At 39.1% G+C, this 288,358-nt stretch overlaps 3 protein-coding genes across 6 annotated transcripts; all 3 read right to left on the bottom strand.

Annotated features, from left to right (window-relative positions):
- Positions 1–5,944: 5,944 nt before the first annotated feature.
- LOC136867358 (uncharacterized) lies at positions 5,945–184,078 on the bottom strand. 4 transcript variants are annotated; one of them, XM_067144529.2, is made up of 13 exons: positions 183,025–184,078; positions 182,864–182,933; positions 175,397–175,520; positions 154,103–154,336; positions 149,585–149,839; positions 120,296–120,499; positions 112,973–113,199; positions 98,704–98,953; positions 66,538–66,672; positions 51,340–51,558; positions 39,192–39,299; positions 28,499–28,586; positions 6,680–6,811 (listed from the first exon to the last, which is right to left on the bottom strand). In XM_067144529.2, exons 1-12 carry the CDS (start codon positions 183,965–183,967, stop codon positions 28,500–28,502), a joined length of 2,856 nt encoding a protein of 951 aa, XP_067000630.2. In that variant the 5' UTR covers positions 183,968–184,078; the 3' UTR covers positions 6,680–6,811; position 28,499. The 4 variants fall into 4 exon arrangements, with proteins under 4 accessions (XP_067000629.2, XP_067000630.2, XP_067000631.2 ...); XM_067144528.2 differs by lacking the exon at positions 28,499–28,586 and having other exon boundaries at positions 5,945–6,811; XM_067144530.2 differs by lacking the exons at positions 6,680–6,811; positions 28,499–28,586 and having other exon boundaries at positions 39,191–39,299; positions 51,320–51,558.
- Positions 184,024–185,081, bottom strand: LOC136866817 (uncharacterized). The gene is made up of 2 exons (XM_067143923.2): positions 184,183–185,081; positions 184,024–184,052 (listed from the first exon to the last, which is right to left on the bottom strand). The coding sequence occupies exons 1-2, from the start codon at positions 184,883–184,885 to the stop codon at positions 184,024–184,026; spliced, it is 732 nt and encodes a 243-aa protein (XP_067000024.1). The 5' UTR covers positions 184,886–185,081.
- A 30,565-nt stretch (positions 185,082–215,646) lies between these two features.
- Positions 215,647–244,117, bottom strand: RpS20 (ribosomal protein S20). Its single transcript, XM_067143323.1, has 4 exons — positions 243,960–244,117; positions 243,732–243,831; positions 231,211–231,410; positions 215,647–215,754 (listed from the first exon to the last, which is right to left on the bottom strand). Exons 1-4 carry the CDS (start codon positions 243,960–243,962, stop codon positions 215,698–215,700), a joined length of 360 nt encoding a protein of 119 aa, XP_066999424.1. The 5' UTR covers positions 243,963–244,117; the 3' UTR covers positions 215,647–215,697.
- Between the last annotated feature and the right edge of the window lie 44,241 nt (positions 244,118–288,358).

Below are 288,358 nucleotides of genomic sequence, written 5' to 3' on the forward strand. Positions count from 1 at the left end.
AAACAAACAGTTTGCCATCAGAACGCTGAGAGCACAACGTTTCTGCCAATGTCTCCCTCTCTCCGCCTCTTCTCCACTCCCGCCCGATGGGACTGTCTCGAGGCGATCACACGTTCGCACTCATACAGATGTCAACAACACTTGAGTGTGTACCGGTACGCTTCAAGGCAGGAAGATAATTAGTGAGCAGTTTTAATCATTCATTTACCTTTTTTTAAAAAAATTCAATATCTATTCTTTTATGTACCCATTCATTATTTCTTTTTTTTTTTTTTTTTCAGATTACTGATATATACTTCTTTCGATTTTTCAATCAATGTTCATTATAATTTTTCCACATTGAAGAGCCAGCAACAGTATTACACAATGACGGTTACATTTCACCATAACAAAGGAACATTTTAGCTTTGACTTCTTCAACATTGATTCTACTGTCTTTTATACAACTGGCGTTCAATATATAATGCAACATATTTTATTTCTTGGCCAATTTTGGTTTTAAAAAATTGGAATTTTTTGGGACATCTTTGAAGATTTCCACTTCACCTCATAGAGTTTCATTAATTTCTGATAGGTGGCAGCGCTATAACTAGCCCTCAAAATGGCGTCTGTAATAGAGGTGCGTACCAAACAGGGAGTAGTTATCGAGTTTCTTTTGGCTGAAAATCAGGGCATAACAGATGTTCATACGCGCTTGCACAATGTCTATGGAGGCCTGCAAAAGCACAGTGAGTCATTGGGCGAGGTGTGTTTCATCATCTCAACAAGGTCAAGCAAACTTGTCTAATCTGGACTATTCTTCCTCATCCAACCTACAGCCTGGATCTTGTGCCTTCTGACTTCCATCTGTTTGGCCCAATGAAGTATGCACTCTGCGAGAAGCACTATGTGGATGATGGAGAAATTATCAATGAAGCACGATGTTGGCCTGACATCGATCAGTCGAGTGGTACCATGCAGGCATACACATCCTCATATTAGGTGGCATAAGGCCGCAGCATTGAATGGAGATTATGTTGAAAAATAGGGTATTGTAGCAAAAGGATTGGGGAATAACATGGTGTATTTGAATCGTTAATGAAAACAACCTGCTTTTTGAAAAAGTGTGATGCATTATATATTGAACTACCTTTGTAGAACACCGAAGTATCGTTTTTTTAAATCTTCTTCAACTCAAATCAGTAACAATTTTATAAGATGTTTTAAATATGCTTATGAGTTTAATTTTTAATTTAACTGTTTTTAAATTTGTTAATTTTGCTTTTCAAAAAACTCCCAAAGAATCAGTTGTTTTTTCATCCTCTATTTAGATTCAAACAAACTATTTTATAAGATGTTTGTAAATGTATCAATGTGTTATAGTTTTGATTTAAATGTATTTTGTACTCTTAATTTTAACTTGTATCTTTGATGTTAGCTAAAGAAGGTCCATATACGGACTGAAACATGTCCTAATTTAAGATTAAACTAACTACTTATTATAAATGAATAGCTGTATAGTACTGAACAGGTGGATATATTTAAACTAAATTTCCTTGCAGAAATTCAATGATATTAAAAGGAACAGTGTGAATACCTTTGTTTCAAGTATTTGAACAAGGACGTGAGTGATTTAATTAGTAAAATATCATTGGTGACGAGTGAAACAGGTGCAGTAATCATCCCAAGAGAATCGCAAGATTCCACGATGAATGAACCAGAGAATTGCATATGAGTAATTTCATGCCGTGTATACATGTACACGGACTAACAAGCTTGAGTAATAAAGGGTTAAAGCAGTCTCAGTCATGTGCTAAATAATGCTGAAGTCGGACTAATACTTTGGATGAAAGTAACAGATCAATCACAGTATCACGATCAGACTAAAAAAATGTCATTGCCAATTAACACTCGGGTGCACGATTAAGTACCCAATAGTAAACACTAATCAATATGATGAGAAGCCCGGAACAGCATGAACAGTTGTATTTAAATTCAAAACCTGCTCTGGGTGGACCATTTGAGCGACTGAATAATACAGTACATGTGCATTCCAGGGATTAGCAACGAGAGGTCAAGGAAGAAGAAGAAGGCAACGAACCCATGAGCTTAACCATCAGCAAGGATGTTCTCTCCTTGGTGAACCTCGGGAATGTAATGGTCGGCTAAGCGGCAATTCAGCGGAGCTGCTAACCAGTAAGCAAAACTGAAAATTCCTGAGGCTAATGGCTTGCTCCCCGAAGGTGCAACTTATCCTGTGAAGTTCAGGAATTCAAGGCGTTTTCCTGTTATCTTGCATCTGTGGCGAGGGCTCTTACCCGAGTTGAAGATCACATTCATTTCTCATAACATTTTTAGGGTTAGGAAAAATGTGATCATACTATACAGCAATAGCAAAAATTTGTGACTTGATAAGCGAAATATTTTTATATAAATTTAATACGATAAGAATCAGGACTTGGAAGTTACGACATGCTATGGAGGAAAACGCGTTAATGAGGAATGCACCAATGAGATTTCACTGTATTTGAATAATATTCATTAGTTAACATTTCTTCAATATACAGTAAAGCAAACCAGGGAATTCACAGGCTGGAGACGGTTCTGTTTGACTGATAGTGCACGAGGCAGGGGCCTAAAATCTAGGTCATTGGCCCCTAATAATATATTTAACTGAAACTCTATGATACCACAGGTTTTGTCTTTCTTGTACTTCATAACAGTTGTTGAAAATGTTCACAAAAATATATCGGACTACTAACTGTGCCTTAAACACCAAATTTTCGGACATGTAATGGGGCTTAATGAATTACATGCATATTTTGTTGTTATAACACCATGAATTCCAAGAGTTCATGCATCTGCTAAGATGAAACAAAGCTTCATCAATCGTTTAAAGAAGTATGTGATCCACGATTCCATCACACACAGGTTGTAAAATCCACGTACAAAAATTAGAGGGCACAGTCAGATCACCAGGGTTTTTTTTTATGAGCCGCTGACACTTAAAAACCAATTGGAGCCAAGCATTGTAATGTAATGCTCACAGTGAGCAAATGTTACATTTCAAATTGATGTCAAAAACAACACACAAACCCAATGGCAGTACAGCCCTGATGAGTCTTGACCTACCGAGTGACCGCTGCTTAGCCTACAGGCCTGAGGATTATGAGTTAATTCGTGTCCTCATCCCGAGGTGGTGCAGCTCTTTTAAGGAACACCCATAATGGAGGTGAGCTGCATGTTCCTATTTAAACACATACCAGCCCTGCTGCCAATCTTACATGTCTGGCAGTACCAGGAATCGGAAGCCGGGGTCCCGAGGTTGGCAGTTAAGAGGGCTAACCATTACGCTACGGCGGCAGACGATTACGAGATGATGCGTGGTCAGTACAATTAATCCTCTAGGCCCCTTTCCCTGACTTCCTAACTGGCATATTGATGCCAGCACAGCAAATGCTCACACTAAATGCTTGGTTTACAAGTGCTCCATATTCAATCTCAATCTCAGATGGTATTTGCAGAAGAAGAAAAGTTATCAGAAACAGTGGTGGCAAGAGGATCTGTATACAGGAAGAAGTGTAAGTGGTACATGGAACTTGCTGGATATTTTGAAAAATCAGGAAATCAGTGGTCTATACAAACATTTCATTAGAATGTCTTCTATGGGTTTTAAGTACTGTACCTGCTTCATATAACTGGGCCAAGAGTTGCAAAGGATGTCACTACATTCAGAAAAGTTATATCTGTGACAAAGATTGAAGTTACTTTGCTCTTTTATGTTTCAGGTGATCCCTTTACCTGTTTACAGTACCTCTTTAAGATATCTAGACAGAGAATAGGATTTCAAATGGGGCAAGCTATTACTGAAAAACGGAAACAACATACCATATTTTCTCGCGTAATTAATGCACTTTGATGAAAAATACAGGCGAAAAATTTGGATGCGTAAATTATTCATAGAATTCAGATATTTAAAAATTATTTACAATTCATTTACATTTAAAAGATACATTAAATAAAATATAAACACAACTGGCACAATTCATTTGCGGTTATCGTCATTTGGCGTAAAATTCCGGTGTGAGATTTTTTCTGAAAAGTCAAATAAGGTACATCAGGTAAGTTTGACACATGGGTTTGAAATACCGACAATGGAAAATATTCTTCCCGTTACGAGCTGACAATACGACCTGAAGTGAAATAAACCTGAACTAATAAAAGTACAATTCATGCAAGTACATAATGACATACCGGCAAGGGGAAAAATCAAAACAAAACTGTCTAACACGAGAAGGGCTGGGCATCGAAGAAGGGACCCTGCTAGATTTCCCCAAACTGTTCATATCCAATCTTGTACAAGTGACATGTCTATCCACCCTTTTTTCTTGGATATAAATGTGGAAATTTTACTTTGGGCATTGTTTTTCGTTTTAGAACAACATAAGGTGGAAGCTATCTGCCATCAGCTGTTCGTTATTCTTCGCTTCCGTTAGTGCGTACGATAACACTTGATGTCTCTTTCTTATCGATTGTTTGACTTTGTGGCATATGGAAATTGACAGGCGTCTGACCTGCAGTTCCTATTTGGGAGATAAAATATTCCTTTACCTTACACTTCTCAGTCACAAAGTGATGAAAATCAATAACTTTTTGGTTGAAATCATTAGCCATTGTTTGGCATAATACTGTTCTTCGTCGAAGAGAAACTCCCTCTCTCCTCAGAAAATTAATCATCCAGCCGTGGCTAACCTTCAAATCCCAGACACTGATTCCATATGCAGCAGCTATTTCTCATCCTTTAAAATACAGCATTTTGTGAGAAATGGCATATCCAACATTGTGCAATGAGATCATATGTTTAAGCAGATCCTCCTACTTTCGTAAACTTGCCACCTTTTGGTCCATGAAATGCTTTGCAAGACTTATTGGTCACTTGAAGTGTGCTTCTCTGTTGCTTACTGCAAGTTGCATTTGGACACTGAATACTTGCGGCCCGCTGCCCTATGCCTGTATGTTTCAGCGTAACTGATCATCGTGAGTTTATACGATGCAGTATTCATCGAATTCTTGTTCAATGTGGACTAACAAACAATTTTGAGATCACAGAAAACGCACGTCCCGTACCCGAAACACTTGTAAAATATGTTTGTACCAGGCTGGAATAGAGCATCACTAGTCACCTCTGCGCTGATTCTCTCACTGAATTAGTGCAGTGGTATTTCCTATCGACTGACAACAGCACATTGCCCAGTATTTGCAATGCCCTATTTCTTAATAGGAAGGCTGGTACTTGAGTAGTTGACATATTTATTTCGAAACACATCCGAAGCTGCATGATGTATGTTTGAAGAAGTGTGTGCGTCAAATACGCGAACATTTCTTTTTCTCCACTTTGGATCCAAAAATATTGGGATGCGCAAATTATGCAAGGGCATTAATTATGCAAGAAAATAGGGTATATAGGCTGCAGGTACATAATTTATAGAATTTACTTCAAAATGCATATGTTTACTTAAAGTTACAACTAGCAAATTAGTTGCCATGTTCTTCCAAAAATCCTTCACTTTGGACTGAAGAGAGTGGAGAAGGTATTGTTGGAGGTATTTCGACGGATGTTGAGGTCTGTGCAGATTTAGGAAAATTATGGTTTTGTGAACTACTGTATTCATAGGCTATGTGCATCAAATTTGCTGCAGATGGAATGTTGAGCTGTGTATGCATGAAAAATGTGTAGTTTCTAGTGTGTTAGTATACAGGGTGTAACAATAAGGTAAAACTGAACTTCTACGACACATTCCTCACACGTAGAAGAAAAACGTATGTTGTATGGACATGGCCTTAATTAAGGTACAGCCCGAGCAAACTAGATCTCTTTAATAGGCTGCTGAAATAGTAAATTCACGACATTTAGATAGCCTTCATTTAAATCATCTCAATTTAACAGTCAGATTAAAACATAACATGAAATATTGAAATAATGTTCATTTAAATAGTTTAGAGTAATATACATACAGTTTCACATTCATAACAGATAATGCAACAACCTAATAGTCATTTATGACAACATCTGAATAATTACAAGCAATCTGTTACTATAATCTAAATATTGTTGGATTTTTACAAATGTTTTATGTCACAGAAATCATAGAAATAACATCAACAATAACAGCACCAGAGGTTCTATATGGAATCTGAATCATACGGATATGATTCTTCAAACTGAATATTCCATTGTAATGATTACAAAAAAATAAAATTTAAGCACCTCCCTGAGATCCACTGTATTTATAGAATTTAAGCATTCAAGAAAGATGACTATCAAGAAACCAGGACAGTTTACCATTAACATCTTTAGCGTAAGTATAAGATGGAAGAACAAACTGGCAGCTATTGTTGGGAAATAATATAATTAATCACTACAGAGAAATACAAAGGGAAAAATAAACTTTTCCTATCTTCTTTATCTGAAAGACTAGCTTCTTAGGTTAAAAAATATGATTGGTGAATATTTCTCTACTATACTAATTCAATAATAATGAAGCAAATGGATAAATAACTTACAAGATATAATCCAATCTAAATGCCAGAATCACAAAAGAAGTGTTGACCATTTTCCTCTATTATCCCACAATAAGGCACAGCTTTTTACATAACAAATACAATACATACTATCCAACATAAAAATATCCATAAACAGTAATTGTCACTTCCAGGGGGGTTTACTTGAACGGCCATCCTTTGATGAGACTTGGCTGCTTTTAGAAGCATCAAATGCTGAAGTAGAAATGTCACCCAGACAATGACTGCTTAGTTTATTATGTGGCTTCCCCTAGTGGAAAGAAGAAAAAAGTTTAGTTATGTAATCTTTCACATTATTAAGATATATACATTTCAAGTGTTCTTTAATTTGTAATAATTTTATCGTATCGTAACATCAATCTGCAACGAGTTTGACAAGTGCTAATATTACTATATTGTCTATGTCATTTATGTTTAATGTTGACTGTTGCTGTTATATTTATCTGTTTCATATGTACAGATTCATAAATATGAAGAAATATGACATTTCTGCAAGATGATAAACTGATATGGTTCCAACTGAATTTCACGCGTGAAGCTGTGAATAAAATTACAGTAGATTTACATATTTAAAAAATATTTTTTTGTATATTCAACGAAATGAACATGAAAAAAGGCATACAACTCTGTACGCCTACGGGTCATTCTCATTACACTATGCTTGTTAAAATATTCAGCATTGTATAAAAATTACTTTATAGAAATGAATTTACTTAAATCTGTAATGTTCTTTTGTCTGAAATTAGATATTCTTGATATTGTAGATGCATCCCAAACAGACGTAATGATTTGATCATTGTTAAGCTCTTTGTTGGTGACCTCAGTAACAGTCTGATATCCTGAGCCTGGATAAGTGATTTTACTGTATATATACACAGTTCAAAAAAATTAGGGGAACATGTTTTTGAACGTATGCCATGCTTCACAAAAAAATACCACACACCCAGGTATATTACCAACTAAACCTTTGTTCTTTACCATTGAAGCATACAAAAGAACATTGAAGGATTCGCGTTCATTTTCAGAACACAAAAGGAAATGTCCAAACAGGGGCGAAAACAAAGTGATAACAGTCCTTCAGGGTGGATTTTTATCACAGTTGGAGAACTTCAGTATGGTGTATGTCCTCCATGAGCATTCATTACAGCTTGGCATCAACGTGGCATACTCCGTATAAGTCGACGGAGGTCACGTTGCGGTATCAGGTCCCATTCTTCAATGAGAGCCTGTTCGAGGTCTTGGAGAGTCTGTGGTGGAACAGGATCCCCCCGAACACTTTTGTCAAGCCTATCCCACACATGCTCAATGGGATTAAGGTCGGGACTCACCGCTGGCCATTCCATCTCTTGAATGTTCAGTTCTCACAAGACAGCTCTGGTGATGCATGCTACATGAGCCCTGGCATTGTCGTGCACGAGTACGAATTCAGGGCCAACACCGTATGCAGCAACCAACACATGCTGTAGCAGTATCTGCTCAATGTACCCTGCAGCGGTAAGATTACCATGGACAACAAGAAGATCCGTACGTCCATCAATACCGATGCCACCCCACACCATCACAGAACCTTGTCCGAATCGGTCGCCTCCCTGGACAACATTTGGCATGTACTGCTCACCACGGCATCTCCACACACGTTGACGACCAGGGAAATCTGGACTCGTCTGTGAACAACACAGGTCTCCATTGGCGAACTTGCCAGTTGACGTGGGTACGGGCAAACAGAAGCCCTGCTGCGCGATGTTGCTGTGTTAAAATAACCTGAGAAGAGCTAGATGTTCTTTGGTTAGCATCTACCTCGTTCTTACAGACGGCGCAACAGATACGCCTGGTCCCAATTAACCCTTGCATCAAATACAAACAAGCTGAATGCTCTATTTAATATTCCATCACCCCTTCTTGCTTCAGCGCGTTTGTCTCGCTGCAACCCTAACCTTATACTAAGATTGAGGAAATGTTCCTTCGTTAAAGGGTTGGTTAAAAGATCTGCCAGTAAACAACTTCAATTATTGCTTTTTCTTTTAAATCACGTAGCTGATGACATACATCTGCGTGTTTAGTACATGAACCAATTCAATCTGAAATCTGTAAGATGAATGCAACCTCGATTCTCCTCGAATAGAGTAGTTGGTCCCTCAGGAAGAACATCCATATCCTTCAATAACTGTCACAACCACAACAGTTCTTTGCTTGCAAGCAAGGCTGCCACATATTCAGCTTCTGTCGATGACATTGCCACGGAAGTCTGTTTGCGACTTGACCATGCTGCGATTCCATTTCCCAACAGAAATGCATAACCACTAGTAGATTTTCAGTTCTTCCTGTCTCCAACCCAATCTGCATCCAAAAAACAGATAAGCGATAATTCCCCATTTGAGGGTAAAGGTAAGCTTTTATCAATCATCCATGCTAAGTAACGCAGTACATGCTTAACTGCTTTCCAGTCCCTTTCAGTCAGGTTTTCCACATTCCTGCATAAAATTTCAACTGCTGTTGCAAAGTCTGGCCTAGACACTGCCGCTAGATATAATAGCGATTCCAAAACTCACCTATATTGCAAATTACTTTTCAGCTTCAAGCTGCTTTCTATATCTTCTACCAAAAATCCAGTTTCAATAGGAGTTGCTACTGGTTTTGGTTCAAGCATACCTTATTCTTCAAGTATTCTAGCTATTTTTTTATTTCTGGATGAGGAGGAATGACTCATCCTATTTACATTCCACTTCTATTCCAAGATAGTGCTTTCACACCTTCCATATCTTTTATGTCAAAATGACTTCCAATTATTCTGCTTATTTCAGCTGTTAACTCTGGGGTTACGCCTGCTACTAACATGCCATCAACGCATAGCAGTATATGTGTGATAGTTCCATCATCTTTGTGGGTATACAGACACCGATCAGTGTCCCCGTGTTTAAAGTTCAAACTAGCCAGTATCTCGGCTGCCCTTTTGCTCCAGGTTCTTGCTGCCTGTTTTAGACCACAGAGGCTCTTATATAGCTGACATTTGCTTCATTTCTGGGTTTCACAAAACCTTCAGGGCGCTCCATGTATATTTCTTCGTCCAGCTTGCTGTTTAAATAGGCGCTTTTCACATTGAGCTGTGGTACGTATAATTTCTTCTTGACTGCGACAACAAGTAACGCCCTGATGGTTTCATATTTTTACTACAGGTGCATATGTGTAGTTGTAGCCTTCCCCAAAACATTAAAAGAAACCTCGAGCGGCTAACCTAGCCTTTCAAGTATGAACCTGACCTTTATTGTCAAATTTGCCTTGAAGACACACTTGCACGTTATCGTTCTTTTTGCTTGCGGAAGATCACATAATTTCCATACCTGGTGTTTCTCGAGAGATCTCATTTCTTCTTCTGCCGAATTTCAGCATCTCATTCCAAGATGCTAGTTCTCTAATGCAGCTTGTTTCGACCCTGTATGTCAATCTCTTGGCTGGTATACCTTTGTTTTTGCTTTGTGAAGTCCTTCTTTCTGGCAATTTGTCTTCGTCTTCTTCTGTATTTACGTGAGCTTGATCAGCTTCACTAGGTTCTTGATCATTTTCTGTGTTGGTCATCTCATAATCTACTATTTCGACTGTACGAATGTCATTCTGATTCATTTTCATTTTTGCCCGCTACCCCTTCTTCTTTTGAAATCTTCTGAGGTTCTCCCTCCTTGACTTCTTTTTCTATTATTTGGACTGTTCTACTGATCCAAATCTAATCTGTCTTCGGATTCAGGATCCTATAACCTTTGCTATTTCCATCGTAGCCGACAAGAAGGCCTTTTCTGCTTTGTCATTCCATTTCTGGCATTTCTGTTTTGGTATCCAAGAGAACACCTTTGATCCAAACACCCTGATATGACTCAAATCCAGTTTCTGTCCAGTAAACAATTCTGAAGAATTTTCTCTATCACACGACTGGTTACACAGTTTTGTAGATATGTTGCAGTTAAAACTGCTTCCTCCCAGAATCGATTGTCTAATACAGTATCCAGCAACATGCACATTGCTGCCTCTGTACTTTATTCAGAGTACTCTGGGCCCATAACCTTTTGTTATTCGATGACAAATTATATAAAAAACTTTATGTAGCCTATAACTTAAATTTATTAACCTACGTTACATCATCCTATACATTTACTTCGTGCGTAACAATTAGAGTCAAAACATAACCTGAGATGAGCTAGATGTTCTCTGATTAGCATCTGCCTCGTTTTTATAGATGGGGCAACAGCTACGCCCAGTCCCAATTAAGCCTTGCACGAAGTACAAACATTACTTGTTATAGTAACAATATATGGAGTGCAGAGTAGAAAAGAATACAACAAAGGTGTATTTATGCTAACAAGGAGGCACCATGCTCTGTATAGTGTCAATTTACTTGCATTTTGGAGATATGAAAGGACACTTCTAGTAGTTTAAAGGGATGTATAATTGAGGACATCAAGAGATGGTTTAATGATATTCATGATTATTGAAAATGATGTTGACTCAAGTACCTATTATGAAATGGCAATACCAGTGCCCTATGGCAGCTCATGTGGAGGTGCAGGAATCACATTTTTATGGACACAGGTTCAAAACCTGTTGTCCATGAATGTTTCTGTCTTTAATTATTATTATTATTATTATTATTATTATTATTATTATTATTATTATACTGAGGAAAGCAACGGGAAACTATCTCACTCCTCATTTCCCTTGTATGCCCTGAGAGTTGGCAACACTCGAAAAAGTTACGGTGCTGCTTAGTGTGTCTGATAATGACCTAGCCAGCTAGTTATATATTCCTACCTCTAGATGTACAGTATAAAATGAAGGCAATGTAACACATGTGTTTGTAGTTGTTTCTGTAACATGCAATTTGGCCTCCCCCAAACTTATGCAACACCTCTTGCACCTTGTTTCTGTGCCACCTATAGATCATTCCATGATAAGAAAACAGTATTACTCTTATGGACCTACAAGGAGTGAACACACTCCCTCTTAGACACCCATAATTCCTTGTGATTAAGATATATTATAATGTACTTTGTATTGTATTATGAAAGAAAGAAAAAAGGATGAGGCATTTCTTGCCCATGAGTTATTAAAATAACTACTTCATATTTTATATTCCATATATACATTTACAGGGAGGAAGCATAATGGCGGGAACAGCCATCGCTTTGTTGCCTTCCTTCATTTTCCTTCAGAGTTGCTCTGGTACGTGTAACACGTAATCTGTTACTCGGTGAATCGCCGGCAGCTTATCACTGTTGAAGAGAATGTGTGTGATTTCTTTCTTTAATATTAATACAGTAATTTATCTGCATTGCAGCTGAGGCTGTTCATAAAAATAAGCAAGGACAGGTTCTTAGAAAGAAATAAAATCAAACTTTGCTTAATTATCTTTCTTAAAAGAATGCAGATAAAAGTCTCAGCTGGGTGATACCAAGAAACTACTGAAGCTACAGACTTTTCTGAGAGGACCCTTGTTGCTGCAAAAACCTAAATAGGCCCCTCTAAACCTCTTGTACCCTATATTTCATTTTTTTTAAAATTTGAAGCTTAGTTTCTTCCCATTTTTTCTTGAAATTAAATACAGAGTTTCACACATTTTTTGTGCCACCGTTTTCTTGATAAGCTGTGAAAACCAAAATGATCCAAACTCCCAGTACCGTTGAGTTTCTAAAAAAAAAAAAAATAGCAGCTTAGTTTCTTCCTACTTATATCATGAAATTGAATAAAGAGTTTCACAAATGTTTGTGGCACCGTTTTCTAGTCATACTGTTGAGCAGAGCATTCGATATGACAACCTTGTTGTCATAAGAGCAATACTGTTTTCTAAAACAGGGTGGAAGGAGGCGGAAGCAGAAAGAATACATGGATGCTGTAGGGAAAATAGAATAAAGAAGATCTGGGAGTCTATAAATAAGATAAGGTAAGCGAAACAAATAGAGAAGGGGAAAAGCATAAGGGAGGAAGATTGGGTGGAATATTTTAAGAGGCCTTTAAGAGGAGATGATAACTGGTATGGAGAAATAGGGAAGACATATATAGGAAGAGAATTAGAAGTAGGAAATCAGATATTAGATGAGGAGATTATAGGGTAGGAAGTAATTAGGGTATTAAATAATGCAAGACCTAAGGCAGCGGGGGGGGGGGGGGGGGGGGGAAGAGGAGGGGGCGGGGTGAATGGCATTACTAACAGCGTGTGGAGGGAAGTAGGAGCCAATGAAGCAATGTTGAGAGGGATGGTAAAATTCTTTAACAGGTCATTGGAAAAGGCTCAATATCCGAGTGAATGGAGAAAGCGGGTATTATGCCCAATTTATAAAAATAGAGGGGTTAAAAGCGATCTGAATAATTATAGAGGGATAACACTGCTAGACACCTTGTCTAAGGTGTAAACAGGGATCTTGGCTAATAGGATAAAGAATTGGGCGGAGCAGTATGGGAGGATATCAGAGTTTCAAAACGAATCCAGGTCGATAATGTGTGGATACTGGATACATTGTTTACGAAATATGTGAAGATAGCAGGGCGTAAATTATACGTAGCGGCGGTAGATTTGGAAAAAGCTTTTGACACAGTCATCAGGGAGGCGCTATTTACGAGATTAAGGGAGATAGGGTTATCGAAGAAAATGAGAGGGGCAATTGAAATAATTTATGAGAAGGTATTTGTGATGATCAAATTACAGGGAGGAGGGTTGAGTAATTGTATTGAGTCGAAGATAGGTGTGAAACAAGGATGTAAGCTATCCCCGATATCATTTATATTATTTATAAATAATATATTAGAGAGTCATGGAGGAGAGAGATGGCAATGTCCATGGATAGGGAATAAGGCTTAATAAGAGGGTCACACAAGACAAGAAATTGTACAGAAAAACTAAAGTTGATGAATTTGGGACTTACCTTAAATCACAATTCAGTTGTTGGATAAGTGAAGGGAGTAATGTGGATACACTTTGGGCTAAATTCAAAGGAATCATTTGGGAAGGAGAGAAGAGATTTGTACCTGTTAAGAAGGGTAAAATGACCTCAGACCCTGTTTATTACACAAGGGAAATAAGAAAATTAAAAAGAAAATGTAGAATAGTAAACAGGAAAATCAAAGAAGGTAGGGAGAGTAGAGAAGGTAGAAAACAGCTAATGAGGGAACTGAATAGAGTGAAAAAGGAAGCAAAAGAGAATTATATGAATGGCATTCTTCAAGAGGGTAATGACCACAAAGGGAAATGGAAAAAGCTGTATTCATATATTAGGAATCAAAAAGGAAAAGGAATCCAAATTCCTACAATGGTGGGAGAAGGGGGTGAACACTATTTAACAGATACTGAGAAAGCAAACCTCTTTAGTAGGGAATTCCAAGATTCAGTAGAAGATTGTCAGGACTTGGAAACCATAACAGAAGATAGAGAGGGAGAGACGCAGAGGGAAACAAGAAGCTTCTCATTCACAAATGAAGATATTTTCAGAGAAATCCAACTGCTTCAACAAGGAAAAGCAGCAGGAAGTGATCAAATTACTGGGGAGGTATTAAAGACAATGGGGTGGTATATAGTGCCTTATTTAAAATTTCTCTTTGACTATGTCATAAATAATAGTGTGATACCAAAGGAATGGAAAGAATCTATAATAATACCAATTTATAAAGGAAAGGGTGATAAAAGGAAACCAGAGAACTACAGACCAATCAGCCTGACCAGTATAGTTTGTAAAATACTGGAGAGTTTAATAGCAAAGTACATCAGAGGGATATGTGATGATAAAAATTGGTTCATGAGGAGCCAGTATGGATTTAGAAAGAAATTTTCTTGCGAGGCACAACTGGTGGGATTTCAGCAGAACATATCAGATCAGTTAGATTCAGGAGGCCAGTTAGATTGCATAGCCATAGATCTTTCCAAAGCCTTTGATAGAGTGGAACATGAAATATTATTAAAGAAATTGGAGGGAATAGGATTGGATGTAAGGGTTATACGTTGGATAAGAACATTTCTAAATTCAAGGGTTCAGAAAGTCAAAGTTGGAAATAATATATCCCAGGAAGAGAAAGTCTGGAAGGGAATTGCGCAGGGTAGTATAATCGGTCCATTACTTTTCTTAATATACGCAAATGATTTAGGGAACAATATAACATCGAAGATAAGATTGTATGCAGATGACATAATTGTTTATAGGGAAATAAATAACATTGAGGATTGTTCAGAATTACAAAGGGACCTTGACAGTATCCAAGAATGGGTTGAAGAAAATAATATGAAGATTAATGGAGGCAAATCAACTGTTACAACATTTACAAACAGGAGTTTTAAAACTGAATTTGAATATACTTTGGATGAGGTAGTTATCCCAAAAGATGGCAAGTGCAAATACTTAGGTGTGAGATTTGAAAGTAATTTGCACTGGAAGGGTCATGTTGATGACATTGTTGGGAAAGCATACAGATCGTTACATGTCATAATGAGACTACTTAAAGAATGCAACAAAGAATTAAAAGAGAAAAGTTACTTAAGTATGGTTCGTCCATTATTGGAATATGCAAACAGTGTTTGGGATCCTCACCAAGAATACCTAATAAAAGAACTAGATGGTGTGCAGAGGAAAGCAGCAAGGTTTGTAACAGGGGATTTCAGGAGAAAGAGTAGTGTATCAGAAATGTTAAAGGAACTTGGGTGGGAAACTTTAAGTAAGAGAAGGGAGAAAACTAGACTTATAGGATTATATAGAGCCTATACAGGAGAAGAAGCATGGGGAGATATCCGTGAGAGGCTTCGGTTGGAAAATAATTATATTGGTAGAACTGACCACAAGTACAAAATTAGAAGGAATTTTAGCAGAAGCGATTGGGGTAAATTTTCTTTCATTGGGAAGGGCGTGAAGGAGTGGAACAGTTTACCAGGAGTAGTGTTTGATCCTTTTCCAAAATCTGTACAGATATTCAAGAAGAGAATAAACAACAACAGAGATAATAAATTAAATGTTAGAGGGCATTCGACCAGTGCACGATATTGTAAATAATAAATGTGTGTGATTAAATTAATTCCATCCCCTGGTCTAAGGAGTTTGGACAGCCCAAGTAGGGGACTGCCTGTAGGGGTGAAGTACAGTGGGGTCTTCGAGGGCCCTGGGACCGCTACGGTAGCTGTGAAGCCCCTTCAGGAACTCTGAAAAGTGGTGGCAAAAGGGGCTCTGGTTAAGACGCAGCAGGTCGTTATGCTACTTAGGTTCCAAAATGGGTAAAATATAAATATGTAAATAAATTCAGTGTTAATTTTAATCTTATACCAGTTGTATAGTATTATTAGAAGTAATTTCACATACCGTACTGTATATGAGTTGACTATGTTTGTAAGATATTATAAGTAGAATTTTGTAAACAATATAAATTTATTAAGGATGATGTGTGTGTTTAATAGAAAAAAATTATTAGCGTAAATTGTATAATATTGTATTCTAGGAAAATTTTCTTCATCTCCTGTTAATTTAAAATTAATGCTTGACAATAATGTATTTTAGTGTACCATTTGCCACCGAGGTAGACACCTCATTTGCAAATAAAGAGATTTTGATTTGATTTGATTTGAAGAAGTTCCGGGTTTGCTATTCGCAGACGATTTATTGATCCTAGCACTGACGGCAAGGAGTTTGCAAAGAGGATTAGATGAGGTAGTAGATTCTACCAGGAGATGGTCTCAGAGTAAACGTGAGAAAGACACAAATAATGGTATGTAGGAAAAGGAAGTTTGGACGGTAAATCACGGTAAATTATATCAGTAGAAAAAAAATATAGGTGTAACAATAAGTAATAGAGGGTTGTGGAAAGAACAGTGTAGGAGGGCCAAATTAAAGGAAAGAGGAGCGCTTGCAGCAGTATGGATGTTAGAAAATAAATTCCCAGATATAAAATGCAAAAAATGGTGTTTCAATCACTGGTCAAGAGTAAAATGTTATTCGGGGTGGAAGTATGGGGATTGGAAGAGGATAAGATAGAATTAAACCAAGCAGTGGCGAAATTCAGTAAGATTATGATGGGACTACCAAACTGCACGGCAAATGCGGGGGCTAGATTAGTTTGCAAAGAGTCTATGGAGGTAGAAATGGTAAAGAGGGTGATAAAGTATTGGATAAGATTGGAGGAAGGGACGGGAGGGGAAGGGAATTAATACAGGAAGCTTATAGATTTCAGAAAAGAATGGAGAATGAAGGATACTGGGTGAATAAGTGTAAGAAAAGGTTGCAAAAACTAAGCTGGTGGGGGGAAGGAAAGAATGGATTTGGAAAAAGATAAAGGGGAGAATATTAGATATAGAGAGGCAGTGTCTAATAATAGAATGCAGGAATAGAGGCTCTCTATCAGTGCTGAACTAATTGACACAAGTAACTAAAAAACAGATTTTGAGGGGAGAAGAGCAAAGAGAGGCTTGTACTGGTGGTAGTTAGGTGTACCGAAAAAATGGGACGGGGGGGGGGGGGGTAGGAAATGATAAGGATAGGTGTGTATTGTGTGGGGAGGGGTGATCGGATTTACATAAAGTCAATCACTGCAAAGCTTTGGATGAGGTGGAAAGGAAATTGCTTAATAAAGAGGAAGTTAGATCAAGTTTATAAGATGACATCATGGTTGTGTAGAGAGTGGGAGAGAGGAACAAATATTTCAAAATTTTTAAACGTGGTTAGAGCAAGATTTATAAAGATTTTGAGTGAATAAAAGAAGGAGATAAAGGAGATGAAAGGTGAAAGAGATTGGTATAATTGATTGAGTTATGAAAAATTATAGAACTGATGTGAAATGTAAAAATAAAAGTTTGTAAGAGTAGTAATATGATAAAGGCAATAGTGTGAAAACGAAGAGAGAGACAGTGTGGGAAGAACTATGAAAAGAAAGAGCGATCAGAGTATGAGATTTGAATGATGAACTGTTTGTATGTATGTAGTGTAAGTCTATGTAGAATATAGTGATGAGAGGAACAGAGAATGAGATTTGAAGGATGGACTGTTTGATGTGTGTAGGATAAATCTATGTGGAATAGGTAAATAGGAAAAAAGAAGGAGTGTGGCTAAGTAGTTAATTTAGTTAGGTGTAGAGGTAGCGTCTTGCTCATGGGGCTGGCTATCCGCCCAGGGCGAGATGCTGCATAAGCGGGATGGTGGAGTGCATGAAACAAGATGAGAGAGGTAGGGATAGGCCTGACCTATCCCAAGGATGTGACGTCTGCACGGATAGAAAGAGCAGGTGAGAGGAAGTACGCTGTCAAGGTAATAGGGAAATACAAGCCAAGTAATTGGTACCCGTCTTGGCAAGAGAAGAGAGTTGCGACAGGCCGCGAGTAGAACTGGATATCCGCTCACATGTGGCCTGTTACATAAAGAACGGTGAGGAAATAACATTGGCAGCAGAAGGGTCTGTGAGGATGCGGTTTCCGGCCTCACAAGACATGGCTGATAGTGGCATCCAAGTGGTAGGATGGCTTAGTTCCTCATCAGGGGGTGATGCCACGACCAGTCAGATGTAGAATAGAAGTAGCATAGATTTATTGTTGTTAGTTTAGTTAGTTGTAGAGGTAGCGTCTTGCATGTGGAGATGGCTAGCTCATGTTTGAGATGCTAAATAGTAGATTTAGTAGAAAATTAGTTATAGATTTAGCTGAGTTGAGTAGATTTAACGGAGTTGAGTAGTTCGTCAATTTATTATTACCTTATACCGATGGTGTATGTACTATGGTTGGCAGTAAAGATAATGTAATACTGTTTTCTTAACATGGAATGACCTATAGTGTAGTATTCACCTGAACTAACCATTTAAGAGAAATTTTATGCCTTGAGTTGGCAACACTTCAAAAAAGTTAGGGTGCTACTTACTGCGCCTGATCATTACCTAGAAAGCCAGTTATACAGTGCCATGTATCATTCACCACGAGTGATTTTCCTCGTGGACTTCGAAGTGTGACTGTTGTGACAGACAGGGGGATTGCTCCATGCATGGTGGGTGAAGGAGGTGGGAAATACTGAAATGACTGTTTAAAAAGCAACCTCAAGTCTTCCCCCTCCTGAACGAGGGAGATGATTTTAATGTAAAATACAAACTTACTATGTTAAGTTTTAGGTTCAGGCATTCAGTTTTATTGTTTAGTTATGTAGGGCAGAGGTAAAATTTAAAGCCAATAATAGGGAAAATATTTGTGAAACTTTTACTTTTCTTTGTATAACTATGCAGGGCTAACTTAAGTTCTCTACCTTTGGCATTACTCTAATGCAGGGCCTCTCAGGGTGCATGCGCGTGGTGCATGCACTGTGCACGGTGCAAAGGACGGCTTGGCTTGGTTGACCAGAGTGCAGACCCCCCACTCCTCGATTTGGAGCAATAGCGCTTACTTTATCTTTCCTCACGCCTGTCTCGCTCGCTCCGCCTGTCTCCCTCTGTCCCACTTGCGCCGTGGCGCACCAAATCCGGGCTGAGTTGAGCCGAGTATAGCCGAGCTTAGCCGAGTAGCCCAGAGACGAAGCGTTGATCCGGGCCATGGCGAGCGGCACCGATGCACAGTGCACGGAGCTCTTGCACCTTGATCTGCACGCGTGAGATTTTGGGCGTTTGAGAGGCCCTGCTCTAATGTCATGGGGGTGTTTGAGTGTGTTTACCTCGGGATCCTTTTCACCTTTTACTGTAATTTGCTGTTGCTCGGTTTTTAAATTTAACTTCCTTGTGCATTTTTGGAATTTAGCTTTCCTTCTTACTGGTCGCAACTTAGTTTGGGCTTTGTTTTGTTTAATTGGGCTATTGTGACCCCATAGAATATCATAACATTACTTGTATTTATGGGACCTCCAATAACTTTTGAATACATTGCTTCTTGTCATATTTGGTCTTTTATGAATTTACATTTACCTTTTGAGGAAATTTTCTTGTTGCCATTTATGTATAAGGAGATTATCTCGTCTTCTCGGGTGGATATACCCAATTTTGATTTCTTTTATTGACTGTCACATTCCTCTTTTTTGTTTTTGTTTTCAAAGTAACAGTGTGAAGACATCAAGGGAAGCCACGGAAGCAAGCCCAAGATGAAAAAATGGAGACAGAAGTCCCAATTGGACAGGCTGTCGCTGACTCAAAACAAGAAATGGCAACAGAAGCTCCAGTAGAGCAGACTGCTGTCAGAATCAATCAGGACGATACCAAACTTCTAACACCAGTGTGGAGAGTGCTGAATGCTACTTCAATCAATAAGACAGGGAGGACAGTTGTTTTAGCCCTTGGTGAAAGAGATGTTGAAGAGCTCAAAAAGAGAAGCCTTAAGGCTAAGCTCGGACTTGGGCAGATCAAGTTTCAAGTCATCAGGGGATAAACGAACCATAGGCTCCGCATACCTCCAATATGACTCAACTAATCCGCCCCCATCAGAAGAAGTTGAGAACCTAATTTGCAACGCAAAGAGGATAGGCAAACACCTTGTCCTTAGAGCAGAAACAAATTCACACCACACGGCATGGGGCAGCACGAACTGCAATGCAAGAGGCGAGTCTTTACTAGAGTTTATTACTAGAACTGAGTTGACGATACTAAACCTAGGAAACAAGTCTACATTTATAAATAAAAATCGTAGGGAGGTAATAGACATTACACTAAGCACTACGCATATTGCAAACTTCATTAAAGACTGGAAGGTGCGGGAGGAACCATCATTGGCAGACCACCCGCACATCCAATTTGCAATAGATGCAAGACTATGTGGGATTGAGATGTACAGAGACCCAAAAAGAACTAACTGGGACAGATAAAGAGAAGTTCTAGGGAAGGCTGTACAAAAAATTCCAACTAACGTGAGAGTACAGAAAGAATTGGATGAGGCAGTGGAACTAATAGAAGAGGCCATTATAGACTCATTCCATGAAAACTGTCCTCTCAAAGAAAAGAAAAACACCAAAAAAGTAAAGTGGTAGAACAACAAACTAGCCAAAATGAAAAAGGAGGTTAGGATGCTGTATAGAATATCATGTAGAAATGGTATGAGGGACGTATATCATAGGAGACTCACTGAGTATAACCTAGAGAAACGGAAAGCAAAAAGAAAATCTTGGAGACTGTTCTGTGAGAAAGTGGAATAACACACTGAAACAGCAAGGCTCCAGAAGGTTCTGAAAGCAACCCATATGAATCGAGTGGGGACACTGGAGAAACCAAATGGGTCATTTACGCAGGCGGGGAGGGACACACTGGAGATACTAATGGTGTGTCACTTTCCTGAGGCTGAGGACATGACAGAAGAAGAAACTGTTGGAAAAGAGACTGGAGCTCAAAGAGCAGACTGGAACTGTGCCAACAGAATAATAAAACATAACCATGTAAAATCGACGGGAGATACTCGTCAATGCCCTGACGGACCTTTTCAGAAGTAGTCTAGCTTTAGGGTATGTGCTGAAATCATGGTCTGAAGCTAAAGCAGTATTCATACCTAAGCCTGGAAGGGCAAATTATGCCCAAGCCAAAGCATACAGACCATTATGTTTAACCTTCTTCATGCTGAAAGCAATGGAGAAAATTCTGGATAAATATATCAGCAATACAACCTATGAGGTGAGTAAAACCGTCGTCAAATGGATTAAATCCATGTTAGATGGAAGGAAGACAAAAGTAACCCTGTTTGAAGAAACTGAACTCAACGTTACATGAAAATCAGTTTGCCTATAGACCTGGCAGATCCACTGAAGTAGCACTCCACCAATTGGTTTGTAAACTAGAGGAAAGCCTAGAATATAAAGAAATTGCACTGGCAGCATTTCTAGATATAGAAGGAGCCTTCAGCAATACAACCTATGACTATGATCAAAGCATTGGAAAAGAGCAAGGTGAGTAAAACCATCGTCAAATGGATTAAATCCATGTTAGACAGAAGGAAGAAAAAAGTAACCCTGTTTGAAAAAACGCAGACTGTTAGGGCCATCCGAGGCTGTGCTCAGGAAGGAGTTCTTTCTCCTCTGCTGTGGAACCTCGTGGTGAACAAAATCATAGCTATGCTCAACAAACAAGGTTTTTATACACAAGGAGATGAAGATGACCTAGTGATTGTGATACGACATAAGGTGATGAGTGTTATCCAGGACCTCATGCAAAGATCACTTAACCTTGTGGAAAACTGGTGTCGGGAAGAACAACTATAAGTCAACCCAAACAAGATAACTCTGGTCCCTTTTACAAGAAGGAGGAAATTAAAGGGAAAGAGATCAATGAAGCTCTTTGGGCAAGATATATATATGGAGGAACAGGCACTGCACCTAGGTGTAGTGTTAGATAAAAATCTAACCTGGAATCCACATATAGAAAGGAACATAACCTGGGCCAAGAACTTGCTGTATGCATGTAAAAGAGCCGTTGAGAAGACATGGGGCCTTAGACCATCAATGGTAATGTGGATATATACAATGAATTAGACCGTTGATGGCTTATGCTGCAATCATCTGGTGGCAGAAAGTAAGCCAAGGAAAAGTCAGTAGTAGATTGGATAGCCCACAAAGAATGGCATGCATAGCCATAACTGGGGCTATGAGAACTACGCCAACAGAAGCGTTGAATACTTTTTTTTTTTTTTTTCTGCTATTTGCTTTACGTCGCACCGACACAGATATGTCTTATGGTGACGATGGGACAGGAAAGGGCAAGGACTGGGAAGGAAGCGGCCGTGGCCTTAATTAAGGTACAGCCCCAGCATTTGCCTGGTGTGAAAATGGGAAACCACGGAAAACCATCTTCAGGGCTGCCGACAGTGGGGTTCGAACCTACTATCTCCCGAATACTGGATACTGGCTGCACTTAAGCGACTGCAGCTATCAAGCTCAGTCGTTGAATACTTTACTAGACCTCTCATCATAATGCAATTTCACAAAAGGACAGGCTAGAATGAGTTCATATAGACTGGCACAATCAGAGTGCTGGAATGCACAAAGACCCAATCTAGGACACTGTAAAATTAACAGAGTAATAACAGAGGAAGTTCTACACATGCCTTCTGATCATATGATATTAAAGTACAACTTTGAAAAACTGTGTGAGATAAAAAAAAAAAATAAGACTGGGATATCAACAAATGGAATACTGAAAAAGAAGATATAGTGTGGTGGACTGATGGCTCAAAGACTGGGGATGGCACAGGAGGAGTGATCAACGGGGGAAGACCTGAGAGATCAATCCAGATGAGCCTGGGCAAACACACTACAGTCTTTCAAGCAGAAGTGATAGCTACCACAACATGTCTTGAAGAAAATCGGAAAATGAACTATAGGAATAAGAACATTTTTATTTTTACGGACAGCCAAGCACCCATTAAGGCACTAGAAGCAGTCAGGATAATATCCAGAATTGTCGGGTATTGCCATTCACTTCTCCTGAAGCTCTCAAAGTACAACATTGTCAAAATAATATGGGTACCAGGGCATGCAGGTATAGAAGGAAATGAAAAGGTAGATAAACTGGCCAGGAAAGGGGCAGAAACACATTTTGTAGGCCCACAACCTGTATGCAGGATTTCCTATGGACAAGCCCGACACTACATAGGAAAATGGGTACAAAAGAAACAAATGGAGAACTGGAAAAATACTCCAGGATGCAGGCTTGCAAAGGAACTGATAAAAGGACCAAACAAGAAGCATACTAAAGAACTGTTGAAACTCAGCAGAGAAAATATAAGATGGGTAGTAGGACTGTTGATAGGACACTGCCATCTGAAGAGAAAGAAAGGAGAAGAAAAAAAAAAAAACCACCTACATAGAATTGGAGTAATGAGACAATATATGCAGAAAATGCAATGAAGCAGAGGAATCAGCCAAACACATAATTTTCGAATGTGAGGTGTGGGGTAGAATCAGAGAGAAAAAATCCAAGAAGACCCAATAAGAACATCCTGCAGCTTTGTGAAGGAAGCAGGTATATCTAGGTGGGAATGAAGGAAAAACATGATAGCAAAAGATCTTAGAGGTCGATGCTAATTAGGAACTAATATTTAGAAGTCCCATGAAGAAAATAATAATAATAATAATAATAATAATAATAATAATAATAATAAGCAGAAGAAGAAGAAGAAGAAGAAGAACTGGATGCAAACACTAAAATTCCCTTCTGGATAGGCAATCTTGTGATGATTACATGTTCTACTACACAGTAATATTGGGCTTGCATGCCCATGCCTATGTATTTGAGTAGGGTTTTGCTTGTCTGCTCTCTGAGCCCTCTTATGTTCAGTCTATCACTGCTTATCTTATTGTTGAGGCCAGTTCTCATAATCTTTAAAATTATTAATATCTCTATTATATTAATTAATTTAAAAAAAAATTATTGTTCCTTTTTTTTTTTTTTTTTTTTGCTACTTGCTTTACGTCGCACCGACACAGACAGGTCTTATGGCGACGATGGGACGGGGAAGGGCTAGGAGTGGGAAGGAATTGGCCGTGGCCTTAATTAAGGTACAGCCCCAGCATTTGCCTGGTGTGAAAATGGGAAACCACGGAAAACCATCTTCAGGGCTGCCGACAGTGGGGTTCGAACCTACTATCTCCCGAATTATTGTTCCATCCTAACAGTTACTACTCCATGTTTTATATTTTGTGCTTGTAGGACTTCACTTCATTTACTCATCTTATTTATTTATTTCTTCTTCTATCGATTTTGGCCAGCTGTGGACCACGTAAATAACTCCTCATGATTTAAACTTTCTTTGGCGCCAGTACTCCTTCATCCTCCTGCTTGCTGCTTCTTTTCTTTCAGCCGTCCATTGTTGTTTCTTCTTGGTCGCTGTTTCTGGCTCTAGGAAACCCTTAAATGTGTGTAACTTGTTTCTGAAGGTGGTTCTATTGTGGATGTCTTGATGTGTGATGTTCATTTCTTGCAAATCCTTCTTCGTGTTAACAAACCATTTTTCATAAGAGCTGCCTTTCCTTTTGGGCTTATTGAAGTGGTTAAAGATTTTCTTGGCAAGTCTGTTATCAGGCATTCTTGAAATATGTCCAAAAAATTTAACTCTTCGCTTTCGAATGACATCTGAAATCCTACTGCATGTTTTATATATTTCTTTGTTACTGCGTAATCGATATGTGTCCGTACATTTCTTTGGACCGAGGATTTTTCTTAGAATCTTTCTTTCCTTCTCGATTTCTTCAATGTCTTTCCTGGTTGTTAATCCCAGGCATTCTGAAGCATATAAGCACTCTGGTTGAATTACTGCCTGATAGTGGCGTAGTTTTGTCCTAATAGAGATCGCTTTCTTGTTATATGTGTTTTTTGTAAGGTGGAATGCAAGCTCCATTTTTCTGGCTCTCTCGCGGTTTGCTTCTTTATCAAGCCCATTAGGTTGTATAATCTCACCAAGGTATTTGAATTTAACAACTTTACCTATCTTATCATTGTTTATTGTTACTATGTATCTTGGGGCTTCTTTAATGTTGGTCATGAAATGTGTCTTTTCAAATGATATCTGCAGGCCAGTTTTCATTGCTACCTCTTTTAAAGTGTTAACTTGTATTATCGCCGATTCAATATTTTCTGATAACAGTACAAGATCGTCAGCAAATGCTAAGCAGTTGATAGTGATGTTCTCTTTCTTGTATCCTATCCTTATTTGGTCTTTACCGGGCGAGTTGGCCGTGCGTGTAGAGGCGCACGGCTGTGAGCTTGCATCCGGGAGATAGTAGGTTCGAATCCCACTATCGGCAGCCCTGAAAATGGTTTTCCGTGGTTTCCCATTTTCACACCAGGCAAATGCTGGGGCTGTACCTTAATTAAGGCCACGGCCGCTTCCTTCCAACTCCTAGCCCTTCCCTGTCCCATCGTCGCCATAAGACCTATCTGTGTCGGTGCGACGTAAAGCCCCTAGCAAAAAAAAAAAAATTGGTCTTTAATGCCTTTTTCTGCGAGTTCTTTTTCCCATTCTTTGATGACTTTATCCAGGACACAATTGAACAGTAGTGGGGATAGGCAATCTCCTTGCCTTACACCTGTCTTGATTTCAAAGGGTTCAGATATCTCTCCCATAAACTTAACCTTTGAGTATGTGTTTGTTAAGGTCTCCTTTATTAGTTGTAATGTCTTGTTATCTGTACCCATTTCTCTAAGGATGTTAAACAATGTGCTCCTATCAACTGAATCATATGCTTTTCGAAAGTCAACAAAAACTGCTACATACTTCTTGCCCCTGGCAACTCTGTCCTTCAGTATTGTCTTAAGGTTCCAAATTTGTTCCACACATGATCGTCCCTTCCGAAAGCCTCCCTGGTATTCGCCGATTTTGTGTTCAACTTGTTGTTCTAATCTTGATAGCAATGCCATAGATAGTATCTTGTATGTCTCTTGAAGGAGTGAGATGCCTCTGTAATTGCTGACATCTGTTCTGTCCCCTTTCTTGTGTAGTGGGTGTATTAAGGCTAATTTCCAATCATCAGGAATCTTACAAGTGTTCCAGATTTCTTGCATTAACTGGCATAGGTTCTTGATCATTTGGGGGCTCACATGCTTCCATAGTTCACTCGTTATTGAGTCTTCACCAGCTGCTTTGTTGTTCTTAAGCTTCTTGATTAGATTTGTGATTTCTGTTTCATCTGGCGGTGTGGAGTCTGGGTTCTGTTGAGTATGTTCTGTGGCGAGCTTCTCCTCTGGAACTGGGCAGTTAAGTAGCTGTTTAAAGTATTCTGCTAACAGTTGGCAATTTTCTTCATTGTTTGTTGCGTTATTTATTTATTTATTTACTGAATCATTTTGGCCAAAGAAAAGAGAAAGGAACTAAATACATATTCAACTTGACAAGTAATTTATTTTCAAACTGCCTCGTCCCGGCCCAAGCCCTATCACTTCCTAATCCCATGTAATGTTACAGTTTTATCAAATTTTGAAAATACTGTCACATAATAAATTCCTACTTTTAAAATTTCTTTGTTATATTGGGAGTTTCTTCTATATAATATAAAGCCACATGACTGACTGACGTTAACATTTACCCAGTTCAAAATGACCTACAAACTTGAAATTTGGCAAACTGATAGCTTTTAGCTTGTAACCCATGTGAAAATTCCAAAATGTTCAAATGTTTCATTTTTTATACCTCCAAATCAAAATGGCAGACACTATCTTCCAGATGAGGCAGGAAATTGAAATCTGGCAAAATTATACATTTTAGCCTGCAACCGAATGCAAAATTCCAAGATGTTCAAATTAACATTTTACCTCCCGACAAATATCCAAATATGGAGGCAATTTTAATGACAGTGCAGAACTCCGTTTATAGGTAATTGGTTGCTGAACAGTAAGTCATATCATAAAACGTAGAGCACAATCGCGACCCAGCTTGAAGAGATCTACAACTCTGGTCATATGATTTTTAGGCATATCTCAATTCTTTATACCTTAGACAGAGCTGCATTTTTCAATTTTAGTTAAATTTTGTACAATTTTCATTAATGATTTTATTGTTTGACACACTTATAAGAGAGATAGAATAATCAAATTTGGCATGTGCATTGGCACATCTATTGCCCATATGCGAGCCAAATTGCACGATTCTACCTGCCACATATGTATGAGTAAACTAAAGTAATGTGTGGAAACTGTATTCAAATTTCAGGCTAATCTAACTCAATCTATGGTATACTCGATAGAGATACGACAAAACGTCACAAAACTAAAATTGTACATCGTTTCGTCTTAGATATGCCTGCCAAGTTTAGGTGGGGAAATGATATAGGGTCTGGGTGTAGAAAAACTTTGTTTCCTAAATTAAAGTAGAACAAGAGGATACAAATACAAGTATTGTGAAGATAAGAACCATAGGACTGCGGTGAGGAGTTTCGGCAGTACACACACATAAAGGTTGCGGATCAGCTACCAACCTCCCAGGTGCTCGAGCACTGTTTGTTGTTGGTTTACAGTTTGGCTGCACACAATAAATACCAAAAAACAAATGTACAGTACCATACAGCAGATGTCTGAAAGGTCTCCTTTCAGTTTGGCGGCACAATTCACATAGACGCAACAATAACTTGTGTATTATTTGAAAAATTCCGGACGCTTCTCAGGCACGAAGTGCAGTAGTGGCAAGGGACAGATGGAAGGACACAAGGAGGAAAGAAGGAAGATCACGCCAACAGCGTGGCTCTTTTAAACTTGAGTGTCTGAGGGGTAGGCACTCAAAAGTAATCACACAGACATATGGTTCCTACGTTCACAATAATTTTATTCCTACCCACTACCACTCCTTCAATTTGCAAAACAAAATTTTTCTGCATCCTGTAGAAAGCCACATGGCTAACTGATTCAAATGAGCTAGAAACTTGAAAATTGGCAAACTGATAGCGTTTAGCCTGTAACCCATTCAAAAAACATTTTGTGAAAAGAATTATTTTTGTGCGATAGATAAAGGGGACGTGCATTCAATCACCAGCTAATGCAGCCAATAAAACTGTATTTACAAATGATAAACATGCATTATTCCATTTTAAATTAATATAAACTTAGAAATATGTACATTAAAGTAGTCTGATTCTTTTTGCAGTCAGTATCTCTAAAAGTAAACCCAACAACAGTGTAAGTTTTGTGCCAATATTTCCTCTCAATTTAAACCTACTACCCACCTGAGAAGATAAAAATGACGGTTTCTAATTTTCTTAGCACTAAGGTACAGTAAACTGGTAACTCAGCACTTCAAGGGTTAATAGGTGATGGTTTCTCATTAAGTGCTTCTGCCTCTGTACATTTGGTTAGAAAATAAAGATAAGCCTATTTTCTAAAAAGTGCTTAACATACTTCACATAAAATGTTTGAAAAATTAATACACAGAATTTCAGAAGTTCAGCATATCTCATTAAATACTGATAACTAACACTTAACCACAATACCTCTTTTTAAAAATTTCTATACATTTTGAAGAATTTGTTTAAATCTTCATAAGAACAATTGAAGAAATTATATTTACCTTAAAAAGGCATCGTTAAGATAGAGAAGAGAGATAGGGGGGTTCCGCACCACGATCTTCGGTGCCTGGGATGATAAACAGCAGTGGCCTGTATTAAAGAGCATAACTTGATGATTATTGTATTTTCCTATCATCTTTGCAGGAAGTTATTCAGACTATGGGAAATTGGGGGATAGAATGACTTTATATGATTATATGATTTTGTAAAGGATTGGCTGATTATTACCATGGTGGGACTTAACTTCTCCAACACCATCTAGATCCACGAGAGCTATGGCATTTCATGTCATTATAAGTTGTAATGAATAGGTGGAAACTCAAGGTATCTGTCATACAATTTTCAGGTAACTCTATCAATATGGACCCAAAATGAAGTTTATAATATGCAACATACAGCTTAGTCGAGCAGCTTGTCTCCTTATCCCCAAGTCTTCCCAGCTCAAAGTTTGCAATATTTTCATAACACTACTCTCTCTCTCTCTCTCTTTTTTTTAACAAAGAAAACTGACAATTTCAAATCAGAAGAAGAAAACAGTTAAAATTATTGAACTTGAAGAGGAGTACAGTACGTATATTCTGGATAATTATGGCAGGTTTTTCTACCTATAGTAGGTGCAATATTTTATCTACTGTAAACAAACAGTTTTCAGTCTTGAACACAATATATTTTACAATACAGACATCACAATAACTAATTAACAGAGTTGGGAAGTAACTGAATAAAAGTAATCAAATTACTTGAAATGAATATTTTTCACATAAGCTTTACATGAAATAGTTACTTTTCAGAAAATGTTATTTTTACTCATAATTTACTTCTTCAAATGAAACTGTAATCATTACATTCCAATAACTGGCATACATCACGTCAAAAGTTTGGCAACTTTGGAGCCCTAGCACTTGCAAGGCGTCAAATCATGTTTACAAAGACAAGAATCCCGCATTCATTTACTCACAGCTTGTGTTACTGTTTGTGATTTAGACAACTACAACTTTGTGAGTTTGCATGGGGTTGATAAAGGAACCAATAGAAACATGCGACTGCAAAATGGTTAAGGAATTTCCAGTCATTTCCAAAAGACTTGCATTCTGTAAAGTAAATGTAACTGTATTTGTAATTTTACTGATCACTTGTTGAAAAAGTAGTTTGTAATTGTAATTGAGTAAAATATTTCTCAGGTAACTGTAATTCAGCCCAGTTACTTTTATTTGTACCTTTCCCATCAATGCTAATTAATACACATAAAATAATTTCTGTCTGTATTAAATATTAACCTGATTGGGAGAAAGGCTTTAACAGAAAGAGAACAATAAAGATGTTCATATCTTCATTAATATTAGTCTAATTGTCATAATGTGTATTACTAAGGTTATTTCCCTCCATCATCTATCTCATGTACATTTTTTCATAGACAAATAGTGAAACATGTCTTATGATGAGGCAAGATGTACTGGAAAGGGGAGGATACAGCAGGCTCTGACAATTTTTTAATTATTATTTTCTTCACAATTTGCTTTACATCACATCGACAGAGATCTTGTGGCGACAATGGGATAGGAAAGGCATAGGAGTGGGAAGGAAGCAGCTGTAGCCTTAATTAAGGTACAGCCCCAGCATTTGCCTGGTGTGAAAATAGGAAACCACGGAAAACCATCTTCAGGGCTGCAGACAGTGGGGTTCGAACCCACTATCCCCCAGATACAAGCTCACAGCTGCGCGCTCCAAACTGCGTGGCCAACTCACCTAGTCAGGCATTGACAGATACGACTTTGTCTGCCCATCTTCTGGTCATTCCAGTTTTCAATTTCACTGTATGCAGTCACGTCCAGTTGAGCAAGCCTGCTGAAGGCCTTCTTTTTGCATCCCATATCCTCATAATACCAAGCAACTACCCTTTCCATTTCAAGTGTCTCCAGTTCCCAGTCAGCATATATTTTTGCTATAAAAGTCGCAACAGTAGACCTTTTCTACTGTCCGGCTGAAATTGGCGATGGGTATTTCTCTCATGGCCAGCTATGTGTTGACTCCTTCAGTTCAGGGCCAGTTCAGCCGCCTCCCTCTACAATGAACTCCCCGCCCTCAAAGCTCTGGAATAGCCAACATCCCTAAAAATACTGAACATCAATTTATTATAGCAACCATTCTTGGAATTACATGGCAGTAACTTCAGGAGTACAGTAAAAAAATATGAGTGTCATATTTCAGTTTTTGGGGTTCCATATTACCAAAGAGAATGAAATAGCGCTTTTATCCATATCCTGAATTCTCATTTGGAGAGGGGTCCTCTAACAATTAACAAAAAACTGAAAAGACAAGACATTAAACTACTATCTGGATATCCCAAAGTCCCAGTTCTGAGTAAAATGCTCAGTAAATGACAAAAAATAGAGTACAGTAAAACTTTGTTTATACGAAGAAAAAAAAAGAAAAGAAAAAATGTATAAGTGTGAAAAACGCTTCAATTGAATTTTGTAAATATGACGCTGAGTTATATTCTACAGTATATATGGCAATGTGAAACAATATAAACACAAAAGAAATGCACCCAGTTAAATAAAAAATACGAGGGAAAAGAGTCATTTCACGGAATAAAGTAGTCTGTTATTTTGGTTGTTTTTTGTTAGCCGCAGCCACGGCATGAACAGTATTCTCAAATCAGTACAATTCAGCCATATTTCCTCAGAAACGTTATGGCACGTCACAAAATGTTTAATAATCCATAGAGCATTGACAGCATTATTGAATGTCACTGAAGTATGCTGCGGTTCTTCGGTATTGTCGTAGTCATCGTGATTACAGTCCTCATTTAGACCCCTTTGTGCGACTTCAGCAATCTCTGAGATAGTCATGGCTTCTGCAGCAACGAGGTTAGCGTCAACATTTATGTAATCGTCAAATGATACCGCCTCTTCCAATTTCCTCCATTCACCGTCATTAGCAGGAAAATCGCCATTATCATCGATGATATTACAATCATCATCAGAACTACCTTCAAATCCAGCTTTCTGGAAACAATTTCTAACTGTAACTTCTGAAACATGGTGCCATGACGCTGCGATGTAATACAATGCCTATCAGAAGAAAATAAAATAGTATATATTAATTTATCGTTTTTAATTTGTTTGAAGACACAAGATTATTATAACAACTCAGAGCATCGTGTCTTTCAGGGCCGCTTCACACTAGGTGACCAGAATCGGCTACAGAGTAGCTTATATGAATTCCGTGTTGCCGAGCGGTAGCCAGCTGCGCTACTTAGCCGTCTTCCCCAGCCTACTCCAGTTTTCATCATCTTCTTGCCTCTTGTTATTGTCAAAAAGAAAGAAGGAAAAAGGACTTTTCGTAAATCATTAGATTATTTGTGTGATGACCAAGTTTATCAGTTACTTCAGGATGTCAAAGAAACCTTTCAATGAACTCTTCGAAAGTGTGAAAAAAGATATGGGAATGGATACCAAGTTGAGAAGAGCAAAATATTAGCCTTAACTTTAAGGTAGTTGAACTGAGATGGTCATTACTTGAGAACATGCATTTCTCTTCTCAACTCTACTGCTACATTCATCACATTTTTAAGTTTGAGATGGTTGTATAATTGAATCAGTCGGAGCTGAAAAGCATTAAGTCAAAATTGAATATTCTGAGGAATTGAACCAAGGGCCTTCTAACAACATAAGAAGGAATTAAGTCAGCCTTCTGTTTATGGCAGAAACCACTGCCATGTGTAGCGCAATCTGAGGAGGAAAGCATTAAGTCACTGACTTTTTTCCTTTCTGCATCTTACTTAATGTTGGCTGCCTTGCAGGATTCCCGCGCTATATTCTTTTGTGGCATTTCCTGGTTGCTCACTAGAGGAACTGTGCATTATGTCTCCTGAAGGAAACAGACAAGACAGTTTTCATAAGAAAAACATCATAACAGATGCTATCTGAAAAGGTTTACCTTACATAAACTACAGTGGGAAGAACATCAATGAGAAGGCAAAGATTGCAGGTTAGTAAACACAGTGTATGTGCCCATAAGTAGCAGCAATTGCTGGAGTAGTTGTGTCCTTATCATAAGAGCTTGAAGGAGGCCTGGATTCTATTTCTGATTAGGTAACATAGAATTTGTGGCCAAGAAATCAGGTTTAGATAGGTTTTCTGTAGATACTTTTTCGGTTGTGACATAAATCCAGCTGTTTTATTCTCTTTCATTTTCACCAATACTGTTGTCTACAGCAAGCTGGCCAGGAATAAAATAGCTGGCCCTGTATGGGACTGTGATGGAGAACTGCTTGTTTTTTAAGATAATGATTACACAAGTAATCTCATTCAGATTACTTTTTATGTTTGTAAGTGCCACAAGTGTTGTTTTTGAAAGGTTTGGTGACAATGATAAAGTAAACATTCTGGTTAAGTTCTATAATCTGCCAAGCAACGATTCCCAAGACTTGTATTTACTAGGCCTTATCGAAGCAAGTGGTAGGCCTTATTGAAATAAGTGATGTCAAACAGCGTTGACCCAGAAAAGAAAACTCTGAAGAGGAACAGATGAAGCATTCTTCAAGTTTTCAATATTTTGTCATGATCAGTTCAAGAAGGACATCGGTGTGTCAAAAAGCTTTCTGAAGTTTACATGCTATAGGTATGAAACGGTTATTTCCGTAACTCGTATTCTGCTCGTGGAGAAGAGCCGAAAGATAAACGTGGAAAGAATCTTAAAGTTAACAAAACTTCTGAACAAGTTAATAAAGCTATACATGATCATATAACATCATTTCCTGTGACATCTTCCCACTATGCTCGGAAGGAAGTTCAATACTGTGTGAAATCGATTTATGAACTTTTCTGTGGTGCATACCCTGACACAACTGTTAAATAAGATTATTATAGGAAATACTTCCATGAAAACTGAGTATAAATTTAGAAGACCTCTGATAGATGTCTGTTCTCTGTGCGAAGAACACAATTCAAAATTAATGAGTCCTCATATCTCTGAAAATTCGAAGCTTGCTGCAATGGCTGAACTGGAAATCCACTTCCGCAGGAGTCGTACATTTCATAGGTCTTTACAAGAAGTGAAATCCTTATGCCAACATAGTGAGGACACAGGCGCCATAGCTTTTGATTTTTTTTCTTCCTAGGATTCCAGTGCAAGAAATATTTTACTTGCGTCAGTTGTGGGTTAATGTATTTAACGTACATGATCTGAAAACTGGACACACTGTAGTCTATCATGAGAGCAACAGGAAAAGGCAGGCTAATGAAGTGTGCTACTTTTTGAACCACTACATAATACATTATATTCCTCAAAGTGTAAAAAAACCTTCGCTTATTTTCGGATGGGTGTCCTGGCCAAAATAAAAACCACAACGTAGTCGGAATGTGTCTGCGTTTGACAGGCATAGGCAGATTTCAATCAATCAGTCATAGGTTTCCTGAATGTGGACATTCATATTTACCTTGCAACAGAAATTTTGGTGTATTCAAGAAGAAACTAAAATCTGTTGATAGACTGTATACACCTAAAGACTATGTAGAGATAATAGCGAATAGTAGGAAAAATGTTGAAGTTCACATCGTGGAATATGATGAGGTGGTAAATTTCGATGTAAGGTGGCCATCGCTGTTCAAGAAGACTGTCATATCCAAGGAAACTATGAAACTACATAAGAACCAGAAACAACCATTTGCACCCATGAAATTCAAGCAATTCAAATATAACAGCAGCCAGACTGGAGTGATTCAAACATCAGTTTGCATAGACTCCCCAGTCACACATACATTTCATCTGGGAAACCCTAGTTTTAATCAGCCCTGCAATGCCTTATGAGAGGGAATATAAGGACAAGGTGCTCATAAACTTAAAGAAGCTGCAGGACATTGGAAAAATAATACAGTATGTTAAACAAGAGGGACTCTATTTCTACAAGGATATTTTAAACTGGCCAACTATGGCAAATGAAAGGGAATTCTTGTGATGTTTCATATCATGTGTGGTATTGTAAATCATATTTGTAATGGACTTACATATGTTTTTAATTAAAAACTGAGACCGTGAGGAAGGCCACCGGATCGCTGGGACAAGGACATCAGTAAAATTGCCGGAGTTAATTGGCAAAACATCACTCAAGATCGCTGGAAAAGTGGAGGCAACTCCTAAATACTTACCTAAGTTTCAGACTTCAAGAGGCCACATCAGTTATTGATAGAACTGGCTGATTGCGATTGTGATCATGTGATATATTGTATTCATTATATTACAGATGAATATTAAACTGACCAAACCAAACCCCACGGCACTTAACGCCCTTGAAAGGGCTTTGGCCTGCCAAGTGACCGCTGCTCAGCACGAAGGCCTGTAGATTACGAGGGGTTGTGTGGTCAGCACGACACATCCTCTCGGCCGTTATTTTGGGCTTTCGAGACCAGGGCCGCCATCTCACTTTCAGATAGCTCCTCAATTCTAACCACTTAGGCTGAGTGGACCTCAAACCAGCCCTCAGGTCGAGAGAAAAATTCCTGACCTGGCCGGGAATCGAACCCGGGGCCTCCGAGCGAGAGGCAGGCATGCTACTCCTACACCACGGGGCTGGCTATTAAACTGACCACAGAACTGAAAAGCATTAAGTCAAATTCTTTTCATGATTCTGAAACTAGTATGTTACTTTAAAATTGACCTTCTGCTAACTCAATCTGGTTTACAATGTATAATATCAACATTGCATGTTTCCTACGTTCTCCTTGAGTAATTACTTTTTTTCTCTCTCCTGAAAAGTAGTGAAAACTGACTTAATGCTTTTTGGCTCTGACTGATTCAATTTGTATAATGAAATCTTCCGTGTTTAATCGGTCCACTTGTCTAGATATATCATACTGAATATTTTTCTTCTTCTACCGCGTTTCCTACAGTGGTGGGGCCGCGGGTGCGAACTGTGTTGCCCATGTGAATCAGGCCCTATTTTATGGCTGAATGCCCTTCCTAACACCAACCCTATGTGCGTTCACTATTGCGTGTTTCTGTAGTGGTTGGTAGTGTGATGTGTTGTATGAATATGAAGAGGAGAGTGTGGGGACAAACACAAACTATACCGTAAAACGGGGTAACTTCGGGCACTTTTTCGTATATTTTTAAAATAAAATGTGAAATATTCTCTCTAATTTTCTGAAAAATATCATATAAAAACTGCCATGTTTGTTCTTCATTTTTAAATATGAACATAATTCTCATTGTTATTCAGTAATGAATAATCACAAACAAATTAAAACGATTTATGGTGAAATGGATGTATAGTGAACAATTTCACTTTTTCCCCAAAGAAGAAACTATTTTATTTAGCCTAAGCGTACAAGCATTGTATGATATTACAAATTACATGTTGCATTGCATAAATATTTGTAATGGTACAAAAGATAATAAATAAAAGGTACGGAAATCATAAAGCCCAATTGTATGGAGAGAAAAGGCGGTCAAAAAAATAAGCAATCTTGTAGACTGTCCTCATAATACACTGTCTTCTAAATTAGAAAATATCTGGGCCGTCATCAAGTTCTTAAATGTGTATCGTCCATGTCAACTGATATCCTTCTATTTATAATTGAAAATGGAAACTGTCTTTCCCCTCCCTGTCGGGATAAACTTCCCCGTTTATTGTTATTGTGCATTTATTAATCTATTCTAAAGCGTTCTTGAAGTAAACAGGATTGTAATTACAATATCCACGGCCGCGTAATGTTTTTCTGTATGTTCTTGATATGGCCGAAGTTACTCCGGAAGAGGACAACTTTTATCACAAAACTATTCTCTGAAAAACCTATTTGAATAAAATGCATCAAATTGTGTTGATCAGTTACCAGATTAACTTACATTTTGACCCCATAAACCACTGGAATGGAGAATTGAATGCTGGGGCTAGAGAACAGTTTGTTTTCTGCTGTTACCAGACAAGACAATAGTTGGGGCTACAAAAAAAATTGATTGACTCAACAATGAGCCCGCCAATGTTATTTGGACTACTGGGTGTTGACAGAGCATTCTATTGTATGTGCATTTTAGTTGTTGCAAGTGGTTCATCTCTTCCAGTATAGGAGGCAAGAGAAAATAAGTGTTGCTATTCATCAGTGGCCGAAGTTACCCCACTTTACGGTACCGTACATAGTTAAAATTTCCGGCACCACTGGAAATCGAACACAAGGCCCTCTAAACCAAAGGCCAATAGGTTGACCACCGAGCTCGATAGCTGCAGTCGCTCTTAAGTGCGGCCAGTATCCAGTATTCAGGAGACAGTAGGTTCGAACCCCACTGTCGGCAGCCCTGAAGATGGTTTTCCGTGGTTTCCCATTTTCACACCAGGCAAATGCTGGGGCTGTACCTTAATTAAGGCCACGGCTGCTTCCTTCCCACTCCTAGCCCTTTCCTGTCCCATCGTCGCCATAAGACCTATCTGTGTCGGTGAGACGTACAGCAACTAGCAAAAAAAAAAAAGGCTGACCATTTAGCCAAGGAGTCGGACATCATTCATACTGAATATATTTATTTAGTACATTTTACAGTATTTTGAGATGGAATCCATAACATGAAGGAACATGCAATGCACAATGAAACTGAAGAGAGTTCTGAATGGAATGCAACTGAAGATTGTGAAGATCCCAATGCACAGCGATGGTTTACCAGCTGTCGCCAGTCGGGGTTGCGAAATCTGCCTCGGCTGCCGATAGTGGGAGTGAACTACTTCAAGGTCGGTCGCTGAGACAGAGTAGCCCAGTGTGAACACCTCCATTTAAAATAATGTTTCACAAGCACGGGCAGCTGGTAGCCGATACTTGTTGCCTAGTGTGAAACGGCCCTTAATGCACGGTACTGCATGAAGACCTAAGGCAAATATTTCACAAACATTAATAAACATATTAAAAGAGGAAATAAATGCGAGAAATCTTACATGTAATATGTTGATCTTCATTTCATCCTTCTTTCCGATGTTTACACATCTGATTGCGTGCTGTATGATAATGCAACTTGAAGTTGCAAATCACTCCAAGATAGAGTGGCTGCAGCTGGCTCATGCAATTCGTGGGAAAAAATTACACAGTCACATTCTTCAGATATGAAGTAATAGGAGTATGTGCTGGGCATCAATCTATAAACAATAAGATCTTACGAACTTTTGCTCCCATTCTGGCGTCCACACTTCGAAGCCAGTCTTCAAAAACTTTCGTGGTGTCACAGGATTTCTGATTGTTGGTGTATTTCGTGAGGAGCGTAGCAACGTTTTTAAAACAACGTGACTTTGAAAATTTGCAGCTTGTCAGTGGAGGCAGTTTTTCCGTCACTAATGGCATATAACAGAACTGTTATGTATTGTTTGCTTTGTTTCCTGCCATCACATTTTCCCCTTTGAATGCCAATGTACGTCCAGGCATTAAATTAAAAAACAGGCCCATCTCAACCGCGTTGAAAATGTCCTTAGGTTCGAATCGAGATGTCAGTTCTTTCAAATGATTTTCCTTCCAATCTTGCACAGTCTCGGCATCGATACCTCTGCTTTCCCCACACACATTACGACTGCCAATACTGTGCTGAACCTTAAATCTGTGTAGCCAGCCCGACGAAGCATTAAAATCTTCTACACCAGGTCTGATCGCTAGTTCTCTTGCCTTTTCGCAGAGCATTGGTCTGCTGATTGGAATGCCTTTTGCCCTATGTTGCCTGAACCACTGTAATAAACAATCTTTCAGGCATTCACATTTTTTGCCCTGAATGCGGGTCCGCTTATTTGTCGCAACACATAACACGTGCTTTCTTCAATTTCCGCAGCCTTAACTACAATAGTATTTAAGGTAGACGGAGCAATCCCCAATTTCTTAGCAATCTCAACTTGTTTCATGTTACCACTTTCCTTCACTACACTCAAAATTCGTAACTTTTCAGCAAGCGTAATGCTCGTTCTCTTTCTTTCACCCATGTTCACTACTCACAATTCTCACAATGCTAATCACAACTCGGTCACACCTGAAGCACAGAACACCAAAGAGTATGCTCGAAAATAGCTTCCAGGTCGCTCACGCTACCAAACATGCATGTACAGGTATGTTTTCCAAGAAAAAAACAGTGCGGGTCATAAGTTTGTGTTTAGAATATTTCTTGCAATTTTGATGACAGAAACAACCGTAAACATATAAATGAAGCATTATGCCTTTGAGGACTCAGGATATAAGCGTATAAGTGTAAAAATCATAAAAGTGAAAGACGTATAAATTAAATAACTTGCCATAATACGTACAGAATTTTCTCGGGACTGCTGAAAAACCTTATAAGTATAGAAAATGTATAAGTGTAAAAGGTATAAAAGAAGTTTTACTTTAATCATATACATGTGAAGTGATTTTTCCTTCATCAATGGGTACAGCAGTAAGTATCTAATACACCTTTATTTTTACAGGTGGCATCAGTGATCAGATTGTTCTCAATCATTTGATGGGCCTTGCCTACCCTAGTACATTTTCTGTAACAATATCTCCAAGATCTTGTACAGAAAGGAACGTATAGTAAGAGAAATAGTGTATCATACTTCATTACGCTGACCATTAAGTGACAACAAACTATCACTGTCACCATTTCTTGTCAGTCAACCAGAACTCAACACTCCAGGATGCATATTCAATAACTTTACCTAAAACTGTAACTAGCCTCCAGAGAGAACCGTACTGCACTCACCTCTGGTCTATCCCAATCAGGGGGTAATTTTCTTTCACTTACTGACGTACAGACAGAGCTTGCAGTTATGCTACCATCTACAGGATACCCAGGAGACCGGTTCAGCAACTGTAACACACAACTGTTACTTAAAAATCTATACATATATATACACATAATTAGCAACTGAGAACCATAACTGGATAATAATATGTCTTATATACCATTCTGCACCTAAGTGAAACTATGCAGAAAATAATTTTATTGACAGTATTCTTAAAAGTTCTAGTTCCTTATATTTAAATAATTAAAACTGAATAATTTAAAAGTTAAATAAACTGATTTAACAGTTTTTTTTCTAGTGGTTTAATGTTCCATTAATACATCAAAGGTTTTCGGTGATGGAAGCATGGAAAAGGATGGAAGGATGGGAAGGTAGTGACCGTGGCCTTAATTAAGAAACAGCTCCAGCATTTGCCTGGTGGGAAAATGGGAAACCATGGAAAAAAAAATATTCAGGGCTGCAAATTGTAGTATTTGAACCCATCATCCACCGAATGCAAGCTCACAGGTATGTGATCCTAGCCGCACGGCCAACTCACTCGGTTAACAGTTGATCAGTAGAAGTGCAACAGAATCCGAAACAAATTCACCTGCTTATGTTTGGTAACAGCTGTCCTTTGAATATACTAAACTTTTAGCTAAGAAGAATATACAATTCATCATAGGCAGGGCCCCATCCTCACACGAGCTGGTTGCCTATAAGGCATAAACTTACTTTTCTTACTAAAAGCCTTCATTTTACCACCTAATCAATACACAATTTTAAATAGTACTAGTTTTGGCCGATATGATTGCCATCATCAGCTATTCACCACAATACATAGATAAGGACATAGTAACATTCCAACTGAAGGGCTAAGAACCATAGTGGGCTAAATCCACCAACCATCAAAATTGAGTTAATGCCATCTAGCAGTTCATTTCTGACTTAGGTATTATCTCTCCAACTGGGTTATCTCCACGTCTTCCCATTTATGTGCTACAGGGTCACAAAATATCAACCAAATTGAACTAGCTGCTGGAGGTAGTGCCATAGTGGGCCAAATCTGCATGACCAATCCCTCGCTTTATCTGAGTCACGCGATATGCGTAGTATCATGGCGGACATCGGCCACGAGGAAAATAGAAGCAGCGATAAAAATTTGAAGAAAAGAAAGAGAAATAATGCGTTTTGGATTAAAAATCAGCAGAAGAAGAAGAGAAACTGTGGTGAAGCCCATGTCAGTGTTAGTGGTAGGCCTATAGCCGCAAAGTGTTACGAAGAAAAAAGATTGTAAATGTGCGCTGCGGTGTTACGAGCCTCTGGGAACAGCTGATGAACGTAAACAAGTCCACGATGCATTTTGGAGACTTGGAAATTTCGACCAGCAAAATGCTCATCTAGCAGCATCAGTTCAAATTTCTGATGTGAAACGACGACGTGGAAAGTGCACACCCAAGGAAAGCCACAAGCAGTGTTCGAGATTATACCATATAAAAATGAAGGCAAGTTATTTGCATATTCATCCTGCTATGCACCAATTGTGTTATAGGCTGTAAAATATAGGAAGCGAACACAACGCAATTTATTATAAATGTCTGATTAATATTCATGGGAGACACATTGGCTAACAGATCAAATCGGGGATAGTGCAATTCGCAATATATCATCAAACTGTAATTAGATTGTGACACTGTTTTGCTACAAAGTTTAAGACGGCCAAAAAATTTTGTGGGAGGTGCTACTAAAAAACTTTAGACCTAAAAAGTGAAATATGATGATAATATTGCAGTTTAGTATTATGGTATAGACAGTCATATTCGGTGTAACGAAGAGGTATGAACATGTGTGTGTTTAACATGTACGCCTTGTTACTGCTTTCTGTAAAATATGGAGGTCTGATGACCTAGATGTTAGGACCCTTAAAACAACAATCTTCATCATAATAATATAAAATGTGGAGAGTGCATATAGCCTGTTTCCCTGCTGTTACAGAGAAAAACCAGTATTCGAGTGTGCAAAGCAGCCTTTCTCCAGGTGCATGGTGTTTCAAATGGGAGACTGTCACAAGTGCTTTCCAAACAAGCTGTGAATAAATTTCCTGTAGTTATTCAGGATCAGCGTGGTAGACATGTTCCTGGGACCAAGATAGGTAGGAGTAGAAGACATTGACTTTGTGAAAGAACATATCCGGAGCTTTCCCACAGAGAGCAGTCATTATAGCCTAAATGATAATGAAAACGTTCCTACTTGTCACAGGACCTAACACTTAGTAAGATGTACGAATTATATTTTTCAGTGTGCTCAGAGCAAAACCGTAAACCTGTGAAAGAATAGTGTTACAGGGATGTTTTTAATACCCAGTTCGACTTATCATTTGCAAAGCCAAAAAGTGATAGTTGTTCATTCTGCGATAAAATGAAGATCAGTCTTATGAGTGATGACATTGATGAAAAAAGGAAGAATGAACTCAGTGATGAGTGAGAATTGCACAAAAGACGGGCAGAAAAGGCATGTGCTCAGTTGCGAAATGACCCTGAGCTAACAAAGGAGGGCAACATTCACACAATAACATTTTACATGCAGCAGACCCTTCCCCTTCCCTTAATAACAAGTAGCGTTTATTTTTACAAGAGGTTTTTGGGTGTATAATGTAGGAATACATAACTGTGAGGATGAGAAAGGGTACATGTACTTGTGGGGTGAAGATACAGCACAAAGGGGCCCAACAGAAGTAGGTTCATGTATTCTGTATTACCTGAGTAACGTCAGCACAACAGCAAATCATTTAATAGCCTATTCAGACACTTGTGGTGGTCAGAATGGGAATCAGTATATTGCATCTTTGTGGGCCACATTAGTTCATTATTACCAATTTAAAATTATTGATCATAAATTCCTAAAACCTGGCCATTTATATTTGCCTAATGACAGAGATTTTAGTAACATCAAAACTTCAAAACATAAGGCAAAATCACTATTTTCGGTAGAAGATTATGTGACCTTAGTTAAGGAATTAGGAGAAATAAGCCCTTTTGTGTGAAGAAAATGGAACAGAAAGAATTTGTGAACAATAAGGAGCTCTCAAAAAACTCTGTGATTCGCAAGGAAACAGTAGATGGGGAGAAGGTTCAGTGGCTAAAAATTAGGTGGTTTCGTTTCCAGTCTAATGAACCTCTTAAGATTAAGTTCAGGTACACCCTCAACAAAATGGATGAATGGAAAATCCTTGATATTTCACCTTCTCGTAAGGGCAGGCCATCTATAAAGTTAACAACTTCAGTACCTTCACCACGGGAACTGTGTCCTGCTTACACAGCACCCATTAAGCTGACAAAAGCTAAATATGATGATTTAATTGCCATGCTTCCATTCATTCCACCAGTTAATCTTAAGTTTTTAAAGGATTTACAATATTGTGATGTAATTACGGCAAAATGAAGTACCTTACAGTGCCATGTGGAATTGGCCCACTGGCGTATTGTTAAAATTCATCCTTTCCGTTTAGAGCCAAAGTGGGCCAAATCCACTCCAGTGGAAAATGATGGTTTTCATTTACTTTTTATTTGTATTAAAAAGCCAGATAACCTTTGTATTCTGTTTTGTAGTGATTAATGGATCTATTAACTATAATATGCAAATGTTGTAGTCTCTGTAATCTGTGTCTGTGAATTATAGCAGTGACTAAACTTTAACCTTAATTTTCTCCATTTTTAAAAATGGCACTTGGTCCACTATAGTTCTCAGCCCTTCAATTATCTCAATAAAAACAAGTTGAATTGGGTTAAATTCCAAGATGCTAGGACCACAGAAGATTGCAAAAACACATAATACACATTCAAAATGTTCACTACAGTCTATATCTAATACTTAACACTTATTCAGATAACACTTGATCTAATGGAGTTGGATCCCAATAAGTTAGGGACTATTAAAAAAACACACACATAACTTATACTGTATAAACAGTTGTTAAAAAAAAAATTCTGGGTAGTCTGTATCTAAAAACTTTACACTTAATCAGATAAAAGGTGACATTAATACCATTGTCTGTTGGTACTCTAAAAAAAAAAATGAGTTGTGAAAACATGTATACCTTATTAGGAACTATACTGCTTTTTTATACATTTCTCATGAATGTTAAGATGTTTTTGGTAAAAATCACAATGCTGAAATTGAATAGGTTACTATTTTGATTGTTGAAACATATGAAAACATGTTGTCCGTTATATATATGCTTGAAAAGGTGGATCCAGACTACACGGAATATATTTTAACAACTGTTTATATAAATTATGTGTGTGCTTTTTCTGATCATTTATAGAACCTAACTTATTGGGATCCAACTCCATTAGACTGTCATTTTTATCTGATCAAGTGTTAAGTAATAGATACAGACTGTAATGAACATTTTGAATGTGTATATATGTGTTTTCGCAATCATCTATGGTCCTACCAGGTGTATGCATAAGATTTGCCGGTTTTTGTGGTAAAGAAATCACATAATTTTCAAGGGAAAAGGGTGCCTGTGGTTCCACTTCTGGCGACCATAGTTCATCTTTTGTTTATTCAAAATACACGCCATCGGCTTCTATATACTTCACCCATCTTTCAGGTAAGTTATGAATACCGTTCCAGAAAAACTTATTGTATTTTGTGGCAAACCATTTTCCAACTTCCTCAAAATTGCTGAAGTGCTGCTTTGTGAGCGCGTGCCCCATTGATGCGAAGAGGTGATAGTCAGATGGCGGCAGATCAGGGAGTACAGCGGGTGCGGAAGGATGTCCCATCCAAGCGATTTCAAGGTGCCTTTCACTGGTTTTGCTGTGCGAGACGGCACATTGTAGTGTAACAAACCCCTTTGCCATGTCTTCTGGCCTATTCTGGTGGTCTTTCGATCAATGTGTGATTTAAATTAATCGTTTGTTGGCGACAGCATTGTGCATTAATGGTTTCGCTGGGCTTCAAGAGTTCATAATACACATTACCGCTCTGGTCCCACCAGACACAAAGCATGGTCTTCTTGCCAAAGCGACTTGGTCTTGGTGTTGAAGGACTGGCTTCCCCAGGTCTCACCCACGATTTTCTCCACTTTCGGGTTTTCAAAATAAATCCATTTTTCGTCACCCATCACAATTCGGTACAGAAATTATTTTCTTTCATGGTGTTGAAGCAGCATTTCACAAGTGACTTTGTGATTTTCCATTTGCCGTTCATTCAAATTGTGTGGGACCCATTTACTGAGTTTAATGATCTTCACCATTGCTCGTAAACGTCTGCTTATTGTTTCTTGTGGGTCATCAACCAGTGACACCTGCAACTGATCATCTTCACACTTTTGTGGTCTATCAGAGCACGCACTGTCTTCCACATTGAAATCACCACATTTAAATTGTTGAAACCATGTCTCACATGTTCTAATCGATGAAGCGTGTTCACCATATGTTTCTACCAGAAAACTATGACTACCCACAGCCTTTTTCTATTGATTGAATAAGAAAAGAAAAGCGTGCCACAAATATTCTTTTTCAGGCACAAACATCGACATGATCACTGAACGATACAACACAGACGCTAGTGTTTGCCGGACTCAACTTGTGTGTGTTGGTAGGTTAATGTCATACGAACAAACTGACGTATGTGTCAAATTCATACGCCATTCACTGGCACCATCTCTTAGTGAAACCAGAAAAGACTTATGTATACACCTGGTAGCTTTTTGGGATTTAGCCCCATTCGACTCGTTTTTATTAAGATATTTGGAATGTTACTATGTCCTTATCTAACAATGTCTTGTCAGGAATAGCTGAGGATGGCCGTCATATCAGCCGAAACTAGTACTATTCAATGAAAAATTGTGTATTGATTAGGTGGTTAAATAAGAAAAGTAAGTCACATCCATCAATATGGGCCTAACAATGAAGTTCATTGCTTACACGTATAAGGCATCAACTCAAAAGACCTGCGAGAGGCCTCTTCAGAGGCCATACACATTATTAGTACCCCATTTACAAAATTTTAGCTGCCTATCACTAATTGTTAAGGAAGGGGTGAAGTGAACTTCAAGGGCGAGCTCATTCCGCCTCTCGATGTTTTTTTTTTTTCAGGCCATATAAAAACTTCACTAAGTACGTGACAGAGCTCGTCCTGTGGGACAATTAGTTCAGTATCTGGTCCCAAGAGAATTTCCTGAAGCTTCAAGCCTGGACTCGTTATCATTTTACGATGTTATACAAGCCATTAATCAAGTCTGCTTTCTTCACCTGCGGTTTTCTGGACAAAAGAATGGAACGGGTTGAGACACCTCTTGAGTTGCAAGTGATAAATATCATTATGGATCCGTATTGAAGATACTATACAATTCATGTATTAAATAGGCGATATTATAAACTAATTAGCTTCCTACACACCTCTGGAGTGCCGGTGGCAATTGCTCAATGTGTGATGAAATAGCAGTGTTCAGTATGTTCACTGGTATTCACTGTGCATGTACCTTCTGTTTGGACCAATACCTTACCAATGTATTGCATGTGAAATGTAAAGTACCGAGCTCGATAGCTGCAGTCGCTTAAGTGCGGCCAGTATCCAGTAATCGGGAGATAGTGGGTTCGAGCCCCGCTGTCGGCAGCCCTGAAGATGGTTTTCTGTGGTTTCCCATTTTCACACCAGGCAAATGCCAGGGCTGTACCTTAATTAAGGCCACGGCTGCTTCCTTCCACTTCCTAGGCCTTTCCTATCCCATCGTCGCCATAAGACCTATGTGTGTCAGTGCGACGTAAAGCAAAAAAAAAAGTAAAGCAGCATTATGAAATGCCGAGTGTATTACAATATTTTCCATTTGTGTAATGTGAATTTTGATAGAATATATTAACATACTATTTTACTATACTATACACTGTCTACAGCCTTATATTTCTTAAACATATCAGTGTGGGCAGCTAGTATTGTCAGAATAGTTCTCTTCCAAATGCAATAGGTTACATTTTGTACAGCGAGATGTATTTTTGGAAGGTTCCCCTGTAAGATGATGATGATGATGATGATATAAGTAATGGAAAGGAACAAACAAGTGCAATTCAAGTCATATATAGAAAGACAGGAACAATAAAAGGAACACACAACATAAAAAACACAATGACAGGTCAGTGTCGGAAGTAGAAGAAAAACACGAAACACACACTTCTGCTCCCTCTTAAAGCACTGACCTGTCATTGTGCTTTTCCTATTGTGCGTTCCCTTCATTGTTACCATCTCCCTATATATGACTTACTTTAGTACCGGGTACCTCACTTAAGAATCGTCAGGTGCCTTTTCTGTGGTGTTTTGGAAGATATTTTCATTACAAGATATTAAAATCATTCCGTACTGACTGTTTTCACTTTACAAAGGAAAGGATTTATTGCGTCCTCCTATTCAATTCAATACATACGAGGGCTATTTCTTTTTTCAAGGTCCGATTGGTCACGAAATGAAACAGCAATACAAATTTGACACTTTTCTATTAGTAACACTTACTGATACATCACAGCTATTTTTCAACATAGTCGCCTCGCAGATTGAGACATTTGTCGTAGCATGGTACCAACTTGTCAATGCCCTCTTGATAGAACGTCGCCGTCTGCACCTGTAACCATTTTGTACGCCGGTCTGCAGCGCCTCGTCGGTGTCAAAACGCTGTCCTCCTAGCCAGCGTTTCATGTGAGCAAAGAGGTGAAAATCTGATGGAGCCAGGTCCGGACTGTATGCTGGGTGATCGAAAACGTCCCACTGGAAACGCTGCAGGAGGTTTGTGGTGGCAGCTGCAGTGTGCGGCCGAGCATTGTCATGGAGGAGGACAATGCCTGATGACAACATCCCTCTCCACTTATTCTGAATTGCCCGTCGTAGACGTTGAATAGTCGCACAGTATGCGGCTGCAGTGATGGTGGAGCCACGTTCCATGAATTCCACCAACAGAACTCCTTTCCGGTCCCAGAACACAGTAGCCATACACTTTCTGTTGGAGAATGTTCGCTTGAATTTCTTTGGCTTACTCGGGGAGTGCGAATGCATCCACTGTTTGGATTGCTCCTTTGTTTCTTCCGTTTCAAAATGAACCCATGTCTCGTCCCCTGTGACAATTTTGTTCAAAAAATCCGGTCCTTCATCATGGTAGCGCTGGAGAAACGCTAAAGCGGCGCCCATTCGCTGTGTTTTGTGACGGTCAGACAGCATCTTCGGAACCCATCTCGCACAAAGTTTGCGGTGCTGAAGTGTCTCACTCACAATTGTGTAGAGAGCTGACCTGGAAATTTCAGGAAACGAAGCACTCAACATAGAAATTGTGAACCAACGATTTTCTCGAATTGCTTGATCCACACGCTGAACAAGATCATCGGTTGACACACGCTTCCTTCCCTGGCCGCGTGCATCATGGACGTTTGAACGCCCTGCTGTAAAGTTCCTGCACCATTGTCGCACTTTGCTGTCGCTCATGCACGTTTCACCATACACACGACTTATTCGGCGATGAATTTCGGCTGCATTGCACCCCTCAGCCTGAAGAAATCGAATTACACCGCGCACTTCACACTTGGCGGGCGAAGCGATCGTTGTAGCCATGTTTACGAGCGCGCTGCACGTTCACTACTGACGGGACTGAGGTGAGGCGCATAACGGTCATTTCAGAGACGTTGCGCAACACATCTGCGCAGCGGTTCATCATATATTCGCGGGCGTTTGATTGTCGCGACCGATCGGACCTTGAAAAAAAATAAATAACCCTCGTATATCCATCTTTAGATGGAGTAATTCTAATCAAACATGCTTCGGCTCATTTTGAGTTATCTTGAGCGAAACAGTTTAAAAAACTACATGATTAATGTTAAAAGAATGTTATTACAACACGATGGGAAAGAATATATAAAACCAAGTGAAACATGATGAAGTTAAAACAATAAGACGTAGTAGCAAGGTTGAGAACCTCTTAGGCTTCGGCCACAGTGCAGGTTGCGAGCGGAGCGTTGCTGCTATCAAAAGTTGAGGAGTGGGGGAGGAATGAGCGTCAGTGTGGACATCTAGCAAGAGTCAGTAAGCAGCATGGCGTGTCCCCTGCACAACGTGATTAGATAATGGTGGTTTCGAAATTTTCTTGTTTGTCTTTACTTTTAGAAAATTCTTATCTAGAACGAAGAGTCTGAAGTAGGGTCAGAAGAGAATTAGGTATTCATCCAATTAATAAACAACATGAAATGTATGGAGAATTTCATCATTTATATGGAGAAGTAAGAAGATTTCCTGATAGATTTTTTGAATATACTTGTATGTCTATTCAAATGTTTGACTTCAACTTCCAGAGACCATCAGTCCTGCAGAAAGACTAATCATTACAATAAGGTAAGGCTATTTTTGAATTAAATGCAAGGTTCTTGAATTCTGTAAGTAATGGTGCAATTGTATATATAAATTAAATTGTTCTATGTCTCTGTACATTTTTGTGGAAGAAATTATGTCGCATTCATTCAAAATACATGCAAGTGCTGTGTCCTACATGACAAGGAAAAATAAATAGGAACCAGTTAGATTCTACTTAAAATTTACTTTTAAATATTAGAAAAAAATTAGAATATTAGAAAGAATATTAGAAAAGAACGAAAGTTACAAGGGTTTCAGTCTGTTTCACTTGCTTTATGTCTTTTTACTGCATTTAAAATTTCAAGCAAGAGTGTACTTTGCAATGTTAATTTTTCCACAGCGCTTAAATTCTTCACATGCAGCAGAAGCGTCATTAAGAAATAGTAAACGGGATCACTGAAATCCTGTCTCTGCCGTTGTTCTTCTAATAAGAGGCCCATCTATTTTTCCTTGAGCTCCAGTATCTTCTCATCGAATGGATTGATTTTACGCTTCCGGCTCTTTGTTTTGGTGTTGTGGTATCCGAGGACACATTTGTCTGTTACGTTATCTCCTCACCATCACTGCCAACAGTATGTTCACTTTTCCCCCACATGACGGGTGCTTGATGGCGATGGCATATCTTGTAGGTAGAGGTTTCCCCTCAGTTCTACCGGGAAGAATGACGACCTTTACACACATTGTGGCGTCGAAAAACGCCCAAGATGATTTTACGTTTTTTGCTTCAGATGTGATAAAAATTATTATAATTTTATTAAATACTGCCTATTCAATACATAATAAACTAATGAGGACTTACATCCTTATTAAATTATTAACATGGTACATGTTTCGCTCCTTTTTGTGAGCATCATCAGCCAATTAACATTTACCCAAGGTTTAATAAGATCGTTGAACATATTCTATTGAGCTAAAATATGCTTTGTAAGCATGAGTGACAAATCTTATAGTATTTTACAGATTAACAATAAAAGTTATGTCTTTAAGTTAAAACACATTTGCCTAAAATCTTAGTATTAACATTGTCCTTTAAACTTATGGGCAGAACTCATCTCTTGAACATCTTTTTAAACCATTTTAATTATATTGATTCAGTATTTCTTGACTTGTGTAATTGCCCTTGAACCTTCGTTGTATATATTAACAATTTTATGAAGTTAATAACTGCCTATATTATGAACCATTGTCTTATTCTCAATGTTACTACAGTAACACTAGTACAATATGTATTGGCATAAATCCAATATTGTCAATACGTCAGTCTTGTTTTTGAATGAACTTGTTAGTAAAATGAAAACATTCTAATGTGAAGTAGAATGTTAATGAACACCGTAAATTTCTGAATTGAGCTTGTTGATATATCTGCAATAAAATAAAAAAATATGTTTAAGGCTTTGATTATAATTCTGTATAAACTTCTTACTGAAAGATTTATCACTTACCCTTCCTTCTGCTGCGTAATTGGCTAGTGTTACTCACAACCTCGTGACAACTACTTGTTGTTCCGTTTGCGTTATCTCCTCACCATCACTGCCAACAGTATGTTCACTTTTCCCCCACATGAGGGGTGCTTGATGGCGATGGCATATCTTGTAGGTAGAGGTTTCCCTCAGTTCTACCGGGAAAAATGACGACCTTTACACACATTGTGGCGTCGAAAAACGCCCAAGGTAACAAAACTTTTTCAGTATCCATAACTGGGCTAACAATAATGTGACCACGTTAGTCAACATCACATGATTATGTTCCTCATCTGTACCTAGGCTATCACGCGACGAACATTCACAACCCTTCACCGTATCACTCAACTCAGAATAAATTTCTAACTTCTGAATGGAATGTGAAGTACAAGCACAAACAGGCTTTCTAGGTTATTCAGCAATATCAATGAGAACCGGGGAGATAAAGTGAACTATCCTGAGGCTAACAGCTTCCTTCCCGAAGGTGTAATTTACCCTGTAAAGTTCAGGAATCAAGGCCATTCCTTGTTTGCATGCAACTTTCTCCGATCGGCCCCCTGTGGCGAGGGCTCTAATCTGTGTTGGAAATGTGTTCCTTTCACAAGGGATGATAAAGAACATTTTCAGGGCAAGGGAAAATGTGACTGTACTATGCAATAATAGTGAAATTCTGTCATGCAAGGTTTTTTTAAATGTAGATTTAATACAAAGTGAATCAGAACTTCAAATTTATGATGTGCTAAGCAAGAAATCGTTTTAACAAGGAAATCCCTAATGAGGTTTCACTGTATTTTGTTGCGTCTGGTTAAATTTCAGAAGGGCTATTCCCATATAAATTTCTAGCGAGAAGGTTATCATTACTCTACTGGTGCTTGAAATATATTTTTATGATGCATGTATGGTTAAGTTAGATTAGATGACGCTGTTTGAATAAGCGTAGCATGTAAATCTGCAAAAACACAAGTTATGAACAAACTTGCCGTTTCATACAGATTTTAATGTGTGTGGGGTTCCCCACTACCCGATCTTTTAGAGCAATCTATCAGACAATGTTTATACTCAAAAACTTCATCAATACTAAGCTATTTCTTAGCAAGTTGACTGATGCTTTACATCCTAAATATCTATTTTATTACCTACAGTGGAAATCTGAAGATTGGCAAGTATGCTTCAGTTCAATGAGAAAAGACCAAAAAAATCTACTCCTCCTCTAACATAGCTTAGGTGCAAGATGGTACATAAGCATTACTAACCACATCTATTAGTCTCATACCATCTTGATGTACTTCTGTAGGTCATGATCCTTGCCCACATGAGTAGACTGAGACTTAGAAGACTGGCTCACACGGTATGTAAGCTGACCTTCTTTTCCAAATGGCATCTCATCTGCTGTAGATGATCCTTCACTACTTTGGGACACATGTATGAGGGGAACACGGTCATTTTTACCATCTCTGACAGGTATCTCAAAGGGAGCAGCTGGGTCAGTTTTCTGTAGACAGAATGAAACAATTACATCAATTACCACAGATTTATTTCAATATACAATCATTGTTACAGTACCTGTTTTGCTATTGGCTTTATGTCGCACCGACACAGATAGATCTTATGGCAAAGATGGGATAGGAAAGGCCTAGGAGTCGGAAGGAAGCGGCTGTGGCCTTAATTAAGGTACAGCCCCAGCATTTGCCTGGTGTGAAAATGGGAAACCACGGAAAACCATCTTCAGGGCTGCCGACAGTGGGATTCGAACCCACTATCTCCCGGATGCAAGTTCATAGCCGCGCGCCTCTAACCACATGGCCAACTCGCCCGGTATTGTTACAGTATCCAGACTCCAAATCTATGTATGATGATAGTTGGGATTTACTGAATTAACACATGGAAAGAATATATGTGACACAAATTCGGGTGAATTTGTTTATTTAGCACATGGCTAGAGATACAGCATCTGTCAATATTCTTATCATATGAAATTAATTTCATTATGGTTCTTACTCATGATTTATCACTATTAACAAAGATGAGTACGTCCACCTATTCAATACCTTAAATTATATGTTACTATTATTTATTCATTATATATTAGGACTAGTTTTGGCCCTATTAGGACATCATCAGCCTTAAACACAAATGAAAAAGAAATTATATGCTATTTACAATTACCAAAATCCGATATATCACATTAGTATGTCTTCACTCATTGATACAACATGCTATGACCATATACAAGTCTATTTAAACTTACCGGTATATGACTTGCACGTGTTAATCACTTGTTTTCGTAAAAAAAACTATGGTCTTGATATAGGATGTAAATATTACATATTTAAGATTAACACAATAAAACATTAAAAATATATTCTTCCCACATAAGATTTTTACGATGTCCTTTGGTGTAGTTCAACTTTCTTTTAGGATAGGTGTCCCATTTATAACAAATAAATAATAACATATAATTGAAAGTATTGAATATATGAACCTACCCATCTTTGTTAATAGTCAATATTCCTACATGTAAAATATTAAGGTAAAAAGCAAGCCAAGAGCAGAATTATGCAAATTATAGAAACACATGATGAGCAGGAACTTACAAGGCAAGAATATGGCTGATAGCATGCACAGAAAAGAAAAATATCACACTAATCAAAAATATATGAAGACAAAATAAAGAATCAAACCAAAGCAGATAACCTACTTCTCTACACACAATAAAAACTCACTCATGCAAACTGGTAAACTAAACGTGATTGACATAATGGACCAACACAAAATTCTTATCATGGGATTACAGGAAATGAGAAACATTGACCAGGATGCCTTGGAATCTCAAGGGAAAAGACTTTATAAAGGTATACTCGGAAAGAGAGTGATGAAGAATGTCGCACAATATGGAACAGGAATTTGGTCACCCTTAAAATAATAAACGCAGTTCAAGAATTCAAATCACAGTCTTCACTACTCTCAACGCTCACCTTAAAGGCATCTAATAAAATCTATAATATAACCAGGATGAATAGAAATGAATAGTGTGACGACTCCCTCTGAATCACATGTTAACAGACACGCTGTACATGTTCTCCGCCACCTGTAGCGCTGCTGTCGATAAAAAGTCCAAGTACGTGCGCTTTTTGTCGGCTTTATGTGCAAGTGTGTAAAGAGTTTGTGGTCTTTTTTCAGTAGTTTTATACGTTTTCCAGTTTTATACGTGCAAAATATCTGGTGTTAACTTTTCGTGAATTGAAAAGTGAAAAATATTAGGCATTTGAGAAGTAGGACGTATACTTTGGCATATGCTTCAATTTAGTACCGCATCTGAATATGCCTACATCTTGCTATGTCCCGGGTTGCAAGTCAGGTTACGATAAACATTCAAATGAGAAGCAGCATTCCTCCCCCCCAAAAGATCCCACTCTGTTCTTGAAGTGGTCAAAGGCTATCCCACGTCAAGATCTGCCTTTAAGTGATAAAAGTCGTATCTGTAATCTGCATTTTGCAGCCAAACTTATCCAAAAATGTGACAGTTTCATTATTCATGGTGAAAAAGTGGAAATTCCAAAACAGAGATGGAAACTGGATCCCACAGCACCCCACATATTTTTCCTAATCTTCCGAAATACTTTCCATGAAACACTACAGTAAGAAGATCTCCATATCAACGCCAGTCTACTAAATTAGATGTTCCTTCCACTGGTGATTATTCCATACTAGACACCCCTAGTATTAGCTCTGTATGCTCTAGTACTGGTGATAAATCACAGGTTAGTGTTGATGAAATGGCGTATGGCTTTTACTTTTTTTTTAGCAGAAAATTAAAAGAAAAGAAAAAGAATGCTGAACTAGAAAGGGAGCTGGAGAAATTAAATCACCCAAAAAACAGGTAAGTACCCCTAATGAAAGACTAAGTAGGAAACAGAAGATAATAATTGATACCATATTGAAGAAGAGCAATACCAGAAGTTCAAGAGGCATGCGTTATGATCAGGAACTTCTACTGGAAGCACTCCTATTGAAAATTAAGTGCCCAAAAAGTTACAGGCATTGTAGACAGCATGACCTTCTGCCACTGCCATCACCATTACATCTTCGCAGTCTGTTGAAAGGCCTGAAGTGTTCATACGGTATCAATCATCTTTCAGTCAGTGCCATTTCTCAAGCCTTTAACACTTATGATGATGATAACAACAGGTTAGGAATATTAATATTCGATGAAGTTAAACTAAAAGAAGAAATACAGTTTAATGGCACTTCTTTAAAAATAGATGGATACATGGACTCTGATGATCTCAGCCAGAAGATCAACAAGCAAATATTGCAAATCATGCCCTAGTGTTCATGTTTGTACCACTCTTAAAGCACTGGGTACAATCTATTGCAATATATGCAAGTCGCAATTCCACACCTGGTGACACACTGTCAAAAATAATAATGCAAATTATTATTCAACTGGAAAATGCTGGGATACACATTGTTGGATTTGTGTGGGATGGGAGTCAGACAAACAAGAAAGCTTGGCAAAATCTTCATATCAGTGGTAAACTAAATAACTTAAATGTAAGCATTCCCAATCCTGTGAGCTCCTCCAGAAAGGTTTGGGCATTTTCAGATGCAGTTCATATCCTGAAACGCATTAGAAACTATTTTCTTGCCAAAGAAAATTCTACCTATAAAGGCCACAGTATCAGCTTCAACTACTGCAGGCTAGTTTATGAAAATGACACCCTCCAGGATTCTGCAGGTTTGCGAGTATGTCCAAAAATAACCTCATCGCATATCAACCCTAACAGTTTTCAGAAAATGAATGCTTGTTTGGCGTTCCAGTTATTCAGCAGGGCTATGGCAAATCCAATTCATTTTTTTAGAGACAGTCACACCAATGGTTTTGAAGGAAGTGAAGCCACAGAAATTTTAACAAGGGATCTCAATGATGTTTTGATGCAATGAATGCCAAAACTCCTAACGAAGCATTATTTCCTGATTGTCAGAAATGTTATCGTTTGTGTGAAGTGAGTGAGATCTTAAAACCACCAAACAATACATTCACCTCTGAGAGAACTCTTGAATCCATGAGTGTGACACTTAAAAGCACAATAGAACTTACACAGTATTTGTGGAGCTGTGGTTTTTCTTATGTGCTTACAGGCAAATTCAACCAAGACCCCTTGGAAAGGCACTTTGGTATCCTACGATCCATAAGCTGTGATGATCACCTTTCTACAGTGGACTTTTTGCATCTGCACATGTTACAATCAGTGTATGTCCCACTAAGCAATGCTCTACCTAAAGGAGGTAATTGCCAGTCTGAAGTACCCATAACATCATTTTTCAGTCAGATTAGAGCCATGGCAAAAGCTGTTGCCAAAGATAATGCCAAAATCATAAGTACAGCTCAGGAGAAAATGTACAGCAAGCTTACCTTTGGTCAGCCACACCTATCAAGTTGGGATGATGAACAAATAGTTCCTTTCACCAGTTCAAAAATGAATGTTATTCATCACTTCTGTGGGTATATTGTTAAAAATGCAAGCAAAGTGACAGACTGTACAGCATATATTGGGTCTCTGTAAAACAATACAGGGGAGGCGAAAGGAAGCCCGTTTTCAGCCTTAACAAGTCTACAGGAATATTGTAACTCATCCAACTATCTCATTTACCCATCGAGTGAATTATTATTGATGTTTTCTCATGTAGATGAAGTTGTTGTGAGATATCTCAGTGTACAAGAATCATTATGGGGCAAAATATTTCAAGAATGTCTGGATATACCTTCAATGAATGTTTCTCATGGACTTGAGTGATGTACTGAACATGCTCGGGACTTGGTACCAAAATTAATTTTCCATTACATACGATGCCAATTTTATTTCTGAATGAAAGAAGTAAGGAAAGAAATGCAAGCTTGTACGACGACAAAACATACCCAGAAAATGTCTAAGGTGTCCAGTTAACTGACTGATGGGGTGAAGCGCTGGTAAGATTCATTAAGCTGAGCATGTTAACATATAATTTAACTTAACTAGTTATGTAGGAATATGTATGACATACCGGTGAGTAACATCATCTGGGTGCCTGCAGAGTTTTAACATGTTTATAATATGTAGCATGTACACTAACAGTTGAACATTTGTTTTTTTAAGGTTATAATTGATAATTGCAACCGAGTTTGATTTTGTGGTGAATTAATGAAATATGGCTTAGCTCTATACTGACGAACCAATTTCAGAAGTAATGTAATTAAATTATTACTAAATGTAAAATATTTCCTACAAATTTGTCACATATTACTTTCAAAACAAGGAACACTATATCTTAATTTGCACGAAACACAGATCGCAAATAAACACAGTCACCGGTCAGTAAAGAGAATGCACATTCCTGAAACAACACAATAATAAACACACGGTTTTAAATCATTTATTTAAATGATAAATTCTGAATTAAGTCACATCAGACCTCATTTAAAATCACATGTTCAGAGACAGCTGATCACTATTTACCTACACCAGCACCACGTAGTGTAGGAACATATCAAACAGCAAAAGTCGTCAGCCTATGTATTTCTATTTGTCCTGCTATAACAAATGCCCATGCTCCCAGTAATGATAAAAACAACTCCTCAAAAGACCATGAAGAAACAGAAGAATTTTGGGACCTATTGGACCAGACCATAGATAACATCCCCAAACACAATGTACAATTATTAATGGGAGACTTCAACACTCAACTAGACAGAGGAAGAAAATACCATGACATCATCGGAAAATGGCCAGCACACAAGAGAACAAATGAAAATGGAGACAGACTAGTTGACCTGTGTAAAAACCATAACTTAATTTCAAAATCTACATGTTTTAAAGAGAAAAACTCAAAACATGGAAACACCCTGACTACACTAAAGGAGAATGGCAACTGGATCATATCTGCATGGACAAATATCACCACACAGAGATATATAATGTTAAAGTCCTCCGAGGAATAGACACAGGTTCAGATCACTACATAGTTAAAATTAAACTCACTCCCCAGAGGAGACAACAAAAGCAAATCCCTAAAACTAAAAAAGATCCTACCCAGCTAATCAACAATGAAAATTACCAAAAAGCAACTGAAAAAATAACAAACACAGATAAACTTGAAGACTTAGTACACAACCTTAAACAAATTGCAGAAGACCTGGCTCCAATTAAATCACGTAAAAAACACCAATGGTGGAACAGCGAATGTGATGAAACAGTGAAGAAAAGACATCAGGCATGGCTATTACATAAGTCCCAAAAATCTGAAATATCCTATCAAAATCTAGTAAATCAGAGAAAAGAAACTAACCAAGTCTTAAGAAGAATAAAAAAGACAGCATCATAAGGACACACTGCAATTAAGTGAAGAAGAATTCAATAAAACTCAAGGAGGGACTACTACAAAACCGTCAACAGTTCCAAAAATATGAACCCCCGACCCTACTGATGAAGGATGAAAATGGTAAGCTGGTTCATAACAATAAAGACAAAGCGGAAATTCTGGCTAAATATTTCATCAAGCTTCTAAATTTTGAGGAACCTACAGAACTCCTTCATTTGGACACAAACACCCTAATAAAAACACCACCAGAGAACATCAATCCCCCCCCCCCCCCACAATAAAAAAGAAGTACACCAAGCATTGAATAAATTTAAAAACTACAAAGCGCCAGAAGAAGATCACACCTTCGCAGAAATATGGAAATGTGCAGGAAGATCAGCAAAAGTTGCCCTCCATCAACAACTTGTCTCTATCTGGAAAAGAAGAACTACCAGAACACTGGACAACAGCCCTCATTCACCCACTGCACAAAAAAGGAGATAAAACCGACCCTCATAACTATAGGGGAATCTCGCTCCTAGACATAACATACAAAATCTTTTCAATAATCATTCTTAATAGGACAAGTTTACAATTTGAGAAAGAACTAGGAGAATATCAAGGAGGTTTCAGACCTGGAGGAGCTGTCCTGATCAGATCATGAGTCTTAAGTTGATAATGGACTATAACGGGAGAAGAAACAGAGATATGGTGATAACATTTGTAGATTTCACGAAACCTTATGATTGCATCCATAGAGAATCCCTGCTAAAAATTTTAAGACTCCTTGGACTACACCTCAAATTAATAAACATGATAAAACTGACTCTCGCTAACACCAAATCAAAAGTGAAATTTAGGGGTGAAATATCAAGAGTCATTTGAAATTAAAACTGGACTACGGCAGGGAGATGGGCTCTCACCACTATTAATTGATAGTGCTCTGGAAATGGTAATGAGGGAATGGTTTTGGAAATGTCCCCCAAAAATAAAGATTGGCCGAAAAGTGAAAACAAAGTGCCTGGGTTTCATCGAAGATTTAGCATTACTACCAGTTGACATAAAAGCAAAAACCCAGATATCAGAACTGCAAAATACTGTAAATAAAATTGGCCTCAAAATATTATTTGAAAAAACAGAAATAATGCCCCAAAAACCAATACAGCTAAAAGAAGTTACCATAAATGGTAATAAAATCAAAATAGTGACTCAATTTAAATATCTTGGAAAAGTAATAACACATAACCTAAATGAAAAAAATCTCAATCCGAACAAGAACAAATAGATTAGCTAAAGCACAAAAATTAACATGGGACATCTAGAAAAAGAAAAAAAACCCACTACAATAAAGTTATAAAACTGGAAGCTACATATGCAGCAGAAATACTTTTTCACCTGGATGAACAATCAAAGACTGGCAGACTTCAGAAAATTGAGAGGAGGATTGGAAGAACCTGCATCAACAAAAAATACCAGAAAGATGGACAGTGGCGGATAATACCTAACAAAGTCATGTTCAAAGAGCTAGAACCCATTACAGATACTATGCATAAGAGGAGACTGGGATTCTTTGAACAAATCATGAGGATGCAGGATTCGAGACTTCTGAAACAGCTAGTACAACACAATCTTGTCTCAAAAAATACCACAACAGGATGTAAATGGATTAGAGAAGTAAGAGAGGATCTGAAGGAAATAGGCCTTACAACAGAAGACACCACAAGATAAAATTGAATACAAAACTCAAGAATTCAAACCTCCGTTTTACCCTTACGTAAAATAAACCACAACACACACATTTTCAACCGAGGAAAGAGCACGAAGATCGGAGCGTCTGAAGAAGCATTGGGAGGACCGCAAAGCTCGAACAATCCCTTCAAAGAGACCTGAATGATGGAGTGACTAAAGTGATCCTATGCGGTCATAAAACAACAAGAATAATAATAATAATAATAATAATAATAATAATAATAATAATAATAATCATGGGCTATCAGGGTGTGAAGGGTGACAAGCATTTAAGTGATACTTATTGAGGAATCACAATCTTTTCACAAGTAGCAATAATAATTGAAAGAATACTAGAAAAGAGAATGAAAAGAAAGGTGGAAAGACAGCTATAAGAAGTGTAATATGACTTAAGGAATGGAAGATTAACATTAGACATCATTTTCAGTAGGAGACTGATGGTGGAAAGGCAATGAGAATGTGGAAGAGAAATTATGACAAAATTTTTCAATCTAGAAAAGCATAAAATAGCAACCCCAGATCAAAAGTATGGAGAGGTATAAAGCAGAAAGGATACGTGAAAGAAATATACAGCAACTGTTGCAGCAGTATCCAGATCCCTATGTGTAGGACAGAATGGTTTCAGAATGTAACTGGACTAAGACAGGGAAATGTGCTGTCACCATTGTTGGTAATGGATGAAACAGTGAAGGAGACAAAGGAAAAATATGGAAATGGAGAGCTAAAGGTGAAATGAAATGGTGCATGGCTTTTCAGTGCCGGGAGTGTCCGAGGATATATTCGGCTCGCCAGGTGCTGATCTTTTGATATGACGCACTTAGGCAACCTACACGTCATGATGAGGATGAAATGATGATGAAGACAACACATACACCCAGTCCCCGTGCCAGAGAAATTAATCAATGATGGTTAAAATTCCCAACCCTGCCGGCAATCGAACCCAGGACACCCCGTGACCAAAGGCCAGCACGCTAACCTTTTAGCCATGGAGCCGGACAGAGCTAAAGGTGATATTTATAGATAACACTGTGATGTGGGGAGCAAATGAAGAAAAAGTACAAGGTCAACCGGGCATTTTTTTTTTTTTTGCTAGGGGCTTTACGTCGCACCGACACAGATAGGTCTTATGGCGACGATGGGATAGGAAAGGCCTAGGAGTTGGAAGGAAGCGGCCGTGGCCTTAATTAAGGTACAGCTCCAGCATTTGCCTGGTGTGAAAATGGGAAACCACGGAAAACCATTTTCAGGGCTGCCGATAGTGGGATTCGAACCTACTATCTCCCGGATGCAAGCTCACAGCCGCGCGCCTCTACGCGCACGGCCAACTCGCCCGGTAACTGGGCATTTTGAGTGAGTATATTAATAATTATGGTGCTGGAAAGGAGTATTCATGGAGTTGTGGATTATTACCGATTCAGGGTAGCTTAGAAAATAAATCTCTTCCCCAGTTTATGTTAGCAGTTTTTAAATTAATTTGCATTATGTTAGTTTTCTGTAGCTGGTTTTTACAGGTTTAGTTCAACGACAACCAGGTAACTCTCAATTAGTATTATATTCAAGTTGGCTACATGTGATCATTTATGTAAGTAATCAGCTAATCACTCACAATACTTATGATAGGTTTGACAGTTAAGGACCCGTGGTCATGTTTATTTTCTGCGTCCTAAAGAAGAATGAAACCCTCTTACCGTATCTTACAAGATTTTAAGATGGCTGCCTGCATGATATCCCACCCATATATGCATGCACAGTAAAACCTTGATAATTCAAAGTCGTTGGGACACAAAAATCAGACTTCGAATGACGTGATTTTGAATTAACCGCCAACTCGTAATTCAGAAGTGCGAAACCTTGCTGCATCACAAAATATTCTATGACCTGTTACTGCATACAATTAACCTTGATTCACAGTTTAAACCTTTCAAATGCCATGGAAAATACTATTTCCAAAATGTATCCAACAAGGTGCATTTACAGTATTCAAATAATGCATTTGGGTAACTCACTGGCAAACATAACCTCATGCAATGAAAGAAAAAAAAGGCATGATGAGGAAAAATCTATGCTGGCTCCCCTGTTCAAATGCTTTATTAATTGGATTGCTGTACTGTTTGCATTTTTAGATGCCTTTTACTTGCATGGAAAGTGACCGATGCCCTTAAAACATTGTGGCTTATCGAACTTTGTGACAAGGGGAGGAAGTCACGCTTCCGTCTGCATTGCAACACATTACAGTGACCCCACCCTTGCACGATTTCCCAGCCTGGCACCTCTCTCCTTTAAAACCGTAAGTCCATTTGGGCTCGGCATTGAAAACTTACAGTTTCATCGGCACTGACAATATTGTTCGGTGAGTATGAATTGATTATGAGTCATGCTTTTATGCAAACTGTCGGCATCGCCAGTGTTCACGGATTCTGCTTCTCCGCACATTGCCTGCTATGTGATATTGTGGCGTTCGTTAAAATGCTGAATACAAAAGAATTACGATTTCACTCAAACTTAGCAACTATGAAGCACAACTGTAGACACACCGAAGTGAGTGAAATTGTGGAAATCTACCCCTGCACATTCTGGAAGATGGGTTCTATGATGCAGAGAAATTTTGAATTTAAATTACTCTGTAAAACTATTTATTTAAAATGTGAAAGCAGTTTTGAATTAAAAGTCTGAATTTCAGTAAGGAGACCGACATTGTTCTTCGAATTACGAATTATCCGTATTTCAAATTAAACAACTTAAATAACATGCTAAACCGTATCTCATGTTTCTGGGAATGAGAACTTTCTCGAATTAGGTGGGATTTTGAATTAACCAATTTTGAATTATCGAGGTTCTACTGTATATTCATCTATAGTTCTGAATTTAATTTATGTTGATCCTTACCTATTACCTTTCTTGAAAGTTTTACCTCGAATTCCGGTGCACCTATGTATCCATCTAGTCGAAACTGAACTTGAGTTATACATTAATTTCAAAGTTTTTGAGTTATTCAATTATTATTATTATTATTATTATTATTATTAGCGTATTCTCCCAATAATGGAAGACGTTAAGCAAACAACTCAATCAAGCTTTCTTTGGGTTCTTGTTCTTCCAATAGGCTTTCATTCTCTCTGAGAAGGCTTGTTTATGTTCTTCCGACCATTTCGGTCTGCACTGTTTTTGCTTTGGTTGCTCTGATGTAACTTCCCACTTGTTGACTTTGTGTTTGAAGGTATCTCTCTCTAAAATGTCTGTTGCATATATGTTTGCGTTTTTGAGGTCCTTTCGAAGTTCGTCCAGCCAAGGTGTTGAATTCTTAAGTGAGCTAACATAATTTAATATTCTTTTTGACAGTCGATTTTCTGGTAATCTTGTGAGGTGTCCAAAGAATTTCATTCGTCTTTTCTTAATGTCAATTTCAATGTTTGAAACTTTTTCTGTTGTTTTGATTGATTGTAGCCTGTAACCATCTTGGGTATATCTTGCTCCTAGGATTTTCCTGATGATCTTCCTCTCTTGCTTTTCTATTTCTTCTAATTCTTGTTTACTGTTAAGTGACAATGTTTCACTTGCGTAGAGGACTGTTGGTTTTATGACTGTGTTGTAATGCCGAATTTTTGTCTGTCTTGACATGCATTTTTTGTTGTAGATGTCTTGAAATAACCCTAATGGCTTCTTGACTTTTTGGAGACGGTTTTGCTGTGAGATCTTCTCAAGGCCTGTCGGTTCGATGAATTCTCCGAGGTATTTAAAGTACGAGACCCGGTCGATTTTACCGTATTTTGTCCTCAGGCTCGTGATATCTGTCTTTGAACAGAAGAATTTAGTTTTCTCAAATGAAATCTGTAGTCCCACTTTTTCTGCAGATTCCTTAAGTATCTCAAGCTGCTTGATGGCAGTCTCCTCATCCTATGTTAAAATCGTCAGATCGTCCGCAAATGCGAGGTATGGTACGTAGAGGTTGTTTTTGGGAAAGCCCAATCGGATCGGTTTCCAAGATTCACGTTTCTTGAGTTCCTTCTCCCATTCTTCCATAACCTTGTCTAGGACGACGTTGAACAGAATAGGAGAGAGTCCATCACCTTGTCTCACACCTGTTTGAATGTCGAAGGGTTCTGAAATTTCTCCCATAAATTTCACTTTAGATTTTGTGCCCGTTAGTGTTTGTTTTATGACTTCTAGGGTTTTGAGATCTAGTCCTCTCTCTTCTAGAATTTGGAATAGTGAGGGTCTATCGAATCATATGCCTTTTTGAAATCTACAAATGTGCATACTGTAGGCTTTTTTCTGAGGGCTCGTAGTTTAAGTATGGTTTTGAGGTTGAAAATTTGTTCTGGGCATGACCTGTTTGGTCTGAATCCTGCTTGAAATTCTGATAATTTGGGTTCTAATTGTTATTGTGTTCTATGCAAGAGACAGGCTGATAGTATTTTGTATGTGATTGATACAAGTGAGATTCCTCTGTAATTGTTTACGTCTAACTTGCTGCCTTTTTTATGTAGTGGATGGATTAGAGCAATCTTCCAGTCGTCCGGGAGCTTTTCGGTTTGCCAAATGTTTTGGATTATTTGTGTAATTTCTCTGAGTGAATTTGGGCCTAAATTTTTCAGAAGTTCAGCTACAATTCCGTCTTCCCCTGATGCTTTGTTGTCTTTAAGTTTCTTGATATGTGAATAAATTTCTTCTTGAGTTGGTGGTGACGAATTTTCCGGTATGATTTCTGGCTGTACTTTCGGGAATCTCTTTTTGGGTTCTGGACAATTTAAAAACTGTGAAAAATATGTAGCTAATTCTTGGCAGTTTTCCTTATTTGTCAAGGCTAGTTTACCATCTTGCTTCCGAAAGCAAAGGTTCTGTGGAGAATATCCTTTAATTTGGTTCGCAAAGGTCTTGTAGAAATCGTGTGTGTTGTAATTTTTGAAGTTGTCTTCAATTGACTTCAGTTGGACATTGACGTATTTCCGTTTATTTTGTCTTAAAATCTTGGATACATGTTTGCGAACTTCGAAGAATTTCTTCTGTGTTTCTTCTGATTTGTTACAATTGTAGTTTTGAAATGCCTTTTTCCTTTCTTCTAGTGCGGTCTTACATTCTTGATTCCACCAAGGATGTTTTGGTCTCTTGCAAATAGGGATTAGGTCCTTCGCCGTTTCGATGATTTTAGTCTGGAAATTCTCTCAGCTCTCTGCAGGTCGTTTTTCCCATTCTTCTGAAATTTTGGAGTCCTTGATTTTGTGTGGATCAAATTTTGGAATCACCAATGTTTTCCTGTTGAATTTCCCTTTGGGTGTAAATTTAATTTTGATTCTGCTTAAATAATGATCCGAATCGATGTTAGCACCTCTGCGCACTTGCACATCATGAATTTCCTTTTGGTAATCATATGATATTGCCACATGATCAATCTGAAATTCTCCTAAATGATGGATGGGTGATCGCCAAGTTTTTTGCTTTTTGGGATTCTTCCGGAGTGATGTTGACATAATTTTGATTATAATAATAATAATAATAATAATAATAATAATAATAATAATAATAATAATAATAATAATAATAATAATAATAATTATAATTATAATTATAATTATTATTATTATTATTATTATTATTATTATTATTATTATTATTATTATTATTATAGTTTACTATTCATCATCATCATCAGTTTTCCACTCCAGTTGCCCGGGTGTGGTTTACGAGCACTCTCCACTTCTGTCTGTCCATGTACCACTCTTCTCTCAAGACGACATCCCAGCTGATTCCTCTTGTTCCTATGTCCTCTTTCACTTGGTCCAGCCACCTCTTCCTAGGTCTTCCTACCGGTCGTTTTCCGGCCACGACTGTGTGTAGCCATTGTTTTGCTGTCCTTCCATCGTCCATTCGTTTGACATGGCCAAACCATTATAAACGGGCCCTTGTCACTTTTTCATTCAGGGATGGGTACACACCAGCTTGCTCCCTTATTCTTTCATTCCTTACCCTGTCCCTTTTTGTCTTCTGTACCATAGTTCGTAGGAACTTCATTTCTGCGGCTTGTAGTTTGCTGTCCACTTGCTGGGTTGTTGTGCAGGTTTCTAGGCCATATGTTATTATGGGGGTGAAGTATGATTGGAATAGAATCTGCTTTGATCTTAAGGGAACTTGTTCGTTCCAGAGGAGGTTCCGAACTTGATGGTAAAACTGAGCTGATTTTTGAATGTGGTTGTTAATCTCATGCTGTATTCTGTTATCACTTGAAATGATGCACCCAAGATATTTATATTGGTCTACTGTTTCCAGTTGTGTACCTTCCAGCATTATTTTTCCTTTCTTCTTCTGCCTGTTGACAGACATAGTAACAGTTTTCGATTTATTTATTGTTAATCCGTGTGCTTTCAAATGTTCATTCCAGGTGTTCAGCCTCTCTTGGACTTCCTTCTCTGTATTTCCCCAAATTACTACATCATCTGCAAATGCAAATGCATTGATGTCCATATTGTTCTTCTGCTTAATTTCTTTCATGACTTCATCCATGACAATGATAAAAAGTAATGGTGAAAGGGTACTGCCTTGTTGCACTCCTTTAGTGGTTTGGAACCAATCAGAATTACCGTTTCCTATCTGTACGCAACTGCAGCAGTCTTCGTAAAGCATTTTAACTTTCTGGATAAGCCCTTTGGGTACATTCTTCTTTCTTAAACATTCCCATATAGTCTTCCTTGGAACACTATCAAATAATATGTAATTGTAATGAATGCAAGATACAAATTTCTTATCAGACCTTTAGCTATCATGTCCCTTGGACAATTCACCATCACATGGTGTGAATGCCTTTCTTTTCCTTATTGCATTCTCTAATTGTACTCAAATTATTCTCAATACACAGTATTCTTTGGTGAATTTTGAGTGTCTAGTTTAATTTCAGTAGATTAGAGCAGTATCTTGTAGTGTTTCATATTTGCATTCAGTATTTTATTATTTTGAATCCTCCTTTGCCATTTGATTCTATGGAGCTCTGTTGTGAACTCATTTTTCTAGCATGATGGTTATTTAAAGGTAGGTGATGTTTCTCGTGACTGATTGTGTTTGGTTTTCTTATTTTATGTGTCTTGTCCAGATTAAAATTTTGCATCCTGAGTTATTGTGAGCTTATCTGGTACTTAAATTCTATTTCCTTATTATGGTTGCACAGGAGCCATCTTGACAAATCTTCAGTATTATTATTTCTCCTGTTATGTGTTCCTATACAAGTTCCTAACTTTTTATACATGACTTGATCTGTCATTTGTTTGTTCAGTTGTCTGTTATCTTAGAAGCATCAAATAATTACAATACATTAAAATTTTCTTCACATCCTTTGCAAATGCCTAACAAACTACTATAAAATAAACAAAAAATTCTAAATATTTCATGTACTTACATGTGTAATGTGTGATTCATATCCTTGGGAAGATTTGCTGGCAGAATGATGATCTAAATTTGGCTGGGAGGTAGTAAGGAACTGTAATGTAGGCTGCATCTTGGGAACCATGTCACCTCTTTCCTTTTCACCTTGCTGAAATATTAAATCAAGAATGTTTAAACACTCAACAACAAATGTATTAAAAGCATGAGAACATATAACAACTTTCTATATGAAAGATACTACATGTTTATAATACCACATAGTTTGGAACTGACATAGGCCATCATCTAACCCACTAAAATGTTAGCTGTTAACAAGTCAATATTCACTGTTGCCTTCTTAGGTGGGCCTTTTATTAATCTGTTTGCATTCTGCTTTGTGTTGTTTAAAGCCACAGTTACAAAACAGACTGTTGGTGATGGGACTGGGACTGGTGAATCTCAATCTATATTAGAGGCAGTACTTCTCTCGGCTCAAATCAGCTCTAACAACTGCAATCTCTGGAAACATTCCCACTTATAATTTTTTTGGTGGTGCAGCTGATCCTGTTACCATTTTTTTCTCGCATTTAAATCAATCGTATGAATCCCGTATTTATTTCCACAGTTTCTTACAGTCTCCACTGTAATATAATGTGATAGAAAAGTAATGTTGAAATACGATAGAAAAGTTATGTTATATGTATATATGTATGTGAGTATACATTTCTGTGTGTGTGGTTTGTAAACGATGGCATTTATTTAGTGGTTGGCAATTTTTTGTAAAATTACTTGCAGAATTATGGCAATTGGTGAAAGTTACGCATCACTATCGTTCGCATACTGCATATCAGCATGCCATATATCAAGAATCGTGAACAAGGCCACAGCCGCTTCCTTCCCATTCCTAGCTCTTTCCTGTCCCATCGTCGCCATAAGACCTATCTGTGTCGGTGCGACGTAAAGCAACTAGCAAAAAAAATAAAAAGAATCGTGAACAAGGTCCTTTGGTGTTTAAGAAACAAGCTGGTACCTTAAGTCATGCCAGAACCTATGCAAGAAGGGATTAAATGCATTTCTAACAAATTCTGGGTAAAATAGAATTTCCCTAACATCATTGGAGCCATCAATGGAAAAAATATTTGACAAAGAGCTACTACAAACAGCAGCTCATCGTTTTTTAAATATGAAGAATTATTTTCTATTGTTCTTTTAGCCATCGTGGATGTTAATTAAAAGTTTATTGCAGTCAACGTTGGTGCATACAGCAGAGGAGGAGGCTGTGCAATTTTCAATAAATCTAGAATAGGACAGAAAGTTAGTACAAATAACTTTAATTTTGTGGATCCTAAATGCATACCTAAAAATAATACAAAGTTGAACCACATTTTAGTAGAATGCGAAGCATTTGGCCAAGAGTGACGTGACTAAACAGATATTCAATATTCAATATTCTCTGTTATTCCAGAGGGGTGCCATAAAACACATTTGGCTTAGTCTGTTAAGCGTTCAAAGTATTTTATATACGTATAAACATTTTGCCAGAGACATGTGATAATTTGATTTTAGTCTCATGTTGTTTACATAATCTTTTACACACTTCAGTAACGATGTGAAAGCAACACTAACAACTAACATGCACTCTTTAACCCATGCAGGATAATAATAATGCTATGGGCTTTAGTCCCAACAGAGTTCTTTTACGTGCCAGTAAATCTACCGACACGAGGCTGACATACCACCGGACTGAGCTAGGATCGAACCTGCTGAGTTGGGGTCAGAAGGCCAGCGCCTCAACCGTTTGAGCCACTCAGTCCGGCTAAGCCATGCAGGAAGGTATGTAAATAGAGCTGGATTCGAGATAAGGAAAGAACTGCAAAAAGTATTTAATGACAGACGTTGGTGTAGTTTCCTGGCAAGCAGATTGCACAAACAGAAGAACCTAACCAATAGGCCTAATAATAATAATCCATTTGTTCCAACATATTTAATATATTATGAATATTATAATGTATTATGACAATCGTAAACAACTTATCACTTTTGCTTAATTTTCCGGCATTATCCTTCCAGATGTTACCACGGATATTCCCAATTTTGTACGACTAAACTGCAGGATCAAACAGCGGTGGATTTTCTCCAGCTAATTCTCCTAATAGCTGGTCTTCTTCAGCAGTAAATTTAATTTCCAACATTATATCACTTCAGAAAACATGTGCTGCATCAGTTTGTCGTGAGATACTGAAGCACTCTCCTACGCTTTGTCTTGGTCACCGGTCTCTGTTGCCTACTTCTGTCTCACGCTCTCAAATGTACTTCGTACGATTCAATGGGGAGCAAATCAAAAGCGACCTGTCTCTCTAGCAAATTTGTCATCTGTCTTGGTTGCATGTGTCTGTCACATGCAGCCAGATGGTACCTAGTGTGAACTAAAAGAGAGCAAGAGGGAGATGCACAGCAAGGTGGATAGACTTGATCAAGACGAGTATAAGAAGAAAGAACCTGGAATGGAGCAGATTGGCGGAAGGAGAGAGGAAGGTGGAGAAGTATTATAAATGCCCCAGCTCAGCAAGTGCTGGATAAGGTGAAATGTAAAATTTAAATTCATGTCCTTTCCTGGGGCAGTGGAACACTTTTCAGGCACACCCCCAATGGAGGTAAGCTGCAAGTGGGCAAATGATAATGGTAGTTATGGCCTAACACACTAACCTTTCAATGACTCCTAAAATGCAGCATCTTGCTTTTTTAATTCATAATATCAAAACTAATCCAGTCATTTACACAATTCTTTCATCAGAATGTACTGCTATACTTGGTCAATAAATAAAGACAGTAGTTTGAGGAATCAATTCTTTGAAGGTTGTAACATATATAAATCCCTTTAACACTCTCACTACCAGACCATATTTATATACATGTCCCTGGAAACCAGACATTTTCTGTGATATTTAAATTTATTGTGTGTTATAATTATAGAACAAACTTTAATGAAATTTATATTATTTTGAGGGTCTGTTCTTCATAGTTTATTAGCTTCATTAGCCCCATATTTATAGTTCCAACAATCACAATTATAAAGCTGTATTTCCCACCTAATGAATACTTTTTAAAATTTATTTTGATGTATTTAATACATTTAGCAGTACTGGTTTCGGCCTCTATTATAAGCCACCTTCAGCTGCTGAAGAACCTTAAGTTAATAAAATAATATACAATAATGATAAAAATACTACAGCCTCCGTGGCTCAGACGACAGCGTGTCGGCCTCTCACCACTGGGTTCTGTGGTTCAAATCCCGGTCACTCCATGTAGGATTTGTGCTGAACAAAGCGGAGGCGGGACAAGTTTTCCTCCAGATACTCCAGTTTTTCCTGTCATCTTTCATTCCAGCAACACTCTGCACAATCATTTCATTTCATCTGTCAGTCATCAATCAAATCCCCAGAGGAGTGTGACAGGCTTTGGCAGCCAGTACAATTTCTATCCTCGCCGCAAGATGGGGGCTTCATTCATTCCATCCGTGACCCAATCACTGACTGGAATACAGGTTGTAGGTTTTCATTCAATGTTAATACACTACTTGATACTAAATTTAAATGATATAGTTTGTAATAAAACTTGAGTCAAATTAGTTATAAAGGTCTAAAATTATATCTGAAAATTCATTTGTGAAGTGTCACTGGGGTGGTCTTGATGCTCTATTAACACACACTTAATGAATTATTGGCATTCCTATATTAAAACAAATATGTATTTTGCATATTTAAAAGATGCAAACTTAGGTGAAATGATTAATGAGTTAAAATCTTCTTATAATTGGGTACTGGTCGACATCAGATTGTCTCGTGAGTTTAATGTCCAATGTTTTGGAGTAATATGGTGAGAACATCCCTTTTGCGTAAATTGTGATCTGTTGGAAGTTGTAATAAGTTGTATAGGAAAATCTAAAATGAAAGAAAGAGAAAATGATTTTTGTTAGAGAATGTCTCTATAATGTGTGTTGTGAGCGCAAGTGTGTTTTGACTTACTCTCCTGTTGTATCTAGCCAGTTGTTTGTGCACTTGTCGAGAACGTGGCGTGTACTGTTTGTGACAGTGGAGGGGAAATGGGGGGAGCAGAGGGAAGGGTTTGAGGAAGGATTTGGGTAGGTGGGTGTGTCCTGTGGGGTCTTGATTGCGTGTTTGTGTTTCTGTTTGTTAACCTTCTTTAAATAAATATTTTTTAACAAAGGAATGACGGCATCCAAAAGAATGTTGGTTTTGTCTGTTATCTCATTGAAATTCATGTTAGGATTGGCAAACGGGTCCATGTTGATGTAAAATTCTTTAAAGATATTGAGCAAGGGGCCCTTGGAAATTATTTTTAGAATTTCCAAATTGCCTTCAATATTGAAAAATTCATGTTTGGATTCTTCTATATGTTGCCCTTTGGAAGAAAATCAGTTGTATTTAATAGCATTTATATGTTCATGTATGTTTAGTCCTCAGTCCGATTGGATCCTCAACAGCTCCGCCATCAGCTGTCATAGATGACCTAGGCATTAGTGTTGGCTACTGAATGTATGATTCGAAGCAGTGTATCGATTCATTCAAGTGTCCGAGTGAATTGATTCACAGGAACGGCGAGCTCACGGCACACGATTCAGCTTACTCCCAGCGGACAGTGCAGAGCGGCGCACTCACGGCTCACTAGCGGGACACTGGACATTGACGGGGAGCCGAACTTCCTCTGAAGCAATACATACAGAGCCATGGTACACTGAAAGAATTGTATGCTATAATGGACTCTCGAGCTCAGCTCATTTGAAAATAATACCTACTTGCATTCACTATCACCTTCTTACAGGGAGGTTTAAATAATAGATGGATGTATTTGCAGTGTTAAAAAGGTAGTCAAAACATAATTCTAAAGCAGCAAGTAGGTAGGCTATTAGGTTATACTATTTATTAGTTTAATGAATCTTAGCATTATAACTTAGTTGACATTTGACAATTAAGCCTGCCCTATGACTATGAGTCATGCTCATGACCACTCAGAAGTACCTGTTTTATACTGGGAAGAACGGCTCAGTATTCTCTCAGATCGTATGTCACATTGTTACACAAGACTTCAATCATATGTGGACAGTAAGTGAGCCGACTGACGCAATAACTTAACCAACAGGATGCTGAATTAGGAAACCAGTCGGCTACTGTACATCTCGGGTAGCCTATACAAAATATGACGATTTTAAAAAAAACCTCTGCTGATAGAAAAATACCTACAGCATTTAAAAAAATGACTGAGCAAGTTGTACGTGCGGTTAGTACTGTGTAGCTATGCACTTGCATTCAGGGGATGGTGGGTTTGAATCCCACCGTCGGCAGCCGTTAAGATGTTTTTCCGTAGTTTTCCCATTTTCACACCAGGAAATGCTGGGACTGTACCTTAATTGTGGACATGTCTGCTACCTTCCTAACCCCAGACCTTTCGACCTCTCCCATCCTGCGTTGCCGGAAACCTTCGATGTATTAGAGTGACTAGCATTTTCTTCTAAGAAAGCAGTTCATAGTACGAAGACCAGATGGCAGCAGCAAACACTAAATGCTGTTGTTGCTGTCTTACCAGTACATACTACACAGATGCAGAACGAGCGGTGACTCTAATGTGCCGTGAATCGGATCACTGTATCGATTCAGTAACGTGAACGGAATCAAATGAATCGATTCAGTAAAATGATTCGAATGTCCCACCATTACTAGACATCACTGAAGAGGCGTACTAGGGATATGAGGAGTGAGGTAGTTTCCCCGTTGCTTTCCTCACCGAGCCAGAAGTTGCTATTACATATCAGTCTGCCAAGTCCACTGAAATGCATGCACCTATCGACCCTATGAGCAACATTTTCACACCATTCATAGCAGGGACTGGCTGCATAAGGAATGGCATTACTAGCATCACTCGTATCTCAGTCACTTTCATTTTGTCAAAGCGAAGGATAAAACTGAGACAGATCAATGAAAGTAACAAATACCATAAAGAAAATCTCTTCAATGCATATTTTGCACAGATTATGCTATCTCACTTCTACTTCTCTCAAGAAAAGTATTTATTCAATGATCCATTGTCATTTTCAAAACCTGTGTGTCATTCAGGGTTCGTGTATAAAAGAACTCTTAAACTTCAGGTCTTACAAAATGTTCATTGTAGCAGATAAGGAAACTCCTGCCAGTACGTCCAACATAACTTGCTTCACATCTGGTGCATTTCATTCAGTATACTCCTGAATGGTTGTATCAGAGGTGCACACCTTTGAAGTGGGTTATCAGTAGAGGCATGATTTTTTCGCATTAATGTTTGAACGATTTCGCGAGAAGGATACTAATTTTCGCGTTATTTCGCGAAATAGATATTGCCGTATCGCTTTAATGAAATTCTAAAATTAATCATTAAAGGTTTCATTACTATCACTGATCGCTGTTTGTGGACATTTAATTGATAGACTGTACATACTTTTGAAGCCATTTCCGGACTGCAGGGTCGTCTTCCTTCTCCAGCGGGATGTTGGCTTTGAGTAGCATTGCTGTTTTTTCATGAATAAATTCTATTTTTTCACTCTTAGTTTTCCTTGGCATATCTAATGAAAGTTCTATTGTTGCCTGCCGTTTCACTGTTGGAGTGCTAAATTTACGTTCTGAATGTTCCTTATTTTTAAAACAATGTTTTGAGACAGTACCTTTTTTCTCCCACTCGATACGAACACTACAAAATTTACACATTAAAATATTGCTTTCCGAAACGAATAAACTTTTACTCGCAAACTGTTTAGCTCTGCTGTGCACCGTAACACTTGTCGAGCGACCCATCTTCGCTACTGTCTGTGATCACTTTCTTAATTTCACCTGACCACGAAGGTGAAATACACCAGTCAATTGTGCTGCTTGTAGACGTCATTAGGGTTTCCAGGATTGCACAATGCCATGAGGAGACAGACTGAGATGAGATGAGCCTGGAGACAACCCTTTTTCCTTTGATGCCATGTCTAAAAGAGATTTTCCAGAACATTAATGATAACATATTTATTTCCTGTTGATGAATATTTGTTCGCTCTTCCTTTTCTTTTCATACATAATCTCGGAACAAAATGTCAAGTTCGTCATTCACTACAGATTTTGCTGTAATATCGCGCTTATCGCGAAATAATTGAATTTCGCTTTAAAATGGCTTATCGCTTTAATTCGCAAGCATAATATCTATATTTTCTTAACCAGAAATATATGATTCGTAAAGATATCGCAAATCGCTTCAAAATATTTTTTGTCACGTTTATCGTTAATGCGAAAAAATCATGCCTCTAGTAAGTAATCCCATTTTTAACTCGCGCACCACCCCCCTCAAAATGTTTAGGAGTCAAATCCAAAGCACCCTGTTTGCCCTTTCCAACAGCAATCTATTTTAAAGTATATCGTATTATGCAATAACATTTGCTCCTTACCTGTTAGTTCTGTGATAAAAAATTCTTTGTAGTTTGTTTTGCACCCAGCAGCTGCTTTTCAGTGTAGGTCTTCTTGAAACATACAGTACTCCCCCCTGAGATAACATTTTCATCTTCAGAACTGTACCGGAGATGCACCAACTCCGCACATTTAAAAAGAGCGTTTTTTAGAAGGCCATCTATAATATGATCAGTGAAACTCATTTCGGAAGAAGTTTGAACGTTTATTAACAGATGTCTCTACTGTCAACCTAGGTACTACCTCTGGTGAGAGGATGGACAATCAATTTTCAAGAGAAATTTTGTAGTCATTAGTTGGTAAAACTGAATTGTTTGTAGATTGTTTTTGGTATTCTAAGGTTATCAGCAATTTGATCTCTTCCCGCTGGCATTAAAAATTAACCAATCAGGAATTTTTGATATTTATTTGATTTTCCAATTATATTTGTGGGTGTGTCCAGGGCTTCGGCCCAGAAAATTCTGGAACTTTCCTCTCCGCTATAAAAGCTGGGACCTATCAGGCCATATTGTCTTTTGATCGCTCAGGTCCAACAGTAGTGTGTGTTAGTAGAGGAGGCAGGGGAGGGCTTGGCTCGTCCATCTCCGGAAGGTCCACCAGCTCAATGTAATGGCAGACATATCATACATTAATCATGTAATAGCCTCAGAGAGCTAACTCGAGGGGAAGGTCCCAAAATTCCTTCTCTCTCCTTTTCTATTGCTCCCACTTTCGATGCTGAACTGTCATTGTGTTTCTGCTATTATGTGTTATTATTTGTGTTCCTATCTTTCTATATATGATTTGATTAGTCTTGGAAATGCTGATTTTTAAAATGATAATTACTGCATTTCTTTCATGTTCTCAGAAATATGAGATTTGAATTTTTTGACTGGCATAAGCCAAAATGTTTTCTACATGTTTTACCAACTGAATACCTCGTAGACATTTAATGTTTAGAAGAAGATCCGTGTAGATTATGAACCCTAAAGAGAGAGATTAAATCCTTGTATCAGCCCTGTAACGATTCAGAACCATGAACTCATTCTATCAGCAACTCTCATTGTACAGATTGTCACTTAAATGTGTTTGACGGACTGTAATAACTTACCTTTGATCCTATAATCAAACTACAAACTCAAATCTTTTCATCCATATGGTGCCCTATACCTTCTTTAGATCTAATAAACATTAGCTTAACTGTTCATTTCATATTTCTCAATTACTAGGTGCATACTGAAAATCTGGTTTTGGTAACCCCATTTATCATCCATATTATTGCATTCACTTCTCCAAAATGTCTGTAAATACTCTGCCCAGTACACAGATAAAATTAACTCAATATTTATAAACCTTCTTTTCCTCTTTCTTTTAGACTGGTGCAATTATTGTTTTCATTATTATCCAAATTCCATGCTAATTCTGGACTTCTAGGAAGCAGTTTTATCCCAGTTTTACCCCAATATTTCACAACTTTTGGACAGGCTAGGGAAGTCATAATTATTAGCTAGAATATGTGCAACTGTCTGATAACCAATGTTACTGTTGTGTTGTGTATTCCTGTCACTTAGGGTAAGAATTGGGAAGAAAGTGGCCATGGCCTTGATAAACATACCATTCCAGCATTTTCCTGGCTGCAGACAGACCGGAGCCCACCTGCCCCCAGAGTTGAAGGCACCCGCGTACCGGATAGTGCTTAAAATGCTGAGTTATCCTGGTTGGTCATTTTAACCTGTAAATATGTAGTAAGTTGTATATGTCAGTGAGCTGGATCCTGTTTCTGGATTTTATTCTGTTAAGAAGTTCTCAACATTGCATTGTTCTCTTAAGTTTTAGCATTTTGGACAAGTTCTTTTCTTGTGTCCCATGAAACATGTGAGAGTAATGAGTGTTGCTATGTTCTTGCAACTATATACGTTATAATTTTTATAGCAGGAAACCATTAAAGAATGAGTTGTTGTAATCATTAGCATCTGCCAAATAACTTGTAACAGTATGAGGATTAAAGATTTAATGTGATTTATAGGAAAGTTTGTTGTGGTTACGATATGGTTTTTAGTTGTAATGTACGTAGGTGTATAGCAGAAAAAAATGTATATTTGTTTAAGAATTGTGATAATTAGGAAAGGTCAATTTGTGTATTGTGTTATAACTAGTGACTTCTTAAACTATAGATATTTTAAGAGTGTATGTTGTTTAATAATTCTTTTTCAATGACAATAGAAAAAAAAGGGTTGCCATGGTACTATAATAGGTATTAAGAAACAAAGAAAGGATTGACTGAATTGGGATAAATAATGTTAAACTGATCTGTTTTTAAAGAATTGCAATTAAAGAAAAATATTAATTGAATTGCAGTATTCATTAATTTTTAATGAAGGGCTTAAGAGTTGTAGTTGTAGAAGTGAATTTAAACTGATGTATAGAATATGTAGAAAAGTGACATATAGGGTACCTATGTATATTATATAGGGAATAGTATCTTGGAAGAAATTCAGAAATATATACTATCTGTGGTACCCGGCTCTGCTCTGGCACTTTCTTTGAATGTTTAATTTTAGGATTTGTATTAACTATTCAATCCACTGATAAACATTATTCACCCTTTCTGTAGTGATAGCGTTGCAGTGTGCGACGCAATGTAGTCATCAATGCCAATCGATAGAAATCCTTTGAAATCGATGGATTAAGAATCAAATTACAGGGTTCTTGAAAACAGACCTTAAAAAATTCATACCTATTGCAATTTTGGTTTCTGCAGTGTGCTATTCTGAGCGCTGATTGTAAAACAAATGAGGCATTGTTTTCATTTCGTAGTTCTGAATTGCCACACTTTATGGGCAAGGTCTCGTCGAGGTTGCTGGTTATTTGTATTAGATATATTGCAATGTTGTCTTTTGGTATTTTCTAGTAAATGATGGATCCATGTATATCTAGTGACATTCATGAGAGGTTGGAAGTATTTTCTGAAAATAATAGTGAAATTTCGGTAGAGAATTTGCCATGTTCTGATGACGAGGTTAGGGATCAAAAGTTCTCTGATGATGAAACTGAGGATGAAAACGAGGGAAGTAGTGAAGATCCGGAAACAGAGCCTGAATGTCTGAACTGGCTAAGAGTATACCCACCCGAACCCGAGTTTGATGTCACAAAATGTAACCTTTACTACAGTGGTTACACAAAACAAAGCACTAAACACAATAAAAGGGGAAGGTATGAGCAACTACACAATATCAGAAACCACTACACACTCAGCGAAACATCAGCTGGACCACGTGGGTCTCCGCCGACAACATACGTAAAACAGTACGACCAACTAGTGGATAATAAACCAGGAAGGTGGAAAGAGCTAGGACTTTACCGAGGGCATGGACATGGCTTAGTTTGCAGACTCCGAAATTATTTGCCGTGATCCTTAAAGTTGAAAAATATAATTTACAAGTGAAATTTTACAAATACATTCCGAAACAAAATCCACCAACTTGCAACTTACGAACTATAAGCTCTGTGATACACATAACTTAGATGTTCTTTGATAATAGCTTCACTACAAGTTTCACACCTCAAACCAACTATACATCTAGTTACAAATCCAGTAGTACAATGCAATTTAGTAGGTTAAAGGCAACATGAAAAGCAATTACAATTTACAGTGAAGGAAACGTACTCTCCAAAACTCTAGCATACAACAAGTGACTCTGAACTACCAGAGGCAAACCCCAAGGTAAATATATTAAACTACAATGTACATATTTAGTGAAATAAGAAATGGGAATGCCTCGAAAACAAACAGGGAAGCCCAGCTGAAAAGCTAAGGAGTCATAATTAATTTGGCGAATCTAGGTTAGGCTAGGGGAGACTCCTATACGAAACTGCAACCGAACATTAAGGAAATTTTAGCCGGAACGGAATTCAAGAGTGCTTACCCAAAGGTGCGCCATCCCGGAAGCGAGGCGTCGCACACGACACAAAACTTCAGACAGACCAACACAGACTAAGGCAGATCGGGCCAAGATACGACCGAATTGTCACGAACGCTGCCCCTCTCTCTATATATAGGAAAACCCTGGCCTCGGCGTAGCCAATCAGAATGCCTGAGTCCGCCCATCCCCTCCTAGGTTCACCAATCACATTTCCTACTCCCGTCGCGAACTTTAACTAACATTCTCGAATACACACGTTCGCGAATCTTCCATTTCCAGAATAGTTAGAAAATTCCTTCTAGAACACACAACCCACAAAAGGCAACACACCCTGTTCAACAATTTATGTAACAAAAGTTTCTGGATACTTCCAGTAAATATAGAATTGAATACTACTATTTACAAATACATATGTTACAAATATTACACAGTACAGGTTAGGTCATTACAAATAAAACATTATACCATACTTTACAAATAAAGTCTTCAAAAAAAACAAAAAACCCACTTTCCACTTCCACTATATTGTTCACCTGTGACACAAAAGAATTTCATGTACAGAACCCTGGAATTCTGATGAATGAGATCAGTGATTTTTGACTGTGGACGTGAGGAACATTTCCTTTTGTCAGGGCCACAGATTAAAAATTCCCCAAAACTTGTTTATATATATTATAACCTTCCAATGGTTGCTAGATCAGAATTAAAGAGAACATTGGAAGTTTATGGTAATATAAAGTTAATCAAATCATACGAAAGTATATGTCCAGTTGTCATACATCCAGGTACATCAATAATTAAACAACTCGCTCGGTTGAATAAATACTATCTAACGAATTGAAGGCACAGGTGGATTCATAAGTTCAGAGCCCCGTGGTATTCAATAAGTCACGGTCGGTAACGAAATGTCCTTGTACGAGGAGATAATATTGAATAAATGCTGTATTTTATTTCAATGGAAGAGGAACAAATATCGATAGATGGCATGAAACCTCAATGGCGAAAGTATATAACAGAGGCCATGGAAAGGATTAAATCATACAGGCCAAGTTTAATTCACATACGATGATCATGTATTGTCTATTTATTACAATATAATTCGAGGGTCGAGACACCAACTATAAAATAATCAATTGGTATGTGAAGCTAAGAAGGCGACGGATGGTTAAATATGTTCCTTTACCAAGATCAATGATTAAAAGAGCGCCTTGTATCAAAGAGGTTATGCTTAAAACGTCAAAATCATCTGGAAGGGAGATTACAGGCTACTGAATTCTGAGAATTTATGAAATGCAAGGCGATTTTCATTACTGTGTTTTAGAATAGGATTTTGTTTTTGTAAGAACAATGTGGGTAATAAAAAGAGACTAAAAGATATCAGAATCGTTGCACAAAGATAGAGAAATTGAATCTAAAACTTGTTAAAATTGAATAACTATTGTACAGATAGTACAAATTGATTTGTAAAGAGATAAGATATATCTTGTTCTCTCAAATAATCAGGCGAGTGTTAATTTAAAACATTGTAAAATATTACTTATGTATATGATATTGTGCTTATTTATTTATTTATTTAGCGTATGGCTAACACATCAAACCAAACCCCATAGCACTAGAGCCCTTGAAGGGCCTTGGCCTACCAAGCGACCGCTGCTCAGCCCGAAGGCCTGCAGATTACGAGGTGTCATGTGGTCAGCACAACGAATCCTCTCGGTCGTTATTCTTGGCTTTCTAGACCGGGGCTGCTATATCACCGTCAGATAGCTCCTCAATTCTCATCACATAGGCTGAGTGGACCTCGAACCAGCCCTCAGGTCCAGGTAAAAATCCCTGACCTGGCCGGGAATCGAACCCGGGGCCTCCGGGTGAGAGGCAGGGACGCTACCCCTACACCATGGGGCCGGCGGCTAACACATCACATTACATATAAATACAATAGTAATACATAATATTTACAGTATGAAGTATTTACAGGTTCAAATTATTTACATAGTCAACACACAAGGGTGAGAGCAGAAAAAAGTCTCTTGGGTTTCCCTGGTAGCCAGTGAGGACACTGCTCCACAATGTGCTGAACTGTTTGCTTCATGCACCACAACTGCACGCTGCCGAATTAAGTACTCCCCATTTATGGAGGGAGTCGGCACATCTGCCATGGCCAGTCCGAATCCTGTTAATAGTTGTCCAGGTCTTTCGTGGAAGATCAAAACCCTCTGGTTTGTTTTTCAGCCATGGTAGATAGTGATATTCTGATGGAGCACTGGATATCCATACATGCTTCTAGGCTTGAAGCAGATTAAAGTTAGCGTCTGCTATGTTTCTGGCTGTTCTAACAGGTGGGTGTCTAGATTTTAGCCCGTTAATAAGAACATCATTCATGTCACCATGGATTGGCAACTGTCTGTTGTTAGTTATTTTCTTATAATCTCGTAGGAGAGCATTGTGCTAATTCCATATTACGAGTTTCAAGAACTATGTCACCATACATGATGAAAGATTGTTATGTGATGCCTAATAACCAAACAATGCAGGCCTAAAGTCGGGATGTGGTCCTGAGGGGTCTGGAGAATGTTGAGATGGGGGCCATATGATGAAATTAACACCTGAGAGATCGGAGATGGCATCCTCCCGAAGCCATCAGTATGATAAGTACCAAAATTAGTGTCTTTCGTTTATTTTGCTATGTAGTTGCTTAAAGTAGAGTAGATCATTTTATGGTGTCAGAATGTGACATGTGTAGGTAAACAACTTGAGTGATACTGTGTTATCATGACACATTATTTCGTAACAGTGTGTTGTGAATTTCATCATGAATAATCCAGGACAAATCATAATTTCCGTGTGCTATTTTGAATTCAAGCGTCTAACAGTAGATATTACGCAGGAAATTTTCTAAAACATGCTCGTTACATATAGTAGAATACTGTCATCATAATTGAACCTCAACGTATTATTTATTGCATAGGCATATTTATTTGAGGTGACCATAAGATAGTTAACGTGTTTAAATTTGAGTCTTCTAAGATTATAATTTCACATCATATGTGTAGTTTTCACGAGAGGAATAATGGTATTATCGCATTATGATTTTATGTGTATGTAGGAATGAAGTAGTCTTCGATAACAATGTGTTTGAATATTTGGAAGATGAGTTAGATTTTACTCGAGCATGACGCGCATGTGGAATGAGAGAGATTTGAAGTAGGGTCATCGAAGTAAAGTGAATGATTGATGTGCGATATTATTGGAGAATAGTTCATTGGGAGTTGTGCATTAAATGATATGATGCAATCTTCGAAAAAGTCCCGATGATATGTTATTGAGTTAATAGGATTGATGCTCGTCATGCATGAGGATTTAATGCTGGTGATGATAGACAGGCACTTAGGCATTGATAGGTGATTTTCTTGATGATGTTTTCAAAGAATACTGAGGTTAACAATGTGATAGTCGTCAAATACGATAACCCAGGACTTAATGTGAGTTATATGCATATGTGAAGGGGTGGAATAGAATCTTCGATACTGAATGACACCATGTCACAGTTGAGATGGGTAAATCTTATTTAAGGCAATGTGTAGCTTGATTTCCTGCTAATGATATTCTTCTAGTAGCCCATAGAATTGGTAGTTAGCATTAGACATAGATTTTCAGGATTCTCATAGAGGACACTAGAGGATGCGGAGTCAATGGAATTCTTGACCATTTATTATTCTTGATGAAATTTTAGAAAATTTATTGTCTAGATGCAGCTGTTGCAGACTTCCAGAGGATGCTGATACCTAATATCACTACATAATCTTAATATTTAATACTTAAAGAGGGACCACAGTTTATTTATTTCTTTGATCATACGGTTGGTATAAGCGACAACATTGTAAGCATGTCATTGGAGCACCCAAGTTGTTTTATTAGATTTTACTGAATCGTGTGATGATTTAAAGAAATGACGAAATATTGAAAGACATGAATTTTTGGGATCCACAAATACAAGTGCCAAAGAATAAATATTTCAAGTTTTATTTGTAACCAGGAAGTAAATGATGTAAATAATGGAATCTGTAACGTTAAAGTTAAGCCTTCAGCAATTTTTATGTTGGTTTTTTTACTTTTGATGGAATTGTTGGACCTTTGAATTTAATATTAATAATATTGCCAACATATTTTAATTGTATTATGAAAGCTTGTTATTATGATTCATCGTAACCAACAAGAGTTGGGAATTTTGGCTATTTACAGTCAATGATCATGTTCAATTTTAACTAGCTGTCCAGTCATGTTGCTATTTCAATAATTTTGTAATTAAGTTTCGTTCAAAATGATATTCATTAAGACGGAATATCCTTCCAGAGTAAATATAATTCTCGGAATTCTTATTTACAGGCTTAGTTTAGTATAATAGTATGGTATAGAACAGGGATGGCGAACCTATGCCACGGGTGTCACCTGGTGACACGCGAACATAATTTCGGTGGCACGCCACATGAACATAATAATGTTTTTATATACCGGTACGTCTTGTACTACAGACAATACATATCTTATAGCGTTACACATATAAGAAATAAATATCGAAAATCTAAATACTAGTTCCATCCGGACGTGCAAACTGGCAACATTGCTACACTGATAGGTCCAAAGGTCAAGTGAGATAACAGTGTCATTTTCCGGTGGTTTTGTATATGGACCTCGCAAACATGTTTTCGGTGCCGAAAAGAACAGAAACTTAACCAAGGTAGTGACCGGATTTTTCAAGACAGTGGGCAAGGGAATTCGGACTGATAGAAAAATGTGTTGCCTGTGTTTGAAAACAATTGTATCCCTCACATTTAATGTAAAGTGACATTTCGAGACTAATAATTTAAATGTTTGTTCCATGCCAAATGTAGAAAGAAGAGAGTTCGTGTCACAAAATATTGAACATTACTCAAAATTAACTAGTTCTCTTGTATCATCCTTTCAGCCAAGGAATAATATCAGTGCGGCTGTTTCCATCTGTTTCACTGCATAGTACAGCATGCATGGGAAACCGCTTTCTGATGGAGAGTTCTTGAAATAAACTTTCTTATTGATGTCCGACACATCATTTGAAAATTTCCTTAACAAACAACAAATAACTAACAGAATGAAAGGAATACCAGCCAGCTCAACTGCTGTCAAGGACAGAATAATAAGAATGACTGAAGAAGTTTTGGAGCAATTGAAAGCTAATTTGGATAACTCCCAGATGTATGCAGTACAGAATGTTTTGATGAAAGCATGGATGTGACCGTACAAGCAAGGATAGCTGGTTTTTTTTTTCTTTCTGATTCTCTTGCGGAAATGTGATTAGGTAGAACAGTTAAATTAATGAGCATACGAATTACAACATGGAAAGATAATGAAGCTAATGGAAGAAGTGAAGTTCACTGGCAATATTAGTATTTTTGATTTTTATATCTAATTATATTTATATTTTTACAATTTGTTTTACCTCGCACCGACACAGATGGGTCTTATGGCGATGGCAGGATAGGAAAGGCTTACGAATGGGAACGATATCGCCGTGGCCATAATTGAGATACAGCCCCAGCATTTGCCTCGTGTGAAAACGGGAAACCACGGAAAACCATCTTCATGGCTGCCGACAGTGGGGCTCGAACCCACTATCTCCCGGATGCAAGCTCACAGCTGTGCGCCCCTAACCGCACGGCCAACTTGCCTGCTAATAATATTTAATGACGAAGTGTGTTACAATGGGAGCTTATTATTTATTTATCTGTATATTTATTTAGATTTAGAAATAATATTATGTGTTCTCAAAACTTACATATTTAAAAATGTATTTTTGCAGTATTTGCAAAATACGACCACAGACCATGCATTATAATGTATTTACAAGACATATCTAATAAATAAACAAATCAGTAAATAAATAAATAAAGTAAATAACATATTATGAAACATAATTGGGAATTTGGAAAATCGTGGTTTTTTTTTTTTTTTAAATAGGTTGTAGCCACTCCTTAAAGGAAAATAACAAGAGAATAATAAACCATACTTAAAATGGCACACTAGTTGGAAAAGGTTCGCCATCCCTGGTACAGACTTAAGTAATTGTAGGATATGCGGTCTTGTACATCAAAACATCTCAGAGTTTAACAGTGTGAAAATGTGACCCAACTCGTCGAACTTGCGCGTCCCTTGAGTGGAGTTTCTTGCATCTCCGCATGACACCAGCCACGGCATACTATGATAACTTGAACCCTAAATCAGAAATCCGTGTAAGGTCACAATATCTAATCAGGGTAAAATTTTGCACATTTTGTATATTTTAAAATTTCAATACTGTAATTTTTTCAGTGGTTTCCTGACATTCAATTTTTTAAAAATCTTTTTTCAATTTTTAAGCTTTGTTCGAGTCTTACTAAAATAAGATCAAAAAACTATTTTTGTCAAATAAGTACGATGCTGCTGATTTTCTAAGTAAAATGATATGAAATATGAAATGATTACCTTTGTTTTTTATGTCTTATTATTTCTTCAATACATGACTAGCATAGCAGGAAAACACATATCACTTAAGAGGAAAATACTTATCAGTTCTAGGGTCAAAGTATTTTTTTGTAGATTTCTTTATTGTGATGTCGACTGATAGTTTACAAACATTTTTGTAAATTTAGAGTTATTGTTGTGTGTTTAATTTTTAGTTTGAGATTATAATTTCATATTAAAGTATTTCCTTGTGGCAGCACATATTATCAGGGAAGTAGCTGATCCTTTCAAACAAATAATAAAATTAATTTATAACTACGTATTTACACCTCACGCAATAGATACTTGTATGATGTACACGATTCCAAGTGTCACTGGGACTGTCTCCAAGCATTGTGGACTGTGATCATTCTCGACATTTTCTCGTTTACCCCTTCTCGACTCCCATGGTGACGGAAGCTAAACTTGGACTTGCACGGCATCCAGAGTGGCACATTTCATCTTAGCGACCCCAAAAAGTATGGATTTGATACTAATATCGGTCATTTTTTATTATTTTTACATTTCAGCCCCTCACTTAGGGGTGCTAAGGGTGTCTTGTCCCCACAGATGTTTTTTTTTTTTTTTCCTTTTTCCAGATAGTAGGTCATATTTGTACCAGGTTTGCTAAGAGCTATGCTGGAACATACACACACATCCATAATCTCGGTAATTTTTAGACATTTCCTTCTCACCCCATATGCCACTGAGGGCTGAACTTTGACTTAAATGGCGTTCAGTGCGTCACTGTTCATATCAGCAACCATGGAAACTAAGGATTATTTTTATAGGCCACCTCTTCCCACTCCCACCCCTAGGAGTGCTAGGGGTGGCTTACCCCCACAGTTTTGTCTCCAGACAGGATGTCATAAGTGTATCTAGTTTGGTTGAAATTGCTTCAGTGGTTTAGGAGGAGATGTGGAAAGGTACTTCATAAAACATGGCGGCCTGTTTCCACCTTCCTATATACAGCATTTCTTACCGGACTCTCATGATACAGAGTAAGTCGCTGTCGCCCAGCGACAATCTGTCCATCAGCAAGGTTGATCCAATTTTGGTGCGACTTTTTAAAATTAAATGAACGAATTAATTAATTAATTAATTAAAGCACGGGAGGATGGTATTATCGCCGACATCTGGAAGCTCCAAGATGAAAACATCACCAAAAAAATCCATAAAATTATCACAGAAATTTGGGTCACAGAGAAAGTGCCAGAGGAATGGAAATGTGTATTAATCCATCCATTACATAAAAAGGGTGATAAGTCAGATCCAAATAATTACAGAGGTATTTCGCTAGTACCAGCTGCGAAAAAAAATTTCGGTAGGGTGCTATTAAACAGGCTAGAACCACAAGCAGATCCACAAATAGGGGAATACCAGGTAGGTTTCAGAAAAGGGAGATCATGCATCGAACAGATCTGAAACTTGAGAACACTTTTGAATGTCAGATAAACAAGAAACACTGTAGTTACCTTTGTGGACTTTAAAAAAGCGTACGACTCTATAGACAGACAGGCGCTCTTTGACATCCTGGAAGAATATGGCATTGACAGAAAAACCAGAGTACTTATACAACAGACACTTACAGACACCACCTCCAAGATCAAGTTCATGGAAGAAATTTCGGAACCCTTCCAGATACACACAGGTGTCCGACAAGGAGACGGGCTCTCACCAATCTTGTTCAACATGGTGTTAGACAAAATTATCAAGCAGTGGGAGGAACAAGTTAAAGCAGGGCCTCTCAAACGCCCAAAATCACATGCGTGCAAATTGAGGCGCAAAGTTCCTGTGCACAGTGCATTGGTCCCATTCGGCTCGGCTCAGACCAACGCTTCGTCTCTGGGCTACTCGGCTAAGCTCGGCTCGGATTTGGAGTGCTACGGAGCAAGTGAGGAAGGGGGAGACAGGCGGAGCGAGCGAGAAAGGCGTGGGGAAAGAGAGAGACAGCGCTATTGCTCCAAATTGAGGAGTGGGGGTCTGCACTCTGGTCAACCAAGCGAAGTCGTCTTTTGCACCGTGCACAGTGCATGCACCTGGAGTAATAAGAACAAATTGTGAAATTTACAGCAAAATCGGTCCAGTAGCTTTTGAGTCCATTCGAGACGAACAAACAAATATTCATTTTTATATATTAAGAAGATTATCAAGTGATTCATAGTAGCATGAAGTACTATTGTATAATTCTTGAAGGCGTGAGAGAAATGAGTAATTTTTGAATGACTGTGTATGAACTGGAGGAGCAGCATGGGTCCAGTGCCCAGGCTGTTATGGAAAATGAAGCAGTTACTTTGATATTATTGGTCTGTTGCTGAATCATCTGTGTTTTAATAATAATAATAATAATAATAATAATAATAATAATAATAATAATAATAATAATAATAATAATACTGTTTGCTTTACGTCCCACTAAATACTCTTTTACGGTTTTCGGAGACGCCGAGGTGCCGGAATTTAGTCCCGCAGGAGTTCTTTTACGTGCCAGTAAATCTGCCGACACGAGGCTGCCGTATTTGAGCACCTTCAAATACCACCGGACTGAGCCAGGATCGAACCTGCCACGTTGGGGTCAGAAGGCCAGCGCCTCAACCATCTGAGCCACTCAGCCCGGCGATGTGTGTTTTTGAAAGCTTAGATGTTCAAGAGGAGGACTTACTGACCTTTTCTTCATACTGTTTGATTTGAGTGCTGATGTTTGTGTGATTCTCCAACTTCACATCGAGGAAAGGATAACTTAGACTTTCTTTTTATACTGTTTCATAGGAGTAGAGGTAGGAATTAGTATATGGGACTTTGATGGACAAAACGTTCATACTGTAGACTTTTGGTATGTGCACGGTAGTGGGTTTTTCCCATCTCTCTCTCTCTGGGAAATGTGCAGTGCGTAGTGGTTTGGATGTATAATTAGGGGCTTCATCAGCTTTATGACCATCATCTTGAGAATGGAGTTGGTTCATGCTCAGGCAAGTAGTTTCTTTCTGTAGATCTTTTGCAGGTGGCACACAATTTTGTTGTTCAGTCTTGATATTTGTTTCTTATTTAAACTTCACTTTGTATGTTTTATAAGGGGGTTATAGTTGGGGACAAAACGTGACGACCTTGCCTCACACCACTACCCTCCAGCGGCAGCCCAGTGTCTATTAGGGGCTAATAGGATTTACTATGCCTGCCGTAGTCAGAGTTGCCAAATTGTCTACCTCATTAGCACCAAACAAGCCAGAGCAGGAATAAAACATTTTTATGGAATTTATTATTTTCGATGTAAACTAAATTGTGATTATTATTATTATTATTATTATTATTATTATTATTATTATTATTATTATTATTATAGCTAAGGAATTTATACATGAAAAAATAATGTTAATATTGTATTATGGTGATCTAAAGTAGGTTATGAGGTAACGAAGAGAGACCCCTGAATACTAAAACGAAAACTTAAATCGACCCATAAAACTGGACTATCTCAGTGATACTGTGATGAACTAGTAACCCGAAGTCGGGAGGTACCGTGGGTTCAAATCCCACTGGCTGTTCTTGAAATGATTTCTGTAGTTTTCCATTTCATGTAAATGCCGGAACATTATAAGGCTGAAATAGCCACATGAATAATAATAATAATAATAATAATAATAATAATAATAATAATAATAATAATAATAATAATAATAATAATAATAATAATAATAATAATAATAATAATAATAATAATAATAAAATTCCTGCTGTTGTTGTTGTTGCTATTATAATTGTTAACAGAATAAATGTTCAAATTACCCAATTGTATCCCACCAATAGCCTGCACAGTTTGTAATGTAAACCATTTTGAAAAGTGAAAAATAATAATGTATTCATACTGAATAAAGAGACAACTGAATTATTATTAACTATTCATAATTAGTATAATTATTGGCTCCTCCGTGGCCCAGACGGTAGCTTCTGACAGTTAAGGGTAATTAATATACTTTAAGGTGTTAACTCCCACTTTAGAGTGTTTTGCAAACAATAAAAAGCTTCAAATAGGTTGGATTATTGTTATTTATTTACTTTATTATCCATAAATATATGTAAAAAGAAAAAAAAAATTTAATTTGACGTGTGGGTCCCCAGAAAAACTAGTTATTATTAACAAATACATCGCAATTGGGAACAGGTGGCAATGGTCGCTTACATTAGTGTGGTAGTAAAGTTAAAACGTAATTATACTACTACTACTACTACTACTACAACAAGCAATTCCATGGAAAGAAAATATTACAAGAAATACTACTAGTTTCACATTCTAAATCCAGTATCATATACTGTACATAACCATTAATCCATTAAATTTCTTCTTATTCAAATGTTACCTTAATCCTCATCATTGTCGGCTTCCTCCTCAAAACCAGAAGAATCTGTTAGCTGTATACAAATCCTCTCATTGTCAAAAATGGACTGTATGATCTTGTAGCTATTTTCTATTTTCTTCACATGGCTGATGTAATTTCTCCACATTTCAGGTGTCACGAGCATATAGGCTTCCTTCAGTGATCGAATAATTTATTCCAATGGTTTCTTTCTTAGATTTTGTGATGTGGTCCTCCGTTTATCTCTGCCCACACCATCTCAATGGGATTAAAAATGCAGTGGTATGGCGGTATGTGCAAGACTGTGTCCATAACTGACTGCCAACTGGTCTACAACATACTGTACTTCTTTTTTCTTTCTCTAATAGGCGTGTTCTCCATAATAATTTCGAGGAGTACTTGTGTTATAGGAACAGGATGAGGGACAGGAATATTTTTATCGATCATATTTTGAAGGATTCGATCTTTTTTCCAGGATTGATTGGGTTTAGGGTTAAATACACAGCTGTGGTACGAGGCATTATCCATAACTATTACAGATGGTCCTTCGTAGTATCTTCTCTTCAAACCAGTTTTCAAAGATTTCCGATTTCATGCTGCCATGGTAATCCGCGGGAACATCCGCCATTTTAGTAAGTGTAACTAGAAGAGCATCACTAATAAAACCAAACCGTCCACGCAATGAACAATAACGATTCTATTGCCTTTGTTGAATGGAGTTGTTACAGCACAATTGTCAGAATCATCTGTCCAGTTCTTCATTCTACAACAGTTACTGTCAAACCACGTTTCATCTAGGTATATGTCAGCATAACCTTGGGCCCGAAGATCTTGAACATCTTGAAGAAATCTGTACCGCCAAGCAATTATTTCAGGTGTTTCAGCTTTTAAGCACTTTTTAGGTAGAGACAGGTATTTAAACCCCATACTTTTCAGAAGACGACAAAGTATCTTCGCCTCATATGGAAACTAATAATCTGTCCCAGCTGTCTTCTGTTTCATTGATTCTGTTAGGTCACCTATTGTTGGAGATTTACAATACCTATAATACCGGTACTCAAAAACTGTTCGACGAAGCAGGTTCCGAGCGAAATCGTCTATTTTATCAAATTTAAATTTCTGCTTCCAAACTTACTTTTTAGTGGGGGTTACATAGGTACTGACATCACTGATTTTAACTATTTTTTTTTTACCGTAGTAACACAGATTCCTGTCACTTCCGATGCTAAATTATTTAAATTGTTACCAGTTATAACACCGCCATTTCCTAAAACACCTCATAAGAAATTTTTAATGTTCCTCACCAACATCATGGTTTATTTTTGTAATTTAACACCTCTGTCAAACATATTTTTGTCACTTTTAGTTGGAGTTCTTGGTGAGGAAGGAGGAGGAGGAGAAGAAGAAGATTATGATCCAGGCAGCTGATTTAATGCGCTTTGTTACACTGTGATTCTGTATTTAGACACGGCTGGAAGAATACCGACATATTACTGCTCTTGCGCTAAACTGATAAGTTAATATTACAAATATCAGATATTTCATATCTTACTATTAATAATGCTCACTAGGTCACTGCACTGCACTCGGCATGAAGAAAGAGTCAAGACTGAAGAGAGTGGTTTGGTAACCTCTCCATACCAAGCAAGGATCACATGGAGCTCATTAACTCAGCAGGGTGCAGGGTGAGATTTACAGCTGACTTCCAGCTCGCTTCCAAGAACTGAGGTCATCATGTTTTGTCCCCAAATATGCAACATTTTAGTATTTACTTCTTCCCAGTTATCTTCAACTGCAAATAGTGAATTGTGGAAACCTGATAATATCAATCCAAAAACAAGTATTTGCTTTGCATGGTTTGAGGTTGCATACATTAAGGTGTCAATCCTGTATAGGCTATCTTAAATTTCATATTTGGGTTATCTTCTTTTGCCTTTACGAGGTTTAGGAATTTAAAAGACCAATTTGATTCGTATTCTATAGGTACTATACATATATGTGCATCACAGAAACTTTTCAATCTGGAATTTCATCAATACAGGCAGAAAATCAAAAATCAGAAATTGCAAGAAGTATAAGGCTGACAATGAACAATCAAGCAAAGCTGCAGAAGTCATATGGTTCTACGACTATTGACGATGCTTACTCACTTTTCATCCATGAATGCTATTGTCTATAAATAATAATGTGTCGTGTATCATAATCTGTCATTATAATCCATAATAAATAATGTACTGTAATCATGAACAGCAGCAAATACTTCAGTGTTAAATAATACATTATTCACCCTTAATTAGTCATATATGGAGATTTCCTCTGAGTCTATTTTGCATGGAACAGTACTTTTGTTTATTAGTGGACCTTCCCACCCCTATAGCTTACCCCTCATTAATTTGGACTTATCTTGTCAAGAATTCATCAAGCCTGTACTTCCTGTGAGCAAGTGGGATATCACTGCTATGGCGACTGTCACTTCCTGGAAGTTTCTTGAATGCACAACCATAAAAAATTATTGGAGTTTTACTTGGTATATGATCTTGTTTCATTTGTGAACTATTAATATATCTGATTTACCTCTGAAAATTGTGGGCAAGTAACATTTAGACACAGTAAAAATCATTTAAGTTAATTCTTTATAAAATTAGTCGGCCCAGTGGTCATGATTGTTAAGGCAATCTAGTCTCTATAGTCTGACACTGTGGTTAGGTGGTTCGAGCCCTGTTGGTGGAAAACAAGTTCACCATCAGAATGTTGGCCAGTAGTGTAGGAGAAGTTGTGTTATACAATTTCTAATCACTAGACTGCATGCCAAAACCCTGGATTCTATTAGAAACCTCTCTAGAGTGTTCATATGGAATGAGGGTACATGATGCTGTTGATGGCAATTCGTCCACCGGATGGGGACACTACGGCTTGAGCAGACCCCTTGGTGTTATTCAATAGGAGTAGGATATGTGTCGACACTGGGTTTCACCCTCTTTCTACCTACTATCATCATCATCTTACAGTTAGGTGCAGGTCCCTCACGGGTATCAGGTGAGCCAAATATGTCCTCAGACACTCCCAGCACAAAAAAAAAATAAAAATGAATGAATGAATGAATAAATAAATAAATAAATAAATAAATAAATAAATAAATAAATAAATAACTTATCCAGGAATGCTCCGAGAGAAGGTGCTCAGTTAGTGAATTTCTGAAAGACTGAACTCTGACTGATCTAAGTAAGCACAAATGTACTGTATATGTCATTATGCTTTTCTGTTTCTTATGACCATTGGCTGCATTAAAACATTATTACTGAATAAATAAATCAGTGAAATAATTATTTTCTTTTTTGACATGAATGTAAATTCCATGCATGACAAATATGGGTTATTTCCTCTTACCAAATATCTCTGTAATAGTACATTTAGCAAAATTTGATTATGATAACTAGAGATATTTATATTCTTTACATTGTGAAGGGTCAGCTGGTCTGTCTTTTCCTAGTGATAAAGCAGTTATTAGTTAGCATAACAGAAAAATTTGCATGTGAATGATCCAGTTAGTACAGAAAATCTGTTTGGTGCTAGTTGGAAGTAATCAAGGTTAGTGACTTGTAAGATGAATAGTTCAGTTGGTCAACTAAGATTGAAAGAAGAATCCCACCTTCCAATACTCAACGTTTTTATAGCTAGTTCATGAAAAATACATAATCCATAATAAGACTAACTACTTAATTGAAAGATTAGCATGTTTCATTCCCAAAATATAGAACATCTTCAGCTAAAAATTGTAAATGCAGAAACTGACGCATATGGTTAAAACATTTATGGTGAGAATGCTTTCATGTCATGCTAAAACACACAAAATATGCCAATGTTCAAGTTCATAATAAAATCTACATCCATGAGTGAGACATGTTTGTACAAAGTAGTCTTCCTTTCTTCAAGAATACTGGAACTGGTACTGCTGTTGCTTTATATAAACTTTACATAACTTAAAGCTGACATTAGTGGACTTAAAATTAAAAAATAATATGAGGACCGGGGAAACTCCTTGAGAAACCAAAGTTGAAGTTAGGTCTTGAGTAAACTTGTTGGTAAAGCGTTGTAAAGGAATCTGTATATGGAAACGAAGAAAATTAAAAGAAGGCAAAACCTTGGGGAATTTAAGGAGAAGGAAGAGGAGGGTTAAGCGTTTTCCTCAAGGAGTGGCCCCAGGAGAGGTATCAGTGAGGAATCAGTATGAGTCACTGCAGGCAGATCAGTAGAGGGAAGATGGAGATCAGGGAAGTATTAGAGAGGAGAGGCAGGGCAAGATGAAAGGAAATGGTAGGAAAGGGAAACGTAGAGTAGAGGATAGGAGGAGGAAGGTGGAACAGAGTAGTAAGATGGAGAGAAGGGAGGAGGAAATGAGTTCTGCAGGCATCAGGGAAGTAAAGGCAGACCAGGAGCAAAGGGAATGTAATGAGAAGGGTGGGGCTGAGGCTCTAGTCATGGGTGACTCAATTGTTAGGCATGTGGGGAAAGTGTGTGTGGAGGAAAGGGAACCAGGGTAGAGAGTTACCCAGGAATTAGGTTAAGGCAAATGATGAGGACAATAGAAGGGAGACTAGGAAAAGAGGGGATATAATGAGGAGGGTGGGGTTGATGCTCTGGCCATGGGTGACTCAACTGTTAGGCATATGGGGAAAGTGTGTGGAGCAAAGGAAACCAGGGTAAAGTGTTATCCAAGAATTAGGTTAAGGCAGATGTTGAGGAAAATAGAAGGGTGGGAGGAGGGTAAGGAGACGGTGGTAATTTTCCACGTTGGTACCATTAACATAAGGCATGCGGGAATAGGTATAATATAGTTGGGGATATGTGGGATCTGGTTACAGCAGCATGGAAGAAGTTCAAGGAAGCAGAGATTGTTATCAGTGGGATACTGTGCAGCAGAGGTACTGACTGGAGGGTGATTGGGGATTTAAATGAGTCTATGGAATGGTTATGTGGAAAATAGGGAGTAAGATTTGAGAATCCTAATGGGTGGGTATGAGATAGGGATCTAAACTCAGAAGGCCTTCACTTGACCCGCAACAGTACATACAGGTTACGGAGTTTGTTTAGAAGAGTTACAGGGACATACATTCAGGGAAAAGGGGTGGACTAGGGAGCAGTGATGGCAGTATAGGAACCATGAAGTCAAGTTAGGACCACATTAAATTGTTAGTGAAAAAATGTAGAGGTATTGTAAAGAAAGAAATAGAATTAAGTAATTTGATAGATAGATATTTACCAGATATTGTAAGAGTATTAACATGAAATGATCATTTACTTAGCCTTGTATTTCTAATGAGTTAACAATAGCTATTGACCACATTATTTACATATTTATTATGGAAACATGTTCTCTTACATTTCTGACTTTCTTTACGGAACATTAGTTGACAGGAATTACTAATCAACTCCAACATTGCCTTTGAATGTCGCCAAGGATTCGATTCTCATACAAATGCAAATACATGCTCTCAAAAAGAAAATCAATGATAATCTCATAATTACGAAAGCAGATAAAGGTAACACTACCGTCATAATAGACAATAACTAATATGTAAGCAAAACAAATCAATTTTTTAAAGATAGCTCATTCTCTACAGTACAGAAGGACCCTATCCCGAGAATCCAAAATCAACTTAAGCAAACTCTCAAGAATACTTCATATCTATTGACAGATGAAGAAAAAACTAAATTAATATGAACCTAGGTCTACCCACCGCCCAAGCCCTCCCCAAGATACACAAAACCGGCGTCCCCATTCGCCCGATCATTAACTATAGACTGAGTCCGTTATATAAAGCATCACAATTCATTCAAAGATTTTTCAGAAGGAACTATCACTTTTTGTTGAACAAATCCGTCAAAAACACTAAACAAATTGATCGATAAATTTAAAAAGCTTGACATTCAATCCAATCATTCTCTCCAGTCATTCAATATTGTTAACATGTATCCTAGCATAAAAATCTCCAAGGTATACCACATAATTCAAAACAATTGAAGCAAATACAGCGGCCTAAGTATATTAGAAATATAGGATTTCATGTCTATGCTTAAATTAGTTATAAGCAACAATTATTTCACTTTTGATAATGTTATTCATCAACAAGAAGGATTGGCTATGGGATCGCCAGCCTCGAGTATCTTAGCAGAGATTTACCTGGATGTTTTGGAACACACCAAAAGTGATAATAAAAATAACTTTGACAATATCCTTTTCTGGGCAAGATATGTAGATGACACCATAGTAATTATGGATGAGAGCATCACAGACGCCGCTACCACCCTCATTAATCTAAATAACATTGACCAGCATATAAAATGCGCACTTGAATCCGAAATTAAACGGAAAATTAATTTTTTAGACTTAACTATTATCAGGCACCCAAGCTACTTAAAATATAAGATTGTCAGAAAACCCACCCAAACAATGCCCTGAAGTACAATAAATTTTCAGCTGTAGGACAGCATATGTATGACTATAATCACAAATTCACAGACATAAAACAAGATATGGAAATTCTCAAAGTCATCAAAAAAGGACCCCTCCTTCATATATATATAGATCAATATTTTAACCGGAATCATAATCTTAATGACATTTCAGAAAAGCTAAATATCCTATTTGACCTTCTAATTCCCATTTTTAGAAACATCAAACCAACAAGTCATAATTCAGTTTTTCATAATATTCACAGAACTCTTCCTCAGCAGCCATCTCTTTTCACACATCCTTTGGCCCCGCCTTCATTCTCCCCCCCCCCCCCTTCCCCTCCACCCCCTCCTCTTATTTCACCCACCTCTCCCCTTGCCTCTCTCTCTCTTTGCTCCGCCCCTTCCTTTTCCTTTGAATCTCAAAACTGTTAGTATGAGGCACACAATACACCACGCACCACATGCCGCAATGAGAGGCAAGTCTCATATAACTCATTTGACTAACACAGTCTCTTTCTCTCCTTCTATTAATTAATTTTATATAATTTTATCTATCATTTATTCAAGTTAACTTCATGGACACCGCAATGAACTGCAAATTTATACCAGCCACAAATTAAGAAAGTGTCAGTTTTAACTATATCTGCGTGTGCCGTCCTGACAATATCCAACAGCATTTCAGCATGTTTTTAACAAGCACTACGGGAACATTTCATTTTATTTACATTGGTCGATGTGGAAACACCATCTAGCAGTTCTGCGTCAGCTGGTGGTTATTTACAGTGGCATCCAGTGGCTTGCACATTGCTAACACCACTCAGGTAGATTTGATGATTGATGATGTGACTATAGAATCAACATTTACCAGTTCCCGTTTTGCAATTGAAATTGTAATGATTAGCAGTGATGGAACTAACAATTCTATGAATATCAATAAAAGAAAGGGTCTGGATGATGAGCGTACTCCAGATGCTAAGAATTTAGAGCCTAATTTATTTTTCAGATTTTACACTTAGTTCATCCCAGATTTAATGTTAATTGTGTGTTTGTACATTAGTTTTCATGTCAATTGTTTGTTTTTACATTTATTTAGTTATTAGGTATATTACATTAAGGCTGAAGATGGCCAGCCAAGGCAGAATCTAGTCCCTAGTTTAGTAATGTAAGTCAATAATATTGCATAATATAGTATTGGAAAAGGTGGACCATACAACATTAATTTAATAATTATTGTGATTTCCATGCTACTATGTGGCTGTGAAACTTGGACACACTATCGCCGTAATATCAGAAAACTTGAGTGCTTACACCAACAAAAAATGAGATACATCTTGAATATTAAGTGGGAGGATTATGTGACCAACACTGCAGTTCTCAACAAAGCGCAGCTAAATAGCACTGAGGCAACAATCATCGCTCATCAACTGAGATGACCGAGCTCGATAGCTGCAGTCGCTTAAGTGCGGCCAGTATCCAGTATTCGGGAGATCGTGGGTTCGAACCCCACTGTCGGCAGCCCTGAAGATGGTTTTCCGTGGTTTCCCATTTTCACACCAGGCAAATGCTGGGGCTGTACCTTAATTAAGGCCACGGCCGCTTCCTTCCCACACCTAGCCCCTTCCTGCCCCATCGTCGCTGTAAGACCTATCTGTGTCGGTGCGATGTAAAGCAAATAACAAAACAAACAAAAAAAAAAAAAAAAAAAAAAAATCAACTGAGATGGTTAGGCCACAAACACTGCACGAGTGATACCAGGCTGCCCTGGCAAATTCTTTATGGCGAACTTTGCACCAGCAGTAGACCTCATGGGACCCCTCTTAAGCATTTTAAGGACCAGCTGAAACAAATCATGAAGACAACTGGTATAAATATACAGACATGGGAAGAATGTGCTGTGGACCATTCACTGTGGCGGAACGCTACATCCACCGCTGTCAACTTGTTCAAAAGAGAACTCCGCAGACATCAAGAGGCCAAGCGACAAGCAAGAAAACTCATCTGTTAATTACAACTCCGCTCTCCTGCATCCATTCAGTGCGATTTGTGTGGACGTATGTTTTATGCCAAGATTGGTCTGTTTAGTCATCGCAAACACATCCATAAACTGAGTTGAACTGCTCGCTCTATGCAGGAAGAAGTTACATATACTCGGATCGAGTTACAGCTGACGATGTGACAGGAAGGAATGTCAAAAGTAGGACTATTAGCAACCACAAGTGAATCACAATGTTGACAAGTTTGCGGTTGCTATTAAACATGCCATGTCCCTTACCATTAATTATTTATTTGTTTATTTAATTATTTATTTACTTAATAGCAACCACACGTGAATCCCAACGTTGACAAGTTTGTAGGTTCTACTAAGCATGAATGTCCTTTCCCATTATTTACTCCCGAGCCCCTCAATTATGATCAATGGAAAATGGTAAATAAAAGAGTAAAAAACTTATGAGATGAGAATAAAGCAACTGTTGGATCAATGGAAAATGGTTAAATAAAATAGTAAACAATTTATGGGGTGAGAATAAAGCAACTGTTGAAATGAAATGGTGTATGGCTTTTTAGTGCCGGGAGGAGTTCGAGGACTTCGGCTCACCAGTTGCACGTCTTTTGATTTGGCTCCCGTAGGCGACCTGTGCATCGTGATGAGGATCAAATTATGATGAAGACAACACATACACGCAGTCGCCATGCCAGGGAAATTAACCAATTATGGTTAAAAGTCCCGACCCTGCCAGGAATCGAACCCGAGCCCCTATGACCAAAGGCCAGCACGCTAAACATTTAGCCATGGAAAAACAACTTTTGAGGAGTGTGAAAACAGGTATGCACCTTTAATACTGTTAAGGAATGGTAAGGACCCATTATACTTGGTGGACAAATTAAAACTGGCCCAGAAAATATTTATAAGACTGACAAGGAACGGACCCTTGTTAATGAACAGGAGAGCTGCCAATCACAGGAAATGCTGGAAACCATGATTTTGATGCACCAACCTGTTGAAGACACGTGTCTGTGAATCTCCCGCATCCTCTGTTGCAATTACATCGCTGTGTCATTACGTGAGTGAGTGAGAGGAGCAGACGTGTTTAGTGATCAGTTGAATGCAACACAAAATGGTGCTTACAATAATACATTGCGTGTTTGTTGTCGAGTGTTATGTGAATCTCAATTTGTGGAAAACCTGTGCGGAACTGTTTGCGTAAGAGTTTAAGACTGGAAGTCTTATGGCAAAACCTCCAACAAACTAAAGATGATATCTTTTTCTATCTTCCAACATTTGTCCATAGGGGACTATCAAATTCTCCTCACTCCTGTGGAGTTACCCTTGAGCGGGTGTTACCTTAAACGTATACAGTAAATTCAAGGATCACCTAATTATTATTATGTAACTGGTTTATGATAACTATGTATCGTAATTGGAAAGAAACACCTGGGAAAGGGGGAACAAGAGGACAACCATGCGTAACATGAAGAGACTACTCACCAAGAAACGTGGGTGACAAACGCTGGAGGATACAACGGGGCTACTTCCACCAATAATACGCAAGGCTTCTTTCCATTGTGCTTCCATAACACCTTGCAATTTTTCAACAATTTCCGTTTTCTTATTGCTATAGCTCTGTAAGCGGACCTGTAGTTGAGATATTTGCTGTGTAGCCTGTGTCAGCTGAAGTTTGTACAGCTGGAGCTCCTCTTTGTGTTTCTCCTCTAGGAGACGCACTTCTAACTGATGTCTGTGGAACAAAATAGGAAAAGTTAAAGACATATAATACCAAACTGTATCCAATATATGATTCAGACTGGTTCTGAATTACTTTATCCCAATTAGAAACTTTAAAAAAAGAGAAAGATGATACCAAGAAATTACTATAAATATCACTTTGTCTGATAATAATAGTCTGGAATTGAAATCTCTTTGAAACATGGTCTGGTAAGTAAAGAGATACAATATTTGGTGTAGAACTCAAAGAGACAAAACTGAATAACAAAGAAGGGGAACAAAACCTATCATAGAATACAAAACACAGTAATCAGGCCAGTATTAAATCTAGTATGAAATGAAAGACATTAAAGTAAGTTAAATTTAAGCACAGACTGAAATAAAAGCTGTACAACTCAGCTAAATCTTGCATAAAACTTGTACAAATTACAGTATTTGAGGGAATTTAGTTTAGTATTAAATCTGGCATAAAATGTGCGGTATAAAATTTCACCCGATACTAAATTAGGCAGAAAGTAGGAGGTATAAATAGTCAGAATTAAAAGGAGCAATACAGTCAAACTCTTATAAATCAAATGTCCAATATCACAAAGGAATTTTTGTTTCCCAATCTAATCTTTTATATTTTACATGTTACATATTTTCTATATCTTGAAGTTCTATCAGTTTTTTTACATCACAAAGGACATTTAAAGCCCAGATATAAAATGTTTTTCTGTAACTTGGAGTTATACAGACTATTAAGTGTATGCATACTCTATTAAGTTATCCCTACATAAAACCAATTCCTGTCCCTTATACAAACCTGAAATGAAGTTGTCTCCCTATAAAAGAATGAACATTCTTTACATTTTGATCAGGTGTATTGTTTAATTCTTTTCCATGGGATGCGTAGTAAATCATACCGGACTCGCAAGTTATCTCCCATGATTTGAGTAGCAGAGCGTACTCGAGTTTCAAACTGTCTTCCTCTGCCATCTGTGGGCCAAACGTATAACTTCTTGGCACCAATGAATTCTCCATGCTTCCTAGATACAAATAACAGCTTGCTAAAATACTACCCTATTTATAGGTTACCTTAGAAAAAACAGACAGCTGACTGAATGTAGCAACATAGCTGCATATAGAGAGTTGAATGAAGACGATATTCATGATGGACTGGATCAGTATATTAACAAATGCAGTGATAGCGAGTTCGAAATTTGCAGTAAAGATAGTGAAAATGATGAGGAAACAGTTGGCATGGAAGATGAACCTGAAGAAACTCAAAATACATTGGATGGGACAGGAGATGCTCATTCAGGTACTTTTCCTGTTCAAACTATTAGGTCTACTTGGACAATCAATATTAGTTTCAATCCCCCAGCTAATTTTATTCTGGATAATGGACCTGTTCATAATCTTCCAACTGGTACCAATGAATTTTAACATTTTGAGGACATGATTGGTGGCAAATCTTTCTCAAAATTAGCTGAGACTACTAACTTACATGTGACCTATAAGAGACAAAGTGGTTTAATAATCCAGAAAGATTGGGAAAACATAATGAAGAAATAAAGGCTTTTATAGGTATTCTTATTTATATGGGTGTATACCAACTGCCTGAAAAAACAGATTATTTTTCTTCCAAGCTCATTCAGTGTAATATAGTCAGTAATTGTATGCTTGAGAGGTGGTATGACTTGCTCTGTAAATATCTTCATCTGACAGACCCCCAAAGATGAAAAGAAATTGGGAGATTTAAAGTATGATTGTCTTCAAAAAGTAAGGCCTATTCTGGACTGGATATCTAGAGTTAGTGAAAAATTAAGAACAGGATGTGAATTTTCAGTTGATGAAGCTATGACTGGCTTCAAGGGAAGACATTCTTTGAAACTATTATCCTAAAAAGACCATTAAATGGAGTCTCAAAGTGTGGGTTTTAGCAACACTTGGGGGCTATGTTTTGAAGGTCATTGTTTACTTGGGAAAGAAGGAAAATCACTACAAGGACTTTTTACTTGTGGAACAAGTTGTGCTAAATCTGATGAAAAACAATCTGCATAAGAATGACCATGTATACTTTGGAAGCTTTTTCACATCCGTTAGACTCATGAATGAACTCTATTTCCTAGGCACTTATGCATGTGGTACTGTAAACTTCAACAAAAAGGGCTGGCCAGTTGAATTCAAATATCCCAAGAAATTGAAATTAAAGCAAAGGGAGAGTAGAAGTTTGCAGTGTGGAAATGTATTTGCGACTGTTTGGTGATGATGCTGATGATGATGCTTGTTGTTTAAAGGGGCCTAACATTGAGGTCATCGGCCCCCAATGGTACGAAATGAGACAAAATGAAATGACAAATTAAAAGCCCCAAAACATCCCCTGACCACAATTCAAACGCTGAGGACGAAGAATGAATGGATGCATGGATATGAATTTAAAACAATCAGTGGAACCGACCCACAGTGACTCACATGCACAGAAGCTGGCGTAGAACAGCTTCTATAGCACAATACTGAATTGATGATACTTCTAGTCAAAAGGGGTCCAAAATCCAAGTCAGCGGCCCCCCACAATGGTACTTATCGCTAGGAAAGTAGAACCATGGTATTTGTCATGTTGCGGTACTAATCAAGAGTAGCGTAGACTCGCTGTATTCCACACATTTTGGTACTACTCACAGGTAATGAAATTTGCACATGTATTACAGACCTATGCTGTTTCACACATTGAAGCGCCATTTACAGGCAACGCAAACCTATGGTGTTCATCACATAAGGGTACTAACCACAGGGACTCGTACTATCCCGTGGTGTTCCTCATATAGTGGGTAGTAATCATAGGCAAGCCAGAACCATGGGTTCCCTCATCCCATGGTGTCGCTCGTATAGTGCTACTAATCACAGGTACTGTAAAAGCCATCGAGCCCTCGTTTGCTACTAATCACAAACCTATTTGGTACCCAACATAGTGGTACTATGCTAAAGTAAAAGCGACCCGTGGCTTTTGCCGTGTGGTGGTACTAATCACAAGTAGTTTTATGGTTCTAATTTGATCATCCCTTGGTCGCCCCTTTTAGTCGCCTCTTACGACAGGCAGGGGGTACCGTGGCTGAATTTTTCGTCTACCTCCCCCACCCACAGGGGGTTGTGTGTTTGGTCCGCGAGAGGTATTTTATTTCCTTCAAGTCCACTGGCAAGCCAGTTAGGACCCCCCCATCCGCCACCTGGGACGCGCCACATGGGAGTATCACCTCACCCCCTGCTATGCCAGCATAGCAGGTTCATGGTGAGACTGTTTGGAAAGACAAGCGAGACATTACCATGTTGTCAACAAATACCGACCCCATGGTACAATTTAAGGTACAGAGGAAAGTGGAAAAATCCAAGGAAAGGGTACGAGTGCAGTATCCTCTGTCTACAAAGAAATATACAAAGTATATGGGAGGGGTTGATTGAGCATATCAGAAGAGGAGCTACTACACAGTTGATAGGCCTTGTAAGAAGTGGTGAAAGTATGTATTTGGTTTTGTAATCAATGTCTACATCATATATAGTTTTACTTTATTTGATGCAACTAACTCTCCACCTACGACAAAGCATGGACATACACAGCTGGAATTCAGGAAGCGTCTCGTACAGGAAATGATTGGAAATTTTTCTTCACTGAAACGGCAGGTCAGGAAACAGTCCCTTCCCTTTACCAGCAAATAATCACACTCTTATCGAGACTGATGGGGGAGTGAAGTCCTGTTATTCTCTGTATGAACAAGAAAAGAAGAGCCCCATCAGGTAGAGCAATACAGTCTGCCTCAAGCAATGGGACATTAACTTGTGCCATGTCGGATGCTTCTTGATGTATCATACTGAATTGGGGGTTCCTGTGTGTAATTAGGCAAGATCATTGCTTCATTATAGAATTAGTATAGTACATTTTTTTTCTCTTGCATAATTTCAAGGAGATAACTTATGCGGTTTTATACAATAGATTATTTAGTGACGGTAACCCACAACTTTTCCTACAAGCAAATTATTACTCTTGATTTAAGCAAATTATTACTCCTGGTTTTGCCAGATAGCGAGTCAAATAATATCCGTGGGAAAGGGAAAGCCTTAAAAGCCTTAAAAATCCCTCTGACACCTAAGAATCTAAAAACAGAAATCAATTATATAAAGAATTTGTCAAAACTTAACAGTTTTAAAACAGAAATAGTTAACCGAATAATCAACAAGATTAAACTTAAATTAGCAACAAACCTCGTCCCAGATAAACCCAAAAAAAAATCTAGGTTCGCCACTTTCACCTACAATAATCCAAGTATTTACCAGGTAAGAAATAACTTAAAAAAGCTAAATATCAACATTGCCTTTAGGACAACAAACACTAACCGCAACCTGTTTCTCAATCACAACACACTCAACTCAAACAGTAGCATCTATTCAAGTTCAGGCATATACAGACTCAAATGCACAGAAAGTGACGTTTCGTATATTGGGCAAACAGGCCGGAGTTTCTTTACGAGATATCAAGAGCACTATAATGCCAATAAACACAAGTTCTCAGCCATGAGTTCTCACATGAAAGATACAGGACATCATTTTACAACTACCGAACAGGAGCTTACGATTATCAAAAGAGTGGGCAAAGGAAAATTAATGAACTAGAAAGCATTTATATTTATTTAGATCAATACTATAACAAAAATCTTAATCTAAATGACATAACTGAAGTAAAAAATCCTGTATACAAGATTTTACCCAACTTGTTACAATCACTAAATTTTAGTCAAAATAAAATTCTTAAAAATCTTAATATAACATCCACAAAAGCTCCCACCATTCCATTAAAGGTAACTCCCTCCATGTCCGCCCCTACTAACCTCCCACAGCCAACAGTGCGTAAGCTTAACGCTCCGCCCATCTCCTCTCCTGCACCACACGCCCTCCCTCAATTCCACACAGATACAATACAAATAACCTTACTCCTTGTGGGTGGGGTTAACTTCCAGTAAGTAACCAGGGGAACCTGACCCCTACAGAGCGCGTCCCCAGGTGGCGGATAGGGGGCCCCTACAGTATGTAGGGCTGGTTGAAATAACCAATACAACCCGCAGACCAACAAGTAGCCCAATTCCTGGGGGTTTTAAAATACTGGGACACCCTCTCTCCAGAGGTCATAAATATGGAGGGCCCTTGCCATGGGTTAAGGGTGAAGACCTCAACGGCATCTACGGCGGAGAAGATGGACTTCGGTATGGCGGAGATGGCGGAAGAGTGAACCCATCCTTCTGGGGTGTACAGATGGAACCTACTGCCTTGTAGGACGAGGAAGGCATCCTCAATGGCTAAGGGAGTAAACCCTGAAAGAAAATACTCTTATGCGTTAGGCCTAGCAAGTCAGCAGGAGAGTATTGAGTACAGTTGCTTTCAATAAGAAAAAGAACCTCGGAAAGAATATTACAGACCGGACTGACACGTCCTCTCAGACAATTGTAAAGTATGATGACCGTAAGGCTGATGATATACAATGTTCTGAAAGGAAACCCCAAATAAAAAAGAGACCCAAATACCGAATTGGAACTATGAACATTCTATCATTAACTGGAAAGTTAGAAGAACTCCTAGACATGATGGATAGAAGAAAAATATCAATATTGGGATTAAGTGAGATCAAATGGAAAGGGATTGGAAGAAAGACACTTCGTGGAGGTTATAAATTATACTGGAGTGGACAGGAGAAGGTAGCGAAAAATGGTGTTGGATTCTTAATTAACGAAAGGACTGATGCTACAGCTGAAGTTATCTGCAAAAGTGATAGAATCATTAAAATGTCCATGAAACTGGAGAACACTAAGTACACCATCATACAAGTGTATGCCCCACAGATAGGCTGCAGTGAGGAAGACAAAGAGAAATTTCGGCAAGACCTGGAAGATACAGTTAATGAGGAAAATGTCATTTTTATTGGAGATCTAAATGCGCAAGTTGGGGTAGACAGACTTGAGTACGAGAACATCATTGGTCCACATGGATTTGGACAAAGGAACCCAGAAGGAGAACAACTATTAGATCTGTGCAGAAGAAATGATCTTATAATCAAAAATACATTCTTCAAAAAAAGAGACAGTCACAGAATAACAAGGTACAGTTGGGATGGCCAGTATAGAACATTGATTGACTACGTAATCACAAATAAAGATGGTGGCAGGTACATCACAGATGTAAAGGTCATCCCTAGTGAAAGCATGGACAGTGACCACAGATTGTTGGTAGTAGACTTCAAACATAAGGCAAATGAAACGCACAAACTTATTACGAAAAAACCAAGGGTTAAAACTTGGAAGTTGCAAGAAGTCCAAATAAAGGAAGAATACAAACAAAGGATTCAACAGAGTTTGCCGAAGTGTGAAGTAACCAGCGTTAATGAAGAATGGAAGGCCTTCAAAGACACCTTTGTGGGAGAAGCCAAAAACCTATGTGGAGTTACAAGTTCTATCAAAAGAAAAAAGGAGACACCATGGTGGAATGATAGAGTGAAAACAGCGGTGAAAGAAAGAAACCAAATAAAGAAGACACTGGACAAGGAAAAACAAAAACAGGGACAAGAACGAAATGAAGAAGAAATACAAAGACTTCAAGGAATATACAGGAACAAGAAACTTGCTGTAAAGAACATTGTAAGGGAAGAAAAAGAGAAGAAATGGAATGAGTTTGCAGACAAACTGGAAGAGGACAGTAGAGGAAATATGAAATTGCTATACAGAGTAGTGAAAAACAAGCGAAGGGATCAAGAGACCATAAAAGCAATAGAACGTGATGATGGAACTCTGGCACAAGAAGAGGGAGAAATTAAACAAGAACTCAAGATCCATTTCGAAAAGCTGCTGAATGGAGATACAAAAAACATAACAATGGATAGAGGAGAGCCAAGTCGAGGAACCACAACTGAACCACCAATTTCATGGCTTGAGGTTGAAAATGCGCTCAAGAGAATGAAGAAAGGAAAGGCAGTGGGCATAGATGAACTAAGTGCAGATATGCTGAAAGCAGCGGGAGTTCCAGGAATCCAATGGCTCTATGGACTGCTCAACAAGATATGGGAGGAAAATACTATTCCTGAGGACTGGAAGATGGGCATCATTGTACCTCTGTTCAAGAAAGGAAGCCGACGAAAATGTACTAATTACCATGGTATCACACTACTGTCTCATGTCCTGAAAATATTGGAAAAAATAATAGAGACCAGAATCAGAGATATTGTTGAACCAATTCTGGAAGAAGAGCAGTATGGTTTCAGACCAAGAAGGTCAACTACAGACCTTATATTTGCAATTAGGATGCTAATGGAAAAATACTGGGAGAAGAACAAGCCTTTATTTCTAATATTTTTGGATATTGAGAAAGCATACGATAGTGTACCAAGGGAAAGAATTTGGCAATGCATGAAAGAACTTCAAGTGCGAGACAGCCTCATAGACAAAGTGAAAATGTTGTATAGTGGGAACAGAAGCTGTATTCAAGTAGGATGTGGTTTGTCGGACTGGTTTGAAACAAAGAGAGGAGTGCAGCAGGGCAGCTCATTGTCACCACTTCTATTTATTATTGTAATGGATGTAGTAATGAAATCTATTAAAAGGAAAGAACATGGAGATATCAAAGCCTTCACATTTGCAGATGATGTTGCGATCTGGAGTGACTCAGAAGAAGAATTGGGAGAGAGAATACAAAGCTGGAATGAGGAGTTTAAGAAATATGGTTTAAACATCAGCAAGACCAAGACTGTGGTGATGAAAGTGTATGGGGAAGGAGCAGAACCAATAGTCATGTTAAATGAAGCTCAACTGGACAGCGTTCCAGTTTTCAAATACTTGGGTAGCGTTATATCAAATGACAACCTAGCAAAACATGAGGTGAACAATCGAATCAATAAGGCAACACAATTTTACCACGAGGTAAGACACCTGCTGTGGGATGAGCAAATACCCATGAAAACAAAAATGACATTGTACAAGTCCTATTATACACTAATTCTTACAGACAGTCTCAAAACCACAACACTGACCAATAGAGATAATTCCAAACTTCAGGCAGCTGAAATGAAATTCCTACGCACTATGATCCAGAAAACCAGGAAAGACAAGATTAGGAATGAGAAAATTAGAGAAGTAGGAATAGATGATTCTCTCCTCAATAAGATTCAGATATCAAGACTGAAGTGGTTTGGTCACATGAAGAGGATGCCAGTAAACAGAACTGCAAGGAAGGAATTTGACAGAAAGGTAGAAGGAAGACGACCCGTGGGAAGGCCACCAAGGAAATGGATAGATTTAGTTAAGAGCGATGTACTGCTGAGAGGTCATGATTGGGACAAGTTGGTGGAGGAAGAATGGTACAAGGACAGGATGAGATGGAGGAGGCTCATATACCACACCCGGGAACTGGAGATGGTTTAGGATGATGATGATGATGATGATGTTAATACAAGTGTCACTCGTTCTGACATTGCAGAGGCAACTAGTTCATAGCACAAAAATCGAGAGGGTAAGTAAGTGTATACATAGCATTTCTTGCCAAATATAGCCGTCATTTCTTTAAATTTAAAGTCTTTCTACCCTCCTTTCATTACATATTCTTCACCACACATTGCACGGGAAGAGTCAACTCGTCGCGTGTGGTCTTCAGTCAGCATGCGTGGCACCCTTCTTGTATACTTTGTGTTCATTCTTATTAACATAGCACCCGTTATGTATCACCAGGACCTACTGAATTCCATGATTCTTATTTGTACTATTGTTCCAGACTTCTTAGCATGTATAATGTACTTATATTAATTATTACTCACCTACATCACACATAATATTTCATTTTCATTTGCAACATTTCATCCACACTTCATATTGTAAAATTATACTTCATAAGACTCTTACTGCTAGAAAACATGTTTTAGGATTTCACATTTATTTTGTGTATGTTTTAATATGGCTGATGATGACTAGTCCCATGTAATGTAAATACTGTAAATACAACTTAGTATTGAATAGGTGGAAAATTCTACTGTGCATTATTTATGTTATCTCAGTTCAATACGGACCAACAATATGAAGTTCATAATCCTTAATGACGAAACCTGGGGGTTCCACTTCACAAATGAGGCCAAGCAACAATCACGCCAGTGGCGGCATCCCTCTTCGCCAAAGCCGTGGAAATTCAAGCAAACACATTTTGCCGGTTAAGTCATGACAACTGTGTTTTGGGATCGAAAAGGGGTATTGTTGGTCGACCTTTTGCCCGCTGGGACCACAATTAACACTGACAGGTACTGCAAGACCCTGAAAAAACTCAGACTGGCAATTCAGACCCGGAGAAGAGGAGTGTTGAGCAAGGGCATAAACATTCTCCATGACAACGCTCACCCGCACGTCGCCCGACAAACCGTTGCTCTCCTGCAACAGTTTCAGTGGAACATCATCACCCAACCACCCTATAGTCCCGACTTGGTGCCCAGTGACTATCATTTGTTCCCTAAGTTGAAAGAACATTTGGCTGGAAAGTGATTCAGCACCGACGACAAGGTGAAAGATGAGGTTCACAACTTCCTGCACAGCATGGCGGCAAGCTAGTATGACATGGGCATACAAAAACTTTCACAGCGTCTACAAAAATGCATCGACTGAAATGGTGATTATGTAGAAAAATAGCTAAATGTTCAAACTGTAAAATGATGTAAACCATTGTGGAAATAAACAGGTCTATGTATTTATTAAAAAAAAATAGGAGACCTTATTTTGGGATTACCCTCGTATAATCAATCATGGTCTTTGTATGTATCTCCCCAACCATAACGTGTAATCTTCTGACTGTTCTTCTTCCTAAACCAGGTGTTTCCAACAATCATTTGGTTGGTCATGCAAAAATACACCAACAACTCATCTTCTGGATTTACATTTCCATATCCAAAGGGCCCTACAACATCTCCCTTTCCTTGTCTTTCCATTCCAACTTGCACATTTAGATCTCCCATCAACAGCACTTCCTTAACTTCTATCTGTCTCTCCACTTCCTCTAAAAAGTCCTCTAGATGTTCAGCTATGCAACTCGTTTGTGGGGCATGTAACTGAAATAGATCTTTCATGCCATTTTCAAACTGGAGTCTCATCACCATCATCCTATTGCTGACGCATTTTGTAGATTCCACATACTCTTAGATTTCCTTCCTAAGAATGATGGCTACTCCATTTTTTGCTTCAGGTCCTTTGCTGTAATACAGCCTGTATTCTTCTTTCAGAGGAATCTCTCCTGTACCCCACTTTTTGGTCTCACATAGCCCAAGTATGGCTATATCTTTTTCTTTCATGAAGTCAACCAGTTCTTCTGTCTTTTCCGTCAGTGTCAGGACATTTACTGTCGCAATCTTGATGTAGTTTGGTGCTGGTTGCCCACTTCTCACAGTTCCCCCAGCATCCGAACGGCTGCGTGTCGCTTTCAGCAGGGGACGCCATAAACTTTTCCGAGGCACCATATCTGCTTTATCCATATAGGCTATTATTACGATGGGCTCGCCACACCCAAAGGCATTTATTACCTACTTCCAGGTTTAAAATTAGGCAGCCCCTAACATGGAGACAGATGCCTTTCGTAGCCGCTCCTTTGAAGTACAGATACTATGGGTCGCAGGATGTCATTCACGTAGGTCAAACTGGTCACAGTGCCCTGGACACGCACCAACTGTGATTTGTAATTGTACCCAATAGCACCCAACACCATAAGTCCTTGAGATGGCGTTGTATGTCTTGTGCGAATTCAGTTAATGTGATGTCTCTCCCCCTGTCTGCGGTGAACCAAAATGTGGCCATCATTTTCAAACAAACAGAACCTGGATTCATCCAAAAACACTATCTGCTGCCATTCATGTCCCCAGCGACGTCGTTCCATACACCATTGCAGTCTAGCATGTTTATGCACATTAGTCAAAGGTAGGCGGCGAAGTGGACGACGCACCGGTAACCCAGACCGTAATAAACTGCGACGGACTGTCACTTCTGATAGCGTACGATGTGTTACACTGTTCCACTGTTGCGCTAAAGTGGAGGAGGACACAGATCTGTCCTGCAATGACATTCGGATGAGGTGTCGATCTTCTTGGGGGGTGGTTGTGTTCCACAGCCTTCTGTGAACCATTCTGTACACACGTTGCACTGCCGACATACTTCGCCCCACACGAGCATCAATTTCCCGAATTAATGCATCACGTTCTCTCATGGCAATAACGCACCCTCTTTCAAACTCGCTCATTTGATCATCTGACAGTATGGTTATTGCATACGTCTGCGAGGCATCCTGCACGTCTGCTCAAGTCTCACTGATCTATTACCTTTGGTTTATAGCGACAATGAGAGCCACAGGCAAATTTTACCAGTCGGTGGTGATGCGCCGAGATATCGATGTGGACCTTGAACCTGAGGGCCGACGCGGCTCAAATGCTAATCGTGCTATTTCTTCAGAACATATTAATGCACATGTCCTGTGAATATGAACTTCCTATCTCTAGTCTTTCAGGGTGTTCTGGTTTTTATGAACATGGGTCTATGACAGTTACCTTCATGGATAAGAGTCGGGCACTTGGCAATATCAAGAACACTGCTTCCTAGGGAAAAGAATAAGAAGCCATCACAAATATAACAGAGATTGTTGTGTTATGCGACATAACAAGATGGAAATACAAGGGGAGCACCAGCTAAAGGCAAGGAAGGGTCATGAAAGGCAAAAGGGTGAAAGATTTGGCTTGCAAACTCCTATTTTCTTCCATCTACATAGTTTTGAGGTTTAGGTAGTCATTCATTTTCTTATCTTTCAAGGCCCCTCCTTTTCTTTAGTTGATACCCATACTATTCAATGGATAAGAACTCTTCCTCTTTCTTCTACCTAAAACAGAAAACACCACTTCATTTCTTATTCAGCTAATGCTAAAAGAGGCAAATAAACCCACTGAAACAACAATCATTTCCATCTGCTATACACAGATATGAATTCAAACTGTACTGCAATTCTTATATTCACAATTTGAGTACAGTCGAACCTCGATTCTCCGTTTTTGGAGGGACAACGAAAAAGAAAAAAAAGTATAACACAGGAAAACGTAAAATCCGGGAACGGGTGAAAAGCATCAACAGTTTAGCTAATCATCACAAAAATGAAATATGTATAATTATAATCTTACAAACACTGCTAAACTAAACCAAACTATAGCCCCAATGGGCCTTCACCTACCAAGCAACCGCTGCTCAGCCCGAAGGCCTGCAGATTACGAGGTGACGCATGGTCAGTGTGATGAATCCTCAAGGCCATTATTCCTGGTCCTCTAGATCGGGGTCACCATCTCACTGTTGGATAGCTCCTCAATTAAAGGTTATCACGTAGGCTGAGTGGATCTGGAACCAGCCCTCACACCCAGGTAAAAAAAGCCTGACCTAGCCGGGAATCGAAACCAGGGCCTCCAAGTGACAGGCAGGCAAGTTAGACCGCAGGGCCGGCTTCAAACATTAATTACCGGTACACAAGTTAAAAATCTTGATACTTTACATTGTTTTACCAGGAAAACTTTGTTTCCCGTGAAAACTTCTTTCAGTTCAGCAACTTTGATCAGCCAAACTCTTCAAAACAACAATCAATCACAAGTAGTTTTTAATTCTCTAATCTAATAAAATAAAGCACATTAGATACAAAAGCGCCAAACATGATGGGAAAAGCCCCCCGCCCCTTTTTTTTTTAAAAATCTTCCCTTCGTAATTCGGTCACCCGTATACTGTTCGTAGACAGTGTCTGGAAATCTTCTACTGTGTAAATTAGGCCTAGATCAACTTTTAAAGATCATGTTGAACTCGAGAACATGGTTTTGAAGTCTTGTTTCGAATGTAAGTATAGACTCTCAAAAGTTCCCGAATGCATTATATTCAATTCTGCCTGTCACTAAACAGAATCAAATTGGAAAGAGATAAAATACCATCAAACTTCAGAAATGACAGTTATTTGTGACCTTGAGCTAAGATGCAAAGCGCCCTCGCTGCACGTCAGTATGAGTGGGAAATGATACAAACTTTTTAAATGTAACATTGCGCAGGTAAAACAACTGTGGTTTTTATGACATTTTAACACAAAAACGTAAAATTCGCAGTCTTATATTAGAACCAAAACAGTAACAGGCAATCCCAAGACCTCCCATGGCTTTATGTATGTAAGGTGCAAGATCTGTTCTGATCTCAATAACATAATCGTATACGATTATATTAAAATACTAGATTTGTGTTAAAAAAACAGCAGCTTTGATTGCTGTCTGAAAGCCCAGTGACAATACAGTGCCCTGAGGGAAGTCCCAACAACCTGTTCGACGATACAATTGAAAAAAGTATCGAACAACTTTTTAACCCTGGACAATTGTAGATGTTTTACAAGTACAAACATATGATGAAACTCGTTCAGTCTTCAAGTAGAGCTGTCGAAATGTGCTCTGTGTCCTTCCAATTGTGAACCCACTCTGCTTTATGATTTCCGAGGATTCGCTTAACAATACCTCCCGAATGCAATGCTAAGATGGTCCCTTATGCAAGTTCAGCACCGATCGCTTATCCAGTACAGCACTTGCTCTAATTATTGCAATAACGGGACGATAACGCCTAGATCCATAGGTATGCCGTAGTCATCCTTCCATGAGAGATAGTTTCTTGAAAAAGGCTTGATCGAGGATTTAGCGTTGATAGGACTGAAATTTCTGAATAGTTGATCCGGGAAATTGTTTCCTCAAGGAACAGACAATGCTGGATTTTTACAACGTGATTTAATTAGGATGCTCGCGGGACCACGTAATTTGAACGAAGAATCCGGGAAAACGTAGTTTCCGGGAACGGATAATTGAGGTTCCACCGTAATAATATTAATAGAAACCACAGAGTCATGTCATTGCATCATATCTCTCACCATTAAAAACTCCCTCAATACAAACCAAAAAAATATATAAGATGAAAATTTTACAACGTGAGCATTGATGTACACTCACTTGTCAGTGATATGTTGCACCTGCTTAGCAGCTGCTTCTGAAGCAGCCTTATCACGTTCTTCCATTTCACGCTGCAAAGAAGCCTCAGCATTATCTAGCTGTGTCTGGAACTCCTGCAATTTCTCACGGACTACGGCTTCCACTTGCTCTTGGTAATAATCTCGCAGGTCCAATTTCACTTTTTCAACCATGTCACTTTTCTCTTTCAACTCGTCACGTAATGATTTCTGAAACATATTTGCAGTTTTACTCCTTATAAGAGAATAAATGAAATTCTTAGTCACAGTACTATAAAATAGGTAGGTAAATGTCTCTATTGGCATAGTTAAGGCCATTAGGCCTTCTCTTACACTAAACCAATTATACATTAAAATCATAATTAATAATACTGTAATTAATACTAGATAAAGCACAATTAAACACAATCAAAATACAGTATATTATTACTGAAATAAAATTCCACCCCAGCGAAACATACATACATACTACTACTACAATAATAATATTGTAATAGTACGATTAATGAAACCAGAAATGCACAGTTCACTCATGTCTGTCTGTCTGTCTGTCAGGTCATCAGCCCAGAGGGTGGTTGGATCCTCAAACAGCACCACCAAAGGTTATGCTGTTATAAGGAAACCGCAAAAACCGATGGCAGCACCAAAATGAGGCGTACTAGGCAAGATGAGGAGTGAGGTAGTTTGCCATTGCTTTCCTCACTGGGCCAGAAAGTGCTCTGGCAGCACGACTTACCCTACGAGTAACACCTTTCATAACAATCAGATGCACTAGTCATGCTCTGAATGTCATCACTCAGCACACCACCCATACCCCAGCAGCTTCCATATTGTCACAGCCATGGATGAGACTGGGACTTCAGTAAAAGTTACATTTTGCTCTGGCCTGTGCTAATACAGATGTAAAAGTAGTGCACCATCAAAAAATGGCAATAGGCTTAGTTCACTCATATCCTGCTGTATCTCTTAACACTCTTTTGAATAACACAGTGGTTGGTATTCCTCTGACATCATCCGGCAAAAGGTCTCGTGTGGCAAACACAGAAAATGAGTGAGCGGAGCGCTCATCTTAGACCATCCGTGTTATACATTTTTACTGATTTTGTTTGATTCTCGATTTTCATATTCTGTGTTTGGCTTGCCAAATTCTTAGAACTCTTGCAATTTATTTCCCAGTTTTAATTATTGTTTACATTTTTTACATTATGAGTGTTGAAAATCAAAAAGCTAATTAATTAGCTTGAAAAGGAAATGGACTATGCAGAGAATATGTTCAGAACCGTAACAGTTCTTCTGATAATTCTCAGGTACATGAGGTTGTAAATAGTGACCACAATAGAAAAGGTAAACAATCTGCTCAAGATGGAGAAAAGGAAGAATGTACCTTTAGTTTTGGGCCTCATTATACTCACCCTGGCAAGACAACGCAATGGAGAATCCATGTACCAAATCATCGCGGACACAGACCTCTTTTATCCAGTGTCGGTTCTTGAAGAAATAACCAACCATATGATGAAATGTAAAAGTTATTTCGAGGAAGGTGTTCTTTTCCGGCAAAAAACAAAAACAAAAAACAAACCGGCAAAGTACAGTTTGAAGATGTTTGCTGTAGTAGATGCAAGAATATTTTATACACAAAAAATTGAAGTTTATTTTGAAAATTAACCAGAGGGACCTTTTCATTTGGATAATACACCAAGTGTGAAGAGATTGACTGTACCAATTCAAGGCTTTGGTCAGAACGTGGCAATGAAAGCCTGGTTCACCTCCATGCCCACCACAAACGAGTTGGCTACTCAAAAGGATTTTACGATCGTAGTAACTTGATGAAAATCAAAAGGGTAACCTTTAGAAACTATAAACATCAGACGAAGGCCTCCTTTCTGTAGCCCCTTTGAATTTGGCGAAAACACAATGGTCGTGTCTTAAGCTCCTAAGAAATATTGGAACATCATCCTTTTATTGACAATGCATGATTCTGATAAGACTGATGAAGCTTCTGGAGAACTAAAAAACTAAAAAAATCCTAATTTTGTAACCTTATCAAAGACGGAGTGGATGTAGTTGTTGGCATGAAGTCTGACTATTCAGTTGCAAGAATTTCATTTCGGTGGCCCAACTTCCTCTCAACCACTGATCGCACCCTCCCTTCCAAGATGCCACTGAATACTTTGCCTGGTATACTAATCAACAAGATACCCTGATAGTTGTTGCGATCCTTCCTGTTCCCATGCTTATAGATGGGTGCAATTACTGTTTTTGTCCAATCTGAAGGTACCTTACCAACACTCCATGCTAATCTTACTACTCTATGAAGCCATTTTATCCCTGCCTTCCCACTATACTATACCATTTCAGGTCTAATTTCTTCTATTCCTGCTGCTTTATGACAACGGAGTTTATTTACCATCCTTTCCACTTCCTCAAGCGTAATTACACCAACATCATTTTCCTCCTCCCCATGAGCTCGGTTGTTCACGACACCACCATGAAAATTTCCTTTTACATTCAGAAGATTTTCAAAATATTCCCTCCTCCTGTCCAGTGATTGCCTGGGATCTATTATGAGTTCACATGAATTACCCAAAACACTGTTCAAGATTCTTTATTACTGTTCAGAAAGGTCTCCCTGCTGCTTGACCTAGCCTTTCCAGGTTATTACCAAAATCTTCCCACAACTTCTTTTTGGAGTCAATAACTATTTGTTTCATTCTGTTTCTTTCATCTACGTACAATTCCCTGTCTGCATCAGCCCTTGTTTGGAGCCATTTCTGATAAGCCTTCTTTTTACGTTTACAAGCTGCTCTCATTTCATCATTCCACCAAGATGTTAGCTTTTACCGATCTTTAGACACAGTTGTTCCTAGGCATTCCCTTGCTGTTTCTACAGCAGCATTCCTCGTGTTAAAGCCATATTATGCTAACCAGGCAATGTTTTATCCATCCATACAATTCGTTTTTGAACCAACACATGTGATTTTAAAACATCTGTAACAAGATAGCAGTCCACAATAGTTCACTCTTTTGGTGCAAAAGTGTTCATAACTATAAACAGTTTAATGCCAACGTGTGAGGATTACACTCATCGTTCCGTAAGAATAATCATTCACAGCAACGCACCAATAACATTTATCATCATTCACCTACACTTCAAGCTATTTTAATGGTCACTAAATGTTTTAATAGACATATTATATTTTTTTGGTCATTTTTAAATTGTTAGACATTTTTACGTTATATGTACTGAAATCAGGGTCCTGACCTACCTTGAATTAGGTTATTCTGGTTGATGATGCTTACAAAGTATGAGCGAAACATGTTCTAATTTTAGTATCTGTTAATGGTTTTATACTAAATATAAAGGATTACTATGTATTGGAAAGGTCGTTTTTATTAATGTATCAATTTCTCACACTGTGAACCATGTCAAGTACACCAGAATGCACCTACATCTGACCTCGCTCCACTGCCCCCAGCTAGTTCTCCATGGGAATGTGTACACACAGACTTTGCCGGACCCTTTCTCAACTCTATGTGGCTCGTCGTGATAGACTCACTATCCAATTTTCCTTACTTCGTGGAAATTCATTCTACAACTACGGAAGCTACTATTCGAGCACTCCAGAAGATTTTCGCTACTGAAGGTTTACCCCAAACCTTAATTTCCGACAATGGACCTCAATTCACTGCTGCTAAATTAGAGGGGACGGTGTTGTAGTGTCCTCCGCCTTGCAGCTACGCAACCCGCTCCCGCATCGAACCACCTGGAATATACAAGTGTGTCCAGCAGAGTGCTGACTCATGACGTGTGACGTCAGCCAGCGAGCATAAATTGGAGCGACGATTCCGCCGCTATAGGCAGTCCAGCAATCAGCTCAACGTCGTACGTCAGACACGGAGGTATCCCTCTTGAAAACGTGGACTGAATTCTGATCGAGAGGTCTCACCTCAGGACTAACTACCGCCTCTAGATTCCCGCCTTCCTTATAACTTGCCTACACCATCCTAGCATTCTGCTAGAAAGAACATCGCATCAAGTTCAAGTCAGACTTCCAAACATTAGATAGCCATCAGCTATCATAGACTTTCACATATTAGTGGCACTCTACCTCATCATTATAGACCTAATTGTACATATAGGATCTAAGTTGTATATATGTAAATATGTCTCCTGCAAACAGTAAACTTACTTACAATATTATCTAGCGTGTCACCACGATAAGAAGCAAGTCTCAATTTCCTTTACTTTGTGTGTATTGTATGAAAGATTGCAAGAAAATAAACTTTTAAGTTGTGTTTTGTATATTGTGCTTCTTGTATACAACACAACACTGTCCATTGTTTAGAATTTCTCACTAATCATACCCATGTACTTCTGTCCAATTTCCTTGTCCTGGAGATTTTCTACCCTTATTCGTTTGTAGACAGATTTCACTTTCTCTATCCTAGGCCTAGAGATACTTAGTTCACTACAGATCAGACAGTCTGTATCATTGAAAACTCCCCCCAAAACCCATACATTCCTAACAGATTTCCTGAATTCAAAAACAGTTAAGATATAGTCTATTATGGATCTGGTAGCCCTACCATCCCATGTGTAGCAATGAATAGCCTTACGCTTGAAGAATATATTCTTAATTGCTAAACCCATACTAGCAAAGAAGTCCAGCAAATGCTTCCCATTCCTACTAGCTTCCATATCTTCCCCACATTTACCAAGCTCCCTTTCGTATCCTCCAGTTCTATTCCCAACTCTTGCATTGAAATAGCCCATTAGCACTATTCTATCCTTGCTGTCGACCTGACTATGTCGCAACACAATGCTTTTTAACACTTGTCAATTTCATCCTCATCTGCACCCTCACATGCTGAATACACCGAGACAATTCTCGTCCTAATTCCTCCAACTGCCAAATCTACCCACATCATTCGCTCATTTACGTGCCTAACAGAATGCATGTTGTGTGCAATAGTATACCAGATGAATAACAACAATAATAACAATAATAATACTAATAATAATACAGTACAAAAAGAAGCCCTGGATAACAGATGAAATGCTCTAACTCATGGAACAAAGGAGGGAAATGAAGCTGAAACCTGCCGTCTATACAATCACTCAAAATGAAATTAAAAATAAAATTAGAGAAGCCAAAGAAAACTGGATGAGTGAACTGTGTATGGAAATAGAAGAAAATGATATACATGATCTATTTATTCTACACAAGAAAATAAGGGAAGCAACTGGCATGAAAAACAGCATATGGCTGGTAATACCGTGGACGAACATGGAAACCTGGTCTTATAAAAGGAGCAAAATCTTACAAGTTTGGGAGACATATATTCAAAAACTCTTCAAGGATGAAGATCATCCAGAGCTGCCAGAACCAGGTGTCACTGAAGGCCCTGACGTAATCATATCCAAGGTCAAGCGAGCAATCAAACTTCCCAAAAGCGGAAAAGCTGCATGGCTAGACAACATCCCTGTGGAAATATTGAAGGTCATAGAGAAGGAATGCGTCAACAAATTAACTAAGCTGTACAATAAAGCATATAATACTGGCATCATTCCTAAAAACTGCCCGATATCTACATTCATTACCTTGCCAACGACAGTGAGTGCCAAAGAATGCAGTGACTTTGGAACAATCAGCCTTTTGAGTCACACCTTGAAAGTATTCCTTGAAATTATTCACAGTCAAATTTATCAGAAATGTGAGGAAAATGTGGGTGAATCTCAATTTGGATTCTGCAGTGGTTGGGCACCCATGAGGCCTTGTTCGGAATTCAAGTGTTTTCCAGCATTGCAGGGATGCCAGCTGTGTTGTGTATGCCTGTTTTTCCTCCAAGGCCTTTGATAGGTGTCTTCATGACAAGATTATAAATACACTAAAGAGCACAGGGGTGGATTGAAAAGACACTCGTACCCGAAACCTTTACTGGGGTTAGGGCTTGGTTGTACGCGTCAAGAACAAGACAGTTATGATCACCGGAGGCACGCGACAGGGTTGTGTTTTGTCGCTAATGTTGTTCATCCTATATTCTGAACAAATCATTACAGATGTGCTCAACAATATCTCGGAGGGAATAAAGGTGAACGGTGAAGACATCAACAATATACAGTATGCGGACAATATCGTACTCATTGCTCTCTTAGACAAGGTGCGCCATGCCAGGGTTTGATATGGCCATGATATTCATTCTTATAAAAATGAAATGCACGGTCATCAGCAAACATGAAGTGCCATTCTGATAAACACGGCTAATGGTCGACCTGTTGAGAGGGTACAGAACTTCAGCTACTGGAGGGTTACCTTAAGTGAAGACTGAGATACTTCTTTAGAAATCAGATGTCACATAGAACGAGCAAGAAACATCTTTGTTAAGATGAAAAAAATGCTACCCAGTCATGACGTCAGCCTAAACCTGAAGAGGCCAATAGGGAAATGTTACGTCTCTTCCATACTTCTTTACAATGTCGAAGCTTGGGCAGTAACCGATGCCATGGAGAAGAAAATCCAAGCCTTCGAAATGTTGATCTACAGACGTCTGCTCAAGATTACGTGGGTCCAACATGTCTCCAAAGAAGATGTCCTTTGACGTATGTATAGTCAGTCTAAACTTGTGTTTACCATTCAGAAGAGGAAACTGTAGTATCTAGGCCATATAATGCGAAATGGTTCTAAGTACCATCTCCTGCAGCTCTTCTTCTACGGAAAGATCAACAGGAGAAGAAGACCCAGGAGGAGGATTTCTTGGTTGGATAACTCTTGCAAATGGTGCAAAATGACATCCGAGGAGCTCTTCAGGGCTGTCATACCAAAAGACGTCGCCATGATGATTGCCGATATCCACAGTTGATAAGGCACCAAGAATAACACCACCAATAATAAAACTAAACGAACAGTTCAAAGTAGCCGTTGACATTACCGGAGCATAACGTAACGGAAAGTTACCAACTGGCTAGTTAGCCGGCTAGCCTCACGCCAATGACAGAGCCTTACACCAGACTGCACTCTTTGTTGCACTAGCAAGGAGAGAGCATTTCATTAAAAATTAGTTCTAACTTTCAAGTACTAAAGAGCATAAACATAATTTAAACATAAATGTTTCTACATTTCAGAATAATTTTTATCAATACAAAAAACTGTTGAATCTGATGAGCATCTTTCAAGAACAAAACATGTCACACTTCGTTTAATAGTGTGTTTCTTCTCCTTTTTCTTACAGGTATGTTATAGGTGTTATCATTATTTGATAAGACTGCAAAGCTTTAAAATTACATAGACAAAATTAGTAAACATACCTCTTTTTTCTTACTCTCTTCTATAGATGTCAGCGCTGTTTTTTTCTGTTGTTCCAAAAGATTACTTCTTGATCTCTCCTCTTTTAGCCGCAACTGGAGAGAGTTATTCTCTTCACGAAGAGCTGCTATATCTGCTTCTAGGTTATTTAATTTCTTAGAAATTTCCTTTGCTTCGTTTTGGGACTTCAACAGCATCTGTTTTTCCTGAAATTATGCATGGAGAAAACATAACATAATTTTACTAGCAAACATACCTTCAGTGCCTATATTATTACAATGCAAGAACAAATTATAGTAGGTACTCTTGGAGGATGCTGAAAACGTCACGGAAGTATAAGATCTCTCATTTCAAGACCAGAGGAATCTTTAGTACACCTCATGTGCAAGCAGTGTTTGTCCTGGTGAAGGCGTACAATGTCCTATACAGATTTATTTTTTGCTAGTAGCTTAATATTGTACTGAAGTCAATGAATATTGAATTTTCACAATCACATTCTACTTGAAATAAACTTTCAACATATTAGGTCGTGTTCAATACGTATTGAAGAGATGTTAAGTACAAAAAAAATGGCCAACTGGACACCAGTAGGATCCGAATCCACAAGCTCCCAGTTTCGCGTCGGTTGCTCTATCCAACCGAGTTATTTATGGTGGTCTAGGTCATATTTGTTCTGTTGGAAAAGATCTAAGCTACAGGTCTGGCACTACTACCATCACATTGTAGAGTGCTTGGAAGTCGCCTGTTGTAGGCCAAGTCAATGAGTATTGAATTTCACGACCACATTGTACTCAAAATGGTTTCGATCAACCTCATACGTTTAAACAATTTGCTTTACAATGCATCGACACAGATAAGTCCTATGGAGACAAAGGAATAGGAAAGAGCTGGGAGTGGGAAGGAAACAACCGTGGCCTTTAATTACGGTACAGCCCCATCATTTGCCTGGTGTGAATGGGAAACCACAGAAATGCATCTTCAGGGCTGCCAGCATTGGGGTTCAAACTCAAACCACACAGCCATTTGCTTGATGGCTCTCTCTTCATCAGTCCCAGTTATTCTACATCTATCTCTTCTCAGCCCATGAGAAGCTCTTGTCTACTTCTCAGCTTCATCAGGAGGGCAGGTATCAACACTCACTGAGGGGCCAACTTAACAGACCTGCAGTTTTGATGTGGGAAGTGTAGGATAAGAAGAAAGCCGGATAAATACAAGAAAAGGGACGGAACATTAGATAATGATAAAATCAGGTGGTAAAAGATTAGGAACACAGGAAAAATACGAAAGGAGAAATGGGCCCCAATGGGATATATAAGTATTGGAAAGTAACAAACAAGTGTCTTTTCTGTATTTATCTCGTGTTTTCTTTCTATCCCACACTTCCTGCATCAAGACAAAAGATCTCTTAAGATGGTCCCTCAGTGAGTGTTGATGCCTGCCCTCCTGATGAAGCTGAGAAGTAGAAACAAGCCTGTTGGCAGCTGAAAAGAGACGGATATGGAAGAAAAGAGATTGATGAGGAGAGAGACTATCTCTTCAAAAAGAGCATTGTATGAAGATGTGGAGATAGTCCTTGCTATTGTATGTTTTCATTGTGTCCTTGTCTCCTCTTTCTGTTGCTCCCTCTTCTTACACTGACCAGCCATTATCTTCATCCTATTATGTGTTCCTTTTATTGTTCCTATCTCCTTATACAAGACCTGATTTGATGCTTGTTAGTTCCTTTCCAATTCTTAGTGGTGGAAGATATAAATTATTAAAGACAAGAAACAACAGAGGTGACAAGACACGTTTTATCATCATTATGCAACAGACTGACAGGATAATTTATATAGTTATATTGAGAGACGTGTGTTTCCATGATGAAATCAACCAACCCCGTTTTACTTCTTATAGACAACAACGATCAAGGAGTGCCATTAACATGACGTACAATACAGTAACCAACTTACATTAGTTTTATAAGAATTTTAAAGTGTGCAAATTATTTTAATACATCAAGTGTAGACTCATGTTTTATTCAATGTGCATCTATACACTCAAAGAACAAATGACAAGATGATTTTGTGTGTAATTTGTAAGACATTTGTATAAGCTAATTAGTTTTTAATATTACTATGGTTGTATGGCTGAAGATGAGCCAAGACTTTAGAGCCGAAACTATTACCATGTGTATACAATGGAAACTAGATTCTCCGTTTTTGGAGGGACAATGGAAAAAAAACATACAACACTGGAAAACAGAAAATCCTAAACTCCTAAACCAAACCAAATTACAGCCCCAACGGGCCTTCCGCCTACCAAGCAACCACTGTTCGGTCCGAAGGCCTGCAGATTACGAGACTACGCATGGTCAGTGTGACGAATCCTCTCGGCCGTTATTCCTGGCTCTCTAGACCGGGGTTGCCATCTCACCATTAAATAGCTCCTCAATTAAAGGTTATCGTAGAATGAGTGAACCTGGAACCAGCCCTCATATCCAGGTAAAAATGCCTGACCTGGCTGGGAATCAAACCCGGGCCCTCCGGGCGAGAGGCAGGCAAGTTAGACCGTGGGGTCGGCTTCAAACGTTAATTACTGGTATGCGACTTAAAAATCTTGAAACTTGACACTCGGTTTTACTGGGAAAACTTCGTCAGTTTCTTCTGAAAACTTCTTTCAGTTCAGCAACTTTGATCAGCCAAACTCTTCGAAAAATCTAATACCCGTAACAGCAAGCCGATCAACAATCGACCACAAGTATTTTTTAATTCTTTAATCTATTAAAATAAAGCACATTAGATACAAAAGCGCCCAACATGATGGCGAAATCCCTTTTTCTTTAATCTTCCATTGTAATTTGGTCACCGATATACTGTTTGTAGTCAGTTTATGGAAATCTTGTACCGAGCAAAATTAGGCCTACATCGAATTTTAAAGGTTATGTTGAACTCAAGAATATGGTTTTGAATGTAAGTATCTATCCTCAAGTTCTTGAAGGCATTGTATACAATCCTGCCTGTCACTAATCACAATCAAATTGGACACTCCCGAAATTACGGTTATTCGCGACCTTGACTTGTTCTAGTCTCAATAACATAATCATATACGATAATATTAAAATACTAAATTTGTTTTACTTAAGAAGGAGCAGTTTTGATTCCTGCCTGAAAGCCCAGTGACTATACAGTGCCCTGCGGGAAGTGTCGAAAAGCTGTTCGGCGATACACTCGAAAAAAAGTAAAAAAAAATAAACGTGTAACCCTGGACATAAAGTAGATGTTTTGCAAGTACGAACATTTGATGAAACTCATTCCGTCTTCAAGTAGATCTGTCAAAAGGCGCTCTGTCTCCTTCCAATTGTTGTGGACACTCTCTGCTTTATGACTGTCGATCACTTTTCCAGTACGGTACAGTACTGCAATTACGGGACGTTAACACCAAGATCTGTAAGTATGCCATAGCCATTCTTTTGTAAGATACAGTTTCTTGAAAAATGCACGCTCGAGGATTTAGCGTTGATAGGACTGAACTTTCTGGACGATCGATCCGGGAAATCATTACTTTGAGGAATGGATAATGCAGGATTTTTACAACGTGATTTAATTCGGATGCTTGCAGGACCATGTAATTTGAATGAATAAAACGGGAAAACGTAGTTTCCGGGAACGTATAATCGAGGTCCTACTGTATCTATATGTATAAAATAAGAGTTTTGTCTGCACACTGCTCAGAATTTAAAAAGGATAGTATTTTTGTATCAGTCATGTCCACAGAAACAAGGAAATGCACTTTTTAATTTTAATTTTCCGTAATTTCTGTCCGTCTGTCTGTCTGTATGTATGTAGGTATGCACACGCATCACAAGAAAACAGCTGAAGAGAATTTAATGAAAATCGATATGCAAAGTCGGGGAATGTTGTTGTTTGAGTCATCAGTCCATAGACTGGTTTGATGCAGCTCTCCATGCCACCCTATCATGTGCTAACCTTTTCATTTCTACGTAACTATTGCATCCTACATCTGCTCTAATCTGCTTGTCATATTCATACCTTAGTCTACCCCTACCATTCTTACCACCTACACTTCCTTCAAAAACCAACTGAACAAGTCCTGGGTATCTTAAGATGTGTCCTACCATTCTATCTCTTCGTCTTGTCAAATTTAGCCAAATCGATCTCCTCTCACCAATTCGATTCAGTATCTCTTCATTCATAATTCGATCTATCCATCTCACCTTCAGCATTCTTCTATAACACCATATTTCAAAAGCTTCTATTCTCTTTCTTTCTGAGCTAGTAATCATCCATGTTTCACATCCATACAATGCCATGCTCCACACGAAAGTCTTCAAAACCATCTTTCTAATTCCAATATCAATGTTTGAAGTGAGTAAATTTCTTTTCTTAAGAAAGCTCTTCCTTGCTTGTGCTAGTCTGCATTTTATGTCCTCCTTACTTCTGCCATCGTTAGTTATTTTACTACCCAAGTAACAATATTCATCTACTTCCTTTAAGACTTCACTTCCTAATCTAATATTTCCTACATCACCTGCCTTCGTTTGACTGCACTCCATTACTTTTGTTTTGGACTTATTTATTTTCATCTTGTACTCCTTACCCAAGACTTCATCCATACCATTCAGCAACTTCTTGAGATCTTCTGCAGTCTCAGATAAAATAACAATATCATCGGCAAATCTCAAGGTTTTGATTTCCTCTCCTTGGACTGTGATTCCCTTTCCAAATTTCTCTTTGATTTCCTTTACTGCCTGTTCTATGTAAACATTGAAAAGGAGAGGGGACAAACTGCAGCCTTGCCTCACTCCTTTCTGGATTGCTGCTTCTTTTTCAAAGCCCTCGATTCTTATCACTGCAGACTGGTTTTTATACAGATTGAAGATAATTCTTCGTTCTCGGTATCTGATCCCTATCATCTTCAGAATCATAAATAACTTGGTCCAATCAACATTATCGAATGCCTTTTCTAGATCTACGAATGCCATGTACGTGGACTTGTCCTTCTTGATTCGATCCTCTAAGATCAGACGTAAAGTCAGGATTGCTTCACGTGTTCCTACATTTCTTCTGAAGCCAAATTGATCTTCTCCCAACTCAGCTTCAACTTGTTTTTCCATTCTCCTGTAAATAATACGTGTTAAAATTTTGCAGGCATGAGATACTAAACTAATGGTGCAATAGTTTTCACACCTGTCAGCACCAGCTTTCTTGGGAATAGGTATAGCAACATTCTGCCGAAAATCGGATGGGACTTCTCCTGTCTCATACATCTTACACACTAAATGGAATAACCTTGCCATGCTGGTTTCTCCTAAGGCAGTCAGTAATTCAGAGGGAATGTCATCAATTCCAGGTGCCTTGTTCCTATTTAGGTCACCAGCTCTGTCAAACTCTGACCTCAAAATTGGGTCTCCCATTTCATTAGCATCAACAGCCTCTTCATGTTCCAGAACCAAATTATCTACATCTTTACCTTGATACAACTGTTGGATATGCTCCTGCCATCTTTCTGCTTTGTCTTCTTTCCTTAGAAGTGGCTTTCCATCTGAGTTCTTAATATTTATACACCTAGATTTCCTTTCTCCAAAGGTTTCCTTGATTTTCCTGTATGCAGCATCTACCTTTCCCAACCCATACAGCCTTCGACATCCTTGCACTTCTTCAGCCATTCTTCCTTAGCTACCTTGCACTTTCTATCCACTTGATTCTTTAATCGCCTGTATTCTTTTCTGCCCTCTTCATTTCTAGCATTCTTGTATTTTCATCGTTCATCAATCAGGTCTAGTATCTCCTGAGTTATCCACTGATTCTTAGTTGGTCTTTTCTTCCTTCCTAACATTTCTTCAGCAGCCCTACTGACTTCATTTTTCATGACTCTCCACTCTTCCTCTATTGTGTTTCCTTCAGCCTTTTCATTTAGCCCTTGTGCAACATGTTCCTTGAAACAATCTCTCACACTCTTTTCTTTCAACTTGTCTAGATCCCATCTTTTTGCATTCTTTCCTTTCTTCAATTTCTTCAACTTCAGATGACATTTCATGACCAACAAGTTGTGGTCAGAGTCCACGTCTGCTCCCGGGAAAGTTTTGCAATCCAACACCTGGTTTCTGAATCTCTGCCTAATCATAATGAAGTCTATTTGATACCTTCCAGTGTCTCCAGGTCTCGTCTACATATACAGCCGTCATTTCTGGTGTTTGAACCAAGTATTGACAAGGACTAAATTATGATCAGTGCAGAATTCAATCAGCCGACTTCCTCTTTCGTTCCTTTGTCCCAATCCAAATTCTCCTACTGTACTACCTTCTCTTCCTTGGCCTACCGCGGCATTCCAGTCTCCCATCACTATTAGATTCTAGTCACCTTTTACATACTGTATTAAATCTTCTATCTCCTTATATATTCTTTCGATTTCTTCACCATCCGCTGAACTAGTAGGCATATAGACCTGCACTATTGTGGTGAGCATTGGTTTGTTGTCTATCTTGACGACAATTCTTTCACTATGCTGGTCGTAGTAGCTTACCCGCTGCCGTATTTTCTTATTCATTATTAAACCAACTCCTGCATTTCCCCCGTTTGATTTTGTGTTGGTAATTCGGTAGTCGCCTCACCAAAAATCTTGTTCTTCCTGCCAACGTACTTCACTTATACCAACTACATCTAACTTTAGCCTATCCATCTCCCTTTTCAGATTGTCTAACCTACCACAACGATTCAAACTTCTAACATTCCACGCTCTGACTCGCAGAATATCAGTATCCATCTTCCCGATGATCGCCCCCTCTCATGTAGTCCCCACCCGGAGATCCGAATGGGGGACTAGTTTACCTCCGGAATATTTTACCCGGGAGGAAGCCATCATCAGTACATCATTCATACAGAGAGAGCTGTATGTCCTCAGGAGGTAGTTACGGCTGTAGTTTCCCGTTGCTTTCAGCCGTGTAGCAGTATCAACACAGCTAAGCCATGTTGAGTATTATTACACCGTATCAGTCAATCATCCGGACTGCCGCCCTTGCAACTACCGAAAAGCTCCCACCACCCTTTAGATGAACCATTCGTTAGTCTGGTCTCACAACAGATACCCATCCGATATGGTTGCACCTGCGGCTCGGCTATAATCTAGGCCATAAATAATGTTATTCACAACGAGTGAAATGGTAGTTTAGGGATGGCCTAAAATTTAATTCTCAAATATTTATGTTATTAGTGGTCGTATCTTAATCAAAATTGGTATGCAAAGTCGGGGAATAAGTCGATATAATCTAGGCCATAAATAATTGTATTCACGCTGGGTGAAATGGTAGTTTAGGGGAAGGCCTAAAATTTAATTCTCAAATATTTATATTAGTGGTCGTATTTTAATGAAAATCGGGAGGCAAAGTCGAGGAATAAGTCGCTACATTATAGGCTATAAATAATTGTATTTATGTTATTAGTGCTTCTATCTTAATGAAAATCGTTATGCAAAGTTGGGGAATAAGTCACTTATCTATACCATAAATAATTTTATTTATGGTGAGTGAAATGGTAGCATAGGGGAAGGCCTAAAATGTAATTTTCAAATATTTATTAGTGGTTCTATCGATAAATACTACATAACTAAACTAGTATTAAATTTCCAATCATTTATGCCTTATACATTGTTACTGTACCGACTACGATCACAGAGATATTCATGAATTTGTATTTTTGTTAAGTCAATATCAGCGCCAAATCACGAGAAAATGGGTAAACAGAATTTAATGAAAATATGTATGTAAAGTCGGAGAATAAGGAACTACAGTCTACGCTATTAATAATTTTGTAAGACTTCCTAATATGACAGAGACGAAAGAAAACTAAATGTGAAGGCCTACAATATAAAAAGCTCAGAAAACTGATCAACATACCGTGGAGACCACTGCGTAGGCTACTTGGAGCCACCAGCAGTGTCAATCCGCTATGAGAGACTTTGTCCCATTACCAAAAATTGATGCCTGCCTGGCCATCAGATGATATAGACTTTGATTCCCATAGGGAACCTGAAATATATGTATGCACTAGCCATGAGTCTTGGTGGGTGTGCTATTTACCAACGGATGAGCCCAACTTACCACACTGGGGCGAAACGCTGGCAACAAGGAATAAGTTAGCTGGAAAATTTATAATGTAAAATAATGGACCATTTATATTGGTAGTATTATAAATTTACTCATTCTGGACAAATATTTCAGGTTCCCTATGGGAATCAAAATCTATAACATTCAACATAGGCGCTGCAAAACATCGCTTTTGGGCCAGCTTTTTATCCAAAATGTCTAAGTGATTATGTCTTCCTTCATTTTTTGCAATAGGCCTTCCCCCTCCCCAAAGATGCAGAGTTTTCAACTGCTGCTTGCTCACTATCACATCTTTGGATTATAGTCCTTTGCTTGACTTCAACCTGAAAAATAGTTGCATACTATGACATGCTGACATCAGTGCATTTGACACTTCTGATATAAAATGGGCAGTCACAGATATATACGGGTCTTGTCTATTGGATGTCCAACAGTCAGTCATTAAAGTGACATTTTGCCGCTGCTAGTTCCAACGTTCAGCTTATTGCACACTTCGTCATCTATTTCTTCTACAATTCCCTACAACAAAATATATATAACACCAGTATCGATCAAAGTAATAGCTGGCAATTCATTTAAGTACAGTATAATAAATGGTGCAATCTGAGTTAATTTTTCACCTACCTCAGACAGAATTCAGCAACATGGTGATTCATACCTCTGATTCAAATCTTTCCTGAAGCTTTTGTCCTGGACAATGTAAAGAGGTTGCACTGCATGTCTTCACAAACAAATATAGCCAAACTCCAATTCAAACGCTTTTGTTCTGTGCTGCCTACGACATTCACCTCACTAGTTTGGGCAGTTGTTGTTCTAAACATTGTTCAAGATTTCTTTTTCAATGATCTAATATATTAGATGTGCCACCTGCCACTGAAAAACTACAAGCACATAATTTGCATTTGGCAGATTTCTCTGGATCTTCTTCTGCATCGAAAAAGTTACAAACAACAGATGGTTTTCATGGCATTACCTACACAGTCAAGTTAGCAGTGCCAGAAAGTTCACCCGTTATAAGCAGCAACTTAATGTTGGAATTAACAAAGCATGTTTGCTCCGTTTCCTCCACAGTTCTCCATATACCTCCACCATCCTCCAACAAGCTGTTCTAGGGGATGTGTAAGCATGGCTCTATATCTTTGAACTGATCAGAATGGACAGTAAGAGCAAGGTCACCACCATAAGAGCTTTCAAACCCATGGGTCTGTAGTTTGTTGTCTGTGTACAAAATGAATAAGATGGGAGCCGATACACTTTCCAGGCAATCCAATCTTTTGAGTTCTCCATCCATCCTTTGTTTGCCACCATGCTCTCCTGACTTAAACCTCCTGGACTTTTCCCTCTGTTGTATGTTCAAGTGCTCTTGATGATGAACCTAATAACCATTGGAACATTGTGGCAGCCTGTCAGACAATACACATTACACTAGGCATTTCTGATCATGTTCAGCACCCAATGTGAAGGCCTGTATTAAGCCAGGAGAAGGTCACTTTGAACATTTCATGTGATATGTGAACAGTGTGTTCCAGCTGGCATTACAGATGTATTCAGTGAAACAGTGCAAGAATGTTGCACTGGTGTTGCTAAAGCTTATGAAAACTGGCTGGACTATCAACATTCAGAAAACTAAAGTTCTTCCACAACCTGCTCCTGGAACCAGTTTGCCAGACTTCAACATCACCATCTCAGATACATATATGGAAACAAGTAGACCACTTCCCCAACCTTGGGAGTATTCTCTCGACACGTACTTCAGAGATGGATGTAGAAAACAGAATATGAGCTGCTCATTGTGCATTTGGAGGTCTTTCCTGCAAAGTCTTTTCAAATAAAAATCTAAAAATAAAAATCTAAAACGAAGCGACACAGTCTGACAGTTCATGCAAAGCTCTGGAGAGAAGTTAGAGTTTTGTCGTCATCTAAAATAACACGTGAGGGAGGAGGGAGATTGGGCTGTGCTTCTGCGATGTTGTGTTTGATTATATCTCTTGTTCGTCTTGTCTGTTTCATGTCCACCCATTCCAAGTATTTACTAATATTCTCGAATAAGATGTTTTTCTGCTCGTTGTTTTCGTTAAGATTCTCTTCACCGTTTTCTAATTTATCAAGAACGATGTGGATGTTTTCCAGGTAGTTCATTAGATTTCCTTTATTTATCATACAGATAATATGAAGGTCCTGTCTGATATTGGTGAATTTGTGGTTGGACTCCTTCATATGGGATCCCATGGCAGAGAATCGTTTGTATTTTTCAGTATTGACGTGTTCTTGATATCTAATTAAGAAGTTCCTTCCAGATTGTCCCACGAAAGTTTTTTTACACTGAGTACAAGTTAGCTTATAAATACCAGATTCCTGGAATTCGTCATCTTTAAGTTTATTAGCTTTATTGTGACTAAAGAACCTATGTTTCGTGTTGTTGTTTGTTGATGAGGCTACTTTGGTGTTGTGTTTCTTGAATAAGTTGGTGATTTCGTAAATCTTCGGGTTATTAAAGGTGAATTTGACATATCCTTTTTCTTTTTCTGAATGCTGTTTAAGTTTAATTTGTTGTTGGTATTTGCATTTAGTAATGATTTTATTGATGAATTTCAAACTGAAACTGTTATGTAGAGCTTATTGACGAATGAAAGATAGTTCCTTCTTTCTGTCTGTTTCTGTTAGCGGAATTTCAAAGGCTCTGTTGACGAAACTATAATAAGCAGATTTCTTTTGTGAAATGGAATGTAAAGTATCACTTTTGATTGTGGTTGGTGTAAAAGTGGGTTTCCTGTATATTTTAAATTGGAAATGGTTGTCTTTCCGAATTGTTTGGATATCTAGAAAATTGATATCAATTTCTAAAACAATAGATATGTGATAAAAATCAAGGGCGCCCGTACGATAGTTTGAAGGTCGGGCCCAGACCTGGGGGTATGTAGTCATTTTAATATTTAGGAAGATGAATGGCGACTTGTATTCCATGGTAGAATACCGCCAACGGTAACCCGGACCACTTCTACTCAATACAGACTTTTAAATCATTTTCTTGAAAGAAAAACACCTGACTACATTAGATTTTTTCCTTTCCCTGAGAGCTAGGGAGAGGGGACCGCGTCCTCCCCCTTGCCCCCGGGTATGGGCGCCCTTGATAGGAATCCGTGTGATGATGATGATGATGATGATGATGATGATGATGAGGAAGAGGAAGAGGAAGATTTGCCTTATAGTGTTCAACAGAGTTTGATTTTTGTTCAGGCAACAAACATGGTCAGGATTTTCTTCTGTCACGAAGTGATGCGCCAGAATCTGTGTTAAATTCAAGTGCAGTGGTTGCTGACTGCCTTAAATATTCGTTCAGGAGTGTTCAGAAGAAAATCACAGACCTTTTCAAAATATAAAGTTGAGGACATAATGTACCAGTACAGGATAAAATTTTAGATGCTGAAAACTTCTTGCAAGTACCTGTACTTTATATCATTTCTTCATGTGTGTGTGTGTGTGTGTGTATACACTAGCGCTTTGCCCGCGTCCTAGTTGAGTTATGTCCCATTATATTATTTCATTTCCCATTTTCTTTTGAAGTCAACCGAACCAACCTTATGCGTTCATCGACTTTCGTAAGAAATGTAAGACATGAACGTAAATGATGCGTTTTCCCGTCCCGGCTTCGGTCAGAGATGAAAAGTTTCACGTGTATTCCGAGTTTGCTGTTTAAATGAAATTCTCCTGGAGAACACCCTGTAATAACAGTTCTATTTTTTTTTTTTTTTTTTTTAACCCCGTCACACGTAATCTAGTGCCATTCCACAACTTAGGTGGTTTGAGTTTACATAACAATATTACAGGTGCTCCTACTTTCAAACAAAGTTTGTGAGATGGGAATCCTGGAGGATTTAGAGTATTTAGAAATTCTACTGGATAACTGACAGCATCATCCGTTCGTAATACCGTGTCTACCGATTTATACTCTATTTCTTCTGCATCAAAATACGTAAGCAATGCTTCATTTATTTCATCAGCTGCCTCATTAAAGTAAATCTGCTAAAATCCAGGATCTTGATGAGCATTTGGCAATAGGAATGCTAAATTTAACCTTGTACTTTGAAAGTTGGCATAAAGCCGGGTTGGATGACTTGCTTAGCACCAAAAGACGTCATTTGAGAACAGCTGCTATATTTTCTAATTCGATCAAAAAATGATCATGATCTGGATGGGCACCCATTAGTAACTGTACAATGGTTCAGGAGGAGATTAGAGTGGTGGCAGTTGAACCTTGCCAGAATCACAACACATGCCTGGTGTTTCATCTTTCCACTTGAGAGCATGGCAGAATTGGCATTTATGGATCATTGTACCAGTGGTTATCAAGCTGTTATCTTCCAAATTAATTTCAGGATCGTAAGACATCCCGGAACGAAACTTAATTTTACATGGCTGCAATCGTCTTTCTTTTCGAACCCCACGGTGATGCTGCTCATATTGTGTTTGAATTGTCCTGTGATATTCGCGATTATTTTGCTGGTGTGTAGCTGCCGCTGCTCTATGAAACTCGGGATTATTTTTCTGGTATGTCGGTGCTGCTGCTCTATGAACCTTGGGGTTATTCTTCCGGTACGTGACTGCCGCTGCTCTATGAACCTTGAGATTATTTTTCTGGTACATGTCCGCTGCTCTCTATGGACTTTGGGATTTTTCTTTTGGTATTTACTTGCAGCAATGGTATGTGCGGAAGGATTATTCTGTAAAAATGTGGCTGCTGCTTTTTTAAATTGTATTTTTCTCGTAGCATTTGAGTATTGAGTATGACGTTTCTCAGAAACTTTTGTAACAACGAATGAAGCACTTGTTTCTTCGCACAGTCAGCCATATACAGTACTTCAAAATGTCCGTTAGAGAAATTACCAGTAAATCGCAATCTTTTCACGGTATTAGCTTCATCACTAAATGTCCAGTATAACTTTTGATCACGATAAACTTCAAAGCGGAATGGAAATATTTTGACTGCTGCCGTCAACTCACATGTTCCAGCATAAGTTGAATCTTCTGACACGAAAAGTCGGCACTCTTCTGAGGAGGAATAGGTATTACCAAGATGATTTTCGGATAAAATGAAGACAACTTACGAAACAATTGCTTCACGAACTCCTTTATGCCGTAATTGAGTAGAATATAAAATGTAAGAAAGAGATCTAAATAGACACGCACCGTCACCTTACAATAGAAACAATGTTATGTGGCAACACTTCACCATTAATGTTTAGATAAGTTACTGCCATTATGCTGTGTGCATGAAAAAGACGTTATCACGCTGCAGTCTCCTTGAAATATCACACACCAGTACGTTGAATCTTCTGATATGAAATGTTGGTACTCTTCTGAGGAGGAATAGCTATTAGCAAGGATTGGCAAGATTCAACACTTATTGCTCAAGAGTTCTATCACACCCACTTCATTACTGGTTGACAATATTATGCAAGTTGCCTCTGGTCCCTCCTTCGTCAATATGAGTGACATATCTTCGAACCATAGACAGCTTTGCTAATGACGCATGCGCGCGCCAAACTGGTACTGTTTTCGCCTAGCCTGTTTTACCAGTTGTCCGGATGAAACAATTCATTTAAACTGCAAACGGCTGCATAACTCACTAACAAAATATAAAACTGTAATAAATCTCCTTGATAAAACAATATTCCTGTGTTAAAAAAAGGCCGCCAACAGGTAGATTCGAACCTGCATTCTTGCAGTCTGTAGTCCGTTGACTTAACCGTTGCGCTATCAGCGCAGCGTGAAACATCGAATCATTAATTCACTCACAAACATTTTCTGGAAGGATTTGGTTTATTACCGTCTTAAAATACACGGATGCGGTGTGACTGGCACGTACACTTATACGTTGGAAAGTGCCGCGGCCATTTTTAATTAGCAAAAGCCAAAGATTCATGCGCGCAAGGGAAGTATTTCATCTGGAAAATCTTGAAAATAAATATACTTCCGTTGACTTTTCAAGAAATGCAAGATTTTTGCTGTACTATTGAGACGATTTGGAAGACTAAATGAATATATATGTACAATATTGTTAAAAAAACGGAGATACTGAACACAAATGTAAAACCACATATCACCCCTCTTCACCCCATTAATATCGGAATTTTTAAAATTTCTTTTAAAACAGTATTTATGATAAACGAAAATAAATATCTGAATGAATATAAGTACAATATTTTTCACAAAAACGGAGAAATTCAACAAAAAAGTAAAATCACATTTCACCCCTTTAAAATAGGAATTTTTAAAAATCCTTTCCTAGTGCGCATCTAAGCTATGGTAGGAATATGTCCTCAACTTTTCATGCAATTATCTTCAGTAGGTTTTGCTGTGCGTTGATTATCAGTCAGTCAGGACATCTTGCTTTATATATATATTTATTAGGGTGTCCCTTATTTTTCAAAGTTTTAATTTTGCAATGCATAGGTTATTGTCTTGTTCATTTGGGCCTAAAACACCCGAAAACATTTTTTTTCCTTATTTGGAACAGTGCAACCCGTGCCGACTCGCGCGCAAACATGTCCATACAATTTGCGTCACAAGAGTGGCGCGCTCTCATTGTTATTGTCACTTAGTTTTCGCTTATCGGGTAGCTAGCACGATTGTTTTATATTTCGAAGATGTCAGTGGAACTAAGGAGCAATTAAAAAAGCATTTTCTTGGTTGGTGAATTAAATCACCAAATAACAGGCGCAAAATTACCATCTAATCGTCAAGTTCTCGCAGTTCTATTTTTAAACATACGTGAGGTTAAGTTGACTGTTAGTGAAAGCGCAAATCTTATCATTTGGGAGTGCAATATATTCTGGGAAAAGGCTAGAATACCTACCAGAGCTGTGCCTAATTGTGTTAAGAAGTTAGTGGATCTTTTTCAGGTCTGGCGAGGACTGCAAAAAAATAGCAAGAAGATTCAGGATTTACATAGGCGCCGCAAAGAGAACTTTCAACTTGAATTAGATAATTTATTCGATATTGCACATGCTGATGCTCTTGAAAGAATAAAAATCGGGTGTTGACAGAAAGTTGGCTGATATTGAAGAAAGGGCCAGGCTGAGAAAACTCGCAGAAGATAAAGAGACTAAAGCAAATGCCTTCCTCGAGCTCATTGGAATCTGCAACTTTTGATACACATGAAGACGTAGAAGAACAATCCACAAGCTCTGAAGAAAGCCTGGAAGAATCTCTGCCATCCACATCTCAATCTGTAAGTTCTTTGGCTACGTCGACAAGAAGAGGTAGAAAAGATTTTATCACATCTAAATTAGTTGCAACTTTAGACAGATGTCAACTAAGCATCAGAGATTCTGTTTATATAATTCAGTCTGTAGTAGAAGCACTTGGTCTTAGTTCTGACAATTACCCGATCAACAAATCTTCTATTCAACGCATTCGAACACAAATGAGAAAAGATAGAGCGAGATCCATTAAATCCGATTTTCAGAATAACGTGCCCGAAAATTGTTACCTGCTCTGGACGTAAGAAGTTCTAAAGAAGAACGCCTACCAATTATTATTTCATATGACAAGGAAGAACAACTTCTTGCTGTGCCGAAGTTAGATAACTCTTCCGGTAAAGAGCAAGCGAAAGCAGTGTCAAATGCCCTTCATGACTGGAACCTGGATGATAAGGTACAAATAATGTGCTGTGATACAACAGCATCTAATACAGGACGCTTGAACGGAGCTTGTGTGCTTTTAGAGCAAAAACTAGAAAGAGACTTGTTACTCTTTCCTTGCCGCCATCATATTTACGAACTGGTGCTCAAAAGTGTGTTTGAATCAAAGATCCAACAAATCACTAGCAGTCCTGATATTCCGCTGTTCAAAAAGTTTAGACAACTGGAAGAATATTAATCCTAAGTGCCATTGAACCGTGCACTGATTTTGTCCAACATTTCTGTGAGGCAAATATTATTGAATTGGTGACGTTTTTTTTTACAACGAGCTGACAAAATCGACTGTACGAGATGATTATCGTGAGCTGAGCTCGCTATTGTTTTTCTGTGTGGAGACCAGGGGTCGAAAAATACCGGGCGCCCAGTCGCCATGGCGCCTGAAAATTTTTACCTGGCGCCTGAATTTTCAAATTCGGTTTTGAAAATTTATTTTTGAAATCCGGAGTTCCCTTACATGTACTTTCCCATTACTTTACAAAGTAGTAACAAGTCGTGTGGTGTTTCACATTTTTTTCTCTAGCTCATATATTCTAATATGTGCAATAAACATTTTCTGTGCTTTTGGCAGTCTTGAATTCTGTAATTGCTCTTCGCACCTTGGAACTGGACGTTTCAGTTCTGCGCGGGAGTTGCCTAGCGGTCATGGAAGATATCGTTGTAACCCGTCAAACAATTGTCCTTTCTTGTGGACATATCATAACACATCGAGTTCTATTACAGATGATCAGCTATCGGTAGCCGAGTACAAAGATCAGACCAGAGTTGTGGAGAAATGCAGAGACCTACTACGTTAAATAATTCCACAAACACTACCCTTACCGCCATCCTTCCCGTGACTAGCCATTCCTCAACTATTGCCGCCAAAGCAGTGCTGATAAATTCCCGAGGAATTCATTCTTTGCATTTAGAACATACGGAATGACGTGTTTATCAATTCTTGTATTTTCACCGAGCAATATTTATACTTTTAATTTAATTACAGCATTTTGGTATTGAACAATTTGCACTTTATAAATACGGTTGTTTTTATTCCTGTGCGTTTATGGAAAATTGGCAACGTAGCATCAGACAACGAAACCCACGAACTCGGAAGCCATTTAACGCTGGTGTATTTTACGTTTCTGTGCTCATCATCATCATCATCATCATCATCATTTCCCTTTATCCAGCTGTAGCCGGGTAGGGGCAAATATGGTTCCTCTCCACTTCGGTCTTTCCACCACTCCTCCTCCAACACTGTGTCCCAGTCCAGATTTCTTTCTATAATGCTGCGTTGGATGGTATCCTTCCATCTCAATCGTGGTCATCCACGGCCTCTCCTTCCTTGGATTTGCATTTCCATCACCTTTTTTGGCATTCTTTCGTCGCTCATTCGCTTTATGTGCCCAAACCATCTTAGTCGGCTCTTCTCTATTCTATCATTCATTTTTTCCACTCCAATTTCTTCCCGGATTTTCTCATTCCTTATTTTGTCTCTTCTACTCTTCTGTATCATACTCCTCAAGAATTTCATTTCGGCTGCCTGTATTCGACTCTCATCCTTCTTTGTCATTGTCCAAGTTTCTGCTCCGTAAGTTGTTATGGGTACATAATACATCTTGTACATAGTATCCTTTGCTTCCATTGGCACATCTTTGTCCCATAACATATTTCTTACACTATGATAGAAACTTTTTTGCTAGGGGCTTTACGTCGCACCGACACAGATAGGTCTTATGGCGACGATGGGATAGAAAAGGCCTAGGAGTTGGAAGGAAGCGGCCGTGGCCTTAATTAAGGTACAGCCCCAGCACTTGCCTGGTGTGAAAATGGGAAACCACGGAAAACCATCTTCAGTATGATAGAAACAACTTCCAGCTTGAATCCTTTTACTAATCTCAGCATCCAGTCGAGCATTCTCCATTAATTCACTCCCCAGGTATTTAAACGTTTCCACTACTTCCAGGGGCTTGTCTGCAAGTCTAATCTGACCATTACCTTCTTTCTCCCCTCTAGTCATAACAAGAGTTTTACTCTTTTCTACACTTATTTTCAATCCACATTCTTCAATCTTCCCATTCATCACCACATTCAACTGTTCTTGAACCTTCCTGTCGTCTTCTCCCCAAATCACAATATCATCTGCAAATAACATCATGTTCATTTCTCTTCCTCCATATGCTGCTTTTGCTGTTCTCATGATGTCATCCATTACTATTGTAAACAGGATTGGTGATAGAACACTTCCCTGTCTCAGCCCACTAGTTATTTTGAACCAACTTGTCCTGCCAACTTGTGTTTGCACGCAACTACAACATTCCTTATACAATGCCATGATCATTTTTATTAATCCCTGTCCAATTCCTTTTTGCACCAGACTGTTCCAAACTTTCGTCCTAGGGACACTGTCATATGCCTTTTCAATATCAATGAATGTCATCACCATATCATTCCCGTACTCCCAATGCTTTTCCATTAGTTGTCTCATAATGAAAATGGGCTCTATTGTTGACCTTCCACTTCTGAAACCAAACTGATTTTCCTGTATCTGCTTCTCAACCCTCAACCTTATTCTACTTTCCAGTATCCTTTCCATTATCTTAGCAACATGGGATATTAGAGTAATTCCCCTGTAGTTCTTCAAAACTTTCTTATCACCTTTCTTGAAAATTGGGATGATTATTCCTTTTTGCCAATCCTCAGGGACCTCCTTATTCTCCCAGACATTCCTGAGAACCCAATATGTCCACTGCAGGCCTACAGCTCCAGCTGCCTTTATCATCAACACTGAAATTTCATCTATTCCAGCAGTTTTTCCATTCTTCATCTTTCTTACTGCCATTTCAATTTCATTCATTGTAATTTCTTTATCCATTTCTTCGTCAACTAATTGCCTTTCCTGGTCGTCCATTGAATGACTGTCATCTGTTCTTATGTTCAGCAGCTTCTGAAAATACTCTCTCCATCTATTTCATATTTCTTCTGGCCTTGTTAAAATTATGCCACCTTCATCCTTCACAAATCTGGTGTTTACTTGATCTCTCTTTTTGTTTCTTAAGATACCATACAGTAATTTCTTGCTGCCCTGCGTATCATCTCTCAATTTCTGTGTGAATAAGGCCCAGCTTTTCCTCTTTTCTTCCTCCACTACTTTCTTGGTCAAATTCTTTGCCTCCACATATTTTCTTCTACTTTCTTCAGTCTTAGATGTTTTCCATGCTTTCCATGCCATTTTCTTTTCCTTCACTTTAATCTTTACCCTATCATTCCTTTGTCTTTCACATTTCCTGATGTTCTACCACACACCTTTTCTGCACATCCAACCAGTGCTTCCTTAAATCTTTTCCATTCCTCTTCAACATTCCCCACCTCTGTCCTGGGTACCACGGGTATTACTTCCCTTTGAAATTCTTCTTGTATGCTTTTCTCCTTCAACTTCCATACTTTAATTCTTTTCTCTCTTCTTAATTGGGGTTTTTCAATCTTTCCAACTTTCAATTTTCCTATCACAACTCTATGATCTCCAGCAAAGGCTTCTTCAGGCATGGCTGTTACATCTACAAGGTTCTTCCGGTGTTCTTTCTCTATGATTATATAATCAATCATGGTCTTTGTTCATCTGTCTCTGGTGATACATTTGGTATTTACCCGACAAAATTAATTCAATCTCAGCCATAGACGCCCAAGAGAGATCCGGTTTACTCTAGGTCCGCTAGATGGCAGACAGAGTAAACCGGAACGTCGAAATTGACGAGCAGACAGCCAGATGGCGTCAAATCGAAATGTCTGCAAAACGGCAGCTGAGGCCATACGATTATTATTATTATCTGTCTCCCCAGCCATACCTTGTAATCTTCTGACTGTTCTTCTTCCTAACCAGGTGTTTCCAACAATCATTTGATTCCTCATGCAAAAATCCACCAACAACTCACGTTTCTGTGCTATACTTGAGAAAATCGGCAAAATGAAACGAACAAAACCGCATAAATTGACTGATGCCAGTAACAAACAGTGTATTCTTTCGGATTTCTTCGTAATTAGGGCCCATAAATGTAACACAGTGATACAGAAGGGAGTGAATGTGAGAAAACACTTGATGAAAGTGCCGACCGTAGAGTTCAGGACGACAATGACCAGCGTGAAATTTATGGTGTTCAAGACAATGATAGGTCAAACATCAAAAATACATCAAAATTTCAATTTTCAGGCAAACGGAAATTTCAGCACTTTCAGCGAAGTGCGTAAAGAAAATGAATGCTAATATGTCACAGCATATGAATGCATTGTTCATGGCATCTTATCATATTGCAAAAAATAACAGACCCTACACTGATTTTATGCCTTTGCTGGCAGGACCTAGTGTTTACAGTGCACTATGTCTTCTGGTATAGGCTAGAGCAATTTTGTTACTTTCATAGATCTGTCTCTGTCTTATCCTTGGGTTTGACAATATGAAAGTGACTGAGGTATGAGCGAGGCTAATAATGCCATTCCTTATGCAGCCAGTCCCTGCTATGAAGGGTGTGAAAATGTTGCTCATAGGGTCGGTTGTGCATGCATTTCAGTGGGCTTGGCAGACTGATATGTAATAGCAAGTCTGGCTCGGTGAGGAAAGCAACGGGAAACTACCTCACTCCTCATTTCCCTAGTACGCCTCCTTAGTGATGCCTAGGCCATCTATGACAGCCGATGGCAGAGCTGTTGAGGATCCCACCAGCGGAATCGCTGACGGACTGAACATACATACATACATATATACATACATACATACATACATACATACATACATACATACATACATACATACACACACTGATTATGAAGGTTTGGTTACATTGTTAAGCAAGCTGAATGTTACTGATTCAGAGAAGTAACAGAATGATACACGATGCAGAGAATCGTAGCTTGAATTACTGCCGTGGCTGTGCTATGAAGAAGGAATTGCGAAGTGTAAATTATGAAGTAACTTTCGTAGTATTGCCGACAAACATTCTAAAGTTGTATCTGGATTTTTAGGACCTTTTAAACTGGAAACGTTTAAAACATACGAAAAATCCTATCCTCACTCGAAGTGTCAGGAGGCTGAAAAAATGGCACAACAGCCCCAAAGAGCCTTGGCCTACCACGCGACCGCTGCTCAGCCCGGAGGCCTGCAGATTATGAGGTGTCGTGCTGTCGAATCCTCTCGGCCGTTATCCTTGGCTTTCTTGACCGGGGCCGCCATCTCACTGTCAGATAGCTCCTCAATTGTAATCATGTAGACTGAGTGGACCTCGAACCAGCCCTCAGATCCAGGTCAAAATCCGTAACCTGGCCGGAAATCGAACCCGGGGCCTCCGGGTAAGAGGCAGGCACGCTACCACTACACCTCGGGGCCGGCAGGAGGCTGAAAGTTTTGTGAAAAATCCTGAATGTGCACTTTTAGCGAGGTGCGTCAAGAGAATGAAAAAAAAAAACAGACCCTACACTGATTTTGAAGGTTTGTTTGCACTGTTAAGCAAGTTGAATGTTACTGGTGAGAAATCAAACAGGCACATGTAGTGTAATTTTAAAAGACGCTGACCTTGAAGGTGACTGGTGATTATTTGGGTTAATATCTCTTAAAATATAAATTTCCATTCTTATATGAACTGAGACTATACTACTTAAGGCCACATTTCAAAAATAATAGGTAGCTTGATCCTAGTCTAACCTGTGGTGTTCATAATGTATATTTGCGAAAAATGTACTGGCTCTTGATAAAAAGGGGCTGGCTACTGAATTATTTCTATTTTCTTCTACCCCTGGTGGAGACATTAAAAATAAAATAGAAATCAGACCTCCTGGTGCAATGCATCAGGCACGATGGATGGCAAGAGCTATCTACTCCTTAAAAATGTGTTTACTGAAGTTCCAGTTTAAAATGATCGCTAAGGTCAAACAAGCTTTACAAGATGTTTGTTTATTCATTGTGGCAGTTTACGTGAAGCCCTGGCTTGGATGTAGTTTGGCGATAAAAGCACAGAATCAAGATTTTTGTTTTTTAAAGACCTTAAAAGCTGACAAGTTGATTTCCAATGCGTCTTTAAACAAGTTTAGTCAACACTTGTGGTACACGTCAGAGGAAATAGCCATCCTTTCAATTTTTTATAATGAAGTTGATGAGCAAACTAAAGGAAACATTGTAGAAAACTTACAAAAAGAAAGCTTTGGTGATTACAGAAAGAGATATGTTCCAGTGTTTAATCTGGTATTTAATTTAGAACTTATTTGTTTTATTTATAGGCAATACAAGTATTTTTTTTATCTTGTTTCAGGGAAATCTTTGAGTGATTTTGTTTCTGTCAAGAGTAAAGATTTATTTTCATGACTGAAACTTGACAGTGGTTTCCTTCAAGAAATTGTATCTTCATGGAAAGACAACGTGGAGTTTGTGGAAGCTAAAAAGAAGGTTTCTACCTTAAAAGCAGTTAATGACACAGCTGAAAGAGATGTTAAACTAATGACAGACTTTCATGGTTTGATTACCGCAGATGAAGAACAGAAGCAGTTCTTATTATATTCCGTGCAAGAACATAGAAAAATTTACCCAGACTGTAAAAAAAGGAACATTGAAGAGGAAATATCCAAATAAATAAAAATTGTATCTTTTTTGTTACTTACAAGAAGAGCATTATATACATTTATGTTTTTATTTTTATTCCTCTAAAATAATTGTTTTGAGTGACCATCTACAACTACATTTAAGAGACCCTTTTTTTTTTTTTGCTAGGGGCTTTACGTCGCACCGACACAGATAGGTCTTATGGCGACGATGGGATAGGGAAGGCCTAGGAGTTGGAAGGAAGCGGCTGTGGCCTTAATTAAGGTACAGCCCCAGCATTTGCCTGGTGTGAAAATGGGAAACCACGGAAAACCATCTTCAGGGCTGCCGATAGTGGGATTCGAACCTACTATCTCCCGGATGCAAGCTCACAGCCGCGCGCCTCTACGCGCACGGCCAACTCGCCCGGTAAGAGACCCTTTAAGCAGCTATTTTCTAAAACTTTTAGTCCCCGTCGGCACGGGTTAAAATTAATGTAGGAAGTTGAAATTTTCTACTTGGGTAACTAATAGACTAAGAAACACAATAACAGGGTATGCGTTTCAATAAATGAAAAAAAAATTTGTTTGCCCTTCTAAGGGACACCCTAATATATATACACAAAACATATGTATCCTAATTTTCTTCTCATTTAATAAATACAGTATTAAGGTTTTTTATGTGTAGATTCGTGTTGAAATAATATAGATTCTTCAAGACGTTTAGCAAGGGGTGAGTTCTTAAGAATTCATTTATTCCAGTATAACAAAATTTCACTATAACAAATGAAATTCTGACGTCCCAAGAATTTTGTTATACTGGTATTTTACTGTACCACTGTATTAACGTATGCATCCGAGACTTTGACGCTGACAGCAAGAGATGAGTAAAATTCAGACCAGTGAGATGAAATTCCTGAGTATGATAGGAAAAACAAGGAGAGACTTAGTAAGAAATGTTAAGGTCAGAAAAGAAATAGGGGTAGAAAAACTGAGTGATACGATGGAGAAGAATAAATTGAGGTGGTTTAGACATGTTATGAGGATGGAGGAGGGAAGGATACCAAAACAAGTGTTAGAGGTTAAGATAGAGGGAAAGAGGGCAAGAAGGAGGTCCAGAGCAAGATGAACAGACTCTGTCAAGAATAGTATAACAAAAAGAAGACTGGAGTGGAATACAATTACTAAAGAGGAGTGGTGGAAGGAGAGCAACAGTGAAGAAGTACCATCAACACCCCAACCTGGCAGGAGCTGGACAAGGGGAAATGAAAATTATGAAAAGTATGATAATTCCATGCGTGCATCAAATACCTAATTTTTCACGTCAAATCATTTTACACTCGTGATGTGAACACAATGAAAAATTTGCTCTTCTTGCTACTGACGATTATTTTCAAAACGCACACCTGCCAAAACACTCAAGATGACATCTGCCAATGAAGCACAATTGTTGCTCGTATTTGTACCGATGAAAGAATAACATGCGTGCATTCCGTACAGCATGCATGCATAGTATAAAGCTGATGGCTCCTACATGTCTTTGCCAAAATATTCAAGAAAACGTATTACGGAACACTGAGGTATATTTATATCTGAAGCACTTACAAACACTACTCAAGACGTCAGCCCACTCGAGTTGCACTTTGATTCATTTTTCACTGGGCGAGTTGGCCATGCACTTAGGGACACGCAGCTGTAAGCTTGCATCCGGGAGATACAGGGTTCGAACCCCACTGTCGGCAGCCTTGAAGATGGTTTTCCATAGTTTCCCATTTTCAGACCAGGCAAATGCTTGGACTGTACCATAATTAAGGCCACGGCTGCTTCCTTCCCACTCCTAGCCCTTTCCTATCCCATTATCGCCATAAGACCTATCTGTGTTGGTGCAAAGTAAAACAACTTGTAAAAACTTTTAAAAAAGTTTTCTCATCCATAATTGAGGAGTGGAAATGGAAAACGACGTAAGTGCCGCTAATGTCATTTTGAGGTTTTTGTTACGACACGAGTCTGTGTAATGTTGTGATCCCTCTGGAAAGGATTCATGTACCGGAAACATTTATATTCATTCCAAGCACAGTACACAGGTAGCATTAGCATTTCGAGCAGACACTAGTGCCAGTGACCGTGGCCTGGAGAGTGACGGAAGTGCCTAGGGAAGTCCGGTCATCGATGTGTGTAGTGCCGCAGCTCGCACCGCATTACATCGTACTAGCCAGTGCTGTTATAGTGGTTGCGTGACACATTATTACATTGTGTGTATGTAATGCAGATGAACTGACACGGAACCTCATACGACTCAGGAGGTTTACAAATCAATGATACACAAAGAGCGCAAGGAGAAACGTACCGCTGGTAAACCTTACACAACATCTACAGGTCGTGAGATACCTGGCAAGAAAGCGCCATCAGAACACTTCCATGTAGGTGTAAATATGCTTGTAAGGCGTTACTATGCAGGTACAGGGAAAGTCCGTTCACCCAGTTCTACACTTTGGGAAAAAATGAGCAAGGTACATACCTTTTAAATAGACTGGAACTTGTGAACGTAAACAGAAAACGTCACGGAACATACAACCATTCGTCAGAATAAAAGAGACAAGTAACAGTGTGCTACAGTGTCCGTAACGGAAGAGGTGAATATACACGTGTGCAGTAAGAAGTTCAAGGACATTTTTGCTGTGACGAATTGGCGGCTTCGGACATTTCAAGAAAAGAAAGTTTTTTTTGCTGGTTACTTTACGTCGCACCGACACAGATAGGTCTTATGGCGACGATGGGACAAGGAAGGGCTAGGAGTGGGAAGGAAGCGGCCGTGGCCTTAATTAAGGTATAGCCCCAGCATTTGCCTGGTCTGAAAATGGGAAAACTCGGAAAACCATTTTCAGGGCTGCCGACAGTGGGGTTCGAACCTACTATCTTCCGAATACTGGATACTGGCCACACTTAAGCGACTGCAGTTATCAAACTCGGTAAAAAGAAAAAGAAAGGTGTTATGGTTTATGAAGACGGAAGAGGGAAAAGTAAAGGCTCAAACAGGCATAAGTTTAAATTCACCACAAATGACAGGGATCTGGTGAAAAACCATATAAATTCCTTTGCCCGAGAATGCAGTCATTACAGTAGGAAAAAATCGTAGAAAGAATATCTCAGTCAGGATTTAAGTTACCACCGGATGTTTACTGCGTTCAAAGTTAAGTATCCAGACAGTGACGTGGCATACAAATACTATTGCGGTGTCTTCAAGACCGATTTTAAGACACTCTCCATTGCTAAATCCAGAACAGACACTTGCCAGCATTGTGACAAGCTGCAGGCCGCTGTGAAAGCCATGTCTTCAGAGTCGGAATGACATAACGCCAACAGTGAACTACAGCTACGTGTAGAGAGAGCAGGAAAAAAAAAAACTTATGAAAAGTGATATCTGTGATTCTCAGTTACCCACCAGTAGTACCTGCACAGTGAGTATGGATATGCAACAGGTTCTGTTTGTTCTGACCCTCACGCATTCCAGTACGTTTTACGACAACTAGCTTGCTATAATCAATGTATACATGATTCAGGCACCAATGACAGTTTCATGTGCTTGTGGGATGAGAGGAGGTCAAGGGGGTAATGAAATATCATCTTGTTTATTCAAAGTGATGACGTCCGGATATACAAACAAAACGTTGTTATATGGTGTGACAACTGCGCATCACAAAACAAAAACAGGATGATGATAATGACACTCATTTATTTAGTTGCTAAAGACCATTTTGATACTGATTTAAAATTCTTAGTGTCCAGACATAGTTTCATGACATGTGACAGGGACTTCAGTCTCACTGAGAAAAGGAAACGAGTAATGAAAGCCATGATCCCAGATGAGCTAGAGGCCGTTATTAAGTCCGCAAGACAAAAAAAACCCTATTCAATATAGTTAAAAATGGGTAAAGATGATTGGTTTGACTTTGGAGCTCCTTCCAACAAGTACATCAATAGTACCAAGCTGCAGCTCAGTAAAGCCTCACATATTAGAGTAAGTAACCGACACCCTAAAGTAAAACGAACGTCATTCGATAATGATTCGGTGTCCTACAAGATATTTAAGAAAACAAAGAAAATGTGGGGGCTTCCTCCACCATCACAGCTTCCCCATGTGCAGAAGCATCATCATATCAGTGCAGAGAAGAAGAAGGATCTGCTGGCGCTCTGTGACTACTTAGATGTAAAGTATAGAGATTACTATCATCAGCTGTGTCGAGAAGAAACCATGTGTTCATAACCATTGTAACTGTTCGACCCTAAGCTTCTCACTAGAGGAGACGAAAGTTAATACCTTGGAACACATGAATATCAAATAAACTATATGTGGCTTGCCCGCAAATTGCCACACAAATAGAAACAATTAACATTCCATGGTTTCCCATTTCTCTATGTGATGTATGGGCACCAGCGTTACAGTTTTGTAAAGCAAAATTTATATTTACTATCATAGAGAGATACTTAAACACAGGGGTAGGATTTTAAATAATTAACCATTAAGTATCGTTTGAGAAAAAAAATTAATGCAATATAAAATACAAATGAATTTATTATACAAAAAAAATCAGATGAATCGGAAAAGTTCCTTAAAGCGTTGAGGGATTTAGAATTTACGTTACTGAAATTACTAATTGCTTGCTTTATCTAACTGAAGCTCACCAATTGCAGTTTCCGTTGAAGTCCTCTGGTTTCCGTGGTTACTCGTTCTCTTCTTCTCGATGTAGAATTGGCTCCATGGACATCCTTCCTTCTCTGATGTGGTACGGGCTATCTGGACTAGCACTCCCTAATTGCCTAGTCTTTAAATTAGACATTGGCCCTATATTTGTAAAAACTGATCAGCGTTGATCGTATGAGGAGAAAATTCAGAGATATGAATTTTTCCATGTTAGTAGAAATCTCAATCCAACTGAGCAATACTATTTATACGGTACAGACTTGTACCATATTCCATGGACTTGAACTAAACATAGTTCTTCGTCCAGAAGATTAACTGAATATAACACAAGCCGTAAGCTTGTTTCGTCTCACGCAGATCCGATAACATAACCGCAGCTGAGTAAAGTGTTGAAGTGACAACACACGGTACAAAATAACTGTCTCGAAGCGAGCATATACCGTCTCAAAAATCAATAAAGAAGTTGTCTCGAAGCGACCATACACTGTCTCCAAAATCAATAAACACGTTGACGTTCTCGTAACGATGTGAGTATCCGAGACTCCGTGAATCGAGGAATGCTCCGCGCTACATAATATATCACCGGGCTCTCCCCACTCTTGATAATAGCTCAATATCAATTCTCTATATAACGAAGCATCTGATTCGTAGATTGCATTATCATCTCCCTCTCTTCTTTCTTGACGAGTCCAGTAGGCGTGGCGATGATGTAGTCTGCTGGTATGCAAGCCTCGTGCGCGGGTCGCTGTTTACTGACTTGGCTCAAGAGTTTAACCCAATGACATATGTAATTTTCCCCCGCTATAAGAATAACCTTTTCCGTATACACAAGTATGAGATGAAATGACAACAACTATGTCTCAACATACTGACCATATTTACAGTACATAATGAATTCCTATCCTACCTAATATAATAATTTAAATAATAAATGATGTTATAACTATATAATATGATTTCTTGTTTACAAATGATTGACGTAGAATAAATATGTTATTACGAATAATTGCCGATGGCGGATAAACTTGATATCAAATGATATCGCGTAAAATGATAGTATATTAAATTAGTCTGGCTGGAGAAGCCTGGACGGTTACACCATGTACAGTGTAACATTCATATGCGGATATTATCCAATTCATAACACGTCCTGCATGTATTGTATGTTTTGTTTCATAATGATGATTACAGTGTTCTTTACCATGTTCTATGCTGTATAGGAAAGATACTTGGTGTGTCGTTCAGTTACGAAATGTGCACAATCATAAAACTTAACTAGAAATGTGTCATTTGTTTACCCTTTTCATGTTAAATAGTATGTAGGTTTACATCACAATGATTGAGAGATAAAATGTGATGAATACATATACTACTCAATAAAATGTTCCTAAATGCACTTAGTACGTTCCAAAACAGAATGATAGGTCATTCATTGTTGTGTTGCGTAACGACCTGGAAAACGTCACATGTGCCAGCAGAGGGAAATGGAGAACAACGTAAGAGCCATATTCTTGACAGCAAACATTTTGTCTGTATTTCTCCACTAGGTACCTTCTGGCACTTAGGTCGTTTTCCATTTCCACTTCTCAATTACGACCATTTAATTAGCTTAGGATACAATTACCAGTACATTATTATTTCATTTCACCCACTTAATTTTTTACATGAAGCTCCTTTTAAGAAAAACTCCTTTTTAAACGTCAGATATCAAATCCCCTTGAGATTCTTTATAAAAGGGGTTCTGCTGTATTATTTCCGTAAAGTTTTTATGGTACAATCAAACCATTCTTCTCTTCAATTGTATCGTACGGAGCACTAATTAAAAAATATTGTATCTGTACACCCAGTCATTACAGACATACATGATTTCATTATTTAGGGTTATCTATGCAGCAATAATTACAAGTATGGTACTTGTTTTTCCTAAACACAAAATTCTGATTTTGCTCTCAAGTTCAATTTTGAAGTTTTGCAACAATACATATATATGAGAAAAGGAATATTTAAAATCTACATCTAAAAATAATGACAGTAACTAACTAAACTTGAAATAAGAAATTTGTGACAAAATAAGTGTAAGAAAACAGATACAATGATATGAAGAACTTCTTACCTGGAAAAGAATGTTGCAAGAGAAAAAAAAAAAAAAAACCTTTTTAGCATAATTAAAATATCACAAAGTAAGGTCTCTCACCAAACATGACCAGAAATTCAATCAGAGGAATCATTTGGAAGGACATACCTTTAATGTAGCTTCCTCTGCACTTTTCAACTTTTCCTTAAGTGCAATGTTTTCCTGACTAATTTCTTCAATATGCCTGCCTGTCTCGGCCAGCAGGTGTTGCCCTTCTTGTATTTTTGACTCCAGACCATGGATATCAGATGAGTGTTGTTCCTCGGTCTCTCGTCTTGTCTGTTCTGCCACATCACATTTATCCTTGTATCCCTGAGCCAGATCCAGCACTTTGGAGAGTTCCTGTTCGTAACGCTTTACTTTCTGACACAGAAAAAAGGAAAATTCTCAGAAACCTCTAAAACAACCTCTACAATAAGACATAATAATTAACAGGTCAGAAGGAACAACTACATTTGCACAGTAATGTGCCACAGCTATTAAACACTGATACACGGGCTACAATTATGTCCATAAGTTAGATTTTCAATCCCATATGAAGGGGATCAAAGGAGGATACACAGTATATACCTTCATCATCATTTATGTAACTGATTTCACTAAATAAATTTGCTCTCATACAGCAGTAATCCTTCAAAGAATGAGAGGAATGAGTAAAATGGTATACCAAGATCTTCCTAAAAATATTTATTAGGAGGTGTATGAACGACCTTTAGTGATGCAAGAAAACGATGTACATGATTCATCCCGACAGAATTCATACTGCCATACAAGTACGAGGGCTGTTTCTTTATTACAGGTAACTATTAATTATAAAAAAATACAAAAGAGAGACTTCTATGAAATGTCTACAATCCCTCAATGTAGTCCCTAGCATTGTGTAGAACCTACTGCCAGCAGTGAGGAAGTCGCAGTGTGCCTGTTCTTTGGCATGAATGGAACAGTCTATCGCCTGTAGAACTTCAAGAACAGTTCAAAAGCAGATATCATGAAGCGGTTCCTTCATCTTCAGTCATCATCATCATCATTATTATTATTATTATTATTATTATTATTATTATTTCCCTTTATCCAGCTGTAGCCGGATAGGGGCAAATATGGTTCCTCTCCACTTTCTTCGGTCTTTCCACCACTCCTCCTCCAACACTGTGTCCCAGTCCAGGATTTTTTCTATAATACTGCGTTGGATTGTGTCCTTCCATCTCAATCGTGGTCGTCCACGGCCTCTCCTTCCTTGCATTTGTATTTCCATCACCTGTTTTGGCATTCTTTCATCACTCATTTGCTTTATGTGCCCAAACCATTTTAGTCGGCTCTTCTCTATTCTATCATTAATTTTTTCCACTCCAATTTTTACCCGGATTTTCTCATTCCTTACTTAATCTCTTCTAATCTTCTGTATCGTACTCCTCAAGAACTTCATTGCGGCTGCCTGTATTCGACTCTCATCCTTCTTTGTCAATGTCCAAGTTTCTGCTCATTAAGTTGTTATGGGTACATAATATATCTTGTACATAGTTTCCTTTGCTTCCATTGGCACATCTTTGCCCCATAACATGTTTCTTACACTATGATAGAAAAAGCTTCCAGCATGAGTCCTCTTACTAATCTCAGCATCTAGGCGAGCATTCACCATTAATTCATTCCCCAGGTATTTGAACATCTCCACTACTTCCAGGGGCTTGTCTGCAAGTCTAATCTGACTTTTCCCTTCTTTCTCCCCTCTAGTCATAACATGAGTTTTACTCTTTTCTACACTTATTTTCAATCCACATTCTTTGATCTTCCCATTCACCACATCCAACTGTTCTTGAACCTTCATGTCCTCTTCTCCCCAAATCACAGTATCATCTGCAAATAACATGATGTTCATATCTCTTCCTCCATATATTGCTTTTGCTGTTCTCATGATTTCATCCATTACTATTGTAAACAGGATTGGCGATAGAACACTTCATTGTCCCAGCCCACTAGTGATTTTGAACCAACTTGTCCTGCCAACTTGTTTGCACGCAACTACAACATTCCTTGTACACTGCCATGATCAAGTTTATTAATCCCGGTCAAATTCCTTTTTGCACCAGACTGTCCCAAACTTTAATCCTGGGGACACTGTCATATGCCTTTTGAATGTCAATGAATGTCATCACCATATCATTCCCATACTCCCATTGCTTTTCCATTAGTTGTCTCATAATGAAAATGGGCTCTATTGTTGACCTTCTACTTCTAAAACCAAAGTGATTTTCTTGTATCTGAGTTTCAACCCTCAACTTTTTTTTTTTTCAAGTTGCTTTACGTCGCAGAATGTCAGTATCCATCTTCCCGATGATCGCCCCCCCTCGTGTAGTCCCCACCCGGAGATCCGAATGGGGGACTAGTTTACCTCCGGAATATTTTACCCGGGAGGAAGCCATCATCAATACATCACTCATACAGAGAGAGCTGCATGTCCTTGGGAGGTAGTTACGGCTGTAGTTTCCCGTTGCTTTCAGCCATGTAGCAGTATCAACACAGCTAATCCATGTTGAGTATTATTACAAGGCCGTATCAGTCAATCATCTAGACTGCCGCCCTTGCAACTACCGAAAGGCTGCTACCCCCCTTTCGATGAACCATTCGTTAGTCTGGTCTCTCAACAGATACCCATCCGATATGGTTGCACCTGCGGCTTGGCTATCTGCATCATTGGGACACGCAAGCCTCCCCACCGCGGCAAGGTCACGGTTCGCAGAGGAGGGAGGATAAGTTACGTGAAAGAATAATAGACTTGGTCATAGAGGGTAAGAGAAGAATACTGAAAGGCATAGCAATCTATAATGAAGATGTATGTATGTATGTACAGGATGCGGCAGAAATACCTGACGAATTTCAGATGTAAATAACTCAGCAACGCAACAAGCCATTCACAATTTTGTTGCGCAGTTTAAAAGAGCAAGGTCTGCCATTTATGTCACATACAGTAGATTGGAGCGAACTAAAGGTCATATTGGCCACAGCTTTGAAACAAGTGTTATTGTCATGGTGCGCGCGGTCTTGGCCGTGGCCTTGGAGAACACGTGCATCATCTCATCCGGGCTAGTCAATCAGCCAGCCAGTCGCTAGCATGGCATGGAGTGGTGAACACCGAGGTTCCGCGATTTTCCGTGAAGAAATCGCGGCAATACCCCAAGACATGCTCAAGCGAGTCATGCAGAACTTCAGGGAGAGGCTTCAGAGGTACATCGAACAGGACGGTCGGCATTTGGAAGACATTATTTTCAAAACCTAGTGTGTATGTGACGCAAATGGCAAGTACTACTCTTTACAACTGTGCAATAAATCTTTAAATGGCTTGTAGCGTTGCCAAGTTATTTACGTTTGAAATTCGTCAGGTATTTCTACCGCACCCTGTATGTATGTATGTATGTATGTATGTATGTACTATTTTCAGGATTGTTCATGCTATATTTCACTTGTTCATAGGTCTAGCATAGAAGTGTTAATTTCAGTGACTAAGGATAGCATGATACATTATTTGGTTTGAAGTATTTATAGAAGTATTTGACAATTCAGATGTGGTCTAATCACCATCAACTTTCTCATCATACAATATGGATAATTTATCACTAATTTTTTAATTATATACATCAAATTCAGGTGAAATTATAGTAAGAAATACAACTCCTTTTATCAATTAGGGCACCTTGTGAATATCTAGGTTGTTTCACAAACTGAAATTACTAACACCAACTCTAATAACTGAAATCTGGACCTCAGTCTGGGATAAGCTGAAGACAGACTTCCAATTCCACCATCAACCACATCCTCAGATTGAATCTGTCAACATATTTCAAATTTATTTCAATATGTCACATCTTGGATTCCTCATTTAAAAAAAAGGAAAAAGAATAAGGAATTGGAAGAATGATAACTCAACTTTGTTCAATGACCAGTCATAACCTAATGGAAAACACTAAAGAAGAAGAAGAAGAAGAAGAAGAAGAAGAAGAAGAAGAAGAAGAAGAAGATGATGATGATGATGAGGATAATAATAATAATAATATCAAAAACAACAACAACTTATTGCTTTTATGTCCCACAAACTACTATTTTACAGTTTTTGTACATCTTGAAGTGCCAAAATTTCATTCTACCGGAGTTCTTTTAAGTGCCAGAAAAATTTACTAACATGGGGTTGGTGTATATGAGGAGCTTCAAATACCACCAGACTGGAGCGGGATCACAAGGCCAGTGCTTCTATCATCTGAGCCATTCAACCCCGTAAAGACAAAAGGAAAAAGCACAAACTTGTCATTGCCTCATTGTGTGTGTAAATTAAAATTTAGATGAAACAGAATCTAGCACCTTTTCAAAGCAAGATTGAAAGGAGAAAGAAATTCCAGGTCGTACCAAAAAAGAGAGGAGCACGCAAAAGAATGCTAAATGTCGAATTATGTCGGCACTGCTTTGGCACAAAGTTAACATTACACATATACACCAATATTAAACCACATGAAGTCATTGATCAATGTATTCAACAAATTGCACTGCTCAAGGGGTTCAATGCAACCGAAGGATCAAAATTCAATCTGGCAGGCTGCATATTTAAATCTCTACAAATTCTGTAATGTATCAGAATTTTACCTGGGCCATTTCAGCCATTTCCTGCTGGTGAATGCTGCGTTGAGCACTTAACTGACCAGCAAGATGATGCCGCTGTTCTTCCAGCTCACGCCAATGAGCTACTAATCTTGCCCAAGCATCTTGCAACTGCAGAATGGCTTGATCTTTGCCACGATCCACACGTACAGCTACCGCAAGGCGCTGCTGCTCCTCCAGCAATCGACTTTGCAAGTGGCGGATTAAATCTTCACAATGCTATAACAAGATCAAAATTAGAATGTTTACAGTCATTGAAGTATTCTGAGATAATGCTACAATCGTACTAAGCTTCCTGGGAGTCTTATACATCGAAGATATAGGTATTACTAATTACACAAGGAAACCTCAAAATTCTTAGTAAGTGAAACACATCAAAATAAATACACTTTTAACCCAAAACAATCATCACAGAGATTAATTACCAATGAACAGTGCAAAGAATGCATAGAGTGTGTGATCTAAGAATAAGCAATGTGTAGGACACTTTGCCAACAACCGTGAAATTACGAAGGAAAAAACCTAGTTCTGACTAATTTGCATGGTACTGTAGTGATAAAATAGTTACTAATGAACTTTCATTAGTTCACACCATTATAGACATTCAAATATACAACACCAACAGCTGTCCACAGAATATAGCAAACTTGACATGAAGAAAGTGGGAGATACAGAAACAATAACAGCAGACTAAATTTTGATTTAAGAAATTTATGGGTAAGGTTCGGATGTTACGGAAGTCTCATTTCTACTGAGTGCATCATCCAAAATCTTAAAAATAAATATGAATGACCCTGGCTCTGTTTAAAGCAATTTAATGTTGCATATACATCCACATTTTGGCCATTTTTATTGTTTTGGTCATATTTCGCTCATTTTAGTGACATAAGGTCATACTTGGTTAAATTTTGAGCATTTTTATTTAAACAGGCTTCATTTTTAACAGTGTACGTGTTATCTGAGTTGAGCATCAAACACAGAATTTACATATACTGCAGTAGACATTTTTTTTTCTCTTTCTCTTCCCAGAACAACAGGTAGCAGGTTTACAAGACCTGATTCCGAGAGAGAGTTGCCGTTCAGACATCTCAATGAGCAGGCTGTCTCTCCATGGGAATTCCATGTTCTCTCTCACCCAGTTCATCCCTAACAAGTCCAGTTACAGCCCCCTTCCCCTTTTTCCATCAATGAATTTCAACAGACTGGACACACTTGCAGTTCTGCAGTGAACCACAGCATGCCTAAAGTGAAGTGCAATGAAGGTGTAAAATTAAGAAATTATGTGAAAGAGTTTGGTGAGGAGATCTTCAGTGCTGATGGAAAAATTAATTTTTGTTAAGAGTGTGAAGTTAAGGTAGCGGCATTAAAGCGATTTAATGAACAACAGTACTGCATTATGTTGAAACATAAATGCTGCGTGAATTGAAAGTCTTCTCAACAAAGCAGACAGGCAGGCTCTTTTGTTTGATACAGCAAAATATTTTGCTACCAATTTCTAATTTCTCAAAAGACCTGTGCGAAATGCTGGTATCCACCAATACTCCACTTAATAAAGTATATATAATTTCGTGTGGCTATTTCTAGCCGGGTGTAGCCCTTCTAAGGCAGACCCTCCGGTGAGGGGGGGCGGCATCTGCCATGTGTAGGTAACTGCGTGTTATTGTGGTGGAGGATAGTGTTATGTGTGGTATGTGAGTTGCAGGGATGTTGGGGACGGCACAAACACCCAGCCCCCGGGCCATTGGAATTAACCAATGGAGGTTAAAATCCCTGACCCGGCCGGGAATCAAACCCGGGACCCTCTGAACCGAAGGCCAGTACGCTGACCATTCAGCCAACGAGTCGGACACTTAATAAAGTGAACAAGGAGCACTTCTGAAAGTTCTTAACTACATACACAACACGGTTCATCCCAGATGAGACAACATCGTGAAAATGTTATCTGCTCTCCTGTTATGAAGATGCACTTCAGAAAATTATAATTAGTTTAGGCAACAATAGCATCTGGGTATCTATTGATGAGACTATGGATGTTTGTGGGAGCTATGTTGCAAATGTTGTAATTGACACACTACTTCTCATGGATCGTCTAGGCCAGGGATGGCGAACCTATGCCACGCGTGTCACTAGGTGACACGCGAACACGATTTCGGTGGCACGCCACATGAACATAATAATATTTTATATATACGTCTTGTGCTACAAACAATGCATCTCTTATAGTGTTTCACGTGTAGGAAATAAATATCGAAAATCTAAGCACTAGTTCCATTCGGACGTGCAATATGGCAACACTGCTACATTGATAGCTCCGAAAGTCAAGTGAGATAGTGTCGTTTTCTGGTGGTTTTGTATACGGGCATCGCAAACATGTTTTCGGTGCCGAAAAGAACAGAAACTTAACAAAGGTGGTGATGACCGTATTTTTCAAGAACTCTGGCCAAGGGAATTCGGACTGATAAAAATGTGTGTTGCCTGTGTTCGGAAACAATTCTATCCCCCACATTTAATGTAAAGCGCAATTTCAAGACCGGTCATTCAGATATTTGTTCCATTTCAAATGAAGAAAGAAGAGAGTTCGTTTCACAAAATATCGAACATTACACAAAACAAACTAGTTCTTGTGTATCATATTTCCACCCTAGGAATAATATCAGTGAGGCTGCATAGTACAGCATGCATGGGAAACCGATTTCTGACTGTGAGTTGTTGAAAGAAAGTTTCTTAATGACGTCCGACACGTTATTTGAAAACTTCCCTAACAAACAACTAATAATTAACATAATTAAAGGAATGCCAGCCAGATGAACTTCTGTCAAGGATAGAATAATAAAAATGAGTGAAGAAGATTCGGAGCAGTTGAAAGCTAATTTGGATAACTCCCACATGTATGCAGTATGTTTTGATGAAAGCATGAATGTGACCTTACAAACAAGGATAGCTGGTTTTTTAAAATTAAGATTTCCTTATGGAAAAGTGATGAGGGAGAAATTAGTTTAATTGTTGAGCGTACAAACTACAACATGGGAAGATAATGAAGCTAATGAAGGAAGTGAAGTCCATTCTGAATATTAGTACTTTTGATTTTTATATCTAATTTTTTTTACAATTTGTTTTACGTCGCACCGACACAGATAGGACTTGTGGCGACGATGGGATAGGCTTACGAGTGGGAAGGAAACCGTTGTGTCCATAATTGAGGTACAGCCATGCAATCAAATGTATTTACAAGATATATGTATAATAAATTAAATAAATAAATAAATAAATAAATAAATAAATAAATAAATAAATACATAAATAACATATTATGAAACATAATCGGGAATTTGGAAAGGAAGTCTCGGGGGGGGGGGGGGGGGCGGTTGTAGGTTGTAGACACCCCTTAATGGAAAACAAGTGGCACAGTCAACAGGTGAGAATAATAAACCAGACTTAAAATGGCACACTAGTTGGAAAAGGTTCGCCATCCCTGGTCTAGGCAATGCATTTTTATTTTATTCAGAGTTTCTGTATGCCATTAGCCATTCAACAATTGCAGTACTCTCTGACAATGCCAAGAAGCTTTTGTGGGATGGTGAAGTTAGCCGAGAATGAATTGTTTTTATTAGTAACCACCTGTTCCTGAGGAAATACAGCAAAATTTTCGTTATGTTAACCGGTTAAAATCAAATGTTAAGAAAATATTAGTGGGCTCCATTAAGGGCAGTAAAATTCAAAGATCATGCGTCTTCAGTTCCTCTTCCTCCTCAGCCAGCGCTCACTCAATTGGAGATATGGGTTAACGCAAAGGAGTACTGCTGCAAACATTATGAAACTATGCAAGAAACTGTTTCTGCTTCTGACAGTAATGAGGCACTCTCAACTGAAATTCTACAGTAACTGTTTTGCAATGATTTGTTGGGAAAATTAGCATATTCCTTCAAATTATAGAGATCTGTCAAAAACAATATCCTGCCTAGGTTAGCAGTCATTGTTTAAACTAAATATTATATTCTTTTATTTATATTAATCTCCATTATCAGCAAGAAAATCTATTATAAACTACTGAAACTTTCACAGGTGTTCACCAAATGGTCCACCAGAATACACCTCCTGCAGTCAAAATACAAAGCAACTAGAGTATTCCAAGCTGAGGAGGTCTGATATTGACATTCCACATAATGTTTTACGCCAGTAAAAACAAAATCGTCCAAGATAGCTGTTTACTGAGAAACGTTGTCCGATGGATCCGGCAGACACAAAATATAAATAAAGTCCTCCTATCCATGTGCATGAATTGGCTACTGACAGCACAGTGCAATATCGCTGAACTTGAAGTTTACTTCCCAGTCAGAGGGAATTCTTTAATTCCATTTGTAAATTTAGAGAAGGCTTTCAAATGATGGGAAGTGATGACTATGATATAGATGTTGATTCCTATAGGGAATCTGAAATATTTGTTCCGAATGAGTAAATTTATAATACCAATATAAATGGTCCGTTATTGGACATTTTAAATTTTCCAGCTAACCCACTCCTGGTTGCCAGCGTTTCGCCCTCGTGTGCTAGGCTGGGCTCATCAGTTGGTACCTAGCACACCTACCAAGACGCCGGCTAGTGCATACCGTGGAGGCCACTGCGTGGGCTAATTGTAGCCACCGGCAGTGCCAATGCACTATGAGACACTTTGTCCCATTATCAAAAATTGATGCCTGCCTGGCCATCAGATGATATAGATGTTGATTCCCATAGGGAATCTGAAATATTTGTCCCGAATGAGTAAATTTATAATACCAATATAAATGGTCCGTTATTGGACATTATAAATTTTCCAGCTAACCCACTCCTGGTTGCCAGCGTTTCGCCCTCGTGTGCTAGGCTGGGCTCATCAGTTGGTACCTAGCACACCTACCAAGACGCCGGCTAGTGCATACCGTGGAGGCCACTGCGTAGGCTAATTGTAGCCACCGGCAGTGCCAATGCACTATGAGACACTTTGTCCCATTATCAAAAATTGATGCCTGCCTGGCCATCAGATGATATAGATGTTGATTCCCATACGGAATCTGAAATATTTGTTCCGAATGAGTAAATTTATAATACCAATATAAATGGTCCGTTATTGGACATTATAAATTTTCCAGCTAACCCACTCCTGGTTGCCAGCGTTTCGCCCTCGTGTGCTAGGCTGGGCTCATCAGTTGGTACCTAGCACACCTACCAAGACGCCGGCTAGTGCATACCGTGGAGGCCACTGCGCAGGCTAATTGTAGCCACCGGCAGTGCCAATGCACTATGAGACACTTTGTCCCATTATCAAAAATTGATGCCTGCCTGGCCATCAGATGATATAGATGTCGATTCCCATAGGGAATCTGATATATTTGTTCCGAATGAGTAAATTTATAATACCAATATAAATGGTCCGTTATTGGACATTATAAATTTTCCATCAAACTTGGCAATCACCATATTTTAAGAGCATATTACATTATATAAACAGAGTTTACTTCAAAAGCATATTCAAAAATGTACATTTATTGGTCCAAATAATTGTTAGAAACAGAGGTACACCTTCAAAATGTAGGGGAAATTAGTATACCAATTTTTTGCCGCTGTGGCAAAATAATCTAAGGTGGAGATGGCCGAGTTTGAAATTAGCCCCCTCAGATGACTTTATTTTGTCACTTGTTTGTTCCTTTCCATAACTGATATAATACAGTGTGAGATGTACAGGAGCAAAGATTTAATATTATCCAAAAAAGTTATTTAAAGATACTAAATTGTTAAGACGAGTTATTTAGTAGATAAACTCAAATGAAAACTATATATATGTCAATTCTTCCTTTAGTAGTTGTATATAAGTACTGTATTTCAGTAGGCAGCAGCAGTGATACAGCTAAGGAGCTATAACACTATCTATAGGACACTTCCCTAACATGGGTTGTGTGACTGAGCAACAGTCATTATTATTATTATTATTATTATTATTATTATTATTATTTTTTTTTTTTTACAAGCTGCTTTACGTCACACCAATACAAACAGGTCTTACGGCAACGATGGGATTGGAGAGGGCTAGGCGTGGGAAGGAAGCGAATGTGACCTTAATTAAGGTACAGCCCCAGCATATGCCTGGCGTGAAAATGGGAAACCCTGGAAAAAAACATTTTCAGGGCTGCCGACAGTGGGGTTCGAACCCACAACGTCCTGAATCTAAGCTGATAGCTCCATGCCCCAAACAGCACAGCCATTTGTAGAGTCGTAGAGTATTTGGATGTGTTGCATGTTCTACTGTATGAGCTACTGAACAACAAACTCTTTCCTGCCTTAAATGATGATGATAGCAATCATAATGAATAATGCTTACTTAACAACTATTATTGAAAGTAAATGAATACTTTGTCGGAGTATCACTAATTCTTACTGGCTAACTTCAGCAACGGACTCCCAGGATATGTAGCAGCAGCAGTAGTAGTAGTAGTAGTAGTAGTAGTAGTAGTAGGCGGATCGGGGGGCTCGCTAGACTTGTCCGGAGCGTCTGAGGGAAATAAAATACCTCTCGTGGACCAAAAGCAGATACAGCCAGAGAACATCATGAGACAACCTCTAAGGCTCAACAGTACTAATGAGGTTGACGAAGGTCAATCTCCCCATTTTCTTCAACTTACTAGCATGATGGAAACGTCAGTTCAGGACACTACTACCCCAGGCCCTAGTATTCATACTAGTCTTTCTCGGTCATCGATTCTGGGGGACCAAGAACATCACGCGGGAATGGATCGGAACTTCCCAAATCTCTTTTCCCAAAGTGCTATCATTTCATTGGCACCCCAAACATCAATACTCTTCTTTCTTAAGATTGGAAAGCTAAAACAACTAACAGCCATACTAGATAAATTCAACGTCCAAATTTTAGCAGGTATACTGATGAAAATAAATTTGATTCAGACAGTCACAGAATTTGCAAAGGTAAACTAGCAAACTCCCTAACAAGCCACATCAGTTTGGTGCTGCGTTTGCAGTGAGGAGAAATCTCACAAACTCAGTAGTGAACTTCACCTCTCCTTCTGAAAGAATTCCATTACTCTTAATTAAGTCAGGAAACAAAGCCTATACACTAACAAATGCACATGCACCTAAAAACAAGTACAATACAAAAGATCCACAGAAAGTAGACAACTTCTGGAAACAACTAGAAGAAGATACAGCCAAAATTTGAAGCATCATGTCAATCATTTTGGGAGATTTTAATGCCCAAATTGGCAAGGAAAAGAAGTTCAGAACCATCGTAGGACTCTATCCAGCTCACCAGAGAACCAATAGAAACGGAGAAAGATTAACTGGCTTCTGCGAGAGTTTTGATTTAAAATTAATGTCAACTCATTTCGTGGCACTACAACAAAAGAAAACGACTTGGAGATCCCGTAAGTTTCATTTAGGGGAATTCCAATTAGATCATGTAGTGATTTCTAAGAAAAACCAAAGGGAAATTATGAATGTTAAAGTCAAGAAAGGAGTTACTGACCCTGATCACCACTTCTATTCGCAATGTAAAACCTGCCTACAATAAAAATCAACTAACACAGATTGAACAATTTTCAGAGGAACAACATATGGGACTTTTACAGAACCTTCAAATGCAATCTAAACAAGTATAATCCAACAAGCTTACAGTTCAAAAACTCGGATGGGAAACTAGCTTACAACGACAAAGATAATTGCCAGATTCTAGTGAAGTACTTTGAATCTCTTCTCAATATCCACTTTCTCATTTGAAGATAACATACACGTCCACCCAGATTCATCCCCTCCAATGAAAGAAGAAATCAGATTATCCAGTCCCTTAAGAATAACAAGGCACCAGGTGAGGACTCGATAAATGCTGAATTGTGGAAGTATGTTGGTAACAAAATGATTGATAAATTGACTAACATCATCAAAAAGATTTGGGAAACTGAGAAACTTCCACGTGACTGGACTTCTGCCTTGATTCACCCACTACATAAGAAAGGGGACACAACAGATGTTAACAATTACCGTGGTATTTCCCTCCTATTGGTATTTTACAAAATTCTCTCAAAAGCTCTGCAAATTAGGGCAGAACAACTTGATCCACAACTGGGAGAGTACCAAGCAGGGTTCAGGAAAGATCGCTCATGTGTCGAGCAAATTATGAATATGAAATCTATCCTCTCATATCTGAAACTAACGAACAAGAAATCTGTGGTGACCTTCGTCAACTTCAAGAAGGCCTATGACTCGATTGATAGAATCACTCTTATTCAAGTCCTAAAGGAATTTGGCTTGGATAACAAAACCAGGGCAATCATCGGACAGACCCTAGCTAACAACCTCCAGAGTTAAGTTCAGAGGAGAAATTTCAGACTCTTTCAAGATTAAGACAGGAGTTAGGCAGGGAGATGGACTCTCGCCCCAGCTCTTCAACTGCGTCCTTGAAAAAGTCATCCATGAGTGACACAAAGAAATTAACAACGATGGGCTCCAAAATGGTGTGAGATTGGGTTACAAGAACATGAACCTTTCAAATGATTGCTTAGCTTTTGCAGATGATCTAGCAATTTTATCTGATTCTTCAGACATGGCTACAAAGCAAATTAATCACTTCAAGACACAGGTGGGAAAAGCAGGCCTCCAGATATCTTTGGCGAAAACGTAATTCATAACTAACATCAAGCCAGCACCAAGAGAGCTAAAAGTAAACCAGGGGCAATCAAACGGACAGGTAAGTTTAAATATCTTGGCGAGTGGATAGAACCAAACATCTCTGAAAAAGAAGCTTTTGCGTCACGCATGAATAAAACGGAAATAGCTTATCAACTGACCAAAGATGTTTACAACAAAAAGTCCATATCCTTGAATGCAAAACTCAGACATTACTGCACTGTCATAAGACCAGAGGCTTTGTATGCAGCAGAATGCCTTGCTATGAACAAGAAAGGCCTGATAGAAAAATTGGAAATTAAAGAGAGAAAGATCTTAAGGAAAATTCTTGGCCCAATTAAAGACAAAGATGAATATAGACGTTGACATAACTATGAGCTGTATACTCACGTCCAGAAGATCTCTGATGTCATATGGAGAAGGAGAATTACATTTTATGGCCACTTGCTAAGATTGAAACCCACACGATTATTGAACCAGATCTTTACCTATTTTAAAGATAAGAAGACTCAGCCAACTTGGTTCAAGGAGGTGGAAAGGGACCTACAGGAGATGGGGATCACTTATGAAGATATACAAGAATGCAACCCACTCAGGAGGAAACTAAAAGACCACCAGAGTTTTCAAGAAAGGCCAAAATGAAGACGGGAAAGATGTGGACGGAGGAAAGAAAAAAAAACAACACAGGCAACAAATGAAGGAGCACTGGGCAAAGATCAAAGCCCAGAGGAGACAGCCGAAATAATGTGGTCCTTAGTAGGCCAATACGAACAAAGAAGAATAATAATGGTCTTTGGAGATGCCAAGGAGCTGACACAAGGCTGATGTACTTAAACACCTAATACCACCAGACAGAGCTCAGAATTTCAGCAGTAAACTTAGATATGTCTTATGTCTGTTACTAAAAACTATAGATGTGTTTTTGCATAATGCAATCATATTCATATTGTGCACATGGATTGAATTGTGCCTGCACATTGAAAATGTTGATGTGTCTGAGAAGAAGAACATAGGAACACTCTTATTATGATGGATGCACTTGGTTAACTGTAGAACTGATAAACACTGCATCTGTAATGTTATTTTCCCTTTCTGAGGTGATAGTGTTCCACCATGTAATGCAATGCAGCCTCCGTAGGCTGGTTTGATGTAGCTCTCCATGCCACTCTATGGTGAGATAAACTTTTTATTTCTACGTAATTACTACATTCAACATATCTAATCTGTCCATTGTAATCATAACTTGGTCCACTCCTGCCATTCTTACCACCTACACGTCCCTCAAGAACCAGTTTTTTTTTTGCAAGCGGCTTTACGTCGCACCGACACAGATAGGTCTTACGGCGACGATGGGATAGGAAAGGCCTATGAGTTGGAAGGAAGCGGCCGTGGCCTTAATTAAGGTACAGCCCCAGCATTTGCCTGGTGTGAAAATGGGAAACCACGGAAAACCATCTTCAGGGCTGCCGATAGTGGGATACGAACCGAAGAACCAGTTGAACAAGTACAGGGTGTCTTAAGATGTATCCTATCATTCTATCTCTCCTCCAGGTCAAATTTTGCCAAATAGTTCTGCTCTCGTAACTTGATTCAATACCTCTTAATTCGTGATAAGATCTACCCACCTATCCTTCAACATTCTTCAGTAAGGCCACATTTCAAAAACTTCTATTCTGAGCTAGTAAAACTTCCATACAATGCCACACTCCACAGGAAAGTCCTCAAAAGTACCTTTCTTATTCCTATACCACAGTTTGATTAAATGTCTTTTCTTAAGAAAGGCCTCCCTTGTTTGTGCTAGTCTGCATTTTATGTCTACCAGACTTCTGTAATCATTAGTTATTCCACTACCCAAGTAGCAATATCTATCTACTTCCTTTAAGATTTCATTTCTCAATCTAATATTTTCTGCATCACACCACGCGAGTTGGTTGTGCCGTTAGAGACGCGCAGAAGTGAGCTTGCATTTGGATCTGAACCCCAATATTGGCAGCCCTGAATAGTGTTTTCCGTGGTTTCTCATTTTCACACCAGCCTATACAATAATTAAGGCCATGGCCACTTCCTTCCGACTCCTAGCCATTTCCTATTCCATCATCGCCATAAGACCTCTCTGTGTCGGTGCAACAAGCAGATTGTAAGAAAAAATTGAAAAATTCTACATCTCCTGACTTTGAATGCATTCCATTACTTCTGTTTTGGATTTTCTTCATCTTGTTCATCGTCGCGAAGCAAAGGGAGAACGGGATGAAGGAGACAAGTGAGATTATAGAAAAGAACATGATCAGAGGACAAGTGGAAAAGACATATTTCAATATCAGAACCCTATGACACAATCAAAAAACCAGAAGCTCTATAGTCAAAGATAAAATGAGAAACCTCCTGTTTAACACCGAAGGAATCTGTGAATGTTGGAAAGAATACACTGAAGACCTGTACGAAGGAAACAATGTAATACAACTAACTACATCGAAAAAGAACATGAGATAGACGAATGCAGAAAGGGTCCCTCAATCACACCATCCCAGTTTAATGCAGCACTACACAGTCTACAGGAAAAGAAAGCACCCAGTCTAGATAACATTCCGGCAGAACTTCTGAAACACTTGGGTGACGATATGAAACGTTGCCTTTTTCAGCTGATGTCAGATTGCTATGAGAATGGCATAGTTCCTCCTGACTTTAGTAAAACCAGAACTGTTGCAGTACTGAAAAAGAGGAATGCCGCGGACTGTTCACATTATCGAACTATCACTCTCCTGTCTCATGCTTCAAAATAATGCTCAACATCATCAAGAATAGAATTATCAGTTTGGATTTCGATCAGGGAGGGGTACTAAGGAAACAATTGTCATTACGTTTAATTCTGGAGAGAAGACTTGAGAAGAATAGGAACGTATATGCGACCTTCATCGACTTAGAGAAAGCTTTTGACCGAGTTGACTGGGAACAACTTTTCCTTACCATGTAAAAAGCAGGAATTGATTGGAAGGATAGATGCCTCATAGTAAATTTATACAGAATGCAGAACACTGATTTTGAAATCAAGGGGACAAAGAAAGACACCAAAATAAGAAGGGTAGTTAGGCAAGGATGTCCACTCTCTTTATCTCTTCAATATGTTCATCAAAGTAGCCATCGCAGTCATGAAGGAGAAAACAGTTGGGATGAAAATGAATGGTAAACAAGTACATTCTATAAGATTGGCTAGCTGCTTTACGTTGCACCGACACAGATAGGTCTTACGGCGATGATGGCAGAGGAAAGGGCTAGGAGTGGGAAGGAAGCGGCCGTGGCCTTAATTAAGGTACAGCCCCAGCATTTGCCTGGTGTGAAAATGGGAAACCACGGAAAACCATCTTCAGAGCTGCCGATAGAGGGGTTCGAACCTACTATCTCCCGAATACTGGATACTGGCCGCACTTCAACGACTGCAGCTATCGAGCTCGGTCTTTCTATAAGATTTGCTGATGATATTGCCATACTAGCAGAAACAGGCAAAAGTATGAAGAGAATAATCAACATACTAGCAGATACTTTAGACAAATGGAACCTCAAAATTAATACAAGGAAAACAAAAACCATGACAATATTGAATAAGTGAAACAGTTTTGCTACATAGAAACCCTAATCACAAGTGATAATCTAAGCATATCAGAAGTCACAAAAAAGATAGCAATGGCAAAGAGAGCCTTCCAAGATAAAAAGCATCTGCTGGCCAACAAACATATACATATATTGCAAGAGACTATCCTCATTTTTTCCGTATTGAAAGTCTGTTAAAAGGAGAACAATAAAACTTTGATTTCCACCTATTCAATACATTAAAAGCAATTATGAAATTAGAATCTCATCCTCCTTTTATTGCTTAATTGTTAAAACATAGGACATGTTTCATTCATATTTTGAACATCTTCAGCTATAAATATTCTTACAAGGTTAAATGGTAACACTGTTCTAGAACTTACTCTGAAGGCCTTTGCGAAAACCTTGGTATGGAGTATGGAGCATGTTTCTGTATGTTTGCAAAAGCTGGACGTTAGGAATGCAAGAAAAGAAAAAAACTAGAGATAACTGAAATGTGGATCTGGAGAAGAATGCAGAGGATAAGTTGGACTGAAATGAAGAGCAATACTGAAATCCTTACAGAGATAGGAGAAAAACAATCTAATAACTGAAATTGAAAAAAAGGAAAATAAAATTTATAGGTCACATTCTGCAGCATGAGGAGTTCCTTTTTAACATCACTGAAGGAAGAATTTCTGGAAAAAGAGGAAGAGGATGCCCCAGAGTGTCTTATTTTAAGAACCTGCTTCTGAGGACGAACGGCAAGACCTATGCCGAGTTGAAAATACTGGCTCAAGATAGACATCTATGGCCGTGGCGACAAGGCTTAGCCTTTAGAATTTGATGATGATGACTCCTCCAAGACTGTGTCCATACAACTCAGAAGACTCAGAATTTCTCCCGATCTTCTGCAGACTCAGATAAAATAACAATATCATCAGCAAATTTCAGAGTTTTGATTTCTTCTCCTTGAATTGTGATTGCCTTTCCAAATTCCACTTTGATTTCCTTTACCACATCTTATATATAAACAGAGAGGGGATGAACGGCAGCCTTGGATCACTCCTTTTTTGGATTGCTGCCTCTTTTTCATTGCCCTCCGTTCTTATTACTGGAGACTGATTTTTGTACAGATTGTAGATAATTCTTCTTTCTTGGCATCTGATCCTAATCACATTCAGAATCTCAAATAACTTGGTCCAATCAACATTATCAAATACCTTTTCTAGATATCTATGAATATCCTAGGTGGTCTTGTCCTTAATTCAATCCTATAAGATCAAATCGTAAAGTCAGGATTGCTTCAGGTGTTACTGTATTTTTTATAAAGCCAAACTGATCTTCTCCTAACTTAGCTTAAACTTGCCTTTCCATTCATCTGTAAATAATATGCATTAAAAATTTGCAAGCATGAGATACTAAACTAATGGTATAGTAGTTTTCACATTTGTCAGCACCAGCTTTCTTGGGAATATTCTGTCTAAAATCGGATGGCACTTCTGTATCATACATCGTACACACTAAATGGAGTAACACCACCAAGCTGGTTTCTCCTATGGCAGGTAGTAATTCTAAAGGTTTGTTATCAATTCAATGTGCCTTTTTCCTATTCAGGTCTCTAAAAACTCTGTCAAATTCTGACCTCAAAATTGGGTCTCCCATTTCATCAGCATCAACTGCCTTTTCTTGTTCCAGAACTATATCATCTATTTCTTTTCTCAAGTGTTGGATATGTTCCAGCCATCTTTCTGCCTTGTCTTCTATTTCTGGAAATGGTCTTCCATCTGAGCTCATAATATTCATACATGTAGTTTTTATTTCTCCAAAGGTTTCCTTGATTTTCCTGTATGCAGCATCTACCTTTCCTACAACCAAACAACCTCACTCCTCTTTTAGCCAATCTTCCTTAGCTGTCCAGTACTTTCTACCTACCTCATTCTTTAACTGCCTGTAATCTTTTCTGCCCTCCGCATTCCTGTATTTTCGCCATTCCGCAATCACGTCTAACACCTCCCATATTATCCACTGACTCCTATTTGATCTTACCTTACTTCCTAAGCTTTCTTCAACAGCCCAACCAATCTCATTCTCTACCACTGTTCAGTCTATTGTGTTTCCTTCAGCCTTTGTATTGAATCAATTGCTCACTCTCTTTTCTTTCAACTTGTCTAGATCCCATTTCCTTGCATTTTTTCCTTTCTTCAATTTCAGATACATACCTGCCAACTTTACAAAACCGAAAATCATGAGATTTAGATATTAAAATCAGGAAAAATCGGGAGGAATCAGGAGATAAAATTGGTCAAAACTGCTTGTTCTACATGTCTTGCACAATACAGGAGTATTATGGTAAACACTTATTGTCTCAAAACCCGACTGTTGCTATACGAGGCAACCAGGTTAAAAATTACATATCTCTATTCCCTCACAAGAAGTAGGTGAGTGAAATGATCGGTCTTTTATAAGTCTTCCGAAAATAGTATGAAATCGTGCTCCACACGTGTGAATCAGTCATGCACTTAGATGCCACTACTTAGCAAATGCATAGAATATATTACATCACGCGCCCGCCCGATTATGCGAAGCCCAATGTTATTTTTATCAAGCAGTACATTAAAATTCGCCAGAATTGTCTCCGAATGGCTCGTAAAATCTCTAGAAAAGTCACTAGTCACTATCTTTGAAATTCTGCCACTAAATTATTAAAAAAGAGTCCAAATCTAGCGATAGTCTCTAGAATCGACTAGACTGATGTAAACGAACACGAACATAGCATGCGAGAACGAGAGATTGACAATCGATATACACGACGCGATATACCGTTTCAATAAACATTGCACACTAGCATGCATTTTTTGCATTAATAAACGTCGATATTTCATATGAAAGCACCAATGAACGAAGGACTCCCGGCCACTTGCGTACAAAGCTGAAATGACGCGATTTGAAAAAACATTTTTAAAGTTCATGAAAGAAGCTAAAATCGGGAGAAATAATATAGTAATCGGGAGGCGGGAAAAGCTGTCGAAAATCGGGAGTCTTCCGCCTAAACCGGGAAAGTTGGCAGGTATGCAGATAGCATTTCATGACCATCAAGTTGCGGTCAGAGTCCAATGCTGCTTCTGGGAAGATCTTGCAATCCAACACCTGGTTCCTGAATCTCTGCCTAATCATAATGAAGTCTATTTGATAACCTCCCAGTGTCTCCAGGTCCCGTCCATGTAAACAGCCATTGTTTGTGGTGTTTAAATAGAGTATTACCAGGGATTAAATTACGATTGGTACAGTATTCTACCAACAGACTTCCTCTTTCATTTGTTTGTCCCAGTCAAAATTCTACTACTGCAATAACTCCTCTACCTTAGCCTAAAACTGCATACAGTCTCTCATCACAATTATATTCTCTTCTCCTTTTACATACAGTACTAGGCCTAAATCTTTTATCTCTTCATATATTCTTTTGTTGCCTGCTGCCATTTCTTGATGGATACAGTACTTTTGTATCCATCTCTTGGCACAGGCCAGAGTAAAGTGTAGCTTCCACCAAAGTCCCAGTCTCATCCATGGCTGCGACAATATGGAAGCTGCTGGGATATGGGTGGTGCTGAGTAATGACATTCAGAGCACGACTAGTGCATCTGAGTGTTATGAAAGGTGTTGCTCATAGGGTCAGTCGTGCTGCAATAGCACTTTCTGACCCAGTGAGGAAAGCAATGGCAAACTACCTCACTCCTCATCTTGCCTAGTACGCCTCATTTTGGTGCTGCCATTGGTTTTTGCGGTTTCCTTATAACCTTTGGTGGTGCTATTTGAGGATCCAACCAGCCTCTGGGCTGATTACCTAACAGACAGACATATTCTTTTGATTTCTTCATCATCTGCTGAACTAGTAAACATATAAACCTGCACTACTGTGGTAGCATTGGGCTTGGTGTCTATCCTGACAACAATAATTTGTTCTCTAAGCTGGTCATAGTAGCTTACCTGCCACTCTATTTTTGTATTCATCATTAAACCAACTCCTGTATTTCCCCTGTTTGATTTTGTGTTGATAATTCTCATTCATAACTGCAGTCTGCAGCAGTCCGTTGCAATCTTGGTGCCTAACCCTGCACATCTCATCTCACATGTGCCGTAGGATATGGCTTCGAGACCATAGTGTGAAGGTCACTTCCTAGCAAGTCGGGATCCTCCTTAAACAAATCCACGCCAGTGGCACTTTTCCTGCTACTTTCTTCAATCTGATTAAGTCTAACGGTGACGGGGCAAGGATGGTGGAGGCAGGTTTTGGGTAAACTGGGAGCCTCTAGTCCAGACCTGCACAGTGGTGGCAGATGTGTGATGGTCGTCTTCATGAGACCCGGTGGCTACTCAAGAGTTCGGTCCTGCATCTGTGTCTGGGGAAGCCTATTTAGGACTACCGCTGCCCACTCCAAATGCAGAAGGCCCTAGAAAATGTGGGCTAAACATCAGAAGTCACCCTACTGCCTGGCTGGGTAGCCGCACCCAACGGGTAACTCCACATGTGGTCGAAATATGGCAGATGAATGTAAAATTATAATTGGATCCTGGAATGTCGGAACAATGCTTGATAACAACAACAGTGACAGACCAGAGAAAAGAACAGCTCTCACCACCCATGAGCTTGCTGGACTAAACACAGATGTCGCCGCACTGAGCGAAACTAGACTACCAGATGAAGGGAAGATCGTTGAGTCTGGATCGGGCTATACCATCTTTTGGAAAGGGAAGGAGGATGGAGAGAACCGTATTCATGGGGTTGGATTCGCAGTTAAGACGAAACTGGTGAATGATCATCAGCTCACACACACTGCATTCAGTGAAAGGCTCATGTTACTCCGTATACCACTCTTCGGAGAAAAGTTCATCACACACATCTCTTCATGTGCCTCTACCCTGAAAGCCGATGAAGAAACTAAGAACCATTTCTATCACCAGCTGAACTCCATCATCACCAAGATAGCACAGTCAGACAAACTGCTACTGCTTGGAAACTTCAATGTCAGTGTGGGAAGGGATAATTGGTTGTGGGGAAGTGTAATGGGCAAACATGGTATTGGTAATTGCAATGCCGATGGTCTGCTACATCTTGGCCTGTGTGCATAACACAAGCTGTTCTTCACTAACACTACCTAATTGTTACAAGACCACATGGATGCACCCACGATCTAAGCACTGGCACATCCTCGACTATGTCATCGCCCGACAGTATAACAAGAAAGATGTTCTCATCACTAAGACTGTGAGGAGTACTGATGATTGTTGGACAGATCATAAACTTCTGATCTGTCATCTCAGAACATGCTTCCATCAGAAACCAACTGTGCATCAAACAAGCAAGCCCCAACACAAGCTTGCCACTTTCAAACTCTCAGATAAAACTACATCGTCAGACTTCCAAAATGCAATTATGAACCATCTGGCAAGCAATCCTGTATGCACAAATGACGTGGAGCAAGAATGGTTAACACTCCAAACGGCCATTATTGAAAAAGCTGAGGAAATCGGCTACGAGAAAAGAAAGCGGTATGACTGGTTCGAGGACAACAATGAAGAAATACTGAGCCTTATCAGTGCCAAACGGGAAGCTCACCTATCCCTTCTTCAAGATCCATCATCCAGTGTGAAGAAAGCTGTGTTTCAAAATCTGAAACATAAGTGTCAGACTCAAATAAAGAGGAAGAACAACTGGTGGCAGGAGAAGGCTCTAGAACTTCAAAGACAATCTGATGCCAGAGACCTGCGGAACTTCTATGCAGGAATAAAAGATATCTGCGGTCCATCTTGCTCTTCAGTTGGAACTCGGAAAACAGTTGATGGTGCCAACACCCTTACCGATGGTAGAGACATCTTGGAGCACTGGAAGGAACACTTCTCCACTCTTTCGAACCGAAGCTTCACTGCTGCCAATGACTTTCTATGGGGTGTGCCACCAACTTATCAGGATTTCTGTGTGGCACTTGATAGGCTGAAACCTAGGAAAGCACCTGGATGAGACAACATCCCTCTGGAACTAATTCAAGGTGGAGGCTTACCCCTAAAAACTAGGCTCTTCACTCTCATCCTCTCAATTTGGGAAACCCAAAAAGTACCCGGCAATCTCAAAAATGCCAATATCATCACTATTTTCAAGAAAGGTGACCGTAGAGTATGTGACAACTATCGTGGCATTTCTTTGTTATCCACTGTAGGTAAACTTCTCACAAGGATCCTGCTTAACCGCCTGCAAGTCATCTACGAGAGGACTCTACCAGAGTCTCAATGTGGTTTCCGAGGCTCCAGAGGTACTGTTCACATGATCTTTTGTGCAAAGCACTTGCAAGAGAAATGCAGAAAACAACATAAGCCTCTCTATTTTGTGCTTTATGAGCTGGAAAAGGCCTTTGATAGTGTTCCTAGACTCGCTATGTGGGCAGTTCTGGGACTCTTTGGCTGTCCTGAGCATTTTGTGGACCTGGTGCAAACACTTCATGATGATATGACTGGACACATTCTCCATCAAAACAACTTCTCCGAACCATTCCGAATCACACATGATTGAAGCAGGATTGCGTACTTGCTCTAACTCTGTTTGCCTTGTATCTGGCGGCCATGCTTTATGAAAAAACAGACGACTCCGGCGTAGAGATGAAATACCACTATGATGGTGCCCTCTTCAACTTGGCCAGACTTCACTCACAAAGACATACCAGTGTTACTAGAGTAACTGAAATTCAGTATGCTGATGATACTGCATCACTGGCACTTACACCTGAGGAACGGCAACAGTCAGTCAACAGTTTCAAGGATGCATATGGCATTTTTGGCCTCACCATCAGCGCAAAAAAACAATCCACAAGGTACTTGCTCAGCCTGCATCATGGACTAACAACCCAGAATTTAACATTACCATCTCAAACACCAAACTAGAACAAGTAGACCACTTCACCTACCTTGGGAGTATCTTGTCAAAGAGCTGTACTTCAGAACAGGATGTGGAAAACAAGCTTCGTGCTGCCCATGTGGCCTTTGGCTGACTATCACACAGACTCTTCAGGAATAAAAACATTACAATTTGCACAAAACTAATGGTGGGCCAGGCTGTAGTCATCTCTACACTTCTCTATGGCTGTGAAACGTGGACCTATTACCACCGTGATATCAAAAAGCTCGAGCCCTTTCACCAACAAAAACTATGCTCCATCATAAACATCAAGTGGAAAAACTATATCTCTAATGTTGAAGTTCTCCAGAAAGCATGTGCTAAGAGTGTAGAAGCATTGGTCGTTGGCCATCGCCTCAGATTGGCAGGACATGTGCGCCGTATGAATGACACCAGACTACTGTGCCAGATCCTCTATGGTAAACTTGGCTCCGGTTTAAGACCACGAGGTGTCCCCCTGAGAAGTTTCAAAGACCAACTGAAACAAACCTTAAAGATGGCAGGAAAAAACCCACAAACCTGGGAAACATTTGCCAAGGACCGTTTACTTTGGCGGCAAAGTGTCTGTGCCTCAGTTCAACACTTCAAACAAGAATGATGGAGACATGAAGATATTAAATGACAGGAATGCAAACTTCACTAAACCCAGTCAGATCACCACCCTTCCCTCAGCTGCGCGATGTGTGGATGTATGTTCTACGCAAGAATTGGCCTGTACAGTCACCGGAAATTTACACACAAACTGCTCTGAATTGAAGTGAGCTATTAGCCAGGAAATCTGTAAACTCGGAAAGAGTAACTGCCGCCGCCGCCAATAGCCTAACCAAAAATCCTGCTCTTCCTGCCAACATACTTCACTTTTACCAACTACATCTAAATTTAGTCTAACAGTTTCTCTTTTCAGATTCCTTAACCTATTACAATGATTCAAATTTCTAACAATCCATGTTCCGACTCGCAAAATCTCAGTATTCATCTCAATAATAGCTCCCTCTCATGTAGTCCCTACCTGGAGATCCGAATGGGGAATATTTTACCCTGGAGGAAGCTATCATCAGTTCATCATTCATTCATACAGAAAAAGCTGCAAGTTCTCAGAGTTACAGCTGTAGTTTCCCATTACTTTCAACCATGTAGCAGTATCAACACAGCTAAGCCATGTTAAAGAATTTTACAAGGCCATATCAGTCAATCATCCAGACTGCCACCCATGCAACTTCTGAAAAGCTGCTACCCCAGTTTCAATGAACCATTCGTTAGTCTGGTCTCTCGACAGATACCTGTCCGACATGACTGCACCTACGGCTTGGCTATCTGCTTCACTGGGATACACAAGCCTCCACTCCGCGGCAACGTCACACAATTGATAGGAGATTGATTATATACGGATTTTTACCATTTGTGACTGCAGAGATTACAATTTTCATTTCTGTAGGTAATTTGGTTTTCCTAGTTGACCATGCTGGGCAATTTTTGTTTATGAACCTTACTTTGTTTCTATTTTGTACCTGTGAGCAATTTAAAAAAAAACTATTTATAGTTCTTTCACTGGAATACTAGTACAAGTCAATTTTTTAAATACAGGTAGACTGCTGGTAATATTCTGACTAAAATGATAAATGATATCATTATATTAGTTTTTCATATCTGAAAAAGAATGAATAAGACTTGTGTCTGTAACACGGCCAGAAAATGCCGATCACTTCAAGGAAAATGGCCATCACTTCTACTGATTATGATTATTGTTTTAAGAGGAAGTACAACTAGGCAACTGTCCTCTATTAACACTAATCAGAGAAAAATTGAAGGGATCCGACACTTCAAAAAATTAAATACCATCTGGGTTGGAAAAAAAAAACAAGAGTTGAACAAGGCAAATTCGATAGGACAGGTGAAAGTGAGGAGCCTGGCACAAGTAAGTGGAAGCTATGCCAGGACTCAGATAAGAGCCCCATGGTCATTATTTCTAGGGTTAAGAACAGTGCACAGCAATGGACCTGAACAGAACATGAATATGAATTAGAATTGGAGGAGAAAGAAAATAGTACTTGATAAAACTGAATTTCAATTGTCACTCCTCCTAAAGTAGTAAATGCCCTTACCTGCCGCCTGTACTTTTCCTCCTCCAGTCGCTGCTCCAAGGTCATATGCTCATTACGGACCAGCTTAGTCTCACTGCCCCACAAATCGGAAAGACTCAGGAGATTCGCTGAACTTGAACTGGTGCTACAACAATCAGTCTTTTCTAGCATCATTCTAAGTATTCTGACAGCAAAGTGAAGATCAAATCATCTTCCTCCATGGTAATGACAGGGTAACAACAAAGGTAACTAGCAACAATACATGATAACAAGTAGTCAACAATACATCTATTAAAAAATATAAATTATCCTCCTGGAGTCAGAACCTGCAAAAGACCACACTATCCTTTACCAAGTACAGGATAAACTAAAATAGCACTCAACTATTTAATTGTAAAATTATTAAATACCATTAATGAAATAGATAGAAGTCTGAAAACTTCCAAGATACCAACATCAACTAAAGACAATCACTGCTTTAGAACTATTTTTGGTACCTCAAACACAATGAATGGACAGGAATATAGAAACATAAGTGGAATCAATCACTGTTGCCTAAAATATAATTAAGAAATATAAAGGACAAATTTAAGATATTCAATCAATCAATACTGATCTGGATTTAGGGCAGTCACCCAGGTGGCAGATTCCCTATTTGTTGTTTTCCCAGCCTTTTCTTAAATGATTTCAAAGACATTGGAAATTTATTGAACATCTCTCTTGGTAAGTTATTCCAATCCGTAACTCCCCTTCCTATAAATGAATATTTTCCCCAAATTGTCCACTTGTGTTCCAAATTTATCTTCATATTGTGATCTTTCCTCCTTTTAAAGACACCACTCAAACTTATTCGTCTACTAATGTCATTCCACGCCATTTCTCCACTGACAGCTCGGAACATACCACTCAGTCAAGCAGCTCGTCTGCTTTCTCCCAGTTCTTCCCAGCCCAAACTTTGCAGCATTTTTGTAACGCTACTCTTTTGTTGGAAATCACCCAGAACAAATCGAGCTGCTTTTCTTTGGATTTTTTCTAGTTCTTGAATCAAGTAATCCTGATGAGGGTCCCATACACTGGAACCATACTCTAGTTGGGGTCTTACCAGAGACTTACAAGCCCTCTCCTTTACATCCTTACTACAACCCCAAACACCCTCATAACCATGTGCAGAGATCTGTATAATTTATTTACAATCTCATTTATGTGATTACCCCAATGAAGATCTTTCCTTATATTAACACCCAGATACTTACAACGATCCCCAAAAGGAATTTCCACTCCATCAACGCAGTAATTAAAACGCAGAGGACTTTTCCTATTTGTGAAAGTCACAACCTGACTTTTAACCCAGTTTATCAACATACCATTGCCTGTTGTCCATCTCACAACATTATCGAGGTCATTTTACAGTTGCTCACAATTTTGTAACTTATTTATAACTCTATAACATCATCCATAATACCGCCTTGAGCAATTCCCCTCTTAATTATTACAGCGTCAGATAAAGCTTCGCCTAGTCTAATTCTCCGAGATCTATTTTCTGGAAATATAGCAACCCATTGAGCCACTCTTTCGTCTAGTCCAACTGCACTCATTTTTGCCAGGAGTCTCCCATGATCCCCCCCTATCAAATGCTTTAGACAGGTAAATTGCGATACAGTCCATTTGACCTCCAGAATCCAATATATCTACTATATCTTGCTGGAATCCTACAAGTTGAGCTTCAGTGGAATAACCTTTCCTAAAACCGAATTGCCTTCTATCGAACCAGCTATTAATTTTGCAAACATATCCAATATAATCAGAAAGAATGCCTTCCCAAAGCTTACAAGCAACGCATGTCAAAATTACTGGCCTGTAATTTTCAGCTTTATGTCTATCACCCTTTCCTTTATATACAAGGGCTACTATAGCAACTCTCCATTCATTTGGAATAGCTCCTTCAAGCAACCAATAATCAAATAAGTAAACTTACTTCAGATATGGTACTATATCCCAACCCATTGTCTATAGTATATCCACAGAAATCTTATCAATTCCAGCTGCTTTTCTAGTTTTCAACTTTTGTATCTTATTGTAAATATCATTGTTATCATATGTAAATCTTAATACTTCTTTAGCATTAGTCACCTTCTCTATCTGGACATTTTCCTTGCAACCAACAATCTTTACATACTGCTGACAGTACTTCTGCCTTTTGAAGATCCTCAGATACGCACTCTCCTTGTTCATCAATTATTACTGGAATGTCCTTCTTGGAACTTGTTTCTGCCTTAAAGTACCTATAACACCCTTCCATTTTTCACTAAAATTTGTATGACTGCCAATTATGCTTGCCATCATGTTATCCTTAGCTGCCTTCTTTGCTAGATTCAATTTCCTAGTAAGTTCTTTCAATTTCTCCTACTTCCACAGCCATTTCTAAGTCTATTTATTTCCAATCTGCACCTCCTTCTTAGTCTCTTTATTTCTCTATTTTAATAAGGTGGGTCTTTATCATTCCTTACCACCTTTAAAGGTACAAACCTGTTTTCACATTCCTCAACAATTGCTTTAAACCCATCCCAGAGTCTGTTTACATTTTTTTTTGCTAGGGGCTTTACGTCGCACCAACACAGATAGGTCTTATGGCGACGATGGGATACGAAAGGCCTAGGAGTTGGAAGGAATCGGCCGTGGCCTTAATTAAGGTACAGCCCCAGCATTTGCCTGGTGTGAAAATGGGAAATCACGGAAAACCATCTTCAGGGCTGCCGATAGTGGGATTCGAACCTACTATCTCCCGGATGCAAGCTCACAGCCGCACGCCTCTACGCGCACGGCCAATTTTACCATTTTCCATCGATCATAATTACTTTTTAAAAACTGCCTCATGCCTGCAATATCAGCCATGTGGTACTGCCTAATAGTACTACCTTCATTTCTATCACATTTATTTTTAACTACGACAAAAACAGCTTCGTGATCACTAATATCATCTATTACTTTGGTTTCTCTATAGAGCTCTTCTGGTTTTATCAGCACCACGTCCAGGATATTTTTCCCTCTAGCTGGTTCTGTCACTTTATGAATCAGCTGTCCTTCCCACATTAGCTTATTTGCCATTTGTTGGTCATGCTTCCTGTCGTTCGCATTTCCTTCCCAAATGACGTTTGGTAAATTAACATCTCCCGCTACAATCACATTCCTTTCTATGTTGTTTCCCACATAGCTGATTATCTTATCAAATAATTCTGAATCCGTGTCAGCACTACCCTTTCCCGGTATGTACACTCGAAAGATATCAAGTTGCGTATTATCTTTAGAAATGAGCCTTGCACCTAGAATTTCATGTTTCTCCTCTTTAAGTATTTCGTAGCTTACAAATTATTCTTTCACCAGAATGAATACTCCCCCTCCCATCATTCCTATCCTATCTCTACGATACACACTATAGTTACGTGAGAAAATTTATGCATCCATTACCATTTCTCAGCCATGATTCAACTCCTATTACAATATCTGCTAAATATATATCTATTAAATTACTTAATTCTATTCCTTTCTTTACAACACTTCTACAGTTCAACACTAACAATTTTATGTCATCCTTGCTTGACTTCCAGATCTCTGTACCCTCATCACCGCTCCCGAGACAACCCCATTTCCCTGAATGTACCTTCCTATTACCCTTCTAAACAAATTTCCTAACTTATACGTACCACTGCGGTTTAAGTGAAGGCCATCTGAGCGCAGATCCCTATCTCCTACCCACCCATTAGGGTCTAGAAATTTCACTCCCAGTTTCCCACACACCCACTCCATAGTCTCATTTAAATCCCCAATCACCATCCCTCCTACACAGTATTCCACTGATAACAATCTCCGCTTTCTTAAACTTCACCCGTACTGCATTTACCAGATCCCACACATCCCCAACTATGTTGGTACTTATATCGGCTTTCCTTACGTTCTTGGTACCAACGTGAAACACTACCACCTTCTCCTTCCCTTCCTCCTTCTCTTCTACTTTTCTCAGCATCTGCCTCAACCTAATTCCTGGATAACACTCTACCCTGGTTCCCTTTACCCCACACACTTTCCCCACGTGTCTAACGATGGAATCCCCCATGACCAGAGACTCAACCCTACCCACCTCCTTTGATCCCCTCCCTTCCTGGTCAGCCCTATCTTTCCTGATAGCAGTAGAAGCTACTTCCTCCTCCCTATTCTCCCTCTCATGACCCTATTCCACAAGTCCTTTCCTATCCTCTACTCTACATTTCACTTTCCTACCTTTCCCCTTCCTCCTCCTTCCACACATCTCAGCAACAGTTCCCTGTTCCTCATCTTCCCTCTGTTGATCTACCTGGAGTGGCTCGTACCAATTTCACACAGACACCTTTCCTGAATTCTGATCCTGAAAAGAGCCCTTAGCCTGCAATCTCCTTCCCCTTAGAACATTAGACCACCTGTCTTCTACAGTTCCCCCCTTTGCTTCCAATCCCTCTTTTACACCTGCTGTAACCTGCACATTGTTTGAGGGAGGCCTACCTTCCTTCCTGTCTTCTATGAGAATCCTAATTATTTCCCTCAAACTCTCCAACTCCTCCCTCATATCACTCAATGCCTTGCCACACCCACAGTTCCTACACTTGCACACTTTAGCCATTCTTTAGGGGAAAATTGAAAAAATAAACTAACTTGTTTTGTGCAAAAAAAATGAACGAATAGAAATATTGTCTAAGCACTCAAAGATCACACAACAATTAGGTAATTAATATACTACTACACTATAATACTACTTAGTCGTATTCTATTTTTATCCTACAACACCGTAACAGATAAAAACTACTGTTAATTACTGAATACCAAAATTGAATACACAAAAATTACACAATTCTATACTGCAGTTAAGCCTCTCCTAATTACAACAACAGAATTTTAGTAAGGGCCAGTATTATAAGAGGGTTTAAACTGAAGATTGAGTTAAACTGTAACTTGAGTTTAAACCGATGTTGAGTCTTATAATGGCCGGTCTAGGTTAAACTGAGGTGAAGAAGGAAATATACGATCTTGGTAGCAGTGACTTGCGAGAAAAGATGACTATCGATAATGTTTTGTTTACTTCTTGTAGGTAAAATGGCGGATAAAAGCAATAAACGTTGTCCTAATTTTACTTGTAAGGAAATAGAATTGCTTGTGCAATTAGTACAGAAATATTTATATAGTCCGTGAAACAGTGGCCTTATGAATTCCTATGAAATCTCCCATTTTAATAAACATACTACAGGAGGCATAAAACCCCCAATGCTATTAGTAGCTGACTGAGGGATGCTACAGCATGATTTCTGAAATAGAAGAAAGTTACTGTATTTTCTAAATTTACACTTTTGACATTCAAACAGTTCAAAAAGTCATTCTTACCTTTTCGTTGCATGTTTTATTCTAGCACCAATTTGCTGAAATAGGGTTATGACAATGTTGTGTAAGCCTAAACCTATTTTAGGTTATGACAGTGTTTTGTAAGCCTAAACCCATTTTAAAACTATTTTTCATTCCATATACGAAAGTGACGTCCCCTTGCTCGGAAAACTCGTAGGGCGCGTTGTCGTTCAATAATCTGAACCACTTCCTCGCCATCGCTTAGTATTTCTTCAAACACCTCAAAAATATCTTTGAGATCCATTCGTTCTGCCATGTTGTAAGGTTATGTATTCTTAAACTTCAGTTTAAATGGTAGATGAGTGGCAGTAAAATTAAACTCTAGTTAAACTTAAGATTATGTTTTATAATACACGACTAACAGATAAACCGAAGTTTAAACTGAACCAACAGTTTAAACTTCAATTATAATACCGGCCCTAAGAGAGTTTCTACAGATACTTATACTAGGCCTATACTACACAAAAATTTTACAATAAAATATGCACACTAATTTCTAATAAGATATTACTCATATACTACTGTACAGTACACTACAATAATTTTAAACTACGCTGAGATGTATCCTAATTACAATACCGGTACCGTATGTAACTTCTAAGCACAAACAGAAATTGAAATTGCAAGTTTGAAATTTGCATGAACTACTGTACTCAAAGATTACCAATAAAACTAAATGCTTAGACAGATTATTATTAGTATTATGCTCTAATAGATACACACACAAAGATACACATGAATATAGCAGGTAAGATACTGTACTATCTAAATATACCTATCTGCACTACAATTCTAAACTGAAATGTGGTTATATGAATTTTACCACTGGCGGATTGCTATTATTTTCCCTACTATGCGGGACGGAGAATATAAGCGTCCTTAAATGCCGAAAAATAAGAGGAGGTCTACAATAATTTCTGTCAAAACTACGCCGGGGGCTTGAAATGCAATGTCATTATGATAGGCCCTTATAGGAATTTAATTAATAACTTTTAATCGATGTATGAACGAAGGTGCAAAGTACAGTACAAAGTACTACCATGTGCATGTAGCCCGTACTCTTTGATCTCGTCGGAATGTACGGTATCAACAATCGAGAACAATCCAAAAACTGTTAAGTAACGTGAAATTACCATGTAATCTCTTTAACTTCTTTTTAAATCGAAGTTTACAGGCGTATTGTGTTTTTTAATTTAGTAAATTATTACCTTCGCGATAGCTTGAACAGATATCTATACGAAATACCGGAAAAGTTGCAGCGGAAATTACGGTACTATTCCTTACGATAATCTGCCTTTGTAAGTACTGGTATTATACCAACAAACCTACATATATTTACAAATATTTTTAAAGTAAATATTATTACCTAAAGTATTTTCTAAACCTAAATTCGAAACAAGGTACACCTAGCTAGCCTACTTAACCTAGAAAACGTAATTTACTGACACAACGTGTCAACAAGCAAGTTAAGAGATAGCAAACCGGGGAGAGTGCGCTAAACAGACTTCCAACCCTACCTACATGACAACACCCCACTGGTCACTCAAGACACTTACAAACTATTTGGACTATAGCAGTAAGTACACTGCACCCCCACCATAATGGATAAGTCAATGTTCATTAATTGAAGCTTTGTCCACTGTCGAACATAGAATGGGCTGATCTCATGTTCTTGTCACAAGCCAATACTGTCGCAGGAGATACTAAAGGCTTGTGGGCCGCTTAGTGGATCTAACCTGTCAGCTTACGTCCCCAGACCCCCTTTCCTTCTCCCCAGACCAATAGTCTAACCTATCCAAACCAATGGTTTTATCACAAGCCCATGGTCTAACCAATCCAGAACAATGGTATTGTCACTGGACCATAATCTAACCAAGCCTGACCAATGATCCTGTCACTAGCCGCACCTAAGATAGCAGCCTTATGTAGCATACAAGCCGCTCCATGCTGGATTCCTACTCTCTCTTTTGCAACCTCGCAGGTACAGTTTTACCAGCTTCAATACCGCAACACCCTTCACCTTTTGTTATTCCAAAATAATGTATAACAACTTGGGAAACTTACCCAACTGATAACCCATGTCCACTATCAGTCAATGCTGCTCTTGGCAACGCTTTGGGAAGATCACCTGATGCTGAAAAATCATAAAGAATATATGGAGCAATTCAGAATATTTTAGTTTAAATTGCTATACTTAAGTGCTATAATCTGAAACAATTATTCACCTTCTGAGCTGCCAGCTCTTAATTCAGACTGAGCGACAGCAGAATCTTTCTGACATGTAAATTCCACCCTCTTATTGCCTGGCCGATTGTAAATAGGTTCATAAATTTGCTCCTTAGATCTGTGTTGAATCCTCTCCTGAGAATCTGTGTACTCTGTTGGAGGTTCTACATCTACAGGCCTATTCTGTTTGCTGACAAATTGTACCGATTGTGTGATAGGGAAAGTAGAGTATACTGGTAGACCCACAGAGTCAGAACCAAAGGAGGATAATTTCTTGGGTTCGAATGACATCTTTTCATGAAGTTTCAAATCTTGAATATCAAATCCTAATTCTCTGAAAGAAATTGGATCTGTTTCTTGCAAGTTTTTGCTCGTCTCAAAAGATACTTGTTTTCTAACACAACCATCATTTTCAATATGAGATTTCATATTAGGGTACTGCACAAAACTATGATGTACTTCAGAATTCTTGCCATTAGAATCAAAATTACAAGTAGATGCACTTTCATTACATGTCTCTGCACCTTGTTTAGAAGTCGAAACTGCACGTTCTTTAATAGCACCTGTATTTTGAAAATTGGCAGAACTTTGATTCAGCAGAATGTTACTACTATGATAAGTTTTTGATAAATCCTGGTTCAAAGTACAGTTAGTAGATACTGAAGGAGGTGGCTGTGTTTCTACACGAGGTAAAATTACTGAAGAACTTTCCAATGGATGAGAAAGTTGAGTACCGGTATTAATAAATTGATACAACCCATTGTTCTGGCTTGAAAATCGATTTGCATCACTTTGACTTATTTGTTCAAAGTGTCCAATTCCATTTTCTGGAACGGATGAGTCCCGGCCTTCTACCTGTCCTTTGTATTTCAATTTGTATTCTATTTCCTTCTGAGTATTCTCTATCTCACTTAATATTTTACCGACTTGTGGCAAATCCATAGTCACTGATTTTTCTTCAATTGGTTGAATTTGTAATGGTGAAATAACTTTCGGCTTTATGACACTATTATTAGGAGGTATATTGCTGAAAGAATGCAAACCAAAGTTGCTATTGGGAATTTGCTGCACATTTTCTGAAGAAGTGACATTGCAAAATTCATCAGAAGTTGTTGTGGGTTGCGAAGTACATATGCCTTCTGACTGCTTCCTCCTACCTTCCAAAAATTCATCAATTTCACCTAAAAAACCAATATCCTGCCACTCATATCTCAATATACCGTTTCCTATTCTATCACTATTGTACACATCACTTCTGACAGAACGAGCACTTGATTCATGTGGGTCTGAAGAATTACTCATTGTATACACATTTTGAGGCGAAACAGTATCCAAAAATATGGCACGTTTAGCAGGGAAAGCAGCAACATTTCTATTTCTAAAATATGAAGGTTCAACACTTGGGTTTGGAGAAGATGGCAAGGATAAATGATTTTGAACCTTTATTGGAGCACCTTGTAAATGACACTGAATGCTCCCACTGTCCGTACTTCCTCCTCCAATCCTATAGCCACTAGAAGACATAGAATAGAACCTCAAAGCTAAGTCACTACGCCCAAGATTGTGAAATTTTGTAGAATCTACCGAAACAGCACAGTCAAATGCTTGATTAAAGTGGCTATGATTAGATAAGTACTTCTCAGAATGTAAGTTCTCTTTACTTTCTATTAAATTTATTCGTTCCTCTAGATCGTTTACTTGATTAATAAGGTCATCAACACGTGAACTACTAGATACATAACTAAGTCCTTCAAACCAATCCCTATGGTTTGAAAGAGAATCTTCGGAATCGGATGAATCAACAGCGAAGAAGTCTGGTGGAATAAGAAGTAATACATCCGTGTCATCGGAATCACTCATATCAGACGAATCGCATTATTCCAGCACTTCATTTCATGAAACTCACTGAAACGACGAGATGAATCAGAAGACACTGAACACAGTTTAAGTGTTCACGATAAATCAATATGTTCCTCGTTGGAACATACTGACAACACGTAGCACACAATCCCAAATTTAATCTTGTACATGAAATAACAGGTATTTTATCACAGATCTGAACCACTACCAGGTCATCCGAATTATGGAAAATTGCTTTCATGACTCAAAAATATATCTACAACTATATGTGCAGCAGAACACATAGACACATGCATGCTCTAAACCACCGCTATCCGGATCCATGTCAAAACACAGTACGCTCCGCCCATATTCGCCCCACTCAATTGCTACCAACATTTAAACTAGAAATTTTCTCAGTTTGGATTTGTCTTTCAATATAATCTCGTAAAAGTGCAGGCCACCAATTCAGCCTCATTTTAAAAGTAAAGTAGATGATTTCAAATTATTAGAATTTTACCAAATAAAATGTATCACTTCGTTATACAGTTTTGTAAAAGTAACAAATAACGTTCTGTTTTAATAACCGGGAAGTGTAAAATGTAACGGTTGAATCTTGCATCAACACATTACTTCGATCGATTGCTCTATCTAGAATCGATTATTCAATAAACCCTACATTAGGCACTTATTGTACAAATCATTTTCTTTATTTACCATACGTCAGGTGAAAATAATAGTATATGGTTTATTCTAAAAATAGAGTTCCATTAATTTTATATTATAATTGCTGTAGTGCAGCACAATTTTCACTCTAACCTTATCTGTCGCCTAAAAGTTGGGCCTTGGATAGGTTGATTGTGGGACTGTCGAATCGAATCTTGAAAGCAATTTCGATGTTGGTTATCGAAATTGATTTGAATTTGAAATTTACGCGCCCTTGGTAGGTGACTAGGTGACAGGTGTGGACTGTGGAGCTTTGGTGTTGACTGTAGACGACAATGTCAAGACAATTTTTCAAATTAATAACTGATTACTTTTGTGCAATATATGTGTTTTAGTGCGATTTATTGCATTCAGTAACTCATTCTCTTTGAACAGAAACGGTACCCGGCCTGGGTTTGCCGCCCTACGTCTTTGACATTATGTCAGTCCAATTTACTAATACATACTATACAGATGTTAACATTGGCAACCAGTTTTTATTTGGTGATAAACAGACGTATATCCTGACTATATTTTAATACCGTATACTATTTTAATATTTTGTTTGGTGACAAAGGTGATGTGGAAGAAATGGAGCTTCATGTCGAGAAAGCAGATGAATTAAATGAATTGGTTTCCCGCAGTTTTGTATCAATTAATAGTGACAACTTGGAGGAAAGGCTGGATGGTCCAAGTCGACCCTACGTCCCTATGTCAGTTGAAGAAGTTTCTTCAGCAAAGAGTTTGAAACATTGGACTAATACGAATGTTCGTGTTATTGGTAAAGTACATGTTGGTCAACCCTCATGGCTCGAAAGTGTTTTAGAAACGGACGGCCCTCATAACATTAAACTCGATCTTGACTTGTTAACTAGCTTTCCACGTAGCTCTACAGTTGTTCAAGTCTTCGGAGAGTTAAACATTGTGTCAGATACGCCTGTTATCAAGGTAAATTTTATCAGAACATTGGACAGCGTTGATCTGAATGCCTATCAGCTAGCCATTGAACTTCAAAGGAAATACATACCCTTCTTTTATAAATCGAGTGTACATTAAATATTGTCAACATGCATACATACATTCTTTCATTTAACCAAGAATTGAGAGCTGCAGATTTTCTTCCTCTGAATGTATGTGTTATTGTTCAGTAATATATGAATTGGACGAATGGGATAACGCCTCTTTCTAAATATTTTTCTGTCACTTACTGAAGTGGGCTTACGAGTCATGTAAGGATCATATGTTCAAGAGAAAATGTGTTATTTTCTAGTAGTTATAAGTAGCAAACATCAAAGTTAAAGTATACCATGAAGGCAGGTGATTTTGGTCAAAATTTCAAAATATTTGACATTATTCTTCTTATAAGTATTGGGAAGTGAAATGAATGATGCTTGATATGTGGTAATGAAACGATGCAAATGTCATAATTGACTAAGATGGAGCTATTGAGTAGCAAACATATGATTAACTGCTGCATGCTATCGCGGCTGATGTCAGTCGACAAGCTTTTGATCATCTTCCCAGATATTTGGCTATGTAGACATTTTAAAATTGTTGATGTTTCAGTTACACAGTTACATTTCTCTTGTCAAGATGAAATGGTAATAGTAAGGGTGTTCACCAGCCTATGTCATTTCATTTTTACAAGGGCTGTCATAGCTGAAACGTCAACACTTAAAAAAATGTTTACGAGGCCTAATATCTTGGAAAATCATCATAGCTTGTCAATAGTATGATAAATAGGCCTACTCATGATTACATTCTAAGATTTTGTAAAATAAAGTACAGTGATTGATTAGAAATATTTTGAAAATTTATTTAATAAACGATTCATTGCTAATTCAGTTCTCTTAATTCCTTAAAAACGCTGAGATATATTTTAAATACCAATCACTTTTATGACACTAATCTACTATTTTATGATAAAATATTGTGTATGGACTCCTTTAGGTGTTTGACAATGAAAATATGTTTTCATACAAATTAAGCCAGAGATACGGAAGAGAGACATATTGTATGGATTTACACTAAAAGAAAATATGGGGGAAGCTCATGAAGTTAATTCACCTTTGTTTTTAGTTTTCTACACTTCTGCCCAAGTTAATATGTTATTAAATATGCCTAGGAGGTCTTGCCTCATCCCCAGAATCGTGTATTACCTCTTCTTGCACTAATTACGGTATCTAAACTTTTAGGCACGCTCCTGATTAACAATGCAGTGTCCTTTCAGCAAGCATCTCCCATTCTTCTAGGAGAGCCTCCTGTAGGCCCTGAAGGGTATCTGGATAGTGTTCAGTCAGTCAGTTACCAACCACTGATCTGCTTTTAGGGCAGTTACTCAGGTGGCAGATTCCCTATATGATGTTTACCTAGTCTTTACGGACTCTGCTCCCCTGCTAGTCCCCATACATGTTCAATAAGATTCAAATCAGGGCTTCGAGCAGGTCAAACGTTAACATGAATCTATACTTCATCCAAGATCTTTTGCACACATCTCCCAGCATGGGAGCGTGCATTGTCCTGCATTAGTGTGAAACCTTCACCAAAAAAGGAAGTAAAAGGTACAACATGCTCCAGAAAGATTTTCTGCACATATCGATAACCTGTAAGATTCTCATGCTCCACGAAGACCAAATCTGTTCTTGCAGTCATACAGTATTAATTCCTGCCCACATCATCAGAGAATCACACTGAAAAGGCATGCTTGGTGAGAATGTGCAAAGGGAATGACTTTTCCCATGTCTGTTTCTACACTCCTCCTCTACCATCGGGTGATCACAGACCAAATTGCGACTCATCAGTGAATAGCCACGATGTTCCTTTGCAAAACACAGTCGAGCTGCGCAATACTGTTTGGTGAGTTCTGGGCTTTTAGCAGGTCTTCTGATGACTCTGTCTTCTTCGGATAGTTCCCTCGCTAACCTTGACTCCTTGAACTTTGAGATGAAGTTGATTATTTTCATACTTCAAAGGCAGTGGCGTGATAGTTGCAGAGAACTGAAAGCCGTAAGAAGTGCTTGTTTCTTACCAGTTTTATTCTTCTTGGACCTGGTCCTGCTCTCTGTGAATGGTATCCAGTTTTCTTGTATCTTCTTATGGTTATGGAAACCATCTTCCACCAAAGCAACAATTTTGCAGCATCTTCAGGACTTAAACACATGTTTACTTCAGAAAACTGATTAGAAGAATGACAGAAACATCGTACAAAATACATAAATGATTGAAAGGGGTACAATACAATACTACAACAATAAGAGTTTGAAGAGCAGAAAAACATTATTGCCACACATCGAGTGATGTGTATTCCAGGTTGCACGAGAAAAAAATGAAGGGTAGTGCAATAAACAATCCATACTTTCTTCTTGCTCACAAAAGAAAGCTAACAACCTCTCCCATCTAAAAATGTCAGATAAAGTGCTAAACTTTGATTAAATATTTAATTACACATTACTTCTTAAGCATTTTTTACATTTTGCGTTTATCGTGCCAGTGACTGCATTTTGTTTGCATACTGTCTGTCTCCTTTTTTTTCCCTTGGAAAATTAACTTCACAATGACCCCCTAATTAATAATTTATTACAGCAATGGCAATATAATATGAAAACAAACAACTGTGCATAAATGTTTGCTGTATTCACTAATTGATTTTGTTCTGTTTTTGTACTTTGAAAGCTGGAAGCATGAGTGGTCAGCAAAAACATTGGGAACAAGTGCCCACCATCTTGATCCCACAAAGAAGCCAAACGGTTTTGACCTACCAAGGAATCTCTGGTGCCATATCAACAGTTTAAGGACTGGACATGGTTGTTGCAATTATTTCAGGTACAAGTGGGGTTGGATCAGTCCACCAATGTGTGATTGTAACCTGGAAGAACAGACGACTGAGCACCTGGTCCAACGCTGTTCTCTTCATTCGTACCCTGGCACTCCAAATGATTTGTTCGCTCTCACACCTGGTTTATCTGAATGGCTGAAAAGGATGGACTTTAAAGTTTGATTTTGCCTTGTATACATATTGTATAAAATCACCATACAATTAAGTAAGTAAAACTTTTTGTAGTATCTGTCGCAAAATTGGTTCATAGAGACAATCCAGTCCTTGCTCATGATAGGACTTGGTCTTACATATCTTGTGGTGGTAATCGTGGACTGCCAGGCTTGTTATGACGTGTCTGAGATGTTGGTTGGGTCCTGTACATGTCCTGTCGATCATCGCACTTGTGGAATCAGATTCCAGCCATATCTTCTTCCTTTTCCTCTGTTCCAATAGTTGAGTCCAGCTGTCAGTTGACGGCAGTGAGAATTTAAGTCGTAGATCTTCTACCAAGCAGCTTTCTTTCACTACTCATAGGCAAATCTGGATGGTGCATATCTGGAGATTACAAGGAAACTGGCCTGAACTTGTTCCATTGTAGTAAGGTACTTACATTTTAGGTTGTGCCACACTATTTTGATACCATAGGTCAGGATTAGCAGAACTTTGGTTTCAAGGAGTTTAACGGCTGTTTCCAGTCCGGTGGTATTTGAAGGTGTTCAAATATATCAGCCTCATGTCGGTAGATTTACTGGCACATAAAAGAACTCCTGCAGGATTGAATTCCGACACCTCAGTGTCTCCGAAAACTGTAAAAGTAGTTAGTGGGCCATAAAGGCAATAATATTATTATTTTACCTTCTCTTCTTTGTGTTTTATCTTCATTGTCATAAGCAATAAGTTTCATATTGTTCTGTACTGAAACACACCTATTCAATGCTTTATTAATATAAAGGCTACATTAAGTTGGAACTAGTTTCGATCTTCCCAAGAGATCATTTTTCAGCCAAAAATTATATAAACTTGACAAGTCATGATATAGAAACATATGAATGTTAAAATAAGGTTGTACAACAAATTAAAATTAAGTCTTAGTTATTATACATCATTGGATTAAAGTTGCGTTACAGTCCTGCTGAAACATTACGTAAAGTTTCACTTTCCTAAAATTGCCGTTTAAAATAGTTTAGTGCAGAATTACATGAATAACATTTGCATCATAATACATAGCTAGCTGTATGTCGTTTAGAGTAGAATTATGTCAGTTCTGGTAATACAGTATAAGTGAGGTTACACTTTCTTAGGCATGTGGTTTTAAATTGATGGATGATTTTAGTCATAAAGCATAGCTTATGGAAATTGACTGTTGCTTAATTTAGAGTAGAATGGAAACATGTGTCAATCCATTGGACATATCTTGATGTTTTTACAAGGAAGTACAAATTCAAGAAGGTTTGTTTTCCAATGTGGATCAGAGTTATACATTTGTCTGAAAAAGATAACATAAAATTAGCTATACAGGTTGAAAAATGGAAAAGTACGGCTGTATTGATGTGAGACTCACCCCTAGTTGTGGAGCCCAAGGTGTGTTGCTGGTGCCGTAATAGAAACCACAATAACATGTCAGTGTGCGGACGTAACAGTGAGTAACAGTTGACCACAGGATGGGCAAGACACAAGATCTCTGCATATTTTACTCTGGCCATATTATTTGTATACAAATGTTTATTTGAACAAACCACCTATTTTGAGGTGCAGTGATGTCTGATGATGCCCAACAAACGAGCGAAACATGTCCAAATTAGGCAATTGTAACCAGGATAAAGTCCTAACTATAATTTCATGTATTGAATAGATGGTTTGTTCAAATAAACTTTTGTATTTTAAGAATTATACTGAATTTCAGTACTGACCCACAATGAAAATTATTACTTGTAACATATTATTTGTGCCAGACGAATTGGTCATTCCACCTTCGAAGTCACGAAGGCACTGGGCTTTCCTTGAGTATGTGGATTTCGGGAATACCACCACCACTACAGTCAAATGCTGTGGAGTACAACGTGTCAGTTACGAAGGTCACCATTGGCTAATTTGGATGGTAAGAAGACAGGGCTAGAGTGCAGCAGAAACTAACAAATTCCATGTTGGACAACAGAGACAACAACAGAATGTGAGCAGCTATGGCATCCTGAACCATGTCCTCACAACAGGGTACAGGAGTCACCAACGAGCTAGAATGTAATACAATAAATAGTCGCTATCACACTGCCAGCTTTGAAGAAAGTTGAGCTGCCGACCACCATGACTTAAATGTACCTCAGTAGGCGGAGCGCTGTGTAAGCTAGTGCGGAACAAAGCAGGATTTTATTCATTAGGTGTAACAATTAAGATATTATTCGAGTTGATGAAAATATCGGATGGAAAGCGTAACTATTTGACGTGTGTAAGTTTTCCTTAAAGCAGAGGTTCCCTACAGAATCACAATGTACTGTAACTTAAAATAGAAGAAACTAAATCCGTAATGCTTTGTTTTTTCTTGAAACAATATATGTTGAAAATGATTAAATCAATAATTATTTTATCACAAAGATATGGAGATGTCCACACATCTCCAATTTATCAACATGCAGAAGAGTGCAGGCCAAGATTATGGACTAGGATGTGTATCTAAACAGCCAAGAAAATTAAACACACTTGAATGAATTATCATACATTTCAAAGGCAACCTTTCTACATAACATTTCTATAACATAGATTGGAAATAAAATTTACAATAAACAAATTGAATTTTATATTGATCTATTAAGTCATATTTCTTGATTCGAAACATCTCTCATTTGCATGAACCAATATGTATTTTCTAGCTCTGATTCATTGCCCCACGAAAAGTATTAATTTTCTGTATATCTGCCATATGGTTACATCTTTCAGTTATTGCATAATAACTCTATCTATGGTGCAGTATAATTTAAAATACTGCTTTAAGAGAAGTTTTGTCATGCTGGCGTAGTAGCTTTCCTCACTAAACTTGGTAGCAGTAAATACATTATCGTTTTTATAAAACAACTGCCCTGCAACTGATAAGAGAACTTCAGTAAGGTTTGTTACATCTTTGCGACAGTGACTTTTTTTCTGAACACTTTTTTAGCCTAGTAACAATTTCACATCATGATCTGGATAAAGACTGTATTTTATATCTTTCTAGGCAGTAAGTACTTTCTTCTCTTTGGAATGCTGAGCAAACATGACCTTCAGACAGTCGTGGCTTTTCATTTTCTTTTTCCCATTTCATGGATGACATTTCCAGCTATGTACTCAACATTTTCATAGTACTTGGTGAATGATTCGTAATTTGTAGCTCAGCAATCATGATCAGTAGAGGTGCTGTCATCAGAAGGAACTGTAGGTGGGGCAGAAACCTTGTCTGATAATAGTTAAATTTGTTTCATACAGAGACCGCAGCAGACTGTTTCTTAACAAAACCTTGTATTTTCACGAAATCTCACATGTCAACTTATGGCCTCAAGTTTACTTCACATTATTGAATATAATGATGAAATATAGGATTAAAACTATTGACACACTACTAATTCAAGCTGTTTCAGTAAAATCCATGCAAGATATATGCCATTAAAGTTTTTAATTCGACACTAAACTATCCAACCAATATAGATGGCTCACTGATCATAATCCATGAGGAAATTTTTTTTAACACAAATTGGGCAATAAAATGGTCTTCTACCCATTTATATTGTATAACAATACTCTAGAATAAAAATAGCTGGTAGTGTATTCTTGCTAAGATCTCTCATGACAGAATGTTGAAAAGGTTTTTTATATATTGTTTCAAGGCCAGTAATATATTTTTAACAGCTATTAAGATATAATTAAAAAAGGAAGTTTTATCTGAAACTTGGTGCTATTGTTAATTTTATGCATAGCTACAAGCATTTAACAATGCCAGGAGATATAAATGTACAGAACTGTATATAGAACATTTTATGTCTTTTCTAGAACCTTATAAGGAGGTATTTAGTCTTTGTTTTTTGCAACTATCCAAATCTTTTATGATATAACGCAATTGTAAATAACAAGCTTATTTTAGAAGGTTTGTGTTTGTACATACATATATTATAAATATTCTAATGTAACTAGCTGAATGTCCTTGTTACTTCATCCTAGGCTGATGATGGCAAATAAAATTACCAAAACCGGTACCTAAAAATGGCAATAAAAATGTGACGTTTTAATTATTTCACATTTTTTTATAGTATTGAACAGGTGGAAAATTCTATCCTTATCTTTGACTGTGTTTCAGTTAATGATAATCTCCTCCTAGCCCCTCGTATTTATTTGTCTATTTTGGTGATTTACATTCTACCAAGTTGGTTACTGTTACGAGTCACAATGCACATTCCTCTGACGTCGCCTGTCTATCTCAGCAGCCACCAGGTCATCTACCCTCTCCCTTCCGCTGTCCCCACTCCCCTCACCCTCTAGTACCAACCCTGACCAAAGTACCGCTAACATTCTTAAGAATTTTGTCTTTCAACATCCCAGAGCTCTTCACGTCTGTCATATAAACAGCCGAAGCTTATTAGCTGCCAATCGAATGGACGAGTGTATAGAAATATTCAGCCCTGTTGTTTTCCATGTCCTACTAGTGTCTGAGTCACGGTTAACAGATAAGAGCCCATCTTCTTTGTGTCAACTTGAAGGCTACTTGCTTCTTAGAAATGACCGTACCCACAAGCGAGATGGAGGGGTATGTGGCTATTTCTTAACCAGCCTCAAACCCAAGATGTTAGGTCATTTACCAGGCAGGTATGAGAGGAAACCAGAATACATGTTCGTAGAAATAACAGCGAACGGGATTAAAGCCCCTGTAGGAGTAGTTTACAAACCTCCGAATATAGCCCAATTAGAAGATTTTGAAGCTGACTTAACTGAGCTGCTGCCAGACTACCCACACACAATAATTATGGGAGGCTTTAATACAGACTTAATTGACAGAACTTCTTCCAAAACCACACGACTTAAAACATTGTTTTAAGCCTATTTTGTCTATTTTGGACATCTGGCCTCTCTCTCCAACTCACCACACATCTCATTTGCACACACTATTAGATCCTATAGTTGCCAGCAATTCAGGTAGAGTTCTCAATGTTGATCAAACCACAGTACCTGGTATTTCTGCACATGACGCAATATACATCTCGTATAACCTCTGGCCACCGAAACCCTCCCAGAAATTTATTACCTATCGACCATTAAAAAATATAAATAGACTCTTCGAGGACGCAGGCAAAATACCCTGGCATAACATAACGACCTATTAAAAACTAGATGACAAAGTCACCTTCTTTAACAGCAAAGTAACGGAACTATTCGACAAGCATGCCCCAAAGCGGCGAGTGAGAATATCCAAAGGACCCTCCCCATGGTTAAATGACAACATTAGACAACTAATGAAACAAAGAGACTGCGCCCATGGACAATACAAAAATGACTCTACTGTACAAAAGTTTGACAAATATAGGAAGTTAAAAAACAAGACAACACAACATATACGGAATGCTAAACTGTGGCACGCTTACAGTTTAATTATGCCTAATGGTAGAACAGCGATGACACTGTGGAAATCTATTAATAATCTTGGACTTAGGAAGAACAAACACACAGACGAAATTACAGTACCTCTCAAACCGGGCGAGTTGGCCGTGCGCGTAGAGGCGTGCGGCTGTGAGCTTGCATCCGGGAGGTAGTAGGTTCGAATCCCACTATCGGCAGCCCTGAAAATGGTTTTCCGTGGTTTCCCATTTTCACACCAGGCAAATGCTGGGGCTGTACCTTAATTAAGGCCACGGCCGCTTCCTTCCAACTCCTAGGCCTTTCCCATCCCATCGTCGCCATAAGACCTATCTGTGTCGGTGCGACGTAAAGCCCGTAGCAAAAAAAAACAAAAAAGTACCTCTCAAGACTCTTAACGAGTACTTTATTGCTAATTCCTCCACAGTACGAACTGTCAACAAACAGAAACTTATGAACCATTATGATACACACCCCACCCCTGACAGAGATAAATTCTATTTCAGTCACGTGACACCCCACCAAGTCAGAAAAACAGTCCTTATGATAAGCACAAAAGGAATTGATGACATTGGGACTGACATGGTCAAACTAATTCTTGATTTTATACTACCAACCTTAACCCATATAATCAATTTCTCTCTTCTATACTCCACATATCCAACTCTCTGGAAGAAGGCTATTGTGCTACCTCTTCCGAAAAGTCAAACACCTTCGAACGAGGGAGACTATCATCCAATCTGTATTTTATCAGCTTTATCGAAAATCTTAGAATATATAGTCCATACAAAAATGTCAGAGTACCTTCAAATGCACAATCACCTTAATCCTTTCCAGTCCACTTTCCGACAAGGACATAGTACAACTACAGCCTTACTCAAAGTGACTGAGGACCTTCGACAAGAAATAGAGGACGAGTCACAGTTCTAGTACTACTAGATTACAGTAAAGCTGTTGACAGCGTAGACATTGACATATTACTTGTAAAACTGAAGGCTCTACATTGCTTGGATGCATTCCTATCTTCACAGACAATGTGTGAAAGGTAATAATGGGATTGTTTCCTCATGGCGCCACGTGAATAGAGGAGTTCCTCAAGGCTCTGTGCTTGGACTTCTTCTCTTCGCACTCTTTGTGAATGATATATCAATGAATTTAAGACACTGCAAATACCACATGTACGGTGATGACCTTCAACTCTACAGCACGAGACCTTCAGGAAAATATAGACTTACCAAACATTGACTTACAGGCTCTTAGTGAATGGTCTGCTACCCACAGCCTGCAACTGAACCCTACAAAGTCACAAGTAATCCTTCTTGACCATTAAAATCAAATGACAAGTATTAGTAAACGTCCATTGCCCATAGTAATCCTTCAGAATGTTCCATTTACTGTCTGTATGTGAAGAACACGTGAAGAACCTCGGCATCATCATGGACGAAAACATGACTTGGTCTGGACATATCTCACATATCTGCCAAAAGGTCTTCTCTGCTCTTCATTTTTTGTATAAATATAAATTTCCAATAAAACTTAAACGGAAATTAATCAAAGCTCTTGTAATGCCACATTTTGACTATTGCGATGTTGTTTTAAATGATATGAGGCCACTGTTGACCCTAAGGCTACAACGCGCTCAAAATGCATGTGTGAGGTATACATGCAATCTAAGAAAACATGACCACGTGTCATTTTTCCTAGAACTAGGGTGGTTGCGACTCCATGTTCGTCGTAATTATCATACTCTGTCTCTCCTCCACCGGGTCCTAACTACATCTTCCCCCATCTTACCTTTCTGCGTGTTTCCATTATTTCTCAAATGTGCATAACAGAGATAGAAGGGCTCAAAAATCAAACCTGCTAGTCATTCCTCACCATCGAACTGCCACATATAATAATTTGTTTTCTGTATTTGCCGCCCAGGAATGGAATAGTTTACCGGATGACGTCACCTGAATACCGTCATTTAGAAGATCATTAAGAGGTACAGCAGGATACGAATGAACTGCGCATTTCTAGTCTTTACTGATCATGCTAGTACATTATTACCACTAGCTATTATTATTATTATTATTATTGTAAGTATGTATATCTCACTGAGGTGGAATTTTATTTGTTATAAAATATTTTGAATTCGGGAGATAGTGGGTTCGAGCCCCACTGTCGGCAGCCCTGAAAATGGTTTTCCGTGGTTTCCCATTTTCACACCAGGCAAATGCTGGGGCTGTACCTTAACTAAGACCACGGCCACTTCCTTCCAACTCCTAGCCCCTCCCTGTCCCATCGTCGCCATAAGACCTAACTGTGTCGGTGTGACGCAAAAACAAGTAGCAAAAAAAAAAATTTTGATTGCGTTTAACTGTGCTATAGGCCCTACTTAGTATTAATTATGGTAGTGTTAACTTTGATTCTATGTACAATAGTTGGTTTAGTGTAGAGAAGGCCTAACGGCCTTAACTTCACCAATATACATTTATCTATCTATCTATCTATAAGAGAAGCAACACTTCCTGTCGATGGGTTGATCTGTCCCAGTAAACACTTTCTGTATGCTAACAGAACTGCTCTGCATTGGGATTATTTCTGATTCCTCCCATATTATGTATGGGTGAGAAGAGCAATTCTAAATTGTCAGTAATGCCTTGGGCAGGTACCGTCTCCTGTCATTAACTAAAGCTCAACCCCATAGAGAAACAGGACCAGAGTTGGACGAACACACATGGTGTTCTTCATATGTTCTGGACATAGAGTATTTTACTGCTTGGAGTACCACTTGTCTCTCTTCATGTTATTCACCCACTGCCTAGTTAACTATTTGTCTTCTAGTGAGAATGTGTGCTTTACAGTGGCAAAAATTAAGATGATCTTTCAATATATATGAAATAAGATAAACTGTGTTGCTCAAACAAAAGCATGCAAAACAGAATGTAGGCATATAAATGAAGCCAAACAAGGAAATAATTTCTACAACAATGAACTTGACACACATGCAAGATTACTCAGAAATCTGTTGTCGTTAGCTGGTACATTTATATCATGGTGGCCGTAGTGTTGCTTGCCTCCGCCCGGAGCGCTAATCTAGCTGCTATAGCCACTCTATGTACACTGACTGACAGAGCAAATGCAACACCAAGAAGGAGTGGTTTGAAAGGGATGAAAGTTGGGGAAAAAACAGAGACGGCACGGACGAATAATTGATGTTTATTTCAAACCGATATGCAGGATACACAATGCGCACGGCATCGACTCAGTAGGATGTAGGACCACCGCGAGCGGCGATGCACGCAGAAACACGTCGAGGTACAGAGTCAATAAGAGTGCGGATGGTGTCCTGAGGGATGGTTCTCCATTTTCTGTCAACCATTTGCCACAGTTGGTCGTCCGTACGAGGCTGGGGCAGAGTTTGCAAACGGCGTCCAATGAGATCCCACACGTGTTCGATTGGTGAGAGATCCGGAGAGTACGCTGGCCACGGAAGCATCTGTACACCTCGTAGAGCCTGTTGGGAGATGCGAGCAGTGTGTGGGCGGGCATTATCCTGCTGAAACAGAGCATTGGGCAGCCCCTGAAGGTACGGGAGTGCCACCGGCCGCAGCACATGCTGCACGTAGCGGTGGGCATTTAACGTGCCTTGAATACGCACTAGAGGTGACGTGGAATCATACGCAATAGCGCCCCAAACCATGATGCCGCGTTGTCTAGCGGTAGGGCGCTCCACAGTTACTGCCGGATTTGACCTTTCTCCACGCCAACGCCACACTCGTCTGCGGTGACTATCACTGACAGAACAGAAGCGTGACTCATCGGAGAACACGACGTTCCGCCATTCCTTCATCCAAGTCGCTCTAGCCCGGCACCATGCCAGGCGTGCACGTCTATGCTGTGGAGTCAATGGTAGTCTTCTGAGCGGACGCCGGGAGTGCAGGCCTCCTTCAACCAATCGACGGGAAATTGTTCTGGTCGATATTGGAACAGCCAGGGTGTCTTGCACATGCTGAAGAATGGCGGTTGACGTGGCGTGCGGGGCTGCCACCGCTTGGCGGCGGATGCGCCGATCCTCGCGTGCTGACGTCACTCGGGCTGCGCCTGGACCCCTCGCACGTGCCACATGTCCCTGCGCCAACTATCTTCGCCACAGGCGCTGCACCGTGGACACATCCCTATGGGTATCGGCTGCGATTTGACGAAGCGACCAACCTGCCCTTCTCAGCCCGATCACCATACCCCTCGTAAAGTCGTCTGTCTGCTGGAAATGCCTCCGTTGACGGCGGCCTGGCATTCTTAGCTATACACGTGTCCTGTGGCACACGACAACACGTTCTACAATGACTGTCGGCTGAGAAATCACGGTACGAAGTGGGCCATTCGCTAACGCCGTGTCCCATTTATCGTTCGCTACGTGCGCAGCACAGCGGCGCATTTCACATCATGAGCATACCTCAGTGACGTCAGTCTACCCTGCAATTGGCATAAAGTTCTGACCACTCCTTCTTGGTGTTGCATTTGCTCTGTCAGTCAGTGTATTATATTCTAGCTCATTGGGAGTCACCATTCCACAGGGAAAACTGTGCTCACTAAACGTCAGAAGGCACATTGACCGAAATGGGCAAAGGAACACTGCCTTTGAACTTTCAAAGTATAGAAAAAATTTGACCGGTCTGATGAGTCAAGGTATCAGGTGGTACATGATGGCAGGGTATGAATGGGTCACCCAGCATTTAAGACAATGGGCCCCTCCTAGCAGTAGGTAACAGTTCAGCAAGTGGTAGTGGTGGTAGTATCCTTGTATTAGGAATGTTAATGTGGGAAGAAATGAGACCCTTGGTACATCTACCATCATCCCTCACCGGTGAATCTTCCAGGAACCTGCTATCTGATCATGTCCACCCAATTGTTCTCCTCCAGCACCCTGCAGGAAACCTTTCTCTATAGAAGGCAATGCACTGGCCCATCACTCCCAAATTGTGGCCAATTGGTTCAATGAACACACGAGGTTGCTTGCCTTATCCCGAAAGTCACTCGACCTCAACCCTATTGAGCACCTCTGAGATGCTATCGAGAGGGACCATACTGTAATCAATTTCCATGAATGACTGGAATTTGTGCGATGTCCATAGGTCAGTAGGTCTCCCTAATGTCTTTGATATCTTGTGGAGTCCATGTTATACCATGTCACTCGCATCATCTGGGAGAAAGACTGTGCTACATGCTAATAACTAGGTATCTCTAATTCATTCACTCATCAGCGCATTGCAAAGAATGGTCCACTGTCTGTACCTGTTGTTTTGACTGCAGCAAAGGTAAGGTTGTCACATGATATTTGAGGGTTCGGTTGAAAAATCAACAGAAAACTGATCAGATATCAGATTCATGTGTGCCACTTGTATCAGAGCAGTTGGATTTAGACATATCCATATTTGTGGATGGTTTTGCATTCGAACTAGGGTCAACACATGTTTGTGGATGTAGTTAATCACCTACTTAAGATCCTTGACTGACAGTACCTGGTATTGAAGTTCCTGGATCCGCATTGCCATTGAAAGCGTGACAGTGTTCTTCTCCAAATAATCAATAAATGTCGAAGAATGATGCTGCATCGGAACATTAAGATGTTAGAGTTGTTGATGTTGAGAAGGTGAACTTTAGTTGGTGAAGTCAGTAGGTGTACGTAACAAGTCTGTAGTCTTCCCCATATCAAGTAGACCTGTCATTTTATTTTCTGTACATCTCTCTCTTAATAAAGTGCACTATATTTATGTACACAAACACCAAACTAGTTCTTGGCTCCTGTCAAGCACAAATTAACTCTGCATTTAGAGCAGATCAAAGTCTGTACTGCTGTACACAAGGTGAAAGCGAACACAAAAGGAACTGCACTCTACAAATGAACTGAAGAGGGACCACACAAGAGAATAAACATAATGAAAGGTTAGCATTGGAAAAGTGTATGACAGAAAAGGAGACAAGGACAAACATGAAAACACAAAAAGGCAAGGACAATCACCACATCATCATACTCTGCCATCTTCAAATAAATAGGCTCTCTCCGCATCAAACCCAATTCTTCTCAGCTTCTGATGAGCTTATTTCTGTTTCTCACCTTCATCAGGAGGGCAAGCTTCAACACTCATAAGGGGCCATCTTGATAGAACTTCAGTCTTGATGTGGGAAGTAGGGATAAGAAGAAAGCCACTTAAACAATAAGGTAAGAGATAAAATAGAATACAGATGGTAAAGGACTAGAAACTTCAGGACAATCATCATCATGAATTCCTTCCAGCGAGCCAGGTAGGATGTTTAGGAACGATGAGCCTCAATTTATTACAGTCCTGGTATGTTCTTTTCTCTCAAGGGCATGCCATGTTTATCCTCTATGTCTTCTCTTATCTGATCTAACCCCCTTTATCTAGGGCGCCCAATTGGTCTTCATCCCAGAACTATATTTTCAAAATGCTTCCTTGGTGTTCGAGTCACCTGCATCCACTTAATGTGTCCTAGCCACTTCAGCCTTTCTTCCATGGTCAGGTTGACCTGCAGGTCTCTTCGTATCTGATCATTCCTAATTCTGTCCTTCCCTGTTTTTCTGTACAGCTGATTTAAGGAACTTCATTTCAACAGTTTGCAGTTGACTTCTCTTTTATGTATGATGCAACTCTCCAGACTATACGTCATGATGGGCAGGAGATAAGTCTTAAACAGGGGCTATTTAGCCCTGTGTAGAACTCCTTTGTCCCATACTATGTTCTATACTTGATGGAAGAAGTTGGATCCTTTTTGCACCCTGTTCAACACTTCGTTCTTGGCACTTCTGTCATATGATGTTGTACTCCCCAGATACTTAAATGTATTCACACATTCAATCTTCTCTCCCTCGAGGGTGAGGTTACAAGGTGTATTTGTCCTGCTAACTTTCATTACCACTGTTTTGCTCTTGCTCACAGTTAATATATATTCTTTAGACTTGGTGTTCCAAAGATCCAGTCTCCTCTGAACATCTCTCTGTTTCTCCCCAAATGGCAACATCATCAGCAAAATCAAATGCATGAAGATCTTCCTTATCTGTTTCTTTGAGTACCTTTATAATAGTATCCATGAGTGAAATGAAGAGCAATGGGGAAAGAGAACTCCCTTGCTGGACACCTCTTCTTGTTTTAAACCACTGAGATCTTCCATCTCCTACTTGCACACTACTTTCAAATCATCATACATCTGAACTTTTTAAAATAATGCTTCTGGGATGTTACATTTTTATGAACATTCCTATATTCTTCCTTTCTCCCCCTCCCTGTCCTTCCCTTTTCCCCAAAATTTTTCCGTTAGCTGTCCTATTGAAAAAATTAGGTCTGTGGTTCCTCTGTTTCTTCTAAATCCATATTGTTCCTCTTCAAATTGATCTTCCATTATTTGTCTCAGTATCTGTTCTATGATCTTCTCCATTATCCTAAGGCAATGTGATAAAAGGGTGATTGATGCCTCTATAATTGGTGCACTTCCTACTAATTCCTTTTTTTCCAGTCATCTGACAACTTGTTCTCTTTCCAAATAACTCCCAGTGTTCGATGTAGCCACTGTATTCCAGAGATTCCAGCTGCCTTAATCATGTTTGCTGTTAGTTCATCTGCTCCTGCTAACTTTCCACTTTTAATTTTCTTCGGGGCATTTTCTGTCTCTTTCCAAGTAATTGCCGGTTGTTCCTTCTGTAATTCATTAGTGACTTTGGTAACTTGTTCTTGTTCACTCCCCATTCAATAATTTTTCAGAGTAACTCCTAATCTCTTCTCTGATTCCTACCATGTCTCTGATAATGATCCCGTCCTCTGTTTCAATAGCTTTAATTTCACTATTTGATGTTTTACTTTTCATTAACTCGTATAACATTTTCTGATTTCTTTTACTATCTTCCTCAATTCTTTGCGTGAACAGTTACCAGCTCTTCTCCTTTTCTTCTTTCACTACTCTTTTTACCTGGAGTTTCTTATTCCTGTTCCAGTCTTCCTATTTTTTCAACGTCCATTGGTACAATTCCTTATGTTTCTTTTTGCCATGTTTATTGTGGCGACGTTTAGTAAATTCTCAGAGGCTTGCAGACTGAACGCTGAAAGGCATAACAGTCTATAATGATAATGTATGTATGTATATATGTATGTATGTTTCTTTCTTTAATTGTATGATTTACTCTATCATTCCACCAACTTGTTTCTTTCTCCTTGACCTTACCTTTCGTTTTACTGTAGCAGAGTTAACTATTGTTGTTCTAAATGCATTCCACTCTTCATCAACACTACCTGTCTCATATTTTGACAATTTAGTCACTATCAAATTTTAAAATTCCTTCTTGATTTCTTCATTTTTCAGTTTCCATTCTTTAATCTTTGGCAATCTCTTTACTGCAGGCGTAGCTTTAAGTAAGCAATTTAGATCCACTACTATAGATCAGTTCTTATGAGTTTCGACTTGACATTTGAGCGCTGCCTTTTGGCAGAGGCTAGGTGAATTAATAAACAGCTAATCATAGGCAGCCAATCCCTCCAATAGAGCGAGTTAGACTCTAGTTCCGGTTACCAGTGTTGTCGATCTATTGTTTACTGAAACCACGTACTATCAGGTGTGTGTTATATTGCGCTCAGTTCTTTTTGTGTCTTTGTCAGTTCACTCGGTCATTCTTGACAAAGCACCAACAATGACGACTAGAAATAATGAATGATTGTGTCGTTGAAAGAGTACAATATTTCGGTTCACAATGAGGAAGGGGGGATCTCGTGAATCTTTTGAAACAAAACAAGCCCTAGTACCCATTTTACATGGTGGATGACATATCCAGGAGGCATGGACATAAAGTTGTTCACCTTCCACCATACCATTGTCATTTTAATGCCATACAACTGATTTTCGACTCTTCACAGTTTCGGAAGTTGAAAGACCTTGTTGGGAAGTCGTAGGCTGTTAAAGTGCAGAAGACTGGAGCAAGGTAGTGAGACACAATCCGAGATAGGTGAAGCTTTGGAGAGGGAAAGTATCGCAGATGATTGATTATGTTGAAGACATTATCTCATTACGGTCAAGCGAAAGCTCAACAGATGATAATGCCTATAGTGACTCAAAAATGAGAGTATTCCCTTTGTAGAATTATTCCTTCCTTAGAAGAAATTGATTCTATAAGCAACGCAAGCTCTTATAGAGGGTGAGTAGAAATTTCATTTCATTTTCTTGTGTTTTATGTGTTTGAGGATTGATCTGTTTTTATCTTATAGCCTTAACCTAAATATGTTATGCATTATTGTTAATCTTATGTTGCGAGTTATGCATGTTGCTATTAAGAATAATTGATTCTGTTTCTGTTGTGTCTCGTGAATCAGCTGCTTGTACTCTTAACAATTTGGCACCAATGTCCGACTTCCGGTTAAATATCAAGTCAAAACTCATAAAAACGGAACTATAGAAATCTGCAGTCACTATCCAAGCTTTCACTTGGGATAACTTTCGTATCCCTCACCTTTTCTCCAATTAATTTCTCAGTTATCACATAATCAAAAACTGTCTTTGATTTCCCATCCCAGCTATATCTGGTAATCTTATGGCTACCTTGTTTTTTGAAGACTGTATTTTTTTATTAAAAGATTGTTCCTTACACACAAATTTAGAACATGTTCGCCGTCTACATTTCTTGTTCCATATCCAAAAGGGCCCATCACCAACTCATACACGGGTCTATTGGCCCCAACTTGGACATTCAGATCCCCATCATAACACTGTCTTCTCGTATTTGATCTTCCAAATCATCCAGGAAACTCTGTTTTCTCATCATCACTGCAACCTATTGCCTTTGCTGGCAGGACCTAGTGTTTACAGTGCACTATGTCTTCTGGTATGGGCTAGAGTAATGTTGTTACTTTCATTGATCTGTCTCTGTCTTATACTTGGCTTTGACTATGAAAATGACTGAGGTACGAGTGATGCTAGTAATGCCATTCCTTCTGCAGCCAGTCCCTGCTATGAATGGTGTGAAAATGTTGCTCATAGGGTCGGTTGGTGCATGCATTTCAGTGGGCTTGGCAGACTGATATGTAATAGCAACTTCTGGCTCGGTGAGGAAAGCAACAGGAAACTACCTCACTCATTTCCCTAGTACGCCTCTTCAGTGATGCCTAGGCCATCTACGACAGCTGACGGCGGAGCTGTTGAGGATCCAACCAGCCTTAGGGCTGAAGACTGAACATACATACACTGCAACCTTACTGAGGGGCATACACTTGGACTATTCTAAAACTATTCTTTCCTAGGTTTACTCTGGCTTTCAGTATTCTATCATTTACAAAGGTAACATCTGTGACACGTGATATCTTTGTGGAGTACCAAATCAACTCCATTTCGTGCTTCCTTTTTATTACCATGCCAGTACAGTTTGTAACCTCCTCTTAATAATTTTGAATTTGTCCCTTTCTATTTTGTCTCGCTCAATCCCAGTGTATGAATCTTCCTTCTTTCCATCATATCTACAATCTCTTCACTCTTGCCTCTCAGGTTTATCACATTTGAGTTCCTACTCTCAGTTTATGTTTGTATTTTAGACCAGTCCAGGTATTTTGTCTTTCATTGATATTACTTCCTGAATTCCTAAGATTATCTTCAAACTCTGGAGAGTTGTAATTAAATAAAATTCAAGAAACTCAATCGTCAAAAATTACCAGTGTTTCGCCCCAGCGCGGCATGGACTCATGAGTTGGATACCGCACCTTCGCAAGACACTGGCCGGCTAGCACGCCAGTTTGCGAGAAATCAGCTTCATTTCCTGTATCAAATCTTATTTACATTGAATCAACAACAGTCAATTTCCACCGTTTTGATACTTATATTTGCTTTAAGCAAATCAGTTAATCATTTACAGTACATGTTTCATTCCATTTGAAACATACTCAGTTATATTACAATGCATAGGTGAAATTACAAACTATATTATCTTCTTTAAAAAATCCTAATGTGTACCTTGTTTTGCTTAAAATCTATTGTGAATTTTAAAAATTAAAAACAATGTGGATGATTAAATGGGGTGGTGAGTTGGGAAGGAAAATGGATTTACTTATATTAACCTATATTAAAACTATATCTATTCATTTGAACAGAAGTTAAAAATGTTTTTGTTGCCAGCACTTTTTCCACTATGATGTATGATTTTCTAGTTGTCTACTAATAAATAAATAAATAAATAAACCAGGCGAGTTGGCCGTGCGCGTAGAGGCGCGCGGCTGTGAGCTTGCATCCGGGAGATAGTAGGTTCGAATCCCACTATCGGCAGCCCTGAAAATGGTTTTCCGGGGTTTCCCATTTTCACACCTTAATTAAGGCCACGGGCTCTTCCTTCCAACTCCTAGGTCCTTCCCATCCCATCTTCGCCATAAGACCTATCTGTGTCAGCGCGACGTAAAGCCCCTAGCAAAAAAAAAAAAACTAATAAAAAATTTTTGAAAATTAATTTTTCTTTGTCACTGTTCTATTTTTTACAATTTATTCATTAGCTCTTTCCAAGGCGAATGTTGTTTATTTTAATTTTATAAAAGTGTCTCTTGAATTCAGTTAAATGCAGGATCCATGAAGCTGACTGCTGTCATACTATTCTTAAAAGACCTTCCCTGAAATGTGAAATGAAATAAAATGGGGGGATTGCATTTAATAGCATGTTTTAAATCTGCACAAGGAAACCTACCGTTTAAAAGAGTTGTTTCATACCTTGTTGTTGACGACAAATCTACTGCGTCCTTGGAGGAGCGATGGCTGATGCAGCCTTCCGTCTTGTGAAGTAATGATGTGTGTTCCGAAGCTTGCTCCACCTTCGGGGGAGGCAAGGCTGTGGAGTGGGGAGGAGGCATGTCGCTTAGGTCACAGTTTCAGCTTTAGAAGAAGGGGTAGGTGGAATAGATACACGAGATGATGGAAGTTTGATCATTTTCTTTCTTTTATTATCTGTATTATTTTTAATGCCCAATGCTTCCAGATGTGATAATATCCCTTCATATAAAGGGTTCCTATTATCAATTATATCATTCAGGTTATTATCCTGATTACTATACTAATCTAAATAAACATATATATTTTCTAGTGTATTAAGTAGACTACCTGGAAGTAATGGGCAGTCGGAGTCTTGTGCAGGCAATATTTCTCGGAAGAAATTTTGAGATCTCAAGAGCGTTGTCCCCGTATTGTGTGGCGAGCAGCGTGGTAGGCCTACAGACAGACAGACAGACAGACAGACAGACAGAGCTGAATGTTGTTTGTGCCGAGAATGCTAATAGCAAACCACACGCCTTCATTCCGGAAACACATGTCAACAAGCGACTAGGGCATTCACTTCTTTCATTTCTACAGATGTCAACTTTGACGCAGTATAACATAATTATAGAGGATACTAATTCTGGTATTGTATGCAGCGGTAAGTACACGAATGAATAGGCTAAGTACAGAACTGGCGGCTGCTGTAGGTACACCGTTGGATACTAGAGGCACGAATTAATTCAAACTCGAGACGAGGCAAAATGCGCCGTGGAAGGAAATGAAATGGCGTGTGGTTTTCAGTGCCGGAAGTGTCCGAGGACAAGTTTGGCTGACCAGTTGCAGGTCTTTCGATTTGACCCCTGTAGGCGACCTGCGTGTGGTGACGAGGATGAAATGATGATGAAGACAATGCATACACCCACTCTCCGTGCCGGCGAATTTAACCAATTATGGTTAAAATTCCTAACCCTGCCAGGAATCGAACCCGCGACTCCTGTGGCCAAAGTTCTAACCATTTAGCCATGCAGCTGGACCCGAAGGAAATAATTCCTTGCATTGTTATAGAGTACTCGCGTCATAATTAGGTATTTTGGTACAGTGCAATGTGTAGTTGAACGCGGCAACTTGAGAAGACGATGTCCGAAATGCAGCGTAAGTCGTGGAAGTCGGTTATTTTGAAAAGATCCAATATAGCACAGCCCGCTGTGTTGTTTGTTCAAAAGACATAAAATACTTCGGCAGAAATACTTCTGGGATGATCCGGCACTTAACTAAAAAGTCCACCTGAAATAACTCGTGAAGAGTTTAAAAAACACACATTCTGATTTCCAAACCAAAACCAAACCCCATGGCACTACAGCCCTTGAAGGGCCTTGGCCTACCAAGCGACCGCTGTTCAGCCCGAAGGCCTGCAGATTACGAGGTGTCGTATGGTCAGCATGACGAATCCTCTCGGCCGTTATTCTTGGCTTTCTAGACTGGGGCCGCTATCTCACCGTCAGATAGCTCCTCAGTTCTGCTGAGTGGACCTCGAACCAGCCCTCAGGTCCAGGTAAAAATCTCTGACCTGGCCGGGAATCAAACCCGGGGCCTCCGGGTAAGAGACAGGCACGCTACCCCTACACCACGGGGCCGGCAAATTCTGATTTCACTTTCGTTAATTGTATTAAGGAACTCATAGTTCAACATGCATAATTTCCTAGGCTTTTGACAAAATTTAACGTCACACACGTTTCCATATGGGAACTGCTGATGATATACTATCAAATTTACACTCCTACTTACTGGGACGTCGCACAGCTCGCAGCACAGAAGAATCGGTCTCTAGAGCGTTGCCCATCACCCCTGTCGAAAGAATTGAAGCAAACTCGGGGATTTTAGATTACACGTTCCACTCATGTGTAATGGTGGTTGCACATGCAGCAAAGCACATCGTTCAAGTTTGAATAATGCACGCATATAGTATCCAAATCGGTGTACATCCTATGTACAGTTATTTATGCAGGGTTATTCAACTAAGATGTTCACTCCAAATACGTATTGAACAGTTTGATGATGAGATGATGATGCTTGTTGTTTTAAGAGGCCAAACATCGAAGGTCATCGGCCCCTACTTGAACAGTTTAAGATACGGACATTCTGTTTTCACTTTCATTAATGGTATTAAGGGGCCCATAGTTGAAACGCAGTACTTTTCCAGGCATTTGACAAAATGTATTGGCTCAGACATTTCCATATAAGAACGTTATCTCGCGCTGCTGAGGATATAAGTTTACACACATAGTTACTGGAACGTCGCACACCTCGTAGCACACAAGAATCGGTCCCGAGATCTGTGACGTCAGTCTCGAGAGAGAGAGCGTTGCACAGAAGAATTGGTCTCGAGGTTCTCGCAAGAGCATTCCCATCACTAATCTTACTATATATAAAAATGGATGTATGTATGTAAATGACACATCTCCTAAACCACTGGAGTAATTTCAATCAAATTTTGAACACTTACTATGAGGAGCACTGTGGGGGTAAGCCATCTCTAGCCACCTTTGTGGTGGTGGGTCAGGAGGGTTAGGTATAAAAATAATCGAAAATACTGTCGAATCCATAGTTTTTCAGGGTTGCTGAGGTGAACAGTGACACTCCGAATTTTTATAAGTCCAGGTTCAGCCCCCTTTGTGGTGGGGGACGAGTGAGTTATAAAAATAATAAAAAATAGTGTCAAATCCAGTTTTTGAGGTCGCTGAGGTGAATAGTAGCACTCTGAAGTTTTTAAAGTCAAAAGTTCAGCCCCCTTTGCAGTGGGGGAGCGAGATGTAAAAATAATCTAAAATAGCGTTGAATCCATAGTTTTTGGGGTCGCTGAGATGAATGGCAACACTCTGGAATTTTTTAATTTCCAAGTTCAGCCCCCTTTTGGGGACGGGGCGAGTGAGATAAAGTCCAAGTTCAACTCTCTTTCGGGTGGTGTGCGAGGGGGGAGTGAGATATAAAGAGAGTCAAAAATAGTGTGGAATCCATAGCTTTTGGGGTATCTGAGAACAACAGAACCACTCTGGACTTTTTAAAAGTCCAAGTTAAGCCTGCTTTTCGGTGGTGGCGAGGGGGGAGTGAGATATAAAAGTTCAGGTCCCTTTAGCATAGGGGGAGAGAAAGAGTGAAAAAATAAAATGAACCAAATATTGGAGATAACGGATGTACGTGTGTATTTCCCAGCATAGCTGTCAACTAAATTTGGTACAAATATTTCTCACAAAGTGTGAAAAATGCTGTTGGGGCAAGACACCCCGGGAACCTCCAAGAGAGGAGGTGAAATATAAATAGAGCTTAAAAAAACAAGACACCAGTGCCGCTCCATAGTTTTGAGGACTAATGGACCGATTTAAACCAATTTTGTTACATATATGACTTACTATCAGAAGACTAACCACATGGGGGTAAGACACTGCTGGCACCCTTATTGGTTGGGAGCGAGAAAAAAAGAGTAATCGAAAATAGTGTCGAATCCACAGTTTTCGGGCTCACTGAGATGATATTGGCACTCCGGATGTTTTAAAGTCCAAGTTTAACCCCCCTTGGCATCGTAGGTGAATAAAGGTGAAAAAGAGTACTTTCAAAATGACAGAGATAATGAACATATGTGTGTACGTTCCAGCATAGCTCCCTATCAATATTGATATAAGTATGACTTACTATCTGAAAAAAAAAAGTACTGTACTAGTAATGCACGGTACATGTCCTATTATTTTTTAGATAAACAATATTTAATCATCACGCAAGACATTTACAGAAAACTTGATCTGTCCACGCTCGGTGGAGCAAGCCTGCCTGAAGCAGCTACTGCTGTGTGAATGATGTGGAAGTAGGAGCAAGATAGGCTACCCGCTACCCCGCAAGGACTGGCGTGTTCTAGAAAAAAAACGTCACACCTTTCCGAATGTTCGACTACGAAATTTTCAAAACTCTTGTAATAATGATCATATCAACTCAAGGGATACGTCATTTTGTAGAGAATCATGTAAACGTCTCTAATAATAAGCTTCAAGTAAATCCATAGAGGGATTCTCAAGTTGTTCCACTTTATAGAAATCATGATATCTGATGACATAGGACAAATCTTATATAAGACGAGCTCGACCCAACCAAGTGAGTCAGTCACAGCTGGGAGTCCAGTCTGACTCACCACGCTGCACCTTTACTCTGCTTGTTGAGACAAAGTGCTGCCCAAATTTATCTTCGAATTCTACAAGTCTTTATAGTGGACTTACAAGGGGGCATTCCCACTCGTCACCACCAATTTCGCATTTCGCTCAAATTTATAAAACATACAGGGCTTGGCTAGAAATGAAAGAACCCGAAGTGGAACTCCAGATGGCTAAGTGTATAGAAAATAAAAATAAGAATGTTGCCGTGGCTCTCGCACCGTGTCAGCCACTTAACTTACGTTAATGCGCAAACCGAGCAGTTGTTGGCGTAGCGACAAGAGCTCGGACTTGTAATTTGATGATACCAATATTGGTATTATAAATTTACTCATTCAGGACAAATATTTTAGGCTCCCTATGGGAATCAACATCTGCATCATTGTAATTTGATGGTCGTGGGTTCGACTCCCCGTGTGGAGACTGTCTCTTTTTTCCTCTCAACTTTTATATTATTCATTTTCCAATTAAGCAAAGAGGTGAATAATTCATTTTATTGATTTATTTATACGCAAAAGGAATAGAAAAGGTAAAAAAAATTGGGATTTCATTGTCAGACTTTTTTCTACCTGCACCAGGAATCTATTGCATGTGTACAGCCGGCAGGAGCAACCTTCACTTGTCAGGTGAAAACGAATCTTACAGCGAAATGACTATTCATGTTTATGGTGCATTCATCAAGGAGGGGAGATAGCCAATAAAGGAGAAAAGAGAAGAATTTCTGTTTGAACACGTCAGGAAAGTTTGCAACTCCAAAATTTTCTACATGCGCTCATTAAAAAAAAAAGACGTCCTATATGCCTTTTGCATAGAAATAAATTAAAAATGAATAATATAAAAATTGAGAAAGAACAGTCCCCACACGGGGAGTTGAACCCACAACCATCGAATTACTAGTCCGAGCTCTTACCACTACGCTAACTACTGCACGGCGTACGCCGCAACGTAAGTGGCTTATACGGGGCGAGAGCCACGTCAACATTTTTATTTTCTATACGCTTGGCCATCAGGAGTTCCCACTTCGGGTACTTTCATTTCTACCCAAGCCCTGCATGTTCTATAAATTTGAGCGAAATCGGTTGTGACGAGTAGGGAATGCCCCCTTGTTAGATTCTGTCAGTTGATTGAAACTTAGAAATTGTGTGCATATAGAAACTTCGATATGTCTTACAGTGGACTTTGGTTCTGACAGTTGATTGGAACTTAGAAATTGTGCGAGTATAGAAAATTCGACATGTGACAAGTCTTCATAATTGTGGAAGTTACTGATCGATTGTTGTAAATTTCAAAGTGACACAGTACTACATTATATTATTAACTGTGGAATTTCTTAAAACTCAGTCACCTTATTTTCTTTCATTTATTAAGTAGAAGTGATCATGAAAGTTTTCAAACTTTTTCAGTACCATGAATGTGGTTACCTATTACACAATTTATACTCGTGTGCTTTGACACAAGTGATTCATTCTGGGTAGAAGTGAACGATACTCATTTCAAAATGAACTGAATATACAATTGTGTATAATAATTGCTAACATTATTTCTTCAAATTTGGGTTGAAGTGAACGATATTTAATTCAAACTGTGTTGAATTTTGAACTGTACAGAATAATTGCCAATGTTATTTCCTCAAGTGTTTAATAATTTATTAATGAATTATTGACACCAGTGTCCATTGGATAAACTCTTGAGCAGTTGTATATTTATTCTAGTGCCAAGTGCGACCATATTTCAGTGGAAAGCAACCACGAACTGCGCATAACATGTGAACAGTCCTCAATTTCGTTATTTCTAAAGCTTATGTTCATGAACTGTGATTAATTTATTTCCTAAATTTGATGCTATCCACATCTTAAAATAACATTTAAATTCTGTCTACAAGGGACTAAAATATCTACTTCATATTACATCAATATTAAATAAAAAATTGGTGTCAAATAAGTGTCTGGGGGCTGTGCACTTGTGGACACTCGTGTGAGTAATAAAATGAGTGATTACTCTGCAAGATAGTTGGAGACCGACTAGAACTTCAGCGGTACGAGTTCTATCCCATGTCGGACCAACCTGGGTGTTCCAGCTCCATTCCATGGTGACGAACGAGGCCTGCAGAATGAGTTCCAGTCCAGTTCAGCATGGTGACCTGGGAGTAAGTGGTTATCTGATAAGCAATATTGAAGACTACGAAAATCTACACCAAGGTGATATGCGATTCAACATGCATGTATTTGAATAAACTTCATTCTTTAAAAGAATTTTAAAGTTTTCTTGTAGATAGGAGGACCCTTCCTCCTGTACCAAGCCCTAGATATAATTTACCTGGAACTGCCCCGAGACATAACTTGTGCGATTATAAATAGAATAGTAAATCTGGGCTATACTTTACTGGTACAGTATTGTGAGGGCAAGAGACCCCTAGCCGCATAGGGAAGGAGTGAAATGTAAAAATAATTTAAAGCGACCAATATTTCAGTCAAATGCATAGTTTTCGGGGTCGCTGAGATGAATTGTGACACTCTGGATGCCATTTAAGACCAAGTTCAGTCCCAGTCGGCAGAGGGGGTGGGAATGAGTGAAGAAAAGAAAATGTCAAATTGGGGTCGCTGAGATAAATTGTGACTCTGGATGCTATTTAGGACAAAGTTCAGTTCCAGTCGGCAGAGGGAGTGAGAATGAGTGAAGAAAAGATTATATCAAAAGTGACCGAGTACGGACGTGTGTGTGAGGGGTATGATTCAGCTAGGACCGCTAGCAGCGGAGCTGAGTTATAAAAAAAATACAGAAAGAGGGGTGAAATATTAAAATAATAAATATTAATGTGCAGTCCGTAGTTTTCGGGGTACCTGGGGTGAATGACGCCCCGGATGTCTTTCAAGTCCATGTTCGGCCAGCATTGGCATGAGAATGAGAAGGGGAGAGAAGGAAAATATCCGAACATATGGAAATTACGCATGTACTGTATGTATGATTCCTCATACAGTGTTGGCACACACATAACTCACTATCTGAAATAAATACTGTTGGAGGAAAACAGGGAGCACTCCTAGGGGAGGAGGTGAAATATAAAAATAAACAAAAACGAGTGATATCAATGTTGAATCCATTGTTTACGAGGTCGCTGAGTGGAACTGTGAGACACTGGAAGATGTTAAGTCATACTTCAGCTGAAATTAAAATGGAGGTCGAGAGGGGGTGAAAATCAGTGTAAAAATAACAGATTATGTATGTTCCAGAATAGCTCTCAACGAAACTTGGTATACACATGACCATCAGGAGAAAAGAAAAACCTGTGCAGAGGGAACATCCCAAGCCCCGCTAAGGTTGGGGAATGGGAGGGGATGACATGTAAAGATAATGGGAAATGACCTATATTAATCTCGTCTGCCTTCTTGGCTGAATGGTTAGCCTAAAGGGCCTTCGGTTCAGTGCGTCCTGGGTTTGATCCCCGTCCGGGTAGGGGATTTTAATCGCTTGTGATTAATTATTCTGGCTCGGGGACTAGATGTTTGTGTTTGTCCCAACACTTCATAATCAGGCAACATACTACACTACCAACCATGACAGGAACATGCAATAGTGATTATATTCCTCCATATAGAATTTGTGTCAGGAAGGGCATCCGGTCCTAAAACAGGGCCAAATCCACAAGTACGACGCAGTTCGTTCCCTCAAACCAACAGAGGTAGGAAAGTGGTAGAAGAACCTATATTCATGTCAAATACATTGTTTATGTGTCGCTGAGATGAATTATTGTTACGCTCTGGATACTGTTAAGTCCATGTTCAGCCTCCATTGAGACGGGGGTCTGAGAAAGGCTTAAAAGTAAATAGTCTAAAATAACCGTGATTAGTATTGAATCAACTGCTTTTGGGGTCGCAAGGATGATTGGTGGTAGTCCCACTGACAGTTAAAATTGTGTACATCGTATCTATAGTGCGATGAGCAAATACTTATAGTTATATTTTTGACAGGGTCAAATAATTCCGTCACTTCGAGCTTCCATAACGATAAAGTTTTACTTGAAAATTAAATAATCTAAAACTTTAAATCAAACACATTTCAATAACTCTAAAACTACATCATAGATCATAAAATATCATTCAACATTTCAAAAAAAAAAAGAATTTATAACAATTCACTTCACACAACTGGTAATACAAATCTTTAAGGTAAACATTCAAAACATAACCGGGCAATGCCGGGAAATACAGCTAGTAATTATATATATTAGTCCACGTTTTGGTCTATTTGACCTCCTTGGGCTATGAATGTAATTACTGTATATCTCGTTACGCATTGAACTGGAAAATATCGGCTGGACAAATTGGCATCAGAGTTCCTAACTCCAACCAGTCTTGAAACATAATGCAAGTCATTCACATTTTCCAGTCAGTTTGAAAGATCATTGATGGAGAACAAGTACCCCTGGAAGATATTTTCCCCAGCAAGTGTCTTTTTAAATATGCATTGGTGAAGGGTCTTTCTCAGCCTACAAAAGAATTTTATCGTATCAGTGCCAAACGCTCACAATGGAAAAGTACTTCGTGACACATTGTGCATCACCATAAGAAGGGTACCATACTGTCTTATTGAATAAAGGATTTAAAGACCAATTCTTTAGGTGATAACTTTATTTCGTCATGTTTATTACTGCCACTCTAAATGAAAACAGGTGCAAGGACAGTAGGTTGGAACATTTAAAACTGGAATGAAGAGCAGTTTTATATAAGTTTATTTCAGTTTTTGTACATTACAAATATTCAGTCATCAGCAATTGTAACTTCGACTTCTACACCAGGCTCAATACTGATCGATGTCTGCAAAAAAGAGTCAAGGAAAACAGATCAATTTAAACATAACTGAAATTCAACAGATGTCACATTTGGCAGTTATAACTTTCATGCAACTTAGGTATAGATAAAGACCTTTCATATTATAGGTAAAGTAATGAAAACGGAACGGCCGTATGTAGTATTAATAGGAGATATAGAAGACCTTAGATGAAGCAGTATTTTGAAAAACAGAGTTATTTTACTTTGATTATTGAGTATTGGTTCCAGATTCAAGAGTTTAAAAAGTGAAGAAAAAACGATGAGAAGATTAGTATCCATCATTGAATTAGTTATAATGGCAACTGATACAAAGTTATAAAACATAACTGCAGTAAAAAAATTTTGATAGTATACGTATAAAATTTGCACAGTAAAGTATTTATTTAAACTATAAATTATAATAGTATGTCATGGAAGAATAGTGTCGTTTACAGTACCGACATATGAGTATACTGTGAAGAGCAGTCAGTCTGTTGTATTACTGAACTGACATTCTGAGTCTCAGTGCCAAAGCAATGAGTATCAAGAAGTGTTTCCCGAGAATAGTGACCTGTAAAATTAGATGCTTGCTTGCCTGTTGTTTAAAGGGGCCTAACATCGAGGTCATCAGCCCCTAATGAGACGAAATGGAATTACAAATTAAAAGTCCACAATTCTCCACTGACCAGAATTCAAAACGTGAGGACGAAGGATAATTGGATGGACATGAATTTAAAACAATCAGTGGATGCAACTGTTGTATGTCCGGCGCTCTCTTCTCGCTCAGCCAGCCAGCTGCACGCGCGCCTGTGTATCATTCTGCTAGCTTCGACGCGCAGCCCTCAGTGCGCGTGCCTGACCATCGAGTGTACTATAAATAGGAGCTCCCGGCCTGCTTACTGGCCCACTTGCCCCGGTGTCCAGCTCCAGAATACACCCTACGTCGAGCACGGAGGCTACTCCTCTTGAAAATGTGCTTCGACCAGGTGGACTGAATTTCTGGCAGTACGAGGTTTCACCTCTGGTCACCGCTCCCTTACCTGTTTCCACTGCCTATGTTCCGTAATTCTTTTACAAGCCATTTTCATTCCCTAAATTCATGCAAGCTCCCTTAGTTTCGCTAGGTGGAATTTCTTCAATCAATTGAACTTGCTTTTTAGGAATTCAGGCACTTCAACAAACAAGGACTCTCATGAACATTTATGTTAGTGTGCCAGATAGTTTTCGACTATCAACGTGTCAATTCACAAAGACTATCTTTTCAAGATAGAAGTGTATATAAAGACTGTAAACCTGTACATATTGTATAAAGACAGACTTTTCTCAAGATTCAATATTCCTTTTTGCTTCAAAATAAATTTCAGTTATTTGTGTAAATATCATAAAGTGAAGCTAATAAAAGTTGTGTTCTGTAAACTTCAACCTTGGTTACAACAGCAACCCGCAATGCCTTACAATCACAGAAACCGACGTAAAACAATCGGATTAATGACCAAGGGACTGCTGCTATAGCATAACACAATCGATGATGCTTGCAGTCTAAAGGGGTTCCAAAATCCAAGTTATCGGCCCCTCATAACAGTACTTATCGCTAGGAAACTAGAACTATGGTATTTGTCATGTTGCGGTACTAATCAAAAGTAGCAGAGACTCGCAGTATTCCACACACATTATGGTACTACTCACAGTTTATGATATTCGACATATAATACAGACCTATGGCTTTTCTCACTTTGCGGCGCCATTTACAAGCAACGCAAACCTATTGTGTTCATCACATAAGAATACTAACCACAGGGACCTGCACTATCCCGTGGTGTTTCTCGTATAGTGGGTACTAATCATAGACAAGGCAGAACCATGGTAGCTATCATTCCAGGGTCCTGCTCATATGGTGGTACTAATCACAGGTACTGCAAAAGCCGACTGCACGGTGCTCCTGTGTGCTTACTAATCACAAACCTATTTGGTACCGAATATAGTGGTAATAATTTAAAGATAAAAATTTCATTGTTCCGTATTGAAATTATTGAAGTTAAAAATTAAATAACTGGAAAGGAGGTTCAACCTATTCAATACTCAAAAGAAAGAAACGTAGCAATCACATTTCTATTTAAATGGGACCGGTTTCGACCTTAGTCTAGGTCATCATCAGCCATAAAAAACATGTAAAATGTTTATGAATGTTGGAGGTCAGTTTCACATTCTGTTAGGCACAAAGACACGACACCACATTCTGTCCTTTCTACTACAGATCTGTTCGTCTGCGAATTCAAGCCTTTTTGATCTTCGCATGTTGATTGGTAGTGTTGTGACTTTGTGCAGGACAGAATGTGGTGTCGTGTCTTTGTGCCTAACAGAATGTGAAACTGACCTCCAACATTCATAAACATTTTACATGTTTTTTATGGCTGATGATGACCTAGACTAAGGTCGAAACCGGTCCCATTTAAATAGAAATGTGATTGCTACGTTTCTTTCTTTTGAGTATTGAATAGGTTGAACCTCCTTTCCAGTTATTTAATTTTTAACATATAGTGGTAATATGCGCAAGTAAAAGCGACCCATGATGTTCTCCGTGTGGTGGTACTAATCACAAGTAGTTTCATGGTTCCAAGACAATCATCCCTTGGTTGCCCCATTTAGTCGCCTCTTACGACTGGCAGGGGATACCGTGGGTGTATTCTTCGTCTGCACCCCCCACCCACGGGGGTTGTGTGTTTGGTCCGCGAGAGGTATTTTATTTCCCTCAAGTCCACTGGCAAGACAGTTAGGACCCCCCCTATCCGCCATGTGGGAGTATCACCTCTCCCCCTGCTATGCCAGTGTAGTAGGTTCGTGGCCTGTAAAATTATGGAGTGCTAAAAAAAAGTAAAGAGAAGGTGGGAACTCCCGGAGATCGACAAAGTCGGTAAAGATGAGTACAATACCCCTTATTTTCCTTCCTTCAACGTGGAGCAATAAAAATTTAACTTCTTGTAAATGTAGAGATTTTTGGAACTTTGTTGTGGGTAACAGTTATCTGTGTTAAACAATGATTGATGATTTTGAAGAAGTAATAACACTGTGTGTACAAGGAAAATGTTGTGTGGCGTCAATCTTAATTAGATTGCATGTTTAACATCTGTGTGTAGACATTCTTTTGAGAATTGGTTAATGATACAGGGCCACGAGATCTTAGCTATTAAAATTGGTAACAGGGTAGAAAGGAGAATTTAAAGTATAATGTTCTTAAGGATATCTACAATGGTTTAGGGCTAAATAGATTCCAGCAACGGAAGACACATTCAACAAAAGCATATACCGTATTTCACGGCATAATCGTCGCACTTTTTATACCAAAATTTTCGAAAAAATTGTAGGGTGCGACCATTATACGATGTATATTTAATACCAATATTTGTATTACTCAAAAAAATGTATTTATAACTAAATTGTATTTGATACAAATTTAAGATGCATGTAATACTCGCGTTTATACATCAAAATAATTAAAATAGTCTAAAACAAAATTCCTAATTTTTCGCAACAATTCGGCGAACGTTTTTCCAACCTGAAAATAAAAATGAACGTATTAAGTTAATTGTCATTAATTTGAGTATTAAAGTTAAAATATTACACTTGCAAAAAGTTATCGCTTTGTTGTGAAATGCGGACTTACCGGTACGCAATTTATTCCAAATCTTCGGTGTCGCTATCGCAGGTTTCGCTATCTGATGCGCCATCCTCGCCTCTGTTAATACCAGTATCAGATTCTTCGTCTCCCTGCCACACTGCGTCATCTTCGGAACCGTCTAGTGCATTGGAAATCCCAGTCCTTTTGAAGCTCTTGGAGACTAGTTCAGGTGGTATAAGATCCCAACTCTTCTTCACCCACGAGCATAACAAGTCCAAGGGTGGACGCCTGATATTTCCGGCGGGCGTCAATTGCTGATCGCCGCTCATCATCCACTCGTTGTAAAATCGACGTAAGTGGTCTTTAAAGGGTTTATTAACACATACGTCTAGTGGCTGCAAAGCAGATGTTAGGCCACCAGGAATGACGTATCTGTCGTGTCTTATTTGTAGTGAGAATTTGCTTCACTTCGTTCACGAGGTGACCTCGGAAACTATCTAAAACAAGCAGAGCTGGTTGTTTTAGTAGTGCACCAGGTCTTCTATTCCACACAGTTTTAACCCAGTCCAGCATGAGTTCTACGTCCATCCAACCCTTTGGTTGCACTCGTACATGAATTCCACGGGGAAACTGTATATTCTTAGGCATCGTTTTCCTCTAGAAAATGATTTAAGGCGGCAACTTTCTCCCGTCAGCTGTAATGGCTAGCATTGCCGTGCATCGCAACTTCTCACTACCGCTGGTTTTCATTAATACACTCCGTGATCCTTTTAGCGCAATAGTGCTGTTTCGAGGCATATCAAAAAAGATTGGAGTCTGATCGGCATTACCGATTTGAGAAAGCAAGTACGAAGTTTCCTTGCGCAAACGTATGACAAATCGGTGAAAATTTACAATCTTGTCCGTGTAATCAGCAGGCAACTTTTGGCTTAGTGTTGTTCTCCTTCGCACTGACAGATTGTGTCGTCGCATGAACCCCTTAATCCACCCACGAGTCGCCTTAAACTGAGTTACCGGTATGTTGTGTTTGCTCGCTACCTCATGTCCCTTAATTTGTAACATTTCATACGATACACTGCAGCCATTGTTACGTATTTCACTGATGTACCTAAACACTTCTTCGTCAATTATAGGAAACTTCCCTGTTTTAGGACCTCTAAACGCGCGTCTAGAAGGGTTTGTGCTTTTTAGCTTGTTTTTTTACTTTCCGCCAGTCACGCACCAACTTTTCACTCGCTGATAATTTTCTTTCTGCAGCTCTGTTCCCGTGCTGTTCAGCGAAGACAATTAGGCTTAGCTTGAAGCCCGCGGAATAGTTTCTATATTTACCCATAATCGCTTATAAATGCTTCACACGTTAATGTTTTGCGATATAAATGACCTTCCGTAATTGTTCACTATTAAAACAAATTATTTCTGCAAACACCCAAAACACAAATTAAAAACTTAAATTCTCACGCACACATGTCTACAGTAATCACGTAAATCTGAAACAAATAAATGCATCTGTGATCTGTCCATTCCAGAGCAGCCAATACTGTTAGGCAGCAAGGAAGCATGCAGCAATTTATCAGTTTAGCTCGCTGGCTGCGACACTCTACTGCGCTTGTGCAAAGCTCGTAAATCAGAGCTCTAGCTAGCGCGGTGTAGATCTACTGTATAGTTGACTGTATTCCGAGACGTCAGTAACAAACATTCATTTTTTTCAATTTCTTTTAAACATACGGTAATTAGGTTAATATTTCTTCCCAGTTATTGATGATTTTACATTACAGTACTGACGAGTTTATAAAGTAAAACTTTAATAGCATTGGATAATAATTATCTTGACTGCTTGGATAAAAGTTTTCATCCCATGCCCGGACACTTATGACGTAGTAGTAAGATAAGAGTCTAGCGATGACAACTGAGACATCGTAAATAATTCGGCTGAATAATTCCGTGGAAATCTGCGTTATCGTCTTGGATTTCACTTCGTGCGCAATAACACAGGAGCCGGCCCCATGGTGTAGGGGTAGCGTGCTTGCCTCTTACACGGAGGCCTCGGGTTCAATTCACTGCCGGGTCAGGGAATTTTACCTGTATCTGAGGGCTGGTTCGAGGTCCACTCAACCTACCTACCCGGTATTTCCTGGCGACGTTGCCGATAAGCGATAACTTACAGCCTTACGTATTTCAAATGGGAACTCATAATATGTAGGTGGTGAATAAATAGTACACTGTCTCGCGACCACGTTGTCAAACTGCCGATAGCCAACCGCTAAGCCATGCGTCGTACATATACCGGTATTATTTATTTATATGTTGTGCAACATGTCGCAAACGTGACTGTGTTGCCAAATTGCCCATAAACCATACACATATATATAAATTGCGCATTCATGTGCAACTTACGTTGCAGTTCCATTTACCTTTTAACCAGATTAGTGAACAAAATTTGGACGTGCGACGATTATGTAATTAAAGGTTTAAAGTCCGATTTTTGTATTGAAAATAAAGGATGCGACGATTACGCGGTGGCGACGATTATGCCGTGAAATACGGTATGTCATAGAGATGACCAGAATGAGATAATATTTCAATGTTTTTACTACTGTATATAGGAAAGAGTTAATGTGGATTAAAGTGATAAGAAGCGATTTTATGATACGGTAACAGATTTTACACATCTGTATATGAATGGTTATGGATTACGAGTAGGATTGTTAGATGCAAAATGAATATATATATTTACTGAAATAAGGTTAAATAAATCTTTGCTAGGTAAACATTGAGATATGAAAGAACCACTGATCTCTATACATGGATGGATGGTGGCTTGGGTAGTAGTAAGCCGAATAGAAGATGACTGGCATAGTAAGATGGCAGTGAGCGCACGGTGCAGTAGACCCATTGAATAGACCACGAGGAGCGCGCCTGCTTTGTTTATGCTTAGTTCAGTGACACCAACCCCCTTGATTGTAGTTCCACGGGTGTTCTGTGCTGTGTTATTTCAAAAGAAATAGTAGTGTATTTTATGAATTTAGGTTTGTTGCCTTGTAGTATGCTTGTAAATTCGTTCGTTCGTAATCTGTTTATCCTCCAGGGTTGGTTTTTCCCTCGGACTCAGCGAGGGATCCCACCTCTACTGCCTCAAGGGCAGTGTCCTGGAGATTCAGACTTTCGGTCGGGGATACAATTGGGGAGTATGGCCAGTACCTCGCACAGGCGGCTTCACCTGCTATGCTGAACAGGGGCTTTGTTGGGGGATGGGAAGTTTTGAAGGGATAGAGACAAGGAAGAGGGAAGGAAGCGGCCGTGGCCTTAAGTTAGGTACCATCCCGTCATTTGCCTGGAGGAGAAGTGGGAAACCACGGAAAACCACTTCCAGGATGGCTGAGGAGGGAATCGAACCCCCCTCTACTCAGTTGACCTCCCGAGGCTGAGTGGACCCCGTTCCAGCCCTCATACCACTTTTCAAATTTCGTGGCAGAGCCGGGAATGGAACCCGGGCCTCTGGGGGTGGCAGCTAATCACACTAACCACTACACCACTGAGGCGGACACTGCTTGTAAATTACAAAATTAAATTTAAATGTGCATGTATTTATGTGAAATCCGAATGAAGAAACATCCTACCGGGTATTAACATACCGCAGTGTTCAGCTTATGGATGTACAAACAGAAACGATCAGCAGAAGGAGAAATCATTTCATCGGTGAGTTTTATACTGTACATAATAATCTTCCTAGGGTAGTGTTTTGAGTTTTAGGTTATTGTATCTTATTTCGCATATTCTGGGAGCAAAATGGCAATTTTTCTAGGTTTCCTTTCTCGAAACCCGAACATCTAAGATCATGGATTAGGAGTATCAGGCGGGAAACTTGGGAGCCTTCTAAAACAGCTGTTCTCTGCTCCCATCACTTTGAGGAAGACTGTTTAGATAAAAATGAACAAACTGCACGCCTTAGAAGTGATGTATAGCCAACTGTTTTCAATTTTACTGAACATTAACTGCAAGTAAAGATTTACTTATATTTTTATTTATTTGTCATAATTAAACTGACGGTTTTGATGAAATAATTGACGTGACCTTATAACAATCTTAGAAAATGAAGTCTGGAGGAATTCTAGACCTTATTTACATCAGTAATAATTATGGGTTTCAGGCACTGGAGTGGTGGGAGAAGGCAAAGTGTGGTGGGTGTTTTAAGCTATCCCATTATACTAGTTGTGGTATTTGGGGCTCATTTAACAGGTGTTACATATTTCTGATGATGACCATCAATATTGCTTTGGTAGCTGAATTTAATTAAAGAGGTCCGTAATAGTAAATTAAGCTGCAGGTAATGTGATACATTGACAAGTTTTGAATATTTGCTGGTTTTATGAAAGTGTACATTTGCTTCAGTTATATTTTAATTTGATAAACTGCGCGTTATTTCATAGAAACAGGAATTCATTATCAAGCACCGATTATGGTATGTCGAATCTAGGCCTGTATAGTGAGCTACGTTTATAGGTACATCATTTTAAGAATGCATAATTTCGTGACATACGTGTATACAATTTACAGCAATGTTTCCAGAAACTGATTTTCACTCGTATTGTGTTACCGATCGCTAATTGCATGTATTCAGCACCTAAGTTAATATTAGTCGGCCGTTATTATACACTCATTTTTATTGCTATCCCGGAGATTTACTGACCCCGGAACGACGTGTCACGTGATCCCAATGTCCTTATGCTTTGAGTGAACATGTCCCTATATTTTTAATTATTCCAACGCGCCATTAATTGGCTGTATCATCATTGCTTCCCCATAAGGAGAACTCTAGGATGGGTACGCCAACATGGCGAACCGCGCGCTCAACTTGGGGTACTTTCTCCTGGAGCGGAGAGCTGCCATCAGCGATCCATGTATAGAGATCAGTGGAAAGAACACACAAGTGATCAGATATAAAAGTATTATGTTCCTAACAACATCTATCAATATTGAATAATAACTACACGCCCGATTTATACCGAACTTTCAGCTGAGATCTAAAATATTGTTACATGGATGTAGTTTAGAGACATTCCTAGTTTATTTTAAGCAATAATTACTTCCACTTAATCATCTGCATGAACTTCAATGTCTACATCATTTGAAGACTTAATAGTACTTGATTCATTAAAGTTAGTGTCTTGCCGGGCTGAGTGGCTCAGACGGTTAAGGCGCTGGCCTTCTGGCCCCAACTTGGCAGGTTCGATCCTGGCTCAGTCCGGTGGTATTTGAAGGTTCTCAAATACGTCAGCCTCGAGTTGGTAATTTACTGGCACGTACAAGAACTCCTGCGGGACTAAATTCCGGCACCTCTGCGTATCCGAAAACCGTAAGAGAATGGGATGTAAAGCAAATAACATTATTATTGGTTAGTGTCTTAGAAATTTTTTTGAAGTAATAATGGTAGTGTAGATAAATTGGTGTAGATTATTCATTGCATTTCATGTTTATTTCATAATATCTTGTTCACAGTATCTCTGTCATATAATCCCACATGACGACACTGAAAGTTTATATATATATATATATATATATATATATTAATTGGATGAAATTGTTTATTTTAATTGACATGAAGTTTTTCAGTGAAAATTGCATTATTTCTTCAAGTTTATATTAACCACCTGACGACTAACATCACCTCGGAGACGGCGTCCTCCGCCGAGACCAAACAGCCCAACCACGTCTGAACCTTCCCGCTGGTTTGAGCTCATAGTTTGGCATGTCACTCATAGATGGCACTTGCGTGCTACTCTGTAAACCTTCTAAGACTTCCTACTAAAAGAATATCCACATCTAAATCGCTGAAATATTTGAAAATAAGGTGGGATATCTTCCACTACAGTAGTTCCATGCCAAGATGACCGCACACAGCAATAAACATTGGACTATGCCTGATATAAGTAATTATGTGAAAGTGGTGAGAATGAAGTGCCATGTGAATCTGAAGGCGATGAAGAGGAATTTATTGTTCACGAGAGTAATGAATGTATGTCGGAAAGTGATGTAGACTCCGACAGTGTTAGATGTAGCTCATACATCCACATCGCAAAGACGCAATGTTGATGCTGGAACACGATCATCTGAAAGTGACTGGAATTGGAAGTATGAAGACAATGTACCAGGTATTTGCAAGTTTAGTGATGTATCCTCAGTGCTGTAATTAGTCGTAATTTGGGCGAGAGACCTTCAGCGCTAGATGTTCTACAGTGCTTAGAAAACCCAGATTATGAAAAGAAACTTTATGATAAGTGGTTCGACACAGGCAATGATGAACTGAAAGCTATTTCGCACTATGTATAATTATGTCACAAGTAAAAAGTCCTGTGTAAAATGTACTGGTCGAAGAGGAGTATTACCGATACTCCTTTATTTAGCAAAACAATGCCGTTTGTGTGCTTCACATTCATTTCCAGGTGTATCTAAACATTTTTAAACATGTTCACAAGATTTCAATGATTTATGTAGTGAATTGTATGATTTGTCTCATGTTCTTTGTCGCATGGGGCATTCTGTATTACAACCTCCATTTTAAATAAGTATTCAGTGTTATGGTGCAGCAAATCAAATTGGTAGTCAAGGGGTTAAGGTGGTCAAAGTCTTCCCAATTCAATACTAGGTGAAAGATTTCTGTGGAGAAAAGCCCAGAAGATAAAAAAATACTTCAGAAATAATAAATAAAACTATACCCCATCGTAATCCCTTTCTTTTTTTTGCTAGGGGCTTTACGTTGCACCGGCACAGATAGGTCTTATGGCGACGATGGGATAGGAAAGGTCTAGGAGTTGGAAGGAAGCGGCCGTGGCCTTAATTAAGGTACAGCCCCAGCATTTGCCTGGTGTGAAAATGGGAAACCACGGAAAACCATTTTCAGGGCTGCCGATAGTGGGATTCGAACCTACTATCTCCCGGATGCAAGCTCACAGCCCTTTCTTTTTATTCAATTAACTGATAACATTAAAATTCCGTTGAGAAGGAATCTAATTCTTTTTATACAATGGAAAATCAGGGATAATTCATGACAATTATGGATCTAGTGTCAAAAATTTCATTTTTACGTTACGAATTGAATCTAGATTTACATTCCAAATTGTTAGGTATGGGGATCCATCTATTCAATACAAGCAATAGTGATAATTATAAAGTCATAACATTCATTTTATTTGGGACCGGTTTCTGCAATAGGTATGCCATCATCAGCCTAGGAAGTAAGACAAAGACATTGGACATACGAACATTACATTTCTTAAAATTAATAACAATACTTTTAAAGCTCATTCCACTTTTGTAAAACTCTGTAAATCTGTCCGAAAATTTCTGTAAAATGGGTCCGATTTTATACAATCTGTCAGTGCTGTACTCGTATTCGCTGCTGTCACTAAAGTGGAGAAATGAGAGGATACTTTCCAAGCGATTTTGTGACACTGTCTTTGTTTAATAGGAGTGGAGAAAATTGGATCTTCTGTCCAGTACATTCTGAGACATAGTTTACCAATGATGCCGGTAGTGAGCATCAAACTCAGGAACTGTCTCAGAAATCAAACCCAGGAACTGTCTCATTTCTGAAACAGTCACCGGACTCCACGTTTGAGCAAGAGTGTTTAGAGAAGGTGCGCGGCACAGCACTGATTACATGACTGGCGCACAGATTTGTTTCCTCGCATAGGTATTCGAGAAATTCAGCTGTTAGAAATAGATTTACAAATGACATCTCGTTAGTGTTTTCTGTTTCAGTATTTATACCTGGCTTAACAGTAAATGGGATCGCAGGGGTGCGATATAAAGGTGAACATTCAGGTACCGGTACTGTGTTTTCTGTCACGTGTCCAGGAGAATCGTCTTCACTGTCACTTTCAATTTCACTTAGTTCAGGAATCAGTTCATCACCTGAGTCTTCATTGAAAGGAATGTCTGCAATTTCGTCAACACTTACATCGTCCCTACACGCCAGGGTTGCACTTCAGAACGCGACTATACACACGCTTGTGCCATCACAAACCAACTACGCAGCTAGCTGGGCCAGCGCTAGGCTACCTACAGAAACAAAACAAAAAAAGTGCATTGGGAGGGAAAATCGCCATGGCCATGTGGTTTCTGGTGAGTAGAAGTATTCATAAGGGTATTACTTTCATCTCTCTCGCACATATTTGTGACCAAAATAAAACCTAGCTGCGTGGGAACGGCTCCAATTCAAGGTTGCGCTTATCCGGGCTAACTCGGATACAGTCCACAGCATGGTTGCGCGCTATAGGCAATAACTCGGATACGGGCGTGAATGCATTAAGTACAAACCTGTTTATGTTAATTTCACTCACCATAATCTAACAGATGTATTCAAACAATCATATTGGATCGTGCTCAAAGGACTGCTTTGTTCTGCCAAGGCTTTCTAGGTTCGCACAATTTGCAACTCAAATTTGACCATTTCTGGTCCTCGATTGGTCCGTATTGACTAAGCTCATGGAAAATGCCTTTTGTTAGGTCTGCCCAGTCAATATATATATTATAAACTCAGTTTACACAATTTTTATTTGTACAGGATTTGAGAAATGGCCACTCCCTTCATCAGCGAATGACATCATAAACCAAAATTCCTCATATTCTACGATACGTTAACCTACCGTACACTAAAACACAAAGTTAAAAATGTAAAATTTTTAACCCAAACACACATTAAGATTCCTCTATAATGCTTGTCTCAACAGCATTAATAGCCATTATATTTGTCCATAATGTTAAGGAAGAACTTTAAAAGTTCATATGAAAAGTCTCCAATGATCTCTTGGATGAAGTCAAACCTTAAAACAATTAACATTAGTTAGCATCTATGGTCATGCCTGCTGTTATGTTTTTAGTGTAAGTTAGGTTAACAGATCTTAGAATATGAGAAATTTTGGTTTATGACATCAAATTCGCTGATGAAGAGAGTGGACCATCTCTTGAAACACATAATGTACAAATTATTAGGATGTAAATTAACAACACTGTTGATGAAATAGCCTGAATTGATGGCAAAAACTTAGCTCATGGTAATTTCTGGAGTTATTGTTCGGAACGTATCTCTACAGCATCGATAAAGGATGTCTATGTATCAGCCGTGTTAACAAAACCGATTCTAAACTACGGGGGCATTTATGAACCACCAAGAAAACAAACGTTTGGCTTACAATTGGATAAATACAGTGTGTGAACTTGCACAGATATTTTTAGATGATGTTCAGCTAGCTGAAAGCAAGAAACAAAACAATGATCACCTGTGCACTTCCTGACAAAACATGAGCAGACTTGTATAGAAGGTCAGCGTCAAACGCTGTATACCTCATCCCATGCAAGGGTCCTTTGTAATGAAATAACTCTGGTCTTACTTTATTGCAATACTCATTTTTCCAATCAATTTGCATAGCTCTATTATGTTAGGGTTGTGACAAGCAGAATATTTGCAGCAAATTATATCTTTTAAACTTGTTCCTAATGCAGAGAAGTGAAACCTTTTAAAGGCAAAGTGTAGAAAAACCTGTGTACAGTAAAACCTCGTTAATTAAGTCGAAAGGACGCAAAAATGGGACTTCGAATTACAAGTTCGAATTAACCGCCAACTCATAATTCAGAAATGCCAACCCTTGCCGCATCACAAAGCATTCTACTACCCATTAATGCATGCTATCACCTTGATTCACAGTTTAAACCTTTTACATACCATTGAAAGTTAGAAACTTCATTCTGTTCCGTATTGAACTGGGATTACAGTAAAATGAAAATGTCAAGGTCCACCTTTTCAATACAATGAATGTTTATTGATGTGAGTATATATCACATAACTTTTAAAGAAGATTGGTACTAGTTTCGATGCTCAATTTTCAAATACCATGGAAAAACTATTTCTGAAATATATCCAACAAGGTATATTTACATTTTAAAAATGCACTTGGATAAATCACTGGCAAACATAAACCCACGCAATGAAAGAAAAAACATGATTCAAAGAAGAGGACAAATTATGTTGGCTCCCCTGTGCAAATGATTTATTTCTTTGGATTACTGTACTGTATGCATTAAAGATAATCCGTTCTTGCACAGAAAGAACCTGATGCCCTTAAAACGCCATGGCTTATTGATCTTTCCTATGACAAGTGGAGGAAGTCCCTCCCTCCCTCGTGCACTGCAACAGAGTGCAATGACCCCAACCCTTGTACGATTTCCCGACTGGCACTTTTCTTATTTATACAATTTATTTATACAATAACACTTCCTAAGAGAGCTACAGCATTGAATTATCTACAACACTGGACTCTAACGAGAACATAGATACACGCAAGACGCATACATTCATTTCTATGAATTGTTTTATATCCATTATTTTAAAAGATTTTAACATGTACTGTGTATTTTAATGTGTTTAATGTATTTGTAAATTAGATTTAGGCTTAAGTTTTTATAAACAAATTCTAGTCCTGAAAGAGACAGTTCTACACCTAAGTACCTGAATTATAACACACAAAATATGCAATAAAATATGTAATATTTTACATTCAACATGCCCAATTTGGACACTTAGGCTTCCCTATGGCATCTCCCTTTAGAAATGGACATACCCACTAATGCTCAACACAAATCTAAAGGTATTCATGTACAGCTGATGACTAAAAAGTCGAAACCGGTCCTGTAAGCTAATTCTTACAATAATAAAATTGTATTGATAAGGGGGAACCTTTTCTTGTCTATACATACGTGAACTATCAATACGGAAATGAAACTAGTAAATCAAGATTTCTTATTTAAAACAATAAGTCCGTTTGGGCTTGGCATTTAAAAAACCAATGCAGTTTCATCGGCATTGACAATATTGTTCCGTGCATATGAATTGATTATATGAGCCACGCTTTTTTTGCTGTCGGCATTGCCAGTGTTGATATAGATGTTGATTCCCATAGGGAATCTGAAATATTTGTTCTGAATGAGTAAATTTATAATACCAATATAAATGGTCCGTTATTGGACATTATAAATTTTCCAGCTAACTCATTCCTGGTTGCCAGCGTTTCGCCCTCGTGTGCTAGGCTGGGCTCATCAGTTGGTAATTAGCTTACGCAGTGGCCTCCACGGTATGCACTAGCTAGCGTCTTGGTAGGTGTGCTAGGTACCAACTGATGAGCCCAGCCTAGCACACGAGGGCGAAACGCTGGCAACCAGGAATGAGTTAGCTGGAAAATTTATAATGTCCAATAACGGACCATTTATATTGGTATTGCCAGTGTTTGCGGATTCTGCTGCTTCTCCGCATACTGCCTGCCAAAGAAAATAACTGCTGCCTGCTACGTGATATTGTGGCATTCCTTAAAATGCTGAATACAAAAGAATTAAGATTTCACACAAACTTGAAGAACACTGGTACCTAGACACACAGAAGTGACAAAGTGCAAACTGCACATTTTGAAAGACGCGTTCAATCATGACATGGATAAATTTTACATTTAAAATACTCTGTAAAATAGTATTATTTTGAAATGCAAAGGCAGTTTTGAATTATAAGTCTGAATTTCGGTAATGAGGCCAATATTGTTCTTCGAATTACAAATTATCTGTATTTCGAATTAAACAATTTAAATAACATGTAAAACCTATCTCAAGTTTCCGGGAACGAGGGCTTCTTCGAATTAGGCGGGATTTTGAAGTAAAAGATTTCAAATTATAGAGGTTCGACTGTATATTTCAAAGAAACGTGATAATATGCTCTATACTTACATTTATGCTTGTATACCTGGGAACTTAAAAATTTTAAGCAAAATAAGGCTGACATACCAAAACATAATTAAAAAGGATACAATCTGCTTAACAATCTCAGACGGGCTGAAAAGATCAATTACACGTTTGTGAATCCTCATCTGAAAGCGATCCCATGTCTTGGAGCCTTCACCACAAGGCGTCTTGCGGGTTGTTATGCGAAGCACTTTAGTTGGCATTCGCATTGGTCCCTTAACACGAAGCTTCTGCTTCTTGGCACCAACAATGAGATCGGAACACACTGCAAAACAACATTTGTAAATCTTAGAATTAATGCACGACAATCATTTATTGGTCTGCTTCTGGGACAAGTTTATATGATACAATAGGTGTTTTAAGTAAGTTTTCTACTGCAAAGAATAAACCTTCATTCAGAATAACTAAAATCCACAGGGACCATAATTGGACAACTGATGTGCACTTAACACAAAGCAACAGTAGAAGTGCCAATGATACCTATCTATTTATCATTATACTTTAGCAAAGAGCATGCATTAAATATACAAAAAATGAACATTTCTGAAAAAGAAAGTAGTAGCTGTACAAAAATCTGACCAATGAATAGCTTCAAGCATTACTGGCATACTCAACATTTTCTCCATAGGCTATATAAAAAAAAAGTTATGAAAATAAAGGTTTATTCCTTAATTTAATGTGTAATTGTATCTTTCACAGTAATACTAACAATGAACAGAAAATAAGTATATCCAAGTCCTTGTAGCAAAATGAAGTGTATTGCTGCAGTTTGCTACTATGGTATCCACTTTAGTTTCAGCATCCTGTAGGCAAGCCATAAGCACAGATGACAGCTTCCATATTATTTTGACACTGAATACACCCACTTTTTTGCCATTTCAGGTGAAAGATCTGATCCTCTGTCTACAAGAACCCTCTTAAGGGTAAAACATAAACACTGCCCCCAACGAACATTGTAAGAGCACACTACATTGGTTATGGAGGGCAATGCTCCCTTGCTGCCCATTTCCAAAGAGCTACAGGGTTCGAGACAGACTTTTTATTCATCAGACACTTCTCACTTACGGCTGAGAATGTTCATCACGGCAGACTTTTACTTTGTACTACACAACATTAACATCATGAGTTGAGACTTGTAGCGCAGACATTTAGGCATGGTATGACCGACCGTCACCTCTCTCCTCCTTGGGGACAATGGGATTGCACGGTGGCACACGACTGGCAACGTACGAACTATGGACGAGACTAATGCTGTACATTGTTGGGTGCGGCAAAAAAGGCTAAACTGGCCTCTCTTTTCTTACCGTGTGGACAATTTGCACTGCAATAACAGAAAAAAGCCTTGGCCCCAAAGTGGCCACTGTTCTCATGACAAGAGACTGGCCTGGATGTGCAAAGATAGGTTACAGCTACAAAATGACCTTCAGTCTTGCCCTGCAGAAAAGTATGCGCCATGGCCATAGAAGAGATCCTTTACTTGTGTTTTTATTCTGCACAGGTTGGTAATGGAGGAGCATGTTTTAATTCCTGGGAATGACATCCTGTCTGCTAATGACAATGCTATAGTCGGTGACAGAGTTGACGGCCGCGCGGAGAGAGAGAGAAGATGCAATACACAGTGTTCCACATACGGGCATTCACTCCCGCCACTTGTAACACCCAACATCAAAATAACGTGCGTTCGGACAATTTTTTTTTTTGTAGGGCCTCCACATATGTTTAGAACGAAAGCAAACAATGTTTTGAATACACAGAAACAAAAATCACACTTTTACATCAAGTGGTTCATGTTTTAGGGTCTGTTAAACTTCAGCTTTAAGGATATACAACAATCAAAATAACCCATGACATTGCATTTTAGATCCGAATATGACTGTTCCCCCCTATGTTAAGATATTGGCAAAATTGTACTAACAGTGATGAACTTGAAATTTTGAAAAGCTAAGCAAAGTTTCTAGTTTGACGTGACCATCGACAACATGACCATAGCCAGAGGACCTTCAGTTTAACGTGGAAATCAAACCACGACATGGCTTTTTCATTTACATAAGTACACTACTTGGCTATCACGCCCTTGTAATTATGACCCTCTGCTCCTATCACTTAACTTACGCACAATGACGAACAAAATGAAATCCAACGAAAACATGTTTCTGTGTAGATGACATCCAGGCCTTCCAACGGACGTATCATCAAGTAGGTTACAAAGATGATAGCGGAAACTCTCTTGAAAATGCGTATCTTTCCGACGAGACGCCGCCACTAAGGCTATCCAGCTGCTGGCGGTAATAACTAGCTACAGTACACGCCTACTTCTGTTGGCAGCTACTATATACCTGAAGTAGAAATCTTGAAATTTAACTTGTACACAAAAACTTATTGCTTTTAAGTTTTAAAGGAATTTTGGAAAAGGGTAACAAATACAAAATGATTGATTAGTCACAATGCAATATATGAAAAGTGACATCCATTTTAAGAAAACCGCTAGACACCAAAACCAGTTACATGTGATACTGCCTGCAATTTTCAGATAAGGCATGAAGTGACAATTACTGTATAATCCAGAATAAGACCTGCACCCTATATTTGAGACACCACAATATGGAAAAAATAAAAATCACATAACTTGCACACCTATATAATTTTCTTCAAATATACCACAAATATAAATAAAAACAACTTACAATTAATAATATCACAAAAATGGTAAATAAAATCAGTCCAATGCTCAAATCATCTGAAGTTTCACCATAACAACGTTCGTCGCTGGCATCTTTCCACAAATAGTCCTCCTCACTACCGTCCGCTCAATTCGAAATTCCACATTTCTTAAAGCTGCGAATGCGCGCCCATGTGGTCTTGATCCAGCTGCATGTTAGTCCAACTTCAGGCTCTCCACTCGTCCAGCTAACGCGTGATCATCAGACATCCATTCGGTGTTTCATTGCAGTTTTGAAAGGCCGGTGCACGCACACATCCAACGGCTGTAAAATAGAAGTGAGTCCTCCGGGAATTATAACAAGATCGGTTTTCCCTTTCCTCATCAATCTTTTTCAGCGTCAGTTGTATGTCCTCAGTAACTGTCTAACACAAGCATGTTTCCCGGGCGACATTGCCAAACGCACTTCACCCAGTCCTCAACTAACGCACTGTCCATCCAGCCAAACTAATGTGTTCTAACAATAATTCCTGATAGACTCACACATTGTCTACAGCCCTTAGATGCTTCCACCAGCAAGCCCTTCAAGAACAATGTACGTAAATTGTATGCCAAATGGATGGCAGGAGGGGAGCATAAGCTGACGCCAGCAGGCAAAACGAAGAGGCTGTTGGTTGAACTTGTGTGTGATTGGATTATGCGGGTATGGGTTATGGTGTTGACAGACGTTGACCGAAAATGTTCACAGTTTTTGGCAAAAAAGTGCAAGTTAAATGTTAGCAAATACGGTATTTTTTTTGCATTAGATGTTAGGTATGTACAGTGACAACTATGCACATACCATAATTATATAAATTATTACGTAGATCTACATACACATTAACGTTACTATCTGTAATTCTGTAATTTGACGAGTTTCTATTTCTCATATGAAATAAATTTCATTTTGGTCCGTACTGATGATTTATCACTATTAACAAGAATGATTCTATTTCTGTTGGGATGTATGGGAATTATCTCTTATTTACAAAGACTTTACTGAAGACAGCGAAGTATTTATAGGCCAACAAGAAATAAATCACAGATGCCACCTACATTAACATTTCAACCCATACTCACATTTCATTATTTTCTGGAAATGTACAGACTTTCACGCACTTCACCGTCTGTTATTACAACCATACAGATCGTGAATACTGCCTCTTCCATCCACTTCTCCATAAAATAATGAAATATTATTCACACCTGACATTGTATTACTTTACAGATGCTGATGCCCGGTTAATGTGCACTTCGAGCCACCAGAGTGAGTCACAGTCGTCGTTACGCGTTTTCACGCCTGCTTTCTGCTTGTAGCCTATTTGGTATCATACATAAAACTAGCAAACACAATTAGTTGGGGTCTCTTTCATTCACAAACATCACTAAAAACGTTGCACAGCAGACAGAACGTGGTAAGCTTGTAGTATCGATTTCCTTTAAGAAGTGAATACGTTGTCTTATGTTACAGAAATTTTATACAATGGAGTCATGGTAATGTACACTTTAGGTTCAAAAAAGTTCAAGCATTTTGGAGTAAGTATGCACTTTTTAACGTTTATATATTCGTAGAAAAGACAAGGTGGAAGCAGAATTTTAAGACCCTCCTATATATTTTCTCTTCTCCAATCTTCCTAATAAGTAATATGATGATGTTAAAGAGAAAGAAGAGAAAACGGCAAAGAGGAAGGAACGTTTTAAGACCCTCCTGTTTATTTTCTCTTCTTGTTCTCCAATCTTCCTAATAAGTAATATGATGATGTTAAAGAGAAAGTAGAAGAAGAAAACACAGCAAGGAGGAAGGAACGTTTGAAGACCCTACTGTTTATTTTCTCTTCTTGTTCTCCAATCTTCCTTAAGAAGATGTTAACGAAGAGAAAAAGACAAGGTGGAAGCATAATTTTAAGACCCTCCTGTATATTTTCTCTTCTCCAATCTTCCTAATAAGTAATATGATGATGATAAAGAGAAAGAAGAAAAAATAAACAGGAGGGTCTTAAAAGGTTCCTTCCTCCTTGCCGTGTTATTTTGTTCAAGATAAGAATTTGGGTCGTACTTGAGGTAGCGTAAGGTATGAGTTTAAATTTGAATGTTGTAATGATCTGAACTGTAGGTGGTATTACAGTATGCAGTTCAATTCTTATCTTCAAAAAATAACACGCTATGCATATGCGTTTTTCATTTGTTTCCAATATTGCACTTTTTAACATTTTTCTCCCTACAATTGTTTTTTTACGTCAACTGTTCTGCGTCTCTAAAGAATCTACAAGATCCTATTAACATTGATATCTACTTCAATTACATTAATTTGTATTATATATTTTCACGAATGAAGCATTTACAGGCTTGTTCTTTAAGCTATTCACTGAGTTTCGTCGGCATTTAAAAGCACAGTGCCAGACATTGCGTATGTTGAGCTGATCTTCAAGAGCTAGCATCTTACTTTATTTAAGCGACTTGTCTGACTTCTACACAATTTTGGGGCTTCAAATTTATTAAGCGCCTGGCAGTGTTTACAGGCTTGTTCAATGAATTTCACCTCTTCTCGTAAACATTTAAAGGCACAGTGCCGAACGTTGCTACTCTTCAGGGACATGTGCCTTGCTAGATATGGGACTGATCTTCGACTTCTTCTGGTTTTTATGATTTAAAATCGCGCAGTGCTAATCCCTATTGTCTTATATTGCTTCTTGAACTGCTTTTGTGAAAGACTTATCCTTTAATTTCTTGTTTTCCTATGCATTGTTTTTGTATTTTTAATCGGCTGATGATGACCCAGATTGGTGGTCGAAACCGGTACCCCTTTTAACCAAATAAGAATGCAACACTACCTTTCTTATTTACTGGTACTGAATAGGTTGAACCACTTTATTTCTTGTTTCAATTTAATTTTGTTTCTTTATCGCTGACTTCTGATTGCAATTAAAATTAATATAATTCTGTAATGGTTCCACCTTTTCAATACATGTAAACTTAGTAATGTAAGGTTACATCACTAGCGGCTGTTAGGCTTCTGGCATTCCATACGGTGAGAGCAGCGCATCAAAATCTTAAGTAATTTATCATGCCTACTAGTGACAAAGCTATTGGCTGGTACTGTAAATTGTTTTGTTACAGATTGCATTTAGTTGTGTTTTTATTGTGAGTGGGTTGGTGACGGAATGCATTTAACTTGATTGCTGGGAATGACTTATCTGATTGTATCTCAGCCAATGGAAATGCTACAGCGCACTTGAGCAATGAATAATGGCGTGTTATAAATTATATTAGGCCATAAAAGTAAATATAGTTCTAGGAAATAGTGGGTGGGTCCCTAGCAGTCGCAGTGATCAATAGTTGATGCAGCACCACCCAATACTCACTCACTACTACATTTATTTCTCACAGTCTTCTCACCAAGGACGTGCTCGGGTGGTCTAACAATGCTGCCAGCCTATTCATTTGGGAACCAAGACTAGTCACATGGGACTGATAGCAGTGCATTCTATATTGGACAATGGAAAAGCTGAATTAATTTATATTTCGGGTCAGCGATAAAGCAGCGATTGGTCTGGATTGGTTAGGTACGACCAGTGGAAGCGACTGGTCTTCTGTGATCAAGCAAAGGGGGTCTGGGGCATTAAAACCTGTATCCACAACTGCATTAATGTATTATATTAAATTACTGCTGTTGTGTATTTGACATTGTTTCCTTTACATGGTGTTTTTTTGTTTGTGCTTTTATTCACTCAGGATTTGTAATGCAATCTAATTATCAGCATTGATGGCAATGACGCCACATTCTGTTCTCCTTGACCAATAGGAATGCAAGTAGCTATACTCCGCACTGCTTTACTTCTAAATTGACATTTGGCCGATTTGGACTGTCTGGTGGTTATGCGCTGAAACACAGACATCCAACCAACCCCAAGCTGCCTTTCATATCGGCAGAGTGCAATCTCGAAACATTGTTGCAAACTCTATTATTTACATTTACCACAGGGTTAACCTATCTCGCTCAACGTGTATGGTATTCGGCACGGTTCACGATTTTTTGGATTTTTCTTCAGTAATTTGTGTTTTTCATGTTAGTCTTTATCTCTCTAGTACAGTGTAGTTTACAGTTTAGCATAGCGTAAGTTAGTAAAATGCCGGTTTAGTAGTACAGTGAATGCAAAAAGCTGCAGTTTTATTTACGTCCGTGTATTGGTTAGTGTACTTAGTTTGTGCGTGTTTAGCATGTCTCAATGTACTTCGGGAAGGACGTGGCAAGAAAGTGACTTAGATCAGTGCAGTGTTCCCTTAGTAGGCCATAACCTCCTTGCTGTGTCAGTTATTAGCGGCGAGTGGTGTGTTATTTCCTTTCTCTTTTATTGTTAATAATGTATTCTTTTTTAGTGTCAGAAGTTGTTAGTATGTGTAGTTTTGTGAATTTGTTTCTAATCCTGATTTATTAGTTTTTTTGAGTGTGGTATTACATTTTACGAGGGCTGTTTACCGCGGTCGTATTGCATCACCTGTCCTTGCGGCGGCAGCGCGCTAGCAATAGAAGTACGGCAATGCTCATTTGTTTTGCGAAATGTCAGTTTAGAAGTAAAGTCGTGCTGCGTATACTTTAGCCACTGACAATGGCTGGCGCTGCTCTTTATTAGGTTATAAAAGTAAATGTACTTCTGGGGGCGGGACGATGGGTTCCTAGACATCGCAATGAATACATCCCTCCTCTTAAAAAGAATTCCAAGTAAGATATGCATTATTTTCACTTCCTTATAATGTTACAAACTTGGGTTGCACGGTGTCAACTTTTACCATCACAGTGAACACATCTCTCCTCTACAAGGTATTCAACATAAAATTTGTAACATTTCAAGTCCCTTATGATGCTATAAAACTTACGCTGCACGTACTATCTGCGCACTTTTTAGTGATAGATTTACACCTTAGTGCTGAAGTGGTCGACTTCGGTCATCTTCGAGATTCGTATTGGCAACCTTTGAAACACAAACTAAGAATTACTTATCATCGGTGTGCGACATCTGGCGTACACTTTAAGTACTCGTACTGTTGTTATTTACACAGTAAAGCCAAACTATAGAATTCATGCTAGGAATACGTTTCGCAACGGGAAATGTTATGTAGTATTATATATTGTGTGTGTGACAGTTGTTTGCTTAAAATAATAAAGGTTTATAAAATTCATATCGATCGATCACATTATCGATTCAATTCAGATTTCATTTCCATTCAGTTGGCAGTATTAACGGAACCCTTCTTACTTCTCCAACGAGTACAAAAATCTATCACTAAAAAGTGCGCATACTATACTGAATTTCTACCAATGTACGTACACTCCATCGGCAGGTATGCAAATGATTAGAGTCGCAATTCTCTCTGACAGAATGGTCACTGGAGTGCATTAGTATTGTTCATGGTTATAGTGTTGTTACGAGGCCTGGTAGGGTATATCAGGGGCGTGAACAGCATCAGATATTGAGTGATCACTGTGACGGATATGGAGATGCCGCTTACTTGTGTGAAACAGCACCATCAGCACATGACAAGACTTTGAAAAGGAACTCATTCTGGGTATCCATTTGGCCATCATTCGGATGTGACAGTGGCCCGATGCTGGTCTGCATGAGAATGTGGTGGCAGGCACACTGGTCGTTCAGGTTCAGGCCGACCACATCTGACCGCCACAAGGGAGGATCATCGTATAGTGCACCAAGCACATTGTAATCCCTTTGCATCTGCGCCTGCCATCGGACAACAAGTAATGGGCTCCCTGCAACATTCTGTGTTATCCCACATCATTGACTGGGAGACTAGCAGCAGCCGAACTAGGGAATTACAGTCCCATGTGTAGGCTGCCAGCTGCCAGCTGTGTTTGGCGTGGTGCCGTGACCGGGAAGCATGGACTGCTGATGAATAATGTTGCATTGTGTTCTGGACTACCCCGGATGACCATCTCCTGTGAGAACGGCGTGACCTGGGGAGAGGTCACATTCTTCCAATGTTGTAGATGCGTAGCGGTGTTATTCCTGGCGTCATGGTGTGGGGAGCCATCGGCAACTTAAGGCTGGTAGTGACTGAAGGGACTTTATGACGACACAACGGTACATCACGGACATCCTGCACCCTCACGCTACCTCTCATGCGACAGTATCATGGTGCCATTTTTCAATAGGACAATGCTCCTTCATTCATGGCATGTATCTGTATGAACTGTCCATATGATGAGGTATCCCCGTGGCCAGCAAGATCCCCTGAACTGTCACCGATAGAACATGTGGGACCAGCTCAGGTGTCATCTCTGTCCCAGCTAGTATCCAGGATATCAAGGAGCCGTTACAACAGCTGTGAGCCAACTTGCCTCAGGAGAGGATAACAACGACTTTATGACACCATTCCCAACCGAATAAGTGCATGTATCCAGGCAGAGGGTGCAAGATCATATTGATAAGTGGACTCGTACTGCCAAGTTTTGTAACTTGACTATTTTGTTACAATTAAAATAAAATTACGTACCCTCTCAATACGTGATCTCCTCCTCTTCTGGGTACTTCAACTTTTTTGTCAGGCAGTGAACATATGCAAGTTTTGTTTTTAAGTTAACCCAATCCTGGAAACATGCAGGATTAATGGACTACAAACTGCAAATGTGCAACTGACTATTGCAAACCCTTGTTCCAAACATAACAGACTGTACCATCTAAATGTAAATAAACTAATGCACATACCATTCGAGATCATGGTATTGTTTGTTTTGCCTATATGCAAAGAGTAATTGTACAATACATAATTCTTTAATTATTTGCATGTATGATTACGAAAGCTTAGAACCTGTATTTTGCTTCATCAGTGATCACGTCACAAATCCACCTTCTGCTTATCCTGCCTGTATTTACCCATTTCTTTCTCACTTTCACCCTATAGGTGGCGTGCTGACTAGCACTATTTCTCGCGAGAAATTGAGAGATGAAGAGAGCATTGTCCCCGCACTGTATGGCGAACAGTGGGTTGTAGGCCTACAGGTAATCGGGAGCTGAATGTTGTCTGTGCCGAGTATGTGAATAGCAAACCACACGCCTTCTCCATTCTGTAAATGTGTGTCAACAAGCAACCAGGGCGTTCATGTCTACCGGTCTATTTTGACGCAGTATAACAATTATAAAGGATATGCATTCTGCCATTGTATGAACTGGTAGGTACACGAATGAACAGGCTAAGTACAGAAACTGATGGCTACTGTAGGTAAACGTACCTGGATACTAGAAACGTGCATTATTCGAACTCGAGACTAGGGAAAATGTGCCTTGCTGCATGTGTAACCACCATTACACATGAGTGGAACGTGTAATCTAAAATGCTCGAGTTTGCTCCAATTCTTTCGACAGGTAGGTGTACATCGTTATCAGACCCCACATTCAATTTCATACGACCACTGCTTGTGTTTACAGATATTTTGGTGACGAAGGGAATAATTCCATATAATGTTATAGAGTATTCGCGTCATAATTAGGTACTTCGATATACGACGGGGCAATGTGTAACTGTCTAGTTGTATGCGAGACAACTTGAAGACGATGTCCGAAACGCAACGCAAGTCGCGGATGTCGGTTATTGTGAAGAGATGTCACATAGCACCGCCCGCTGTGTTGCTTGTATAGCCATATCAAACCAACAACCAACAGTTGGTAGCATTGTTGTTCCTCTCGGCGCTCCCTTTCAGTGCTACTAATGCGACAGTGAACTGGTATGCGCCACCTAGTGGTGGCCCGTGTTAATAAACTTTGAGTAAGGCGTATTAGGCTATAGTTTCGCCCACGTTTCTAGTATCCAAGTAGGTGTACATCCTATCTACAGTTATTCACAAATTATTCAGGGTTATTCAGCTAAGATGTCCACCTCAAGTAAGTTGTGAACAGTTTAAGATACAGACATTCTGTTTAGACTTTTGTTAATGGTATTAAGGGGTTTATAGTTAAACATGCAGTACTATACAGGCTTTTGACAGAATTTATTGGCTCACACATTTCCATATGAGATTGTTATTTCACGCAGTAACTGCTGCTGATATACTATCTCGTTTACACTCATAGTTAGTTACGGTAAAACTTTACTTCTCGCAGCCAACGTTTATAACATTATAGGGAAGTGAAAATAATGTAAATCTTACTTGGAATTCCTTTTAGAGGAGAGATGTGTTCATTGCCATGTCTAGGTACCCACCAGCCCGCCCCGAGAAATATATTTACTTTTATAACCTAATAAAGAACAGTAGCCGCCATCGTCCATGGCTCAAGTAGTTTCTTGCATTCTCATTGGTCATGGTGAACGGAATGTGACGTCATTGCCATCAATGCTGATAAATACATTGCGTTACCAACCCCCGGCTGAATAAAAGCACAAACAAAAAAACACCATGTAAAATTACAATGCGGCTTTAACCGTCCGGACCAATGGTCTTGTCCAGGTCTTATCCTAACCGTCCGCACGGCAAGAACCAGTCCAGACCAATCGTGTTTCCACATGAAACTAGAGGCGTAGGGCCGCTTCGCGGCTTCTAACCGTCCAGACCAATGGCCTTGTCCACGGCAAGAATCCTAACCGTCCAGACCAATCGTTTTGTCCACGGCAAGAATCCTAACCGTCCAGACCAATCGTGTTTCCACATGAAACTAGGGGCCTAAGGCCGCTTCGCGGCTTCTACCCGTCCAGACCAATGGTCTTGTCCACGGCAAGAATCCTAACCGTCCAGACCAATCGTGTTTTCACATGAAACTAGGGGCCTAAGGCCGCTTCGCGGCTTCTAACCGTCCAGACCAATGGTCTTGTCCACGGCAAGAATCCTAACCGTCCAGACTAATCGTCTTGCCACCAGCTATCGAAGCACCTCACTCATTAGTTCCTCCGTACAGAGGTTGGCAGCTCTGAGCATAGCTTCACAACATCCTTCCCGAGAAGGCTGCGAACGTGTAAACAAACGACAGTCGTTCCGCGCGCAGCTGAATGTTGCGAGTGCTGGGCTGCGAGAAGTAAAACATTGATGTTAGTTACTAGTACATCGCACAGCAGAATCGGTCTTGAGATCTGCGACATCAGTCTCGAGAGAGAGCGATGCCCATCACTACTGCTGACCAGATGCGACTGTTCACCATATGGATGAAAGTCTTGGCCAGGCCGAGGCTGATCAACATCTATTTGAGTGCGAGTGTAGTGGGACATTGATGATGATAGAATAGGCTCTGGAAGGGAAGCTTACTAAATAGAAGCAAAAACCTCATGACAAAAGTGAGACAACTTATTAATACATGAAGTCTGCTGTCCACAGTGAAGCACACAGTTCCATTTTAATAGTGTCTCTTAAGCCAAACATGTGATAATGCGAATGGCAAAGATGGCCCAACTGATTGATAATGAACCCGTATATTTCTTGCTGAAATAAATAGAACTAAGTTCAAAAGCTGGAGTAAGAATGGCTTTACTGTCAACAGACCAGAGTGGGGTGGAAGTGCTATTAAGCAAAGAAATTAAGACAGTGCAGGAGATATTTAATGGTTTGTTCCCTGATATCGATATTTCTAGCAATATGAAGCATGTGATCTAAACACAAAATGAAGTATTTACTCATTCAGATAAGGTTGAGATCTTGTTTTTACTCAAACCTTAACAACGCAAAGGGCTAAAGATGTAAAGAGTAAATCTTGATTTAATAATGCAACGACCTAGCTCACACGCCGTCACAGCGCACTACACACGGGTAAAACTTACAAACTTAGGTCAGGTTAATGACAAAGAATTGGGTAGTGACTGGATTGGTTAAGTCCGGCTCGTAAACAGACCATTGGTTTAACTAACAAACATAACATTAAGAGATGCCCGCAAATAAAGGTTAGAAAAACATACCTTTCTCTAAACTTCGAACATTCCTCGACGTCAATGTAATTCTAATACGATGAATAGCAGGTGCCTCAGTAGTAGGCTTTTCTGGATCCTTATTGTACGACTGAAAACATACAAAATTTAACTCACAAGATGGAACACGTGGTCAATAGCAAAGACACTGACAATACCTACTGGAAGGCGGACCAAAATACCGAAAATTAAACAATCAGTATTTGAATAATACATTACCATTCTATTTCCTTCAAACCGTCCTGGTCGAGATAATCAATTCAACGATAAGTAAACTGATCAGCGCTGAACCATCGACGGAATCAACCACACGGTCACGAAGCGTGCATCAAGAAGAGCTACGCGAAGACCAAACCCAGAGAGTATACATAATCGTTCGCGTAGAAGACGACTCCAAGAAATGTCAAAGAGGATTCATACGCGCACAAGCAGATTATTTGAGCAAGACCGAATCCATGAGGGTCTGAGGATTGGAGTCGGTCTTGATTTAGTCGACAGGTATTTAGTCGTCACTGGACCTCTGTTTTTTCACATATAAATAATATGCGTAAGGAATGGTACAAAATACAGTCGTCTGTGAGACAGTGAGCTGAGCGGATGTGCTGAGTGGAGCGCGGAGCAATGGGTATCACGTTGACACAATATAGGATAGCGATCGGCAGATGGAACTGTAAAAAGGGAAGCAGAATGGAAACAAGAATGGAGTTAAAGGGTGAAAAAAGGAAGAAGGTGGCTACGTTACTGGTGGCGGCGGTGGTGATGGTGTTGCTGATAATAGGAGGAGTAGAGATTAATCCCGGCCCAGGTCCAGTAGGTTCCATTGGATGGGAAGAGTACGAGGCGATTAGAGAAGAGAGGCTTGTCAGACGGAGCAAATAAAAGAAATGTTCCGAGAGTTATCCAGGGAATTTATGGACCTAAAATTGAGTGTTAAAGAAGATATTAGAAGAGGAAGGGTGTAATAAAGATGAATTAGACCTATTGAAGCAGAAGGTAAGAAGCCTGGAGTGGGACATAAGAGAAACGAAGAGAGCAGTCGAGAAGAGTTTACAAGATAACGTAAGAAAAAATATCTTCATATACGGTGTCCAAGAAGAAGAAAGAGAGTCTAAAGTTGAACTAGTGTACAAAGTGGTAGAAGTGATCCAGAACAGGATGAAGATCAACTTCAGTGAAGTTGATATTGACGATATACAGCGTGTGGGGAGAGTGAAAGGAAAGAGACCAATTAGAGTGAAATTACTATCGACACTGATGGCGGACATTGTAATAAGAAATTCGAGTAATCTAAAAGGAGAGAAAATGTGGATAAAACGGGAGATGGACAGGGAAGCCATAGAGAAGAACAGAATTCTGAATAGATATTTAAGAGAGGCAAGAAAACAAGGTCTTAAGGCATATATTAGAGGGCAGCAGCTGGTGGTTGGAAACAGAAGGTGGAATCGAGTGTGGGAGGCGGGAAGGCTGAAAAAACTTGATGAAGAACACCAACAGCAGCAGAACGTGTCCTTGGCAACAGTGGAAGTAGCAAGGAAGGTCAGTGACGTAGAAAGGAGTGATATTACGGAAGTGAGCGAAGTCCACATCACATCAGGTGCGGGAAGTAGGGATGTGCTGAACAGCAGTGCCAGCAACCAGGTGGGCGGAAATCGAGAGTCCTTGAAGAGTCATCACAACACAGAGATGGAGGAAGCAAGTAATGTGGCACAACTGGTGAGGAGTACAGTGAAATTTGTGAATGAAGGTAACAGTAGGCAGGGTAAGAATGCATCCTCTCCGAGTAAAAGGAACACAGAAAATAAAATGGAAAAAAGACAGGCGCTAAATAAGGAAAGATCATTAAGTTTGAAAGATCTGTGGGGAAAGAAAAAAGGCGTAGGTATGGAGAAAGGGAAGGATGACGGGAGAAAGGAGGATGAGGAGAGATCTGGAGAGGACTCACAGGGAAGAGTGACAAGGAGTAGAGGTGGAAATGGAGAAGCACAGGTGCAAAGAGTGGGAGGGAATAAATAACTAGAGATGGCGATAGGGGTGTGGAATATTGAAGGGTTGATGGGGAAGATAGGGAATAAAGAATTGGAGAAAACAGTAAAGGAATATGAGATTATTGCCCTAGTAGAGACGTGGTTAGGGAAAGGGATAGAAATTGAATGGGATGGGTATAGAGTAGTCAACGTGATAAAAGAAAAAAGGGGGAGAATGGGAAGAAATCCGGGTGGGATAACAGTTTTAATAAAAAATGAGATAGTAGAGAGAATACAGAATGAGGTAGAAGGGGTGGTATGGCTGAGAATTAAAATGGGAAATGATGCGAAGGAGGCAATTTGCCTGGCTCTATTATAAAACCATCCTAAAGACTCAACTTATGCGCATAAAACATTTTTTGAAGAACTGATTGAAGAAATAAACAAAATGGAAGGATTATATGTGGAAGATGGAATGATATTGTTAGGGGATTGGAATGCAAGAGTGAGTAATAGGGTACCCGATTATGGGAGAGAGGATAATGAAGTGAGTGAGTACAGAAGAAATAGTAAAGACAGAGATATAAATAGCTATGGGGTAAGATTATTAGAGTTATGTGCTATAGAAAAATTATATATTTTAAATGGATGGATGAAGGGAGATAGTAATGGTGAACTGACATTCATCACATCGAAGGGCGGGAGTGTAGTAGACATAGGAGTTAGCACGGAAATAGCTCTAAAGAAGATAATAAGTTTTGAGGTGATAGAATGTGTGATAACAGAACATATGCCCATCAAGATAAAACTAAGAGGGGAGTATGATGGAGTGAAGAGAAGGGTAGGAAAAAGAGACAGGTATAAGGAGGGATGGAAGTACATTTGGAATGATACTGCGATCGAGAGATTGAGAACAGAGTTAAAAGAGAGTGAAGAAAGTATAAGTGTTGAAAGTGAAAGGATGTTGGAAGGAGGGGATGTGGATGAAATTTTAAAACTAATAGAACGCCCAGTATGGAAGGTGGGTAAGAAAGTGAGAATAAGGGAAGAGATAGACAGAAACATAGGCACGGGGTTGTTTGATGAAGAGTGTAAGAGGAAACGAGTGGTTGTAATGACAGCTCTAGCGGACTTCAAGAAAGGAGGGGAACAAGGGAAAAGAGAGGAATATTGTAAATTAAGAAGAGATTACAAGAAGTTACTAAATGAGAAAAAAGTGCTGGAAAGAGGCGGAAGCTGAGAGAGTGAACAGGTATTGTAAAGAGAAAAGATTTGATAGGGTTTGGGAAACTATAAATAAGATAAAGAGAACTAGATCGACAGGGGGAGGAACAATGATAACAGAAAATGAGTGGATAGGATATTTTGCAGAGCTTTTGAGTGGGAGGGGAGAAGGTCAGGGGGATATGGAAAAGACGTATATTGTAAAGGAAGTACAAACAGGAGTACAGTTACTAGATGAGGAGATAACAAGTCAGGAAATAGTTAGGGTGTTAAGTAAAGTAAAAACCAAAACGGCGGGTGGGGCAAATGGTATTACTGACAGGATATGGAAATAAGTAGGAGCAAATGAAGTAATGTTGAAAGTGATGGTGAAATTTTTTAACAAGATATGGGAAACGAATAAATTCCCTAGCGAGTGGAGAAAAGGAGTACTTTGTCCTATATATAAGAACAAAGGAAGTCGAAGTGATCCAAACAACTATAGAGGAATAACACTCCTGGACTCGCTGTCGAAGGTATATACAGGAATTTTAGCTAATAGGATTATAAATTGGGCAGAAAAATATGGAAGGATTTCGGACTATCAAAATGGATTTCGAAAAGAGAAAAATACTGTAGATAATATTTGGATTTTGGATACTTTAATTACGAAGTATGTGAAAATAGCAGGGAAGAGATTATATGTAGCAGCAATAGATTTAGAGAAAGCCTTCGATGCAGTGAATAGAGAGGCGTTATTTACTAGATTAAGAGAGGTTGGGTTATCGGAAAAAATGAGCATGGCAATAGAAGGAATATATGAGAAAGTATTGGTGATGATTAAACTAAAATGGGGTGGGTTGAGTAAGTGTATGGAATCGAAAAGGGGTGTGAGGCAGGGTTGTAAGCTATCACCGATATTATTTCTATTGTTTATAAATAATATATTGGATAGACATGGAGGCGAGAGATGGCAATGCCCTTGGATTGGGAAGAGGGCGATACCGGGGCTGCTATTTGCAGACGATTTATTGATCTTGGCATTAACAGCAAAGGGGTTGCAAGAAGGGCTAAATGAGGTAGTGGAATATACTAGAAGATGGGCACTCAAGATAAATGTACGGAAGACGCAGATAATGATATGTAGGAAGAGGAAAGCCAAAAAAGAAAAGAAATTCTGGACAGTCGAGCAGCAAGAAATCAGACCAGAAAAAATGGAGTACTTAGGAGTTATAATTAGTAGTAACGGCACGTTGGAAAATCAGATCACCAGAGCCAGATATAAAGGGAGGGGAGCACTGGCAGTAGTGGGGACATTAGAAAATAAATTTCCGGATATAAAGTACAAAATACAGAGATTGGTGTTCCAATCAATGGTCAAAGGAAAAATGTTATATGGGGTGGAAATATGGGGATTAGAGGAAAATAGAAAAGAACTAAACCAGGCGGTGGCGAAATTTAGTAAGATTATTATGGGTGTCCCAAACTGTACTGCAAATGTGAGGGCTAGATTAGTATGTAAAGAATCGGCAGACACTACTATAGCCAAGAGGGTGATGAAGTATTGGATGAGATTGGAAGAAGGGAAGGGAGGGGATTTAGTACAAGACACATATAGGTTCCAGAATAACATGGAGAATGAGAGGTATTGGGTAAATAAGTGGAAAAATAAAGTACGAAAACTGGGGTTAGGAGATATAGGATATGAGAGGTGGAGAGAGAAGAAAGAATGCTTGCTAGGGGCTTTACGTCGCACCGACACAGATAGGTCTTATGGCGACGAGGGGATAGGAAAGGCCTAGGAGTTGGAAGGAAGCGGCCGTGACCTTAATTAAGGTACAGCCCCAGCATTTGCCTGGTGTGAAAATGGGAAACCACGGAAAACCATTTTCAGGGCTGCCGATAGTGGGATTCGAACCTACTATCTCCCGGATGCAAGCTCACAGCCGCGCGCCTCTACGCGCACGGCCAACTCGCCCGGTAGAAGAAAGAATGGGTATGGAGAAGGGTTATAAGGAGAGTTGCCGATATAGACAGACAGAGTTTAATAATGGAATGTAGAGAAAGAGCCTCACTATCAGTATTAAACAAATTGTTAGAAATCATGAACCCGAAAATCGAAGTTGAGGACTGGAAGGGCAAAAGAGGTCTATACTGGTGGATTTTTGGAATTCCTAGAAACAGATGGTGGATAGGTACAGAAAATGCGGGTAGATGTATTCTGTGTGGAGAAAGATGGTCGGACCTACATATATTCATCGAATGTAGGGAGTTAGAAGAGTTGAAAAAGAAAGCGTTGAGTAAAAAAAAGATAGAAAAAGTAGAAAAAATTGAAAAGATGACGGTATGGCTGGCCAGAGAATGGGGAAGAGGAACAAATATTTCTAAATATTTAAATATGGTTAGAATGAGATTTATGAAGAAATTAAGAGAATAAGGGGTAAAAGAGGGTTACAGAGGAAGGAGAGGAAGGAGGTAGACGAAACTGCTAGGTTATATAAAAATGTATGACAATAAGAGGAGTTCGGAGTACAATCTGATTGTATGATGAAAAGAAGATTTGTATATATTTGGAGAGGATTGCATATGTGAGAGAACGGAGGTGGTAGTTAATGTTAGAAAAAAAGGGATAATAAAGTAACGAGGGCTGTGAGAAGAGGAACTGTTGGACTGTTTAGAAACGGAAATAAGCGGAAGAAAGAGAAGGAATAAGGGAAAGCCAGGTTTGATTGTTGGCAATTCGATGGTTTAAGATGTAAGTTCAAAAAAAATTTAGAGAGTAGTTTTTAGTTTTAGTCTAAGAGTCGTAAGAAGAGGAAGGAAATGTAAGGAATAAGGAGCTAGAGAATTGTCAACAAATACATTTGTAAACAGCGTTTGAATATTAACGATAGGGTTAGTGGACAAGAAAAGGTTTTTGGATAACATAATAGTAGATAATTTTAAACAATGGTTTAAAATTTTAATAAGTAATGAGTGGCCGTGAGGAAGAGGAACTGTTGGACTGTTTAGAGATGGAAAGGATTGATAAGTGATGTGAGGAAACAAGGAAAAGACAGATCTGATTTGTGGCAATTCGGTGGTTTAATATGTAAGTTCAACTATAAAAAAATACAATTAGGAAGTAGCTTTAGTCTAAGAGACGAAAGAATAAGAAAGAAAAGCGACGAACAAGGAACTGGAAATTGTCAACAAGTACGTTTGTATACAGTGTATAAATATTAACTATACGGTATAGTGGATGATTATCTGTAAAAGTTAGCGAATAAGTATTATAAGAGAGATGGACAGAGGCAAGGAAGAGTAAGAGGGGAAGATTGGGGATGGAAGGGGGGAGGGGTATAAGAGACAGACGGGTGGGATGGTACAGTCCCATCCCTAGGTGAAAGAGGAAACATGTCCGCTCACAGAATAACCAGTGAATCAAGATGGTGGCAGGAATGGAGTAGGACGACACGATTATAGGCGGAGCAGTAGATAAATGCGTTACGGATCGTATGATGGACCGGCATCCGCATCTACGATTCGCCACGTAAAATGAGGAGAGAAGTACGAGTTATAGGTGGGGGTAATATCTAACCCGGGAGGAGTGGCTGATATTCGGTCTGGGTGGGATGGCTCTCTCCTCACAGGGAATGCCGCGTGCAGCCAAAGTTTCTTTTTCTTTATGTTTAGTTAGCTGTAGAGAGTAGATATGGGTTAGTACATTAGAATTAAGGTAGGGGATGCCCTAACATGCGGAGGTGTTCCTCGCTGGATTCCGCCGGCATGGACACCACTAAATAAGTAGAGTAGTTAGTAAATTGTTTCGTTTGGTTTAAATTATTTTGTGTGGTTTTTTGGGTTCATAGTTAATAGTTTTAGTGTAGATAGTTAGAGCTTTACATTATATATAATAGTATGTTAGTTTATATTGTTTTGTTTGGTTTATATTGTTTTTTTTTTTGGGTTTATGTGTATTTTATGTTCTTTATTGCCTGTAACCGATGGTGCAAACTAGAGTGGCAATAAAGAGTTATCTATAATAATAAAAAATAATGGTACAAAATAAGGAACTAGGAACACAGACAAGGCTTACACAGATGAAATCACACCTGCTTATATTGTATGGAGTAATAAATAGGTTACACCATTGCCTTACGAAGGCAGTGGTTACACGATTGTGAGAGACTGCACAAAAGTTGCGAGATGTACAGCAGATAAAGGTATCATGCAGTGGCGTATCCTGGAATCTCCACGGAGGCATGCAACTAGTAACCATGCAGTTAACACAATGTATTAAGTAAATTTCAATTCTACTCACCCTAATTACATGTAGGTGGACTCGAGCCAAACAGTTTTACTGTAAGTTTCTGGATTGAACGTGCGTACACAATTCTTGTTTTCTGTTTTTAAATTTACGAGGGTCCGCTTCTGTGGTGTAATGGTTAGTGTGATTAGCTGCCAACCCCGGATGTCCGGATTCGATTCCCGGCTCTGCCACGAAATTTGAAAAGTGGTACGAGGGCTGGAACGGGGTCCACGCAGCCTCGGGAGGTCAACTGAGTAGAGGTGGGTTCGATTCCCACCTCAGCCATCCTCGAAGTGGTTTTCCGTGGTTTCCTACTTCTCTTCCAGGCAAATGCCGGGATGGTACCTAACTTCAGGCCACGGCCGCTTCCTTCCCTCTTCCTTGTCTATCCCTTCCAATCATCCCATCCCCCGCAATGCCCCTGTTCAGCATAGCAGGTGAGGCAGCCTGGGCCTGCTATGGACCACGTGGTTCTTATCTCTAACAGCTTTCTTCTTTGACCAGTACTCCTTCATCCCTGCACTGTGAAAGTCTTTACGCTCCTGGGTCCATTTCACACCTCCTCCCGGACGTACTGTTTTTTCTGTTAGTGACTGGAGAGAGTTTGATGTTTTGATCAATGTTCTGTACCTATTCCTGTCATAAATTTCACTGGGAGCAATGTCCAATACTTGAAGTTCTTTTCTGACGAGTCTTGCCCACTTGGCATTAGTCGCTTTCCCTCTAGAGATGGTGTGGAAGATTCTGGAGGTGAGCCTCTGATTGTCCATTCTCATGACATGACCGTAGAAGTTCAATCTCCTCTTCCTCATAGATGTTGTAATGCTCTCCAATTGTTGGTACAGTTCGTTCTTGTGCCTGATTCTGTACTTGCCTTCTTCTTTAATAGGGCCCATGATTTTTCTCAGGATCTTCCTTTCCTTCAGCTCCAGTTTTCTAAGTTGCCCTTTTCTTACCATGTTTAGGCATTCTGAGGCGTATAGTACTGACGGTCTCACTACAGTAGTGTAATGCCTGATTTTGAGGTTAAGTGAGAGGGATTTGGATTTGTACATACTCTTACATAGGTGGTAGGCATTTTCCAATTTGATGCATCTGCTGTTCATTGCCTGATCTTCATTCATGTTTGGGGTTATCCATTCTCCTAGGTATGTGAAGGAGTTAGTCCTTTGTACTGTTTTGTCCCCCAGTGGGATTGATTTGGGTGCATCTTTGATGTTGGTGATAAACTGTGTTTTGTTGATGGCGATCTTCAGCCCTACTTTAGCTGCTATGTGGTCGAGAGAGGAAAGTTGGTGGATGGCTTCCTCCACAATGGATGCCAGGAGTGTAAGTTCGTCTGCGAAGGCTAAACAGTTGACTGTTAACTTGTCTTTCTTGTAGTTAATTCTCAATCCAGAGTCACCCTTTAGCATTTTCGTTCACTCACGAATGACTTTCTCAAGTAGGCAATTAAAGAGGATTGGAGATAGGCCATCCCCTTGTCTAACACCTGCTTTGATCTCAAAGCTCTCGGACAGTTCCCCTCTGAATTTGATTCTGGCTGTAGTGTTGGTAAGAGTTGCTTTCACTAGATTCATAGTTTTCTTACCTAGTCCCAGTTCAGCAAGTGCCTGGAAGAGTGACTCTCTATCTACTGAATCGTAGGCATTCTGAAAGTCAACAAATGTTGCCACGTAGGGTGAGGCGCTTAGGATTTTGTAAGTGATGGTGGTTTTGAGGTTCAGGATTTGTTCGGCGCATGACCTTGACTTGCGAAACCCAGCCTGGTACTCTCCGATGCAGGAGTCTAGTTGAGCCTCTACTCTTGTGAGTAATACTTTGGAGAGTATCTTGTACGTCACTGATATAAGGGAAATCCCTCTGTAGTTGTTGAGATCTGATTTTTTTTTTTGTGTAACGGGTGGATGATAGCTGAGGTCCAGTAGCTAGGTAACGCTTCTGTCACCCAGATGTTTGATATGAGTTCATGGATACTTTGGATTGACTCCTCATCAGCGTATTTCCAGAGCTCTGCTATGATTCCATCCTCGCCCGCTGCTTTGTTACATTCAATTCTGAAATGGCTTTCTGGATCTGCCCCTTTGTTGGTGGGAGAGAGTCCGACTTAGTAACATTCTGAGGTTTGAAATGCAGTTTCTCCTTGGGTTCCCATGAATTCAGAAGGTTGTTGAAATACTCTGCTAGAACTGTGGTGCACTCTTCATTGCTCATTTTCAGCTTTCCGTCAGCTCCCCGAAGGTGAAGTGTAGGGGCTGAGTAGGGTGTTATTTGAGATTTAAAAGTTTGGTAGAAGTCTCTAGTGTTGTTTCTTTGAAAATCCCTCTCTGCTTGTTCAATGATATCTTTATTGTACTGTCTCTTGGTGTTCCTGATAATTTTAGTAGCAGTTTTCCTAACTTCTAAGAAGTTTTTATGGTTTTCCAGACTTTTGTTACGGTTCCGTTTTAGCCATGCTTGCTTTTTCTCTTCTATTGCTTTGTCACAAGAAGTTGTCCACCATGGATGTTTGTTCTTTCTGACCGCCGGGATGGTGGTTGTCGCTGTATCTATTAGTGCCTTCTGTAGTTGGGGCCAATCTTTTTTGTCTTTGTTTTTAGCCAGGGTCTCGGTGAAGTTATTGTTATGTTTCAGCTTGGCTGGATTGAACCTTGGAATTCGCGACTTGATGCAGTGGTTTTCTCTGCTTCTTTTAAGAGGGATAAAATTGGTTTTGATCAAAGAAAGATAGTGGTCTGAATCAATGTTTGCACTTCTCAATACTTTGACATTCAGCACTTTTTTGCTGTTTCTTCTACTGATGGCTACGTGGTCCAGCTGGAATTCCCCAAGCATTGGGTTAGGGCATCTCCAAGTCATGGCTTTCCAAGGAAGGCGTTTGAAAGCAGTAGATTTGAGGACTAAGTTGTAATTTCTGCACAGGTCAATCAGCCTTTCTCCATTCCTGTTGGTCCTCTTGTGGGCTGGGTAATCTCCAACTATGTTTTGAATTTTTTCTCTTTGCCAATCTGGGCGTCAAAGTCTCCCATTAAAATAGTTATGTGGTGCTTTGGGATCCGGTCCATTGTCTCTTCGAGTACCCTCCAAAGGTTTCCACATTTTCAATACCTTTCCTGTTGGTGTCATTAGTAGGTGTATGGAATTTAATAACTGTGTATGCTTTGTTGAGAGTTTTAAAAGCCATAGTGGACGTTCTTCCATTTGGAGATGAAAAGGAGATGATGGAGTTGATCATTTTGCTGCTGACTATGAAGCCTGTCCCCAAGTGAGGCGCATTCTTCATCACTCTTTCACCGGGTTGTCCTTTGTAGATCCGATAACCTTGTGATTCTATCACTTCTTGAACGAGCAATCTGGTCTCTTGCACGGCTGTTATCAGGATGTTGTGTTCAGTTAAAACATCTAGCGTATGTTTTAGTTTTCCTGTCTCTAGAAGGGAGTTGATGTTGATGGTCGCCAAGAACTTAAAATGTTTCTTCGTCTCACATGAAGGTGCAAGCTCCCCAGAATCCAAAGGCTTGCTTGCCCCATCAAAACTGGGGGTGGATTTTATACCACCTGGAGTAGTTTTTCCGTTAGTCGTTTTCTCCATGTTGCGAGAGTTAAGAAAAAAGTTTAGGGTGGTTACCCGCAGGTAACTATTTGTTAACTGTCAAGGTTGTAAGCCTTAAAGCCCCCAGCACTGATCTGTTCGCCGACCCAACTTCCCGCTGGGATTGGTTCCCAGCTTTCCACTGGGTTGCTCGGCTTATCAGGGGCACCTCTCGCAGGTTATGTGCTGGAGTTGGAGTGAAAGAGGCTAGTTGGATTCTCTTGCTGAATCCAATATCTTCATGTTGCAGATGATTGGCAACAACGCATTTCACTCCCATTTGCCAGAACCATAATGACTCCTCCCGGGTTGATTCCCAGGACCCGAATCATTAAATTTATATTTTTCAAATATTGGTAAAACTCTGGCTTCAGCAATTCCTCCCCAGAGCACTGAAACAGACGGGGTTCCTAGTTACTTGAACTTATTTTACCTATATCCAACTGATGAAACAGAAATAAGATCTATAATATCAAGTCTAAAAAACAAGAGTAGCTGTGGGCAGGATTGTATAACTGCCCAATTTCTAAAAGAATTCCAGGATTCTTTAAGCGGGATGCTGACGGAGATCATTAACTAATCCTTGGCATCTGGTACATTACCTAGTGAGCTAAAAGTAGCTAAAGTAGTTCCTGTCTTCAAGGGTGGGGATGGGAGGAATCCTAGTAAATATAGGCCTATCTGTATTCTATCCATAATCTCCAAAATATTAGAAACTATTGTCAAAAAGAGACGTCTCACTTTTTTAAACAAATATAATTTATATTACAATGCACAGCATGGCTTTCGTGAGAACTCTAACACTGAAATAGCAACGGTAGCTCTCATAAATCTGCTGCAAGAGTCAATGGATTTTAATAATTTTGTTGGTGGGTTGTTTATGGATCTACAGAAGGCCTTTGATACAGTGGACCATGAAAGACTGCTAGCTAAATTAGAGAGAGAAAGAGTTCATGGTGTTGCTTTGAAGTGGATTGATAATTATCTGTCTGATAGTGCTGAATAACTGTAGGAGCTCAGCAATTAGGGTAACACATGGCGTTCCACAGGGGTCGGTATTAGGGCCGATACTCTTTCTAAGCTGCAACAACGACTTTGCAACTTGCCGTTTGAAAGGACGTATCACACTATATGCCGACGACACAAACATGTTCTATACTGGCTGCAATATAGACTCCATTGTTAAACATATGCAGGCAGACCTCAATACTCTGTGCTTTTGGTTTCAAGCAAATCCATTAACAATTAATGTGCAAAAGACTAATTATATGATAACGACAAAACAAGGTCAGAATGAAATCCCACACAGTAAAATATATATGCAGAATACTGAAATAAAACTAGTTAGTACTGTAAAATACCTTGGGTTGGTAAATGATAGGAACTTGAACTGGACAGATCATGTTGAATACATTACCAAAAAGATCACACCTTTTGCAGGAATCTTAGAGAAACTTAGTTACCTTATCCCACAACATCTCCTAAAACGGATCCACTACTCTTTAGTTCATAGTCACCTACAATATTTGAATGTAATCTGGATGCGCTGTAAGAAGTCTGACTTGAATGAGCTAATGGTAGTACAAAATAGAGCTGTTAGAAATATACTTAAACTTCCCTACTTAACGCCAATAAAATATCTATACCTATACCTAAGTGCAAAAATACCACCCCTAAGCATGAGTACAGAATTCAATAAAGCTGTACTCATGTATAAAATAAAACATAAATTTATACACCACAACACTACATATACATATTGTACCGGGAAATGATTAGGGATCTGGGCATGAGAATCTTTACGTAGGGGTGGACGGCTCTTAGGGAGCAGGTACAGAGAGTCATACGCAGAGCCAAATAATAGTTGGGCTTAAAGCTCAATTTATTCGTTATCATGTATTTATGGGCAATGTTTCCTACTGTATTATTTCTGCTCCTGTTCACGAAATATTTGTTTCGTTGGCAAATTATTTAAACATTAAAGCAAGTTATTTTACAAAATTTTCGTAATGCAATGTTTGCTTGATTTAAAAAACATGATATCCACAAAAGATTGCCTTTATCTTGAGGTTTTGAAAATAATTTGTTTTTACGTAAGTCACCATAAACTAACTGAAATGATTGTCTTTCACCAGAAGGTCAAACTCCAAATTCCAAATAATGAATTGTTTCCCTTCAGTCTTTTTAAATAATAAATTTCTCTTCTTTCCTAAAGTCTTTTTAAATAATAAATATCACTTTAAAGTAAATTCTCTTTCACTTTCAAAGTTTGTGAAGTTCTCCCTAAAAGTTTTTTATACGTATGAAAAATTTAACACTTCGAAAATAACGTAAACTAGAATTTAGTAAAAGTCTAGTTCCCAATGAGCGTTGTAATAATTGTTCGTAAACCCGCTAAACGAAGTCACTGATTTTACTATTCCACTTGGCAAGAAGAAAGTTTGTTTTGTGGAATTTTATGCACTTGTTTTGAAAGTGGTTTAAAATACACTTCATATCACCTGTTTTACTGGAACTCAGGACTGGAATGTTGACAGCTGCTGGTCAGCGAACAGCAAGTGGTCACCATAGCCAGGCGGTGTCGTGAAGTCATCACCATAGCACCACGCTCCATATCCCATGTTGATACTGCAGTTCCATTCCCTTGTTGACACGTCCCAAGTCGACTCGAGATTCAGCTTGTATAGCGGCAGGCAGATATGATAATTACGAGAAATAGGCACTTGTCAGGATTTCGCGCGTCACTGTGCAATGTAGCGAACACGAGAAAGTTCAACTGACTGTGATTGCTAGGTAGTGTCCCATTCAAAATAAGTCGTATTTGCACTTCATAAATGTATGCACGGTATTTTGTTATGTGCACTTGTTCACTGTTCTTAACACTAGCAGCAAAATTGCGAAAGCTCATTTATTGGAATAACTGTTCAGAGGAAAAACACAGTTCTAATATAATCGTTGGTATGAATAAAAGGTATATTTACAACAATAGAAGTGTTCTAAACACATGCATGTTTGTATGTTCAAACAGCTACAGTGTTTTGGAGAAGTCGTCTAATGCGGCACTGTCTTGTTCACCCGAGACGAATGCTTTAATGCTGTTTAGAGTTAACCACACTTGTATTAAATATCAATTAAACACTTTCGTTGCGTTACTTGCTTTAAAAGACTAAGTATTTATGTATTTCACTGGAAAATTGCGTTAATATGCACCCGATTTTAGATTATAAATGTTCCAAGTTAAAGATAAATCTGGTGTGAGTACAAGTTCTACACATTTGATTTCGACTGAGTTGAAGTTCAAACACATTATACCACAGTTTAAGTTACTGTCACACATTCTCGAAATAGTCCTAGTAGTTCGTAAAAACTAAGTCCGTATTTTAATTTTCGAAAATTTGTAAGTAGCACTTTGAATACAAGTCTTTTGACGACAATTACGGTAGAGTTCTTACCGGCGAACCTCACTCGTAGCGGCTATGTTCGAACCTCGGCGTAGTCACTCGCGTACAACATCGTGTTGTTCCTTCAGCTGCGAGTTATGAACTGACTTACTTGGCGAATCCCTGTCCTTTTATACCATTCCTTTCCATGCCCTCACGCGCTGTACACGTGATCGGCGCGTCATAGTAATGTCACTTCCTTGCGTGAAGCTCGGGAGGTAGTTACTCGCTCTCTCTCGAAAATTCCATCTGTGACTTTGTTTACTTCGCAGTACCTCACGCTGAAATAAATTATGTTCCAGACCGCTGGCGGTTCCTCGTACAATATACTACAAATTCTGACAACCATCCATATAGTACTAGGCACGCAAATGACTTTGCCTTATACAATGTTCGTTCTTATATATATGGTATAAACAGTTTTAAGTTCTCTGCGATCCAATTATGTAATAACATCCATGTGGAGGTAAAAACAGCACCAACTTTGGCAATATTCAAACAAAGAGTCAATCATTATTTTTGGGAAAAGTACAGTGATGTTTAAATCAAAATATCAGTTACCATTTAAGTCATTCTCCCAAACAATCTTGCAAACTGTCCGGAACTCTCCTTGAACCTCTGCAACTTTTATGTTATGTAAATATAAATACTCTGTAATCTGTTCTTGTACCTCTACAACTCTGTGTTATGTATATGTACTGTAAATACTATGTAATCAATTCTTGTACGTCTGCACATTTTATGTTATGTAGTTGTAAATAATCTGGAATCTATTCTTGTACTTCCGCAACTCTTATGTTCTTTAAATGAAAATACTCTTTAATCTATTCTTGTACCTTCGCAAATTTCATGTTATGTAAATGTAAATACAGTCAGAAATAATTCTCCGTAATCCTCATAATGATGATGTACATATTTTATATGTTGTATGTGTTTATATGCTCAACCGTTTACTAATATTTTATATACACAAACTATATTTTGATATGTAAGTGCCCGCCATTATATGAAGGCCCCCCCCCCCGGAAGAAGGGTCTAAACCACATTTTTCAGCAAGTTGAGTTTTTTTGCGGAATAAGGGTCTATATCATGTCAGGCTATTGAATACGAACTATGATAGTCATAACTTCAACAGAAATAGGTCATTTGTCTGTTAAAAAACTTCTTTGCCTGGAAGAAGGGTCTATGCCACTCATTCAAGATGGATGCCAGTGTGTTGAATGTTTCGTCCAACGAGTTGAAAAACTTTAATAAAACCAGAAAAACTAAGATAAATATTGATAACTGGAAGGATAATGAACGTAAAAGGAAACGAAATAGGGGTGAGGCTTATACAACAACAACAACAACGAAAGGCGTTATATAAGAAGCAAAAAAGAGCCACAACAGGTGAGTGGAATAAGGGTCTATAATAAATGGGTTATGTTGTGATTTCAGGTTGTTTCAAGTCAAATATTAACGGTTTCATCTTTCAGAATTTCCAAAGCTCCGCGCAACTGTACTAGTTCCGTTGCTTGACTACGTGTGATGATGGGGTAGTCTTGCCATCTATTCCAGACATAGTTCTGAAACCCTCCGAATGATGTCGCTGCAATTGAAACTAGGTCGTATCTCGTCACCCCAGACTCGTGCTACCTTCTCCCATCTAATAGCAAATTGGAGAAAGTCGGCATGCCCATGTTTACAGCGAACTGGGACTCCGCCGCAATTCTGAGTCATTCTTTAGGACCTTTGAATGACAAAGAAACCTGATTCGTACCCGACCAATTGGTAGGTTTAAAAGGGGCTGAGCCTGGGAAATATGAACACACCAACTCAGCCGATGACACTAGACATTTCCTATTATTCGAGTTCGCGGAGGTTGCACCAGAAGTTGAACAGGTGGAGGTGCTATTGGCGTTAGGGCAATTTTTGTCGATATGAGAAAACGAGCCCCATTTACAACAGCCTTGGGATGATCCTGCTCCATTCTTTGTCCCACTCGATTTTATTACTGGGCACTTGTTACGGAGATGATCTGCCTACCCACAAGCATACCGTTTGCGGGTGGTGAAAGTTCGGCGAGGTTGAGGCCGAAAATTACTCGAAGACAGAGGGGGCTCCTTAGCGACACGTAAGGTGTCGGCAAACCGCGCTCCTTCGGCTGAGACAGCCATAGCCTCGAATTCAGCAAAGGTTTGAGGACGCGACGCGAAACACAGGTACGACCTACAGGACGGGGAAATCCCCTCAACAATCGTCTGCACAATTTGATCTTCTGGGAAATGAACAGCAAATACATTTGTGTAAAACTTAATATCTTGGATGAAGTCTGCCAGATTTTCATCCAGTCGTTGTACTCTGTTATAGTACTTTTGTATTAGAGAGGACATTGCCATAGCCGGAATGAAATTCGCGAGAAGGTGTGCAAGGAAGTCTTCTATCGAAGATTGTTCAGCAATTGCTCTATTTTTTCCGACAGGACACCTACGGATTAACGGTAAATAATTTGAAGAATTTGAGAAGAAGAGAGAGAAAACACTAGGGCGTGATCTTGAAATTCAACTAAGAATCTTAAAAATGAAATGACTTCATTAGTGGAATTAATAGATAACTTAGAAGATCCCCTAAGCAACATAGCCAAATGGTGAGGCAAGCTACTAAACCCAGGTGACATAGTAGGTAACGGCCTAGGGGGTGAAGAAGCTTCAGAGACAGCATTTCAAAAGAATGGTGGAATGGATGTACGACGCTCAGGTTCATTTCCTGATGGGGCGGAAGTTTGTTGAGTTGCCACAGGCTTTTGTGCTTTCTTCGCCTTTGGAAGAATCCTCCTCACTTACGATACAACAGTGGCTTGGTCCGTTTTGGGACTAGCTGCTCCAATTTACAATTGAAGAACTATATTTGACATTTCAGACAGGTGTTCAACAAGATTACTAGCCTCCTTAGCATGGTCATCGTTTACTTTAAGAGAAAATAGGTCCCTAACTTTATTGTAAAAGTGAAACAATCTAGCCTGTGCTCTTTTAAGTTGATTGGGAGATGGATCACTCACTTCAAAAAAACTTACTACTGACGCTAGCTCAATGGTGTTATCAGTGATAGTGGAGAGAACTCATCAATTTCCTTCTCTCTCAAAGTTGGGATACTAATAGGTAATTCTAATGACTCTTTGAGCTTGGTGGTATCTGCCGCAACCGTGCCTCCAGATTGAACATTCCTAATAAATAATTCATAAATTAATTCCTCCTTGCCCAAGTAGCCGGGATGAAGGACTTCGCGAGGTACAGACATGATGAAAGAAAATTTACAAATTTAGAAGAGAAAAAAATCCAGCGACTGAGAAAATTCTTAGAGTTCGATACGGATATTACGTTTAGAGGTCAAAAATGGCTTAATTGAGACCCATTCAACTACGCTCTGCTACCACTTGTTCCGGGGTTTTTGGAGGATCGCAGAGGTGAAAGAACGTGACGGGATGAATGGGTCTAACTACGATGTCAAGAATTGAATTTAAAACGTAAACTGAAGTTTATGTTTTTGAAAAACAAATACTTAACAAGTTTTCATTTAGTGAGGTAACAATGACATTTCAGGTACAAAATAGAAAAATCCAAGCTTTCAGAACCTTAACACTCTTGGGCTTCAAGCCCTTAGTTTTACAATTTTTGAGCTCGAAGCTTAAATTTATAAACGAACACAAATTTGTTCAAAGGGCAGAAATCCCCTAATCCATGGAGCACTTGCTCCAGCAATTACAATATCATGCCTCCCAGAGGCACTTTTATACACTTGAAAAAGGGCAAACGTGCTCTCAGTTCTCAAGCACACTTGAGGCGACACCAAAAATATCTTACACCTTTTGGCCTTCCATGGCCAAACTTACAAATTGAAACAGGGGTATCTCGTACCCAACCTATAGGGCCTTCGTGTAAAAGGAATAACGGTTAAATAAATGGCCCGAACACAAATGAAAGGAGGCTAATGCTTGCACTCCTAGATATGAACACTTATAACCTAAGGAGCACTAGGGCCGATGAAACAGGGGTTATTCCCAAACTATGGAGGCGACTGGTATAAGAATAAATTAGAATATTACGGAAGGGAAGAAAACCAGTTACAAAACGTAGTCACCTCAGACCAATATGAAGGGGAGCTTAAAAGGGTACATCACTCTATGTCCCCGATTTACACTTAAAGATTTTATGAAGTTTTACATTAACCGGCATAAAGTTACATTTTTAGGAAAACTAGGTTACATAGTTAATGTTTCGGACCTTTCCCTCAGGTTAAGCTGAGGTGCTAGCAAGAAAGTAAGATGTTATGTGGCCATTACCTTGCTGAAGAACTGCTGCCTGATGAAAGAGGCGCCGCCCGCCTCGGGCTTGATACACACACTTAGTTAGATGACGATCAAATGGCCAAGGGACGTGAAAATCCGCAGTTTGTAAACCCTCGGGGAAAGTTCGAGCCCATTCAAGATTAAACTAGCCACACTCTCTCATTTTTATTGGATGATTTAAAAGTTACACTCAAAATCGAAGACGAAGACTGATTAGTAGAAAATTAATTACAGAAATCCTTGATTGGTTGGATTCAAAACTGGCGGAAAGAAAAGCTAAATATTGCCAACCCACAAATAAATGAACATCAATTAGTTAAAAAACTTATGAATACAAAACTTCTTTAAATCAACAGTTCTTTCAATTCGCACCAGGCTGCATGATCATAGTTTTTTGGTAGTGTCATCTATAAGAGAAAGTCCAAACTTCTTGATGAATGTCAAACAAAACAAGTAGAAATTCACACAGGTTAGGAAACTGCACAATAACAAAATTACATCATATTTTAGTGGTGACAACTTCTGGGTAAAGTTCTAATTTCGTGTAGTTCCATTTTCATGGTTTTCCCAATAGGGGAGTTCATTTAGGCGCTGGATTTAAATGCGCGGCGTTGGGTTGTACCTCCCGGTACAATTATTATTATTATTATTATTATTATTATTATTATTATTATTATTATTATTATTATTATTATTATTATTATTATTATTATTATTATTATTATTATTATTATTATTATTATTATTATTATTATGTTAAAACGCAATGTATCGCATGTTCAATTTAGAGTTCCACTGAGCCACGCATCCTATTTTTCTTCTTCTTCTTTTTCAAAACACTCTCTTAATGATTTTTAAAGAAAGAAGAGGTAACTTACAGTATGCAGGATACCAGGAGCGGCTTACACAAGCTCAAAGACGCTATTTTCCCATCGTCGAAACTGCAGAGATTAGAAGAAAATTGGAGGTAATCCAGCGTGGATTTATAAATAGAAAGGAAGGACAACTCCACCAAAGTTAATGGGCTACAATGCCCGTAGTAAATCAGTCTTATCGGGAGTCAATTCACCACAGCCAGGCCTTCGCGCTGAACAGACACAAACACCTCTTCATGATGCCTGCCGGTCTCGAAGTGAAGGCGTCTGCTCGCTAAGCAGAGTCGTTCCGCCAAGCAGCTCGCAACGCGTGCGCAGTTTGCGTCAAGCAGTATTGAGAGTTCAAAAGGCTAAACAAAGAGCGCAGCACTGAGCGGATCATGTTGAAGGGAAAAGCCAAATATCACACGAGATTGGCAAGGTATTTCACTTCAAGTGAGATACGGCAATATTCACAGTCAAAGTTCGTTGATACAAATTTCTAATGGTGCAGATACCAGTCCAAAAGTTTTTTTGAGGAGGTTTGGTACACTAAATACGGTCACAGTACCCCTCTCCGAAGCACGACATATTTTAATGCTTACTTCCATAATAATGCAGTGGTGTGTAAGTAAACTAGATTTAGCTGAAGCAGTCCAGTGAAAAATGACCATCGGTATTAAAATTCATTTGCTTTTAAAAGCCCACATGTCCAAACTTATAATTTCAATTACTGTTCTACATAATGTTGCTTTTCGAAATGATAGACGAGGTGCGATCAATGTTAGTTACTAAACACATTGACCGCCCACTCAGGAAATTGCAGTAGTAAAATTTCACACTAAATCGAGAGCATATTTACCAGAGTTTTCTAAATTGCCTATTGCGCACGATATGCTTTCGACCGAGGTGTCATACGATAATATACACTGACTGACAGAGCAAATGCAACACCAAGAAGGAGTGGTCAGAACTTTATGCCAATTGCAGGGAAGACTGACGTCACTGAGGTATGCTCATGATGTGAAATGCGCCGCTGTGCTGCGCACGTAGCGAACGATACATGGGACACGGCGTTGGCGAATGGCCCACTTCGTACCGTGATTTCTCAGCCGACAGTCATTGTAGAACATGTTGTCGTGTGCCACAGGACACGTGTATAGCTAAGAATGCCAGGCCGCCGTCAACGGAGGCATTTCCAGCAGACAGACGACTTTACGAGGGGTATGGTGATCGGGCTGAGAAGGGCAGGTTGGTCGGTTCGTCAAATCGCAGCCGATACCCATAGGGATGTGTCCACGGTGCAGCGCCTGTGGCGAAGATGGTTGGCGCAGGGACATGTGGCACGTGCGAGGGGTCCAGGCGCAGCCCGAGTGACGTCATCACGCGAGGATCGGCGCATTCGCCGCCAAGCGGTGGCAGCCCCGCACGCCAAGTCAGCCGCCATTCTTCAGCATGTGCAAGACACCCTGGCTGTTCCAATATCGACCAGAACAATTTCCCGTCGATTGGTTGAAGGAGGCCTGCACTCCCGGCGTCCGCTCAGAAGACTACCATTGACTCCACAGCATAGACGTGCACGCCTGGCATGGTGCCGGGCTAGAGCGACTTGGATGAGGGAATGGCGGAACGTCGTGTTCTCCGATGAGTCACGCTTCTGTTCTGTCAGTGATAGTCACCGCAGACGAGTGTGGCGTCGGCGTGGAGAAAGGTCAAATCCGGCAGTAACTGTGGAGCGCCCTACCGCTAGACAACGCGGCATCATGGTTTGGGGCGCTATTGCGTATGATTCCACGTCACCTCTAGTGCGTATTCAAGGCACGTTAAATGCCCACCGCTTCGTGCAGCATGTGCTGCGGCCGGTGACACTCCGGTACCTTCAGGGGCTACCGAATGCTCTGTTTCAGCAGGATAATGCCCGCCCACACACTGCTCGCATCTCCCAGCAGGCTCTACGAGGTGTACAGATGCTTCCGTGGCCAGCGTACTCTCCGGATCTCTCACCAATCGAACACGTGTGGGATCTCATTGGACGCCGTTTGCAAACTCTGCCCCAGCCTCGTACGGACGACCAACTGTGGCAAATGGTTGACAGAGAATGGAGAACCATCCCTCAGGACACCATCCGCACTCTTATTGACTCTGTACCTCGATGTGTTTCTGCGTGCATCGCCGCTCGCGATGGTCCTACATCCTACTGAGTCGATGCCGTGCGCATTGGGTAACCTGCATATCGGTTTGAAATAAACATCAATTATTCGCCCGTGCCGTCTCTGTTTTTTCCCCATCATCCCTTTCGAACCACTCCTTCTTGGTGTTGCATTGTCACTGTCAGTCAGTGTAGTTTTCAAACATAAAAACAAGTTCACTTTTTGGTATTGCAAATCTTACATAAGTTTCATATATTCCAACCATCAACCAAAACAAAGTCCATTTCCTTACTAGTTCATGCATTCAGGTCATTTCCCAAAGCACGGTGGTAACAACATTTTATCGCTATAATATGTTTACAAATCTCCTTAGGTTTTAAGGATGTGCATCGTCTCGTGTTGCAAATTAGCCATAACACGCTAATCAAGCGTACAATCAGACACGGATGAGAGCAAAAAAACGCAAGGAGGGCAAGTTAAGAGAAACACGATATAAAATAAATCAGATGAGTATATGGTTACAAGGATCAATGGATCCATCAATTAAATTTACATGACATTAACCACCGATAAACTAACTGAGGCTCAGAGCGTTCCACTGGTCCGGTTAGGCACGGAAGGAAAAGGAAGAGTTAATACAACAACAATGAAGAAACAAGAAGAGGAGACCATAACTGATACACTAGATTAATCCACCACATTAAGTACCCACTAAAGGTATACACAGAAACTATTAAATAAGAATATGCTAGGGCATAAGGTACACACTAACACACAGTCCTACACTAGAGAACCAGGACAGATACCACAAATGGTACATTAAACCAACAGAAGAAAAGCAGTAGAAATGTTTCTACGAACACAGATCACCAAATTGATAGTCTCACAATTAAAGGTACAGGAACACACAATAGCAATGACGCAGTGGGAACATATGGTATGGTAAATTTAGAGTAAGATCAGCAGGTCAAGAACATCAAATTATATATATATATATATACACACATGGGTAATGGACACACGTAACTACAGAGTGGTGAACTCGTCAATCTGCCCAGGATCAGAAATTAGCAGCGAAAGAACATACTCAGTAGGATAGGATCACCAACTTATCCATAGTTACCAACTAAATCCCAGGGAAAGAATGAAGGAGAGTTAACTTATACTTCAAACAGACCAAAGGAATACCAACTGGAACGACGAGAGACCTTGACAATAACTCATGGTTAAGGGTGGCTTAGATAGAGCAACGGTAGAGTCGATGGGAACGTTAGGAGACTCCTATAGTTTACAAGATGGAGGGTTCGCGATTAGTAGGTCATCCATAACAGCCACATCAAAGGTACCACACAAGAAACAACGCCCAGAAACAAGTAATCTAACTCGTGTACTATTCATCTTAAACACCATGAGAGACACAGGATAGACATGGTTGAAAGAAGAATGACCGGAGGAATGGTCAACAAAGGTATAGAGGTAGATAATGAAGCCGTTCCAGAGAAAACGCTCGGTAAAAGAAAGATGAAGGAAAAAACACAACGTAAAGATTCCATTATTCTTTCACTAGGAAAAATGCCATAGGTTGGCAGGGTACTTAAGAAGAGCGTGGAGTTACAAAATATAGAATGGAGGCGACGGACCATAGATTAAGTGGGAAGCACAAGTTGAAGAAACCAGAGCTTACTAAAATCAAGATATTTCCATCAAGAAATGTTACTTCAGCAGAGTTGTGGATCCACAAACAAATGGCCAAATCTACGGCAACATAGAAGTAAATTAAAGGGCAAATCGCATCCCAACCAAAGTGTCCTGACAACCAAACATCTGAAGCACAAACACTATTACGGTAATGACCAGTTAGGAACACGAGTCAACTCATAAGAGGTTAAAGGATATCCTTCCTCAACGCGTGCTTAGAAGCCATTACACAAATTCAGCACAATACCGAGCAGAAATTACATCACCAAAACAAGGTACAAGCCAAGGACTAGGACCATACCATATAGGCACAAAGGAGATACCCTCTCAGGAAAGAAGTCCTACAGTGTACCACCGTACAACCCATACAACAATTAGTAGATAAGGTAAATTACACTTCATTTCTCACAATCCACAAACCAAAGGATGAAATCCAAACCAAAAAGACATTACTAAGTTACAAGACAGGGGATACAACCACAATGCTCGCAGAAGAGCACAAACCAAATACCAGTAGATAAAGGACAGGGAGATAGAATTTCTACACAATTTCAAATCAATTTTAAATCGAAAGGTCAGGATGATAAATACCACACCTAAAACATTTACAGGTAAAATGGGTTAGCGATGATTCACACATAGAACCCAGCACAAGAAACAGCTGCCCAGTATCCCCCAAGAGAAGAGTGTTAGATCACTTAGTCATAGATGAAAACAAAACATCAGTAGCCGGAAAATGAAACACCATTAAGACGTACAGTCCATGCACAAGGCAAGCAGGCGACCTTTCCAGTACCAACCAATCGTAATACACCATAACCAGTAACCGCACAATACCGAAATGGCACAGATTGCAACCAAATCATCACTAAGCCCCTCACACCCTCACACACATACAATGAAAGGATGACAGAATGGTAAAGCATTCAAATAGCAACACCCTCCCACTCACTCCATCTCAAACGCACTATAGACCAGCAATGATTAATCCGCTCGATGATAGAAGAATCCAGCATAATAAAGTCCATGCAGAGCCACGAAGGAAATAAGTCGCTTAATTTACATTTTAAAAACTTTTAAAAAATCTAAAGTTACATGAAATTAGATTTCCACAGTGGCAATTCAGTTGCACACCACAAAAGCAAAGGTTCGATTACACAAAGATAATATTTTAAATAAATAATACCATCACCACAAGACAGGCAAGGTTAAACAGTTTTCAGGCTACAAGAAACCAAACAGTGTAACAGTAATACATAAGGAGCATTAAGTTAGAGTCACAAACACTAGATGCAATAAAAACCAAACAGACTCGCTCACCAACCCGCAGTATGCGTGCCAGTTTCAACTAAATGTACGGATTAGCTGCCAAAGGTGCATCTGACCAGCAGAGGATACGGTACATTATTGACTGTTTAAGCAAGTTTAATTTGGGAAACATGAACGCGCCTAATATGTTTTGCTACAGGATCACTTACCAAAATAGAAACCGGAGACAAGAACTCCAACACAGTACACGGGCCTTGTTATCTAGGGGCAAGCTTTGCCGAAAACTTATTCACGGCCTTATTTATGGGGTCACATTTAATATATACGAGAACATCAACATTTTAATTTAGACGCCTTTCCGCCTTTATTGTACTTCCTTTTGATCTTATCATATGAGAAAGATAAATTCTTTTTGGCTTCGTTCCAGACCCTTTGAAAGTCATTAGGCTGTGACAATTCTGTCAGAAGATCTTCGATACATAGAACATTAGACATCGGGGAGTACGGGGTTTAGCTGAACATTAGTGACATAGGCGTCTTACCATGTGACTCATGAATAGCGGAATTAAAGGCATAGGCTAACCAGTGCAGACAGGAGTCCCATTTGGGCTGATTGTCCTGATGATACGCTATCAACGCATACTATAGCTTCCGATTCAACCATTCGGCATATGAAGGATTTGGATAGTACGGGGTGGTGGTGACATGGGAGATGCACAACTCAAACAGATACCTTTTGAACGAGTTACTGGCGAATGAACTAGCATTACCGGATACTAAGAACTTGGGAGGATCAAAGTATGCGAAAATGGAATTTAGACAGAAGATTGAGGTACGGGAATTGCTGAACCTGGTGGGGAAGATCCAACAAAACCGGGAGAAGGCACCTATACAGACAAAGATGTGGGTGTTTCCTAGAGAAGACCGAGAGAGGGGACCTACGAAAGCGATAAACATCCGCTCCATTGGGCGGGAGGCTTTTCACGATGACAACAATCCCACACGGTTATTTAAATTAGGTTTTCTGATGGCACGAGAATTACAGGATTTAATCATGTTTCGGAAGTCACTCTCTATTTTCTTCCAAACGAAGAACTGCCTAATTTTCTGACGAGTCTTGAAGTTACCTAAATTACCATGGTTTCCACTACAAAATCTGCAAGAGAGACTCTTACCATGATCCAAGTGAACTGTGCCAGTGTAAACTCTGTGGCGACCAATGTGATAGATACCATGTGATAAATTGCAAAAGCAGACAAATCTCGCTGACAAAATTATATAATAGTTAAATTCTATGTAAACTATACATTGACCACTATGGCTATAACTGTATTATTATATGGCCATTGGCTGCATTAGATATTATTATTATAAATTACCACCAATTGGAGAGCAGTGGTAATATTTAAAGATGACAGGTACCAGAAATTTTGGAACAACAATTTTGAAGTTATTGTCCTTGCGAACCTTACAGCAGAGAACGCCCTTAGATAAGGAGTAAGGTTTTACTTCGGTCCCACTATTGATTGTGTCAATGATGATTTTCAATACCGGATCAGTTTTTTGATGATCACCAAATTCATGGCACAACAAAGGAAGATCAGCAAGGATGGCACTAACACCGACGGCATTGACCTGAATTTCATGGCCATCCGAGTTCACTTCAGCACAATAATTACCATCAAACCTCCTGCTCAAACAATCGGCAATGACATTCTCGGAACCACGGATATGCCGCACATTGAAATTAAAAGATGAGATTCGAAGTGCCCATCTAGTTATCCTACCGGTACTTTTGGGCCGATTCAACGCCCAAAAAGGAACCTGATTGTCAGTCTCGTCGAAGTTCCCATGTTCGACAAAGGATCTAGACTTTTCTAGTGCAAACAGTACAGCTAGACACTCCAGTTCGTAGATGGAGTATTTACTCTCCAGATCATTGAGAACCCTGGATACATAAGCCACCGGCCTACGCCCATCTTCATGATTCTGTAGTAGAACACCAGCAATAGCTCGCCCGAAGGCATCAGTTTGAACAATGGAACGCTTCTCAGAATCTGGAATTGCTAATCAGGGGCATTAATCAATGCGACTTTCAATGAATTGAACGCTTCTTGCTGAGCACTATCCCAAGTGAATTTAACATTGTTCCTCCTAAGATAGTTCAACGGAGCTACTATCTCTGCGAAGATGGGGATAAACTTTCTGAAAAGGTTCACCATACCGATGAAGCTGGTGACACCTTTAACATCTTTAGGTGGCGGGAAATCCCTGATGGCCTGAGTTCTGGAATGATCAGTAGAAACACGTTCAGAGAAAACTACATGTCCTAGGAAGGACGTGCTGTGTCTGGCGGATGCAACCTTTGATAACTTCACTGTCAGTGCGGCCTTCTTTAGCGTTTGCAAGACTTCCCTGACGTGGACCATATGTTCCACAAGGGAATTTGACAAAATAACCAAATCATCTAAATAATTAAAAACAAATTTAAATTTTTATATCCGACAGAATTGAATTTAACAGCCTAGTCAACACTTCGGCTCCATAGGATATCACAAACGGCACCCTAGAAAATTCATACAGGTTCCAATTCATTATGAAAGCGGTAAGGAGAATAGATTTCTTGGATACGGGTACTTGGTGGTATGCTTGGTTCAAATCTAGCACCGTGAAAAATTTTGCTCCTGAGAACCATCGAAAACAAGTGTGAAAGTCTGACGGCTCGTTATATTGAAGCACAATCTTGCTGTTGAAGGCCCTATAATCTATAACAGCGCGAAAGCCACCAGAATACTTGGGTACAAAAAACACTGGGGACGCGTACGTGGAAGTAGAAGGTCGAATTACTCCATCTCTCTCCATTTGTTCAACAATCTTCTTCAATTCCAGCATACGAGGTGGGGAAAGACGGTAAGGGGGAGATCGAACGGGCTGATGGTCTGACAACTCAGTATCACACTCGAGAACATCGGTAAAGCCTAACTTGCTCATGAAAACGTCCGGAAACTCCTTATAAAGAGCGCGGACTTGACAGGCTTCAGCATCCCCTAAATAGTTCAGGTCAAGGCGATCAATGTCGCTAGGCTCATCGGACTGAGAGTAACCCACACAAGAAGCAACAGGTATTTTCAAAGGAACGTTAACCAAGTCAAACTTTAAATCAGGTGAAAATTTGAAAAGAAAATTTCGACACTGTAAATCCAAAACATGTCCAGACCTAGAGCGAAAATTGGCACCTATAATTACGTTACAGGAGAGGTTAGGTGTTACCAAGCACTTAATTTTCCAAGGAAAATTACCAATTCGTAACTTGAACTTCACCGAACCCAAGATTTCCAAGAACTGACAGTTGGCAGAAACACACTTCGGTTAGTAGGTTCCAATTCAGGTAACTTACATGAGGTTTTCACCTGATGGTACCAAGCAGAATTAATTAAACATACCACACTACCAGTATCGAGCAGAGCATATACCGGTTCATTATTAACCTGAACCAAGGTACAAGTACCAGAGGAGGGGGCATGAGCGGATATCTTATTGGACGGGCTTTTCTATAGATTCAGAATTTACAGATTTAGTATGGTCAAACACTCCTTTGTTGTCCTGTAGTCATTGATGAATGCCATGGAATGAAATGGGGCAGTTCTTTTTAAGATTCTGTTTCGAGCCACAGGATTAACAACCACCAGAATTACTTTTCAAAGTAGGGCAATGGTTTTTCAAATAATTCTTGGAACCACAATTGAAGCATTTGCGATTATTCGCCTGATTAGAAGTCGGAGCAACAACTGGATGGGAGGGCATAGTAGGAGGAGGACCATTAGTAGGTCTTGAAGCATTCACGTGTTTCTCGTCCTCTGCAAACGAGCATGCTTGTTCTAACTCTTGGAAGTTGGTAGGACACCTGGATAATGAGAGGTAGGAGCGGTATGAAGGAGAGATACCTTTTAGGACTCTAGCTACCATTTCACCTTCGGGAACAGAAATTTTAAAAACTTTGCAATAGATTCTTAAGTCGAGAACATAAGCAAGCAAGTTTTCATTAAGAAACTGCGTCCTAAGACAGTACAGCGGAACTAGACTTTGAAGAGCAAGAGAGGGGATGAATTTAGACAAGACATGCACATGAAAGGCATTAATAGTTAAATTTCTAGAAATAACTTCCGAACTTTCCTTTTTCAGGATCACTTCACAATGAGGGAAGAGGGCACGAAAAATCCCCTAATCATCGACGGAATAGACGTTGCAATGTCGTTTAACTCTACAAGGAATCGTGGAAATCAAATACTTTCGTCGATTCAATTCACCGAACAGCTCCTCACACCACGGAAAACTTCCTTTAGGCAGTTCGGAGAAGAAACAGAATTTAACCTTGACTCTGGGAAGAGGATACAAATTGGGTCGAAGGAATATTTGTGGTAGGTACAACAGGATTAGGACCGACTGAAATAGAGCAGTTCTCCATATCCCCACTGACTAACGACAAATCCAGATCAGCAGTAATACCTGAAACGACCGTTATCAAATTGCGCATTCTGAAAAAAAATTCAACAACGGACTTAATGGACAACAAGTCCTGAATTCGGCCCGAGTAGTGGGTCGCTCTGGCCCTCAACCGGTTTACCTGGGCTTTCGATGGAGGCAACTCAATAAATTCCTTCCTTATTTCATTGATCTCACTCGAGGCATTACAGATCAAATTCATGTACTCACCAACTCGGTTCCTGTTAATTACCGATAGGTCAATGGGAGCCTGGGAGTTAGCAGATAGCAGGGCAACGCATTCGGCAGCAGTACGCGCAGGTTCGAGGCCACGAATGGATAGCTCGTATCCCAATTAGGCTCCCCGGAGGAAGGAGGGGTGCATGACAGAGCGCGCAATAGTAGAAGACATGAAACAGAATCAATGGAGAAATTACACGAGATCCTTGCACTTCCTTTCACAATGATTGTTCACAATAAGTGTTGACTCTCTTTGTTTTTGATTTTCATTCATCTCCAAATCAATGCAGCACTGCACTGTACCATACAAGGGAAAATGTGGAGGGAAATTACGTTGCACACAGCGGAAAAACCAAAATCACCGTCCTCAGGGCAACACCAAAACACCCTTAGGACGAAGTGTGAGAAGGTTGATTGGGTATTCGCCCCCAGGAGGGGAAATAAGCGAACACCAAGGAGTGACAAGATAAAAGAAAATAACAACATCAGAAACACATCACCATGAACAGCAAATCGGAGAAGAAACACACACTTACCTTTAAAGAAATTGGAAGGGTTTCTTAAGGCCGTGGACAAAATTTAAATTAAACAGTGACAGTGCTCTATCAATTCACGAAATGAAAACCAACACCATTCTTTAAACACAAGGTAACTTTAATTAAAAAAGATCAATTAATTGTAACAACCAAGGGAGGAAATAAAAGAATACTAAGTAGTTAAGATAATTAAGGAGACTCAAAGGCACAAAATAAACAAATGTTCAATTAAGTAGGTTAACTGAGAGGAAAACCCAAATTAATAATTTACTAATTCAATTAATTAGGTATACACAAAAGAATCAATAAGTTAAAAAGGACTAATTCAATTAGTTAGGTTAACCAAAGGAAAATGAATAAATTTAAAGAAAGTTCTCCTCCAAGAAATTAATTAACCAGTTTCAATCCAAGTTACACTCCAACACGTGACCGACTACTTATGATGAAATACTAAAAATGAAAAAGAAACTTATTACTAATTAGCGCTAGTTACAACTTTGTCAGTTTCGGGAAAGTACTTTCCTTTCAGGTACTAAGAGTCGTTAGGTGGCTTGACTCCAAATTCGTCTAAGTTGGTTATCGCAAGGTCGTAAAATAATTATCCAGGTAAGAAGACGAACGACCCAAAACGCACACCAAATCAATAGGGTGGGCCAAAAGTAAATAATAAGAGCAATGGAAAACCGAAAAACAAAAGTGCCATTAAAAATTCACAGGTAAGAAGTACCCAAAAACACCACACCCGGACACAAGCAATTGCAAGCCTTTTTAACAATGCCATCAATCAACACATCATTATGGCAACAACACATTCGGCCAGGGCGTAACGAAACAGGCCCGTTCAAAATAAGAAAAAACAAAAATGCCGAAGGAAATGAGCAAACGAGATAGGTTAAACAAGAAATCACAAGGACAATCGAAAATAAAATTTAGAAAAGGTTAAGTTGATTTAAACAAGACCTTGCGTAAACCGCCTTAGTTCAACATCACATTGTTTAACATTTAATTTGTACCCGAACAATTCTTTACAAATATTAAAATGAAGTTAACGTCGATAAAGCGCATTTTCCAGAAGCCTAGATGAAGTTTTGGTCATACAGTGGACGTTATTAGCAGAACAAACACTCTTTTGAACACCAAAGTTACTATCATTTTATTATTATTATTATTATTATTATTATTATTATTATTATTATTATTATTATTATTATTATCAGGTTGAGACCCGATGTATCGGAGGTTCAATTTAGAGTTCCACCGAGCCACGCATCCTATTTTTTCTTCTTCTTCAAAGTACTTTCTTCATGATTTTTAAAGAAAGTACAGATAACTTACAGTTTGCAGGATACCAGAAGTGGCTTACACAAGCTCAAAAGACGCTACTTTCCCATCGTCGAAACTGCAGAGATTAGAAGAAAATTGGAGGTAAACCAGCGTGGATTTATAAATATAAAGGAAGAAACAACTCCACCAAAGTTAATGGGCTACAATGCCCGTAGTAAATCAGTCTTATCCGGGGTCAATTCCCCACAGCCAGGGCCTTCGCGCTGAACAGACACAAACACCTCTTCATGATGCCTGCCGGTCTCCAAGTGAAGGCGTCTGCTCCCTAAGCAGAGTCGTTTCGCCAAGCAGCTCGCAACGCGTGCGCAGTTTGCCTGAAGCAGTATCGAGTGTTCAAAAGGCTAAACAAAGAGCGCAGCACTGCGCGGATCAGGTTGAAGTGAAAAGCCAGATATCACACGAGATTGGCAAGGTATTTCACACCAAGTGAGATATGGCAATGTTAATTGTCAAAGTTCGTTGATGCAAATTTCTAATGGTGCAGATACCAGTCCAAAAGTTTTTCTGATGTGGTTTGGTACATTAAATACCGTCACACACCTTAGCAAGAGGATCTCCAAACAAGAGCTGAATATTACATTCTGCGGAAAAATGGTGAGAAACAATCCTAACACCAAATACCTGGCAGTTACTCTGGCTCGCTCTCTGACTTACAGAAAACACTTCGAGAATACTGCAGGAGAACATAGGACCAGGAATAACATCATTCGGAAACTAGCCGGCACAACGTGGACCGCTGATACCAGTACTCTTCGTATGGCAAGCCTTACACTGGTCTACTCCGTTGCAGAATACTGTGCACCTGTATGGTATAGAAGTGCTCATGTCCATAGCGTGGATACTCAGGTCAATGAGACTTTAAGGGTCATAACGGGCACATAAAGATCAACCCCCATGACATGGTTGCACGTACTGGCAAATATACCTCCTCCACAAGGCAACAAGCTGCTGCTCAAATTTGGAAAACTTACATCTGTCCTAACTTTATACACCTCTCGATTCACTCAGTACTGAGTAATCCACCAAGCATGCGTCTGAAATCCAGGAAGCCTATTTGGGACGATAACGTTATTAAGCAGCGAGGGCCTTTCAACAACAGCAAAGTCTAGAAAGAAGGGTGAGAGATTTCTCATCATCTCGTCAAATCCCATTAGATGATCCTTCCCAGCATGTTCCAGGAACTAATCTACCAAGAGCTACGTGGTGCCAACTAAACAGCGTACTAACTGGTCATGGTAGGTGCAAAGCAACGCTGCACAAATCGGGATGGTTAGATTCACCTGCTAACGACTGCGGAGATCAAGACATACGATGAACCACATCATTCGGGAGTGTCCACAGCGTAGCTTCACAGGTGTTTGGGACGAGTTCATGAAAGCATCAGCTCCAGCACTTTCCTGGCTGAAGAGTCTTGATATTCATTTTTAAGTTATTACGTGCATGTTTGTATTAAATATTGTAGATCATTTGTTCCATACAATATATGTATATACAGTGGGGGTGAGGAGGCTCCTGACCTCTCACAGATACCTGTAGGGCGCGAAGAATTTTTTCGCATGGACGAAGATGGGAACACCGATACTAACAATCAAATGAAGCATGAGTTGCGAAATGATAATAACTCGGGCGATGCAAATAGTGATAAATCTCACTGTCTTATCATACAAGAAACTTACCCCAGTTCCCATTATTGCACTTTTATCATAATTGTTGAGTCGAATACATCTCAGAACATTGGCAATATGCACCCCATGGCATTGGGACGCGCTTTCTATGAGAGCAATATTGCAGGGATTAAATTCGTGGCTCGACGGGGTAGAAATAGAGTTCAAATTGAATTCTCGTGTGCTGTACAGGCGAAATCTTTTCTCAAACACCCAATTTTACAAGAACTTAACGTCAAGGCTTACATACAAAGTTCTCATGTATTGAGAGATGGTGTCATACGTGGTGTCGAAAAAACCTTCTCTGATTCGTAAATTCTCAAGGATCTAAAATCCACAGTACCCATAAAATCTATTCAACGACTTAATCGTCGAATTGTGAAACAAGATGGTACCCAGTATGTTACCACAGGGCCTCCCAAAGTAGTATTTCGAACACAGAACTAGACTCAATATATTTCTCTATATCAAGTTTATTTAGAAGTGGAACCATTTATGTTTTCCCCGATCGTCTGTAAAAAGTGCCAAAGATATGATCATACAGATAAACATTGCCGAGCGCGGTCGCCCAGGCGTGGACGTTGCGCCTTACATCATTCCACAACCGGCTGCTCTGAATCATACTACCAATGTGTTCACTGCCATGGGCCGCACTCAACTGGAAAACCAGAATGCCTCGCACAGCAACAAGTGCTCACTAAACATATTGTGAGTACGGACAATGTAACATTCCAAGAAGCAGCCAGAAACGTTCAGCCCCCTGAATTTAACCCTGTTATACAACAATAACAATTTCCACTATTAACTCGGGAGATGTCGCCTCCTATACCAGAGAACCCCAGAAAGCGGAAATTTACTCAAGTCATCATGCTGGAGCCAAGGATTGCGCCCTCCCCTAGGTAGGCCAGGGATGGGTATTATAATTTGATACGGACACCGCCTAACACAGGAATGAGTTCTTAATGTCCACCGAATCAAACTCCCTCTACCAACACAACTACCAGCGTCTACAGTGGAAGAATGTGCAGTGCCTGGTGGTGGTCCAATGGCACCATCGATTACTAATTTTCAACGCCAACGAGATCATCTCCGAATTGGCATCCACCAAATAATATCACAGCTCATTCAATTACTGGGAAGCAACCCATCGTTAACTCGCGTTATCTGTCAGTTATGAGACAGAGTTCATAATATAATGCAGTTCTATGATCAAAATAACCCAATGGAATCCTAGGAGTATTGTGAACAAAAGGCATGAAATACAAACAATTATTAATGAATCTTTTAACACGCAATTATACACTACTAATCTCGCGGACCGTTTTCGTCTAAAATCCGCTAATATGCTAACATACCAATCTCAGTATCAGATTTTACAAGATTACATTAACCTTCCTCATCCTCTAAAAGAATCCCATTCACCTACCTATAGAAGACCACAACAAATTAAATGGTGGGATGAAGAATGTCTTTAATTAATTCAAACCCGTACCGTAGAAGGTTGTTCCAACAGTTTCGTAAGCAACTCACACCTCAAAATTATTTTCGCCCTAAACATCACATTGCGTATACCCGACAAATCTTTCATAAAAATCGCCGATTATCCTGGAAAGATTTTATCTCTTCATTAAATCGACAAGTATCCGCCACACAATTGTGGAATGCTATACGGGCGTTAACACGTGTTTCATAAACCTCCGGCGAAAATCCCTCGTCGAGTTTTCATTGATGTTCTGGCTCAATTAACCTAATTTTTTACACTCAAACTGACCTCCATACACGTTATTCTGATTTATTGCAAACATGTGATTATCAGAAATTGGAAGCGGTCCTTAATTCTTGTTCTAATTCTTCCCCGGAGCCTGATAATGCAATACATCAGATGATAAAACTATTACCTATTCGAGCAAAGAAAGTATTAATAGACACCTAAAACGACGCCTACAAACTGGAATGAATTCTTCCTGGTACCAATTCTTAAAAATCGACAGATACCTTCTGACCCAAACAATTATCGTGGCATTGTGTTAGGATCGTGTATACGATTCTTTTAAAGTTTTATTTCAGCGCTTTACATGGGCGTTGGAGTATTACAATCTTATACCTAAATGCCAATATGATTTTTTCAAAGGACGAAGCTCACATGATGCCTTTAACACATTTGACATAGATCTGTTACTAACTCGATACAGAAAACAAAGCACAATCTCTCACAGTTGTCTGTCGCGCTGGGCGTGTGCCAGGTTTACAAGTGTGGGTACCTTCAGTTGACCATTGCTGCCATACACGTTGTACCGTAGATGCCTGTCGGCCAACACGTGCAGCGACAGTCCTTAGCGATAATCCAGCCTCACACAGCCCAATTATCCGAGCCCTCTCAAACGGCGACAGTTGTTGATAGCGTGCTCTTCTCTGTCGTCGAGGCATGTTTTGACGGGGAACACTTCACTGCACAGACTTCAAGTCAACTACGCTACACCAGAGTCCTATACTGGAGTTGATTCCTCCACGACCAATCACGTGGGGAGACCTGTAGCAACAATCCAATGGGTCTGAAACTTTGATCGTTTAAATACCTATATGGCATCGTTCCATACCTTGAAATACAACACAAACGACCAATGCCTTCATTGTGTTGCAATTTCCATTTTCTTAAGTGTATATAACTACCGAACGAAATATTAAACTAAGCTACTATATGAACTAGATAACCTGTTACACACTCTTCACTACAATATAAGGCGCTATACTATTGAAAATACTAAACTATTCATTTATAAACTCTACACCACGAAATATAAACGAACAACAACCTAGCACAAAGACACACAAAGAACGCGAAAAGAACTGAACACAATAAAACACACAGCTGATAGCACGTGGTTACAATAAACAACAGATCGACAACACCGCTAACCGGAACTGGAGTCTAACGCTCTCTATCGGAGCGAACGGCTGCCTATGATTGGCTGTTGATTAATTCACTTACCCTCCGCCAAAAGGCAACGCTCAAACGTCAAGTCGAAACTCATAATAACTGAACTATAGTGCTATAGATGCGTGAATTTCTAAGTTCACCAGTGTTTCATAGAATGGTGTTTTAATTTTTTGCAAGTGATATTACTAAAGTTAGGGATTCTGGACTGGGCAAAATCTTCAGAACCCAAAATCATTAACAAGAAGAAGAATACTATTTCCATGTATGTACGGACGGTATTCCGTTGAGTAAACTGAACATTTGGGCGTTTATTTAGCGGCAAAACGAAGTGGATGGAAGAAGAAACATATGCAAATTTGTAGAAATTTACCGTGAAAAAGAATGTTTATGGAACATAAACAGCATTATTTACAGATATAAGAATATGAGACGGGCAGCGGAAGAGGACATGATTACGAAAATGGGTAAAGAGCGTTTTGGTTTAATGGAACTTAAACAGAAAATTTAAAAAAATACGATGTACTTGCAACCAAGAACTGATGAAAATTCGTAAATCCAAGGAGTCATGAGGTGGTGCCGTAGACATCTGCATTCCCTCTCTTATGTGGTTTAGTAAAGTATATTTTGCAAAGTAATACTAAAAGCTAAGTACATTAGGCCTATTCATCCTAAACGTAACGTTATAGCTGAGTGATAACAATGCAGGTGTATTGTCCTATAATGGAGAACAGACTTCCATCTTTTCGATGGAAGACGGATTTAAAAAATACCTATACCTATAAAAGATGCAACATAAAATATAAACAAGTGTCAGCTGGACTGTCCCTTTAAATGAAGGTGTATCAAGTTTCAGTGTTACACAGCGTGTTCATCATGTGCCTCAACGTGTTTATGTTTGGCAAGTCAATAGTGCAGGACTGTGTACTTTAATCATATTAACAACATACATAGGGATCTTCTACATATCACTTGCCATTAATTTTCAGCAATAACAGGAATTTCCCCAACAAATTGAATAATTTACATATTTTGTTTGGTATATACAAAATAATGTTTACCTACAGTGCAATGTCAGATCTTGAAGCTTTCGCTCTACACCTTGCCCTACAAGCAAACGAACAAAAAAGATATAAACAGATCAATAACTGGGGTATTTATGGCGAAGAAGCTACTACAAATTAGGCCTTCGCCAGTATGATTTACAGTATAGTTTTGGCTATTTCCAGTGGCCAAGAACCTCAGAGGCACCTCAAGCTTAACTCTCGGTGTTATTGCATCTCTCATCACTGTGTCGTGTCTGTGAATTTGCGGTGTTATAGCATCTAACAATGTATGAAAGTTATCAGGTATCGACTCATACACTTTCTGTATTCTTCCTTATACTCTGTCGCAAGTCCTTTCAGAATTAGTGTTGATGCCCCGAGTGTACTCTCCTACTAGCTAACCTCTTACCAATTCCCTTCTTTCCTCATTTGCTTCTTCTAACGCTTCACTATCCTCTTGCATTATATGTTTGCAGTTATCTTTAAACACTTCCTTACCATGTGCTTTCGTCTTGACATGGTACTACTACTCTACTCTACTGTATGACTCTACTCCCGTATGAACGATACGAGTGTCAACTCTACCAGGCAGTGGTAGAGTAGAGTAACGTAGCCACTCTACTATCTACTCTACTCGCCTCGCTACTCTACCCGTGTAAACGAGCATTTATGCAACGCAAGCAGCACGACTTCCACACACCCCCTTCTTATAGCTATCCCCCACCCCAAGATTATTTCTCACATATTAAAGATACGTCCCATCAGGAATGGCAAACAGAATGGTACAATACTACAAAATACAAAGGAAGATCGTACTGTCAACTGCAACCCCTTAGTCCTCTAAAACCTTGGTTTATGACAGGTCAGTACTCCCGACGATATATTACCAATATTATCCGTCTACGTTTTAACTATCAGAAATAAATTGAGGCACAACTCTCAATAATTGATTAGAAAAGTTTATTAAAACTTTCTGTCTCAACTCAACTCTACGCTCAACAACACATTGGGCATTCACTCGGTACAAAAAAGCAAAAGAATCGTAGTTTCTGTCATAGAGTAAATATAAATTTAGCGCGGTTCCTGTGTGAGAAGTCAGCGACTCAATCTCTGGAAAAAACAATTGAATAATCAAAAAACACTACCATGGATATGAAAAATGCTACACACACTACGAACTATTTATCTCCTCATGTCAAATTTAATGACACTACATACAGAAGAAAAAAATGTTAATTCCAATACCTCCCCTTGTCATAAAAATTTGACCACAAACACGAATAAAAATAAGCAACACACGTACGTAAACATGTGGACGCTTATCAACAAGTCCTAACGCGTTCATAAATTTAGAAGTTCCCTCCCCTGACAATGTCTTTGTGAAAACGTCTGCCATATTTTCATCTGATGGTACCGGTACATACACAAACTTTACCAATCCCTTGGCCACAGTGTCCTTTACAAACAAATAGCGAACATCAATATGTTCTCAGACACAACATGAGTCGAGCTCACATGTATAGCACCTTGATTATCACAAAAAATGTGAATTGGAACTTTAACGTAATTACAATCATCAAATTCATTGGAAAAATTATGCAACCACAATATTTCCTTCGTGCACACCACCATTGATACAAACTCAGCCTCCATAGTTGAAGTAGCAACAATCTGTTGTTTCTTGCTAGACCATATAACCGGACAACCAGCAAATTTGCACACATACACAGAAATATATTTTCTGTCCTCAGAGTTAGCATAATCAACATCGCAATAAACACTCACTGACTCATCACTAACTTTGTAGCATAACTTCACACCCCTTTTCTTCTTCAGATATCTAAACACCTACTTTATTTTTTGCTAATCTTTTACGCTAGGGTTCTGAGAGTACTGGGTCAGCTTGCAGACCGCAAAGGATTTGTCCGGTCTTGTATTGTTGGCTATATAAAGTAGATTGCCTACAGTCATTGATACAAAGTCTGATTACAACTATCGGCCTCCAGTGAAATCCTCTTGTCCCCTACATCCAACAGAGCAACACATCCTTTGGCATTTTCTAAGTTATACGCATGTATCAGATTATCAATGTATTTGCAATGATCAACATACACCGCATCTTTGGTTACAGTCATAGACATCGATAAAAAAACTCTTAATTTGCCCAAGATCCTTGAAGTCTGATAGCGATACAACTCTGACTTAAACCACTCCATAACTTCAACAATACCGATAGCTATCATATCATCAACATACACTCCAACTAGCATTTTTTTTTACCGAAGTACACACATGGTTCACAAACAGATCTTTTAAGACCGATTGACTTCAAGTCATCATCAAAACAAATATTACAGTCCTTTGAACTTTGGTGTAAACCACTTGGTTGCTCCACAAACACTTCCTCCTTAATGATACTCTTTAGAAATGCCGCATCTACATCATAATGTTCAATATTCCAACCTTTGACAACTGCAAGAGCAATCAAGATTCTGACAGTCTGACGCCTCAAAACAGGACTGTAAGTATCATTATAATCAACTCCTTCCACCTGCCTATAACCTAAAGCTACAAGCCTAGCCCTGTAAATCTCATTACAATTAAGTCCTTCATTGATTCTGAACACCCATTTTGTCCCAATAATATTCTTTCCTTTTGGTCTCTCTACCAATTCCCAACACTCATTTTTCTCAAAATTACTTAGCTCCTTCTCCATTGCTGATTTCAATTTTTCACATTCAAGACCAGTCAAAGCTTCCTTGGTACTCTTCGGTAAACTGTCAGTTACAGCAGATACAACATGCAAATTACATCCAATGCAATCCACACACTCTCGTCTGTTTCTGATTCTCTGTGACCTACGCAGTTCAGGAATTATGGGTTCTTCCTGCACTTCAGTACTGATGTTATTCACACTGATTTCAGGACCTCTATCTGTCTCATCTAATACTTGCTCATCAGTTCTGCGCACCAAGTCAGATTCATTATCAGAGTCAAACAATCTACGACCAATGGTTTTTCACAAGACTTAACAGGCAACACCGTAGCAGATAATTCTTTAGTTTTCATGGGAAACACTCTCTCCTCAAATACTACATTTATGGACAAATCAGCACACATATTTTCCAAGTCCCACAGCCTATAACCTCTTCTATTATCAGGATAGCCCAAAAAGACACATCCCTTTGCTCTAGACTCTAATTTCTCAGCTTTGTTATGTTCCTCATATACCCAGGCACGACATCCAGATTCTCTCATTCTACAAATTTCCTTATCAGAATTTTTTTTGTTAAACTACAACTCATAGGGTACATTGTTTTCGATAACAGATGTTTTACACCTACAGGCAGTATAGATCGCCTCGCACCAAAAATAAAAAGTCATACCTGCATTCAATAACATGCACCGAACTAAAGCAGAAGCTGTTGATTCAGCCTCTCTGCCACTCCCATTTGCTGGTGTTCGCCTGTAAAGACAGCCTGTGAACAATATCATTGAAAACAAAGAACAGTTTCATGTCATTATTACAATATACTCCTCCTCCATCCGTTTGAAAACTTTTCAGTTTTTTCTTAAATGAATGTGTATTTTTTCACAAGACTCATTTTTGTGCTTTAACACATTCACTTAACTGAATCTGGAATGCCATCTGTCAAGGCTAGGAAATATTTCCCCCTTTCTAAGTTTTCAGGCTTTAAATAACAAACATCAGAGTAAACAATATCTAAGGGAGCTGGTGATTTCACTAGTCTATCTGGGAAAGGATCCTTTTTAGCTTTGCCTTTCATGCACACTTTACACTTCTCACTACCTTTTTCTTGCCAATTAAATCACTATAGGGCAAATTTTTAGCTTGCCCAAAACGGTCATGCCATATTTCACTTGTTACCATCTTGCAAGCAACTGCACACGCAGATTCCTGTTCACCATCACTATCTTGACAGTCAGACTTCTCTAGTTCATACCAATCACATTTGATGATATACATGTCTTCTTCTTCTCTTGCATAGGCACTGAACAATTCTTCATCTCTATTCCCTTTGTCATAAGCAGTCAGCTTTCCATTGTCTATCACAAAACGCACATTAGTTTTCTCAAGTTGCCTCACCGACAAAATATTATCAGATGAATCTGGAACCCACAGCACTTTGGTTAGTTTCAAAGTCCATCCACCACTCTGATCACTTATTTTCAGCACTATAGACCCACTGAATTTCACATCACATACGACAATTTTCTTTCCCACCTGCACTGACACTGACACATTTCTTGCAAAGTTGTTCAACAACTCACGGTGAGGTGTAATGTGGTGGTTACAACCATTGTCCACCATCCAAGTATTTGCATCACTTGGCTTGTCGTTCTGTTCGCATTCTTTGTCCTCAGGTCCTCTCATCAAATGCACAGCATATTTCACTTTCACAGTGCTATTTCCAAATTTCTTTTCTTCTGTCTCCGGTTCCTTCTTCTCTTCATAAGTGGCAACTTTATTCTTGAATTCTCTCTGTGGCTTATTGTTGTCATCGGCATTCCCGTCTGAGCCCTTATTGTCACCTGTACTAGCTTTAGAGTTTCTACACTTAAACGAAGTATGTCCCTCCTTGCCACAAGGGTAACAAAATTATATTTCCTCTTGACTTGGCTTCTCTTACTTTTGGACACTCTCTTGCAAAATGCCCAAGTTGACCACAACAGTGACGGTATCTATTAGAAGAGCTGAATTTTTCATCAGAAAAATTGTGTTTCTTCTCAAAGCCATGGAATTTTCCTTTGTTCTTCATAACATAGCTTCTCAATTCTTGATTTTTCTTCTCGCGTTAATCCTTCTCTCTCTCTCTAGTCTATCTTCTTCCAGCAGCTATTTACTATTCACATTTTCCGACGATAGTTTTTCCTCATTTAACTCTTCTTGCTTCAAACCTCTCAGAATGTAGGCCGCCAGGTCTTGATCATTGATGTTGGATCCATGATTTCTCAGTTTTTCCACAAACTGCTCAACCCGATTCAGATATTCTAAAACACATTCATCATGTTTCTTGATGCAGCTTGCCAATTCGTCCATGGTACTCACAAACTGAAAAGGAGAAATCTCGAAATGGACTGCCTTAAGTCTGTTCCAGGCATGCTTTACTCGTTCATGTCTGGTTACATCATTCAAATAACAGTCCTCTACCAAATCCGTCAAGTAACTGAGCGCAGTGGCATTTAGGTCCTCTTCGTCTGTAGTTAAATCTTCATCGTCATCGTCATCCTAACCGGGATCAATGGCAGTCCAGTAGTTCTTTCTTATTACGAAAGCCTTCGCTCGCTTGCGCCACACCACATCGTTTTTCGGCCCAAGTCTCTCAATGTTCGGCGTATCCGCAACTGATGCCATTTTTACTCACGACTTACTGGCGCACTGGGCCCATAAACTATCAGAATTAAATTGGGGCACAACTCTCAATAATTGATAAGAAAAATTTGTTAAAACTTTCTGTCTCAACTCAACTCTACACTCAACAACACATTGCGCATTCACTCGGTACAAAAAGCAAAAGAATCATAGTTTCGGTCATAGAGTAAATATAAATTTAGCGCGGTTCCGGTGTGAGAAGGTTGGCCACACAATCTCTGGATAAAACAATTGAATAATCAAAAAATACTACCATAGATATGAAAAATACTACACACACTACAAACTATTTTTCTCATCATATCAAATTTTTAATGACACTAAATACAGAAGAAAAATTATTAATCCCAATATTAACCACGTACTTACTCCTCAATATAAATACCGATTTTATCTGACCCCTCGGCCCTTTTGTGAATGTGGTAACCCCTACGGAGGTGCCAATCATTTTTTTTTCCAATGTGCATTATATCATTCAGCACCACGGGTGGCCCAGATTGGTTGCGCAGTAGATGTTAGTTTTCCATCGTTCTGCTCGTGACGTCATCACAGGAGCACCGTGACTGTGTAGCACACAACCGCACGTGTATCTCGTTTCGTTGTTTATATATTATTGTCTTATAAAGAAATTATTTCCACGTAATAACTATACGTAATTTCTTTCCGTATATTGCTGTTGGTTTATATAGTGGCCTACTGTATTTTGCGTAGTGTGTGTGTCGTAGTTCGTTTCTGTGAGATCTCTGTTAAGTTGCTGTATTTCGTGCAGTGAGGTGCACTTATTTTCTTTTCGTTACTTGCGTGAACAATATCATAGTAGCTGGAGTGAAATTTGTGTGTTCATAGTGCAGTATAGTTGCGATAGAAAACCGTGCCGTTAATGATTCACCGACCGAGCTCGATAGCTGCAATCGCTTAAGTGCGGCCAGTATCCAGTATTCGGGAGATAGTGGGTTCGAACCCTACTGTCGGCAGCCCTGAAGATGGTTTTCCGTGGTTTCCCATTTTCACACCAGGCAAATGCTGGGGCTGTAAGGCCACGGACGTTTCCTTCCCATTCCTAGGCCTTTCCAGTCCATTCGTCGTGTCGGTGCGACGTAAAGCGAATAGCAAAAAAAAACAAAACAAAAAAAATAAAGATTCACCGCAATCTACAGCGACACCTGATTGTTCAGGTACCTCGCCGGGTACATCGCCGACCGTGAAAGAAAAAATGACAGGTCATTGCGAAGTCCCACTGGGGAAATGTTTTACATTTCTTCTGGTACAGCCCCTGTGGGATGGATAGAAATGTTATCTCGGGGAGATCTACTCGTTCCATCGTTAGAATGGTAAACCAAATAAAGGAATTTGAGTTAATTTTCAGGGACACTCACGGATGTGCTGAACTGTGACGCATACCTAATATTATACGCAAAATGTGTCAAATAATTAGCAGTAAATTCCCCGCTGTTAGAACGAGGATATTTATACGCATACGACAAATGAACATTCGGACAAGAACTGAAAAATCCATAGCAGCTCATCGGCGAAAGGCATGACAGTGGATTTCATCTTCAAAAGCAACCACTTCATGACATCTAATCTCACAGGTAGGACTGTGTTCTAATGAAGTGTTTTTCCTGTTCTATCTTATTGTTTAATTTTTTTAAAGTAGACTATCTATGCGGAGCCTTCGTGGCTCAGACGGCAGCGCGTCGGCTTCTCACCACTGGATACCGTGGTTCAAACCCCGGTCACTCCATGTGAGATTTGTGCTTGTCAAAGCGGAGGCGGGACAGGTTTTTCTCCGGGTTCTCCAGTTTTCCCTGTCATCTTTCATTCCAGCAACACTCTCCATTGTCATTTCATAACATTTATCAGTCATTAATAAATCACATTGGGAGTGGCGACCCCATTGTAATAATAGGCTATATATGGTTCATTCATTACATCCCTGACCCGGTCAAAGACTGGAAAACAGGTTGCAGGTTTTCCAGCACTACGTATGCATGGTTTCGAATATGAACTTACTTCTGCTGCTGTTATAATATGTGTTAAGCTTTAATACTCGATACCTGCGGAAATGAGTCATTATATCGTATGTTAACATTCGCTAGTTCCATAACGGAATTTCTGCTGTAAAGATTTAATATGACAAAGATTTCATATCTCTAAATATTTATGTTTACAGATTTGAAAGCGCGTAACC

This window comes from Anabrus simplex, chromosome 3 (genome assembly GCF_040414725.1).
Source record: "Anabrus simplex isolate iqAnaSimp1 chromosome 3, ASM4041472v1, whole genome shotgun sequence".
Lineage (NCBI taxonomy): Eukaryota > Metazoa > Arthropoda > Insecta > Orthoptera > Tettigoniidae > Anabrus > Anabrus simplex.

Bases quoted from the DNA above. Each gene is read 5' to 3' on its own strand.
- LOC136867358 (XM_067144528.2), bottom strand. From the start codon at position 183,967: ATGGATTTGCCACAAGTCGGTAAAATATTAAGTGAGATAGAGAATACT. The intron at 182,934-183,024 runs GTGAATAATTGT...ATGATTTTTCAG, and splicing joins AAGAGCTGGCAGCTCAGAAG to CATCAGGTGATCTTCCCAAA. The intron at 51,559-66,537 runs GTAAGTACATGA...TTCTGTCTACAG, and splicing joins ATGAATCACACATTACACAT to AAAACTGACCCAGCTGCTCC.
- RpS20 (XM_067143323.1), bottom strand. The intron at 231,411-243,731 runs GTATGTTTTTCT...GTTGTTTTGCAG, and splicing joins TGTTCGAAGTTTAGAGAAAG to TGTGTTCCGATCTCATTGTT. The intron at 215,755-231,210 runs GTATCCTTTTTA...TCTTTTTTGCAG, and splicing joins CTGAGATTGTTAAGCAGATT to ACATCGATCAGTATTGAGCC.
- LOC136866817 (XM_067143923.2), bottom strand. From the start codon at position 184,885: ATGAGTGATTCCGATGACACGGATGTATTACTTCTTATTCCACCAGAC. The intron at 184,053-184,182 runs GTAGGAGGAAGC...GCATTCTTTCAG, and splicing joins AATTGATGAATTTTTGGAAG to CAATATACCTCCTAATAATA.